This window comes from Candoia aspera, chromosome 3 (assembly GCF_035149785.1).
Source record: "Candoia aspera isolate rCanAsp1 chromosome 3, rCanAsp1.hap2, whole genome shotgun sequence".
In the NCBI taxonomy this organism is placed as follows: domain Eukaryota; kingdom Metazoa; phylum Chordata; class Lepidosauria; order Squamata; family Boidae; genus Candoia; species Candoia aspera.
Genome location: NC_086155.1, coordinates 190,657,189 through 190,945,546, shown reverse-complemented (window position 1 = coordinate 190,945,546; position 288,358 = coordinate 190,657,189). Strand labels below are relative to the sequence as shown.

The 288,358-nt window shown below is 38.3% G+C and overlaps 3 protein-coding genes across 3 annotated transcripts; 2 read left to right on the top strand and 1 right to left on the bottom strand.

The window, feature by feature from the left end:
• Nucleotides 1-17,591: 17,591 nt before the first annotated feature.
• EMC2 (ER membrane protein complex subunit 2) lies at nucleotides 17,592-60,181 on the bottom strand. The gene is made up of 11 exons (XM_063299597.1): nucleotides 60,065-60,181; nucleotides 51,993-52,106; nucleotides 49,766-49,830; nucleotides 40,400-40,485; nucleotides 38,649-38,706; nucleotides 30,981-31,066; nucleotides 30,762-30,821; nucleotides 28,361-28,442; nucleotides 27,335-27,445; nucleotides 24,665-24,769; nucleotides 17,592-17,906 (listed from the first exon to the last, which is right to left on the bottom strand). Exons 1-11 carry the CDS (start codon nucleotides 60,102-60,104, stop codon nucleotides 17,820-17,822), a joined length of 894 nt encoding a protein of 297 aa, XP_063155667.1. The 5' UTR covers nucleotides 60,105-60,181; the 3' UTR covers nucleotides 17,592-17,819.
• Nucleotides 60,182-120,420: 60,239 nt separating this feature from the next.
• Nucleotides 120,421-141,050, top strand: EIF3E (eukaryotic translation initiation factor 3 subunit E). The gene is made up of 13 exons (XM_063299596.1): nucleotides 120,421-120,579; nucleotides 123,454-123,568; nucleotides 125,035-125,152; nucleotides 125,783-125,825; nucleotides 127,182-127,286; nucleotides 130,304-130,429; nucleotides 133,168-133,292; nucleotides 135,323-135,449; nucleotides 135,925-136,026; nucleotides 136,576-136,685; nucleotides 138,751-138,853; nucleotides 139,608-139,742; nucleotides 140,896-141,050. The coding sequence occupies exons 1-13, from the start codon at nucleotides 120,490-120,492 to the stop codon at nucleotides 140,932-140,934; spliced, it is 1,338 nt and encodes a 445-aa protein (XP_063155666.1). The 5' UTR covers nucleotides 120,421-120,489; the 3' UTR covers nucleotides 140,935-141,050.
• A 23,666-nt stretch (nucleotides 141,051-164,716) lies between these two features.
• On the top strand, nucleotides 164,717-286,498 carry RSPO2 (R-spondin 2). The gene is made up of 5 exons (XM_063300270.1): nucleotides 164,717-164,925; nucleotides 230,357-230,545; nucleotides 242,368-242,511; nucleotides 245,046-245,234; nucleotides 285,701-286,498. Exons 1-5 carry the CDS (start codon nucleotides 164,832-164,834, stop codon nucleotides 285,811-285,813), a joined length of 729 nt encoding a protein of 242 aa, XP_063156340.1. The 5' UTR covers nucleotides 164,717-164,831; the 3' UTR covers nucleotides 285,814-286,498.
• The last annotated feature ends 1,860 nt before the right edge of the window (nucleotides 286,499-288,358 follow it).

Genomic DNA, 288,358 nt, shown 5'->3' with positions numbered 1-288,358 from the left:
TCACTTTAATGGCCTTCACATTCAGACAATCTGGGAAAAAGAAAAAGGGGCAAAGTGTGTTTTTTTCCCTTGTGCTGCAGATGTCAAGATTCTAAGTAGAAAACCTCAAAATTGTTAGTTCAAAACATTAGAAAGTCTAATTTCCTTGCAACAGTCATTGGCAGCATTATTGGTGGCATTTATTTTTCTCAGAAACACTTTTCTGGCAATAAAAAGGTGATAGCAAGTAATATAAGTAAGTCTATAACGTAATATCCAAGTTGAAATTCGTCTCCCAAAAGGAGAAATGTAAAATTGTTCATTATCTAGTTCCACAAGAAAATAGTAATAGTTCCAAAAAATGTATTATAATTCCATATTTACAATACTAATAATAAAGCACACCAGATGTTCCCCAGCTGTCTGCTTGAGCAAGGCATACCTGTGTGCTAGATGAGATGACCTGTCCCAAGGAACCCTTCAGACTTGGATGTGAATGGCTACATTGGACCTCAGGCTGAAGCTATCCCAGAAAGCTCCTGTCTCTATTACAGTAATTATTATGACCAAATCTTCCTCCATATTTAGGCTTTTAGACCTAAACCTTCCAGTCTGTGAAGTATTTTATAAGTTGTTGCAATATTTCAGTTGAAAGTAGAATGCAGATATAAAGGATGCACCTACAGAAAAGATCAAATATGCTCCTGCCAGTAAGGCTTCCTATTCAGCTTTGGAACATTTTGCTTTTCCAGTTTCATTTAAATAGGGACAGGTTTCCTTGGGCTTCCATAAGCAGATATTAGAAATAAGTCTCACTGTATTTTCCTTGATATCCTTTGGGACTGCATAGACTAGATCAGTGTTTCTCAACCTTGGCAACTTGAAGATGTGTGGACTTCAACTCCCAGAATTACCTAGCCAGCACTCTGGCTGTGGAAGTCTGGGAGCTGAAGTCCACACATCTTCAAGCTGCCAAGGTTGAGAAACACTGGACCAGATGTTTAATGCTAAAGCTGTAATGAGGACATTAACTCCATCAAAGTGTGTTTCACTGCAATCAATAACATTTATTAACAAGCAAATCTGAGCTGCAAATAAGGTGCTATAAATAAAACAACTTTTTCCAAGGAATAAAAAGTGCAATGCATGATATTCGTTTTTATAAAACAAGACTTCAGAAAAGGTCTTAGGTCTAGTTTAAGCGAAGGCAAAAAAAAAAAAATTTAAGTATTTCACATTAATTTTCCTGGAACAAAAGTAAGATATCAATATAAAGGAAACTTCCTTTTTGTAATTAAATGTGATGAACCATTTGTCTTTTGTCATTTTCAGTACATGAATACAAAAGTCTATTTTCAATAGATTTCTTATGTTAAAATATTTTTAAAAGTTTTAAATGATCAAGGTTTAAAAATGTTGCTGCTCTTTCTTCTTGTTGGTTGCTAAATTTTTCAACCATGTCACAGAACTATTTCTCTGAGGCATTTTAGCATTTTAAGGAAATGTGACCTATAAATATAGAAAGAAAGTTAATAAATAAAATTGGATTGGATGTTACTGCTCATGTTCCATGATCCAATTTTATGGCACTGGATGGTCTCAGCTTTCTTTTCACTTTGAAAGTCCCCAGCAAAATAGTTCTGAGTATTGAGACCCTACACAAACTGCACTGAAAACAATATGTCACTAAAAAAGGCTTTTCTTCACTTTCATTCATTGAAGCTCTTCTGAGTCGATATCCTTCTATGAGTAGAAAAACTCCTTCATTGAATGGAAAAGAATCTTTGGATCCAACTCACTATAAATATCTAGAATGGAAAAAGCTGGACTAGCAGTGTGAAAACGGGCCAAGTTTCATGGTGCACCCCTACGTACCCATAGCTCAATATGTGTTTACAACTGTCACATGGTGCAATGAAAACATTAAATGGGACCCTTTAAACCAGTCCTTAGTGAGGAACGCTTGACATGACTGGAGCTCACACATAAGGAGGGAATGAATCTTGGTGGGTTATTTATTATTCAACATGCATCAGAGGAGTTTATGAAGCAGAATGCTAGACCAGAAAGCAATGAAATTTAATTTGCTTCTCTATCATACAAGGACTCTTCTATGTAATATGATTCAGAAGGAGTAGCACTCCAGTAAACACAGGTGAACTGAACACAAGGGAAGAAAGGCCACTTTTGAAAGACTGGGAGAATATGGTGATGATTTGCTACCTACAGATCATCTTCTGTGTATTGAAATCGTTTAATAAGTCCAGGTTCCCATTGAGAATCATTACCACACAAATATATCTCCTTAGAACAAAGAAAATTGCACTTGTCCAAAATTGATGGGGTTAAATCAGGGCCTTTTTGAGACTCCGAGAGGCCAAGAACAAAACAGCAATAAACAGGAATTTGTCAGGAAACTCAAAATATTGAAATCCGTCTTGGGATTATATGTTAACTTATTCATTATACTGACTTGAATGAAAAGTATTGAACTATCTGACCACTTCAAATGCAGAAATATACTTTGATTGGCGCTCCCTCCATCCCCCACCTAACAAATTATCCAAATATATCTTGAAATACACCAATCACTCTGAAATTATGTGCAGAGATTTTATCTGTAATGGAGGAGAACACGCAGCTATGGTGTCCCATTCCTGCAACATGGTTGGTAATATATTCAAGCACTGAGGCAGATGTTTGTGTAACCTGGTATCCTTTTGAGGGATTAGGACTGACTGGGAATTCTGGGAATTCTATTCTCAATCCATCTGGAGACTGCCAGGCTGTGTAAAAACTGAGTGAAGGATCCCACCATCTCATTCCATAGAATAAGTAGACTTAGATTATTTTATGTTTGGAAATTTTAGCCAGCCACACAAATGTTACAATTTTCATCTACTATCTTAGTGAAAATATTTCTCCAAATTGCACACTGTACCATGCTACATGAATGCAGACATCTTGCTGAACTCATGTTTGTATCAAGGAAAGGTATTTTAGCTTGTCTCAGATTGGAATTATACCAAAAAGTGAGGGTCAAAAAGTATCATTATCAGGAGGTCTACATCCAAAGTGTACAATTATGCCAATGTTTTAAAGGCTAAAAAAATGCTGGGCCTCTTCCAGCTAGCACATATCACTGTCAGTTCCTTCCACAGTTTACCTTTTCCCAAAGAGATTTTCTTCTTTATCATCTTGGCAGATCTAACAACTGAGCACTCCAATTACCGATCTTAAGTACAAGCCACATTACATATACTTTACACCTCATTTTTATCTCCCATTTGGTGATGTGATACGATGCAAACCCTTCCTTTTTTCTTTCTTTTTTTAATAGTGAAGGAGAAATTGGCTCAACAGCAGCGATCAAATTCCAAATAGCTTTCGATCCGAGCGGGATTTCCTAAGGAGTCTTGACCCAACCAATCCAGCAGAAGGTTTTCAAATTTCAGAATAAAAATAAAGCAAAGATCCTGATGCTTATCAATCCTACAACAATCCCCTACAGAGCAATAAGGAGAAGACAAAGACTTGTGTTCAAGACACCAGTCAGGCAGAAGTTACCATCTTTCAGTTTAGCCAACCACATACAGTAAAGCTGTAGAAAGATAGCTTTGGATAAAAAAACCCCTGGTAGATATAATCCTAAACATCTTGAAAAGTAGACAGTCAGAATACTATTTTTTTCTTTTGGAATGGATACATTCTCTTCCTGTGTTTGTTGAAGTAGGTACGACTTCACAAGTTGAAAGTAAATAAATAAGGAAGAGGATTGCTCAAGTTCACCTAGCAACCAACACATTATTGTCCTAGTGTGCATTTAAGATGTTTCAGTACATACCTACACATGTGAAAGTTTGCATGATGTGCTTATTCGTAGTTAACTATTGTTTATTCAATTAACCCATTGCTTAGATTCACACAACACTCTGAATCATACAAAACTACACAGGCTAAATCTGTACAACTTTTTTTTTTTGTTGAGCTGACTCCTTTTGAGCCAGCCTTCTGAGCCAGTTTTTGACTCCTGGGGACTGCCTGGACTAGTCCCTGAAGTTTCCTTGGCAAGGTTTTTCAGAAGTGGTTTGCCATTGCCTGCTTCCTAGGGCTGAGAGAAAGTGACTGGCTCAGGGTCACCCAGATGGCTTTGTGCCTATGGTGGGACTAGAACTCACGGTCTTCTGCTTTCTAGTTTGATCCCTTTACCACAAGACCAAACTAGCTCTCTTGTACAACATAGTGAACTATAAACTAGGCAACCAAGTTTAAGTTCAGTATGAGACAAATAAGTAGAGCATACCGTTCCATTTGCCAGGGAGACAGTTACCTCTGTAGCTGGATATTCTATGTAGCAGTTGTCACTAGCAGCCAACAAATAACTCTTGCAGAGCATCTTCATAGAGCTGCAGCCAGCTAGCCACCACTTCTCCCAGATACTCAATTCCATTGTCACCACTAAGTCTTTAGTAAGACTCTGCTCAATCAATGCTATCCATGTTCAACTCTCATTATGTAGGAGTTTTGTCCCCCCCCCCCTTTTTTTCCCAATTACTTTCTGGAAGCTTCAAGATTCCACCAAGCCCTTTTCCCACAGTCAGTGAGTAATGCCCATTGTTGCTTCATTTCTACCCTGAGTTCACTACCATACCCATGAATAGACTTCTATCTATTGGATTTCCTTATAAGAAAATGTATCACTTCCCAATTATTTATGGAACAGTTCTCATAACCTATTATGCATTTACAGGAGGAAGGGAGAGAGAGACTTATTCAGACTGGAGCTTCATTTGCAACTGGCTGTGAAGCTACCATGCTTCAGGCAAACTTACAAAATTTGTTCATTTTAAGGGTTGTGGCTGCCACTGAATTCCACCACAAACAATATTTCAGGCAAACTTGACAGTTCCTGCTCTGTCAAAACACTCAAGGAATTTCTAGGGAAGCCAAAAGCATTTTGATTAAAGTAGCCAAAATTCTCAAAGAAATATGCAAACATCTAAGTTTTACTCAATGTGAATATTTAAAGTAAATTTGGAGATTTCTTTGGGGAGGAGGAATATATCTGCCTCTACACAGACTGGAAATGTTTGACAAGGAAGCGCATGCATGCCTTAGAAGTGTAGAGTCTCATCTCATATATACTACCCAATAAAGGGGCAGACAACCTGGTGATTTCCTGAGTTTTGGGGTTTTAACAGGGCCAAAAGTAAGAGTTTATGGATGTTGTCATACGAACGATCCGAAATGCTTCTCTGTCTTAAGACAACACAGCAATCTCAAATGAGGATTGAAGAAGCTGAGTAACTTTCACTACCAATTATTTCAATTGTTACAGTTATTTTTCATTTAGTTTTCATTATAGCCTCATCTCATGAATCACAGCAATCACAAGCTCAATTACATTATGAAACAGCATTCCTTAAGATTGGCTTAACTTGCTCTGCTCCAGTCTTCCCCATCAAACAAAGATACAGATTCATGGTGGAGGTCTTACCAGCAAGGTTACAAAGGTCATGGCCTTTTATGGGAAATTTGCCCAAAGGTTATGTTTTGCATCACACAACTCACAAACAGGACTGAGAGAACCCTTGTTCATGGACTCCTTCCCTCTTTTTATTGAAGTGCCTTTAAAGAACAGTCTTTAGCTTGTAACGTTAATCACTGATTGGAAGTTTACTTCAATTTTAGAAGCAGAAATCTAAAACCTGCCCTAAATTAGAAAAATGTGACAGGGAAGTAGTTAAGGTGGAATCAGATTTTTTTCCCCTGATTACACTATTTATCAGGTAAAATTTCAAACAATTCAACAGAACTGTGAGAAGACTCAGCAGAGAGTTACAACCCAGGATGGTGACTGGATTTGGTTTAGTGTTGCATCTCAGAGTAGGGCTTTAAAGGCCACATCTGCAAGAAGATTAATGGTCAAACCACAGGGACCATACTTGGCCAGTGAGAGATTTGGGAAAGAAGTCTAATTTGAAATGTGCCTTGATAACTTTGAAATGAAAATTACATATATCTGACCAAGGGTCATGGTAAGCATTAGCAGAAAGTTAACTCCATATTAATTGGAAAGACAGGGACTTTATATCAGATATACAAAAAGCCTTTCTGGAAATAGTTCAAGACTCTTGGCTGCACTTAGAATAATTTCTTTTATATCAGGTACATTTTAACAGCACTAAGGAATAAATACAGAGATTTAATATTGCATAGTAGTTTCTTAGGCCTGCCAGTCATTGAGCATTGTCCACTTGCACCCATTTTTATTAGTATTGGTATTTACATTGCATAATTCTCTGCCCATTACAGTGGCAAATAAATATGGTATCATAAAACTCATAATGGTTTTGGATTCTTTGTGACCTTAGTTCAATAAGAACTTGGGAAGTAGGAAGGACTACAAGTTAATGATAGACTAATTCTCTATTTGAAGAATCCTAGGTAGATTTTTTGGGGTAGGGTAAAAGCTGTGGAACAGATAAAATATCAGGTAGCAATCAGTGGAAAACAAAAACAGAAACCCTGCCTAAGAATCTGGAATGTAAGGCTGACCAAGGAACAATCATTGGACCAAACATTCATGAAACTGATGGAAGTTTACAAAATCACCAACCTCTCGATTTTTCTATAGTTTCTTTAATTGAGTTTTTGGTACTTTACTTGTAAAATCCAGTGTTTTTTACCTGTATACATCTCCTAATAAATAGATTCTTGAAAGACGTTTTTTTTAAAATCCATTTAAAAAAAAAGAAAAAAGATTTTGTCATAATCACTGACATCAGAAAGGATGCCTAATCCTCCCATAAGGAGTGTGCACAACATAGTATTGATTAAGCAGAGTTAATTTGACACTGAGCTAGGTTGAGTTTATTTGGGACTAAATTAACCCCTAGCATTTGATTGACTAGGTCAATGGACACATACTTGGTGTTTTCATTATACCCTAATTTCCCTTTTCTCCCTGAATTGATTGAAATAAATTAGTCATGGGAGCAGGGCTGTTATTTTATTTATTTATTTATTTATTTTATTAAATCCACCTAACCCCAACAGTGTGACTCTGGGTGACAGACAGCATGAAAACGAACAATAAACAAACGAACGTACAAACCTTCAAACCATATAACATTAAAACTTGCACAATATATAAGCATAAAAATCCAAAATATAAAATGGTGTCCAAGCCCCCATAACATAACATCCAAAAGGGACTCCAGTCAACTGGCCCTCATGCTCAGGGGAAAATCCAAGTCTTAACGGCTTTTAATCTCTATGTCGCTAGTATTTTTCTCTATCCTTCTATTGTAGTAGGTAATAGCTTTTATCAAAGGTCTGAACTCTTGCAACAGAGTTTTGAAATTAGGCTTGTGCCTATCTCTCAGACAAAGACCGAAAGACTTGGATGGAAGTATAGATAGGCTCTTAAGTCATACTGTATTCGGAGGCCCTGCTCTGGACACTGCTACTAAGTGAAAAAAAAAGTTGCTTATTCAATATTTATCTCAGGGAATCATGGCTGGTGGTCATCTCAATAACTTTTTAGTCCTAGACCTTCCTGCTGCTTCATATTCAGCTTGTTGTGGATGTCCATCAACTCTAAAACAGTAGGCTGTGCTACCCATTGATTTCATGTTATTCTTGCTATTGTTTTACTTAGGGTTTCTTTGTCTTTTGATATTATTATAAACTCTTGAAGAATTTGACTAAACACAGAGTCTTAAGCACTCACCAATTTTGATATGCATTAGATGTTGTGGATCACAACCTACTTTATCAGAAGGATGGAAAATGGGACTAAAAGAGGAAGAGTGCTTATGTCTATACACATACCCAGCCACCTGCAGCTACCCATTTATGGTGTGGGGCAGGGAGAGATACATACAGAGGTAAAATTAATTTACAGTGGGAAAAGATTTTATTGCTGTGATGTGATATGCTGTTTTTGCTATTTTATTTGAGGATTTGATTATCCAACTGCTGTTTTAAAATGAACTGTGGATGTTCTAATTAATTTTTCTTATATCATTTAAGTCCCAAAGAATTGTTAGATGGCAGCAAGATGTAAATGTAATGAACAAACAAACAAACAAATAAATAATAAGAAATATGATTGCCACAATTGTGCTTTGCTGGGGTGGTTTGAGAAATGTGAATAGTAGATGTCTTTAAACAAGGACTGCAAGTTACGTTTTTGGGGAAGTGGGGAGCAGATGAAGCATAATGGGTGGGGTTAAGATGAGGATACAAAGTGGATGGACTGTATCATGAATAAAGCCACAACTTTCTGTTTTATTTTCTTTGTTTTGGTTACCATGTTATACCTATTTTAGCCTACACTACTGAAATTTGGCGGTGCTTCTTAAAGGGGATCAGGATCCATAAGGGGATCAGGATCTATCAGGATCTCTGAGACTCATTTTGCCCACTCCTGTCTTAGGAAGAAGAAATTTTACTGATTGCTGAAATTGTTTGCTGCTAAAATGATGCAAAATGAGCTGTAATGTTTTCAGAAAATACATAGTGCCATGAGGGGCAACAGAAGCAAGGAAATAAACTAGCATTACAAAACTGGTTTTTTTTTTCTCTTCACTTCAAATATTTCTAGATAAAAAGATAAAAAGGAGATGTACACCCCCAGCAAGGGACAGAATCTGTAATCTCCTGTTTTATAGTTACACGTTGTTATTGCTCCTGGTGGTTATATTAAAAATAACAGAAATCTAACTCTGTGGTTATGGGTTTTTTCCATTTTCCTATATGGTAGGAATATGAGACAGAAATTGTCTGAAGAATCAGACTGCTCCAGATGATAGTGGCTGATCTCACCCTCATAACAGCACTAAAAAAAAATCCTTTTAAAAAGTGGGCATTGAAAGTGGAAACAACATGTCTCTTGTGAGGAACGCATGACAGACAGTTAACTTATTTATTTCTATTTAACACACTTCAGGCTTTCTGATTTTACAGCATTACATGTACTGAACCTCTTTAGTAAAGTGGGGGTTTCTCGTTTCAGTCTAACTGCTGTTAATTTGTTCCAAATGTTAACATAGCAAATAAGGATCTGGTTACCATCTCAACATCAAGTTGATAATAGGAACAGAACTGATCAGCATCTGGTTTAGTTCAGATTTAAAACATACTGCTGAACACTACAACATTTGGACTGGAAGATCCGGGCCATTTCAGGGCCACCAAGCCCTCCCCCTGAAAAGAACAGACCCCTCCCCAAACAACATGTGTAATTATTTATTGCTTGATATGTTCACTGAAATATGGACTATCACATTACTAATTTTGCCAAATTCCAAAATATGTAAACAGGCCAAACCCCTAGCATAAATTAGAGTGGCCTTAATGATAATTTTAAAAGATTCATAGTTCTTGCTTTCCAGAGCTGAAAACCATTAAAAAAAAGGACCATAAGAGACACAATTTTGAAGTTTCTAATTTCATTTCTGCTTCAAGCAACTCCTATCATAGTATACTGGACTCTGCCCCTTTGTGAATAAATTTGAAAATGAGTTTAATTATGAATCCAAATTTAACCTGAAAATGAGATTCCTACCCCCAGGAAGGAGGGAGGGAGGGAGAAAAATGCAACATTAGAAATTAAAAACTACTTCCTGGTGGATGTATATTTTGGAGATTTCCCTGAGATTCTTCTACTTGGTGAATTACTATATTCATTACATTTCTCTCAGATTTTTTTCTTTCAAAAATATTGCAAGGAACAAGTCCATGAAAGCATGATAAACCTAAAATAAGCCATAGAATTACAGTGAACTTGAGAAGCTGGGGATGCTCACCTATCTGAAGACAACTGCAATATATGATAATGGATTCTTCGCAATCCCCTTGGATGGATGCCCATTTATTTACAAGATATATTTTTGTTTGATCAGAATCATCACATTTGGTTTGTGAAGACAGAAGAATTCTACTTCATCAAGTTGTACACAGTGACTTGGTCACATATCACACTAAGTCCTGATTTGCTTGTCTGGAATTGCTGAGTTGCTGAGGTTCACACAACAGATTAAGAGCCAGCCAGCCAGCCAGCCAGCCAGCCAACCATAATTTAGCTCAGCACAATGGGTGAGCCACAGTTGTAAAGTACTTCAGCCGGTATGGGCATACTATTGAAATCCGAGACCATTTGCCTTTTTTACAAAGTGGCAAAAGTTTCACCAGCACACACACACACAGCCCTGCAATAAAACATTTCTTCATAACAGTAATATTCTTACAAATTATGGGAGCTGGACTTCAATAATATCATTTATATATGGATATTCATTTATTGCCCACCCCACATTCTGTGGTTAATGAGTATATTCAGCACTCACTGGGTTATTTTATTTGGGAAGGAAATATTGTACTGTAGGTACTTTTATCAGTCTTTGGATTCTTCAAGTCTGCCAGCGGGGCGGGGGGGGGGGGGTGTTCTGGTTATTTTTAGTGATTCATTTTGTCTGCACTTCTCTTAGTACTTACCCCTTGTATTTACTTTCAGAAGGAATATCTACCACACACATGTGCCATGCACAATATTGGGCCCACTATATCCTGCACAAACACAGCCTAAGCACCTAAATTGCACCATTGTATGGCTTCTATTCTTGATTCAGATAAGTGTAACAAAGTAGTAGTATGATCTCCAAAAGGAAGACAGTTTGGTTAGATGTGGGCTGGTCCTTTTGTGCAGTTCATCCTACACTTTGATTCTTTTCCATTCCTATGATTTCAAGAGACTACGCTGAGAGAGAGAAAAAATTCTTGAGATGCCAGGGACAATTCAAGCATCATATATATCCAAAAATAAAATGTAAAACCAGGTCCTTCCCACACATCTTCTCAGGTCAAATAAAGGGAACCCTGTCTAATAAGGCCTCGTTGTTGCATTCAGTTTTGAAAAGCAGCTCATCTCTAACATTTTACAGTCTTTTTCCTAGAGGATTTGCTTCAGCTAGCTACAAGCTTGTAACATCCAAGCACTAAAACTCTTTAGTGAAAAATCCAATACCTTTAAAGGATAATCCTGCATTTCAGAGGTAAATCTTAGCATGGATGCCAATGGGAATTCTGTCTTTACTCTTCCAGTGCCTCAGGATTAAAGCTGAACTATTTTAAAAGTTAGCTTTGGTTTCCATCCAGCAAAAGTAAAGCCCTGGGACTTTCGTTGGAAGTCTTCTATTGTTGCTGTAATGCAAAGAACATCCCAGGCAGATTTTCCCATGATACGTTATGGAAAAAAATCAGAGCTTCCTTCATTTGTTTCTATAAGCTGCTGCAATGGCTTGGCAAGCCCAATTTTGCCCCCATCTCCATGATGTTGGCCTTGTTTTGCCCTCCAGGCTGTGGTTTACTCTCCTCTGCCCCTTTTTATACTGCAAAAAAAGAATTAGGACAATGCACTGTTATATTTCCAGCTCTATCAACACACTAAGGATTGATTCCTGCTAAGGAGTGCTAGAGCAGAAAGACTATCATGTATGTTTGCTCTCTGGTTAGGTATCATTTCTCTTTCCTGGATGTTGCCCTGACTCCTTGGCTCAGGAATTAATTCTGTTCCAGAGAAGAACAACTAAATATGAAAAACTACTATGAAAAGGAACAACGCCACAGAGTAATAGCTTCACTGTTCATGCATATCCTCTACTAATTGTGTTAAGAATATAAGACTCCTCCAGTTATTGTGAAAAGGTGAAAGGTCCCCTGTGCAAGCACCGAGTCATGTCTGACCCTTTGGGGGGATGCCGCTTTCGCGACGTTTTCTTGGCAGACTATAGCGGGTGGTTTGCCATTGCCTTCCCCAGTCGTCACCTTCCCCAGTGAGCTGGGTACTCATTCTACCGACCTTGGAAGGATGGAAGGCTGAGTCGGCCTGAGCCAGAGACCCAAAAGTCCAGCTTCCGCTGGGATCGAACTCGGGTCGTGGGGAGAGTTTTCGGTTGCAATACTGCTGCCTACCCCTCTGCGCCACACGAGGCTCTTAGCCTCCAGTTCTTAAGAAGTCCAATAATAGTTGTCCAGGGTTCCAGGGAGAGAACCTTCAAATTGGCCTATTATGGTCTTAGTGTGCAAGAAAACAACCCATCCTGAAATACTAACGCTTCCCAAAACAATCAAGAATTATCAGATGAATATATTATAATGCCTTTTTGATCTATTATAGAACATAAAGCCTCTTTCAAGTTGAGCTCAACTCCTGGTGACTTCATAGACACATCCTTGTAGATTCTTGGCAATAGCATGGAAATAGTTTGTAACTGCCTTCTTTGAAGATGTTTGATTTCTCAGTCTAGTCTATAGCCAGGAACTAATCTTTCAGAATTGAATTGTAGCTCCCCTGCTGGCTAGGACTGATGGAAGATGGAGTTGAACAATAACTGGGTGACTTGTTGCTAAATGCCATGATCACACAGATTATAGGACTGGGGAGACCTGACTTGGCAGTAGTATGTGCAAAAGGAGTCAGGATGTTTTTGTTGAGCACAAGGTAAACATGCACCAACTGTGCAATGTAGTTGCTAAAAAAGCAACTGCTATTTACAGGAGTGCCATTAACAGGAGTGCAGAGTCCATATTACAGAAAGTAATGTTCCATTCTACTCTGCTCTGGTCAGACCCTAATTGAAGTGCTATATCCATTTCTGTGCCCAATAGAAATTGCAGACCAACTTCATCTGAAGGAATCTCACTAGAATCAGCAGTTCTTCAAACCCATAGACATTCCATATTGCTCTGAGTCTCAACCTGTTCTTTATCATCCAGATCCAGACATCCACCAGCACTCTGACAGCATCACTTATTTAGCCAGAGGTGAGATGTAAAATGGGGGATCATCAATGTATTAATGAAACCTGACCAATGCACTTAGTGGTTTATGTAGATGTTGAATAGAAGTGGAGAAGGTTGAGCTCTGTGACACCACGCCAGAATCAACCTATACCCCTTCCCAACTGCAAGCATCTGTTTATGAAGGAGACCACCACCCCCAACTCTCAAGAAAACTCAGTAGGATATCATAATCAATGGTATCGAAAGACACCAAGAGATCAAGCAGATCTAAGAGGATTGCACTACAGGTCCCACCACTGATTATCAATAAATGTGTTCATTGCCATCTCCTGAGGAACCCAGGCCTGAAATCTGACTGAAAGGAGTCCAGATAATCCGTTTCCTTCAGGTCCTTGTGCAGCTACAATCCAACACTGTCTCCAAAACCTTACTCCCAAATGGGGGGTTGAATACAGGGAATTGTCCAGTGTATCTGGATTGACTTTTTGAGGAGAGGGATTACCACTCTTTAAAAGACGTAACATTCCCTCTCTCAAGGTCACATTCACCACCGCATCGACCCAGCTCCTTCACCTCCACAGAGGCTTTCACCAATCAAGAGGGGCAGGACTCCAGATTACAATTGGCTGAGCTGATGCTGCAGAGACCCTTGTTCACTTTTGCAGGACTCACTGAATCAAACTCATCCCAAATAACATCACAAGACGGGGCCTGCGCTATGTCCTCTAGACCTGCCCAGCTGTCATCAATATCTGAGCAGTTTTGTCCTCCAGATGCTAAGAAAACTCCTCACAATGGCACCTTAGATGTTCCTTCTGCCCATCCTGACCCAATATGATATGGGTCACTTTTAAAAAGTGGTGGTCTATGTGCTGCAGAAGTTAGAATCAGCTGTTTCCTTATTCCAGTGTCTGTTCAAGTTTGCACCTGTGAGTTTGTGTGTGTGTGTGTATACACACACAACACACATACGATATAGACAGTTCTAGCAACAGGTATTATATATGCAATTTTGTGGTTCAACTAGGTAGCACATCTCTTGCACAAACAGTTAGTGGAATCTTGTTCTGCCATTACTAACTCACAAATTCTGGGTTGTAAACTTTATAACTATGAAATCTCTTACAGTGTAAACCATTTTATGGCAAAGACCATGGTGATATTTTTGGGTAAATGGAAAATGCAAGCAATGGAATTCTTGCCAGGAAAGAAAATTTAATTATCTTTTTCTGTCCCTCCCCTGTAAAATGTCTGAAGCCCAAGTAACATTGTAATGCAATGCATAGCAAACATGAATGCGGTCACATAGGCAATTGTGCCAAGGGAGAAATAAATGAAATGTCTAATTTAAGGCTCTATACCAACTATGAGATAACAGAGGCAAAATAGAATTACCCCCATCAAAAACATAGATTGTTCAAATGATGGAACATTATTTAAATAAATTCATCCTTCATTATATCCTTACCAGAACCTAAAACCTCAGCTAAGTACTTCTAGGAAGATAGAAAATATTTCAACAATTTTATTTAATATACAGTATTAGTTTTGTAGTCTTATATACACTAACCCAGATATAAAGTACGCTAATGAACTGGGACCTTCTTATCTTGACATATGCATGCAACTGGACTATAGCTTTGTGAGGCATGATAGTCATTCATCCACATAGGGTTTTTTTCCATATTTTTTAAGGGGCAGAGGTTTGTTGAAAGGGAAACAAAAGTCCCTAATTTTTTATCCCATTGATTTTCTTCAGTTCAGTTCCCTTTGCATTAAGAGACAGGTCCGCTGAATCAGTAATATACAAATATTAAAACCTGGTCACTAAGTAGCTAAAATTACATGCTTTTTAATTCATGTTTCTATATTTTTTCCCAACAAAGTATTTATTTATGCAGTTGAAACAACCTAATGAATACTTAACAAATGAGAAGTCTGTCAACTGCCTTGAGTGTCCTACAGGTAAGAAGGCAAGATCATACTGAATGCCAATTCCCATCCCATAGAGATTCAGAACCAGCATTTTTTATTAATGCATATACATTCATGCTGCATGCTGTCAGATAAAATTAACCCTGAAGACTTGTGCCCAGCCACTCTCTCTGCAGGCAAGAAAACCTGGCTTAAGTCATTCATTTCCTTATGCTGCCAGAAAATACCTCTTTTTAAGAATTCTCTGCCATAGCTTAAAAGTCTGCAAATGCATCATGACAGTCCTCTCCCTTCCTAAGCAGCATTCTAGCTAGCCATCACCATGATGTCAGGGCCAAGTTAAACATGTTTAAAAAAGGAAAACACCCAAACTATGGGAACAGTTCAATTTAAACAGGAAAAGAGATGGGGTGTGGAATACAGAATGCACTCAAATAACTGGTGAGTACCTACACAGTTTTCTGCTGTTTTCCTACCCGCCCCCCCACCCCACAAGTACCAAGTTCTGATGTGACAACAACCTCAGCTCAACACAGAGCATTTAGAAAGGGTGTATGAGAAAATTAAACAGGAACAGCTTTATTACACCTGCTTTTGCAGTTAAAATCTGCTATTAATGGCACATCACTTTTAGCAACTAATTCTGGAATGGTAAATTTGAAGAACAGATCTTTGGTTTACAGGTGGTCCTCATTAAGCGACAATTGGGACCGGCAACTCGGCCATTAAGCGATGTGGTCACTAAGTGAAACTGTCTCATTTGCTTTCCAGACCAGCAAAGGTCGTAAATGCAAGGATTAGTCACAAAGTTACTTTTTCATCACCATTATAACTGCAAATGGCTGCTAAACGAGGGCTACCTGTATTTAGATCTGAAAATATTCCTTGTTCTGGAAATGTTGCAGCTCCACAAAAACGTAGGCACCCACTTTCAGATTTTATGAATGTCTGCATAACTTTGCACTGAATGTTATCAGAGCTTCATCTGAGTCCTACAAAAAAATATGGAGTCTGAAAGAAGAGGAGCAAAATTTGGTGCTTTTACAGTGACTTGTAAATATGCATTAACCTACTTGCAGTGTGCCAGTTTGAAAAAAGTAACTGCTCCCCTTCCCACCAGTTCAATTCATTACGTCTGCAAAAGAACTTATGAAGAACAATTAAAATACTTAAATCCCACAAAAATGTGGCAACTCCTAGAAATGTTGTGGCACAGAAATGCTTGAGAAACTCAAATGTCATTAACTGACGATCTAGTCACATGCTAATTTGGACTTGTGGCATTTCTGGCCTTGGAAACACCTAATCTGCTTTAAGCAATTACTGAATCTTACAACCCAACACCCCCTATACTTACTTTTGATTAATTCCAATGTAATGAATCAATATGATACACTTTAATGACTGAATGGAACAAAGTATTAGAGATTCCTATTTCATCTAGACAGTGGGAAGTGGTATTCACATCCGTACGAAAAACGTCAATACATCTTAGATTTATTTAATCAAAAACAGTATTTCAGACTTACTGGATTCCACTGCATTTATACAGAAAAGACTTGAGTGAATTGTCAAGTTAGAGATGCAATGAGACTATTTCATTTAAGCAGCTGTTTGCAGTGTCCTACAACAGTTTCATTTTGGAACTTACAGGTATTAACTGAATTTTGAGACAAGATTTCACATTCTCAAATTCTCATTCTTTGAATTATGTTCCTATTGCATGGACAGTGGCATTCGGACAAAGAACGTCAAGAAAGCACAATGGCATTTTTAAAAATGAAGTAAAGCAGTTTGCTGTGGAGGAATGGGCAAAAATTCCTACATAGCAATGAGAGAGATCAGCAGTTAAAGGAAAAGGCTGGGTGTGGTTATTGCAGCTAAATACAGTTAATGAATTTAGGACAGTGATTACTATTTCTCACTGGCACTTTGCATATGACTTCCTTTTTCTCCCTCTGTAGGATCCACAGAATCCTACAGAACCATAGAAAGCAAAGGTAACATTCAAAGATGTGCACAAATTCAGAAAAACTGAAAGGCAACAAGTACTTTTTCACATTATTTGAAAAGTTCCAAATGAAGAGAAAGCATTACTTATTCTCCCTAAAGCACATGTACCCTAAAAGGCCAGCAACAGAATCAATAATAAACACTATTTTTTGTAAATCAAGAATCCATTAGTAAAGCCAGGATAAAAGTTCAAGATTAGACTATCCCCTTGAATATATTTTTCTATATATTTTCAGATGGGAGCATAATAAAATCTCTGTAACTGGTCAGTTTGGAAGTGAATCCAAGTAAGCAAATTAGGTTTCTTCTTTATAGCTGCTACTGAAGTCAATTCAGCATGATTTAATTCTATGTTGTTCTTGCCATCTTCTATCTTTTATTGGTTTTATTGTAATTTCTTTGTTGTGAGTTGGATGGCATACAAGTTTAATAAATTATCATTATTATATATAAATGTTATGTGTCCTTGTTTATCTAAACAAACAGAGCAGCCATTTCAAGCACAGGTTAGAATCGGCAGCATGAAAGTAACTACCTATAAGGCACCAGTTAAAGCTGGTACTGAATCCATAATGTTCAAAGTATAGCACTTACCACTTTTTCTACTGCTATTTTACAAATCAGTGGCACAGTCACATTAATACTAATACCAGCTGAATATTGCTTGATCATTATGGTGAACTCTTAGCTCTGTTCCATAAAATAGTTCACGTACCATATGGAACTCATATTTATGCACAAGTCTCCAGCACTTCCACTTACGTGCAATAAATCATCCTGCTTTATCGCTTAATTTATTTTTACATCAAGTTATGGCTTAAGCATTTGCTTTACAAGGTCTGAAGAGGCTGATGTTCAATAAAATTTACTCTTTTTATTAACCGCTGTGGCTTTTCATCATAGAAGCAATAAATAGAAATCTTACATTTTTATAAAACACATTATTCAAGATAGCAACTTTTACTAACATGAACCACTGTTAACATAATGAGGCATTTAAAATTAACATTAAGTCTGTGAGGAGAGAAGTTGAGCCATGGAGCTGGAGAAAAGGATCTATCACCGGTCATCTTTCCTATAGTTTATGACTGAGTGATTTGCAGGGCCTCCAACATGTCTTCTACAGCTTTCAGCGAATACTTGGTCTCTTTCTTACTACGGCCAGCATACTATGCAAAAAGACAAAAAAATCACTTTTTAAAAACAAGTGCAATAAAAGAAGGACAGTAGACAAAGGCAGCCATAGATTCCAATAGTTACAAAAACTTTATTTAAGCAAAATTTGATTGTAAAGGAATACATTTTAAGTGTTTAAAGTGTTTACCAGGGATGTGGGAGGGGAGCAGTAAAAAAAAGTTAAGAAACGGACTGTGATCATACAATCAAAGCCTCACTCATGCAACCCACTTTAAAAGGAGGTAGAGTTTCAATCACACAACCACAGCCACTATATTTTTTGCCTCTGTTCCCCCCGCCGACTCTCCTAATGCATGCAGTAACCGCTGGTCCCCAAACTATATGAACAGTGAGTGGTAGCTAGAACACCTGACAACTGTAGATGGAGTAGAGCATTGCTAATATTTTATTCTCCCAATCTTATGCCGTATGAAAAATGTATCTAACAACTTAGAATAGTTTTATTTTTTGTGTGTCACTGTAACAATCTGTTCTCAATTGTTAATAAATGAGCATGTCATATATATCCAATTTAATATTTTTCTTCAATAAATGTTGCCCTGAATACTAGATTGCCTGATTAGTGTGTTTGTTTTCTCATAATTAATTTATTAAACATCTCATGACAATATTTGATGCTTAGAGAGGTAACATTACATCTGAAACAAGATTAACTATTAACCTGCTTTTGACCCTCTGAACTATTTTTAAACTTGTGGAATCTTGATTCTATAAACTAAGATTTCAAAGAAAATAAAGGAAACAAAAAGATTATGTAGGAATAGCCCCCTCTACCCTCTTCAGAAATTGACTAAATACTGTGGATTTGGATTTAAGGGAAGGATAAAGCTGATTGCCAAAGTGCACTAAGAAATCTTTGATTTATTATATTTTTAAATACATTAAAAGAAATATGAGGCATTAACAAGCATAATGTTTCCTGTTAATCTGAAAAATTGCTCCCTTGAATAGCATTGGCATTACTGAAACAATAAGACACTACAATTTTATTGTGGTGCCAAGCAGACAGACACAGAGAAGGAGTCTTCAATATTAATAACATAGATATATTTTAATTTATTATATTATTATATTTTATTACACCACTGTAATTATACATTTTCTCTCATACAGTTCCACTAATATACAGGGCTGGAGGAGACATGCCCCTGAATCATATACATTATGTAATTTGGCACACTCTTTAGGTGAGATGTTTGTGTGCGCTGCTCATGTTCTACGCCAACTGGTACCGTAAGCCAGATCATACCAGTTTACCAAAGGTAGCAGCTCAGTTCTTTCCTCAAACTACACTGTAATATACAGGTAGGTCTCGACTGGTGCAGTTAATAACCATGAAATGGTTGCATTATTCAAACTCGCACTATTCAAAGTGATATTTCTATGGAAAAATACAGTAATTGGTTCCAGCTCGATGGAAATAGGCAATGAAAATTTTAAACATAATTTTTAATGTATATTAATAAATTATTACACTGAAGGATAAAAAGAATATACTTAAAATTTAAATTTATGGTTAACAAAGTCACAGAGTACTTATAGAAAGCAAAATTTTAAAAAATCTACTGTAGATTCAGGCATTCCAACATCGCATCCTGTTTTAGTGGTGCTATGACCACATTAATGTCATGCAGTTACACCAAGTTACATCAAGTAATGTAATAACAAGCCTCTTCCTTTTGAATTTGTGTGCCTCCAAGTCAGTTTTTGACTCCTGGTGACTGCCTGGACAAGCCCCTGCAGTTTTCTTGGCAAGGTTTTTCAGAAGTGGTTTGCCATTGCCTCCTTCATAGGGCTGAGAGAGAGTGACTGGCTGAAGGTCACCCAGCTGGCTTCATGCCTAAGGTGGAACTAGAACTCACGGCCTCCCAGTTTCTAGCCTGGTGCCTTTACCACTACACCAAACTGGCTCTTCTTTTTAAAACTTGTACTGTTTTCCTCTGACGAAATCTTCCTTTTCTCCATTTTGGACACATGAAGATTATCAGTGTCTAAACCCCAACTGCAATTGCGTGCGCTACCCTTGCATTAACTGAATTTTGGGTCAGTATCGATTTACAATTCACACTGAATCAAATATTGCATCATTCAAACTTGCACTAATCATGACCTACCTGTAATTTATTTGTTTATTTATTTATTAATCAAATTTATCACCGCCCATCTCCCTGGAGAAGGGACTCTGGGCAGTTTACAACAAAACATAGATAAAAGCCATATTAAACTATAGAATAATATAATATATAATAAAATATAACTATGGTAGGAACCCGATGGCTAAAAGTTCTCTATAACCCGCAAGGCAAACAGGGCCACTCTAAGGAACTAGCCATTATTTGCTTTCTGGTTTAGTGTGAGGGGTGAACCACAATAAAACTTCTGGTTTAGCTTTATCTAGAAACACAGTCTGTACTCAGTCATTGTGACTATTAGCTATTGGTACCATCTTTCCACATTAAGTAACATGTAGCCATCACAGTAATTCCAAAGTTTTCTCCTATGCTGTATGAATGTCAAGAGCCAGGGAGATGGCCCTGAAGCAAAGATCCAGAAACTCTTATGGAAACTAAAAGGGCAAAAGCGTTCCTTACGCCTTGGAAAGGGAGATAGTATTAAGAAGAGGCTCAGGCTGATTCCTCCCTGACTCATTGGGGTATCAGAGGCTGGGGAGATGAACCACAGGCAGACTTGCAAGATTCTGTTACTAGAGCCTATCTCAGAAAGATACTGTTCTAGCCTTCCTCTGGAGATTGGTTTCCTGGTCCAGCTTACTTAAAACGGCAGACGAGGTATCTCTTTTTGTCTGCCTTGAATCTCTCTATATTTAGTTTCATTGGATTATTCTTGGTTTTAGCATAAGAGGTAGAATTAGAGAAAACTCCCCATCAATTTCTTAATATACATAATTTTGTACACATCTATCTGAATCATTTTATTAGCTGTTTTTAAAAAATCTAAGAAGCTCTAAATGTAGTCGAAGGGTTTTCTTTAAATTGTATTATTTCTAATAGTTTATGACAGCTAGGTACACCTTCAGCTGGATATTAGCAAGTGTGCTTTAAGCATGGAGGAATATTTTACAGCTGAAGCAAAGCGAACAATAATTTTTGGTGGATGGCCCAAGCAATATAGGGATATAGGCTCTTGGTTTCCTATCTGTTAATTTCAATTAGAATTGAACTCTGGGCATGTTTTCTCAAATTGAATCCTCAGACAAATAAAATTAAAAGTATTCAGAAGCAGTGGTATCACATGCTACTCTAAAAAAAATATTAATCCTTTTTCTCAAAAGAGCTTCTTCTATGCTGTAACAGGAAACAGCATGAGGAATGGCCACATTAGTTTGCTGAAGCAAAAAATGTAAAAGAAAGAAGTCGTAGTTCCCTAAAGGCCACCATTTATGCTTCCTAAACAAAGGTTGACCTAATGCATGCAGCTGAGTGGTACTTATGGATGATTGTGCCACAGCTTGATTTCACTGAGGGAGGGACTGCTGAACTCTGTTTACTTGGTGAACACTCCATGAAATCATATTAACTGAACAGAGCGAGCATGTAAAGAAACCCAAAATAAAAGAGAAGATCTAGTGGTGATTCTCAATCTCTCTCCCCCACTCAATTCACATGCACCAAAAGTCTGTAGATATGTGGAAATTCTAAAGGCCATTAATAAATAATAAAGGTGGGATAATAAACAAACAAACAAACAAATCTATCTATCTCCATCCATACATCCATCCATCCAATAGTGGGCAAAGGGTTGCTGAAACCAGAGGAGTTAGCAATTCCTCTGTGCATACAGGAATGCTTCAGGATCTAACACATCCAACTTATTATCTATGGAGTTATTTACTTGCTTAAAACTTCAGCTCTTCTTCCACCCTCCTTTAAAAAGCAAAAAAAAAAAAGGAATATCAACACTTCATTGCTTTGCTCACAAGGTGGCAACCTTTAGCAAAAGAGAATTTTTAAAGAAACAATACGTACATTCTCAGTTCATTTGCTGGGTTTTTAGGTTTTCAGTAGTTTTAAATACAAATATATAAACAAGACAAACCACATGGTGCACTCAGGTCAAGCAAAGTTTGGTATTTATTCAGCAGAGTTTCTTATGGCATCTTTTGTAAGGATAGGGTGTAAACTTGATATTCAAGCCAATTTCTCATTTATGTAATTGTATCCCACATACTTAAATTCCCCTTGCAGTTTTCAGCTAGATATGGTATCTGTCACTTTTCTGTTAAAATGCAGCTGAAGTGTGCAATGTATCATAAATATTTGAAGTCACAAGAAATGCTGACATTTGTTTTAAGTATGTTTTAGTTGAGCAACAATGCAACTGTTCTGTTAAGTATCAACTGAGAGAGGAGCCAAATTACAATAGTTTTGATTCACTTCCAGCATAACTTCCCAATAGCTTTGGAACTGGACCATAAAGTTATAAAATATAAATTGCATTTTCTAATTTGTACTGCTGAATTTAGAAATAATGCATATAGGTCACTGTTAGTATCTAACTTTACAGAACTGAATTTTAGCAGCAAGTTTACAAATTACTAACAGATATTTTTAAGTCAATTTCATAAAGATACTTCTCTTTTTACATCAAGAAAACTAATTTGCAGATTATTAAACTATGTGTGCTTCGGTATTTAATCTTTATTAAAATAAAAACAGAGCATCCATTGTCAATGATTAAGAATGAACCAATTACCCAAAGCAATAGGCTATTTTATTAAACTAAGATAACCTTCTTACCTTCCAAACCAAACTACTATAATGCACTATTGTAGCAATGCATACACTACAGATATTTACAGCAGTGTGAAGAAACACAGTATTGGGTAGTTCATGAAGATTGCAATATACTGATGCTAAGGCTCCCAAAAGCAAGAATGCTGGACCATAACCACCTTGAATTGTTCAACAACTAGGTGGCTTTACAAATTGAATGAACAAGCAAGCAAGCATTCAATGCATTATTCACAACCGATTATGTGCCATCAAGTTGTTGTTGACTCCTATGACCACATAGATTTTCTCCATGATGATCTGTCCCTAACCTGGTCTTTCCAGTCTTCCAACAGTACACTCATTGCCAGTGTAACTGCATCCATCCACCTTGCTCCTGGTTGATCTCTTCTTCACTTTCCTTCCACCTTTCCCAGCGTTAGGGCCTTCTCCAGAGAGCTAGGTCTTCACATAATTTGTCCAAAGTAGGATAATTTGAGCTTGGTCATTTGTGTCTCGAGTGAGAACTCTGCGTTGATTTGTTCAATGATCCGTTGGTTTCTTTTCTTGGCTGTCCACAGTATTTTCAAGAGTCTTCTCCAACACCAAAGTTCAAAGGTACCAATATTCTTCCTATTCTGCTTCTTTAAAGTCCAACTTTCACTTCCATACAGTGTCACAGGGAATACCATGGCTGGCATGATTCTGATCTTTGTAGGTATAGACACATCATGGCATTTGAATATCTCTTCCAAGGCCTTCATGGCTGCTCTATCAAGTGCTAGTCTGTGGCATATTTCTTGATTGCTTGTTCCTTTACTGTTGATGGTTGATCCTAAAAGGCAGAAGCTATCTCCTCTTCAGTATCGTCATTGTCAGTTCTAAGGCTGGTTGTTCTACCTGTTGTCATCAGTTTGGTGTTCTTTATATTTAATTTTGGTCCTATTTTTTCACTGCATTCCTTGTAACAGTAACTTTTATTACTGTAGCTTGTGGATCCTTTGCATTTTTGGCTATCAGGGTAGTGCCATCAGCATAGCATAGATTATTGATGTTTCTTTCTCCAATTGTAAAACCATTCATCTTCTTCCAATCCAGCTTCCCATAATATATATTCAGCATATAGTATATAGGGGAGAGTATACAGCCTTGTTATATTCCTTTGCCAACCTGAAGCCAGTCTGTTTTGCCATGTTCTGTCTGTACTGTGGCTTCCTGACCTGTATATGAATTTCTCATGAGGACAATGAGATATTCTGGGATTCCATTTTCCTGATCGCTTTTTAGAGCTTGATGTGATTGACACAATCAAAGGCCATTCTATAATCGATGAAGCACATAGTGACTTCTTTTTGATATTCTTTGGCTTTCTCAATTATCCAGCATGCATCAGCAATAATGCCTTGTTTTCCTCTGCCTTTTCTAAAGCCAGTTGGAACATCTGGCATCTCTTTTTCTACACAGGACTGTAATCTGAGTTGGATGATCCTAAGCATTATTTAGCTAGGATGTGAAGTTAAGGACATCCAGGGTTGATATAGATGAAATTAGGGTAGACACCCATGATAAAAGACCAGAGATAAGTACAGTAAATACAATAACGTAACAAATAAACTAAGAAAGCCCATCAGAAGTACATTTAATAAAGGACACTGAGACACAATAGCTTTGTGTCTCATGGGATGTGGAAAAAAAGAATGTCTAAGGATGCAGTGCTGGAAAAAAAGACATAAAAGACAGGCATGGTGCATATTTTGTACTTGCTCAATATGTCCTTTTGAAAGCAATAACATTCACATATTCAGAAATTAACTAATTTTTATTGTATATTCATGATTCCAGAAGAATGATTTTTAAAAACTCTGTATTATATAGGCCATCACCCAAATATGTATGTGCATGGCTTTTTCTAATCATCTTAAACTTTCCACTTCTACACCAAACAAGTTTTAAAAACTGGCACAGGACGCACATTTTATTGAGTTTAACGAAATACTCACCTGGTAAGCTCTATTGATCTGATTTGCAGCCCAACTAGCATACTTCATATTATCCTTTTTCACTTTTGCACTAGCCTTGGAATTGGACGCAATATGGCTGGCAGACTAGAAGTACATTAGGAAAAATATCAGGAAAAAATCTTGGCTATTAAACTAAAACACTGTATACATATGGAACACAGTTAAGCAATGCAGCAAAAATGTGTGACCAGATGGATTGAAATGTATCTTGTCCTATCACCTATGCTGAAATGATAACATCAGAATTCAGAACAATACATAAATATTTTGGTTCTGTTGGACAAAAGCGATAGACGTGGTAGTAGATTTGCCCACCAAAATACAAAAAGCTAGTTTTCTGAATTTCTTCAACTTTGTAGTTTGCAAACAACAGCCGCCCCCGCCCCCCCATGTCATGGAACAGCTTCTGAAACACAGGTATTTATTTATTTGTTCAACTTATATGGCTGTCCACTTGCCAAGTGACTCTGGACAGCCATAGGGTTAAAAACATCAAACAGAAAGGAAAATGGCAAAATAAATAAAACATAATTAAATGAAACAATTGCACTGGGGGCCAGACATACAACTCATATAGGCTTGGCTCATATACACTAGGGGCTGTAATTACTTAACTGATATGCTTACCATATCATTTTGCCATACTGTACAGAGATTTGCTACTTAAAAACAAAAACAAAAAACAAAAACAGTATATATGGCCAAGCCTCAAGCTGCACCTAAAATAGTCACTTCGGATTCAGACCAAAGATTTAGTAACGATTTGGGAACTCTGGAGGCAATACCATCAGAATTAATACTAACTCATACTGAAGATGTGACTGTGTATAAGAAATGTGTTATTTTGGATGTAGTCCTGAAATATAACATGTTGGGATAATTTCAGAATAAGAGTTGCTTTTCATACATACAGAACAGGAAAGACTCTGTTTCCAGAAAATGCAAACAATGCAAAGGTAGCATATCCTGATTGCTAGTGCTATGAAAATTTTTATTTGATATTGCATTTTTTATATATATATATATAAAAAGTCAAATTTCATGAACAGATCGTTAAGTGACAGTCACAAATCAACTTGAGAGAAGAAATGTTTTGTCATTTCATGAAATTATCATTTAATATTCAATCTTCTTGCTGACTTATTGTGCTTTATTTACAGTATTTTAATTCTGGTAAACTTGACAGCTGCTGTTTCAGGAGTACTAGCAGAAATTTACAGCACTACTTTAAAAGCAGATCAATTGAAAATCATCTACTCATGCTTTAGTCATACTTTTTAATCAAAATTTGAAAGATCTAGCACCTGAATGAGTTTGATTTCATGGATCAATACTAAAGAACAGGTGTATAATTGGCAAAGCCATGGATGGACAGCCATGGATATACTTAAGAGGTTTTTTAAAAACATTTAATGAAGAAGAATGCTTTATCTTTTGGAAAGTTGTCAAGAAAGTTGTCTCAGTATTACTGCTTCTCTTTAATTATGACAGCTAATGCTTGAGTCTTTGTTAATAGGAAATATGTGAGATGGAGAAAGATTCTAATTTCAATTCTCAAGAGGGAAGCAGAGAAGCACCAGTAACATATGGCTCCTACAGTATAAAACTGGATGTAAATATCTAACTTCAAAACCATTTCTCTTGGTTCTGGCTTTATTTCATTGTTTTCAGAGTTCTGTCTATAAATCTGAGATCAGAAACCTCTCTGATCACTTTGATGTTGATGAACTTTACTCCCAACAATGCTCACTTGTGCCATGCTGGCTGAAGCTGCTGGGACCCATAATGAGTTCCTACATAAATAAAATTTCAGGATAATGAGTTCCTACATAAATAAAATTTCAGGATAGGAAAACATTGCTTTAACTATTAAAAGTTTTATCGGAATATTTGTATTGCATTCGTATTGATGGTTTTTTTTAAATTGTTGTTTTTATCTTGGCTGCCAATTATCTATTTATTTTGTAATTTTTGTTGCTTTTTGCTTTTTTAAAAATTGTTGTTAGCCATCCAGAGGCACTTGTTTGAAAAGGACAACCATGTAGATTGAATGAATGAATGAATGAATGAATGAATGAATGAGTGAACAAACAAACATCATCACAAGCATACATCTATTTCACTGCTTATACACGCTCTATTAATACAATGGAACAGGACAATGTAATAGTATTTACTCTTTTTTTAGAAAAAATATTCATGTAAAAGGTGTTAATTTTTCAAAGCTGAAAAGATATCTGAAGTCAAAACTATTCAAAGTCATCTTTCCAATGGATTAGTTTAAGGCAAACTAATTTATTGGAAAATCTGCATATACTGTAGAATAAATTAATGAACGTCACTCTTAAGTTTCACCTTAACTTTTATGGTGTGACTACGGTGTCACCATAATTCAATACTGAGAATGCTGGTACTGCGGTGAATAATAAAATGGAGATAAAATATGAATTTGTTACTAATGCTAAGTAAATCTACTTATCAGTAAAGAAGAAATGAGCCAATCCAGGCTTTCTCACAGTAGATCTTGAAAATATTCCTTCTTTTCTGCTAGTAAGTTTGGAAAATGTCACCTTTTCCACCTTCCTTTCCCAAATTTAAACAGCAAGGTAAATTATTTTAGAACAAAAATACACTGCTTTCTGGACTTACCATGTAAAGTCCAAACAATGCTCTCATGTTTCGGTTGTTCAGTTTCAATGCCTGAGCAAAATATTTTCGTGAGAGCTCAAGGTTTTCAAGCCCTCCTTGAGTATATTTAACCTGTAAATTAAATGTTTACTTTAACAGACTTTCTAAAGATACACTTTTTCCAAAATGTAACTTATCATACATTATATACATGGAAAAGCTAGGCAATTTTCCTCCCTAAAAAGAAATTTTACCATATGAGATATTTGATGTTAGATATTTAATTCAGGCTTTCTCAGGAATCCATCTGAAGATTACGGTCTAGTGATTTGGCCTGCATATACCAGTTTGCATCCCTGTATCCCATTTTTACCTATAGTTAAATAAACTCATTTCAATTATTAATAATTTAATTGTTCAGCAGAAGACAAATATATAAGTAAGATTAGTTCTGTTTAATATATAAGAAAGTATGCCTTTGTGGACTTTCCTTTTACAGATTATAATAACAAATTAAAAGATTAAAAAAAATCAAATTTAAGATTAAAAAACTTAATTTAAATTTGTTATTTAGGAAAAAAAAAACCCATAAATATATCCTCATTAAAAAAGAAGGACTTCTGACTAGAAAACAAGAAAGATGTCGTGGGGGAAAAGGATGTGATCCAATCATGAGAAAAGAAATTGAATGGGTAGCCACCGGAGATGACAAACAAGCAGGCTACAAAGACAGTATATCTGGCCAATTGACCACTCCTGTCCTAACAGCCAGGAACCACGCTGAGACAAGGAACAGGTCTCTAGTGTTTTATTGTTGCTACATAACAGGGAAATCCTAACAAACTGAAGAAGCGTGGGAAAAACCCAGACATATAAACCCCAAAGGTTAAGGCGGGCCCGATCGGTGTCTCTTGGAATGGCTACCTAATTCCTCAGTGCTACGCATGCGCTTTACAGCCTGGATGGGAGCCCCCTGCTCGCCATCCTTACTCATGACAACTCCTTTTGGACAATTACTAGCTGCTCATAGTATTCTAAAATACTCACCTCTGCAAACTGCTGGCAGTACAAGTGGTTGTGAGGATTAGTCATCATGAGTTCCTCCAAGCAAAAGGCAGCCTTTGCATAGCTGAAGACAAAGAAATATTTAAAAGGAGAGGTAAAAAAAAAAAGACAGAAACATTGGGTGTCTTTATTATAATAGCAGGACAAAAGCAATGTCAAAATTATTATAGTAAAAATAGATATTTTTTTTTTAACAGAACAGGCCAAAGCAGAAAGTGGTAAATTAAATTCAATTTAAGTGACAAAGAAATTTCTGTGGATAAGATTTTGCAGACTGAATAAGATTGGATTGGATTGGACTGGACTGGATTCACAGAAACCATATCCACAAAAAGATATACTGCTCCTCGGAGCATCTGCAGTTCACAATCTTACTGAAGATGTAACCCGTAAGTTCTATTTAGCAAAAGGAAGAAAGAAAGATTTCTAAAGATTGTACCAAATTTCTCAATTCTCAAAGTTACAAAAAAATGAAAGGTACAGTACAGGGTGTTTTTATATACAACTTGGTTTTAAATGATTCTTCATTATAGTAGTTTGACTGTTCATGTAAGCTAAATATGATCAATAATGTCCTTAAAGACATGCATCTTGAAGAGTCAAACAGGCATCCTTCGAACAGAGGCTTTTTATAAAATAAACACAACTTCTACAAGCTTTCAAGATCTGTGGCAACTGACTTCTTAAACTTTGTATATGATAACAAGAGAGAGTACATGCTTAGTTGCTGCAATGATTTACTAGCAAACATGTGTTCCAAGCCCACATTTTCAAAAGGAACAGAACAAAATCCACAACTTTTATTACAAAATCAGACTTCATCCTACAAAACCACACCTAAAAACAAATGCAAACAAAGGAACTGCCTTAATTGTAGAACAACCACATCAAAAGCCTTGTTTGCTTAAGGAAACTTGATAACTGTCATCAACAATATTCAGAACTGAACTTCATTTGCAGATCTTAATTCATCCTTAATAAGGATGCAACAAACTTAAAAGGAGAAAGGATGTTTAACCCCTTGTGCTACATTTACTGAACCCTGAAGAGAATTTACTGAAATTCTTCACAGCCTTTTCTGCGCTACTTCTTTAGAAAATGGCTTGGGGAGGAGTAAATAAAAAATGGGGAAATACTGACTCTTCTGGCAACCAACTTCCTCCACAAAATTCCACATGAGCACCCACATCACTTATTAACGTTGTAAGAACATTAGCTTCAAAATGTAATTCTGCTTAACAGTTATAGCAGACTTTCTTTTAATCACTAATTTTATCTACACTACTATTTATGCTTGCTATTAAATTTATAGCAATAGGCATTTTTAATTGGCACCTGTGAATTGAGTGTAATAATCCATGCTTCTGACAAAGTAGGATCTAGCCCATGAAAGAGTATGTCATAATAAAGGTGTTAATGAAATATGCCACAGGAAGCTAATAATAACAGCATAATATTATGTTTCCAAACCCCTTAAATATCAGTTATTATAAATATTGCACTTAGATTATATATATCGAGAGCAATGTCACTAAAATTACGTGTTGAAGTCTATGGCCTTTACAACAAACTTAAGCTACTTTTTAAAAAGGAGAATTAAAACTATTTTTGGTAACTCAATAGGAATGGCTGCTTTCCTTCTGAGAACCTCATTACTTTCTTATTCTTCAAAAGAAGCAGGGAAAGCAGTAACACAGTAATAATTAGATCTGGGCTGAAAAAATAAAGCTGGAGAGAAAAAACACAATAATTTGCTTTTGGAATGAAGGTTAGAATTAATGCCATATATTAAAAAAAAATGTGTGAACGGAAGCTCTGCACTAATCCGTTCACACTGGGATTTCCCCTTGTCACTAAAGCAATAAAAAGCTAACAAAAACGTTAAGGACCCAATAGAAAGTGCTAACATTCTTGATTGCAAGCTGTTACTTATCCAAGAGACAACATTTTTAATGTCAGTTTATTTACTGTTTGGAAAACATTCATGTTTGCTGCAAATCATATCTCGCCTGTCTCTTCAGAGAAGACTGATAAATTTTAAGTACAGTTCATGCATGCCTTTTTTTTTAATTTAGGGAATCGGTACTTCACACAGTATTAATTAAATGTTTGCAACCAAGCTACCAAATATGCCAGCTTAAACAAAGTAAGTTTGACAAGTGCATAAAAATGCATTCTAATAAAAAATTTAAAAACTCCTTCCTATTTATAAAAAGGAAAAAAATGGCCACTGGGAAATGGCCACAGTTGTATGTATACCTACTTACTCTACTAGCATAAACTTGGGGATCTTCCAATAATCACTTTGAGAAAGCAATCCTTTTCTGTATGTCAAAAAAGCCCTCCTCGGCCCTTCATGAACTAGGCTTTGCAAACAACTTACTCGTGTTCATTGATGTAAAGCTCTGCAAGTTCATGCCAGGCTTCCTGGTCACCAACAAACCTGAAGAAAGGAAGCGGGGGGGGAGGGGAACAGTGAAAAACAGATTCTATAAAATGAACAGCAAGGTGGCAAAGAAATAAATCAAATGTAAATTCCTTTTTAATTAAAAAGAGAGATTAGGATACCAGAACACAATGCATATTCTTATAAAACACTCACTGTTCCAAATACTCATTCAGCTCTCGGATGGCTTCAGCATTTTTCCCCTGGGCTTTCCGAATGGCAATCTTACGTTTACGTGCTGCCTATAGGTTAAAATTAACAGAAGATTATGTACTCATAGATCCCTCCTGGGTTTTTGAGAAACAGGCAATTTGATTTTGCAAATTATTATTTTAATGACAGAAAAACTGTATTGCTGAGCAACTGCTTGACTGGAGTTTACACACAGACTCATACACAATGACATCCCGCTGAGAGATTTAAACACAGCCTTCTTGTTTTGACATTACGTTTTAATTTATATGTGCAAGCTGTACGTATCATAAGTGATTGTCCAGATTCTGATAATTACAACCATTAAAGAACCCCAAAGACTTTCAGCCTATCATTTATGGCTTTTGTCTCACAGTGAGACAGCCACTGGAGATGACCAAACCGTACTTCCAGGTTTCCAAGATTTTTTTCTTCCTGTTCTAAAGAATCTTTTAGAAGCAATGTTCCATAAAGCTCAAAACAGAAATCTGGATTTACTGAAGCAGCCTCTGCATATTGCAGTAATCATATAAAAAGGTAGCCAATACTATGCAAAGGATTCCTGGCAGTATTACAGCTCTAAGAACATTTCAGCTGCTATTACAGCTACTTAAACTCTAAGTTATCTGGCAGCTGTTCCACTGAATTAACAGCTTCATAACAGGTAAACAAAAGGCGGGCCCTAACAGTCTGGGGCACAAACCATCCACCACACTGCGGATTCCCTACCCCCTTTTTAAAACAAGCTTCATTTGTAGCAGCTGAGGAGACAGTTCATTGCCATGAGAGGGGTTCTTTCATTTCACCTCTGAATGCTGTTCCTTCAAAGACACACAAGTAGGGCCTCCTCAAATGATCTGGAATTAAGACTTCCCAGCCGCTGCCGCTCTATTTGTAAACTGCAGGATTCCCACACAACAGAAGCCATTCAGACTCCTAAGCTTCTCAGTAGTGGAAACATTATATCCTTTTCTAGTACGCATGTACAAAACCGATCGTTATCTTGCACTGCTAAAGGACATTTGATCACCTCCGAAGAGGATGAAGTTGGTGGGGTGTGCGCAGTACCTAATACTAAGATCACCTGCATTAAACAGGGCGTGAAATTCCTTATGCTACAGGTGGCCAAGCAACTTTCTTAAACCGCAGACTTTTAAGTCCTCCTGAATAGTATATTCTTAAAAGAAAGCAATCGCCGGGTAAATTTTGGAACCACTACTACTTTATATGAAATTGGAATTTTAAACTTGGAAAATTAACAACCAAGTTATCTGTACTTAATAAACCGATCTCCCATTATCACTCTGCCCAATTTCTGTTCCATCTTTCTCCCACATTCTGTTTTACTGTCAGCTTGAAAAAAATTAGACCCACAATAGCTACACACTTACAAGTGCTACGTTCTCTGGATATACGGCATCATTCTTTCAGCAATCCTAAAGAAGTCATTACTTCCCAAATTCCAAGTTCTAACAGATGTAAAAATAGCTTGTGCCCCAAACTATCACTAAAAAATGGGTACTGCCCGGTTGAAGCAGCACTGGTTTAAGGAGTTGGCAGCTTGAACCCATGAAAGTCATGCCGTACGCTGCAGTTATGTTCTATCTTTGCTGGCAGGACATTTTTCAAGCAAGTGAATGCTGTACTGCACTGCACTAAATACAAGTAGGCTTCAGACACGTGTGGAGTCAAGCCTACCCATTATGTGTTCTTTTGGTCCTACTACCCAACTCTTACATACTTGCCATATTAAATGCAAAACGATGGACGCATTAGAGTAATCAGAGGTAGATTTATCTCCGTTCATACAGCAACTAATTTATGGTACTGCATATTCTGATAGGCAGGGATATTATACTAGAATCTATCTGTAAAAGAATTTGGGATTCTTTTCAAAAGAAGAGAATACTGAGAACTACCTTGAAATACATTTCTTTCCTTCCTTTTCATTCAAAAACGATTTTGGGGCCTCATCAAAACATTATCTGCAACTTGATCTGTTCTACTCGACCTTGCAGAAGTGGTGACACGGAATTTCCCCCTATCCATTTCCCAGCATTTACTACTACAACAAAAAAACTATATTACTAACTCTGCAAAGCCATCACGCTTAAAAGAAAGATATGGAGATAGTCCTCAATTTACGACCATTTGTTCAGCAACCGTTCGAAATTATGATGGCATTGAATAAATGGTGGTTACAACCCGTCCTTGGACTTCCGGCCATCCCAGCATACCCGCAGTCATGTGATCGTGATCTGGGTGCTTGGCAACTGGTTTGCACTTATGACCAGTCTCAGCGCCCTACAATCACATGAATGCCATGTGCAACCTTCCCTGCCAGCTTCCTCAGAAAGTCAATGGGGAAGCTGGCAGGGAAGTCAATCTCCACCACCTGTGCACCCTCCCTCAGCCCCTCTGTGCTCACGCTGCACCGGCCACTCGTGCACCCTCCTGTATTTCCCTTGCATCCTCACGCACCCTTTGTACCCTCCCTAACCCACGCTGCATCCTCACTGACCCTCCCTTGCACCCTTGCACACCCTCCCTGACCCGTGCCTCTCATGCACCCCCTCTGACTCGCACTTCTCCTGCAACCTTTCACACCCTCCCCAACCTGCACCTCTTGTGCACCCCCTTACACCCTCGTGCACCCTCCTCTTGCACCCTTGGGCACCCTCCGTGAAACACTCTGCACCTCTCATGCACCCCCTTGCACCCTCCCTGACCCACACTGTGCCTCTCACGCACCTCCTTACACTCTCCCCAGCCTTCTCATGCACCCCCTTGCACCCTCATGCAACCTTCCCTCACTTTGGTTGTGGGAAGCCAGCAGCAAGTTGCCTCGCTAATGACTGTGGGATTTGGTCAACGACAGCAAACGGGAGTGCAGGGATTGCCATCGCTAAGTGATGCAGTCGCACTTTATGACTGCATCACTTAACAATAAAAATTCCAGTCCCAATTGCTGTCATAACTCGAAGAGTACCTGTAATTCATATTAAAGAAACAGCTATACTGCATCAATATTAAATGAATTAAGGTATCCTAGTACAGCCTTTATTTCTTTAGTAAACAATGAACCTTTTCAAGCTATTACTTTTTTAAAAAGCTATCAGTACCCAGTTTGGCTCAAGAAGTAATCCTCCATTTAAACAAAAAATAGTCAATAGGCTCAAAATAAAATGAGGATTTAAATGCATGTTAACTTTTGATTAGGAAACAAGACTGATATGTTTTTGAAAAAAACTTTTATCAAAAATCGACTTAAAGTTGATGTTTAGGTCATGAAATCAATTCCTGCCACATTTACACCCAATTTTCTTTTGCGAAATATATCGGAAATATATTTCACTGTAATAAAATATCACATATTTTGAAATTATTTTAAAAAAACATTTTATTCAAGGGAAGGCTGACATTTTTCTGAAAATAAAATGATTTGCTTTGAAATTTTCCACAAAGATGTCTTTATGGCCAGATCCTATAGACTTGGCAACTTGAAAATCAAGATCAAGTATCTTACAGCCACATTCATGGGCAATCTTTCCACACTAACATCCATTATTGTCCTCAGTGACTCTGCCTTAATTTGTAACAGTGACCTTTAACAAAAACAATGAAGCCTAAAATTTAGACGTTACTTGATAAAGAGAGATGGTTTCCCTTGTTAACCAAATCTGGATATAGGTGATCACTGTATCTGCTATTGCGTATGATTTGCTTATTAATCTGATTTGAAAACTAATTTATCCAATAGATGAGGGAGGGAAAAGCAAATACCCTTTAAAAACCTTTTAATGGAGTAAGTTACTGATTGTGAACAATTTTTGGAGTACAAAGACATTTTTTCCAAAGAATAAAACCTCTTCCTCATTCTAATAAAGCCTGTCCATTATTCAAATAGGTAGACCTTATGACGTATTAATCTGTGGATGATAATGTTGATTATCTTTTCATTTTCTCTGTAATGCATGCATTGAGCTTTCTTAAGTGCTTATGACCCATTAGTTTCCAAGGACTTTGGAAGGAATGCAGGCATTATTTTAAAAGCAAGAAGAACAGAGACAGACATGCACACTGCAAAAAAGTAAGCATGCACACTTTAGATAATAACTGTTAGTTCTCAGAAGGAAAAAAAAAAAGCAATTCTGACATTCCAGCTTCTAAATCTTACTGAGACCTGATAGAAACAAGTAAGACTCCTAGTTTCAGAAATCATCCCTCCAATTAATGAAAAGCACCCCCCACAGATGCACAGAACTATCTACTGCCTTTTGATCCAGAACTTTATTCCTTTCCAATCATATAAGGATCTGTTCTACAAGTGAATGTTTCTTATGCGTTGATGAATGATTTTGCAAAACAAGAGGAAGTACAGCTAAGAGCTAACAATCAGCATGGATTGAGAAAATTTGATGTTTAACAAAATGTGATGAAAGCATGTAATAACACGTATTGTTATTGCATTTCTGTTAATGGAAAACATGGAAATAGCGCTATTATTATTATTTTGCATTTTTTCATTTTATTTTATATGCAAAAACATTAAAAGTTTGTTAATGAAAATTATGACAAGCTTTTAAAGAAAATAACAGTGGTTCTGGATATAGGACTGCATCCAACATTAATGGAAAAAGTACAAGGGATGGGTTTCTCAGGTATGTTACTTGTTGTTCCTTTCGGTAAAATTATTTTCTGACTGTCTACATTTACCATGGCACTGTTTTATGACAGATACGTTCTAGTTTTGTGAAAGCACCAAAAAGGCTGTCTAAAAATTACATATTGGTCCACTGCCCATAGTATAATTAAGATGACTGGACAGAAACCCATAATGACACAACACTGACATTTGTGAACATATGCAACAATCACACATTCTCACTCACTTTCCCATGAGAAGATTTACTTTCATATCCCAAATTCATCTGCTTCCTTCCACAAACACAGAAATATTTTTTGGAAAATGCTCTAAAAGAAGTAAAGTTTCAGAGTGGAAACCTATCAGAGTTGGAGAAAGAGATTAATTCCTACCCAAGGTTTCCTCTGTTGAAGCTAATGAACTGTAACAAAAGTTGGCCATACATAAGTTACATCGCTTAGAACTGTTTTTCACCTTCCATCAAGAAAGTGCTTAAATAGTACATGGATTAGGACTTCATTTAATTTTTAGTATTAATATAGAAATCTAGTTTAATGCCTCTTTTTAATTTGTTCCTATTCTCATTTCATAGCTGCAAGATACAGTAATGACTGGCATTAAGATGTACTTTTCTATTATATAAGGTAAAGTTTACAACTCTCTGTACTCTAATGGAAAAAACTGTTGGGTAGTAAAGTTGTTTTTCATCCTTAGGCAGCCCGTATCTTTCCTGTCTCAAACTGTCAGCTCCTGCAATGCGTGATCTTTACATGACTTATGTGAACGAAAGCTGATGTATCACTTGCCAAACAACAGAAAATGTTTAATATATCTAAGCAACTCCATGTGTCAGCACACCATAAGAGACTGCTTTAAGCTCAGGTTAGTGCCAAGACAAACTCAGGAATAGTTTCAGTTTAAAACCATGAAGCATTTATTTTCCTACAGCAGCCATATGTGCACATGGAAATAATTAACAGGTAGATGACATATAAACAACTCCAATACCTGACAATTTATCAAAACTTTTTACTTAACCTTCATTCTCCAGCACACAAAATGAAACTACCCATATTTGCCTAAAGAAAAGGCATTTGCTCAATAATGAAGATTAATAAACTTAAGTAAGGTAAGGTACTCAATACTAATATTTACATATGTAATACTACCCTTCTGAAATTAATGATCTGGCATATTTAAGAAACTTTGGTGCAATGTTTTGAATTGGAAATATGAGAAACTGGATTCATATGCAACAAAAAGCATAAATGTTAACAGGAAGCACAGCATCAATATTTCAATTTCAAAACTGTTTTCCAGTTAACTCAATATCTCATCATTTAGTTCAGGTTTAACTGTAAGTCAGACATGCTCTATGCAACTTCAGTGTCTCCAAATGAATAATATTTCTTATGTTTCAAAGTAATTTTAAAAGCACAGTTGCTTCAAAGCTACTGAAGCAATATACACTTTTTAATAAATTATCTGATCAGTTTATTCTTGTATCCAAAAGAATAGCTACTTATCTAAAAGGAAGAACAGCATTAATACTTTTGGTTCTCACTATTTTAAGGATGATTTGTTTAAATATGATTACAAAAATATTGCAGATTAATCCATTATTTTTAATTCTCAGAATTATTTGTATCTCATCCTCACTCTAATCAGTAAGGCTGTTTTTAAAAAAAGAAATATTCAAGAAACCAACATTCTAATTAATTTTCTTGCATGAGAAGAAAATAAATCTCAGCAACTTAAAATGAAAAGAGTACATGCATATCTTAGATGAGAGTTCCAAAGATGCGAGGCCTTATTCATTGTATATATTAATCCAATATTTTCTTACTGTCAAACCAAAAAGCAGGAATTCCACACTGACTGTACACTTGGACAGATTTATACTGTAGATTATCCTTTAAATAATCTCATGTTGAACTGTTCAGGACTTGAAAACCACAACTAAAAATCTAGGCTAGTCCCTGAATTGATGTAACACATCACAAAAACTTAGCCTCTCCTACCGTTTTTGCTACTAGATTATATACTGAGTGAAATTTATGAACAGTTCTTAAATTCAGCCCCATAAAAATACATTGCAGTAACCCACCCTGGACGTATTGTGGGGAGGTTCACTTTTCTTCAGTTGGGCAACAGCAGAGACATCAATCAAAGTTGTTAAGACAACTCCTGAAGTCACCTGCTGTTCCATTAAAACCGCTGAAGCAACCCTTAACTTGCTTACGTGATTCTTCAGGGGAAGAATAACTTTAAAACTGGTGCACGCTTTATTAGATGAATGGTTTTCCTAACCCAAAAGAATTCTGCCGATGTTACATTTCTGCTTATTTGTCCTTGTCCATACCAATCCTGGCTCCAAAATCTGTTCAGAACATCCACTGTCTCCTGTGATTAGCAGTAGACAGGAGAGTAAGCTGCAATATTAATTGTATGTTGGTATTGCAGACCAATTTCCCAGTCAACGTTAATATATTACAAGGAAAATGGTGTATGTGGGTGTGTGCTTGGCCTCCTTTCCTCCCAATTCACTTCAATTAGTTCAAAAGACATGGGAATAAAAACCATCACTGAAGCCAGTTTAAGATTGTCACTTAGCTTTCACCAAATGTGAAGCTTTTATACCTTTAAATGGTCAGTATAAAAACAACTTATATTCATATTCAAGCTAAGCTGATATTTTGCTTTCACAACTATTTAAAATTATGATCTGACTTTTACAAATTTCATTAAAGTTTCAAAATATATCAAACTATTCTTTAGAAGTCTACAGCATCTGCCAGAATTCAAACATACCAATAAGAAATAGTTCTACTTCAGCATAGGCAATAAGCATAAGCTCCGCATGTAAGAAATTTATTAAATCTGGTGATTTACATGTTGAAATTTTAACCCAAAGTATTAACAAGAAGGAAAGTGTAAGAATATAAAGCAAAGAAATAAAGCTACGCTTATTTTTCTATTTAACTTACAGTGTTAGTTGAATCCTCTTGTAAAATCCTGTCATATAACTGTATTGCATCATCATAGCTGCAAACATATGAACAGAAAATACCTGGAGGTAAATTTAACAGCAATCTAACATCTCTATATATTTAAAGCCATTCACTTGACCCAGCAAGATGTAAGCATGTGCAAACCTGCTGGAAAGTAACATCTGGATACGGACATAAATGTGTATAACATTTTTCATTTGTATCCATTATAGCGGCTGGATTGTGTTCTGGGGCATTTGGAGCTGTTATCCTGAGTGCAGAAACTAGAGCACTTTACTTAAGTAGGATTTTAAATTGGACTCAACATCTTCCTTACACTGTGTGGGCAGACTTCTCATCTTGATTAACAAATCGTTGTAACCTGCCTTGAGGATCACTTAATAAAAAGTTTATACATCTTTATTGCATCTTTATGGGTTTCAGCAGATTTACTCCTGGAGATGCCAGGAATCTAAGCTAGAACTGGGGACATAGAATTTATATGTCATTACTGAAGTATGAGATTTTTTTATATTACTAGAGTCTAATTTTCTTTATAACCAGATTCTTCTCATTTGTGTGAGAACCACCTGAAGGCATAGCTCTTTCAGCAAGATTCGAACATTTTCAGCTGCTGGTTCCAGTTGTAACAGTGACATCTCAGAACAACAGCTTCTCACTCTCTAGAAAGCAAGCCATGCCAGACATATTCTATTACAGGTAGTCCTTGCTTACTGATCATAATTGGGACCAGCAACTCTGTCGCTAAGCAACACAGTCACTAAGCAAAACATCATGTGACCAGGATGGACTTACACCACCACTTCCCATTCAGTTGTTAAGCGGGTCACTGTGGGTCATTAAGTGAGACATCACATGACCGCAACTTGCAATTTTATTGCCAGCTTCTCCACTGACTCTGCTTGTCACAAGCCAGTTGAAAAGAGCTCAAATGGCGATCATGTGGCTGCAGGATGCTGGAATGGTTGTAAACGCCCTCTGGTTGCAAAGTGCCTGAATGTTGATCCTAAATGACTGCGGATATGCTGCAACAGTCATAAATGTGCCAACTGGTCGCAAAATTACTTTTTCAGTGCTGTCGTAACTCTGAACAGTTGCTAAACAGGGCAGTCATTAAGCAAGGTCTACCCATATATTTTTATTTTATGTTAGTGGATACGGATGACTTTTGGAAACCTCAATGCTGGTAAGCTTAACCCTCTCCATTCTTTTCACCAGAAATGTTCAATAAATGTTGTGGCTCAAAACTGGTCAGTTTATATAGTGAAAGCTTCTTTAAATAATTGGAAACAGTATACAAATGAGACCATTGTCCCATTTGTTTCAAATTTCACAGATGTCAGAAAAAGAAATTAAGATATTCCTCCAAAACCAGAAGTTTTTATTTTTAAGGAAACAAATTGTGAAGATTCTACCTTATATAGTTGATTATGAGGGAAGCAGAGAACTCTTGAACAAAGTGTTCTATAACACAGGCAATGTCAAACAAATTGGACTATGCTACTAGTCTTTAAAAGGTAGTTAAATTTTAGAAGTTGCACAATGTTAGTTTTTAATATATATTTCTATTACATTTTCTGATATGTTTCCATTCTAATTAATATTTATTTATAAGTATCATATCTTACTCTCAACTACACAATTTACTCCTTCAGTGATTTTTTTTTTAATTCCGGGAGACGTTTTTTAAGGCTGCATCTGGAAAATATTCTTTAGAATTCAGTTACCTCTCCATAGCTTCAAATTTCATACCAGTTAACCGTTTAACTCTATGGCTCCCAGGGAATTGCCGTCTTAGTTCTTGAAGGCAAAACTATAAATTCAGAATACAAAGAAAAATGAGTAGGTAAGGAACATAATTTTCAAACATTTGAGTGATGTTTATTTGAATGAAGTAACTAAGAGACTCATCTGGCAATGGTCCATCCCAGTGCAACCTGAAATATTCTATTAACACTTCTTCAACAATATTTGAAAGATACCAGGATACAGCAGAACCAAGGCTTTAGGCTACAAATGTATCCAATAAACAGTTTTTTAAAAAAACAATTAACAAGATCAGTTTTTTGCTTTTCAAACAGATAATGCAACTTGCATTTCTAGGAGAATTCAGTAATAGACAAGTGAACGCAAAAAGCTCTTTATACACATCTTATACCCAAAATAAATTGCATTAAATTTAGGATTTACCCACAAGTAAGTTTATTACATAAAATGAAAGCAATCATTTTTAGCTAAGTCAGTAACAGCTATTAAATGCAAATCTAATACGCCCTTTTAGACTGAAACAGATTCCAAATTCAACCACTTTGGAGGAATCACAAGTTCTTGGAGACATGATTAGAAGCTGTGAAAAATAATAAAACATGCATATTATATAGACATAAAAAGATTAAATGTTTTGTAGCTGGAAGTTCTACATGTAAAAACTGCCACAGAAAAGCTGGTATTTGTCACATCAGGTAATTGTAATGAATAAAAGTGGTAACAAAAGGTAAGACCTCAAACAGGAGTGTCAATTAAAAAAATGGATCTGACTTTGAAAGACTGTATGGGGGATTACAGACACAAAGGAAGGTGAAAAGAACAGAGTTGGATTCTGCTCTTCAACAAAAGGCCCACAGCTGAAAAGCACATCCAAGTAGCCAGTTTTTTTACCATATTTATCTATGCTGCCTCTGCTTTTCCTAATGTATTTTTCCAGCTTAACTTGCCTTTTTTTCTTCCATACTGCATACGAATGAATGAAATTCATTCAGAAATAGAGTGGCCCCATCAGGGATACTCATGACCATTAGGCACACATGGCAACTCAAGGAATATCTAGCCTCCTGCTGTTTTAGCAGAATAATTTTGGAGCAGAGGCTCAGGACCATCATAGGCAATCTCAATAAACTCAATTATCATTTGAAGAAAAAAGTAAAACACATCAGTAAAAAGAAAAACAAAATACACTGGTCAGTGACAGAAAACAATCCATAAATCTGTTGCAGTTCTTGAAATTAAAGAGGAAACTGTACACTAGACAATCAGCCCAACATCTCTTTTATTACTTTTTTTGTTTTAAAACTAGAAATTAATATGGCAATAATTCCATGATTTATATAATACAGATTTTGTAACACTTTAACATAATCGACATCTGACAAATGTTTTTATGCCCTCCCCTCCTTCTTAAAGTGGGAAAATAAGCCAAAAAAAGAAATAATAGTACTTAATTATAAAAAGGGAAAATATGGAAAATATCATAATTGATCCAACATGAACCAAGGAAAATCCAGACTGCAAAATCTCACTTATTTGTATTACAGGTGGCTTGCAAAAAATAGGTGATCTCGCTAAATCTGTGACGGTATATGCACCGTGTGGGGGAGATGGGTGGTGATAAAAATATGATAAATAAATATATGGGAAATATGGTCACATGAGACACATAGTAGAAAAGAACTGAAAGACTCCTAATTATGGAAGATGTTACATTGTGGAAGAAACAGTGCTAGAAGATCAAAACGTAAGTATACCATATTTCATCTGGAACTGATGGCAAACACTTCTTCCCAATACAGGTCTCTCATTTGTTGAGTTTTAAGGGTGTCATTCAATAAAAGCCTAAGATTTTCTTTATGATTCTAGAAATCATAATTATGTTACTGTGCAAAAAGTTGACTGTAATCTATTTTAAGATGCAGTTGTTTGACCATTCCTGAAAACAACAAACTGGTGCCAAATAAACTTTAAGTCATAATGTATTTTTTTTGTGTGGGAGGTGGGGGGAGAGTATGAATATTTGGTTCTGATTTTATCTGGTTTTAAGACAGAGTTGATAACAGGAAGAACCAGTTATTCTGATCCCAGGAGAGGAGGGAGATATATTTACATCTTGCTGACTGGCACAGCACTGCTGTTTCATGACAATTCTATTATTTTCTATATTATTTTTCTGAATTCTGCGTTTCCGGTGAAGGAGTATGGCGGCTGGTCGAGCCTTGTAACAGCTCAGAAAAATTGATATCTACCACGCGGAGGTTGAGAGTTCTGCAGAGTCGGAGAGAGACGGGCAGACCACGTAGGCAGCGCGAGGAAAGGAGCACTGCCAACGAAAGACTCCAGCGGCTTTGGAGCGGCAGGTGAAAGCTTTGCTTTCTATTTCAGAATTTCACTTTTGCCACAACAACAAAGCAGCCAGGAAGCCTGGAGGTACATCGGTAGAACCCGCGTGAGTAGCCTGGTCATCTAGGCAATTCTGCGGCCCCCTTCATCGCTAGTAAAAGAAACAACAACTTTTGACTACAAAAGTGAAAAAGAAGAAACTTTCTAAGCGGAGGGGAAAAAAACAAAACTCTTCTATACTTTGGAGACCAAAAAACTTTACTGCCAGTCCTTACTTAAAAGGAACTGAATTAATTAATTAATTTCTAACACCATATTGGACCATATTGCAGATGTTTATAAGATTATCTTGAATTGTAAGCTCTGTATGTTTGGATATAAATATTATACACTGCTTTATATAGATAAATATAACCTTAGGTGTAGTGATTAAGATAGGTAAATAAAGATTTTTATAAGGACAAAATGAACACAAGGAGACAGAACAGGAGAGGCTCAGAAACCGGGGAAGGAGAATGGTTGAAAGCTATGTTTGAAGATTTTACGCAAAAAACAATTCAAAATATTACTCAAAATTTAACACAACTATTAGAGGAGAAAATAGATGGCTTTGAAAAAAGGTTAGATCGTAAGTTAGAGACTATGGGCAAAAGAATAAAAGCAGATATTCAAGAGGTAAGAGAAAGAGTAGAGAACTTAGAAGTAGAAAATGATATAGAATTAGACCAATTAACTGTGTTAGAGTTAAAAGAAAAAGAACATTGTGTTAGACTTAGAGGTGTACCTGAAAAAAAAGAGGCAGAAATAAGAGAAATAGTGGTTCAAATGCTTGCAAGTTTAATTGAATGAGAGGAAGAAAGGCTAGAAGAAGATATAGAAAAAATATTTAGAGTTAATTCAAAATATGCAAAAATTAATCGGAAACCAAGAGATATAATAATTGAATTTGCGAGGAAGAAGACCAAAGATTTGATAATACAGGCCTCCTGGGGGAAAAAAAATAATATTGAAGGAGAAGAGATTATGATACTGAAAGACATACCACTGAGAATATTAAAAAAAAGAAGAGATTATTTCTTTCTTACTGAAGTCCTTAAACGAAATAAAATCCCCTTTAGGTGGGAAGTACTGGAAGGAGTGAATGTCACTTTCCAACAACAAAGATATAAATTAAATACCATTTTTAAGGCTCAGGAATTTCTCAGAAAATATAAGAAAGATTTAGAATCAGAAACAGATAGAAGGGAAAGGCCAAAAATAAAGAAAGTAAAGTGAAACGTTAAATATAGAGGAACAAACTGCAGAGGAACTAGCTTCAAGTTCTAAAGAATTTGCAATACTCCTTTCCAATGAGTGAATTAAAATGCCTTTCCTGGAATATAAATGGAGCCAACACCCCAGCTAAAACGAAAAAAGTCTTTCACTATTTATACAAATTAAAACAAGATATAATATGTCTTCAAGAAACTCATATTGCGAAAAAAGATAGTAAGTATCTGGTAAATAACAAATTAGGAAATGAATTTATAGCAGCAAATGAAAAAGAAATAAATGGAATTGCAATATATGTAAAACCCCATCAAAATCCTAAATTAGTAAGTGTTGATAAAAATGGGAGATATTTAATAATAGAATTAGAATTACAAAACTCCAAAGCAATATTGGTTGGAGTATATGCCCCTAATGATAATCAGAATAAATTCTATCAAAATTTATTAAATGAACTTTCCAAATTATCTTATAACAATTGGATTATGATAGGAGATTGGAACAGAGTTACCTTACCAATTATTGACAGAAAATCTGAAGAACAAATTTGAAAAAATCAAGGAAAATTGCCCCAATCTTTTTTTGATATGTCAGAAAATTTGGCTATTGTAGATGCCTGGAGATATAAAAATGGTTCGGCTAGAGATTATACATTTTATTCAGACAGATTCAAATCGTTCTCCAGGATCGATATGATATGGGTATCTAAAAATTTGGCAAATAAAATTTTAAATGTATCAATTCTTCCCCAATCCTTCTCAGACCATAATCCAGTTCAATTGGCTATAAAACTCCACCCAAAAAGTTATAGGTGGAGATTAAATGAAACTTTGTTGAGAAATAAAGAACTTGTAGAAGATTGCCAAAAGAAATTGAAAGAATTCTTTGAATGGAATTTAAATAATGAACTGAGTATTGGGACAGTACGGGATACTAGCAAGGCATATATGAGAGGATATTTTATGTATTTAAATAGTTGCTTAAAGAGGAAAACACAACAAAAAATTCAAACAGTTCTTGACCAAATTAAGATAAAAGAAAAAAATCTTCAAATAAGACCATCAGATGAAGGTATAAACCAACAAATAAAAATTTTACAGCAGCAATTAAAAATACTTACAACAGATGAAACTGAAAGAAAATTGAGATATATTAAACAAAGAAATTTTGAATATGCTAATAAACCTGGAAAATGGCTAGCATATAAATTAAGAAAAGGAAAAAAATATTACTAAAATTCGAGAAAATGGGAAAGAATTAGTTGACAATGAAAAAATTAAAAAGGCATTTCATAATTTCTTTACAAATTTATATAAGAAACAAGAAATTTCAATTGATGAAATTGAGAACTATTTATTAAAACAAAATGTAAAGAAATTAACTAAAGACCAAAAAGCATTAATTAATAATCCCATCACAACCCAGGAAATTATAGAGGCAATTAGAAAATTGAAAATAGCCAAAGTTCCAGGTCAGACGGATTTTCAGCAGGTTATTATAAATATTTTCAAGATCAAATTTTGTTACCACTTAAAGATTTATTGAATGCGATTCTGTTAGGAAATCCAATACCAAAATCTTGGTCAGAGGCAAATATCATACTAATCCCAAAAGAAAAACAAGACCTGTCACTATGCAAAAATTATAGACCTATTTCGTTATTAAACAATGACTATAAAATATTTAATTTTAACTGAAAGACTAAAAACAATTCTTCAAGAAATAATTACGACCAAAATGGTTTTTTACCCCAAAGATACATAAAAAACAATATAAGGACGGTCTTAAATATAATAGAGTATGCTCAATTTCATAATGAAAAACAGATTATGTTGTTATTTTTAGATGCTGAAAAAGCTTTTGACAATCTAAATTGGAATTTTATGTTTAAGACTTTAGAATTGATGGATTTTGGTGATATATTTATAAAAGCAATAAAATCAATTTATACATTTCAAAAAGCCAGAATTGTGATCAACGAAGAGATAACACAAGAATGTCAAATAGAAAAAGGAACAAGGCAAGGCTGTCCACTATCTCCTTTATTATTTATATTGGTATTGGAGGTTCTAACAGAAGCTATTAGAAAGGATCATCGAATTGAAGGGATAAAGATTAAACAAGAAACATATAAATTACGAGCCTTTGCGGATGATTTAGTTATTATTTTACAAAACCCGTTAATATCAATTGATTACTTATTAAAGACACTACAAGAATATGGAGAATTAGCTGGTTTTAAAATAAATAATCAAAAAACAAAGATGAAATATGCCACAAAATAATCAGAATGTATTAGAAATTAAATCAGGATTTAATAGTGTCAAAAAAGTTAGATATCTCTAGGGATAGAGATTTCAACCAAATACTTGTGATTTATTCCAAAATAATTATGTTAAAATATGGAAGGAAATTAAACAAGATTTATTGAGGTGGGAAAAATTAAATTTATCACTTATGGGACGAATCTCTGCAATTAAGATGAATATTCTGTCGAAGATGCTATTTTTATTTCAAACTATTCCAATATTTATAACTGATAAAACTTTTAAATTATGGCAAAAAGATCTTTTAAAATTTATTTGGCAAGGGAAAAGACCAAGAATTAAATTTAAATTACTACAAGAAGACAAGGAAAGAGGCATGTGGTTTATTATGGTTAAAAGAATGGATCACCCTACAAGATCATAAATTACTAAATTTAGAAGGGCATGATTTAAAATTTGGATGGCACGGCTTCTTATGGTGTAACAAATTGAAAGTAAATAAAACATTTAACAATCATTGTATTAGATCGTCTATTCTTAAAATTTGGGAAAAATATAAATCTACTCTAACTGCGACAATACCACTATGAATTTCCCCACAAGAAGCTTTTGTAAGGCGAGAAACAATAGGAAACTATAAGTGGCTAAAATATTCGGATTTAATAAAATTTGAAGGGACTAAATTTACAATGAAAAGAAGAGAAGAATTGGAAAATGAAGGATATTTATGTCATTGGTTTACATGTATTCAATTAAAAGAACAATTTAAAATAGATGCTAAAAGTTACAAATTTACAAAAAAACTATCTTGGTGGGATGAACAAATCTATGCTAATAATGACCACATGATCTCTAAAATATATAAAATGTTATTACAAATGAGAATACTAAATGTACAAATTAAGCAATGTATGTATAAATGGGAGAAAAATTTTGGATACAATATTGAATATGATGTTTGGGAAAGAATGTGGACTAAGGGATTAAAATTTACATCAAATTATAATTTAAAAGAAAATTTTTATAAAATGATGTACATGTGGTATACCACCCCTGAAAAATTATCAAAAATGTTTCGAAATACGTCAAATGTCTGTTGGAAATGTAAAAAAGAAATTGGAAACCCTAATCTTTCTATCTATCTATCTATCTATCTATCTATCTATCTATCTATTTATTTTTCATCTTACCCCCCCCTTTTATTTATATTTATATATATATATATATATATATATATATATATATATATATATATCCTTTTTTTCTTTTTTTCCCTCTCTCTTCTCTTTTTTCTTTTTCTTCTCCTTTTCTTTTTTGTATTGTAAGATATTATTGTTTGTATGTAATTCTATGTTTATTAAATAAATTAATAAAGATTTCAAAAAAAAAAAATTCTATTTTCTATAGAGCTCTATTTTCTTTCTGCACCTTGTATCTAAATAAAGCTGCTAAGGGAGGTCATATGTGGATTTGGGTGGTGTATCCCGATCTATTTCACATCAAATCCAGGTGAAGCACAAGAATAATTAAAACAGTGCCTGCAATAAATGTGATTGGATAGGGCTCAATAAAGTAAAATTCAGTCAACATAAGACAGAGGTTCTCAGTGAATGGACAAGTGGTATTGAAAAGTTAAGATTTGCATTTTGGAAGTCCTATTAAATCTGACTTTGTGCTCTGTGGCTTTGGCCTGATATAATCAGAGATCATTTAGTATAATTTTATTTCTTGTTTCTAAGCATAGGACGTTTGCTTTGAACTTTGGAAAACTAGTTTATACAGCTGTTTTATTTTAACTAATTGAAGGTTTCAGTGGCAAACACTTTTTATTACCACAAGCCATCCTGAATCCATCTTACAAATACACAGAATTGTTGTCCTAATTTATTTAAAAGACTCTGAATTATTACTGAATGTGATAAAGCAAGTGAAACAATGCACAACTTGTAAAATCTTCCTTATTTTCACTTTGAAAAAACATGCTTAATTTCTCTAAATGCAGTGGTAGGTTTGTTCTCAAGATATCAGGCTTTACTTAAACATTAAGTGAAATTTTATGACAGTACAAGCACTATAATGAAACCAATAATTGGGGGGAGAAACACAGCCTCACTCAGTTCTTTAACCAGAGGTTGTATACAAACTGGAGTAAATAGCCAATTAAACTTCTCCACAGTTATATCTCTGCTTTTATTCTGAATAGTGATTTTAAATCCATGTCAATTTTTTCCATATTTGAAAGATTAGAATGAGATATTGTGAAATAATCATTCTTCTAATCCTTTGTGTCCATGACTTATGAACAATAAGCAACTTTGTTTCTCTTATTAAAACATCAAGTATTTTAAAATACATAACTTTTAATGCACTGCCCAAGAATGAGCTCAAGAATATGGTAAAAAGACAAAAATTAATCTACTGATAAACTATCAAATTTTTGGACTGAAAACTCTGTAGAAACTTAATATTCATCTGCTCCTCCACCTCAAAAAACAGATTAACTAATTTTATAGCTCTCTTCCCTTTCGGTCAAAAAGAGAAAAAAAGATTTCCATGAGTACAAGTAACATTTCTATAACATTAAACCATAAAATGCACATGCAAAATCTGAGTATAACCTTTACAGAAAACAGACTAAATTATTAATTCAACAATCTGAAAAATTGAGATGGTTAAAAAAAAAAGTGTATCAAAATACCCACTGAAGAACCCCGCTAGACCATTTGCATATAACTGAATGGATTATTGTGAAAAACTGAATGAAAATACGTTATTGTTATTGAAAAGCAACAACTAAATAATATGTGAGTGTCAATATGGGGAAAGTGGAACCAGCCATCATCACAGTACATTTTAAAACAAAATCTGAAGAAACAATGTCCATAATGCTAAACAAAAAAAAGGATAGCTTTGTAGGGACATGCTATATTCAATTTTTAAGCTATTGAACTATTATCATACTTAGAGCACTGAGGGGTACCCCCAATTTTAAAAACATACAACTTGGAAAATCCAAAAAATAAAATGAGGAGATTCCATTCTTATAATAAGACATTGTACTTTAAATTCCAAGTACTTCAATATTTTTCTTCCTTTCCAGTGCAGCTTCTTATATGGTATAACACACTATTTCATAGGATTCCTTCTTCCTGCAGGGATTTTTAGGAAAGCATAGTGAATAGGTCTGTGCAAAACATTTGAATGTTGCTACCTCTGCAAATATGTGCTTGCACAGCCATTCTACAAATCAGCCATGTGAGTCTCAGAAAAGACGTGGATGTTTCAAAGATTTAAAAGGGAAGCTTTTTCAAAAGATTTACATAGCCCTAATAGTAGACTGCAGAAATAGACTTCAGTAATGGACTGCACAAGAAAATAAGGAGCATGCCTCTCTACTGTGTTAGTAGAGATTGGATTTACGCATAAGAAGTCAGTTGGAATACTTACCGATGCCAAGTCATCCCGGCTGCAATCCAACGCAGCAATCATCACTTGCTCATATATTATCCAAACTAGATAATACAAAATATCATGAGGCATAGAGATTTTTTCTACAAAACTGCTAATTGGTTAATAGCAAATTGCAGATGTCGCTTCTTATAACTTTAGTATACTTAATCTTACAGAAACCCATCATACCAATGCTAAAGCTGAATATTCGCGAAAAATGTTTTAACTTCAATGGTTTACATTGCTCATATACTTTTATACACTGATTCATCTTAAAAGTGCTGTTACTTAATTGGAAGAGCAACATGGGATATCAAATCAACTATGGCAATGATTCAGAGGTCACCATGCTTCAAAAAACAGTTCGTGGGTTTGGCAAATAACAGCGTTCAGAAGAAACTTTGCTAATATAGGTGCTCTGTTCTCCATTTTTTTCTTTAAATAATGTTTTTGTAAAATTCCCAAATTGCTTTATGTATTGAATTCTAAAGTTCCATGGAGGAAGCTCGAAGGGGAAATCTTACCCTAAAGAATTCAAAAATGCTATCAGAGTAACAGGCTATATATATTCATTCTTGGCTCTGGTATTAATGTAAACCCATGTCAATACCACATTCCTTTTCATGTATTTATCTACTTAAATTATCCCCCCCCCCAATTAAAAATGTTAATCTGATAAAATGAATTTCTTTCAATTCCCATGCAATGCATGCACAGCTTCCATTAAGAAAAGACACAAATTTGATCATAGGCAAGTGTATACATATCTGCAACACCTTTTAGATTTCTCCTGTGTAAAACCTGAAAGGATTCTGGGAACAGATGAATTTCTTAACTAAAATAAAAATGCTTTCTGAGCAGTAAAGTATAAGCTACATGGGTAATGAAGGCCACAAGAAGTGAAGGACATGACAGCAGGAAACATGAGAAGGGTTCATTTACTGCAACCCTCTGAAACAGTGACATATACCACAAATGGACAGCATTAGTCAAAACAAAATACTGTGGTTTGTAATCAAAGTAATGTTGTTCATGAACATTATTAAGATATTATAAATTCATAGAGCAATTCAAAAAAAAAGGTCAATGAGAAGAGTATATTCAACTGTTCTAATAAGATGATCACTCTTTCCAACATAACTTTGGTTCAGAATGGAAATCAGACCCATGCAAGTTCACTATTCAGTTATTCTTTTTGGGGGGGGGCAGCGGGTGGGGAAGGATTTCGCTACTCATGGTTATAAGATGTCTTAGTGGAACGTTCTGGCAATATCCCAGAATAAAAGTTTCTTGGTTGAGCATTAAATGAATCTGTTTCAGAAAAGTTATTTCTTTTTTTGTGTGTTGAATTTAAGTGTTACTGAGATCAAAACTTTCTAAAATTAAATAAAGAATATTCTAGTTTAGATCTTTGAGACCTCTGCCAAAAATAAATTGCTCATATTGTATGAATTAGGTTAACTGACTTATAAAAAAAGAGAAAGTAGAATGAGATGATTAAAAACAAATCACTGGTATTTATTCCCTTCCAGCCTACATAAGAACCTTAATCAACCCTGTATACTTTTCTTGCCATAAAACACTCAGATGCTTTATCCTGTAAGCATACATTGCTCTTTTAAAACATTTTCTTAAACAAATCCCTTCTGGTATAAAATATGGAATGTCAAGTTTATGTCTGGGAAGAATTTGTATTGTGAATTTATGATTCCCCCCTCCCCAAATGATACTGTATGTAATGAAAATCCAGACACACCCTACACTCTAATGCCCAACACTATATAAAAGCAACTGTCATACTAATTTCATGTTGCTGAAGTTATGCTTTAATTTCAGGAATAAACGTCTCTCTCTATTTCAATCCCTAAACATTTAACCAAGTGAAATCTATTTAAAGTGTGTTGGGGGTTTTTTGGGGAGGGGGGGAGAGTATTTCCCAAAGTATCTGTACAGTAGAGAGTCGGATTATAGATTTTATAGGCTCCCTGCCCACACCCGACATTTGTAAATAAAATCAGAAGTCTAGGAATACTGGCCGATTTTAAGCTTACAAAATTTACGGACATACTGTATTATCAGCATGGCACAGAAGAATTAAGAAAAATAGAGGGAAAATAGAGGGGGAATGAGCTGGATACTAATAAAACATAGAATACAACATATACTACTGCACATCAGAAAAGTTAGCTAATAAAGAAAGAGAGGCAAAACAGTTTTGACATACTGTCATCACCAAGCTTAGCTGCATATTCATTAATTAACTCTTCTCCAACTTCTACTATTTGCTCACTGTTCCGATAGTTCTCTTCCCTCCATTTCCTCATTTTATCTCGCATCTCTGAAAGAAACAAAATGACAATTAGAGTAGAATAACAATGGTATTCAATATTTCTAATGATATCTAATTTAGACAATCATTGTTGAGACCATGGCTGACATATGAGTACATGTGTGTAATTCTCTTTCCCGTATTACCCTCACACTGCCTATCAGCAAAATCTAAAAGCAAAAATTTACTGCTTTAGTTCAACATATTTCTACTTTTTTGGAATGACTAAACCTATACAGAGAATAAAACTCCAAACTGATTTTGAATTACTACCCTTGAGGTGCCAAAAATATATAGCAGTGCAAAAACATCTGACAGACTTACATAAAGGAACTAAAACTGTAAATTTCTAAATATTATCTTAATCGTAATGCTGCTTTATGACTATTGTTCCTTCAACTCTCCAAGGAGTATTTGTTGCAATTTATAATTATTCTGGGAACTATTTCTTACTGTAAATGTAGAATGAGCATATTCTGAATGCTGAACAGTTTTATTTTTAAATGATGATATCCTATTATAGGATGAAAGACAACACCATCACACGTACCACTATAGCTTCATCTGGGAATTCTCAGGTTGTTTTCAGCACTCTCTAAAGTACAGATTATTATATGGCTACTGATATAATTTTCTCATTTTAATAAAACTTATAAAACTGTAATATTAATTCATGCAGATATCTTTCTTACTATTTCCTAAATCAAAATAAAAGTACAGAAGAAAAAATATTACTGTTAAAATTAATGCAGCAACATATATGTGTACATTTTACATTTTTAAAAAAGTTATTTTTTCTTAACAAATTAATTAATATTTTTACATATTAGATGATAACAAAGTATCATCTAATATGTAAAAAAGGGCAAGGACAGGACTTCTTTCTGTGATCCATCAATTTTTTGAAAGTATAAAGTCTATTTGAGGAAAACTCATAGAAGTGGCCATAATAAAGAAAACTAAATGGCAAGAATAGTATCATAGGTGTCAAATATGCTGCTAAGTAATATAAAACTTTAAAGCTTAAAAACATCGTAATATAGACTAGATCATGAAAGTTTTCCACAGGTTCTTAAAATCACTGTGCATTGCCAAGTCCTTTGAAGATTTGTTTCAGACTAGCAATTTTATATGTTTAAAAAAAAAAAAGTAATCAATCGAAGAAGACATCAAGTAAGTATTCATGAGTTTGCTTTAATGTTTATTATTGCTGCTGTTATTATTAATAAATGCAAAAGACTTGCAGAATTATTTTACCTGATATTTTAATATGAAATACATACCTCTGAATTTGTTGACCTTTCTTTTATTACAAATTTGCAAATTAAACAAAACTGTCAATTTTAGACTAAATAAACCTTTTCCTACAATCTAGTCCTATTCCATCACACAACCCCTCCAAAAAAATTCTCAGAATTTTTTGGAGGCAAAATGCTGGAAATGTGCTATATGTTATTCTGAAAGTCAACGAAACCACTGTATATTATGCTTCATATGCCTGAGTAAAGCTAAATGGTTCCTGAAGCAAGACGATCCCTGGAAATTAAAAATTAGACATAAACAACGTGGGTGAATATCATATGTATACAGAGACTAAAAGAGATTAAAATATTGAAAGTTGTGTCCAAGAATTTACTTTGCCACTGGTAAAGCATCTACAGTATGCAAGAATAATGTTTCAATACAAAAATGATTCTATGTCAGAGTAGAGTATAGGATTTCAAATACTGAGAAAAAAAGGAGACGATCCATTTTTATCATCTGATAACTATTTTTTACAGAACACGAATAACTTGAAATGTTTGGAAGCTAAATTCTTCCTGTAGAAGAAAACTGCACTCTTTTCAATAGGCACTGTTCCCAGCAGTATGACAAATACTGCAGCCTAATGTAAGATAAAGGGCCAGGTTTTAAGACACATGGGGGAGGGGAAGAGGAAGAAACCCTTTCCACTAGCAGATGGCCCTCTATTACCAAATTACAAGCAACACTCATCATCATTCTGAGTCTCTCAAAATTATTGAAAATATTAAGAATTACATTTAAAAAGCTATTTTATTAGAATAAAAGTTACAGCTTTTTCATAGCTAGAATTATTGTAATTATAGAAGATAAATATGGAAACAGGTTTAATTCTCCTAAAAATGGAAATAAGGAAAGCTACAGCACCTGATTGCAAAAGATATATCTGTTAATAAGATACACCTCTTAAATTTGTAATAATCTGATAGAACAGAAATATTTATGTAACGTAATTAACTCTTGGTGAAAAACATGTTAAATGCATCACCCCAATTTCAGAAGAGTAAGTATATATTTTTTTAAAATATGGAAACCTGTGATGCAATTTACACATTAATAAAACTTTGAGATGCACATTCATGATGGTAAAACACAAACAGTGTAATATAGTTTTGGATCCATTTCCACCTTTTTTATTAAGTTCATCTACAAAATGTGACATCTATTGTTGCAGTTATACTGTTTGTTCACCAAACAAATTATCCAAAGTGTTACCATCATGTTTTTACAGATGGGGCTATATCCCCTTATTAATCGGCATTATATTACCGTACAGTACACAACAAATAAATAATTAAGTCATATGTAGATTCACTGTCAATTTTCCCCAGGACATTAGAATAATGCCATACGAAAATTCATTTAATATGTGTTATTAAAAGCCAGCCTTATTATAGCAAAGCACTGGATCCACAGGATTTCTCTGGATTAACATAATTTAAGTATGTGGGAAATACCACTACCTGAAAAATGAGCACAAGTGGAGTCCTGAAGAATTCTTTAAAGATTACTTTATCACAATTATTAGTCATGTCAGAGTAATTCCTAACAGAGTATCTGTTGTGACAGGAATGTTTTTCTTACTACAGATGATTAATACTTTGTATCTTTCCTTAAAATTACAAATATATCTACATATACACTGAAACTATAGTTTTCTATACACATTGTTTCTGAGTATTTTTTAGTTATGTTTTTGTTTTCACTATATGTTTAAATAAGCTTTTAAAGAATGATCATCCTCTGAGTTTCATGCCAACATTTCCACCATGGTTTACTTGTTATTTAAGAAAATTCAAACTCGGCACAATGCACGTTCATGCTGGGATAGTAACCAACCACCAAATTCAAGCTCGTAATCTTATCTTCTTTAGAGAATTTCTCATTTACAATTATATTTTGATTGTACCTGTATTTTAACTGTGTGAAGTATGAATACTGTAGCAAAAATGTGAAATTCCAGAAAAATGAAAGCTAAAGAAAGCTAAAGATTCTTTTACACACATCGAAATATGGATCCAATTATACTAGTCTGAATCCTCTCCTAAGGGTCACTGAAAAGGGTGGACGTCGGTATCAGGAAATGACAACAACTGGTAAAGGGCCTTCTGTGAGTTTCATTCACGAAAAGCACCTCCTTTTCTCTTCAGTCTCCTTGCACCACTCAGAAAGGTCCTAATCCTAAAGAGAATGTATATATGTTAGAAAATTACTTTCACCTTCTCATGTTCCAAGCTTAAGGGTTGGGATAACCTAATGTTTTTTAAATGTTCTTTATTCAGAAGTATGAAGTATGAGTGTAAGAGTCTAAGACTTTCCCTTTATATAATAGGGCTCACTTCAGGTAGTAATTTAACCCATGGCATAATTGATCAGAAATAAAATGCACCAGTCTTTGGATGTTCTCTCTACCCTATGCTTCCTCTCAATTTTTTTTTTTAAATGACATTCTAATCCTACATCCCAATTCATGAATTGAAATTAGTTATATCATGATCCAGAAGCAACTTTGGTCTTGGTTTCTTCCAGTTAACTCAGTTGGATTAATACATTATGCTCTGCCATACTGTGTTTTAATTAAGGTTTCTTAAGTTCCAGCAGCTGGATTCACACATGCCAAGTAAAAGCCAAGTGAGCTATATTATTTCAGTAGTCCATATAGTTCTATAACTCTGTATTATTATCCCAAATATTAGAGACAGACCTGGTTCATGAATTGCATCAAATCATAATATGGTTGATAAACCCAGCCACTTTAATTTGTAAGTCATGGTTTGTGGTTTGGCATGATATATGAACTCAGAAAATTGTGAACGTTAAGGCACCAAACCATGCATTAATTCAACGTGTAAACCCAGTTCAAGGCTGAGAGGGACCAGCTTCCCTAAAGCTCGCTAGTGAGCAGATGTTTGAAGTAAAGTCTGAACTGGGACTTCTTAGCTATTACACAACAGCAACAATGAGAATGATTTCAGAATACCTGAACATACAAAAGTATATATAATAAGAATTAATCTCATGCTAATTTATGCAAATACATGAATGGCACATTTTTACTAAAAATAAATGGGAAGCTGGAATAATATAAAGCAGTGTCAGTCCTTAGCATCATAGTTATTTTCAAAATGTCTCTAGTTCTGAATATGCCGTAAGTTTGAAACTGGCCCATCCTGCCCAAAGTACTTTCTTGTTGGAAGGGGAGTGTGGAGGGATGGATGTGGAAGAAAAGACAAGTAGCATCCTTAGAATTTAAAAAGGTGATAAAAACATTCTTTCATTGGGCTTTGGGGACTGAGCTGTCTGTCATGTTGAGGTTAATTATTTGTTTATGAAAGTTTTTATGTGAGCTCCTGGAATTTATTTAATGAAGTAGGATACGGCTTATGTTAAATAAATACATAATTTAAAATAGAGCAGACAAAACAAGCAATTACCTTCTTGTTGAATGAAAAAGGATTTCATTTGATTTTATTTCTATTCTGAAGAAGCTAACTGGAGGCCAGACTAAAAAGTAATGGAGAAACTGCTTTTCCCACTAGCATACGCATTACACATAACTCAGGTGACCTAGACAGGCTTAGAAAAATGTCCCAGAGACGTTGGAAAGTTACATTAGGTATACTGCAGGCTGCTATCATAAACAAAGTGATTTTATAAGGCTGTAGTAAACCCTTGATTTAATGGACTTCCGATAGAAGACATAAAAACTATCTGTATCCTATATCCTTCTGCACATGCATAAAATCCCATCTGCCATTTTACACATGTGTAAAATATGCATGCCATTTGGATTTAACAAACATTCTGCTTAATGGAAACTCCTTAACCTATTTTTCCATTAAACCAAGAGTATCTCTCATATACTTCTGATCACCCCCTAAATTTAGGCAAAAGTGGATATGGGAAGGATTATCTCAATTACCTTATCCACAAGGTAGCTTCAAGCAGATGTTATTAACATGGGAAACAGACATATGGGAATAACATTCTGATAAGGTTCAAGGATCATATAAGTTGTTGCTCTGTTTAGATAGATAGATAGATAGATAGATAGATAGATAGATAGAATTGACGGTTGGTTAATTTACCTTAATAGCAAAGGGTTAAATTAGCCTTTCCTATCCTCTCTTTATGGTTTTATAGCTTTGATTTATAATTACATGTAAAGCAGTAATACATAAGACATAAAATATAAAATATAAAGAAATCTTAAGATCATATTTAGACATGGCTAACTCAGATGACTGGAAGACAAGATATTCTAATTTGCTTTATTATTTGGAGAAAACACAGTAAGAAAATGGGTATGTGGAAGAACAAGATACATCAAGTATAAAGTGGAAGAATCTTGTTAATTCATGTACAAACTCAAAGTTACTAGCTCACAAAAAATAAAGTTAAAACACCTATCTACTGCACCTGTATTAGTTATGTCTATAAATTTATATTAGTTATCTATCAGCCCAGAACAAACTCACATAATTTATGATCCACTAAGCCAAAACAAGCCCAAAATCACAATAAAAAGACAAAATAAATACCGAAAGCTGCAATCTCACATATTCTTAGAGGAGCTCATGCACAGTTCAACATGATTTACCTCCAGGTAAATATGCAAAAATGTCCTGCGATCAATGTCCCTCCATGTATGCAAATTAGTAGAATAATACAGTAGGAGTGGGAATAGCAAAACAAAAAAATCTCAGATGCCAGTAGATCTGAAATAAACTATTTTCTCCAAGAGTCAACTTTTAGTTGTAGTATGAGATCAAATATACAAGTCACAAAATGCTTCAAGCCACTCAAATAGGCAAAAATCAAATTTAGATACTATTATGAAATATACCAAAAAAATATACACAGCGCAGACTTTTCTTCTCTATCAGAGTTATTAATCTGTGCCCCCCCAACACTGAATTACTGCTCCAAAAAACCCAATCAATAGTGAAGGATGTTATATCCTCTCACATCTAGATGGCCACAAATCCCTATGCCTGTCCTTCCAATACTGTACTGTACATACTTATCAGCCATCATTCAGGACAACCATTAACACACACAGCACTCCTTTAATTTCAAAGCCAGGGCAAGAGGAGGCATTTTAAGCAAATCTGGAGGGGGGGGGTATATGCAATGAAGATAACATTGTTTTGAGTAAGGGTGATTTTGACTTCAAATCTCATAGGCCCCAGTTATGCAAACTGTATTCAGTCACTTTTACTCAATTGACCTCAAAAGGCTGTTGCAAAGATGGCATGTGCTACCATGAACTCTTTGGAGAAAACCTATATAAATGTCAGCAATATCAACAGTTTAAGAAGTTCTGCAGCACACCTATTGTGAGTATTCGACAAAAGCATTTTTGTAGACAGTAGGAACTGACTATCTATATATATTTTTTACTCTCAGGGACTAGTAGCTTAGAATTATTACATCTGTAATAAATAAACTCACCTGATAATTATCCTGAAATATCCAGTAGTTATTCAGAAAAACTACTGAAGCATCTAACCCACATAAAGGCTGCAAGTCTATGTATACCAAGACTTCTAAATAAACAAAGATCAGTATTGTTTGTGTCTTAAGATTTTATTCTACATAAGAATCAAGGCCTGTGTTTGTACCTTACCTGAATAATCTAACTGCATATATTCATACTTTACAAAGAAGTTGTACTGAAAGCATGTTAAGTGAAAGGATATCCACATTTCCATCCCTTCAATTTTTCATGGTCTTCAGTATGCATATTTATATACATATAAAAGAAAGAAAACAGGCAGGCAGACTATCCCCATTTAACATCCATGCCCTGCACTCTAAGACTACACACTCAAGATCACAACACTTATAATTCCATTATCATATTATTGCTTATCCCATCACTGAAAGCAAGTAAGACAACCCCGTTCAAAAAAGCTTTAGAGTGGGCAAAACTACAGGGCAGGAGACAAAGAGATTATAAGGGATACATCAGACAATATGTTTTTGATTATGTATTTCAGTTTATTTACAATTAACTTGATTTAATCAAAGGCTGGGTTTACACATCATGCTAAGCAACAATGTGGCTTGAGTTTAGGGTTCGGGTAGTGTGCTAACCCAAGCAAGTGTCTGTCTTTCAAGAAAACCCTCGTAGCTTACTATACCACGCAAAACATGATAAAAGCTCTCTAGAAGATGGCAACTTTGAAAAGAAACCTGGAGGAGAAAATCAACGCAGGTAAAGACGAAAAACTTCACCTTTGCACGCCAGGTTCTATATAATTTCTCCCCAATGGTTATGAATTCTGGGGATGGAAGTCCAAGGGCCTCCGGAGGGGCTCAACCTCCATCCCCCTTCTCCCCCAAACAGAACTGCGAAGGGTTAAGTCTACTTTTGAACACGCCAAGACGGGCACACGACAGGAAGACGTGAAGGCGATTACAAGGTTAATTACTACGAATTATGCGTAAGTTATCTTTGAGAATTGGACACAGGAAAGCTTCCTAACGCACTTTTCCCTTCCGAGGAAGGAAGCGACCGAGACGAGCGAGGGTGCTAAGCGGCGAATTCAAGCCTACGTCGCACCTCCGGAGCAACGAACAACACGCAACCAAGCAACCGTCGTAAGCGCCCCACCCACCTTTCCGCGCCCCCCCTCTCTCGCTCGCGGCCGCCGGGTTACCTTCCCAAGTCACGTCGTACATCTCCGAGACTTTCGCCATCTTGCCGGGCTCCCCTCCGCTCACCGAACGACCGGCTCACGTGATCCCGCTGGAGCCCCGCCCTCAGGCTTCTGGCCCGTGCCGGCGGCCCCGCGCTCGATCTGATTGGCTGGGCGCGCGGAGGGCGGGAAGAAGGAGATGAGGCGTTGCAAGGTAGCCTGGAGGACTTGCCCGGTCGGGCGAGCTGAGGCGGAGGAGCCGGGTTGGCGTCGCTGCGGTAAATGGGTCCCGGGGTGGCCGGGGTTCCGCGGGGAGGTGATGAGTAATAAGCAGCAACGACTCATCTTCCTTCCATAAAGGGAGATGTTGGTGATGCTCAGCAGTGGCTTCTTACTGTTCAATGCAAAGCTGCTTGGCTTTGCCTTGTATTCTAAGCGTTTCGTTTCCAAACCTCAAAAGTTAGATTTGCATAATATACTCCTATAAAGTTAGATTTGCATTCATCTTTTGGGGATGGGAGCGTCGGGCTCCCCACCTCTCCCTGCCTGCCAGAACGGGTAGACGTTGTTGGAGGAAAGCCAGTGCTTGTCAACCTCAGCCACTTTAAGATGTGTGGACTTCAACTCCCAGAATTCCCCAGCCTGCCATGCTGGTGTGGGAATTCTGGGAGTTGAAGTCCACACATCTTAAAGTGGCTGAGGTTGACAAACACTGCTCTGGAGCAGCAAAAATCAGGAAGAGTCTGAGAGCTCCTTTTCCAACTAACACATTTTATTAAAAGATACAAGCTTTTGTAAATTGCACCTCACTTTTTCAGATGCATACAGTGGTTAACCTGATGGAGGATTAAAATTGGGATGCAGGGAAGAGAGGAGGAGGGGAAGACAGGTTGTCTCACATGTAACCTGCATCTGTACAACCAGGTGCCTTTTACTAATAAAATGTGTTGGTCGGAAAAGAACGGCTGGTCTCCTTCTGATGCAGAACTGGCAGCAGATCTGGGGTGCCAGTGCATGGAAGGATGGCAAGAGAAATGCCTACATAGGGTGGGAGGGGAGCAGCTTATAGCCATGGGTTCTCCCCTCCCAATGCATGGCATTGGAAAAGTGTTATCTGCCACTGTGGACAGCAGTGTTTTTCAACCTTGGCAACTTCAAGATGTGTGGACATTTTGGGAGTTGAAGTCTACATATCTTAAAGCTGCCAAGTTTGAAAAACACTGGTCTACAACAAAGATGCCTGAACAACAAGGCTGAGTGAATTCATTTCTTGGCATGAGTTCAAGAGTCTTCTGGGACACCTCCAGGCACATGACAAAAATACCCCTTCACTCATGGCAAAGCTTCTGCAGTGGCTAATCCATAGCAGGTAGCTTTCTGGGGAGAAAGGAGGAAAGAAGTAGTTCTTCTTACCGATTCCCAGTCCAGCCTCAGTTATTTATTATTTATTAGTTTATCCTGCTTGGCAGGGTCTGAGAATTTCAAGGATTTTATTTGATTTCATAGCAGATTAAGTGAAAAAATGATTTCACCTTTACAACAAATCACACGTATATTTGTATCAATATATTTCATGGACATTAAATCCCACTATAAAATCTCAGGCTAGTCCCCTCACACCTAAATCCACCAATTCTCATCCCATGATTTCTTCTGAGAGAGGGAAAGAGAGAGAATTAATTTTCTTAAAGGTTTTAAAAACAAAGGTAAAAACTAATTCAAACTAATATAGAGTAAGGAAGAAAAAAGAAAAATCAAAGAGAGACCACACATTTATTTATTTATTTGTCAACTTTATATGGCCACCCATCCCACCCGAAGTGACTCGACCTCATTCAATAAAACCAGGAATTAAAACACTTTACAAACCATTAAAATAATAATAATAGATAAAACAGGACCCTGAGAGGAAGATATTACAGTACATACAACCAGCATACCGGCTCTCTATTACCAGGGAATCCCCAAGTATATTTTAATAAATATAGATTGCATTATACTATTAATACTATTGTATTTTCTTCTGTTAGTTAGTACCATATCATATTTATTAAAATGTATGAATTAATAAATGTGCCTATTGAGTGATTATTAATTCCAGCCTGAAGCTCAGGAATTAAGGGACATTCCATTATTTTAAGTCACAGTGCAGTTTGATTAATTTGGGCTTAATGCAAAGTCTGAACCCAGCCACTGTGCTTATTTAATCATGGTTAAGGCACACTGTGACTTAACAAGATGCATGAGCCAGTTCACTGTGCTTTGTGCTGTGGGTGTAAAAGTCACGTGGAAGTACAGTTCTAAGTGGAAACATAACAACTGGGGAAATGCAATACTTCTCCACTCCAAATGCCATTCTGCCAATAAAGTTTTATTACATACCAATTGAATGTAAATGCTCAAAGCCTATGAAAGATGGACCAGTAAACAGTATAAGGCAAACTGTCCTGCCTCCTCAGATTCAGATTATTTTGACTACCATACTTGTTCATACTGCAATGATAGTAATGCTTTGACCACAAATTAATTTTGTCCTTGATGAAACTTTGATGAGCAAGTTTTCAGACCCCACTTAAAATGCCACCATATGGGGCTAGAATGTATATTTCTGTTCCTTATAGGATTATGAAATTAGCTGGTTCTCTAAAGTATATCACATTGTTGTTAAGTGAACCAATAAGCAGAACTTTGCATATAACTCATAGCACCACAGTTCGGAATTTAGAACTTATAAACTGAATGAATTAACCAGTTTCCATATGAAAGCCTTTTTAACCCAAAGAACCTGACTGAAGCCATACAATTCATAGCTCTCAAAACTGCATTCTTGCAACTAATATTAAAGTCACAGTTAAGCAGAGGAAGTAGAGCATCACTGACTATTTTTGCATTATCCAGCTACAAACCAGTGGCAAGGAGAGAAAAGGAAAGATGTGTGAAGTCATAGTTCGACTTATCTACTAGTTGGGTTTATATACCATTATATACCATCATAAGCCATGGTTTGTTTAGCCATTTTAATTAGCTACAATTACCTAGATTTGTGTTAAGCCATAACCAATGTCTTACAAACCATAGTGGCAGTATGCCAATATAAAACCAGTCAATCAGTATATCTTATGGCTTCATGTGGGGTTTTTTACCTGGAACCACACCCATTTTGTGTTGCTTCTGTGCATTTACAAATACGCACACATATACCTCCCTGACTCAAAACATAGCTTAAACAGATAGTCAGCCTCTGACCTCTTGTATACTGGTCTGCTTCCATCATAATTAAAGTCCTTGTTGTCTATTGCTTTTGCAAAGCCTGGCGAGAGAACAGAGACAGATTTTAGCTGTATTCTGCTGACTCTCTGAAATGTGTTCAGAAGCCAAAGGAAGTACCAAGAAGTGTACAATTGCATAATACTAATATTTTACCATTTCATTGCTTTTCATAATGTAGTATATTTATATTAAGCCACTTCCAAGGAACAAATAATGGCACCTAACAGTAACAGATAAGCATTAATCGTTGATAAAAACATTTAATCATTATTAACCAATTCAAAGAGGATGGGCTTCACTGAAGAGGAACATCATGGGCGCAGCTCCCAAGAGATGGCATTCCCCAGTTTGGGAACCTTCTCCCATATGCATGTCAACTTAAGCAAAAAATACATCATATCTCACCAAAACCCAGATCAGTTTATCACTGAATTCACACATCACAAAGATGTAAATCATGGTAGCTACGTTCATGCCACATGCTTAGTCTAGCAAAGTTCTAATTCTCTTAATTCTCACTATACACCGCAATAGCTTTTAAACCACAATAACTAGGTTTATATATACTAGCCTAAAGCAAAGAAACTACATTATGGCTTAGTACAGTATACAACCCAGTCACTGCCTTTCATTAAAGCTTTTCTGAGTCAATTCATGAACAACAACTCAGAATCAAAGATCCTTAAGAACTCACTGTTGTTAGCTCTGGTGAAATTCTCTTGAAATGATTAACTGACTACTGAATGACCATTAATACTCATAATGGTGTGATTCTATCATGTAATCATTATTGTTGTTATTAGTTATTAGTTAAATTTATATCCCATTTGTCTTCCAGGAGCCCAAGATCAATGCAAATTTTAATTGGAATTTTATACTTCCCCATCTATCTACCTACAGCAGCCTATCTCAACCTTTTCACTGAGAAAATTATCAGGTCTCATGGAACTCTGCATAAAAATAGCAAAAAATGTAAAAAACTTCACACCACCATTTACTTCTAACCTACACAATGCATGTTTTACAACATTTACAACAACAGCAAAGGGGCAGCCTGGCAGCATGCGAAGCTCAAAAAACGGTTTCTTTTTTTTCCCCATCATGATCTTTTGCAGAACCCTAGGGTTCTGCAAGACTGTTATTCTACTGTCTTATAGGAACTTTAGAAAAATTAGCTCATAATACTGTTCATATTTCTTGGAGAACTGAAGAGCTCAACAGATAAACTCATGTGAAATGTGGCTCAGTTGACTGTTTCTGGATTGGATCCTGGTGTTGATAAAGCACAGAATCTGATTTCTGCTGGCATGTTTAATTGCAAGCAGAATGCTATTTTATTCAGGCTGTAAATTAAAAACAGAATAGAGATCGTTGAAAACCTTGTTTCAGGCTAGTTATGCAGCATTCTTATTCTGTCTTGAGAAATATGTCATTATTTTTAACAGAGACATGCCTTGTATGCTTAATGTATCAAAGCTTATTCAAATATGCATAGAACAAAGTCTAGCATCTCAGAGGAAAGTATGCCATTACTGGAAAACAGCAGATACAGAATCAAATAATTTAGCCCCAAATGATACAGATGTCTTTCTGAGAGATTTTAAGGCAATGCTGTAGAAGATAATAACAAAATTGCAGACCACACACACTCAAAATCCAGAATACCAGTATTATCTTTCTGAGTTGCCTAATATGCAACAAATAAACCATTGTTATGATAATAATATATGTAAATCAGAGGATCATGGAATCTTTAGTTGAAATCCAAATGTTGTGGGTGTTTATGTCACCAACAGCTGAGAACGCTTAGTTCAGAGTTGTCAAGTATATTAGAAGTGGCAGGAACCACTGGCATCATCTGGAAGTGTCCAACACTAGCTCCAGTAACATATTTAACTAGGCCCTTGGGCAGCAATATTATACCTAGAAAAGTTGTTACGTTTGGAATAATTCTTTATAGAAATTATTTTGAGCAAGTGGCCTTAGTAGAAAATCTTTTACCCCTAAACAAATATTGTTAGTGTATTGGGCAATCTGCAAATAACAAAGAAACAAACAAAAAATGAAAATAATCACACTTCACTTGCAATCTGAGGTTTGATCTCTTTTCTTGTCTCTTTTAATACATACATAAAGATACACACCGCATATTGTATGCTGTGACATTGCTTTCAAGTCAGGCCAGGAAAGTGTACTTTCTCTCCATATGGTCAAACACAAGTCAGCAAGATTTGATTTTCATGAAGTAAGTTCCCTCCATGAGTTCCACATCCTACCCTGTAGAATGTATCCTTCCCTGTGCCAGTTGCAATCTTTCACATCACACAATATGTTCTGGGCTCTTCTCCCTCACAGGATTTTATTTATTTATTAATCCAATTTGCATGGCCATCCATCTGTCCAAGAAACTCCGGGTGGCAAACAAACAAAAACTAAGAATCACATTAAAATGAAAAGCAACTAAAACTGCTTTGAGGCTCTGTAGAAACACAAACTGTTAGACACAAGATTCAACTTAAGGCTCTGGATATAAGTCTGCCAGGCCCATTCCAAACACATTCTTCCCAGTGCTTGTGCAGTGTAGGAGTTCTTGCTAGGAGTTCCTCATCTTGAAAATGTGTCCAAACTGTTACCTTGGGTACTCTCAGAGTACCCAGCTGTATCCAGTGTTCTTCTCTGCCTTTCTGGACCATGTCCTTTGACAGGAAGGAGTGAGGAAAACACCAATTGTGCCGCTAGATTTTTTTTTATCCTTCTGCCTGGTGTTTTGGTGTCCCTTTCAGTTTCTTCAGGATTGTGTCTGTTTTTGTCATTTGTTCCCACAGTGGAACAAATGATAAAACATTTAACTGGACTTTAAAAATGTGGGGAGTCTTTTTGTCAAGTCCTGAATATGCACTCCTATTCTTTTGAGATGCTGTCCGTCTGACAGGTTCTGCTTCAGTCCCCCTCAGTGGGAAATCTATCACTTTCAAGTCCTTTTCCTCTGTCCAGGAGACTTGGGATCAATGCTCTTCATCCAGGGGTCCAAAAACTTGATGGTTACTGATTTTAACTCTCTTACCTACATTTTAACTCTCTTCTAGGAAACTTGAAAACTTCTTCCATAATCTCCAGTTTATCTAATATATTGCCTCAACAATGGAGTCTGAATGTTTAATTGTTAAATACATACACACCCCAACTGGATTCTCACATTCTGGTAAGCCATGGTTTAATTGCAGGGTTCTATCATCATACATAAGCCATAAGCCTTGGTTTACAAACCACAATAGTAAGCTCACACAAAGCTAAGCTCAAACCATTATAACATGTAGCGCAGTGTGTGAACCCAAGTAGTGCTATGATACTTGCTGTAACTAGCCAGCCTTGTCGGCAACTAACTCTGGCTTCTCTGTAAAAGCTTAGCAGGGTCATACCTGGTTAGTATCTGGATGCAAAAACTCCAGAACTGGAGGTTGGATTGCGAAGTCAAAAACTAACTTCCATATTGTTGCCAAGAAAACTGCATGTATGTATCCATGTAAACTACCAGGGCTTGAGCTGGACTCAAAGGCAACTTTGAGGTAAGGTTTAGCTATTTGTTATTTCAATTCTTCTGGTCTCTGAGACCCAATGTTAAAAGCACTTAAATCTGCACTGCTTCCTGCTGCTTTACATACTTGACTGGAGAAGCAAGTCATAGTTTTCTTCATTGGCTATCTCCACCCACCGCTTACACACGCACGCACGCACACATACAGAGAGCTGACCTTGTTTCCTGCAGGAGGATTTTACCTGGAAACAAGATGCAGAACATTCAGCCAATACCTCGGGAGTAATCAGGCTCAGTATAGGCTTTTGGGGAAAAGAAAGCAAAAAAGTGGGAGGGAAAAAACCCCCAACCAGCAGAATCCCCCTTTTTTTAGTGATGTGGACAAGCTTCTGCTTAGTAACCTCTCTGGGCCTCTTTTTTTTTCCTTTTCAAGGGAACTTTTTTTTTTCCCCTTTCAAGGACAATTCTTGCAGATGGGGTGAACTGGTAACTTTTTATTCTGTATTCTCTATGCTTTCAATTAAACTCACCCCAGATTCAACGTTTTCATGGGCAAACCAAAGCTTTGAGAAACGTTTGACCCCTAATCTGGGTCCTGGATGTTACTAATTACTCTCTGAAATCTCTACAAGATATTTAAGGTGGGCTACTTGGCACAAATAGAGAATTAGAATTGAAGACTAGTGACTGAATTTAGGAAGTGTGAGATGTGCTCCCCACCTACTCAGTCCAACTGGATCTCAGAACCTTTCCTTGGAAGTATGAATAGGTGGTTGCCTCCTGCTGTGAATATAAGCATTCATTTCCAAGTCCATTTTTAAGTCCTTTCTTTCTAACATACATTTGAAATCTTTCATTCATAATTCAACCTACCCATTCACTTCCCCATACCTTACTCCCCAAGATCAGATTACCTTCATTTAGATCCTTTACACCGATCTCCTTCCTCTTAATTTCAGACACAGAATGTATCTATTTTTCTTTCATTCCTTTTATTAGTAATTCATGTTTTTTACCATTTACACCTCTTATATGCAAATTGAAACCTTCTATATGCCATGGTCTGCATCGGAGAGGCCAGTAGATACTGATCTCTGCTGCCCATCATAGCTTTGATCAACTGAGGCTTTCACATGATGTTCTTTAGTAAACCAGAATGAGTGAAGGTTAGAATACCAACCACTTGCAGCATTCCCTACTAACATTAAGGACAATAGTAGTCAGTTTTAGCACATTTGGGCTAGTATGCCACAAATGCAATTAAAGGCCAGTTTCACTTCAATTATTTTTATACTATTCTATTTTTTTTTCCTAAAAAAATGCAGGCTTGTATATCTCCAATCTAGAGACAACCTTGCAAGTCCACATACCGCTGTCCATATCCCACCAACTCAGAGGTATGTGCATCATACTGACACAGACTAAGGATCCACTGTCATTGTGTCCATTGGGAAAATATTTTCTTTTTATGTGTCTTGCTTTTATGCATCCAGTAACCTTGTCTGTATAGTTAGAACCTGCAATTCTTTCTGAGTAGGAGTAATGCTTCTAAAAATACCGCCTAGAAATTTAAAAAATGTCAGGGAAATGAAACAGATAATGACCGAGTGAATACTTTTTTCTGGTCACAGATTCCACATGATAACTAAATAATTACTTGGCTACTTCTATATTTCTAGAATGTTTCTCTTCCAGACATTTCCAGCTGTGAGTTTACAGTAAAAATTGCACATAGATTTCAACTTTTATGTTGAGTAATACATCAGCTCACTTGTGGGAATGATATTAAAGGCAAAATTGAAATACTTTGGCCGCGTAATGAGAAGACGGGACACCCTGGAGAAGATGCTGATGCTAGGGAGAATGGAAGGCAAAAGGAAGAAGGGCCAACCAAGGGCAAGATGGATGGATGACATTCTAGAGGTGACAGATTCATCCCTGGGGGAGCTAGGGGTGTTGACGACTGACAGGAAGCTCTGGCGTGGGCTGGTCCATGAAGTCACGAAGAGTCGGAAGCGACTAAACGAATCAACAACAATACATCAGCAAACACTTTTTTTTTCTTCCTAGGAAAAGAATGATGGGGACTAAAGAAAGTGATTGCTCCTAGATTATAGAATTCCTTCCTTTGTGATGCTCAAGTGGGGTCCATAAGATGGGTAAACTTTTGGGATAGATATTCATAGAAGATTTAAATCCCACTGAACATAATGGGATTTAAGATGGTAATCACTAATTTAAGTCTTACTGATTTCGGTCAATATACTGTAACTTTGGCTAGTAGACAATCACTTCATTGCTATTCAAATGAAAAGTTGCTATATTTTAACATATTTTAATATACTACATAGCTTAATACAGTAAAGAGGAAAGCTAGAAAGAAACATACACAACTTACGCAAATTTATTTATTTATCAAATTTCTATGCTGCCCATCTCGTACATAACGACTGGGCAGCTTACAGATAATAAAATAACAGTCAGTAGAAACAGTACAATATAAAATCAATTCAATATAAATACACATAAATACCAATAAAAATATAAAAATACCAGATATAAAATGTAAAATTCAAGATGGAAATAGGGTTTTGTACTTGGCACAATCTCAGTACCAGCCACCCCCAAGAATGGCTACCCCCTCCCATCCCAAGCGAGGTGGCATAGCCATGTTTTCACCCCCTTCCAGAAGGCTGGGAGAGTGGGGCCCTGTCTTACCTCCTGTTCCACAGGGCAGGTGCCATGGTAGAGAAGGCCCTCCTGGACCCTGCCAATCAGCAGTCCCTCACGGGCAGCATCTGTAGCATGCTCTCTCTGCCTGACTGGGTGGGACGGGTCGATGTAGCAGGGGTGAGACGGTCCCTGAGGTAGCCTGGTCTCATGCCATGTAGGGCTTTAAAGGTAATAACCAACACCTTGAATTGGACCTGGAAGCAAACTGGTACCCAATGCAGCTCGCACAGCAAAGGTGTTATATGTGCCCTCCTTGGGCTCCCATGACTGCCCGCATGGCCACATTCTGGACCAGCTGCAGCTTTTGGATACTCTTCAAGGGTAGCCCCATGTAGAGTGCATTGCAATAGTCTATATGAGAGATAACAAGGGTATGAGTGACCTATAAAATATTATTACAAATGAGAATGACAAATATACAAATTAAGGATTGTATGACTAAATGGGAGAAAAATTTTGGATATGATATTGAATATGATTACTGGGAAAAGATGTGGATTAAGGGGTTAAAATTTACACTTAATTATAATTTGAAAGAAAACTTTTATAAAATGATGTTTAGGTGGTATATAACCCCAGTTAAATTATCCAAAATGTTGAAAAATAGATCAAATATTTGCTGGAAATGCAAAAAGGAAATAGGAACTCTATATCATATGTGGTGGACTTGTGCAAAAGCCAAGAAATTCTGGATAATACATAATATTATTTGTAAAATGTTGGCAGTAGATATTGTTAAAACACCAGAGTTATATTTATTGGGCTTTATGGACAAAGAATTAGAAAAAAAAACATGGAAAACTCTTATTAAATTTGATCACTGTGGCCCGAATCATCTATGCTTCAAAATGGAAAGAAGAATATGTTCCATCAGTTGAAGAATGGACAATCAAATCTTTGGACTTAGCACAGATGGCAAGACTTACCGACCAACTAAACAACAAAAACATAGACGATTATAAAAATGATTGGAAACCCTTTTTCAAATATATTGAATCGACGCAAAAGGTAGTAATGGATATATAAAATGTAAATATTAATTATATTAATTATATAATTTAAATAGAAATAGAGATGTTATATTATGGGCTTAAGAAAAGAAGATAATATGTTAAGAGATAAAGACCCATCATTTAGATAGTTGGAAATCCTGTTTCTGTTTTTGTTTTCTTTTGTTTTTTTCTCTTTATTCTTTCTTTCTCTTTTCTCTTTCTTTCCTTTCTTCTCTCTATAAGTATAAGGTGATCTTAAACAGGCTGTCAGGCGGCATTCTGCAGATACAATAAGAGCAGAGAAATATTGGCATTTTGCTGCTCTTATCGCCACAAGGTAGGCCTTAATAGCGGCTCTAGCTTGTGTTCGGTCAGAATCAGTCCTCGCCTTCCTTTAGCGGTGCTCTAGACGTCTCTTAATCCTCTTCAGAACCCTCAACTCCTCCATAAACTACGGGGAGTGTTGGGTTCGATCGGATAAGAGAAGTCACACACACGTGATCCTGTCCAAGGCTCCGGCCACCTCCCTATTTCAGGCAGCAGCCAGGGCCTCCACTGGACCATGCAGCAGATCCTCAGGTATAACCCCCAGCTCCCTCTGGAACCCCGCTGGGTCCATCAGTTGCCAGGGGCAGACCAATCGAATGGGTCCTGCCTCCCTGTGGAGGGGAGTGGAACAGGACAATCTCAAGGCCACAAGGGCATGATCTGACCATGACAGTGGGGACAGCTGTAACTCTCCCCTCAGATCACATTGCCACTGCTCTGACAAGAAAACCAAGTCCAGTGTGAGGCCACTGTCCCGAGTCAGGTCCCAAATATTCTGGGACAGGCCCATGGCCACCATGGTGGCCACGAACTCCCAAGCCGCCTCTGAGGTACACCCCAGGGACAGCAGACCATGAGTCTGGGGAGCTTCCAAATATATGGAAAGTGGTTGTGTTTATAAATGCTCTTATTCATTTAAATGAGAGACCAATCAAAGTAATTGCCTTAAAATTCCAATACTGCTAGATACTGATATTTTATTTTGAATTACAGGAAATTGTGATGGAACTACCACATTTTCAGCTGGCATGGACTAACCGTTTTGTTCTTTTCACAAATACTTTAAAATTATAAAAACACCTTTGTCTGATGCAGATGTTTAAAGGGTCACTTTTTCCTAGGGAGTACATCTGCATCCAGTGTCCCCATAAGCACTGGCCCTCCGTTTCTGACTTGCCCACTCTTTGCCCCCTTGCAAGCAAATTGGGTATCTCCACTGAACTATGTTTTCTTGTTCATTTGTACACATTCTCAGTCAAAAGTATTGGCCATTTTTACAGCCTGTCCTATGACCTGACATTCAGTATTAAGTCAGAATTCTTTGCACGGTGCTTTAGTAGATCAAAAATCATGACATCTGCAAGAGTGCAGGCAAATAGATCAGCACTAAAGCCTAGGACTGGATATTAAACTCTCAGGATATTTGTGTCTGTCTGTTTTCTTTTTTACAGTTCATAACATTGTTCATTATTTACTTCCATTTACAAATATTTGAATTTTGAAGTACCGTGTACCCACTGAGACTCTTCTTATCAACACATCTCACATATTAACAGTTCTAACCCATCTTGACAACCATCTGACTGAACAAATGGGGAAGGATTTTAATTTTGGTTTTATTGTATGCTGCCCAGAGTCACTTTGAGATGGGCAGCCATATACATTAAATACACAAATTAATAGATAAATTGCAAGTTTGCAGCACATACATACCTGGGAAGCATTTCAAATTTATCCTGAGCAGCTGATGACATGGTAAATGTAAAGTAGTGCTAGTCCCTTAAATAGTCAAGGGGAAGCAGACTTTAAAATGGAGTACATTAAAAACAGTATTAGTACAATCCTGTTCTCTCATAGGCTGACAAAAGTGCTGACTGAGTCTTCTATTTTAGACATAATTTGTTTATGAGGCTGTCTGTTAACACATACTAATATTTAATATCTGGATGTGCAGGCACTATTCTTGAAGGAGTAGTTCTGGATCTGGGGTTCACCTGGAGTCATGTCTCCTGCTACAACAGCAGGTAAAAGCTGTGGCTAGAGGAGATTTCACCCAGCCCATCCTGGTGAAACAGTAACTCATGCCCTCATTACTACCTAGTTAGAACGCTGCAATGAACTCTCCATGGGTCTGCCTTTAAAGAACACTCAGGAGCTACAGGTGGTCCAGAATGCAGCAATCCATGTGCTCATTGGAACCCGGCACTGGGAGCATATTACAACTATACTACATGCTTTGCATTGACTACTGAATGGTTTCTGAGTGCAATGCAAAGCCCATCATATATGGTGCCTGTTAGGACTGCTTACTGCAACCAGAATTGGCCTGGCCTATTAGAACATCTCAGGAGAAGCCACTCCTACTTTTCTACTTTCAGGAAATAAATGGATCTGGTTCTCTGGAACAGTCTCAGTAGAGATCAGATTGGTCATCTCTCTGATTGAATTCAGGAGAATGCTGAAAACCAAGCTGTTTCAGAGAGCATTCTAGTCAGTCTTGGCCATGTTTTCATTTTTTCCCTTTTATTTTGGTTTATTTTTAATTTATTTTATTTTAATACTTATTGGGGATGCTTCTTTATATCATGCAAACTGCTGAGAGTCATTTGGATTCCAGTGGGACATAAATGAAAATAATTTTCATTTACTCCCCACTCTACTGCTCTCCCAGATAGATCAAGAGGACAGAGAAAAAAAGAGAGGATGTCTTATTGATGTGTTCAAATTTTTCTTCCAACTCATCTTTTAAGAAAGCCTTGGGAACAGCTTGAGATATATTCAAATCAGAAGTGGTAGCACCATAGACTGACTGACTGACTGACTGACTGACTGACTATCTATCTCTCTATCTATCTATCTATCTATCTATCTATCTATCTTTTCCTAAATGATACCACAGCTGACCAGCCTACAGTATACCTACAGTATTATAAGAGGCCTAGAACTAGATGGATTGTGAAGAAAGAAGCAGTCTATTAATAATTGTGTCCTAATATCTATTTTAACTTTTTCTCTGAGGTTTTACTTCCCTACAAAAGAGGTTTCTGTTTTTTTCTAACTTATTCTTCAGTTGCTTGAGAATCTCTCTTGAATTTTTCCTAGTGGTATTTTTGAGATTTGAGATATTGTAGAAGGTAATTGAGAGTGTAGCTGGAGTTGCTTTCTGTTACATCCTTCCATTACTCTGAAACTTCCCTGGCATTTTTCTGTCTGAGTATAGATATATAAAAATATAGAGATAGTTATATAGATACATAGATGTTCAGACTGAAAAATGGTGACAGCCAGGGAAGCTTCAGAGTAATGGAAGGATGTAACAGAAAGCAACCCCAACTATATTCTCAATCACCTTCTACAATATCTACATCCATCCATCCATCCAGTACTATATATATATATAAATTACATACATACATAATATAATGTTTATTGGCAATCCATTAACCAATGTGAACAAGTATCTTTTGCACAGCTAATATCTTGATGGTTAAGAAAATGTATTTTCTCACCAAATCGGATCTGCCTGAATTATTTTACTAGGTTGAGGAAAGACATTTGAATTTGTTACAAGAAAGTCATTATCAATTAGTGTGGGTTGTGGTTTTTAATCAAGTGGCTGAGAGACTTGAAGTGGTATATTAAATGCTCTTCTTCCTCAGATAAATTGGAAATGTAGAATTAGGTCCTAAAATATGCACACAAGGAATATTCCTTTGAGTCCCTGAGCACACTTACAATAATAATTAATTTTTAATATTTGTTAGATATGACACAGTTTCAGCCTTAATGTAACTGTGTTTTCTGTAGTATTAGACTTCCACTAATAAATTTCCCAGATCCTGTGTTTGTATAACTCACTTGCCCATGGTCTGCATGCTTAGAAGATGACATAACAAGCCAAATACATGAATAAATGTAATTATTTATATGTATAATTCATTTAATAACTTAATTATGATAAAAACAAAATCAGAGAACTAAACATCTTCAGAAGATCTACCTATAATTAAGAAGAAAAAGATTGCATTTGTTCGGGAAAGTGAAAGATTGGGTTGTAGGCCAAACAGTATTTTTAGATAGGGAATGAGATTTACATGTAATCTTACATTATAATGAAAATGTGTGAGGTATGATTAATAAAGAGGGCTGAATGAGAGTGTTTATCCATAAAGGAATAAAGTGTGCATAGTTACAAGTGTGCAAAGGATAATTGCAAATGCCAAAATCTTTTCAATTACAGTGGAGGTCTGTATGATATTGATTATAATCCTATCGTGCTGTGGCCAATAGAGTTGCAATTATCTCTCCGGTAAATATATATTTTGTAATAATAGTTTAGTGTTCAGAACCAAAACGAAATAGCCACAATTAAACCACAGTCTTTCTGGAAACCATATAATATTTGGGTGTCCAATAGGATGTGGACCACCCAATGTGTAGTTGACTGTTGCTTCTCCAAGTAAAACTCTACCAGTTTCCAATTGAATAAAACTGGATATCTTAAGGCTCAGGGCATAACATTATATATTTCATGTATAAAGTAAAATATTATTTTAAGCAGAAAAGTAGAAAATTCGAATCCTGATTTTTCCATTTTCATAATATATGTATTATTAATTCAGTAATAACAACAAAATTGGTCCAAAATTGTCTATTTAGCTTCAGTTTCACATCTAAGTTATAAGAGGCAGTATGTAAAAGAGAGAGAGTTGGCTAAGGGAAGCCAAGGTTTTTTAATATTTTTCTATAGTAAGGCATTTATGAAGTTACATAGCCTGAGAAGATGGATGGAGAGGAAACTCCCTCTATCAAAATACTACAACCCAAGATCTTTTATGGAAGATGAGTGATTATCAGATTCAAAATAAATAAAAGGAATTACTCCTTCACGAACCATATAATTATCCCATGGAATTTATTACTGTAAGATTGGCAACCTGTGTGGACAGTTTTAACAGGGGGAATGGATAAATTCATGGTAGATAAGGCTGTTTGTTTTTGCATTATCATGGATGCATTTATTTTAAATATTCTGCCCTTAAAAACAGAGGTTTCCCATAGAGGCTTACAAAAGTCCACAATCACAATTATTATTATTTTTATAAAACTCTAAAAACAATAATTATAGTATTATGTATTAAAAAATATAAGTTTAAAATATTGCAGTAGATCTAGAAGAATAATAACATCCAAAAAACATCTATGTTTGTCAAAGGGAGCCATATCTCAGGAGAAAAAAATGATGTTGATGACTTGGAAGATAAACTCTTTGCCAGATTTATTGACCAAAGCTTTCAATTTTATTTTGTTAGAAGGCAATACTACCACTACTACTACTAGGTAAAGGTAAAGGTTTCCCTTGACATTAAGTCCAGTCATGTCCGACTCTAGGGGGTGGTGCTCATCTCCATTTCAAAGCCGAAGAGCCGGTGTTTGTCCGTAGACACTTCCTCTGTGGTCATGTGGCTGGCATGACTATATGGAACGCCATTACCTGCCCGCCGAATCAGTACCTATTAATCTGCTCACATTTGCATGTTTTCGAACTGCTAGGTTGGCAGGAGCTGGGACTAGCAACAGGAGCTCACCCCGTCATGCGGATTCGAACTGCCGACCTTCCGATCAGCAAGCTCAGCAGCTCAGCGGTTTAACCTGCAGCGCCACCGTTTCCCTACTACTACTACTACTAATAATAATAATAATGACCTATTTAAAAATAACTGTTCATAGATCTATAGCTACTATAGTAGTGAATATCTTGTAATCAACATTCTGTAAAGAAAATGGTCTATATCAGGGTTCCTCAACCTTGGCAACTCTAAGCTGTGTGGACTTCAACTTTCTAATAAATCTAATTGTTGCTTAGCTTTATTTATTTATTTATTTATTTAAAATAAATAAATTAAAAACTTTATTTAACTCTTTCAGTGCCTGTCGACCTGGATTGGTTTTATGATTCTAACAACAAGGCTCAAAGAGCACCAAGGACTCCACAGTTCAACCCTGAGCTACATATATTTGCTTCGATCTGTTCTAATTCCTTTATTTTCTCTTCTAATTATGATTTCTATCTATTTTCTTTTTTTCTGATTTGCTGCCAGCCTTATTAAGATTTCTATCATATAAGTTTTACTTGTTCCCATATAGTTGTCTCTGACATCCCTAGAGTCATATTTATTTATTTTTTAAAAAATAATTTTTATTTCCATTTCCGCATTATGCTTTCTTGAAGTAACAGTGTATCATTCATCCTCCATCTGAAAGGCAATTTTTCTCCCTGAAATCAAGATATTAGAATTGGAGCATGGTCTGTGTATGTCATTGAGCAAATCTGCATTTCTTTGATACATGGTGTGACAATCTTAGAGATCCAGAACATACCCATTCTTCAGTACATTTAACATTTTCCTGAAAAAAAACGTGTAGTTTTTTGCTTTTGGATTTTTTTAATCTCCAAGCATTGATCAAAACCTATATATCCATGTACTGAAAAATCTTTCTTTGGATGTCCTCCTTTTTTCCCTTGGGATGATTTGTCTAAGCTTGGATCTAGCACTCCATTCATGTCTCCTACGATAATAGCTTTCTTCTTTGCAATTCCTATTAACATCCGGAAGAATCTTTTAAAAAAATGTTCATTATCTGTGTCCAGAGCATAAATGGATGCCAGCATTAAAATATTAATTTCTGTTCTTAATTTCATAATTAAATTTCTTCCCTCTTTATTTTCTAATTGTTCCACTACTCCCCAGGAAGGTGATTTAAGATAAATTACTATTCAGTTTTTCTTTGTTTTTCCTGATGCTGTATATTCCTGGCCTAGTTTTCCTTGTTTCAAAAAATTGATATGGTTTTGCTTTATATGAGTTTCTTGCAGGCAGACAATGTCAGTTTTAAATGTTTTGAGTTTATTAAAAATTCACTTTCGTTTATAAGGTTAGTCCATTTGCATTTATTGAAATCAATGTTGTCCATTTTAGTTTTAATGCTGTAGCTATGCCAAGTTTCCCCTCTTTTCCATCTCCAGCATCCTTCTCAGTGCCAGGAAGCAATGTCATCCATTCCTCTTGGGTGCTAGACTTTGTTCTATGCTATTTAAATAAGCCTTGTTATCTTAAGGATACCAGACATGTCTACTGTTAAAAATCATGGTATGAGTAGAGTTTAAAACTGTAGCTAGATAACTATTTAACTATTCTGACCAAACATTCTTAAATTTATAATTGCCTTCCTGAACAGCATCAGGAGATAACAATGAATCAAATGCACATTGTTATCATTAGGGTTTTTCTGTTTTGCAGTTTTTTATGGTGCTTTCAAATCATTGTTGATTCCTGGCAACTGCCTGGACTAGTCCCTGCAGTTTTCTTGGCAAGGTTTTTTGGAAATGGTTTGCCATTGCCTCCTTCCTAGGGATGAGAGAAAGTGACTGGCCCAGGGTCGCCCAGCTGGGTTTGTGCCTAAGGTGGTGTTATGGAATGTGTCTTTGAAGGGGGAGGTGATGTGGTGGATTTTAGTAATGCTGCTGGTTCTCAGGAAGGAGGGAGCACATTCCAAGGAGGAAGGCAAGATAAAAGGAGACACAGTCCAGAAATGGAATGTGGGAAAACTAAGAGGTTCAGAATAGTCCCGCCCTAGAGCCTTCCCAGGTTATTTCCCCTTAGGTTAGATACAGTAGCTTTAGTCTGGCAAGATTCTGTCTATATGGTGTAAGCAAATAAAGAAGGGAAGTTGGGCTGGACTGATTCTCTGAAGTTCTTGGGCTGGGCCTGACAGGTGGGACTAGAACTCACGGTCTCCTAGTTTCTAGCCTAACCTTAACCACTACACCTAACTGGCTCTCTATCATAGTTAGCACATTTAAAACCATAGGTTGATGGCCACTGTCTGATCTCAAGCTGATATTAAATGATTTCACCAAGGGAAGTAAATTAGTAGGTATTAGACAATAATCTACCACACTTGCTCCCCGCCCACAAATAAAGATAAATCCACCAGGATGATCTTGTGCCATTGTGTCATTTAAAGTTATTAAATTTAACTTACTACAAAAATTGGCTAAACAAGAGTCTGCGTAGTTGATGCTCTGATCTTTAGACTGTTACTTGGGTCTTAACAATGGCCTATAGTTTTCAAAATTGTGTTATATATTCAGTTGTTTAAAACTAATGAAATATTGAAAATTTTAATTCTATAGTGCTTGTACATTTCCTAGTTTATTCACTTTGATTTTCTTTATTTCTTCCCCTTTTCTATTTCCTTGTTTATCTATACTCCCCCTCCCCATACACATTAAAAACATTGTGGCAGGGTAAGTTGCCCTGATGGACTTGGGATAATGCAATAGTCCAAGACTAGTCCCTCTCCCACCCCCACCATGGACCAAATCAGTCTCAGAGTCACATAGCGTCAGCCTTATAAAGTACACTAGACAGGAAACAGGACCAGATGAGCTAATTCTACTTTACTGTAAGGTTACATTAACAGAATCTTGCAAGTTTGAAAATACATTTCTCCCCCCATCCCCTTTACAGTCTAAGAAACTAGGGGCAGTCCCTTCTGAACTGCTTGCCCACCTTCTTGCTGCAGGCTAAGTTGCCTTTTATATGACTGTTCCCTTGGCTGCATCTCTTTGCCTTGTCTCCCAAGGTCATTCCCACATACCATTACACATAGACACTGAGAAGCTTCATGCCTAATTAAAATGCCTGCCTTATACAGTAACTGTAAACATACTGTATAAAAGGGCAGATGTATTCAGTAATGGAGGAGGTTGATGGGCTTTCCTGGAATTGTTGATGTGTGACATGGACTGGCGATACTGTATGTATCAATGGGGAGGAATTTGCAGTTGAAGTCCCTCCCCACCCCCACCCCCCTAGGATTTGAGGGAGCAGTTGGCTGGCCAACTGGCTGGTGGAAAGGATTGCAGACTAAAGGCCAGCCAGGACAGCTTGACAAAGGTGTTGGAAGCCCAGAAAAGACTTATTTAGCTATTTTTCCCCTTCTTGTTATCCTCCTGAGGAAGGAAGATAGCTCAGAAGTGAAAGCACACAAAGAAGTTGTGTGACAGACATTAAATATCACTTTAAATCAGTTTTTTTTTTCAAACTTGGCAAGTTTGTGTGGACTTTAACTCTGAGAATTCCCCAGTCAGCATGCAGGCTGGGGAGTTCTGGGAGTTGAAGCCCATACATCTTAAAGTTGTCAAGTTGGAAAAACACTGCTGTAAATAGAGAACTCACTGTGTGTGTGTGTGTGTCTGGAAAGTTCCTGTTCCTTTTTCCTATCCTCTGACCAACAGCAAGTTCAGAATCAAAATGATCATCAGTTAGGTAAGTCAGACAATCCAAAGCTATAGAAAAGAACCAGATTTTCACCTTATGCTTAAAAGGGGCAGGATTTGGGGTAGGATAAACTTGAGTGTTTGTACGAGAGAGAGAGAGAGAGAGAAACATGGACACGCAACATTTTTGATTACAGAAGCAGCCATCAAATCCACCCACTTTAGAGTTCAGGCAACACTCAACCTTGCTTCAAAATGTGGAGGACTCAGGGGATGCCCACGCCAATTGTTCTAATAAACCAGAATAGGCAAATTCTTGTGGTTCTTTACATACTTTCATTCCCAACATTATTATTTCAATTTATACCTTATAATTTGCACTTTGGACTAGAGTATTTCAGGAAATGGGCCTCTTTCTACAAAGCCCACAGGCCAGAGTTATCTCAGAAGAGAAGCTAGAGTAACTGATGTTCTGGATTCTGAACTGAGATTATGCTTTGTTGCTGGGCCTTGCAGGACAGACTTTCCTAAAACATGGTAGCCACTGCTACTTTGGTAAGTTAGGAGTGGGTAACTATTTGCTCAACAGGGTAGGCCAGACTAAGAAATCAATGCCATGTCGGTCTAACACTACCTTTATTAGGACAGCTATAGTAACAGAATCTCGCACGTCTGACTGTGCTTCCCTCCTCCCTCTTTATTTTTGCATGAATTAGGAAGGGGCCTGTCTGAGGCATTTTCTCAAATTAGTTTCTTGGAATGGGCTCACGGTCACTTATCAGATCGCTGCATTGCATTGGTAGTGATTCTTCCTCTTGTCCTTCAAGGCCATTCCCTATGCCCTCTATGGTACCATTGCTATCACTTTCCTTTTCTGGCATTCTCAGTTTCTGTAGAGAGTAAAGCAGATGACTTTGACAGGGAGAGGAGAGATCTGTTAACGAAGCAACAAGGAGAAAAACTTGGTTTGAGTCCAAAACAAGAAGAATTGTATAAGCGTCTTAGACAATACCCACCTAATTCAGATGAGTATAAGAAAGGAAGGAGGTAAATAATCAGACTTGCAAGATTCTGTTACTGTAGTCCATCTTAATACAAGTAGCTTAAGACTTCCATGAAGTTTGTTTCTTGGTCTGGTCTACATCGTGGGACTGACAGTTACATTGAGATTACTATGTTTGTGCAAATGCCTAGGTGTGTGATTCTGTACAGGGCAGCACCCTTCCACTAGCTCACACTACAAGCAATACCTACTCCTGTCTTAGATGAACCTTAGGATGTCCTTTATTATTACATTTGCTTCTGTACTGACATGCTACAGATTCACTGTATATTAAAAATGTATTATAGGTCTGGCCATAGGGATATCATAATTAAAAGCCTGTGAATGTCATATTCTGCTGTAGCATTTCCTCGCATAAGGTCTTTCATGGGACTCGTTCCAGAGCACACATTTGAAGTGTATTGGAATAAACCTGGAATACATTTTTTGTATTTCTGTTCTGCTGTTTTCCAGCTGCCATTATGGAGAAGAAAGAACGGGGCAATCTGTAAAATAAGATTAAGGATGGTTTTGCTTATATCCGTGCTTTGCTTCAACCAGATGTATTTCAGGTATTGAACTGGTAGATATCAAGGTATGAATAGGAGACCAGATGGACTGTAATCTTACAGATAGTAATTCAGTGAAACCAGATAAACTGTGATATATTTCACCACATGTATCTTTCAAGACATGCTACAACCCTATTTTCTTTGTTTCCCTTTCTTTTTTCATTAAGCTAGTCAGTTCTAAGTACAAAACACAGGCCATCACAGGAGAACCACGTAGCGTTTGCCTGGCTGGTGCTCTGGCCCTGATGGTTTCTGTTCCCAGTGTCAAGCCCGTCCTTATCTCTCTTCCCATCCAGCAGTCCCCCAAGATCAACTTTTTCCACTCTTTCAGCTTCCAATTGCAGCTCTGCCAGAGCTGGCATATGCAGTACTGTGCCTTCTGAACTCCAGAACAGCTGTCAAATGCATGTGCCAAGCCCTTAGCTACCATAGGATTCAGACAGCAATAGAAGCAACGCCCACTGAGTTGGTAGGGCATCAGCTGTCTTGTTTTGACAGCAGGTTGACCAACAGTACTGGCATGTACAATTTGTTTTTACTATAATTTTGAGTGAGTGAACACTAACAGCTAGTGACAGGCAAGAACTCAAATTGTTAAATATGGATTTGTGTCTACTTATCAAAAGCATAGTTCAATAGAGATTTCAGGAGACTTGAACGAGGAATAGGAGTCAGTTCTCCCAAAAATTAAGCATGTGACATAAAGATTCATCTGAATTCTAGGGAGAAAAGCATTATACGTCTTAATATAGTCTATAGTGTCAGAGCATGTTCTTTGCAGTTCTGATGTGGGGAGTGGTTAAGGGGTTGGACTCAGATCAAGTCTTTCTTCAACCATAGAAGCTCACAAGCTGATTTGGGGCCAGCCACTCTCTCTGCCCAACCTACAGTACTTCACAGAGTTGTTACGAAGATAAAATTAGAAGAGAGATTCATGGCATGTATGCTGCCTTATGCTCCTTGAGGAAAAAGGTCTTTCATATACAGTGCCATGTATCATACAGTATAGAGAATATTCTTCCAAAAGTGTAATTATAAAGAACCCTCATAAAGCAAAGTAACAGTAGCCTTGAAGTTGCCCATTTACACTTGGAAGGTAGATGGATCAGATGTCCTTGAATATATTCAATCTTACAAATATGGTGAGATGTATTTTATTTAAATTGCACTGATCATTTCTAAATCTGTGCCTATATAAGCAGTCAACATATACAAATCCACACACTTTTTTACTTCTGCTTTCCTCTCTTTTTGGTAAGCCATAAATGACCCAGCAGTGGTGCTACAAGTGGCAGTGAGACTTAGCTACTGTTATCAGCTCAGGATAAAATTGTGTGAACCCTAGAAACAGGCAGAAAGGTTGTCCTGGCAGTGAGGTTTCACTTGCATGCTCAGCAGCCCAAAAGACGGTGAGGACTGGATGGAGCCCATAGGTGGAATAGTGGAATATATGGTATGGTTCCAAAGTTAATTTCTGGTAACTCATTTCATTTCAGTACTTCAAAGAGTCAGAAGAAATTGGAAGAGGAGTTGTGACTTATTCACAGCTCCTTTCTCTGTGACTCTTGATCGTGTCTGAAAATGGACCATGCAAATGCTATTCCAAGAAACATGGACTTAGTTGCTAGAGATGCTCTGTGCTTCTGCCAGTAGTATGACTCCAGTTTAATTTTTATCTGTGTTGTATTAGCTTAAATGCACCTGATTTAAATATTTCAGAGAGCCAGTTTGGTTTAGTGGTTAAGGTGCTAGGCTAAAAACCAGGAGTCTGGGAGTTCTAGTCCTGCCTTAGGCATGAAAGCCAGCTGGGTGACCTCGGGCCAGTCACTCTCTCTCAGCCCAACTCACCTCTCAGGGTGGTGGTGTGGGGAAAAGAAGAGGAGGGAGGAGTATTAAGTATGTTCACCACTTTGAGTTATTTATAAAAATAATAAAGGCGGGATAGAAATTAAATAAATAAATATTTCAGAAAAGGAATAGGTGGTTTGTTCATACATTTATATGATCTGATGCTGATTTGGAACCACTTGTCTCCATGAAAATGGCTTGACTTCTGTTAAAATGCATCATAGTGACCATGGTCTGGATCAGATTTGGAGACAGAGGAAATGGAGATCATTAAAGATCCCCTATTACCATATGATGCTGTAGCGTGTGGTATGTTATTATATAAACTTCATTAGAGACAGATGGTTGCTTTTTTAAAATACAAGCATGATACCAAATTTTTCCATTTCATCGTACCCTTCTCTCCCCTAGAAGCCAACTGCCGAAACTTGTCAACTGTTGCCGATTTATACTTGAGTCACCCTGGGAACATCACTTGCTGCCATGAAACGGTCAGCTTCTAAAGGAACAGATGTTTCCAGTTAGCAGTAAGAGATCTAAACAAGTGCATGTGATGGCACAAGCACAAATAATGTGTTCCATTTCAAGTTATTTATAGCTGTCTTTTTGGATTTGGAAATTATTAAAGCTAATCCTCAAGCATATAAGAATGCTGCATGCTGGGCAACAAACATATATAACAGGTAGCAGCTTGTGCCTGCTCTTTTTCAAGGCACTGAATCATTTGATATCCTTTTTAATGATGGTGGAATGACCACTGGAGGCGATTTACCAAGACGGCTGCTGTGCAACCTCAGATCATTTTCAACTAGACTTAGGTGGGCAAAGTGCCAACTCTGCATGGCATCTATATGCAATTGCTGTGCGCCATAAATCATGGTGCATACTCTTTTTGGGGGTCAAAGGCCACATTCAGTCATTGTGGGAGGTGTGGGAACCACATGTGGATGGAGCAAGGAGGAAGTGGATATAAAGCAGTTACCTGCTCTTTTACATAAATACACAAGTACCCATGTATACACCTTCCTTCCTTCCTTCCTTCCTTCCTTCCTTCCTTCCTTCCTTCCTTCCTTCCTTCCTTCCTTCCTTCCTTCCTTCCTTCCAACTATCTTGAGCAGGGTTGTTGGGAGGAACTGGGAAGCAACTATGCAGCTACCTTTCTCAACGATCTGCTTGCGAATTTGAGAAGATTGCTATTATGGTAGCTGGAAGACAGCTATTTGTTCTGTGCAAGTCAGGATCAGATGGATCTACTAGCCAGTGAGAACCAACGCACTGCCTCCTGTTGCTACTGAAACAGAGAACAGAGATCTATTTTGCATCATAGTTTGATTAGCTGGCCAGTTGGAAAAATATCCACCAAAATAGCTTAACAAGGCTACACATAGTGTGGGCATTCATTCTGTAAATTGGCGGGGGCACACTTTCTTTTCCCCTGTAGTCATTCTTTTTTTACTACAAGTACTCTAAGGATGTGGCATGGGGCTGGAATTTTTAACCTCTCCTTTTCAAAGGAATTTTTATGTGCACGCAGAAGCTTTTTGAAATAAATACCAACTTATCAGTAGTTCACCTTACTTATTTTTCTTTTAATTTCTTAAAATACAGAAAATTGTCCAATGTTAATAGTTTGCCTCCAGTGAAAATGTTAGAGGTTCTGGATGATCCAGTAAAAGGGCTGGGTTGCTGGATTGCTTGCAGCCAGCAAGTTGTCAACTTTGTTGTAAACAAAAGATTCCCAGCAACAAAACTATGAATCCCAGCAAAACTGAGCCAACTTTAATCAGTCTTGAGTAGGTGAAGGTCAGATGAAAGAACCCCATCCTAAACTTCTCTTGGCTTCAAGACGGGAGCCACAGGAGACTGTGACCTCTTGGTGAGACAAATGGCTGGTGTCTTTTTAAAAAAAGATGTTTGCAATTTTGGAAAGCAGTAAATTGTTCTGCCAGACTTAAAACTAAATATAGACTTCAGCTACAAAAGGAAAAAGTCATGGGATCTCTGCTGAAATCTTTTTTTTTTCCCCTGAAGGAAGATGAATTTGAAGGGAGAAGGACAATCTTTCGTGCTTAAATTTAGTTAAACTTTTATTACTTTTTAAAAAAAATCCGTTCAATCGTGTCAGATTCGTAGAGACTGCCTGGACAAGTCCCTGCAGTTTTCTTGGGAAGGTTTTTCAGAAGTGGTTTGCCACTGCCTCCTTCCTAGGGCTGAGAGAAAGTAACTGCCCCAAGGTTACCCAGCTGGTTTTGTGCCTAAGGTCGGACTAGAACTCATGGTCTCCCAGTTTCTAGCCTGATGCCTTAACCACTGCACCAAGCTGGCTCTCATTTATTATGTATATATACTGTTAATTTCACCATTGCTGCGTATTCTCCAAGTTTAACCCCCCCCCCCCCAATAAATTAATGTTAGATTGAATGCCATCTTGGAAATTAGATTGGAACAACTGTTTAATAATACTATAAATGATACATTCGGAAAAGGACTATCAGGTCTTCCCAACTCTGTTTCTCATTCTGAAAGATTGCTTCTTGATACTGCAATGGTGACAGCTGTTTTTCAGTAAGCAGTAAGAGTTTAGCAAAATCCATTCATGCAGCAGAATGAAATTATATACCAAAATAGCACATCAGGGAGAAAAGTCCTTGACGCCTCCCTTGACACAAGGTGTTTTTGATTTAAATGTTGGCATTCATTTTTCCAGCTTGAAGCCCAACATGATACAACTCATCCTATCACCTATGATTGTATTTCTTTCTACTGCACATGTAGTTTCATGTTTAGTCATGGTCCTTTGTGATAAGGATAAGGGTTGAAACAATTACCCTATTGATAAAATGAGCGTGAGACTAGGTCCTTCTCCTGCTATAGCAAAATTATCTTGCATATCATAGTTTGTGGAAAAGAGGGCTGATTGGCACACATGCATTATTAACCTTTAGTGCTGTCTCTCTTCACAAAACAGGTACTCACTGATCATAGTTATACCAATTGCTTAAAAACTAGAGAATAAAAGGGGGTGTAATTTGTAATTTTTTATTAATACTTATTTGACTATTGCTATAATTTAAACAGAAATAAAATATATCTGCTATCCAGATGCTAATTACTGATGACTCTCTTTCTTCCTGTGGTTCTTGACCTTTAAAGTGGATATGGACTAGACCGGTCTTCAAAGAAGATAAATTGAAAATCTTTGTAAAATATGATACAAGGTAACCCTGTTGTGCTCTCTCGGTGAAACTGGAGTTAAACTCACTGAGATCAGAACAGTATTTGTAAGGAAAGTGGCATCACACAGATGGTGATATGTTAAAGCTTCTCCAAAATTGGTGGATTGATTCTTATAATGCTGAGGTGTTATCCAAATCACATCTGTGCAGAAATATATTTAAATAGGATCTGAATGTTATTTTTCTGGAAATTAGATTCCAGCAGAAATCTTAAGGGTATGGAAAGCTTTCCTGGTTTCCTCACCTTTTTTTCATCTTGAGAAAATGGACTCATTCCAAGGATCTCTGATATTTCTCCAAATATTTCTTCTAAATCAGAAAGGTTGAATAGATGTGGTATCTTACAGCCAAGAATTTATGACCTGGTGCAAATATTAATGCTACTGTATTTGTATTTATATTGGGGGGAAAATATTTTACTTTTATTAAAGCATTTCTCCTTTTCTTTAACAAAAATGGAGAAAGAGAGAAATTAGAGATATGAATACACACATTTCCTGCTGAATGTTTAAAAATGGGTTGAGCTTAAGACCTTATTTCATTATTTTATCTTTAGACGTGTTTAGGAAATATTCCAAAGCTGGGCACATGATCTGGGAAAACAGATCTATATGTTCATTACAGATATATATGGGAAACACTCACTCACTTCTATGGGCTTATGCTGAAATTGACATTAGTTATTGAGGTGAGTTTCTTCAGTTTTTGCAGTTACTTTGGCTATGTAGCTAATTCTCACTTCTATTTTTTCAGGGAAATTCCTTTTTTCCGGTTTGGACTAGAGTGAATAACCCTAAATTCCAATGTGGGAGCCAAATGCTGTTTTCCATTACTGGAAAAATAAAGGTCTGGCTTTTATTTGGGACTTGATAGGTCTTTTGGTTTCCATTCCTGCGTGAAGGTCTAAGCACAATCTAAATTGCTGAATTTTGCTGTTGTTGTTGTTTGGCCTTTCAGCTCTTGCAGGTGGGATTTCAGAGCTGATTCCTACTTTATGTGACAGGCATGCTTTCTGCATGTACATTGGTCATGCTACAGTTCCATGGTTTCAGCCTTCAGGAACTTTTCAACTTCTCCAATAGTGGAGGCAGGGATTCTACTCCAACTGTCTCCACTCCATCTTACTCTGACCATTAGAGGGAACTTCAGGGTGCTCTTGGAAAGAAGTACTCATGGGAGGAAGCAGATGACTTTACTCTCCAGAATCAAAGCCCCCGATACCCACAGATTCAAGGTCTCCTTACTCACGATTTCCTTTTCCACAAGTTTTACACTGGTATAAAAATCCCATGAATAAGTAGACCATCTCTATCTGTAGACCTAGTTGAATTATCTCTGGGTTGAAGGAATAAGCAAAGAGAGGATTATTCTCTTGCTGCGGACCCCGTCTGCAAGAGAATTCCATCTGGCTGGGTCCAGGAGGCAGGCCTTCTCTGCAGTAGCTCCTGCCCTGTGGAACATGCTGCACCCAGAGGTGAGGTTAGCCCCATCGCTCCTGGCCTTCCGGAGGAGCCTGAAGACTGGGCTCTGCCACCTCGCTTGGGGCAGAGAGGGGAATAGATGGCTGCTTTAGACCACTCCTCCCATATATGGACTGGTTTACATTCTTCTGCCACTTGGCAGTGTCCTAACAGCCAGGAACCACGCTGAGACGAGGAATAGGTCTCTAGTGTTTTATTACTGCTACATTAGACAGAAAATCCTCACGAACTGAAGAAGCGTAGTATTACTGCTACATTAGACAGATAAACCCCAAAAGTTAAGGCGGGTCTGATCTGTGTCTCTTTGAATGGCTGCTTAATTCCTCAGTACTACACATGTGTTTTCCCCCCTGGATAGAGGCCCCCTCCTGCTCACCATCAGTACTCATGACAGGCAGACTCCTTATTTTTTTTACTCTTATTTATACTTATTTATTAGAATAATTTATATTTATATATTTTATTGTGTGGTTATTGTTTTAATTGATTATTATAAACTGCCCAGAGTCCCCTGATGGGAGGAGATGGGCGGGGATGAATGAATGAATGAATGAATTATTAGAATGAAATAAGGGCCCTTGCTTCTTCTTTTGCCCACCACTAGCATCCCAGCAGGTTTTGTCTAACATGGATGTGTGGATGCAATTGATTGGTACAATTGATTGATTGATTGATTAAATTTATACACTGCCCATCTCACTATAAAAGTGATTCTGGGCGGCTTACAATCACAACAAGCAATATCCTTGTTGTGACTGAGGCATGGGGGCATACATTTACAGAGGTAACGTCAACCATTCATCAATAACCCTAACCCATTTGGCAAGAAGAAATCACACCATAATTGATTGGTGCACAGAAATCACTGGCAGGCAAAAAAGAATCAACAGCCGGAACAAGTTATTTTGGTAATCGGTACATACTCTAGATTACTGATAGCAATATGCATCGATTAAGTACAGAATATTTTCTATACTTTTTATACCTATTGAATAGTCTCAGAACTTTGGCTTTCTCGGTTAAAAAACATAGCCATTGTAAGAATTTATTTAAAGCACAGTACCTGAATCTGCAAGTAGATCTGAGTTCTACTGTTTGAAATCTTTCACAGAACTCTCTGAAGTATGACTGTTTCAGGAAAAAGCTTCAAACAAACAAGCTTCAAATAAATCAATGAACAAAAAACTGCAGAGGCTCCCAATGTTGGGGAGGAGTAGGAAAAACCATTCTCTCTATATATCATGTTTTCTTAAATAGCATTTACTGTAATGTATTTCTTGCTAAACATTTTCACCTTGTTTCGTTTCTACAGTTGCACGTAAGTATTTGTGACCCTTGAAAGCCAACCTGTATAGTCTTCCCTTTAAAAAGAATTCCAATTCTTGGTTGCCTTTTTAAAAATGTAGACGTTTGTGTGAATAGACTATGTGTGTAGGGAAAAATCTTATACCGCCCAGAGTCCATCTGGTGGGAGGAGATGGGTGGTGACAACCCATGATAAATGAAATGAAATGAAATGAAATGAAAATGACTGCAATTCCTTCATCACTGAGTGTGGTCCTTGACATGCAGGTCCATGTCCAGGTTAGCACTATACTAGATGAAACTGGTTCCTCATTTGGCCTTCAGCTTTAGAGTCTCAGCACCTTTACTGCATAGTGGTTTAGGCTTGCTCCAAAGGATGACATATTTCACTATTGTTTGGCTATCTTGCTCATTCCAAAAAGTGGATGGAGTCAAATTTAATTGAGTTGACACTTAAGCTTAAATTAAATTCATATTATTTCTTGCTATATATGTTATTCGCATTAAGGACTGTAATTTGGAGGCAACATTTAGGGATGCCTGGGGACACACCCAAGAGTTTAGTAGAATTTAATATTGGGCACCTCTGCTTTATACTCTACATATGAGCCACACATTCTTTGCTACCCAGGTTTTGAAAGGCACATATTCCAAGTCTGCTCCTAGACAGTGGCTTGTAGCAGTTCTTTTCTAGACTTGATCAAATATCACTTTAAAAGTAAGGCAAATAAGAATGTTTTTGGTAAAATCATGTACTATAAAACCTGAGTTACATGTAGGTGAAAGAAGAAATGTTTAGAATCCAACTTGATATATATATATATATACATACATACATACACACACACACACACACACATGTGGTGCACAGATGTTACACAGGGCCCCATCTCTCTCTTTCCCTTCTTTACTTTTCTACATTAGGATTTTATATGTCTCTTTTTTTTCATCTCTGTTTTATATAGTTAGGTCACCTCTTCCCTCCCCATAGACTTCTTCTGTTCCAAACACTATGCTTGATGCTTTAGAAGGTATCCCTGCAGGGTAAAATAGAAGATAAATAATTATCAGTGACAGAAATTTGGGTTCTGTAGGCCTCAGAGTGAAAGATAAACACAATGGGAATATTTTAACCTATGTATATTATACATCAGACAGGAAAGCTCCTATAAGATGGTCTGTCTTGAAGTTACAATGATTTATGGTTATGTCATCGTTGACCCCAGATTCTGGAAAGCTTCTTACAATTCCTCTTATTGTAATAATCACTTCTGCTTCTTATTGTAGACCAGTGTTTCTCAACCTTAGCAACTTTAAGATATGTGGACTTCAACTCTCAGAATTCCCCAGCCAGTATGCTGGCTGGCAAATTCTGGGAGTTGAAGTCCACATATCTGAAATCTCCCGAGGTTGAGAAACACAGTTGTAGACATTGTTGAAGGAGAGCCATGTTTACCTATGGTAGCAAAAAATGAAAAGGAATCTGGTAGCCCCATTTCTGAATAACAAATGTTATTAAAAGGCACACATTTTGGTGAGCTGCAGTCTTGCAATAAGATTTGTTAGTCAGAAAAGAGGCTACCAGACTTCACATGATTTTCTGCTTATATAACTGATAGACTATACTGTATTAGAAATATTCATTATATAATAAAAAAAAATATTTCAAGGCCAAACTACACAGGTAGGTCTAATGTTAGAGCATTATTGACAGCTTCTCTTACATGAAAGTAGCCTAGCCACCAATGCCCATATCCTGATAACATCTGACCTGGATTTCAGCAGTATAGTGCATATGGGGTTGCCCTTGAAGACAATTCAGAAAGCACAACAGCTAGGTTTCTGCTAGTGATTAGGTGCAACAAGCAGATATTTCCAAATAAACCTTTAAAAAGTAGCATTAGCTTGCAGTCTCCTTTTGGGTTCATCTCAAGGTGCTATGTTAATTTTTCAAGCTCTGTACAGCTTGGGACTTAGTTGTATCAATGGCCACCTACTTCCATATAGACCTACCACATCATTAAGATCATACTGCAAGGTCCTTCTTTGGGTTCCTGTGCCTTAAGAACAGAGACAGGCAATGATCCATGTTCACTTTGGGGAAACACTGGCTACAGAGGTTTGCCTAACATCCAGTATGACATCTTTGAAGTAGTAGGTGAAAAGGTTGTATGTATTTGTACATTTAATTTGCTTGAGCTTTTGAGAGATTGAGTTTTATTGAATTTTAATATAGCCATTTGTTGATGTGCTTCTAGTTATTAGATTGTTATAGGGACGGAAAACCTGTAGTCTTTCAGATGTTGTGGAACGACAACTCCTAGCATGGCCATTGGGAGAGGGGTGGCACAGGTTTCCCACTTAGTTATTTATAAATCAAATTTATATAGCCACCCATCTCCATACCAGACTCTGGGTGGCTCATAATATACACATATTGCATATGTATATTATGCATATTAGAGCTCTGGGTTACTCTGAAAGGTGGAACCTCAAAGAATGGATTAAATATTCTTTAAAACAAATAAATATACATAACCTACATATATTCTGATGCCAGGGCTATGAAGTTTATGTTTGGCATGTGGTTAGAAAACCCAAACCAAGTATAGTAGTTAGGGATTCTGCTGACTGCTGCTAAAGTTAAGAAGAGAGAATTCTTCCAGCCTCTCTTTCTAGTCAGCTATCAGCTACAGAGATACCAATCACTAATGCATACATTCTTCATGTAGTAGTGGAAAGAAAAAAGGAATTAGCAGTAAAAAAGTAAAAATGCCTTTGAATTGAGTTTAACTTCTAGTGCCTTTTATGTTCACATCTATGCAGTTTCCTTGGCAACAATATGGAAGTGATTGCCTTCTTCCAGATTTTTTTTTTCAATTTTACAGTCTAATTTACAACCCTGAGATTTCCTAGTTGTCTCTTATCCAAGTAGTAAGTAAGGCCAAACCTGCTTGACTTTGTAAATTAGCCATGGTCAGCTAGGTGCTAACCTAGCTGGGCAAGGAATTCACAACCTTCTAACAACTTCCTTATTTCTCCTTGGTGGTTTAAGAATTCCTGTACTATCAAAGCCTTGCCAACACTAGGTAATGTCAATTATGCTGAAAAGCAGTTGGACTATTATGCTCTATGTGGCTATAGCAGATGACAAAACCAATAGCAACTATATCCAGTGGAAGAGTCTGACTTTACAGGTGTCACGTGAAAGAACATATTGCTTGTAGAGACAGGAATATCAACCAAGCTTAGCATCACTGAGCTTAGCATCTGACAAAGTCCATGCCCTTCCCTAGATCCTTCCAGTTTTGTTGCTTTGATTCATTTGGTACAAACTACTAGTGAAAATGAAGGCTAGTTCTGTCATGAGTACTGATGGTGAGCAGGAGGGGGCCACTATCCAGGTGGGAAAAGACATGCATAGTTTAGAGGCTTTGAACTTTCCTTCAAAGAAACTCTGAGCAGACCCACCTTGAGTTTTGGATTTATCTGTGTGGGTTTCTCACACTCTTTCACTTTGGCAGGATTCTATCTTCTAGAGCATTCAATAAACACTAGAGACCAACTCACTGTCTCGGCATGGTACTTTGCTGTAAGTTAGGACAAGTCCCAAGGATCATTGCAATATCTCATAGCTGACTATATTTTGATGTAGAATTATTACCAACATTTAAAGCTAAAGAGATGTAACAACCAATGGCTATATACACTTAATAAATAAACTTGAATAAAACTAAAGAGAGAAAGAATAGAACCATAGAATTGAAAAGGGTGGTAAAGCTCTGCAGCTTCTTCCCATATCAGTAGAAGTAAAATCTGATACATTTATATCCTCAAAGTACTAATTTAAAATTATCCTAGATACTTAAGTGGAACTTAAACACTGGAAATAGCTTCCAGGTTAATGAAGTACAGATTTAAGCTAGTTGAAGGACTCCTATTTTTTTTTTTCATACCTCCATTTTTTCCAGGAGTACATGGCTGAGATGTACATTTTATAGTGGGGAAAGGCTAAAATGGGGCTAAACTGAAGATGTAGCAATATAAATGGATCAGATAAGTCTGCAGTCCGTGACACTTGACTCAAATAAAACCAATGAGCTCACCCTGTGTTGTAAGGCAGTTGTTTTATGCATACATTCAAACACAGAAATTACTCCTTAAATTCAGTTGTAAATAGTTTAATCTCCCTGTTTTGGTTAATGGGGGTTATATAGATCTCAAGACATGAAGATGGGATTGCATTATTTTGTGACTGAAAATTACAGCAAAGGAAATGAAGAAGAACATTTGGCTAAAATTATTTATAATATAGTGAAGTTAAACTAAAGGCCTGAGAGATTATAGGTAATGTTTAGGTGAATTGAGATGGAATGATTACTGAGCAATCAATGGTAGGAAGCATGGTGCAGCCAAGTAAGTAAAGGCAAAGGCAGTCTGAAGTATTTCAGAACATTGGAGAGCTCTCACTGAAAACTGATGTTGCTCCAATTGAATCCAAAGCTTTCTGAGCCCATGTGCTCCCACACAGGCCTGAGGAATGCCCAGCCTGTGGCTCACTACGAACAACTTTCTCCTTCCTTCCTTCCTTCCTTCCTTCCTTCCTTCCTTTCCTTCCTTCCTTCCTTCCTTCCTTCCTTCCTTCTGAACATGCCTGTTTTTGCTCTGAAGATAATAATATTGGCTGACAACAATGAGCAAATGTTTTTGATGGGAATTGAACAGTTCCTTGCACTATAGCATCACTGAAGCATCTAGAAAACCAGTGCCTTCTAGGTGAGAACAGCACTGCATATGGATAGATACTACCAACTTACAGATGTGAAATTCTGGACTATTAGCATGTATATAAATTTGAAGACTGAATGGGAAATTTTAATGTATGCTTGTTCTCCACCAACAAAGAGAGTTGTTATATGGATCGTTCATGGAAGTAATTACTCATGGTCATTATAAATGCTCACCAAGCTGCTGTGTATTGGGGAAGGGACAAGAGATCTACCACCTCCAACACTGATTCAAGATTTCTTAATAATTTTTAGTCTACAGCAGACAGGTCCTGAAAAAAAATTAAGTGGGATCAGATCTGATTAGTTCTAGGATGGAAAACCACTAGAAAATCACAGGGTTAAAGCAAAAATGTTTGGGAAGTCAAAAAAGAAAAACCATCCCAAAAGAAGGCAGTGGCAAATTACACCCATATTGTCCAAGCTTGATTTGTAAGAAACTTGACTTTTTTAGACATATTTTAATAGATACATCAAAAGTGGAAAGGACACTTTTTCAGATACTCTATTTTCTCTTTAAAACCATAGCAACAGTTCCCAAATATCTTATATTCACGTATAATAATGTCTGAGCTATAGGCTCATTTTACAATATTTTGCCTATTTCATATACAGTTTTTCATTGCAAAAATAAATAAATGACCCAGTACAGCTTTTAAGACAGCCAACAATTTGATTCTTGGCATTAACAGCTAATGTGGTGTATAGTAATGTCACTCAATTTTCTTTGTGATTGACTGATTTAGCTTTTTTATAACTATTTTTTTTTCTAAATTTAGTATCCTTTTCATATGTTAGGGTAAAATGTGCATAAATTGATAAGTGGAACCTGCAGCACCAGCCTGCCTCCTGGATACCCAATGAAAACATGATGACCCTTTCGAACGCTGAAAGAGGCTACAATGTGCTCAACATTCATAGGTGCTTATATTCTGGCTGAGGTTATAAATTGGTAGAGGTACTCAGAGCTGAATTTAATAAACAACAGACTAATCCAAATTCAAGAGCAGCAAAAATTTCTTACTGATGGTTGAGATTCAGAAGGCAAGGTGATAAGCATTCCTCAAGTGCAGTCTAGGCAATCATGGTTTCCCTAGAGATTTTTATGGTTTGATATAGGGTATGGAGTACATAAGGTTGGCTGTCATGGAAATTATATCCTGCTTGCAGCCTTAGGTACTGGAAGCTTCCAGCCTTAGATAAATTCTGTGCTGGTCAGCTCTGACCATAGAAACCTTGTTACTTAATAGATCCTTTTGTTCAGTGTGCATTGAACAAGTTCTTACCTTTCTGTCTTCTTGCATTTCAGATTAAGAAGTTGTCTTTGTGGGCTAAATGGTTAAGACTGGTTCAGGGTAGAATCTCAGAACCAGACTCAGGAATAGTTAGGCCTGATTATCTCACATCAGTGCTATGGTCTGGTTCCTTAGAATCAAGTCTCATCCTGCTTTTCCCCTTCTTCTGATGGTGGTGGTTCATAAGGCAGAGGCACAATAGTATAACACAGATACCTGTGAACCATTCAGATTTGAAATTTCACTAAACTTACTGATATTTATTTATTTATTTATTTATTATAATCGCCCATCTCCACCCAAAAGGATATATTTTTGATGTTAAATACTTTGTATATTTCACATAAGGAGGAATGTGTTGATATGATTAAAATTTGATTTAGATAGTTTCAGTTAAGGATGCATAGCACCTTTGGGAAGATTTTTATTTGCACATATCTATGGCCTCCCTGAAAATCTGTAGATAATGGGAAGCTTTGGATATACTTTTGAGCAAAATGTTGAAATAGTGTAAAATTCTGATAAACTATACCCATACATTGTCTATACTATGTTTTCATTAAAAAAATATATTTTCAATAACATTTAAGTGTATGTCAGAACTTACTTTAGGTCGACTTGGTATCATTTTAATCCTGATAAACAGTACCAGGGCAACAGAACTGGGAAAGACATCAATGGTTCTTGGAAACCTGAAAAGGTATCACTAGTTGGAGCAGGTATAAGAATGTAAGAAGGCCATCAAAGGTCCGTCCACTTTAGCGTCTTGACTTTGTCTAAGTAGAGCTTGTACTTGTTCTCATAGGCAGAGGAGAAGAACAACCTGCAAATGCACATGGCTATTTGCCTCTGGTCTGGTCTTTGCTTTCTGAGTGTTCCAGTTTGCCTTGATTCACTGTAAAAGATAGCACAAATGGGAGGGAAAGAGGAGGCCCACCTGCTACTCTGTCCCAAAAGGCTTTCCAACAAAAACAAGTTGTGAGCCACTGCTTTAATATACAACATATGTACTGCATGGCTGAGCTACAGGCCCTCTGGGAGTCATAATTTTTAAAATATTCTGACTTTTGTGTACTTTAAATTTCTACTATAGCATTACAATAACACTAGGCAGTGGAGGGTGAGATTGTGTTAATCGTTCTGTCTAACTATATCTGAAAGTGTATTGGAGCAACTTATTCAAAAAGGGAATACAAGAGAAGATGCAAATAAATACAGATTATTTATTAAATTATCACACTGTCACATGCTCAAAAGAATGGAAGGATCATTTAATTGAATGTTGTTACAAGTATTTGGGATCATGAACCTCAAAGGCCTAAGCTCCCTTCTCACCTACGGTTACTCAAATCAGCATGAAATCTCCAGAATGGAACGTGCTGCCTTTTCTGTCTTTGCAACACACAATCTTTATTCATGCTGAGGGTCACACTAGGATTTTAAGTGGCATAATAGGGGTCACTGGATGACTCCCCTGGACTGCTCATCAGAGGAAGTGTTGAAGAATGCACAAATCCAAATTAAAACATTTCTGCAGATTGGCTAACTAGCTTCTATTTGAATATATATTAGTTTGTTAGATTTTGCTTTACTGTTCATGCCTCTTTTGGACAAGACAGTCATAGCCTTAAGACTTGACTGGGGCTAAAATTAGAATTAAATAACACCAATTTTAGTTCTATTAAAATTAAATAGTATTAATTACAAGCATGTAATATGTCAACTCCTGTATTTAATAGTTTTGCCCTTTATTCAGGGGAGATTATTTAATAATTTCCCTCTTCGATGGCAATGGAGGGCTATATCTTTACATATACATTTACTTGTAAAATTTATCTAACCACCTGAACCCGTTAGATTTTAGGTGGCTTACAGAAATTCAGTGTTAAAAAGAAGATGCAAATAAAAAAATATTATTAAAATGCAAAACTAAAAATTATAAAATTAAGAAGTGGTGTCACCATATGTCAATCCCCAATGGGTTTCCAGAAAAGCCATGTTTTCACCAGTTTCCAGAAAGTCGGGAAGGTGAGAGGCTTTGGGGGGGGGGGCGGGCAAACTGTTCCAGAGGAGGGGGCTGCTACAGAGAATGCTCATCAACAGCCTATTAACACTGTACCTTCTGGTAGGTGGGGACCCTCATCACTCGCTCTCTGGTTATCTTGGTAGGACAGGCAGAAACTATTGGGCCATCTCTGTAATGGTATTCCTCCTGTCTACCATAGCCTAAACAACCATCGTGCAGAAGGTATCTCAGCCCACAGAAAGCAAAGGGGCATGGAAGCATCTCAGAAGGGACCCTTCCTAGTTTTCTGGAAAGTAAAAGTAACTACTACACCAGTTTGGTATAGTCGTTAAGGCACCAGGCTAGGAACTGGGAGTTCTAGTCCCAAGTTGGGTGACCTTGGGTCAGCCACTCTCTCAGCCCTAGGAAGCAGGCAAGGGCAAACCATTTCTGAAAAACCTTGCCAAGAAAACTGCAGGGAGTTGTCCAAGTGGTCACCAGGAGTCAACACTGACTCAAAGGCACCAACAACAACAAAAAAAGTAGAGGAGGGAAGAAGTGCCTTTAGACTTGCAAGATTCTGTTACTGTAACCTTAAAATAAACGTAGTGTATATAAATAAAGCTTCAGCAAAGGATCGTTACCTTGTCGTGGTGCTGGAGCTTGAGCACCTCAATGATGCCATGAGCTAAACCGTGAAGGGCCACCCAAGACGGGAAGGTCATGACAGAGAGGTCAGACTAAATGCGATCCCTGGGGAAGGTAATGGCAACCCACCCCAGTATTCTTGCCGTGAAAACTAAATGGATCAGTACAACCAGAGATATGTCGGTATACCATCGGAAGATGAGACCCCCAAGTCAGAAGATGGTCAAAATGCTACTGGGGAGGAACAGAGGATGAGTTCAACTAGCCCCAGATGTGATGACGCAGCTAGCTCAAAGCCGAAAGGATGGCTAGCGGCCGACGGTGCTGATGGTGAACGGCGGATCCGATGTTCTAAGGATCAACACACCATTGGAACCTGGAATGTAAGATCTATGAGCCAGGGCAAATTGGATGTGGTTATTGGTGAGATGTCAAGATTAAAGATAGACATTTTGGGCATCAGTGAACTGAAATGGAATGGAATGGGCCACTTCACATCAAATGACCACCAGATCTACTACTGTGGACAAGAGGACCACAGAAGAAATGGAGTAGCCTTCATAATGAATAGTAAAGTGGCTAAAGCAGTGCTCGGATACAATCCAAAAAACGATAGAATGATCTCAATTCGAATTCAGGGCAAGCCATCTAACATCACAGTGATCCAAATATACGCCCCAACCACAGATGCTGAAGAAGCTGAAGTAGAGCAGTTCTATGAGGATCTGCAGCACCTACTGGACAACACGCCTAAAAGAGATGTTATTTTCATCACAGGAGACTGGGATGCTATGGTGGGCAGTCAAATGACACCTGGAATTACAGGTAAGCATGGCCTGAGAGAACAAAATGAAGCAGAACATAGGCTGATAGAATTTTGCCAAGACAACTCACTCTGCATAACAAACACTCTCTTCCAACAACCTAAGAGACGGCTTTATACATGGACTTCCCCAGATGGACAACACCAAAATCAGATTGACCACATCCTTTGCAGCCAAAGGTGGCGGACATCTATACAGTGGGTAAAAACAAGACCTGGAGCTGACTGTAGTTCAGATCACGAACTTCTTCTTGCACAATTTAGGATCAGACTAAACAGCTTAGGGAAGACCCACAGATCAGCTAGATATGAGCTCACTAATATTCCTAAGGAATATGCAGTGGAGGTGAAGAATAGATTTAAGGGACTGGACTTGGTAGATAGGGTCCCAGAAGAACTATGGACAGAAGTCCGCAACATTGTTCAGGAGGCGGCAACAAAATACATCCCAAAGAAAGAGAAAACCAAGAAGGCAAAATGGCTGTCTGCTGAGACACTAGAAGTAGCCCAAGAAAGAAGGAAAGCAAAAGGCAACAGTGATAGGGGGAGATATGCCCAATTAAATGCAAAATTCCAGAGGTTAGCCAGAAGAGATAAGGAATTATTTTTAAACATGCAGTGCGTGGAAGTGGAAGAAGAGAATAGAATAGGAAGGACAAGAGACCTCTTCCAGAAAATTAGAAACATTGGAGGTAAATTCCAGGCCAAAATGGGTATGATCAAAAACAAAGATGGCAAGGACCTAACAGAAGAAGAAGAGATCAAGAAAAGGTGGCAAGAATATACGGAAGACCTGTATAGGAAGGATAACAATATCGGGGATAGCTTTGACGGTGTGGTCAGTGAGCTAGAGCCAGACATCCTGAAGAGTGAGGTTGAATGGGCCTTAAGAAGCATTGCTAATAACAAGGCAGTAGGAGACGACAGCATCCCAGCTGAACTATTCAAAATCTTGCAAGATGATGCTGTCAAGGTAATGCATGCTATATGCCAGCAAATTTGGAAAACACAAGAATGGCCATCAGATTGGAAAAAACTTATATCCCCAGACCAAAAAAGGGGAACATTAAAGAATGCTCAAACTATCGAACAGTGGCACTCATTTCACATGCCAGTAAGGTAATGCTCAAGATCCTGCAAGGTAGACTTCAGCAATTCATGCAGCAAGAATTGCCAGATGTACAAGCTGGGTTTAGAAAAGGCAGGGCTGTATACTCTCACCCTACCTATTCAACTTGTATGCAGAACACATCATGCGACATGCTGGGCTTGAGGAATCCAAGGCTGGAGTTAAAATCGCTGGAAGAAACATTAACAATCTCAGATATGCAGATGATACCACTTTGATGGCTGAAAGCGAAGAGGAACTGATGAAGGTGAAAGAAGAAAGTGCAAAAGCTGGCTTGCAGCTAAACCTGAAAAAAACCAAGATTATGGCAACCAGCTTGATTGATAACTGGCAAATAGAGGGAGAAAATGTAGAAGCAGTGAAAGACTTTGTATTTCTAGGTGCGAAGATTACTGCAGATGCTGACTGCAGTCAGGAAATCAGAAGACGCTTAATCCTTGGGAGAAGAGCAATGACAAATCTCGATAAAATAGTTAAGAGCAGAGACATCACACTGACAACAAAGGTCCGCATAGTTAAAGCAATGGTGTTCCCCGTAGTAACATATGGCTGTGAGAGCTGGACCATAAGGAAGGCTGAGAGAAGGAAGATCGATGCTTTTGAACTGTGGTGTTGGAGGAAAATTCTGAGAGTGCCTTGGACTGCAAGAAGATCCAACCAGTCCATCCTCCAGGAAATAAAGCCAGACTGCTCACTTGAGGGAATGGTATTAAAGGCAAAAAATGAAATACTTTGGCCACATAATGAGAAGACAGGACACCCTGGAGAAGATGCTGATTCTAGGGAGAGTGGAAGGCAAAAGGAAGAGGGGCTGACCAAGGGCAAGGTGGATGGATGATATTCTAGAGGTGACGGACTCATCCCTGGGGGAGCTGGGGGTGTTGACGACTGACAGGAAGTTCTGGCGTGGGCTGGTCCATGAAGTCATGAAGAGTCAGAAGCGACTAAATGAATAAACAACAACATATAAATAAAGAGGTACAATCCTGGAATCCATCAGCCTCTGAATCAGTAGTTACTCTATCTTGTTTAGGTTGAGCCTGAGCCTGCATCTTTTACAAACAAAAGATTTTTGAGATGCAGATATTCAGTCAGAGGAAGAAGAGAATTAATGGACCCCATTCATTGCTCTTGCAGATTTCATTGTAATAAATCTCACAAATCTGTTCCCATAAAAATCTGTGGTGAATTTCTTTTTATCTCTTCGATGGTCATTTTGAAGACAAAATACTGGCCAAAATAGTTCCTTGGTCTGACTTTCTACAAATATTTCTGATCCGTCACTTGAACTTAGTCAGGCATCATTCTGTCCCTAGAGTTATGGTTCTGTCCCCTTCCCATTTTTGTTTCTGTCCTCTCAAAAGGCTGTTGATCTTTTATTATTTATAATGTTGGTTGTATGGTTATACATATTTCATTGTGTCCTTGTGAGCCACCCAAGGTTATTGTATATAAGATGGGCAGCCATTTATGTCTTTTTACATTAAAAATAAATAAATTCCTAGTACTGTAATTGCTGAGAATATAGAAACTGACTAGGTTGCTTGCCTGCCCCATGTATCTCCCTGTCACTGGAATCTTGCAAGCATGCTTATTTGCCAACAACATTGTTTAGGAAAAAAAGTCAAGGAGAGTGAAAATAACCAGAATGAAGTCTGGACACCAGATTTCAAAGTGGGTGGCAGGCAGATCAGCTGGACACTTGGCAGGCCTTCCTCCTTATACTTGATCATGCCGGAAAGGCCAAGGTAAGAAACTGGATTTATTTAATCTAAGTTGCCAGACTTCTTATGGGAAAAAAGACACTTTGCTACTGTTGCAGCTATGGCTGCAGCTATAACTCATTTCTATTTGTTCAACATAGCAGGAAAGCAGCATAAGAAGGAAGAAATACCACTTGCTGGGCTGACACATTGTTCTAAGCCAAAGTATACTTTATGGATTAGTTATGTGAACCCAGCTATTCTGGTTTGTGAGTCATGACTCACAAGGAGTAAATTCCAGCCAATTCCAATTTATTCAACATAGCATGGCTTAGTATGGTGCATGAACGTAGTCCCTGAATGGGTAGTGATTCATACATGTTAAGCCAAATCAAACAAACCACTTCATAGCTTAGTATGCTGCATGAATACTACCACTGTGGTTTATAAACCATGCCTATACCTTAGTATGTTGTGTGAACTCATCCAATAAACCATGATGAAACTATCACTTAAAGGGATAATAAGAAGCCCAGTAAATACATGAGTAGGTCTAATAAAGATACCAAATGCCTGTGAAAGCTAGGAGTTTAGGCACCTCCTTATCAATTTGGTCTTTAGTCTTTGCTGGATGAATTTTGCACTCAATCCTGTCTGGGTTTATATTATGGATTTTCTCATCTTAGATATTCAAACTAATTTCTAATATGGTTCTTTCTACCTTCGTTCCATTTGCATTTCGATCTCTGTATCCATTGTTCATCTAGCCAGCACAGCATCCTTGGATGCTTTAATTCATATGATTTATCTGCATTTTATCTTTCCTCCAGGAGCAAAAGAAAGCACATATAGTAGTCCAACCCCACCTGCACTTTCAACTTTATCCTCTCAACAATCCTTTGAGGTAGGTTGGGTGTGCATCCAGCACAGTTGTTTTTCTTTTTTCTTTATAAGAATTTTATTAAGTTTCAAAAGAAATAAAAGCTACAGAAAAACAAAAAAACACAAAGAAAAAAAGAACTAAAAAAGTGTGGAAACAAGAGAAAATTTTTTTTTAAGTTATAAAGAGAGGTGACTTCTGACTTTTAACAGCAAGGATATGCAACAAAATCATAATCAATCCCTTACTCAATATTAGACCAAGATCACATTATTTCTATAAATCATACCATTAGCACACTATAAAAATCATTTATAGTTGCTCCCTCCCCTTACATTAAAAGATAAGAAAAAAAATATATAAACCTCCTAATCAACTTCCCCCCAAAGATAAGATTTATTTAATTATTTCCTTCCTACTATTATTCTATACATTTCTGTCTACTATAATAAAGATCAAACTAAAAAACATATAAATTGTCTGCTATTGTACTTAATACAACAATTTAAATAATCTTAATCATATTAAACCCAAAACCAGACATTTATTATTTTTTATTATACCTTAATAATCTTAATCCAGATCATTAAAGATAAATGAAATCAGCCAAATCCTAGAAGCAATCCAGATAAGTATTCTTAAACCCTTATCCCACTTAAAAATAAACCGGAGCATTTACATATCCCCACAATACACACAAAGCTTTTTCTTTGCCCTCCTCAAAAACTCCAACTTCTCTTCAGAAAACCTCCAATAGTAACCCCTTCTTTTCCAAGGCATTCCATCAGAAGATCAATTTCACTTATGGCTTGTAACTCAATCTCTCCCTTTAATTTCTTCAACTCAACTGTCCAATCTTCCTCCAGCATCTTAGCAGCAGTCCAAGAGACATTCCTGACGCTGTCCTCAGTTTCATCCACAACCAGATGAGACATTTTAAAGCTCATATTTTCCACAATATCCTGAATGCCTTGCATAAAAACTTGGTAAGAATCAGAAAAAGGTCTCGATGAGGTCTTGATGGCAGTCTGAAAAAGTAACTGTTTGAGGTCCTCCATGTCTCATGAAGTAGATTATGGCACCCCCTAAGAGTTTAACCAGCGAAAGTCAAAGATATGAAGGAATGTGTTTACTTAAGCGAGAGTGAGATTGCAGACAATTCCCCAGGGAAAGTAGAAGCAGAAAACTGAAAGTCAAAACAGCTGATACAACATGTAAGAAAATGCTAATTTCTTCAAAATTAGTACAAAAATAATAACAGGGAGACAATTATTTACTCTCAACTTCGGAAAACAAGCCAAAACTTAAAAAGAATTTTTTAAAAGAATTAACCCCAAAAATAACGATAAGCACCAGGACAGCCTGCTTCTCCTTGCTGTAGAAAGCCTCTCTTAGGGTATGCGTACTTAAAAGAAATAAATTGGGTGATTTAGAAATGGGGTGGCCAGGCTTAATGTCCCTTTAAGGCTACAGCATGGCTTGGAAATTGGTGACGTCCCAGCCTCCCGGCAGCTCTTACCAGTTGAGCGTGAACTCCATTTATGATCTTCTGGCTACAAGCCGCTGTCCTGGAGGACAAATGGGATGATTCCGAGCATTTTCCTTTTCCAGTAAAACACTCCTGGGCTTCAGGAAAAGCCTGCCTGAGCCCTCCAAAAAACCTGATGCATTGTCAGTTCTGCCTGTGGAGCCCGCGAGCACAGCTGTTCAGTTGGCCATGTCCCCATCAGAAGAGCACAGTTGTTTTTCGATTTTATAGATTAGCAGATCATATGAATTCAACCAACTATGATTTAGTCAACACATAGTGATTTAAGGCAATTATGGCTTCAAGTGATATTAGAGCCAAGTGAGGTTTGTGGACGAGTGGGCATTTGAACCCATGGTTCCCAGGCCTGTCCTATGTTAGACTGGTTTTCTTTTTTCCAGCCAAACTCTGCTTTTGGTTGACTTAATAGAGGTAGCCATGAATCTATCTACAGATTTGGACCCAAGTGGGTTTGGCCACAACCTAGTGTTCATGTGAATCTTCAAAGACAGGAAGGGATTCATATTTTAATTATAAACTGCCTCAAAATATATTTTAATGGGACATGCTTTAAATAAAACAAACAAATAAGTATCTGGAAGATAGAAAGAAATTTGAACAAACCAACACAGCTGAACTGTGCACTGGCTGCCTTTATGAAAAAGAAATGCATTCTTTGGCAGGAAATAAAATTGATCTCTACTAAATTAAAGAAAACAACATTTCAAGCAAGACAAACAATCATTGCGGAAATCTAGAATTGTTGCTTCAACCCACCAAGAAGGCTTTGGTTAATTTTATCAGGAGCAAAATATTTCCCTCATCTCTTTAAAAAAAACTGTAATAAAGAATTATGGTGGAAATGACCTGAAGCATACAGTAGTTATTTCTTCTGCAGTTCTCACAAATGTTGACCACACTGGATTTTTTTCAAATGATTGTTAATAAAATGTGCATCCAACATTTTTCTAGGTTAAAACAACCCCAACAAGTACACCTTGACTCAGTATGATATTTTTCTTGACAATAGTTACTGCTTAAAGAACCTATCTTAACTAGTTGGCAACTGAAGACAAGGGTACAATCATATATGTATGCCCTTAGAAATATTTTCTATTGAGTTCCACAGGACCTACTCCTGATAGAGCAGGAACTTGTAGCCTAAACCTAATACTGGTATGTTTTACAATATGAATACGACTATTTTCCACTACACTACAAACATATGAAGAATTGAATCCCCTGCTCACTCTACACACTCCACACACACAAAACCATTCTTTCAAGCACTGCTTCTCATTGGCTGCAGCAAATCTTGCAAGATTTCAATAGTTAGGGAAATACAGAAACTGTACCTACTACATTTTGGCCTTGTTTGTGCCTTCACATGAACATAATAGTTGTCTGGACCACGCTATCTTTCCACCCCCAACTTTTGATTTTTCAGCCCAGGTAAAGTTCTCACTTTCTACCCCTATGCGGGGCCCACCATACTGTGGTGTGGAGTGACGTTTTGCACAGAGCTCTCAACCTGAAAGCAAATTTCTTTTCCAAAAGCCAGTCCAGCAGAATTAGAACAAATATTGAAACAATTTCAGACAAATTAGTTCCCTTTCCTCCATCTGTTCCACGAAAAAGCCGTTTTCCTTAAAAACAGAAAACAGAGAAAAAAAAGCCTAATATGGTTTAATGACTTGTATCTTGGAAATAAAACCTGAAACAGCTGATGTATTTCACTCTGACAAATTGTTCAGTACTGACCTATACAGATTTGCCAGTAGGATTAGCATGACAAATTACTTTTACAATGCAACTTTTTTGGCTTCCCGATTATTATTATAGCATCACCTAGAGCCGCCTAGAGTCAAGTAAAAGTGAGATGGGCAGCTACATAAATCGAGTGAGTGAGTGAGTGAGTGAGTGAATCAATCAATTAATCTCCCTTCAGGAAACTATTGTTCAGATGGGGTCAGCACTTTCACTTTTTAGATTGGTTTATAATACAGCTATTAACATCCGCGCACATACTGTACATGCACACACACACAACTGTTGGTAGTGGTTTAAGCCACCAGCTATGTTTGATAAAATAGTAGCTTATGGATATTTGTGTGCCTGTTTTTCATCTCAATTTTTATTTCATGTCAGCTTTTATTCCATCAGGTGGTCTTGTCATTTTTACTTCAAATGTTTTAGACTGAAGGCAAAAACAAAAGCTGCACATTTTCAATCAGGAAAATCTTAATAAAGGTGGCCATCACACCCCATGTGTCACACACAATGTGTCACACATTATGTGTAAGTGGTTAGGTTGGAAGCAGAGCATATTTATTTTTATCAAATTGTGGCTTTCTTCTTCACAAAACTGTTCGACCTCATATTCCCACTCTGCCTCATATCCAGTATGAGAGGAACAACCCCAACTAACATCTTACTGATTTTATAATAACGTGGACTTTCCACATTGGCAACATATTCCTGGCACTGCGGCTTTTGGGTTCCAGATGCTGAATTAGTGCTGAAGTTTGCAAATATTATCAGGCTTTGGCTAGCATCTCTAGATTTTAAATGAAGAATGGAGCTGGATTTTTATTATTATAATAGGCATCCTGATTCTACAAATTTGCATGGAGGGCAATTATAAGGCCTTTTGGAATATGGCAGAGTAATTCTGTTTTCTTACGCTGCTGATCTCTACAGTAGAGTATTCCTCACATGATATAGATCAGAGACCAGGATGGGTGATGTGTGCTTTGGCCCATTATGTATGCCATGGATGGGCAATCTGCAGAAGAAATATAGCTCTTGGATCTACAGGGAGTTAACCCCAATTTTCCCACTATCCAGCTGATCATCCATCCAGAATAAAACAGATCAGACATTACCAAGTTGGGCACTTTCCAGATGTGTGGATTTCATTTCCCAGAATTCTCAGCAATGCCCATGTTGACCTAGCAACTCTGCGCATTGAGGCCCAATATCTGGTAACGTGAATACTATCTCAAGCTGAACTTGACTCCTTGCGACTATATGGACATATCTGCCTATCTGAAGGGACCCAGTGTGGGAAGATAAAACAGGCCATTCCTCTCTTATTGCCATATGGCAGGAGAGCTAGTAATCCCATCCGCAGCAATGAACTGGTTAGATTGCTGGTTTCCCAATGCTTGCACTGTTTGTTAGAAGCTCTTCACACAATGGGCATTACAAGGCGGCTGAGATTTTTCTCATATACTTCTCTACATAGATCATTGCTTAGAACCACAGACTTATGGAGAATCATATTTATAAACAGGAATTAGTAGGAAACAGGGCAAATATGTATGGTTTTTTTCCCCTCAAAAGTGGTCCACTTGTTCCCCAAGTGATTCCCATCATCCCCAGCCATCATGGTCATAGCATCTGATTGGAGAAAACTGAAAACAACACCCTTGAGGATCAGACCTTCTGATGCTTTTCTTAAGGACAGCTGCCTTGACTTCTCCATTCAAATCGTGCACAATTGTACCTTTGTGCTTCTGAATTTTTTCCAAGCTTTTTGCTCCCACTTTGGCATTGTTTTTTAAAGAATGCTCCTTTCTATAATAGCTTATAGTTTCTCTTTTTTTTTAGTTCTGTATTCTATATTTCATATTTTAACTATACCCTGAAAATTAATTAAGTTATATATATAAAGAAGAACGTTCCTTTCAACTTTACACCTGCTGATTCTCCTCGGCAGCTAGGGATCCCTTTCCAACCTCCCCTGCTTGAAGTTCAAAAGTCAGCCATTTCAGAGAGGCGAAGGAGAAGACTGCATTCAAGGAAGCTGTGGAGTTCCCTTGAACTTACAGCAAAAGGAGAAGATGTTGCTTCAGCATTGGCCAAGGCCCATGTAAGAAGCTTTGTAACTAGCTCTATTGCACCTTTTTCTGGTCTATACTTAGAGCTCTGATCCACATAGCAGGAAGAATCTGGTTTCCCCCTCATAGGTAGTGATTAGGGATAGTTCACTTCATGCTGGGCTCCATTTTTGGGATACTGGATGGACAAAGTGTAACATCCTCTTCTGGGAGCTATGTCAGGGCAAGGCTAAGCAACATGTACTATTGGGAAGATCTGAAGGTTACAAAGTGAATAGGGGCAAGATTTCTGGTTATCAAGGTTGTGTGGGGCAGAGCTGGCAAAAAGAGGATACAGGGGTCATATGTACCTGGGTTCACAACCGTTGGGTGCATGGGGTCTATAGAAGTCTTTGATAAAAGATATATTTAAAAAAATATCTCCCAAAGTTACCACTGAATTGTAAATTTAAAAATAACTGCAAATAAATGTATTAAACACATGGTAAAAAAATCATATCCTGTACCTGCATGCATTTAATTTAATTTAAAAATGAAACCATTCTGACTTTTTATCCATTTTTAATCACATCCATTTTCCTGCCCTGGCCCTGCCTAATTTTTGGAATGCATTCTCCAGCATGATGGACTCAGTTACAGTGGTGATGAGTGAACAGGTTAGGGATAGGTCATCATGGAAAAAAATCTATCTATGTGGTTGCTAGGAGTCAAAAATGACCTGATGGCACATAATCAATCCCCAGCATGCGACTTAAACACTGAGTGCAGCCTTTAACATGGGGAAGAAATAAAAGTGCATCCCTGCATTTGAGGATCTAAAGTAGAGGCATACAAGATCAATCAGGAACATTTGAATTCCACTAGACTTGCATCAATATGCAATAGTATTGGGGAGTTTTCAATATGCTTTTATTTCTCCTAAATGTTGGAGAAATGTTGGATTCTTCAAAATAATTACCTGGAATAAGCAGTTACTGTTGGGTATATTGCAGTTCTCAAATGATGCTTTTTTACCATCTCAGCCTTGACTCTATTTTATTTATTTATTAAACAAATTTATGAGGCCGCCCAACTCACACACGGTGGCTCCAAGCGGCTTACAGAATTAAAAACCATAAAAACACAATACAGACCCCACGGTGGCAGCAAACACATTCATATCAGCCACTTGATTGGCTCCGAAGCAGCCTGGGGTCCCCAGGCCTGTTGACAGATCCACATCTTCAGGGCCTTCTGGAACAGGAGCAAGGAGGAGGCCAATCTTATGATGTTCCAAAGGGAGGGAGCCACTACTGAGAAGGCCCTTTTCCTTGGACCCACTAGATGTACCTCCCTAACTGAAGGGACCGGCAACATGTCCTGCCTCCCTGCTCTGGTGGGCCAGGTGGATGTGACTGGGGAAAGGCAGTCCTGCATATAACCTGGCCCCAAGCCATGTAGGGCTTTAAAGGTGATAACCAGCACCTTGAACTGGACCCAGAAGCAAACTGGCAACCAATGCAGCTCCCACAAAAGAGGTGACACATGAGCAAGTCTAGGCTTGTGCAAAACTAAGTGGGCCACTGCATTTTGAACCAACTGAGGCTTCTGGATAGTCTTCAGGGGCAGCCCCACATAGTGTGCATTGCAATAGTCCAAACAGGACTATGAGAAGGGACTGTGAGAAGGGCATGTTGGTCCAGGAATGGGTGTAGTTGGCACACAACTCGCCATTGCACAAAGGCCCTCCTGGCCACGACTACTCTTGTTACATGCATGCCCACACAAACATACACACTTGTCATATCACTTGAAATCATATTCCTGGGTTTTCTTTTCAAGTATAAAAAGAAGAAATGTAGTAGCAAACATGATGTGAATTAAGAGAACGTTGCTTTGGCAAAGAGTCCTTGACTCCAAAAACCTGTTGCCACTGCAGCAAAATGTAAAGAGCTTTCCAAACTGGCAACATTGCTCTCTGGGTAACATTTTTATGTTTTTGAATGCCTTGACAATTGGAATGAAAATCTGGAAATGATCCAACATTGCTCAAGCATTAACTAAAATTAAATTACTTTGTCTACAAGCACATTCTAAGCTATACTTAGGTGATTTCCCCCCCCCCTTAAGTATCTATGTGAGTGTGCACAACCTTTGTGGCTTGTGATTAAAGTGCTGGATTTGGATGAGGGGCAATTTAGCTTTTGGTTCTTGGAAACCATAATGCTCAAGAGGTGATCTGAGGACACTGGGTTACTCTTAGCATACTATTATGAGAATTAAATGGATGAGTGGGGGACATGAATACAATCCTCAACTTTCTGGAGAAAGGGATTGTGCTTGCCTGAATTCCTCATGAAGGAAGAATGGTAGAAATACTGCTTATCCATGCTTGGTTCCTTAAAAAACCATTTTGTATATATTTATTTTTAAAATTTGTGCATGCCCTTTAAAGGCAGATTTTCTCAAGACAGAATAGTTGAATTTAACTACAATAGTGTAAGCTAAACATACTAGAGACACTTAGTTCAAATATTCTGACATCTCAGTTCTCCAGACAGCATCCCATCATGCTATTAACTTGGAAAACTTGCCAAACCTCTATGCTTCATGCAAAAACAGATCTCTTTCCTCTTTCTTCTGTCCCCTCAAACCAATATTATATCATATTTAAGGAGAATGTTGACAGAGAAAAAGTCACCAAGGATCTAGGTCTCAAGAGCCATCTGCCCTGATTCTCCCTTATAAGAAATGTACTTAATAATTTGCCACCAAACAATGACAACAGTTTCTCCTGTCCACCCACTCAGCACAGTCTTATAATATGGTAAACTGTTGGCAGAAATGGAACTCAGAAATCTGAGACCATTTCTTTCAAAAGAGGCAATGCATATATGTTAAGGCCACCTTCACGAACATCTTAAAGCTACACAGAGATAAACCTGTGAATTGGGATCAGGAAGTTTAGCTAATTCTCCAGCTTTCAAAGTTCCTGCTGATACGTTCCTGCTGATTTTGGCCACACTATCCCATGTTGCTCCTAGCAATGTGTAGTAAGTTTGTGGTACATATCCTGGTTAGGTCAAGGGCCATACATGGATCTCATAGCAAGTACAAGGAGGAAAGATGGATTCATGCAAAAAAAAAAAAAAAGGTAGATGTGCCCAAAATCAAAACTATGTTTTCTTAAAGCCACCTACTTTGTTTATCTTCATTTTTCTGCCATATCCAAGCTCAGATCCTTCGTCTGAATTTAAAATTTCTAAGACTTAAAACCCTTCAGCAAAGGATCGTTACCTTGTCGTGGTGCTGGAGCTTGAGCACCTCAATGATGCCATGAGCTAAACCGTGAAGGGCCACCCAAGACGGGAAGGTCATGACAGAGAGGTCAGACTAAATGCGATCCCTGGGGAAGGTAATGGCAACCCACCCCAGTATTCTTGCCGTGAAAACTAAATGGATCAGTACAACCAGAGATATGTCGGTATACCATTGGAAGATGAGACCCCCAAGTCAGAAGATGGTCAAAATGCTACTGGGGAGGAACAGAGGATGAGTTCAACTAGCCCCAGACGTGATGACGCAGCTAGCTCAAAGCCGAAAGGATGGCTAGCGGCCGACGGTGCTGGTGGTGAACGGCGGATCCGATGTTCTAAGGATCAACACACCATTGGAACCTGGAATGTAAGATCTATGAGCCAGGGCAAATTGGATGTGGTTATTGGTGAGATGTCAAGATTAAAGATAGACATTTTGGGCATCAGTGAACTGAAATGGAATGGAATGGGCCACTTCACATCAAATGACCACCAGATCTACTACTGTGGACAAGAGGACCACAGAAGAAATGGAGTAGCCTTCATAATGAATAGTAAAGTGGCTAAAGCAGTGCTCGGATACAATCCAAAAAACGATAGAATGATCTCAATTCGAATTCAGGGCAAGCCATCTAACATCACAGTGATCCAAATATACGCCCCAACCACAGATGCTGAAGAAGCTGAAGTAGAGCAGTTCTATGAGGATCTGCAGCACCTACTGGACAACACGCCTAAAAGAGATGTTATTTTCATCACAGGAGACTGGGATGCTAAGGTGGGCAGTCAAATGACACCTGGAATTACAGGTAAGCATGGCCTGAGAGAACAAAACGAAGCAGAACATAGGCTGATAGAATTTTGCCAAGACAACTCACTCTGCATAACAAACACTCTCTTCCAACAACCTAAGAGACGGCTTTATACATGGACTTCCCCAGATGGACAACACCAAAATCAGATTGACCACATCCTTTGCAGCCAAAGGTGGCGGACATCTATACAGTCGGTAAAAACAAGACCTGGAGCTGACTGTAGTTCAGATCACGAACTTCTTCTTGCACAATTTAGGATCAGACTAAACAGCTTAGGGAAGACCCACAGATCAGCTAGATATGAGCTCACTAATATTCCTAAGGAATATGCAGTGGAGGTGAAGAATAGATTTAAGGGACTGGACTTGGTAGATAGGGTCCCAGAAGAACTATGGACAGAAGTCCACAACATTGTTCAGGAGGCGGCAACAAAATACATCCCAAAGAAAGAGAAAACCAAGAAGGCAAAATGGCTGTCTGCTGAGACACTAGAAGTAGCCCAAGAAAGAAGTAAAGCAAAAGGCAACAGTGATAGGGGGAGATATGCCCAATTAAATGCAAAATTCCAGAGGTTAGCCAGAAGAGATAAGGAATTATTTTTAAACATGCAGTGCGCGGAAATGGAAGAAGACAATAGAATGGGAAGGATAAGAGACCTCTTCCAGAAAATTAGAAACATCGGAGGTAAATTCCAGACCAAAATGGGTATGATCAAAAACAAAGATGGCAAGGACCTAACAGAAGAAGAAGAGATCAAGAAAAGGTGGCAAGAATATACGGAAGACCTGTATAGGAAGGATAACAATATCGGGGATAGCTTTGACGGTGTGGTCAGTGAGCTAGAGCCAGACATCCTGAAGAGTGAGGTTGAATGGGCCTTAAGAAGCATTGCTAATAACAAGGCAGCAGGAGACGACAGCATCCCAGCTGAACTGTTCAAAATCTTGCAAGGTGATGCTGTCAAGGTAATGCATGCTATATGCCAGCAAATTTGGAAAACACAAGAATGGCCATCAGATTGGAAAAAATCAACTTATATCCCCAGACCAAAAAAGGAGAACACTAAAGAATGCTCAAACTATCGAACAGTGGCACTCATTTCACATGCCAGTAAGGTAATGCTCAAGATCCTGCAAGGTAGACTTCAGCAATTCATGCAGCAAGAATTGCCAGATGTACAAGCTGGGTTTAGAAAAGGCAGAGGAACCAGGGACCAAATTGCCAATATCCGCTGGATAATGGAAAAAGCCAGGGAGTTTCAGAAACACATCTATTTCTGTTTTATCGACTATTCTAAAGCCTTTGACTGTGTGGACCATAACAAATTGTGGCAAGTTCTTAGTGGTATGGGGATACCAAGTCATCTTGTCTGCCTCCTGAAGAATCCGTATAACGACCAAGTAGCAACAGTAAGAACAGACCACGGAACAATGGACTGGTTTAAGATTGGGAAAGGAGTACGGCAGGGCTGTATCTTCTCACCCTACCTATTGAACTTGTACGCAGAACACATCATGTGACATGCTGGGCTTAAGGAATCCAAGGCTGGAGTTAAAATCGCTGGAAGAAACATTAACAATCTCAGATATGCAGATGATACCACTTTGATGGCTGAAAGCGAAGAGGAACTGAGGAGCCTTATGATGAAGGTGAAAGAAGAAAGTGCAAAAGCTGGCTTGCAGCTAAACCTGAAAAACCTGAAAAAAACCAAGATTATGGCAACCAACTTGATTGATAACTGGCAAATAGAGGGAGAAAATGTAGAAGCAGTGAACGACTTTGTATTTCTAGGTGCTGCAGATGCTGACTGCAGTCAGGAAATCAGAAGACGCTTAATCCTTGGGAGAAGAGCAATGACAAATCTCGATAAAATAGTTAAGAGCAGAGACATCACATTGACAACAAAGGTCCGCATAGTTAAAGCAATGGTGTTCCCCATAGTAACATATGGCTGCGAGAGCTGGACCATAAGGAAGGCTGAGAGAAGGAAGATTGATGCTTTTGAACTGTGGTGTTGGAGGAAAATTCTGAGAGTGCCTTGGACTGCAAGAAGATCCAACCAGTCCATCCTCCAGGAAATAAAGCCAGACTGCTCACTTGAGGGAATGGTATTAAAGGCAAAAATGAAATACTTTGGCCACATAATGAGAAGACAGGACACCCTGGAGAAGATGCTGATGCTAGGGAGAGTGGAAGGCAAAAGGAAGAGGGGCCGACCAAGGGCAAGGTGAATGGATGACATTCTAGAGGTGACGGACTCATCCCTGGGGGAGCTGGGGGTGTTGACGACTGACAGGAAGCTCTGGCGTGGGCTGGTCCATGAAGTCACGAAGAGTCGGAAGCGACTAAACGAATAAACAACAAGACTTAAAACCACGATAGGTTTTAGAGCAGGATGTAATCCTCCATAAAAGATGTTTCATGAGCAACTGAGCTCATGTCAAGAATTTAGTTGCAAGGATTTTCACGATCACTATGTGTTCTGTGAACAGATGGCTCTCTTTTCCTTAAATCTTCCTTAAAGTATAGTATTCAAACTGGACATTATTATGTCATACTCACTTTATCTGATAACCACTGATTTTGAAGTTCTCTATTAGATTGCTTTTTCTGGTTTCATTGTTTCCTCATTGTTTTTAAATGATTCCAGTAGATATATACATGCTTTGTATACATGGCTTTATTCTGTCAGTGGGACCCAGCAGGAGTCAAATACTTTGTTCCCCAAATCTTGGAAAACTCAGAGAGATGGCAAATTTCTAAAGGCATATTTTTCCTGTATCACTTTCCATGGAAATATCTCCAGATCTCATGGAGGGAAAGGCTACATACAACTTGACTTGATTGTTCTGCCAAATATTCCCTCCTTTTATTTGCAGAAAACCTCTCTCTCTCCAGAACTTCTGTACTGAAGCTATTTTAGGTCACTTTAAGGCTGATAACAGAGAATCACTGGAGGGCTATTTTCAGTCTGGAACAGCTCTCCAAAAGGAAATTCATTCTTGCTGCTAATGTAAAACCCAGGTGTTAAACAAAATACAAAAATCAGATTGCCCGCTTGTAAATTATCCTTTTCTTTTTCTGTAGTGCATATTAGACTAAAAAGCCACGTTTTGAATGGCTTTGTTAATTACCTTCTTTTTAAGCCCTTTTTATATACTTCCCCAAAACAGACACAGGGAGCTTTGTCTCCCAGAAATTAAAGTCCACTTCAGTGGCAGTTTCCATAATGAAAATATTCTGTAATAATAAACACACAGAGTCCTATTCAAATTCCATATGCAGACTTCTCTATTGTTAGAAGCCAATGGAGGTCATGGATTTAAGCTTTTATATTCCTCCAAGCCCATTCAGAAAGAAATCTTGCTGAGTCTGAGAAAAGCCTTGAGCAGAGCCATCTCCCAGAGAGAATTCCTCCAGCCATGGAGACTTTAATTATTTCCTTTCTCAGCAGGACCACTAATCTCGAGAAGCCAAAGATATCTTGGAGTTAAAGCAAGATGTTTGACACTTTCCACTTTAAAAAAAAACTGAAGAAAAAAAGAACAATACTTCCCTAAGACGGCAATCTGCTTGGGGAATAAGCCACAATGAATTCAACTGGGCCTACTTCTGAATAAACATGCATAGGATTGCACCATAATGAACATAACAGGCAAGCATCATACATAAATTTTATGAATCAAGTCATTTATGATATAATGGGAAGAAGGTATATTAAAAGTTATGTTCTTGGTAAGCCAGTATGTTCTTGGTAAAACTTCTGAACGCTGGTTTAAGAAATTGCTGACATTTTTCAGAGAAGATACTGAGTTGGTCTGCTGCAAAACATGTAGCCTATAAAAGCCATTCCCACAATTGTGAGATATAAAATCTGTGACTATGTCTTTCTCTTTGTAAATTGACCATTATACAGACACACTGAGCAATCCTTCTGGATGGTCTGTGGCTGCATCAAATTTTAAGACACCAGAGGCTGTGTTCGTACAACACACTTAAGTACCATTACCTAAACCATGGTTTATTCAATCCAATTTTCTTGGTTCATAAGACACACTGAACTGTGAGCTAACCACATGGGGTATATTTGGAAATGCTGATTAGTTTATAGTTTAGGGCAGGGTTTCTCAACCAGGATTCTGTGGAACCCTAGAGTTCCACAACAGCTCACTAGGGGTTCCCTGGGAAATCATGATTTATTTAAAAAATTATTTCAAATTCAGGCAACTTCACATTGAAGAGGTAAGTTTTATTCTTTATTCTTAGTTTGAGAATACTGTTAATGCATATATACAGGCCTACCCATGAAACGAATATAATAATTTTGTAACTTGTGGCCTATTTTGGGGCCTGAATGTGCAGGGGTTCTCCAAGACCTGAAAAATATTTCAAGGGTTCCTCCAGGGTCAAAAGATTGAGAAAGGCTGGTTTAGGGTGCCCGCAAACACTGCAAGAGACTTACAAATAAAAGGCTGCTTTTGTTTTTGTACTGAGCCACAAACTAATGAACCACATTTTAGCTGATCATATTTTGTAAACCTAGTCCTGTAGTTAGTTTATGTAGTTAGTATATCATGTAAACCTAGAAAATTGGGTTAACTGAATCAAACGTGGTTCATTTAATCATGGGTAAGCACATTGTACAAACATAGCTATATTATTCTTGTTTTCCCCCCACCTGCTTCCCTTCTGATGAAACACACATTAATTATGGGGTGAGGGAGTTCTGTTTCAAAAACAGTCTATTTTTAAATTTGGGGTGGCACAAGAGAGAGAGGAAATCTTCTAGCCTGCGCAAAGTTTTGCAGGGGTGTTTAGCTTCAAAAGAACTCTCCTGGAATATCCCTCTGAAGCTGCTTCACAAAGCAGCACAAACTCTTTTTCAACAGAAAGCTCCCAAGACCACTTCCAGGAGCTAACCCAACTGCTGAACAAGACTAAAAGCTATTGGAAGCATCACCTCTATGCCCTGAGGGGGCACATCTTGAACACCTCACACACTTTGGTCCTTTCTACTTCAGGGCTTCAAAAAAGTTTCATCTGTTATGTTTGGTGTTGATCTTAGGTGCTGCCTGATATGGCAGTCACTGGATTCATATAGGCAGGATTTTACGGGGAAGAGCCAAAGACATCTTTCATTCATACCCAGCCGTAAGTCTCCCCATTCAGCACCATCATAACTTCAAATGGTCGCTGAAGAAGTGGTCGCTAAGTGAGGACTACCTGTATGTGGATTTTGTGATACTGAGGTATCTTAATAAATTAACCTAATTCAGGTTTTAAACCTGCAAGTCATATTTGCCCAACATATGCGCCCATGGAAGCAAGGTTTACTCAATTAACTGCACGTTGGGTTTTGTGTGAGTCATGTAGGGCTCATCCACACTTCCTGGTTGCCCAATTTACCATTTGCTGAAGACAGGTTGTCATCATGCAGCTGTCATCTTGTTGCTAGCCTGCCACTGAGGCAGCCCAAGGCCAATTTTACGCATGTACTGTATGCAATCCTTTTAAGCCAGCACCAGACCTTCCATGCCGATAATCTAGGGCAGATGAAGAAGGAGGCTTGAGGAGATGCAGTTAGGATCCCTGATCTGTTCTGCTGCAAGTTGCTGGATAGGGATGCTGAGGGTTGCATCTTTCGTCTAGCCCCTGGGCTCAGCAACTGTTCTGTAGCCACTTCCTTTTCCTTATTTAAATGGATGGGTGACTGATTGGCCTAGAGGAGGCCTGCACAGTATAAGCCTACAGGCCGCCCACCAAGCTGCCTTGTATGGCCCACCAGCGTTTTTTGAAAAGTTAATAAATTCACTGTTGCCAAGCCCATTAAATGCCTCCCGTAATGGTACGTGGGAATGACTTTGAGAGGTGAGGGGAAGAGATGCTGCCCAGGGAACAATCAGATAAAAGGGGGTGGGGGGGAGCCCATGGCTGCATAACGGATAGAGAAAGAAACTTAGAAAGGACACGCCCTAACTACTCAGGCGGTAAATAGGGAGGGTGGGAGGTTTGTACTTTCAGACTTGCAAGATTCTGTCAATGTAGCCTTACAATAAATTAGAATTAGCTCATCTTGTCATGTTTCTTGTCTGGTCTACCTGGGAGGCTGCCACCTCCAAACCTTGCGCTGCCACCACCAGCTCCAGCACTGCCACTGCTCCATTAACTGCTAAACAGCTGATTGGTGAACCAGTATTCCTGGCCTGTGGCCTGTGATTATTTTTAATTTATCAAGGTGGCTCTTTCCCCTCTACTAGTTGTGCAAGCTTAGCTTAGAGAGAGCTTGTTCCCTTCAAAGATGAGAAGCCTTCAAACTGACCAGCTTGTTTCAGCTGAATAATCTCACTGAAAGAATGGGACTTTAGAACTTCTGTAGCCTGTAGATCAGTGTTTCTCAATTTTGGCAATTTTAAGATGTCTGGACTTCAGCTCCCAGAATTCCCCAGCCGGCATGGTGATTTCAACGAGTAATTCTGGGAGTTGAACTCCAGACATCTTAAAGTTGCCAAGATTGAGAAACACTGCTGTAGGTGGTTCTCTATGGTGCTGTCTTCCTTGCTTTTCAAAACAGAGGCTGGGGGTGTGCCAATCCTTAGGGGGAGAACTGGAAAGGGACAGAGAGAAAAACAGGAGGAGGGAGGCCACTTCTTGTGCTGTGCTGCCTTTCAGCTATGCGGAAGAGAAGTGTCTTTTCCATGGCAGCCCCTATCCTATGGAACACCCTTTCCTCTGAAATTCGACAGCCCCCACCCCCTTTTAACCTGCTGAAGAGCACTCAAGACCTGGCTTTTCTGCCAAGCATTGGGATAGGGTGAGCTTTGTGACATGAACCTGTTGTGGGCTGTATGGGAAAGTTTAGCTATGATGCCAGGTCTTTTGGTTTTAGTATTTTTATTGTACATAGATGTGGTTTTATCTCTTGGTTGTGAGCCGCCCAGAGTTTGGTACAAGATGGTTGGCTATATAAATGTTTTAAATAAATAACTAAGTTTCTGCCCCATGCATCTTCCAATCAGAAAATCAGTGGCAGGAGAAAGAGGTGACAGGGCAGGGGCCAGGCTGAGCAGAAACAGTTAGTAAGTAACTTTCAAAAATAACTTCTTACACTTGTTCCATTTAGGCTTGGGATTTTGAGGCTTGGCTGCAATAAATCTTTTTATAGAAGGTCCAAGACAATAGTTCTCCATTGTGGTCTCATTCTCCTTGCCTTTTGTTTCACTTTTTCATTTTGGGATGTTGGTGGCTTTCTGCCCCTAACCCTGCCAAGGTATCAGATCTTTGGAGCAGAAGTTTACACTCTCTACCTTCAAGGTAAATTCAATTCAATGAGAAAAGGATTTCAAACTCAACTGACACAGCCTTTCCTCTTTGGGTTCAGGAAAGCAATGGGTGGTGACTAGGAGAATCTGCAGGAGGAAGGGGGAAGAGGGGGATGGGGTCAAAAAAGTCAATATGGTGTGTCTGGCCACATAAAAAAGAGGTGGAGTTTTGATCTTTTGGTTGTGGCCACTATCTTGGTTTTTTTTATCCCCCCCCCCTTTATGATAATATAGGGAGGGAAGGAAAAAGACATCAGGGAATCTACCGATTATTGCCTTGAAACTACTGAGCACTGAAACTTGTGTGGTCAGTAGCACCAACGGGCTCTCAAGGATGGGAGGAAGACAAGTTGGACCTGGTCTGTGAATGCTATGAGCTTGATCTCACGAGCTTAGCCCACAAAACATATTAAACCACCAAGCTTATCACTAATGAAGTTCAGCTTGTCATCGTCTCTGTCGCTACAATACCAAACTGTGCGCTACAACCAATACTTTGATCTAAATATCTGCATTGTGCACTTCCTGAGATTATTTAGTGATTCCTGAGCCACAGATGAATAAACTAGGGTTCAGCTAAACGTGGCCTGAGAACACACCCTATACCAGTATTTCTCAACCTCAGCTGTCTGGGGGAATTCTGGGAGTTGAAGTCCGCACATCTTAAAGTGGCTGAGGTTGAGAAACTGCCCTACACTGCAAGATATGAGTTGTCAAGGCAAGCGTATGCGGAGGGACCTCCATAAATCGAGCCACTGCCCCAGAACCAGCCAAACCGATGCTTTGCCTACGAAGCCGCCCAGGACTGAGGCCCTCAGCGGAGGAGGATGACGTACGGGTCAGGTGGGGAGAAGGCAGTCTATCATGCTCATGCGCAGCTCATGTCTACGGCTAAAGAACCGCCCGGCTCAACTGATCCACCTAAAGGAGAGCGGACAGGCCCGCCCGGCCGCGCGTGCGCAGTCAAGGCTCGGCGTTCTGGCGACGGCGTGCGTTGGGCCCGCCTTTTCCTCAGCCGTCTGCCCAAGATGGCGGAATACGACTTGACTAACCGCATCGCGCACTTCTTGGACCGGCACCTGGTCTTTCCGCTCCTCGAGTTCCTCTCCGTCAAAGGGGTGAGTACGGCGACCCTCCAGTCCACGAGCGGCGGGGACTCGCGGCGGAAACTCTCTGGGAACCTCGTTGAAGCCGGCCTGGCCCGAGTGAGCCTGGGCCGCTCGCTGTGAGGCGGCGTTTGAGTGAGGCCTGCCGCCGTGTGCGTGGCGCGGTGACCGAGGTTCGCGAAGGAGAAAGCTCCGGCTCACTAGCGAACCCTCGAGCTGTGACTTTTCTCAAACCATATTTGTAGATTTAGTTACCGGACTTGTTCTAAATAGCCGGCTGGGCGGATTTAGGACGTCAAGCAGCGCCGGTACTTGGATGGGAGACCACCACGAAATCTCAAGCCCGTTAGGATGAAATGCAGCTATTTCCCCTCCCCTCCCAATCGGCATGTTTGTATCGGTGCCCAGGAAACTGATGCAGTAAAGCTACCTTTTACTGATGAAGAGGTTTCTTTTGAGCTTGGGAGCCATTTCTGTATAATGGCTTTTATATAATTTTTATATAATTTTATATAATTTCTGTATAATGTACGGCTTTTAAAGTTTAGAAAAGGGCCGACTTGAGATCATCTTCTCCTTCTATATAACGTGGAAGAAAAGCTTTTTCATTCCAAATTCCCATTCCCATTTTACTTAAGTAGTAAAGAATCTCATAGTGCAGAAGAGTCTTCTGCATCAGATGCATAAGCATGGTCCTTAGCCGGTTTACAATGGCTGTGCTGTAATACTGTAATTTTAGGTGGTACGAGGTACTTTTGGTGTTGTTGGAACACATTGCTAAGTGCCCTCCCTCTGGAAGTCTGCAAAATTAGTAGTAATCTTAATAGCTGGATAACATGTGAAGTTCTTGGGAATTGAGTGCGTTGATTTCTGGTTCTATTGTACTTTTTATAAATTGACTTCTATATAATGCTCTCTTAAAAAAAGACATCTTCTGTAACAGTATTGCAGCTGGCACAGTCTGCAAGAGATGCTGTAGAATAGTGGGTTAAGAAATTGTTCTAAAAATTGGAAAATTTTCAGTATGAATCATTATATAATGCTAGATTTAAGCAGTAGAGCTTTGGATTTACTTCCAAAAGATACTTTGGAGTGTACAAAGACAGAAGCATAGTAAGTGTCTGCAACTCTTTATAGCAACTGCTTCATGATCACAGGAAAAGACATGGCTGCTTTAAAAAGTTGGGGACAGGTGCTGTGTTTGTGCCCAAACACGCTCATTTTGGGAGTTGAATCTGAAGCATTGCGTAGCCCTGATAAATACACTGCCATCCTATTATTTCAGTTTCCCTAATCCAGTCTGTTACAGTGGATTTACAATTATTACTATATAACAATATCTATAAAAATCTTAGAACACTAAAAGCTGGACAGTTGCTGCCAGGCTATAATCAATCAAAATAAAGTGACTGAAGGTCCATCCTTCTCAGTCAAGTCATTTATCTAAAGCTCCATGTGCTGTGTCACCTAAATATGAAATCTAATGCACATTTCAGTCTGAGTTATTTATGTTAAACTGAAAGTATGGTATTTTATTGTTAATAGTATATGCTGCCAGCTGCTTCTTTGTATTCATATATCTATGTATGAATTTAATGCAAAAACAGAAATATAAAAATTATATTTAGAATCAAAATTACATCTTGTATATGGGATTATTTGTGAATCAGTGCAAAAAAGGCTTTCCTATAATGCTTACAGTCTCTACACCTTACTTAACCACAGGAATATATATACTGAAATAGCCCCTTCCCCTGGGATGATGGAACCATGAAATCTCCAGTATGAGGGCATGACTTTCTCTAGTCTGAGAGCTCATGTTAGGATGGTTTATACTAACAAATTGTCTGTAATGCTCACTATCTTTGTGCAGAAAAATCTGATTAGCCCTTGTTTTTGGATGCTATTTACAATTTATGCCCCTTGTGTTTAATTGAAACTGTATGAATTACATGTGAGTTGGTAGTAATAATAACAATAACAATAATAATTTATTAAACTTGTATGCTGCCTCAACTCTCCATAACTCTGGGCATTTTACAGCAATCAAAGAAATTACAATAATCTTTAAAAAAGGTAACAGATGGCAAGCATAATGAAGTGAAGAGTCTCACTCTGCATTTTGAAATCTTTTGGATAAAAGCCGATCATAATGGATGACTTGAAACTAGTAAGTTAAACTGAAAGCATGAAGCTAATTGCTCAGGTGTCTTGATTTCAAGAAAAAGATGGTAGAGGTCTGCAAATCATGCCACCTAATTAACTCAAAAGTCTGTAAATTGCACATTGCCCAGTTGCAGGATGAATTCTGTACTAAAGGCTTTTGGTAACTGGCAGGGCCCAGTTTTAGTAATCTCAGATGTTGCTTTATGTAACATGGTACTGTGGGCCATATCCAGAGATGTGCAAGGGATGTCAGAGTAACTATCAGCATTGTGGCATCGTAGCACAAACTCTGTTTCCTTTCTACTTGTGTCACAGTGTTGCATACATGCTCAAAAGGGGCAGATACTTGTGATACTGCTTTCAACATTCTGACAAAAGCAGCAGCAGCACACCCAGAGTCATGAACTTGAGATGAATTGAAATAATGAAAGATAGAGAAAGAAAAAAAAAAAGAAACTGGCTATATCCACTGTTAATGTGTTTCTGTTCAGTCTGTATGATTTTTAATTTCTCTCCTCTTTACTTGTGTCCCAAGACTGTAACCTTCTGGAGCAGATTCAGGGTACCTGAATGAGTATAGGTATTAATAAACTGTTTACTTGGCAGACTATGAAACTCCTTGGACCAAAGGATACCATACTAAATAATGATATGCTGAAATAAACTTGAAATTAAAGGAAAGAAATAGGAATTCTTTCACAGACATTATTATTTTTCCAGATATACGATGAAAAGGAACTACTGCAAGGAAAACTGGATCTCCTTGATGACACCAACATGGTGGACTTTGCTATGGATGTCTACAGAAATCTTTATTCTGATGATATTCCTCAAGGTATGTGGTTTGGTTTTAAACAGAACTGTTGCATAATCTCTAGTCGGTCTTCATAGATTCAAAGAAATAAAATTCATAAATAAAATCTTGTAGTGAACTTCAGATCAGAAGGCTTAGATTCAGAAGAAATGTAATGTTCTATAAACGTTCCATTCTTTAAATTATCTTATTTATGTGTTCATCTGCATTTCCATAGTTCCTGGTATAGCTCTAGTTGGGTATGTATAATCTGAAATAGGGAGGCAAAAAACCCTTATTTAATCCAGATTTAGAGACAAAAGAAGGCCAATTATTCTCCCTTATTTACTGAAAATTGTCTCATCTGACACAGTGTCTGAGATATAGGTGAAGTATACCCATATTTCTGTCTTCTAGTTCTGGAAACTTTGTTTTCTTTATGGGAACATGAGGAAGCCCCGAGATTTGGGAGAGAACTGAGTCTGTCCTTCTTATTTGGATGGTTGAAGGAAAAAAAGCAGACAACATATGAGAAGTCTGGAAATGCCCTATTTCGCATCCTGTCAAACATGATGCATCATTAGCTAATATTAACTGAGCATTCATTGCACAAAATCAGTGTTAACCAGATGACTCTTCTCTCCTTCCCTGTTGCCTTTAATGACAAGATTCCCCTGAAACTAGGGATAATTCATCTGTCCTGGAATGCTGCTTATCTGGCAAGTCAAACTTTGTGCATAGTCTTCCCACCTAATTCGCTATAAATTCTCAGAGGTAGAACATCACTGTGGTTGATAATTCAGTGTTTTCTGGAAACATGTTTCTGTTTTATTTCTTTTTTTCTGTTTGTCTTCTTTTGCATTAATCACGTTTTCTGGATTTAAAAGTTTGCCCATGTTCTTTTTTCCACTGCACTCATTAAACATCTAAAGTCTTGAGTAATTTTGCTGTATCATTTATGGTTTTAAAATTTCATTTTAATTTCAAACTTCTAAACTATTATTGTCTTCATTTGTTGAACAAGCCTGAAGCAATCTTTCAGAAGACCAACGTAATCACAACTTTATTTGTCCAGTATCTATGGCTTCTGCTAATGCTAAAAGAAATGGATAGAACACAGGAAAAAAAAATAAGCTGGGGCTCATAGTCTCTCAGATTGCTGTAGTTCATAGTTACAACAGAAAACCATGGTTTCAAATTGTGTCCTTCAAAAGGAGATACAGTAATAGCTCTTTTCTTGAAATGAATTGTCACATTTTGCCAAGCCCAAAATAATAATTTTAAAAAAGCTACATCACGTTTGTATTAAATGTACAATGTATCTAATTTGGTATTAGATGGTAACCTTACATCTATGATACTTTCTGCTAAAAATTTTGTAAAGTTATATTTTTAATAAAGTATGGTTAGTTAAAGTAGCTGTGAATGCTGGAATATATACTATTATATCCATATGCTTAGAATTATAGCTTGCATAGATCACCAGTTATATTTTATTTTTCATCCAGCCTTACGTGAGAAGAGAAACACAGTAGTTGCACAACTACAACTGCTTCAGGAAGAAATGGATCCAATTGTTAAGATGTTTGAGGACAAAGAAACAACACTTCAAATGCAGTCCACCAGGTAAAACTTCTGCATGTGGTCTTCCTCTGTTATAAACATCATGAAATGCTTGAAAATCTGCTGCTTTTCTTCAGTTAAAGGTTTTTCTGTGGGTAAGTGATGCTGTTCACAGCGAACTGCTAGGCTTGTCTACACAGAAGTGAGTCCCACATAATTAATTGAGCAAGGTTCCTTAGTAAATGTGCCTAATGCTTTAGATTAAATTGCCAAGAAAGTATTTCTGTATGAAACTATTCCTTCAGGAAAATGAGAAGGGGAAAAGGAGTGAATCCAAAGTTATTCCCATTTTGTTTTTTATCCACTGCAAGCGTATGATTTTTTTTTTCCAAGAACAAAGCCAGGAGGGGGGGAATAGGATTAACATTTTCCTATCCCCTGTGCACTACATTCAAATCCAATTTGATTACAAGCTGTCAAAATATGACTAATTGTGGTTTGTTGTGTGGGTCAATTGATCATAGTTAAATGTTAAGCTTGGATAGTGTGCTGCATGGGCACACTATCTCTGCTTTGGCGTTAAAGACTTAGTATCCATAAAAGGTTGTTTGAAATGAATTATCTTTTAGCAGTCATATTTTAATTTTTTTTTAAATATGCCTATCATAACAAATTAACTTTTATTTATTACAGGGATGGTCGGATGCTATTTGACTACTTAGCCGACAAGCATGGTGTATGTATTTACTATTAAATCTATAAAACTGAGTTAAACTTTTATTTTTGCCTTGTACTTTAAATGCCGCTTGTGAATCTCATTTAATGAAAAAATGAACAAATATTAAATTTGTTCCTGATATTAAATATTCCTACAATTGTGATTACTTTTTATAATTTTGAAATTAAATCATTGTTGATATGGCATATAATAATGTATATTTAGGTAATTCTTCCAAATTATGGTTAGAAAGTATTAGAATAATTGCTTTCTGGGCAGGCTGTGGAAGAGAGGAAGAACCATGTGGTATCCTTTTGGCAATACACAGTCTTTCTAAGAATCACCCTCATTCTGATTCAGTCCGGTCTTGCACATTAATCTAACTTTTAAAGTATTTAGGGTTTTTTTTTTTTTAAAAAAATTAGGAATTCACCTATTGATAATACGTGAATCTCAACATAATAAAAATGAAATTAGAATACAAAATACATTTTAAAGAAATAAGTACCTGTCTTCCATCCCTAAGGTAATCTTCCAGATCTCTGTCATTAATCCAGTTTATTTAGTTAAGGTATTCAGGATTATTCTTGCAAATCCTTTAAACTTAGTGGTAAACCACTTTCCAGGCATGCAAAAAATACAGACAGCCTGTTTGAATTCACTTCAAACGTTAGTAAATAAGGATAAGTAGGTAAAGCAAAATAACAGGTCCTGTTCCAACAGCAGAGCATGGACAATTCTACAACTGAATTATTACCCTAATGTGCCCTGTTTTCATCCATTTTGAACCAAACAAGGAAAGCTGTCCAGGTGAAAGACTTGGGTGCCTGTTGGCTTTAGTACATGAGAATTCAGTCAGCATGTTCAGTTAATTTTTAAGGAAGATAAATTAGAACCCAGAGTCACTGCCTAGCTGCTTCATATAGTCCTTTTCTGCCAGTAATGACCAAATAACTTATTGATTATGAGTGTAATTATGTCTCATTCTGGACTTTTGTATAGTTAAAGCTCATTTCTGTAGATGGTTATCATTTTAGTATTCCAGTATATGCCTTAAATGTGCAGCTTAACGAGATGGTTAGCCATATTAAGTGTAGGAGAATTGTAACACTTTGAACATTTTTCTGTGTAGAAAAATCAAGTTTAATAGAGCATAAAATATATTTGAGTGATTCTAGGCTAGCTCATTCATAGTAATACAAAATCACTAATTTTGATCAGTGTCTATTTTCTATGTTCAGTCTGATGTAGCAGGACAATGATGTGAACATACTATCACTTTTTGCTACCCAGTTATGCATTTTTAAAGAAATTTTAGATCTTAAATATTATTAACTTTTTCTTGATACTACTTATTCTCTTTATGTTTTTCAGTTTAGGCAAGAATATCTAGATAGTCTTTATAGATTCGCAAAATTCCAGTATAAATGTGGTAATTATACAGCAGCATCAGAATATCTATACTTGTTTAGAGTATTGGTAAGTATCTTTATATTATACTTCTAAATTATGATCTAACTTGCCACAGGATCCTCTAGATAGTAGGTGTACAATAATAAATTGTACATGGACTGCACTTTAATTTAGGGACATAGTTCATATGGTTATGTATTTTTGAAGGGATATTGCCATTTTATATATTATAGCAATTTGTATTTCACTTACTACTTTAGTTGGCTTATACTTCTAAACACATCAAAGTACAATTCATAACATAATCAGTAAAATCCATATGTTCATCTGCTACTATCAGCTCCTCAGGACCATCGTAGCCTCTTAAGGTCTGTGTGTTTAATTCCTAAGAGTAATCTGGAAACTTTGTACTTCTAACTTGCCTGACTAGAAATACTACATTTGCATTAAATAGAACAAATTTTTATAAGTTGATGCTTCTGTAGTTAACCAAACTAAAGTTTTAAGTTTTAGGTTGGTTAGGATGGCTATTTTTAAATTTTCATGTTATAATTACAAGTTGTCCTGGAGAAAACATATCTATGTGGTTGCTAAGAGTCAACACTGACTTGATGGCACATAATCGATATAAGTTGATTTCCAAATACATAAACCTAAATGCATGTTTGCATTTGATTCTGAAAAGGTGCTTCAAAGAACACAGGGCCAACTCCTTAAAGCAGGTGCATTTTCCTGGTATTGTGTGATTGCAGACAAGAGTGGCATCATGTGGGGTTAAATTAGAAGCACTGCACAGCCTCAGTAAGCAACATACACTGCAAACAAGGCAAATAAAGATCAGTTGCATGTGTTTACTGTATCTATTCTTAAGGGATATCTCTGTAGATTGCTTGATACATTTCCTTTGGCAGTTGTGTGTGACAAAAATTTGATTTAAACAGATGTGATACTTGTGGTGATGTTCCTCCTTTGCTAGAAGAACCTATCTATTCCTAGCAATGTCCATGTCCCCCCTCCCCCATCTGAGAAGTGCCAACTTCCTGACTTGCAGATAGCTCATGATTTTAAGTTACCAGAGGGAGAAGAAAACTGAAAACATAGATCTTCATCTTTTTAGTGTGATTTATGAATGTGGATTATTGATTTATTTCTAATATTTTTGGTTTTCTTTCATTTACTTGCTTAGTTTCTAGTGCAGTGAACTCTGTTTATTGGATCTTGGTTTAGCAGACTTTGGATTCAACAGACAAAGTTTCTGTTCACACACTGCCCACAATTAACTGATGAAGTCCACTGTATTGGGAATAGCTTGGGAGATTTATGTCAATTTCTGTTATTTGTGTCATTATGGAAATGACCTAAATTGATGCAAATGGTGTTAATAATGTGAATATTTGGATATTTAATGGGCGTTTAGGAGTAATGGACATCCTATTTACCACCACCACCACCACCCAAAAAAGATCCAAAGGTTTACTGTACGATCTACTTTGGCATGATAGTTTGGCTATCAAAAGAATGTTTAAATTTAAGGAAATAAAGATTATTGGACAATATAATACCCACAGAACATATACCTTAATTTTCAGAAAAATAAAAGTAATGAAGTTAATAAACAGTACTGCTAGATTTAGCAGCTGCTGTTGAGAATTTTTTTCAAATTGCTTAGAAATCATTTAAGCCCCAAAGAATTTCAGTTTTGGTGCAATGGACTTCTGTTGCTGCTCATTTGACTTATATCAGTATTCTGTTAACTTAGCCCTGAAGAGCTTATATAATATAAAAAAGAATTATTGTATCACTTGTCGATAATGAAGCCAAATAGAAAATCTAGTATTCTTTTACAGTCCTAGCACAGTAAATGTACTGTGATTGGCTGAATGAATGTTTTATTTTTTTAAGAAATGGAAACCTACATTTTGGAAAATCTAGATACTCAAACTAATCTTGCATAACCTGCTGCAAAAACAGGTTATGTGCAGTGCCAAATAATGCTACATGGGGGTATGTCAGAATAACAAGAGGAAAATTTGCCATTAGAGATCTTGTGATCTCATAGCAGGAAAAATAGCATTACCTATATGCGTTTAGACATAGATGGATAGATGGTTCCATTATTGTAAAGTTTCTGAAGTGGCTCTGTATCAAATTTTAATTTCTTTGGTCTCTCTGGATACAATATTTTGTCTATTGAGATGAAGGAAGATTTAACTATTTTTGTTCAAATATCAAAAGTTTGTGAAAAAATGCTATTTAGGGTAGAGGTTTAAGCATTAGCTAGTGCTTTTTCTTTTTTCTGCATGATTTCACGTCAATATAATTTGATTTAGTAATTTTATAGTAAACTCAGAAGTTTTATACACGTTTTCCTCATTCCAAAATACGATACTATTAATGGTCTAATGTGGGAGTTGCATGCTTCTTTCAGTAATTTTTAAAGTTGGGAAAAACGTAAGAATTGATCAGAAATTATCAGAGACCAAAAGTACACTTTTTGAATGATGATGTGGCATTCAGCTGTGCTTTGTTGCCTTTACTCAGAATAAAGAGAAGGGAGAAACATAAGTAGAATATTACAAGTGCCATTGTATTACATCTTGAGTTGAAAATTCATAATGATCCAATCAGTTAAACAGTTAGTGGCCTGTTTTCCTGTCTAGATTTTCTTCATTCTGATTAGGAAATCTTTTCAGTAGAGTTGAGGTTTTACCAGTTAAGCTTTAAACCCTTTTAAATTAGTGCGTGAAACCCCAAACTATACTGAAGTATTGTTAATGAAAGGATTGTTATTGCTTGCATTGAAAATCCTGTGCAGAAGCTGTAGCTGCCAATTCTCCAGGCTTTCCTGTTGTTTTAATCTCCAGCTGAATCTCCTTGGAAATGCCTACTGCTGATTGTTTCCTTGAAAATCAAAACTGATTTGCTAAATGAAACACAGCCCATTTTCCCAAAATTGTGGAGCAAGTATGTCAATGGTATATTCTCTGTTTGCTGGTGCCAGCCAGTCTCTAATCAAAATGTTTGACCTAGAGAAATATTAAATTATTGCGGTTATTGTAATCGGATTCACTTATTTAAAACAGGTTCCATCAACAGATAGAAATGCTTTGAGCTCACTCTGGGGAAAGCTGGCATCTGGAATTCTGATGCAGGACTGGGATGCTGCCATGGAAGACCTTACAAGGTTGAAAGAGACAATTGATAATAGCGTGAGTTTGTTTTTGTTTGATTCCCCGCATAACAAAGATGAGGGGAAGACACCTAGCGGATGTTGACATATTTAATACCAGCTCATGTTTTCCTCAGATGTCTTTTTATGGCTAACAGTGCACTTCGAAGTCTTCGGTTTCCGGCAATATTTTCACGTTTTTGCATGCCTGGAAAATGAGCTTAGTCAGTTAATTATTGATGACCCAGTCATAGCTGATAGAAGGTTGGAGTCCAGCTTTCAGAATTGGAGGCTCAAGAAGCTAGTTACCAAGAGGGTCCAAAACCATAAAATAAATAAATATATAAGAGCACTCTCTCTTCCTGTATTGCTTTTGTACTTGGAACAGTGCTTGGAAGAGTACTTAGAACAGTATTTGAATCTTACTTATCGAAGCATGCCAAAATACAATATGCAGGTAATAATCTGCTGTTATAGGTTGAAATAGAAGGAAGGTAGTGCGGGAAGAGAGGTCATAACGTATTAAATATATATAAACTCAATTGTAACTTTCAAGATAGACAAGAACTTTGGAGTTGAACAGACAAAGTGCAGGTAGAATTAGTAAGTCATGGAGAATAAAGAATAAGAACGAGAAAAATATGTTTACTTCATCTTTAACATGTGATTTTACCCTTTCCCACTTTCTGAACTTACGTATAAATCAAAACACATTTTATGGTTGCGTTCCTATTTTTTGGATGTGTTAAGCAAAAAGGATGAATTGATCTTAAATTTTCTCTTGAAACTTCAGGTTCTTCAGCATGTTATAAAACTTATTTTTCAAGGTGGGGATAGAATATAACACTTCTTAAAAATTGAATGTCTCAGGGTTTGTTTTTTTTAAAAACTTGTTTTTAAACTTGATGCCCAGGAACATTGAATACTAAGTTATTTTAGCTTAAATCAAGGATGTGGATTACTTTTGGTAAGACGCTTTCAAATCTACATCTTTGAAGATGCCAGCTGAACTTTGTTCTCCTCACTGAACTATCTTAACAGTTTAATTATTAGTTTTAAGTATATATGGTATGTTTTTATATGAATTCTGAGGTTGCTTTGCAATGAAATAATTGCACTTTACTAAAAGTTTTTGTGTTAGTTTCAGCACTGTAAGTAAGCTCTCAGTAAGTTTTCTTCTCCCTGCTCCTTCCTCTGCATGGATTGTATTATCCCGAGGATAGTACTATGCCCAGTAGTGTACTTCGTTTTTCTCTGCACTCTGGCTGCCACTTGTTTCATCCAAGCTGACCATCTCCATGGGCTACAAACAGCCCAGGCATTAGCACCAGAAATCTAATATTCTCTATCATTATCTTTGTTGTACCTCACCAATTATGGAATGCAGAAAGGTGTTATTGATTTTTTTTTTTGGCACTGAAGATGCTGATACAACCTCTAACACATTTCTGGAAAGTGTCTCAGTGCACTGGGCAAACCCCCTTAAAAAAAAAACCCACAGAAACAATCCCAAACAGCCTAAAAATAGGCAGTTGTGGGAGCAGAAGACATGTGTTAAAGGTGGAAATGGAAGCTATTTGCCTTCCAGGGGCATCACCCCTTTTCAAACATTTATGTTTTTGCTGAGTTGGGAACCACTCAAAGGTAGCACCACCTAAAATCTGCCATTTTGTCACCAAGTTTCAGTAGTGCAATTTTTTGTTAGGTGGGTGCAATTGGAGTCATGCGAAGCCCCATGTGGCTTATGGCTTGTTCACTCCTGCCATTGAGAAGCTAATAGGAAAAGTGGCTCTCGTAGTAGCCACTTGGTATTGGTTTGTTTATTTAATAAATTTATAAGGCCGCCTATCTCATATATGTACATCTGGGCAGCTGAGGATTAAAAAGAAGATAAAAACTGTAAAAACAACAAAAAAATTAAAAACATCAATAGCATAAGAGTTACTCTCTGAGTGAGATGGGTGGTGACTAAATTTGAATTATAAATAAATAAATATAAAAAACCAAGAACTTGCATAACATACCACATTCAAATCAACCATGAAAGGGGCTCACCCATACTGCCAGGGCCTCAGTCTAGATGGCAAAGCCAAGATTCTAATGCCTTGTGAAAGTCCAGATCTAACAGGGTACGTAGACACCCCTGGGTTGGTTTCAGTTAAGTAGAATAAAGTAAGTAAAGCAGTAATAGCCCACCCTTACAATGAGCAGTATGTGGTATGTGAGCAGAAGAATCTTAGCTTGCAGCAATGTTCTTGGGGCTTTTTGTCACTTAAAATTTTAACATTAAGGGTAAAGATCGATTCAATTAGCTGTTTGCATTCTTTCAGTTAGGACATATTGCTTGGTACTGTGGCTGTGGGAATAGTTAGAGAAAAAGAATTTGCCATGCAGTTGCTTTATGCCATAGGTAAGTGGCAAGTTGTATAACTAGTCTTGTCCAGCCATCCTAGTGAAAGGAGTTCAAAATTGTGATGTATTCCTATCTTAATTTGAAACAGGGTAAGGAAGAAGCTAAAGATTTCTTAAGAGATTGGAAAAAAAAGATCCACAAAAAGCTGTTCTATGCCCCTCTCTCTTCCCTGCACCATCTTGTTGCTCCCAGAGCAGTCTTTCTGGAGCATTGGGGTGTACTCCTGAATGACATGGGATCAGATACAGGGAACTGCTAAGACACTGTCTCTTGAGACGTTTGTTTAAATTCTTAGCTACCAGATCTCAAAAATACAAGCTTTAATAGTTTTAAAAAAAAACTAATTTTGGAAATGTCTTTTTCAGTCCGTCAGCTCTCCGCTCCAGGCTCTTCAGCAGAGAACATGGCTCATTCACTGGTCCCTGTTTGTTTTCTTCAACCATATTAAAGGCAGAGATAACATCATCGATCTCTTCCTCTATCAGCCCCAGTGAGTTGCGTTGTACTTACAGACAACAAGGATATAGAAGTTATTCCATACCTGGGCATATGAAAGATTTAATCAGAATATTTGAGGGTTACTGTATTTTTCTCAGATTCTTTAGATCTTGGTAGGAAAGAAATATTTGGTAAACACAAGTCTGAAGCTCAGTTCAAAGTGTTGCAGAGTAGCCAGTGTTCATGCTTGTTGAGGATTCTGAAAGTTGTAATCCAATTTATCTGGAGAACATCAGGCTAAAGGAGCTTGTAAAGAAGAAGGTACACCTAACAATTTTACAGCATTTGGCTTGATTACCGTATATTCTTGAAGTGAAATTGCTATAATATAAAGCTCTGCTTATTTTGAAAATAATTTACAAGCACTTACATGAGCGCAGCCCCTCTCTGCTATTCATAAAGCAGCCCATCTTTTTTCAGGCTTTTGGGCAAGCTTGAAAATGCTGCTGCTCTTAATACAACCCTTAAAGTAGCCACATTCTTAAAAGGAGCTTGGGCAATTCCAAACAGCTGCTTCTGAATCACTTTTAAAACATTTTCTATAACTTGGGCCAAGCTTAATTTTTATTTTTTCAAGGGGAGAGTAGCTTTTTTCCCCTCATTTTAAAGAAACTGCCACATCTATTTTAGCATGGGATATATACATATTTCATGTCTCCTACTGGAGGGATTTTTAGGACTCAAAGGGGAGTTCCAAGAGGTGCACAAATTGAATTTGGGGCCACAGATTGTCAACAGCAGTAGTATAAACTGGTTTGCTCTCTTGATTACGTCAGAATGGTTGAGTTTACACAACACACTAAGCCAAAACTGAGCAAACCTATTTGTTCCTTAGCATAGTTGGGAACTATGCTAATAGTTATAATAATAATTATAGTAATAATTGTTATTAAATAATAGCTTCATAGTAAAGAACATTTACTACTAATAATAATAACAGCAAAGAATGCTGGCTAATAGAATATTAGTAAACATGTAGGATCATGCTGAATACATATTTGAATACCTCTGTTTAGGAAACAGGTCAGTTTGTACTTCTCTGCTGATGAGCTGAATTGGTTAACCCCATGTCAGCTTTGAAAGCTGCTAACAAAGCATTTCATGGGATACTCCTTTAGAAAACTGGCTGGGATTAACAATTAATCTTTGTCTTCTAACTTGAAGCTTTTTGCACTAATGTGATACAGGAAACAATGAAGAAATATTTCAGGTAAAACCTTTTGGTAGCAGCTGTCATAAACACACATCTCCTTTGCTTTTTGTTATTGAAATTGTATTCCATTTAAAGCTATCAATGATTTTAAGGAACAACACAGGCTATCAATTTCATTGAAATTGGGTAGTGATGTAAGTGTTTCATGAGGTAATGCACTGATTCACTGCCATTGCACTATGTTCCAAGGGCATATGATTCATCATTAGTGGCCGTTATATACAAACAATGTGTATGATTTCATTTCTAGATTGAACATAGTCAATTACTGTCCTCCAGATAGTTATACTAAGTTGTTATTATGGCGAGTATTTGAGTCATTTCTCTCTCTGAAACTTTATTTTGCACAATGGCACTGAGCTCATATTTTGTGCCATAATTCATCTGTGTAACTTGACATATATTGCTTATAACTAGTATGCATTTTGTAGCCTCTGATATTTTGAAGATGTTAAGCCTTTTGAATGGAAATGCAACTTTCTTTAAAATTATTCCAGGGCAGTAGTAACTGTTATATGTCCTGCATTTTAATTATTTAATTACTTTATCATGGGGTACATCTTTAGGTTCACAGAAAGGTTTAGGGTTTCAGTTGAAGGCCAACTTTCTGATTACTACCTTTAAAAAAAAAAAAAGAAAATCTGTTTCAGGGACTCAGCATCCCTGCTCAATGCTCTCTCGTTGCTTAATCTCAAATGGCCCTTGTCTGGCAAGCATAAATATGTAAATAAATGTTGGAAGTTTCGGGGTTCAGAAAGATTAATTACATTCCAAATATTTATTATCTCAATAATACTCTGTTTGTTCAGGTATATTAATGCAATTCAGACAATGTGCCCACATATTCTTCGATACCTGACTACAGCTGTGATAACGAACAAAGATGTTAGAAAACGAAGACAGGTATTGAAAGACTTGGTCAAGGTTATTCAGCAGGTAAGGAATGTGTAAGCTTAACAGTCAGTTACTGTGGTGGCTCAAGATTTGCTTTAAGAAGTCAGCTTGAAAATGAAACTTGGGGTTTGTGTGCTGTAGGCAAATAAAAACTTACCTTTAGTGTATTCTTAATCAAAGGGAACTTTACAGCATTTGTATTAAGATTTCACTGAATTTCAGGGGTACCTTTGAAAATGCATTTAGATGCATACATTTTGGACAGGTGAGCTAAACCAAAAGCTGGAAGCCAAGGAAATCATTTAATGTTTGTGGGGATCATAAAAAAACAAACAAAATGTTTTTAAGGACACTGAGTCATATTTAATGTCACTTTTATAATGGCCATTTTATCTTAGCAGTACTTTAAAACTGTTTCACTTGTTCAGGTATAAACCATTTTGCTATAGATCATATGGGCATTGAGTATTTTACATATGTACTTACTTTGCTGTACAACTGCTCTTAAAATATGCAGGAATCTTACACCTACAAGGATCCAATAACAGAATTTGTAGAATGTTTGTATGTGAACGTTGACTTTGATGGAGCTCAAAAGAAGCTGAGAGAATGTGAATTGGTAAGAATCTTTAAAAAATAATCTTAACATTTAAAAGCCGGTAAATATTCACCAGTTACATTATCTCTGGACATAGATATATATTTGAATAGTTGTGAAAATGACAATTAAAATTTGAGTTCATTGAAATCAGGAGCGAATTGTTTAAAATTGAGAAAATTTATCCTGTAGCAAAAGAGCACATCGTTTAAATGATTAAATTCTGAAACCAAGCCAGTAGCTGGTTTATATTTAAACTTGAGGTTAATGCCATTTGCTTATAGTGTTAAATTGCTTTAGCCAAGGCTGTATAAATATGCATCTCTGAAGCTCAGCAGAATAATATTTGTCTGGTTCGGTCTTACTCCTTTCCAAGAAGTCACGGGGAAAATGGTGCAGTATGGGTTGTTTACCATATGGAATGCGTTTTGAGTTTTGGGGAATTCTGACAGGGTTTGCATTTTTGAGCCACATTGTCATTTAAAGAAGGTATTTGCAAGTACTCCATATAATCTTGGTTCCCCCATTGCTCTGCCCATGTCTGAAAATAAATTGTGTGTTGTCTTCCAGGTTCTTGTGAATGACTTCTTCTTGGTGGCATGTCTTGAAGACTTCATTGAGAATGCACGACTCTTTGTATTTGAGACTTTCTGCCGGATCCACCAATGCATCAGCATAAAGTAAGGGAACTTGAAGTACAGTAGAAATGCTAATTTCTAAAATCAGATAAATCGTAATAATGTGAAGATACTTAATTAGTAACAAAACAACCAGAAAGAAAGAATCCGTGTTCTAAAAATCATCATCCATCCATCCATCAAATTTATCACCACCCAACTCTCCCCGAAGAGGGATTCTGGGCTGTTTACAATAAAAATAAAATTAAATAACAATACAATATAAATATTATAAATATAAATACAGAATAATATATAAAATGAATATAAAAGTCCAGATGGTCCAGAATTCTCTATCAGTTGTTATACTTGATGCTTTGTTTTGCTTTTGTTTTATATGTGATCTAAACTTCAAATTCCACATAGCTTATTACTATCTGGCAGGAATTTCTCTTCAGGTACCAAATACTGTTCTGTGAATATTATGGAATCCTGTGTTCCTGCATAGCAAATAAAAGAGAAAATTGTGAAGGCAAGAACATTCTCTGCACACGTGTATCCATAGTTATAATGAGAGCATACACATAAGATCAGTAGATGCTACAGTCCCTGGCCAAAATGAATGCTGTAGGGACTGTAGCATCTACTGATCTTATGTCCATTTTCTCTTTTATGTTAGTGTTAGTCCATGCTACCTTGAGTTACTCTTCGAAAGCACTAAATTTTAAGATAGTTGGCCAGAAAGGCAATAGGTAGCACTTAAATTAAAGGGATTGCACTGGGGAACTATTAAAATAGAGGCTCTAATGTTACCTGTTGGCCATGTTTCAAATAAAAAACAGCAATCTTTACTGAAGCCTAGAAGCTAGCAAAAAATAGGCTTTATAATTCTCAAATTAGTAGAAAACTAAAAGAAATGCCAAGAAGTTGTAGAAAGCCACAGGAAATGCTATCTGCAGAAAGTGTGTTAACAGGACCACAAATGCTGTCTCATATTGTAATGATACTGGAATAAATTTAGTCATGAAGTGACAGTTTTGTAAGTCTGTCCCAGTAGTTAAAAGCCTTCTTTTGAAATTCTTAGGTCTCAGAACAAGCAATCTGATAAAGCACATCAAAGTGATCTCTATCTAATGCTCAATCAATCAATCAATCAATTTTATTTCAGTCATAGACCAGCATACCTATCTAATGCTTTATTGCTTGAATTAATATAAAACCTTCCTCAATTACTTCACCAAGAGCAAATGGACATTCAGCAAATGGAAGAAAGTTTAGTGAGGTTTCTTATAGTTATGTGTTGTTTGAATATTGGCTGAAACTGGTCATCCTACCAAAGATCCTACCAAAGCAAATTCCTTCACCACTCCAGTGTATATATTTTGTAATTATTTTTTATTTATTTAAATGTAAAGGCATTAGCCGCCCAACTCCAGTGGAGTCTGGGTGGCAGGTATATTGTCTCATTATAATGTGTGGCCTTTTTCATAAACTTTACCTGTAGGATAACATCTAATTTGGTTTTCATGGAGTATATAATAAGATCCATAAGCTGTCTCTAAAAGCTTGGGTAGACCATTGGACTGCCTTAAAATAAATTGGATTGGCTACAAGATATGTTTGTTGAGTTAGAAAGTAATAGCTGCTTGTTTTTATGACTACCCCACCTTGCTTTTTATTTTGCATAGTTTAATTGGCTAAAAAAATACAAGATTCCACTACAGATCTTAAAGTATTCCTATTACAGTATTTTCAAACAAGTAATAATAGCTCTTCTTTAAGACATATCAGCTAGGCCACTTTTCTTTATATTACATTTAGAAATTCCAGATTATATTTTAAAAAGTCTAGTTTAAGTTTTAATCTAGACTTTCAGGGAAACAAAATCTTGGTACAGGGGAATTTTGCTTTTCCATTTTACCATCGTTTCTGGTTGATTACCTTCTTTTCTGGTTGATGCTGGGCCAGGATTGAAAACAAAACTGGCCTCAATGTAGGAATTGTAAAATAAATTATTTAGCTGTTCAGCACAATATCAGCATGATCCCAACCTAGGAAGTAGTGCAAAGATCAAAACAAGGACATAATTCTATTAACTTTTTTTTTTTTAATTTCTCCCTTTCCTCAGTATGTTGGCAGATAAATTAAATATGACTCCTGAAGAAGCCGAGCGATGGATTGTGAACTTAATCCGAAATGCGAGGCTAGATGCCAAGATAGATTCAAAATTGGTAGGCTCCATATAACACCCTAATCTGATTTATAGTGAACTCTTAAAACTCATTAGCTACTAGAACATGAAGTGCTTCTTGTAGTTTCTGCTCTCTCTGTATATGTGTATTTGATTCAGAGATGACTAGTATACAGTACCATCCTAAGAGGAATATGGAGTGAAGGCTTCGAACGATTTAGACAGTAATATGTAGTTTATAACTTCTCTGTAAAATATACAAGTATTATCTCTATAAAGGAAATTGGCCATTAACCAAAAACCTTAAAATTACATTGTTAAAATTTGGCAACAAAATGAGCACACTTGGGCCATATAGTTTCAGGATGTTTGGTTGGGGTGGGGGGGAGGCAGAAATGGGAGTTGATTGCCACATGGAGGATGCCCATTCCATTCCCAGATGTATTTTTTGATGAATTTACGGTCAAAGTCCCAAAGGAAACCAGATTCAGGATAAAATAATAAAGTAAGGAATTAACACATTGGAGAGAGGGAGGCAAAGATAAAGATGTATTGATCTAGTTTCTGTCACATATTTTTTTCTTAAATTGAAGAATAATCTAAGCTATAGTTTGAAAATTTCAGAGAAAATACTGGAAAATTTAAGGTACAGTGTACTAATTTACCAAGGATAGCTTAAGTAGTAATTTCTACCCATAAAAATCTATATATCTGCCAGTTTTGAATGTGAGCTCTATTAATTGTACAGCCTGTACAAACTTTTTGGGGTAATATGTTTATGGGTTTTCTTTAAGGGCCATGTGGTTATGGGGAACAATGCAGTATCTCCTTATCAGCAAGTGATTGAAAAAACCAAAAGTTTATCTTTCCGGAGTCAGATGCTGGCTATGAATATTGAGAAAAAACTAAACCAGGGCAGTAGGGCTGAGGTAAGCAGAAGATATATATTTTCTTTTTAAAAATATTGAATGCAAAAGAAGAAGAATACAGTCTATAAGGAGAAATTTGGTTCAGTTCTCCTCAGTAATTCAAAGTCAAATCAGTATATATTTAAGAAAGGTCAGGTGAATAGTTGACCTAGATTAATTAATGTAAGCAAAATAAGGAAGCCAAGTGTCCTCAAAGACCAATATATACCTCAGAGACCAAAGTATACTGACAATATTAGCAGTGTAGGCTGCAGTCTCCAAAATGGAGAACTTACTAAAAGTGTGGTATCTCATTAAGGGTGTTCAATTTATTAATTACATATCTGCCCTTTAACTCTTTTCCGGAGTAGAATATTCTTAGGGAAATATTTTTGCTCAGGATGTTTGAATTAAACACATTTATCATATAGAGAGACAGTGTCTTTTCTCCCCTCGTCTCCAATGAAAAGCCTGGGTGTCATGAAAGATTAGTTTTAAGTTTAGCATTTCTTAGGATAGGAGAATTTAGGGGTGTGTGTGTGTGTTTGGTTTCTGCCATTGTGTTCCCTTGCATTGCCAGTATTGCTATTCTTTTTTTTTCCATCTCAGTTTAGCCTGTTTTTGCCAATTCTGTTGGAAAGGAGGAAGGAGAATGGATGTTGATGTAGTATGTTGCTTTATTTCCATGTATAAGGATAGTTCGTATGTGTGAGAGAGTATTTCCATGACAAATAGTATACAGATAGGCATTAGTTGATTTTACAAATGTGATTATTTTATTTTACAGGGAATTTATTTTAATGTAGGTATTAATTCAGTTAATACAAACTTTACTTATCCCAGGCTGGCCATTTTTAGGGGACTGTTTGCATATACATATATTTACACATAGATATGCACATCTATATTTGCTTGAGGAAAGAACAGGATTGATTTCAGGTAGAATTAACAGCCCTGAGTTTAAAGGTAGAAGCTGGGCATTGCAGAGGAATTTTGTCTGTATTTCTTTTTTACGTCTAGTCTTCCTTTTTGTGGGGATTCTCTTATATTCAGGGCTGTCTTCTTTTTGGAAAAATACGGTGTTTTCTGATACATAAAGCCAAAGTTTTATAGTTATTCATTAGGAATATAAGACATACTGTTTTCTAATTTTCATATTTACTTTTTTTTAAAGGCACCGAACTGGGCTACTCAAGATTCCAGCTTCTACTGAAATGCTTCTAGAAGCAAAAGACAACCTCATTTGACAATTATGTGCTGTTTTGAAGGGGTGATAATTATGTGAACTTTTCAGTACATGTTAATCAGAATAAAACTGTCTACTTTTAATTGGTTGGCTATCTTTAATTGGATATGTGAAACGTTTTTATTCAGGTCAGCAAAACTAGTGATTGCTTGAAAGCTTAAAAAAATCTAATTTAAATTTAAAAGAGTTACTTAAATTTCAGCTATGAAAAGCCCCTCTGGAGATATTTTTAAAAATCCATGTTTAAACATTGCTATTAGAGTATATTACAGATTTTTTCTCCACACTTCAACTTAAAATGGCACCCATTATTTTCTGTTGAATGCCGTCTTACCTCAGAGGTAATCTGTTAGGGTTTCAAGAAGAGCAAGGCTGAAGCAAGGCCTGGATGAGACTATAGCCAGAAGTGGGTGGCAATACCCATTTTTGTTCAGACAATCAACTTTGTGACACCATCTTTTTTTGGTTGCTTTTCCTGTAGCTTGGAAGAAGTCTTGTCAAAGGTTCTGAACTTCATTGGTTGAAATTGAAAAAAAAGATATGTCACTGGGACATACCTTCTCCAGAGATGAATTTATTGTGTTTTCTTCCCCATGGAAATCAACAGTACATATCAGATTGCTGGAACTATCATTAAACAACTATAAGTAGGGAAAGTATGTATCCTAAATAGTTGTAGTATCTACTTTTAGATGATTTTGTGTACTTACAGTCATTACAACTTTAAAAAGAAATAAAATATTAACAGTAGCATGACAAAACATTGCTTTTAATGTAGAAATGATAAAAATTGAGTGTGGTGAGTGAATGATTACATATAGAAAAATAAATGGAAATTACTTCTGTCAATAACAGATGTGATAAATTGTGACCTTGTTTAGAATAGGCCAAGATTAGAGGTGAGGTGGAACTCACTGAAAATTTCTACACCGAGGAGCCTGTCTGGGGTTGCAGCAGTACTTAGTGAGCAAGCACTGCTTCTTGGGGAAGAACAGTAGAGGAGATGTGTTTATGATGACAAAAATGCCAATTTTTCTATCAAAACTTTATATAAAGGTTTTGTCTATGGCAATTTGTAATTCATTATCATGAGAAAAATAAGGTTTTAGCTCATTAAAATGAGTATCAGTAGCAGATTTCCAAGTCACTTTTTTCTGGCCGTGTTGGACAGGGTACCGCTCCACTGGCTGCATTTATAACTTCAAATGCACTTCATAGAGAATACGTGCAATTAACAACCTAAAACGTATTACGTGTGTGTGTGTGTGTGTTCGTATGCACAAACTCAATAGATGTTCTAGGTTGGACAGTGTCTTACAGAGATTCTATTCAAACTTCATTCCTTGTGTAGCAAGGTAAAGAAGAACTCAGAGTGACTTTTAGCTCGTGGCATTTGCTGCTCACTTTCCTGCAGTGAAGCCCATTAAGAAACTGGAAGTTCCTCAGTCATTTGTTGTTGAGCAGTAAGGTAGCTATTTGCAGATGATTCCAAAATTACTCAAGATACCTAAGGGGACTTACAAGATCTCAGCAGTGAGTAATAGGAACAAAAGTGGAAACATGAAATTAACTCTGGGAAAATTAAAAGAACAAGTGGCCAAGTTTGAAGGGGACCTTTAAAAAAAAAAGTGCTACAGTTAGATTAAAAAAAAAAGGAATATGCAGCCCTGATCAAGGGCACCACTGAACCAGGTGAATTTCTGTTTTATTTTTTAACAGCTTTTTTGTTGAGATTTATCTCAAGTGAAACAAACAGCTCTGGGAAAATCTGGTTATTCTCTTATAAACAGATGTCCATTATTTGGATCCAGGCCTACTATATAACCCCTAAATAAGTGCTAAAGTAACTTTAGTTGCATAATGAACAGATCTCAAAAGTGCTCTTGTGTAATAATTTAAAGATTTTTAAAGATTAAGCTAGAATGCTACTTGTAAACTTTCCAACATATTTCTTCTACTGAAAAATTACTGGTTTCTAAAAATATTCACCATCTAATTTAAAAAAACCTGTTTATTCAATTCAGAGCATCTCAAACTATATTTCCTCTTTTTTGATCCACAGTAAGATCCAAATTAACTACAGAAAAGCACTTCGCTTTTTCCCTTCCTTTGTTTTTAACTTTCTAAAAAATCTTCAGTGGTGTATTAGATCTATATATGGCTCTCAGGTTGAAAGGGGGGATTCTTCCTTTGTTAGGACACACAAAAAGATCGGCTAAACAAAATGAAAAGCTGTTTCAATTATCTTTCAATTCATGAATAAAATACATTGTAAATTTTAATGTGCTTTTGAAGTCTACACCTCTCTTTAATTTATTTCTAAAAATGTTGGATGATAGGAGAGCTGTTACCACTACTTAATCAACAGAGACACAATCCCAAAACAGGTATGTAACAAACATTTCAGAAACAATAGCAGCTATGTTATTTCCAGGAAAAAAAGGAATCAATCTATTAGGCAAGAAGCCTACTGAAGTTTTACAAAATAGTTTAATTTTTTTAAAATTTTTGAACACGGTATCAGGCAATATGATTAAGATCTAAAAGAAAGAAGGGCAAAGGGATAGGGAAGAAAACTATGGATATTAAAGCCAAAGTTGGTAATTAACTTTACACCATCTGTATGATGAAGAGCCACTTATCAGGCAAATTAACAGGCAGTGAGGCAAGGGCGGTTGGGCATCTGAAGCTTATAGAGAACTAGAAACAGGCAATGATACTCCCTCATTTCCAATATAAAATTACAAGCAATTGATACTCTCTATTTTCCAATATAAAATTTGGTTGGCTGTTTTTTCTCATCTGACTTAACAATTTGCCTTCAGGAAAGGAAGTGGTAGCTTCATTTGTTTATTTTATTTCATTTATTAATCAAATTTATCACCTCCCACCTCCCAAAAGGGACTCTGGGCGGTTTACAATAAAAGGCAGATAAAAATATAAAACTATAAAACCCTATAATACAGATACAATAAATACAATAAAAACCTCAATGGTTAAAAGTTCTTTATGATTTGCAGGCAGAACTGGGTCCTTCTAAGGAACTAACCATCCCCAGAAATGGCTACTCTCCCTCCTGCCCCAGGCATAATTACAAAACCAGGTCTTTAGCTGTTTCCTAAAGTCCAGGAGGGAGGGAGCCAGTCTCATTTCCAGGGGAAGGATATTCCAAAGGGCGGGTGCTATTGCAGAGAAGGCCCGCCTCCTGGACCCCGCCAGATGGATTCTCTTGCAGACGGGGTCCGTAGCATGCCCTCTCTACTTGATCAGATGGGACGGGCTGATGTGATGGGGAGGAGACGGTCCCTTAGGTAGCCTGGACCCGTGCCATGCAGGGCTTTAAAGGTGATAACCAACACCTTGAATTGGACCCGGAAACATACTGGCAACCAATGCAGCTCGCGGAGCAAAGGAGTGACGTGTTGATCTTGGGAGACCCAAGATCGCCCGCACAGCTGCGTTTTGCACCAGCTGTAGCTTCCGGATACTCTTCAAGTGTAGCCCCATGTAGAGTGCATTGCAGTAGTCTATATGGGATAACCAGGGCATGAGTGACCGAAGGGACTCTCGCTCCAGGAAGGGGCGTAACTGGTGCACAACACGAAGTTGCAAAAAAGGCCCTCCTAGCCACGGCTGCCACCTGCTCTTCGAGCAGGAGCCGTGAGTCCAGGAGGACCCCCAAGTTATGCACCGGGTCTGTCTGGGGCAGTGCAACCCCATCCAGAACTAAAGATGACAATTTCCCAGAAATCGAGGAGCCATTAATCCACAGCCACTCCATCTTCCCCGGGTTCAGCTGCAATCTGTTGTCCCCCATCCAGGTCCCCACAGCCCCCAGGCACTCGGAAAGGGTGGCCACAGCATCACTTACTTCACACGGGATGGAGATGTATAATTGGGTATCATCTGCATATTGATGATACCTCACCCCGTAGTGATGGATGATCTCGCCCATGGTTTCATGTAGATGTTAAAAAGGAGCGGAGAGAGTACCAAACCCTGCGGCACCCCACAAAGGAGGGGCTGCGGGCTGGATCTCTTGCTCCCTATCAACACTGACTGGGACCAACCCTGGAGGAAGGAGGTGAACCAGCACAGAACTACGCTGCCCACCCCCAACTCCCTAAGTCGGTCCAGAAGGATACCATGGTCGATGATATTGAAAGCCACTGAGAGGTCAAGAAGAGCAAGGATGGATGCACTGCCTCCATCTCGCTCCCGCCAGAGGTCATCCATAAGTGCGACCAATGCCGTTTCTGTCCCATAACCAGGCCTGAAACTGACTGAAAGGGGTCTAGATAATCCGTTTCATCCAGAATCCTCTGGAGCTGCAAAGCCACCACTTTCTCAACCACCTTCCCCAAAAAGGGGAGGTGGGAGACTGGGCGAAAATTGTCCAGTATAGTAGGGTCCAGCGATGGTTTCTTGAGGAGGGGGCACACCAGCGCTTCCTTAAAGGCTGCTGGGAACACCCCCTCTCTCAAGGATGTGTTTACCATTATTTAGCCATATAGTTGAAAATTATTTGTGCCAGTATCATTGACTAAACTATTGAAAAGTTCTTTAAAAAAAAAAAAATCATGTGTCTTTGCACACAACCCATGGGACATTCCATGGTGATTGTTCCTCTGTTCTTTCATAGTAGTTCTCTGCCCCTGCAGGGTTTGCTCAGTAGAACTTCAGAATTGGACAACAATGCCCTGAACCACACCAATCTCTTCTGCTGCTGGTCCTGCTGGCTTGGTTCAAGAGTAATATTTCAATAACATCTGGAAGGCCATGTTGGTCGCCTTCCTTTATGCACCATTCTAGTGGATTGTGGTCTCAAATTATTTATTGCATTTTGATCCATTGCAGTTGCAAAATTCTTGGCTGTTTACAGCAGTAAAGGAAATTTTTAAAAAAGTATGGTAAAATTAAAAAATCATGGCATGATCATAAAACCATAGTAATTATTTGCCATTATAGTCATAATGTCATGGAAAAAAACTATGTGGTTACTATGAATTGACAATTTGATGGCACATCATCATCTTCATAGTCAAAATGGTATCTACAGGTATACTAGGCAAAAGAAGTCATGCTCAGAAGCCTCAACATCACAAATGCCAAATGGTTGTCCTGGCATCTGTCTTGAGGAATAACTTATATTGGGGAGACAGTGTAGGCTTTCTGTGCAATTTAGAACCATAGTCTAAATGGGGGTTCAATTTTGAGGGAACCTACATTGTACATTTCAAAAATCCTGAGCAAAATAGCTATTCACCGAATGTATATCTCCTTAAACAGTAGTGATATAAATTCTTAGCTACAAATTAGTTCCTATGTGCCTTGTTTTAATTCCCCATTTTCAGATGGAAAAAAAATGGCTTGTAGTGTGTATAAGTGCCTTGTTTCGCACAATAAGCGAAACTTCATAAAGAGCAGATCATGTGATAGCTGGCCTAAAAAAATACTTCACTTTTTCTGCATCAATATGTAACTCCCGATATGATAAAGTAAGAAAAGGTAGTTTCATGAACAAAATACATATCCATTCCTATATGAAGAAAGCTAGCCAACTGTTTGCTACAGTTTTCTATCTGCAGAGATTTGTTTATTAATATGGATTATAAAAAAATAAAGGCTGGATAAAAAATAAATTTCTATTCAGTCATACAAATTTTCATGACTGCATAACAAGATTCTTCATATTTCTGCATGTCCTCTGGATCTATGCTGGAGGACTGGGATATACTCCAGAGCAGATCTTCAGTGGAAGAAAATAATAGTCTTTCATGTGAACAAAATGTACATTTGCTTTATGTTGAGTGCAGTTCCATAACTAAAAACTAAAACACAGTAGGTAGTTGTATTGCTTTAGACTGGAGAAAGTGGTCAGAATCCGTGCATATCTACCTATATTTAAAATGCTAGCAAAATGTTACTTTGAAATGGATGTTCCTATAAATAGTCCATTGACACTGGATGGGTTTAAACATTATAAATCATAATTTGCATAAACTACAATTGGCTGGATTAGCACAATATACTGAGCTATAAATATAAACCACAAAGGCACAACATGCTAAGCCTAAAACAAATTATGATAGTTACTGCACAATACATAAACCCATTTGGTTATGTCTGCAAAACCGAATGCATGAAGGAAAGTATCTCTTTCTAAAGGCAGATCTAGTTTAGACTGAGATTTTGAAACTCACGTGCTGAATAGTGCCTAAACATGGCCAATTGTGGTTTATTCAGTAAATAATGATTAAGCCATGATTTGGTATTACATGACTGCTGAAAAGGAGTCCAGTATCTTTAAATCTGCTGTAATGAAGTAGTTGCTAACTAATTAGAAGTGAAAATTAAACTCAGAACTACTGAAAAGATAACTTGAACGATCTCAAAATGTCTTTGGAACAGTAATTAATAATTAGTCAGTGCTCAGTACTGTTAGATGGAAGAAACTACCATTAATCTTCTTCAAAGTGTATGATCTCACTACCAGTGGCTTTTATATTCTAATGAGATAGGATTTATTCAGAGCAAATATAAAGAAGGAAAGCAGCTTACAAGGCATGAAAAGTTTCAGAGTAGATTATAGAATTGGCTACAAAAATTTAGAGTGTGGAGTCCTTGGTGCTCTCTGAGCTGGGTTGTTTGCTTGCAGACATTTCATTACCCAACTAGGTGATATCATCAGTGCTAATGATTGTGGGTTTGCTGCCTGTTTATATGCAGTAGCTTGCCCTGCCAGTTTTGAGGTGTGGTTTCCTCGCTGGTTCCTTGATTATTCTTTTCTTCCTGATTCGCACAAAGGCTGAACCACAGTTATCATGGACAGAACACAATATATTACAGAAAGCCAAAGAACAACTGGAGGACAAAGAAACATACATTCCAGTAAATACCAACCCAATACAGAAACTGGACAACCAGATCAAGAAAACCCTCAATGACCTAATGAGGAACAGTGGTGGATGAAAAGCAGTGGATCCATCCTCCCACACTTCTATGGAAGCCCCAAAATATCCAAGCCCAATATATACTTCCTCCAATTGTATCATTCCCAGAGACCCCAACTTACAATATAGCCAAAGAACTCCCCAAAATGTTTGAACATCTCATAGAATGGAGTGAACATTCTATCAATTTTCCCCTACAATGACCCCAGAAAATCAAAGATCTAAGAACAGAAGGAGATGAAATTCTGGTTTCATTTAACGTCACAACACTCTTCACATCCATAGATTCAGAACTTGCAAAAGAATCCATTGCAGCGGTAATACACAACACACCTTACACTGACTGAAATATCCAGACTCATGGATCTTATCAACCTTTGCCTCACTACCTACTTTCAGTTTGATGGACAGATATACCAACAAGTCCATGAGATCACCACTCTCAGGATTCATAGAAGAGACCGTGATGCAGTGTCTAGAAGCCATAGCACTCCCACACATACAACCAAACTTATGCATCCGGTTGTCATGTTCACTGATTCAAATTAGTTTATACATCGTAACATTTCACATGCCATGGCGCTGACATGCGTTTCTGTTTGGGAGGGAGCTGCTGTGAGATCTTGTACGTGAAATCAGTACAATGGAATGTGTTTGGGTTATGTTATCTGTTCAAGGCCTTTTCCCGCAGACCATCAGAAACAGTTAGGAGCACCTGGGATTGTGAGCTTGGGAAGATTCTTGAGAGGGATCTCATTTGTACCGAGGGTTTTTAGTTTGAATTTGGCGCGCTTTCATCATTCTCAGCTTTCTCTGTGATCCTGCACACTATTCTTTAATAAATCAGGTATCTTTGAATTCCTGTTCATGAGTCTGACAGTGTTTTAGAACAGGCAACCATTACACCAGTATGTAGACAACACCATCATAATAAAACAGGAAGTAGAGAAGACACATGAAACATCATCATCTTCAAAGGAATCAAATTCACAAGGTAAGTAGAAAACAACAACATGGATATCCTGGATATCCTCATCAGCAGAGGAAAGGATAGCAAGCTAGAAACCCACATCAATTGGAAAGCAACCCACACTGCCACTGTGGTTTAAAAATTAGAATTTACTATTTTAGTGAGTTGTAGGAGGAAAGACCAAAAAGGTGGTACCAGGCTCCTCCTGATATTTAGTGGGTTGTATCAGCCAATTATCTTTTATTCAATACACCGTGATTAGGCAAACCATGGCTTAATGCAGTGTGTTTTATACATCCACAATAAAAACCAGTAGGTTGTTTTATGGATCTGAGCTGTCCATTCCAATCCTGCTATTTCCCCATGCTTGTAATTTGTGAAGGCAGGTGATAGTATTTTTGTGCTTATTGTAGATTTCTGGGATACAAATCAAACAAAATTTGCAAGGCTGCATGATTTATTTATTTATTTATTAAATTTATATCACCGCCCATCTCCCCCAATGGGGGTCTCTGGGCAGTTTACAATAAAATAACACTAAAAACATAACCACCTAAAAATCCAAGATGGCAGTAGGAAGCGGACGCTAAACTGCTGCCGCTCCAAGCCTCCCAATTTTATTTGAATTTTGGGGCTTCTTTGGGCTTGGTTACCAGCCCCCCACCCTGCTATTGACTGGACTGAGGCTGGGGAGAGTAGTTTTCCGGCCCTAATATCGGCAGTCTCCCAGCCTGGATACTTGAATACCTTGGGCCGCCGTTTTTCAGGAGGTACTGGTAAGTCTGGCGGGGCTGGAGCTGGGTGAGGCGACAGGCTGGACGGGTTGGAGCTGGGTGATGCGGCTGCCCCGACAGTGTGGAGGTGTGGCCTGGGTGTCTTCCTGGTTCCTGGTGGCTTGGCGAGGCTTGGCGGTTTGGCGAGGCTCAGTGGACACTGATGCAGTGGAGGTGGCTTGGGGCCACGGTGGCGTTGAGGCTTTGTGGCGGGGAGCAGCAAAGAGTGGCAGGCCTGGTGCTTCCTCTGGGCCTTGGCCCCCAGTGGCAAGGCTGGGCCCCAGCAGCAAGGCTGGGCCCTGGCAGCAAGGCAGCAAGGCCTGGGCTCTGGCAGTGAGGCAGCGAGGCTGGTGGAGTGGTGGGCCGGCAGAGTGATGAGCCCCTGGTGAGGCAGCCAGGCCATGGCAGAGTGGCGGATCCCAGAGCAGTGGATCCCAGTGTGGCGGATTTCGGCATAGTGGAGGGGCCGATTCTGACCAACTTGGACTTTGGATGGAGGACATTAGTAGGGGCCCTGGTGGTATGGTTGACAACAGGGGTGATGAGCTCCTTGGACTCTAGACCCTGGTGCCAGAGCCTCCCTGGATGAAGATCTTGGTGGGGAGGCAACGGGAGGGAAATAGTCCAGAGTGTGGGTGTGGGTCACCCCCCAACCTGCTCAGAGATGGCAGGCAGTTAAGAGGGTCCTTCCAGTGTGTATGTGGTACTCCCTCTGAGTGTGAGAGATGCGGGGGCAGTCCAGAGGTGTGTGGTTATGTGTGGTTGTGTGTGAGAGTGCTTACCCCCTGTGTGAGAGACGGGGGGGGGGGGAACAGGAATGGATGGGTGCCTCCCCATCGACCAGTGAGAGAGGCTGAGGGGGGGCACAGGGAGAGTGTGAGGAGTATTGGCTAGGCTCCCGCAGTGCCGAGAGCATAAGCTGGTGTGCTGTGGAGCCAGCCACTGCCCGGCCATTGATTGAGTTTTGGGGATGGGTGAGTGGAGGAGGAGACCTTTATTTCCACCCAGGGTTTCTGGAGGTCTGGGAGTGGAGGCAACTGGGCCTGGAAATTCTGGGAGCTATAGGGCGGGGTATACCATTGAGGTGGTGACGGGTCAGGGATGTTATGACGGGAACTGGAGGGTGGGCCATCTTCGGGGAAGACGCCCCTGGTGTCTGTTACCGGTGGCATGTTCTGGCCCTCCGAGTTCAGACCCAGGCCCTGGACTGCAGATCCTTGAGGGCCCTGGTCTCCAGCTGGTGCTCCTTAATGCCAGGTCAGTTAACAACAAGGCCCCACTCCTCTGAGATTTGATCACAGAGGAGGGGGCAGACCTGGCGTGTATCACTGAGACCTGGCTGAGCCCAGAAGGTAGGGTAGCCCTTTCAGAAATTTGCCCATCCAGGTTTCAGGTGTGGCACCAGTGAAGACACCAGGGTAGGGGAGATGGGGTGGCTGTTGTCATCTGAGAGTCTCTGGTGGCCTTCAGGGGCCATGCTCCACAAGTGGCTGGGTGTGAGACCCTGTTCTTCAAGTTGGGTTCCCGAGAACAGTTGGGAGTGCTGCTACTGTACTAGCCTCCCTGCTGCGTAGCAACCTCCCTGCCTGAGCTGTTGGAGGCCGTCTCAGGGTTGGTGGTGGAGTTCTCCAGACTTATGGTTCTGGGGGACTTCAACTTGCTGTCCCTGGGGAGTGCCGCAGAGGTGGCTCAGGAGTTCATGGCTACCATGGCAGCCATGGGCTTGTCCCAGATTATTGAGATAGCGGTCTCACTCCGGACTTGGTTTTCTTGTCGGAGCAGTGGCAACGTAATCTGAGGGGAGAGCTACATCTATCCCCATTGTCATGGTCAGATCATGCCCTGGTGGCCCTGAGATTCTCTTATGCTGCCCCCTTCCACAGGGAGACTGGACGTATTCGATTGGTCTGCCCCCAGTGACTGATGGACCCAGTAAGGTTTCAGAGGGAGCTGGGGGTTATACCCGAGAATCTGCTGCACAGTCCAGCAGAGGCCCTGGCTGCTGCCTGGAATAGGGAGGTGGCTGGGGCCTTGGATAGGATTGCGCCTGTGCGGCCTCTCTTGCCTCATCCAACCCGACACTCCCTGAGGTTCACGGAGGAGCTGAGGGTTTTGACGAGGCATAAGAGATGTCTAGAGAACCACTGGAGGAAGACGAAGACAGAATCTGACTGAACACAAGCTAGAGCTGCTATTAAGACCTACCTTGTGGCAGTAAGAGTGGCAAAACGGCAGTATTTTTCCACTCCTATTGCATCTGCAGATTGCTATCCAACGGCCCTGTTTAAGATCACCCATGCCCTTCTGAGGAAGATGGGCCCAGTGGCCCACCTACAGGGCCATGCAGAAGAGTTTTCTGAGCATCTGCAGGATAAAATCACTCAGATCCGTTCCAAGTTGGACTCCATGCGTGAAGCAGGGTCTGAGGAGATACCGAGGGAATGTTTTAGCCTTGTTATCTGGGAGCAGTTTGATCCTGTTGGACCCGAGGAAGTGGACAGGATCGTCCAGATTGCGAATGCCACCACCTGTCAGTTAGATCCATGCCCCTCCTGGCTGGTGAAGGCAGCTCGGGAGGTGACGTGTGGTTGGATCCAAGCAATGGTAAATACATCCTTGAGTGAGGGGGTGTTCCCAGTGGTCTTTAAGGAGGCACTGGTGCACCCCCTCCTCAAGAAGCCATTGCTGGACCCAACTGTGCTGGACATTTTTCGTCCAGTCTCCCACCTCCCCTTTTTGGGGAAGGTGGTTGAGAAGGTGGTGGCGCTACAACTCCAGAGGATTCTGGATAAAACGGATTATCTAGACCCCTTTCAGTCAGGTTTCAGGCCAGGATATGGGACAGAAACTGCATTGGTCACACTTATGGATGATCTCTGGTGGGAGCGGGATGGAGGTAGTGCATCCATCCTTGTTCTCCTTGACCTCTCAGCAGCTTTCAATACCATCGACCATGGTATCCTTTTGGGATGGCTCAGGGAGTTGGGGGTGGGCGGCGTAGTTCTGCGCTGGTTCACCTCCTTCCTCCAGGGCCGATCCTGATCGGTGGTGATAGAAGAGGAGAGATCCGACCCTTGGCTCCTCCATTGTGGGGTGCCACAGGGTTCGGTTCTCTCTCCTCTCTTATTTAACATCTATATGAAACCACTGGGTGAGATCATCCGTCACCACGGGATGAGGTACATCAGTATGCCGATGATACTCAGTTGTATATCTCCATCCTGGGTGAGGTAAGTGATGCAGTGACTGCCCTTTCTCAGTGCCTGGGGGCTGTGGGGGTCTAGATGGGGAACAACAGGATTCAGCTGAACCCTGGTAAGATGGAGTAGCTGTGGATTGACAGTGCCTTGCCTTCCAGGAAATTGTCATCTTTAGTTCTGGATGGGGTTGCACTGCCCCAGACAGACTCAGTGGATAATCTGGGGGTTCTCCTGGACTCACGACTCCTGCTCAAAGAGCAGGTGGCAGTCGTGGCTAGGAGGGCCTTTGCGTAACTTCGGGTCGTGCGCCAGTTACACCCGTTCCTGGAACGAGAGGCCCTCCAAACAGTCACTCATGCCCTGGTCGTCTCCCATATAGACTACTGCAATGCGCTCTACATGGGGCTACCCTTGAAGAGTATCCGGAAGCTTCAGCTGGTCCAGAATGCAGTCGCGCAGGCCATTTTTGGTGCCCCTAGGTCAGCACATAAAACACCCTTGCTGCATGAGCTGCACTGGGTGCCAGTTTGCTTCCAGGTCCAATTCAAGGTGTTTGTTATCACCTTTAAAGCCCTACATGGCATGGGGCCAGGTTACCTGAGGGACCGTCTCGTCCCTATTACATTGGCCCGCCCCACCTGATCAACTAGACAGCGCATGTTACAGACCCCGTCCATAAGAGAATTTAATCTGGCGGGGTCCAGGAAACGCACTTTCTCTGCAGTGGCCCCCGCCCTTTGGAACATCTTGTCCCTGGAGGTGAGGCAGGCCCTTTCACTCCTGACCTTCTGGAAGACCCTGAAGACTTGGTTCTGCCTGGGGTGGGAAAGTGGGTAACCATTCTTGGGGGTGGCTTGCACCCTAGAGGCCCTCCCACCAGCTTGAAATTTTATAGCCTCTTGGATTTTATATGTATTTATTGCATTTTATAATAATTGTTATGTATTTGGTTTTATGAAATTTTAACGTTTAGAATTATAGTTGGATTTTATTGTAAACTGCCCAGAGTCCCTCTTTTGGGGGAGGTGGGTGGTAATTAAATTTGAGTAATAAATAAATAAATAAAAACATAACCACCTAAAATTACCATTAAAATATAAATAAAAACAAATGTAAAATCCAAGTGGAGATGGAACACAATCACCAAGAGGTGCTATGGTGCCAGCCATCCCCAGGTGGAGCTATCACTCTCCCTCTCCCAAGCAAGATGGCAGAACCAGGTCTTCAGTTTCTTCCAGAAGTCCGAGAGCAAGGAAACCCGTCTCAGCTCCGGGGGCAAGATGTTCCAAAGGGCGGGTGCCATTGCAGAGAAGGCTCACCTCCTGGACCCTGCTAGATAAAATTCCTTTACTGATGGGGTCCGTAGCATGCCTGACTGGGTGGGGCAAGTCAATGTTATGGGGATGAGACGGTCCCTCAGATACCCTGGTCCCATGCCATGTAGGGCTTTAAAGGTGATAACCAACACATTGAATTGGACCCGGAAGTAAACTGGTTCAATGCAGCTCGCGTAACAGTGGTGTCACATGGGCTGATTTTACAGCCCCGATAACTGTCCATTCAGCCGCATTCTGGACCAGCTGAAGCTTCCGAATGCTCTTCAAGGGTAGCCCCATGTAGAGCACATTGCAGTAGTCTATATGGGAGATGACAAGGGCATGAGTGACTGTTTGGAGGGCATCTTGGTCAAGGAATGGGTGTAGCTGGCACACCACCCGAAGATGTGCAAAGGCCCTCCTGGCTGCGACTGCCACCTGCTCTTCGAGCAGGAGTTGCGAGTCCAGGAGGACCCCCAGGTTCTGCACTGGCTCCGAATGGGTAAGTGCCACCCCATCCAGAACCAAAGAAGACAACTTCCTGGAACCCGAGGGGCCATCAATCCACAGCCACTCCGTCTTACCAGGGTTCAGTTGAAGCCTGTTGCTCCCCATCCAGGCCCCCACAGCCCCCAGGCACCTGGAAAGGGTGGATTGATAGATACAATCTTCTTTTTATATCAGAACATGTGCTAAGAAGCAAAGTTTGTTGGTACAACTAAGCTACTAAACAAGACAATTTTGCAGCCTGAGCGCCCCTTGATATTACATTTAAAAGGCTGGGGAAAAACTTCTTAAGAACAACATGACCCTAAAGCCATAAATCACTTGGCTAGAATTCACACATTACACTAAGACAAAATATTGTTAGCTCATTTGTGGCTCAATATGCTGCATGAATCCAGCCTTAACTACCAGTTTTAGAGTACTGAACCCTTCCCATCATTATTTCAACAAGTTGATTCCAAGAAGTCAATCCTTAAGGAGCAACCTTGCAATGCCCCTCTAACACATGTTTTAGCTATACTTTCAGAGTAGATGGTGTTTTAGTAAGATGACTATCTTCCAAGTTTGGAGCTGGGAGGAGAAGTCTTTGCAAGCCATTGGTAATTAAAATTGCTGAGCCCCAAATTATTTTAAGAGCTATCTCACAAATGTCTCTTTCAAGAGGGTAGGAATCCTCCTTTCTGTCAGCCCAATTGGTCACACCTTTCTGCTGAATAGTATAAATCTGATCAGCAGCCATACAGTATGCTACCCTGTTCCAACTACCTGGAATACATCCTCAGATTCCAGCAGAGGAATCCATCTTATAAAAATCAGATGGTGCTTTGGAAAAGGCTGCAACAGATTGAATGATAGAAGACCAAGCACCTAAGTGGAAACAAGGTCCACGCTTGATCCTAGAAATGTTAGGCAGCTTCTTGGAGTGACTCCCACAGTTGCTTTATCAAGAATGTATGGTAGATGGCTAGAGAGGAAGAGCTAAGAACAAGCTACTCTTGAGTTGCATCAGCAGTGTGACAAAGTCCTTCATGAACCAGTTTCTCTTGAGATGGTCCTAGTGATCTTAGTCATTCTTCCTATAGGCTTTATAGAATCTAAGCAAAGGCTTCCAATCAACCGTTCTCACAGTATTTAGCTTATCTACTAATTCTGTGCAGGTGGACAGATTTGTACTACATGGAGTTTATGTGCCAGTTTGGAACTGAAATGCAATGCAGGCTGCCAAAAACATTGCCTCCAGGCTTCTTAATTTTCCTAAAAAGAAGAAAAGAGAGAAAGAAATGAAAACTGCCCTCTTAGACTAGCTATCAAAGATATATGGGGTGAAAAAAATATACCTAAAATTACTAAAATTCTAGAAGGGGTGTTTGAAACAAACATGAAATATAGAAACGTTAAAAAAAAAGCATTCACCAAAAGAATCACTGCCATACATTCACTGAACCAACCTTGAAATTCCACGGCTGCAGAAAACAGAAAACAGCCAAACAAGGGGGATATCATGCATATTCAATCAAACACAGGGCTGTCTATTCCAATTTATACTGACTGGTAGAAATCTTTCATGACTGATTGTAAAGCAAATCTGAAAATCATTTAAACCAGAAATGCCAAGGCTGTAACTACAGAACTTATACATGTAAAACAACCTGAAAACTGCACACTGCCTACAGTGTTCAGTAAACCTTATCTTTACACACCCATGCTGACCTCAAGATAATGTTAATCTAATGGTCTACATGGCAGACTAGAAGAATTCATCTCACATAGTAAACCCGCAATGTCTGTAATTTACTTTTTTCCAAAACTTACCGTGGTTGAACAAACTATGACTTAAAATATCTAGGCTTAACACTGTGTGAAAACATCCGTGAAATTAAATGGACAAGGACCTTCCTTCATTTTCCAAATTAAGACAATCATGCTATGCTAGGATTAGGAAGCTTTTCCCAATGAGGACTTTATTCCCACTAGGCAATATATCAAGGGGCCGAACATATCAGTTTTGAGAAAGCATGGCCCTCCAGACACTTCCTAGCATCCTCTGTTATTGAGTGTCTGAGGCTGATGTTGACTTCAACCTCTGGAGGGTTCCAGGATTCTCCATTAGATTCTTCTTTTCTCCTCATTCTTTCTTCTGGAAAGAGGACTGGATCAGTTTAAAATTCAACTCTAAATACAACAGGACCCTTCCCCACTTCCCCAGCTTGGGCATTCTCTAGCTATGTAGACTTTAACTTCCATTATTCTCAGCACTGGCCAGGCTGACTGGGAAGCTTGGGAATTGAAGTCCACACATAACAGGTTGGAGAAGGCAATGCTATTTCTGGGGAAATGAGACAAGCTTTCCTGATGCATCTGAATCAAATGCAGATATGGGGGAGGGATGGGATTGACAGGATTAAGCACAAGTTTGAAAAGGATGAACAGCAGGTGTATGATCATTTTCCTTCTATTTTTAAATTCTTGCACTGAAGATGCACACATGAGAGCCAAGAACAAATCTATATGTTTGCAAATCATGTGTTGTATTTAGAGGAATTATAACAGCTACTAAGTTGGTATGGGGAGCCAGTTTGGGGTAGTGGTTAAGGCACCAGTGAGTTCTAGTCCTGCCTTAGGCACAAAGCCAGCTAGGTGACTTTGGGCCAGTCCCTCTCTCTCAGCCCTAGGAAGGAGGCCATGGCAAACCACTTCTGAGAAAAACCTTGCCAAGAAAACTGCAGGGACTTGTCCAAGCAGTCTCTGAGAATCAGACACAATTGAATGAATTAAAAAAAAGGTATACATAATTTCGTATTTTTTTAAATAAAGCAATGCCCCATTCAGATGTCAGTACAATGCATGCTTGCATATTCCATTTAGGAATTTGCACTAGAATTTTTTTCTTTAATAGTTGGCTTCCTCTCACTATACTTAGAAGACTGATCCTTAAACATTAATATAGTTAGTGCCAGCTAAAGGGTATCTGGTGCCCCTAGGCCACACTGACTGGAGCTGCCACCTCCCAGCAATATGAAGATTTGCATCTTTAGAATGATTCAGAAGAAGGGGTGGTGTTGGTGCCTCCTAAGTTTTGGTGCCCCAGGGCCAGTGCATACTTGGCCTTGGCCTAAAGCTGGCCTTGACTGTAGTGATCATGATTGTTTCCCATCTCAAGCAGGTTAGGCCTCCATAAAGCTTGGTCCCATGATCTATTCAGTACAAAAGAAGAAAAAACATATGGACTGAATATTTCAGGTGGCTAAGAATGGTATAGGATAGGAATCCAACAACATACTGTTTTTACCTGGTTGCATTGTAATAGAATCATAGTTCTTCTGTAATAGAATAATAGTTCACATATTGTGGCTCAGCCATGGATTCCTGAATAAATCATTATTGGATGGGGTCATGCAATACTAAGCCATAAACCATGGTTTAACTTACCCCATTTTAGACAATTTAGATGTTTGCAAACTGCAATGACTAGGTTATAAAACATGCTAAACTGCAAGAAAGCAAATCAGGGAACAGAAAGCAAAATATGGCTAAGAGTGAAGTGTGAATCTAGTTGGTTCATGCTAAACCATAATATGGTTTGAAAATTTTGGCTTAGCATGTTGTGTGAGTCCAGCCAAACATCATTAATTCTAAAAACTATGGTCACCGTTATCTGCCCTGAGACTTCTGAATAGAATATGACAAAAATATAAATATGTTTGGTAGGGAAGTTTGAGTGATTCTTTTCCACCACAATAAAATATTCTAAATTATTATTACACCTTTAAAATGTGCTGATTATCTGCAAGTCTATAAATACATTGGCAGGTCATCCAACAATTGTAAATACTTTGTCAAAACATTATGTCAGGAGCTTATCTAAGTACTGTTCATTGTCCAGGACTCCTTTCAAACTCCTTTCACGAGTATCACTTGGCAGAAATGTGCATTTTATAGTCCAGGGAACTATTATAACCATTCTATTGCAAAACAAGCCTACTTTGGCATGGGCAACTCCCACACTTTAAAGTACCTCAAGTAGGTGATCAGTTCAAACCTTCATGTCAGGACAATGCTGAAATTCATATTCAGGCATGAGTATATGGTATGGAATGGTGTGCACAGAAAACACCTCATGTGTACTGACTTCATGCACAATAGGGGATGTGGCTTCTAAGTATATTAGGACAAAAATCAAGTTGCATGGCTCACACTTCCTCTTTCCTCACAACCTGAAAGTGTGGGCAAACAGATAACTTTCTCTACTCATGTGTGAGCCAAGAATATGGCCTGATTTACACATTTGGTCTGGTTTACACTTTGTTCTACTGTAAGAGGTGATTTAACTACAATTATACTATATAATCCATAACTGGAAGGAAAGAGAAGTAGAGGACAACCATCAGCAAAGTGGATGGACTCAGTTACAGTGCTGATGGGTACACCACAGAAAACCTGAAAGACCAGGTTAGGGATAGGCCCTCCTGGAGAAAAATCTATCTATGTGGTCATTAAGAGTCAACACCAACTTGATGGCACACTATTTATTTATTTATTTATAAATTTATTCAGCGCCCAACTCCGCCTCATGGGGGACTCTGCGCGGTTTACAATAAAAGAAGGTTAAGATTTAAAACCATTCAATACAGCAATACAATACAATAAAAATATAATAATCAATTAAATACAAATACAAGTAAATACAATCATCAATCACCATGGGTTGAAAGCAGAACAAATCCCCTTGTAGCTCAGCCTGAAGGAGCTAGGTAGCTGAAGCCTTTCCTCACTTCCTATCTTCCAGATACATGGACCTCAGCTTTCATAATTGCCAGCCAGCAAGGCTACCCTTCTGAAAGGCACCAGATTGGGGAAGGCTGGATCTTCCATGTGTACAGAAATAGATTTAGGGATGCATTTGATATTTCCATATTTTTTCCTGCCATATCAATATTAGCTAAATCACATTAAACCACAGTGTTGTTTATTTGGTTTTGCCTCAGTGCAATCCCATCCATTCTGGGTCATTATCCAGGCCCTTATGGATGTTTGACAAATCATGGATTATTACCATGTTTGAATCTAGACTTACAAATACATTGCAACAAATCCCTAGTGCAAGGCTTTTGCATCTTTATTTTCAAAATGAAGAACTTCCAAAGAAGCTTCTTTGAAAAGATGGTTATAAAACATCTGACAATTCTGAAAAGATTGGAAATTCACGATTAGCCTAGCTGAATAAATAGCACCATCAAACGGAGTGCTTTCCAAAAGAGTTTCAATTCTTGAAACTGCCTTTTACGTGGCTCTCTCTTCTCTACTTTGATTATTGTGATTTGGCATTGATTTAGCTACAGCAGACTAACAGGCATGACACACAGAACGAAGAATCAACACAAGCCTCGCAAGACTGAAATGGAAAATTTTTAGCCCATGTGTCCGTGCGTGGGAAGCGGGGAGGTCACCACTGACAAGTAGGAGAAAATGTAGTTGCTGGTTGGTTATGGGCATGATCCAGTGAAACTTCAATGCTCTTACGTATTGTTGACTTCAAGAATAGTAAAAATGACAAACATCTAAAGGCAAAGGAGAACATTTATGTAATTGTCCCTTGCGATGTTAATTACCCAAGCATTTTGCTTAAAAAAAGAATGCATAATTTTTTCATCCTTCTTTTCTATCTCTGAAGTCAATTTGGAGATGGCGACTGCTCCCTTTTGTACTCTTTCAATTAGTACTTTTTTTTTGTACTGTTCATATTGGAATGTGTAACACTTGTTGGCTTCTGGGTTTTACATGGTGCATTGAGGATTGCATCTGAAAAGTGAGTGAGGCTAAGAGACAAAGTGGTTAGGGCTGCTTCTGTCATTTTTCATTTTTTTAAAATTTCATTTTAATCTATGACTTTATTCAATTATTATTTTTATTTTAAGCATTTTATTCATTGGAGTGGTTGTAATAATATAATTCCCCTCTCCAGAAAAAAAAAGTTGTAGCTTTTTTCTTTATCAGTAGAGAGCATCATGGTCCTGGCAGTCTTTTTTCAGTGTCACAGTTCCCTCTTCTGAAAAAGTACCATGGTCTTTTTTCCCAAAATAGAAAAGAACAAGTTACTAAGGGATGTCATTGGCTTGGGTAGGACCAAAATGTTCAGCCCTGCTTTTTGAGGGCTTTAAAGGAATGAAATTTCCTTTATCCTGTTTCCCTCTCCCTACCACCCTGCCCCGCCCTTTTTGGTGGGATGTTCAGGGATTTTAAGAGTAAAAAGCTTAAAGCCTTTATTTTGACACTTAACCCCCCACCCCAAATACCCAAATGGGATACTTTTTGTGCTGTTGTGTTAGTGGTGGTAAGGCTATATTTGGTTACATAAAGATGCATCTTAGAAACTATTAATAGTATACCTAAGGCCAGGCCCGCAACTAGGGTCTGTGTCACCAGGGGCAAACGTGGATTCCGTGCCCATTTTGGTGCCCCCCAGTGTTCATTTTGGTGGCCCCTCAGTGCTCATTTTGGCATCCCCCCAGTGTGGAGCCCGGGGCACAAGCCCCGCTTGCCCCCCCCAGTTGCGGCCCTGCCTAAGGCCTATCTCTTATTCTGCCAGATTTCCTTTGTTTCTATTTTTCCTCCAACTGAGCATAGCTTAAATAATCAGGACCAACAAAAAAAAATCCCCTAACATTGTGCATTACAGTTCACTAGTTATCAGCCACTCTTCTCTGACAGTAAAATGAGAAATTTAATAAATTTTAGAGTAAGAACATGAATACCAAACTCAGCCCAGATTATATGGTGAAATTGTTCAACTGGGCTTGCGGATACTAGATCCTAGTCATAACTTGACCTTGAACTACTGAATTAGTCATTCTTCTCAGCCCAGCCTACCACATAGGTAGAAGATAAAATTAGGAAAGACAAAGTCCATAAACTTCTAGAAGAAAGGGGCTAGAAATGTAATAATGAATAAACATGTTTTATTATGACAGTTTGTAAGACTGCAGGCAGACAGGTCTTTCCTTCTACAAGGAAATAAGAACAACACTGCTATATTAAACCAATATATTTATCTAGTCCAGGATGCTATTCCTCAGTGGCTAACCAGAAGCTCCTGGGAAGAATATAGGCAGAACAAAAGTCTGAGCATCTTTGCTTCATTGTCAGCAACCACTGGTATCCAAAATTCTATTATTTCTGTTGATGGAGGGACTGTATAAACTGGATTCACCCTTTGCCAAACCACCATTTTGAATCCTCACCCACAGCCTAAACCACAGACTAAGTTGCGTTTACCCAATATGCCACAGCAAATTGAACAGAACACACTATTTACTTAGCATAGTGTAGGAACTGAGTCATAACATACTGGATATAACATAGCATAATATAAATAGCTCTATTCCACATCTACTTGTCCAAGTTCCTTTTCAAATTCTCCCATCTGGTGGACATCAAGTTGATATAGATCTTGTAGAAGTCAATTCCACAGGTGTCCTTTGCACTTCTGACATGCTTTTCCTTATCTGTCCCACATCCTTTGCCATCCAAATTTCTTAGATGATTCTGGATTCTAGTATTTGTTGTGCCTAGTTGAATTTGGCTGATCTTTAAAAAGCTAAGCAAGGTAAAGCCTGACTAGTCCTCAGATGGAGACTACCATTTGAGAAGTCACCAGAAGCTAAGCTTGAACTGAGGAAGTCATACTGTATCTCTGTTACATCACCACTGTTCTCCTTCCTCATTTTCCCTCTCAGTTCCAAAATCCCAAATGTCCATTTCTTCATCAGGGACATATTCCAGCCCTTTGATCAGCTGGCTTACATCTTTTTTTTTTTTTTCACTTTCCCAAAGCCCAGTTGGCAGTTCAACATGGACAACTGCTCACAGGAGTGTTAGGATAGCTTTCCCAAAGACATTGCAATATCAGTAATGTTCCATTCTGCAATATCAGTAATGTTCCCCAACATTTTGCGAAGTACACAGCGAACTCTAGAATCAATGATATATTGTTTTAGGATGGAAAGAAAGAAAAAGTACACAGCCGCAATAATGAACACAGCTGACCCCCCCCCCCCCATGAGTGTGTGTGTGTGTGTGTGTGTGTATAATAAAGTAGCAAACAAGAAGAGCTGCTGCAAGTAAGTGCTGTCAGCCTCTAGAGGTGCTGACACAAGGTTACTACTTCCATCACTTTTGCTTTTTGGCTTCTTTCTGGTCATTTAAGGCTACTAGAACTTAAGAAGAGCTCAGATGGATCAGGCCTTACACTCATTTAGCTGAGCATCCTGTACCCCAGTAGCTCACAAGTCCAGGATGGAGTTTGACAGCCCCCTTTCAGCAACCTGTATTCACACGAGCTGGCTACGATTCTGGAGCTAATACCCAGACAGCCACCAATATGGGACATTGTAGGAGAAAACCAGATCCATTTATGGTAGCTCCAGATCCGAAGAAGTCCACATTTTATTAAAAGGCATACAGCTCCCTTTATCAGAGGCGTTGGTTCAGCCACACCATGCATCTGATGCGATGAACTGTGGGTGACGAAAACTTAGCCTTCTGTTAGTCCGAAAGGACTGCCTGGCCATCAGTATCGTTAGCCTGATCCTCCAAGAATCGAGCCAGTCCTCTGAAAGCCATCCACGCTGGCGGGCTACCAGGAGCACAGCCGACGGCAGTCGTCCCATAGCTCTAACGCTGCACTCTAGGAAAAATAGCGTAAAACGGTTCTGCGCTCCTGAACCTCCCCGCGGAGGATCCTCCCTGCCTTTGCCTCCCTTGGTCCTCTAGTCCTCGCTTCTCTGCTACCTGCCAAGAGCTCCACCCTTCGCGCTCCGAGATGCCCAAAGCGGGCGCCCCGGGCAGGCTCGCGGCCCCCCTCGGAGAGGGGCAGGAGAGACGCTCCGCGGCTGAGTTCCCGGCAGATCCTGGCAGCCCTGCTCCCACCTCCGGGAGCGACCCGGCTCGGAGGCGTTAGGAAGGCGGAGGAGCGAGCGGGCGGCCTCTCCGCGGAGAGATGAGGTAGAGCACAGCGCCACCTACTTACCATCGCCGCCGCCGCCGCCGGAACAGCCCCGCGTGAGTGGCGCTCCTCGCCGCGCTCCTATAAGAGAAGGGGCGCGAAGAAAGAGTCCGCAGCTCGCCTCGCCCTCGGGAGCCGGACTTCGCTCCTCGCCTGGCTTCCTTCCTCCAAGGGGTTGCGGCAGCTAAGCCCGGCGCGCTTCAGCAGCGGGGGCCCCACTTCCCCCAACGACCCACGTGGTTCCCGAGCCGGGTCGGTTCGCGGCCGCGAAGCGCTCGCTGACCGGCGGCGACTGCTGCTGCTCCTCCCGCCGCCGCTGCTGCTGCGGGCAGCGAAAGAGCTGGTGGACGGCGGGGAAGACGCCACCTGGCCGGGAGGGCGACGCGGCGCGGCGTGGGTGCCTCGGTTCCAGCCCGGAGGCTGCTCCTTCGGGCTGCGGCAGCGTTTGCAGGTCCGTTATTGCCAGCGCTTCTCGGACGGGGCAATTGGCGTGGTGGTGGTTATTCAACACCTTCGGAGCCTCCCACGTACCTTACCGGAGAGTAACCCTGATTTAAGTCGGCGGGGCGTGTGCCGAGTCCACGTGCGCGGGATTACCGCTGCCTGGGAAGCACGGGCAGCTTCCCGGGGTTGCGCGCAGTCCCGGGCTGAGCTCCGGACGGCACCGCCGACGCTAGTCGCCCCGCCTGTGCGTAACTCGCGGGGCTTCGCCGCCGCCCGGTCCAGCTCCGAGCCTCGTAAGGACGCCGGGCAGCCGGAGCCCCGCCGAGTTCGAGGGTGCTTTCTCCTAAGGTGCGCGTGCCTCCTCGGAAGTAATCTCGGTTGAGTCCATTGGGTTAACCCTCCGGGTCATGAGCCTGGAACTGCCGTCTTAACGCATCGCGTGTTTCTTTCGCTTCCAGATCGGCTGGAGATGCTCAGGGTTGTCTGGGCGCGGCGGAGAGGCTCGGCCGGCGTGCGAGTGTGAGCGGCTCCCGAGGCAGCCCCTGCTTTTGCCTGGGGGGCGACCTTCCCCGTTCGCCTGTCACCTCGCCGCCTCGAGGGAAGGAAGCGAGGGCGGCTCGTGACTCCCCAGCGCCGCTGCCGACGGTCGAACGCCCTCTTTTTTCCCTGCCTGGTGAGTCCCCGTTCCCGGAGCCGAAGGATGCAGTTTCGCCTCTTCTCCTTTGCCTTGCTTGTCCTGAACTGCATGGATTACAGCCACTGTCAAGGCGGCCGCTTGAGACGCGGCAAAAGAGGTGAGCTTTCCCCGTCCCACCTCGCCCTCCATCGCTGCCTTCCTCCGCTTTTCCCTTGTCGGCAGCTCTTCCTTCCTTCCTTCCTTCCTTCCTTCCTTCCTTCCTTCGAACTGCTTATCCCCCGCGCCGGGAGCCTGTTAACTGGGAAGAAGTACGCGGACTCTTCTCTTTAAGCATTGGTGCGATTAAAAATTTGGGAGGGCTGGCTGGGGAGTGAAGGAGGCTCGTGCAAGTTCCGTCTTTCTCTTTCATGGAGAAAGAGATCCTCCCCACCAGTCCCTTCCTTTTAAAGCTTCCCCCACAAAAGCGGGAGATCCCCACAGAGGTAGAGTTTGTGCAACGCGCTGTACTTAGTCACGCAGGTTTAAGATTCTTTGTGGCTGAGCCGCAAAAAGGTACTGTATGCATCCAGAGAATGGTTAACCGAGTTAACAACCTTGAGGAAATACATTCCAAGCGTCCTTAATTACTCTTGTTCCATTCCTCGTCTGATTCCAGTATCACAGCCCTAATCTCACCTGGTCAGTCTCAAGCATGTACAGTTTGATCCTGCACAAGTGAAGCAAACAAGGCTCAGTGCAGCAGGCTTTGCAGCCAAGCAGGTGCACCTAGGATGACAGCCTTGCTATGTCCCCCAAAATTGGGATTGCCAGTAAAGATGGAGGCTTGCCAATGGAATGATCACCCCCGCATTTGACCTGTTGTAATTACAGACAGGTACTTGAAGAATAATTATTTTTGCCCCCCTCTTCCCTTTGATGATTCTTGGTCCTTTTGATGTTTGAGTCCTGCAAACTGAAATATAGTATAAACTCTGTGGCTGATGGTGCATGTGGCATTACAGGGTGACAAGGATTCCAAGCAAATTTGCATGGAATGCTGGACGTGACCCTTGTCATGAAGAAACTGCATGGCCCACAAGTTCAGAGGGAGTGGAAGCCAATTGCTGATAATGATTTTGCCCAAAGGGTCCTTAGTTTAGTATTCCCACCTTCTGTTGGGAGAACTGACGAAGGACAAGGTCAGTGAGAACTCTAGATCCCCCCCCCATTTAAATGTAAAACGTTCTGTGTGTATGTACACCTGTAACAAATAGAAGGCTTTAGATATGAAAGTACCATTACAGGGTGCTCCGCTAAGAGCTACTTTTAGTATTATATGAAGAGTGTGTTTACAATACTGAGCATCAGTTTGTCTTATTTCTGCTGTTAAAATCAGACTTCCTGCAGGTTTTTTTTTTGAAGTCCTACTGATTGTTTCTGGGTTATGTAAGCAGAAGATGGTCAAATTAGTATTTGATTTTTGTAATCATAGAGTAAGAGGTAACTTTGTAATCATACTTACATTTGCTGCAGAGAAAATCAGAAGCTTCTTTCTATTTCTTTGTATTTTTTCTCACTGCACTTTTGTTTTTTCCTTTTTCTTTTTTTCTTCTCTATTTTCTATTAGTTAGTTTTTATGTTCCCTTTAAAATGTTTAATAAAGTTTATTAAGAAAATTAGTGTTTGACTTAAGTCAAAATGCTGAACAGAGAGAGAGAGCAAATCCTCTAAAAAGGTAGAAATAGTGACTGTTGCCTAAGCAGACACTGCAGCTGAATATGGTGTGTCTTGATTTTTGCCTCCTTGCTTCTCAACTGTATTTATAATTTCCTATTAAACTTTGAGAACTCCAATCAGCTAGTCAGATACAACAATTACTATTGATCCTACCTCTGAGCTAGTAGCTAACACCTTCCTCATTTGCCAAACCAAGTTGAACGTGTATTCACTGTTCCATTTTTCTGTTGCTGAAGAACGCAGTCCGTTGCCATCCGTGAAATCACTTTTCCTTTAGGACCAGCTGGCTAGCAGTTCACTATTTTATCATTCCTATCTCCTTACACTGTGTCCTTTGGTTTGACTCACTTCCTCACACCATTGGGTTTGTTTTACTAAACCAGCTCTTGGGGTGGGGGGTGTCTACTAATAACTCAAGTTAGTCTTTAATGGCTAGTAACAGGCAGACAATAAAATCGGCAGAAACTTTTCTGTAACAGTTCCTTTCACCTCCATCCATTTAGTTGGCTAGAGGTAGTTTTGAATATGCATAGATGACTGTGCCACTGGCTGTCAAAAAAAGCAATGACGTTAGACCACTGCAGAAACAATCGCACCCCCCCCCCGCCCGCCAGTTTCCTTTCTATTTCCTGAAGGAGAATTTGGTATCACAATTTCTTTCTAAAAGAGAAAAGAATGTTGGTGTGTTCATGGAATAGGGTGGTGTTTTTGCACTGATTGAATAATAAGGTGGCTGAAGGGTATGTGTGAATATCCTGTTTCTGTAGTACAATCCTCTCTCTCTGATGCCCTGCAGCTTCCCTGTCATCTCACACTTCACTTACACTCCTGGGGGGAAGATACATGAAGGAACCATGGATAGCCAGGGAGGCTTCAGAGTTTTGCAACACAGAAGCTGCAGTAGTGTCATCTACCAGGTTCAGCAGTCAAATAAGCTCAAACACACCAGCAAGATATCTTGGAAAATAGTTCTCAATACCTTAAAAAACAGAAACCTCTTTTCCTGGTGTAGGGTTAAGGGAGAGTTTTTAAAAAATTGCAAGGCAGATGTCATTATCTTTAAATAAAAATAATTCTCGGAAGATATCTTTGACTAAAGAAAAACTAAAGATAGTTTTTGTTTTTTGCTGTTTAAACATAGAACTGGTGAGGGCTGGGAGAGAAAAGGAAGTGCTGAATTACTTACTTTTTTTTCCCCCATGGACAGATGGGTTAGCTGTCCTTGGAGTGGGAAACATCCATATCTTTGCAGGAAAGATGTATCAGCTGATACATTGCAAAATGTGAAACAAAGTATAAATTTCTTAATACTTCCCATTCTCCTTTAAATCACCCACACTGATCATAATAGTGCAGTCTACTTCATGATGGAGATACGATAATGTTTACAAGAACCTGTTCTGGAACAGGAAGGAAGGACATTCATGTGGATTATTTGTCAGATGCCTTTGGAGTCCTGTAGTAATAGTCCATATAGGCTGCAATCTGTTACATTTTTTCCTTCAACCTGGCTTCTTCCTAGATACATTGGAATCTAACCCCATAATTTCCACATTGACTGGCCAGAAGAAACTGAAAGTATTCTATGCTTCAAATACATCATAAAGGAGGAGGCTATAGTGTGTGTGTGTGTGTGTGTGTATATTTCCTAGCACCAAGTCTCAGAGCATTCAGTAGACTTATTTCTGATTAAACATGTCTGATCATGGTGTTGATATTTCTAAGACAATAAAATCATGGTATCCTGATCCTTTCTATGATGGGTTGCCCAACTGAAGAGATTATTTATTGTTGTTGATATTAGGCTGTGTGGAAGGTCATCCTTGTTTTTATCCTAAGAAGACTAATTTGTTCCTTTGTGTATTTATTCATTTACTGCTGCAATACTTCCTTTGTTCTAGAGGATATACCACCGACACCCTCAACTTTGACTACAACTGGGCACTTGCCATTTTCATCCTGTGTGTCACTGGAAATGGAAATCATGTACTCCAAGGACTAACTAACTCCTCATGTAAAAATGAGACCGTATAATTGTTAAATAAATTTATTTTCTTCTAAACTTCGCTAAAGAAAAATTCTAGCACATATGGGTTATGAACATTGATCTCACAACAACATATAATAAATACTTTGAAGGCCATTCATTCATTTTCCTTGATTAATTTTGGGCCTGATAATGTTATGGTTTGAATAGGCCTTTGATATAATGACATTTCTTGACTTTGATTAAATTTGAGGGCAGACCTCACGAAAGCCTGTTTCAAATCTTGGTCAATTCTTCATTAGTTAGTTTTGTGCCGAGGTGTGAGCATGGGACCAATTGCTTTGTAACTATCATGGGGCAGTTTAGATGAGAATCTTCCACATGGAGGCTCCTGGTCGAGGTAGCCACAAAGAGAAGCTCATGATCTTAGCGCTTTTTGATTATTGGATGCTACGTTAGTATAAAGTAGAAAAATGTGTCTGGTTAGTCTCTGGGACATCATACCTGAAGTTGTGGTAAGACTGTGTGGATGTTTAGATGGTCTGAACAAGGCTTGCTTAACAACTTTTAAATCTTGCTTAACAGAATACTGGAATGCTAGAAATGACATAAGATGACTTAAACACTGTTTTGCTAGAATCACATTACTCCATTGTGTGATGAGCTGAGAGTACAGTTTAAAATAGATATTTATAGAAGCAGGCTAATCTTACGGCACAATGCCATTGATGTTTTAATGTTTCACATAATCTATTTCTGTCAACGAAAAACTGCAGCTGGTGGAACTGGCTGAACATTATTACTGCAAGTTTGTGTGGATAATAATGTTGTTACACTTTTTATTTCAGTTGATCTTGGAAAAGGTTTGTAGGGACTATGCATTCGACTTCTTACTTCATAAAGGAAATTTGATTAAAATATAGTGGGCATATAGTCCACCACTATTTTTATTTGTTAGGGTATTTTCAAAGCTCGTCAGGGCAATTTTCAAACCAGGTTGCTTTTTTACTTAACATGAATTTCCCCAACTTGATGTCCTCAAGGTTTATTGGCATATAACTTCCATCATCTCTAACATGGCCAATGAGATGTAAATTGTGTAGGTTTTTTTTCCCCTTTAGAACTGCTTTTCTTTCCTTGCTTTCCATTTCCCCAATCCCAATTACAAACTGAAGGAATTCAATATTTTATTTTATTGCAAATGGCAGCAATTATACAATTTTTTCTTTAATGAGCTATGTTTAAAAAGAAACCCAAACATTGCATCTTTAATTAAATGTGGAACTATTGTAGATCCCAGGCTAGACAGGGGTGATAGTAAAAGTTTCTGCATTTTACAAGTAAGTTTAAGAACTGTGCAGCAGGAGAACTGAAATGAATAGACATCTAACCCATGTTGTGCAAATTATCCCCCTCCATCCTCCCATCTCACTTGAAAAAAAAATCTCCATAAGCTGGTTTTAATTGATGCCATATTCCCTTAGTTGATCTTAGATGAGCAGTTGTGCTTCTGGGATGAAAAGCTAGTCTAAAAGCAATTGTATCCAACTTGGCTCCTTGTTGGATGTTTGGCTATTGGCCAAACAGAATGGGTGTTGACAATTGACTTATTTGGTGTCACTTTGGAGTGTCAGTCTGGGCATTTGCTACATTGAATTATGTTAAAATGTGATGCATTTAGCTACTTGTGCTTGAGGATGTTCATGGGTAATTTGGGCATATTACTAGAGTTGTGTGCAAATGCTAAAACACAGGACTAAGGTTCCCGTAAAAAAATTCCCCTATACATACATACACACTTAGAAACACCCCATCTGCAAAGAATTGGGCACTCACTGTGCGGTACTGGCAGTTTGAACTACCCTGGCATATCACTGGGTCTTGTGTGGGATTTCAGATACTCCATAATGCCACTTTCTAAATGAAATAACGTTCCTGGCATAGGGTAGCTCATTGGAGGGGTCTCATCCAATAGAGAAGGGCAAGTGTATCATTTCTTTTTGACTTAAGGCTTCTAAAAAGCAGCTATTTATTAAAGCACACAGCACTTTGGAATTTGAATTCACTGGTCTGTATGTACAAGGCAGCAATTATTTTTTTTAGTAAATATTATTCTGAGTGGTTATGGTGGCTGCATGATATAGAATTTCTGCAAACAATCCCGTTTGTGCCCTTAGCCATGTATTTGAGGGACTTTATTGAATTTGTACAATGTGTTGGGAGAGAAAACAAATACAAGTTATATGAAGGGATCATGTACATGTTATATCTTTTATGCATGGCTTCATCACAGCCAAGAATTCCTAGTACAACTCTGAAGAGAAGGAAGTTATTTTGGGAAGGTGAAATTTAGGATAGGAAAATAGGAGGGAAAGCTCTACTTTCTTGACATTATTTTAAAACTTGCTAATCCCATCACAGCTTCTCTTCCACACAGGATTTCAAATGTATTCTTACTTTGTAGGAAAAAGGCATGTGAACAGAGGGGTTAAGCATTATCCTGTCTCTTTGAAAAGCACCTTTTCTTTTTTTAAAAAAAGGCAAGACTCTTCCATACATCAGGACAGAGTTCTCTGAAGTGGTCAATATCAACTCCCAAAGGTCTAAGGGACTATCTGTTGTTGTTGTTGTTGTTATTCATAGTACTATTAGTGAAAGTATTAAATTATTTTCATATAATAAATGTTTGGGGGTTGATGAACAACCTGAAACTTCATGAAGGGGTCGATGAGCTGAGGAGTTTGGGGACCCCTGGCATTAGCAGAATGTGGGTACCCCCTAGATCTCTTCGATCTACACATTCCATTATTTCTAGGGTCACCAGGCCCTCAGATGATGTGGTTTCAGATGATGTGCAGTTCTAGGTTATGGTGTTGGACTAGGATTGTAGAGATTCTCAGGTGTAGAAGCTCAGTGGGTGACTTCAGGCCAGACACACTCTTTTAACCCAACATAATTCACAGGCTTGTTGTGGGGAAAAATATGAACACTACCCTGGAGTCCTGGAGAAAGGGGGGATATGACAAACAATGAAAATGGAGGGCACCATGTTGAAGAAGGCTGCTTTAACATGCTATGTTTAGGTTCAACACACTGTTTTAATGAAAACAATAGGAGACATGCTCACTGTGAAAAAATAAAGCATCCGAAATACATAGAATACTTTTACAGGACTAACTTCAGTTTTATAAAATAGTTGCAAACTTTTGACTTTCCAAGAACTCTTCTTCAGTTGTGATGGTTAGAAGCCAGGAAAAATAAAGAGTTGGGGAGGAAGAGGAAAAAAAGTGGCTGAGCGGTAAACCATGCTCCAATTTTTTCTCACCATCTTGCCTGATGAAAGATTTTTGGAAACTGAAAGCTTTCAACTATTTTGTAAAATGTCAATTGGCCTAATATAAGTATTGGCTCTGTGGATTTTGGAACATGAATGAAGTTACTTTAACTAGCATTTCTTGATTTCTCATGAGGATTTACATAAACCGATCTCCATGATACATACCACTGAAGTAGGTTGGGCAATTTCCCCCTCAAAATTAGTTTTATAATAGGCTGGTGATTAAACAAAAACCTGTTTCCAGCAAGGGAAAAATAAGAGGAATAATACATGGAAGATGGTGTTGTCAGCTGTGTCCAACAACTATGGAACAAACACTTCTAGGATTTTGCTGAATCCTTCAAAACTGACAAATAAGTTTGGCATCCTTACTCCACTGAAATTGGTTTTTCTATTAAAAAAAATACTGTGTGGCAATTAGAAGCCATGCTTGTTTAATGTGTCAACACAAGAGCTGTGTGGTTTGGCTTTTAAAATAAAAACTGGAATACAAGGACTATAGATGGAGACATTTTAGTGCTGGAAGTGAATTTTGACTAGTCTGTTTGGCTGGCAGAGATGGAAAAACATCCACATTAATTATAGATGCAATTCTATGCTCACTTACCTGCAAATAAACCTTAGTAAAGATTATTCCTGTATTCATATGCGTACAATTGCCAGGCACCAGGTTAATACATAGCACTGAAGTACCAGTGAAGTCTGTAGACTCAGATTCCTAACCCTCTAGATTTGCCTGTATGCTTTTTAAGCATACTAATCTTTGCTGCTAATCTATTCCAATGTTCTATCTCCCCTCACCGCCATCATTATAACCTAACACATGTATCTTTTTGTTGTTAAACACAGTTGCAGCATCAGACTCTTTATTGTGAACAAGCAAAGCATAACTGATGCTCTTAAGAGGTCATCTGTCTTGAATGTCTCTTGGCATGTTTGGACTAAGTTACTTCATCTTGATGGGCCTGAATGCAGTTTTAATGACGAGGCATTCTGCCTGTTTTGATTTCCTCAGTGAGAATCTCTGTCCCTTCAAGGGGCAGCTTTCCTGCTTGATTACCTGTCATAACTTTCAAAAGGGTCTTTTGAACTGTTTACAGTTAAAAATAGTAAATAGTAAAATAATAATAATAATATAATAATAATAATAATAATAATAAATTGTTTGCTTTTTTCCCCTTAGGAACAGAAATGTCAGTTTTCTGTTTTCACAAAGGGCTCAGTAAGCTTTACAGAGGGAGATTCAAACTTGAAATGAGGGATTTCCAGACCGTAAGAGCTTTTAAGCAGTGGAAAAGCCTGTCTCCTGAAGTAGTGGGTGTTCTATCACTCGAGATTTCCAAACAAACATTGGACAGCCATTTGACTGGGGTGGTCTGAGGATTCCTTGCCTGGCCAGGGAGTTGGTCTAGAGGACCTTCAGGTTTGTTTCAACCCTCTGAGACTATGATTTCCCTATTCTCATTTTTTAGGGTAAAATCCCCTCTTTGTGGGAAGGAAAAGTGAACTGGGGTGATTAAGAGAGATTTCACAGGAAGCAATGAAATCCCTATAACCTCCCCCCCCCCATATAAGACCTGATGATGACACCATTAGAGAAAACAGGCTGAACCTAGAAGAAAAAACTTCAGTTAACATTGTTGGGAAGTTTTGCTGATAGGATTTACCTTTGAATAAGCACAATCGTGGCCACAGGGACTGTGTTTAGTGCTTATGTGAAAGTTTGATTTTCGTTTGACTTCCATTGGCTGTGGAAGATCCCTGCTACAAGGCTCTATACAGACCCCGTCCTTCATTCCTGGGCGGTGTCACGCATAAGATCATCATGACACAGGTGGATTAGTTCAATGTTACTAGCATCGCGCGCGGGGGTGGTGGTGGTGTTGGCCAGATCTCAAGTGCCAGAAAACGTAGCTCTTCTCCCCCAAACCTACTACAAGGATTTCAAAATCTATATGGGTTGAAAGCCAGCAGACCAATTACGAAGAAAAACCATCCCCTGACTCTACTCTATTTTGATAGCACTTTTCAGTGCTTGCTTTCCAAATTGGTTAATGCACTGATGTCTTTATGAACTCCTAATGCATTATTGGATGGGGGTCACCTGGATCTTCTTGCGGTCCAATGTGATGCTTGGGAATTGGCAGCCTTCTGATTGACACATCTGGCTGCAGTTCAATAAGTACTTTCAAGAGCTTTAAGATGCTTCTTCTTAATCCTTGTATGTTTTCCAGCAGTGTGACATGAAATCAAAATAATTATAGACTTTGTTTCTGTATCTATAGATAAACCATATCAAAGGTGTGATAGCGATGACTTCCTTGCTGAGGCAGAAAATTGCTCTTTGAAGAGTGTTAGATTGATCACTGAAAGTGATCTCATGGGCTGCAGATACGAAGCCAGAAATACTGGCTGGATTTGTACGTGCTTGTAAACCATAATATGGTTTGCTTAATTTTGGCTTAGCTCAGTATGTGAACCCAACCACTGTAGTTCATAACTCATGTTTTGTGGTTTAGCATTATGCATGAATCAAGCCATTATGGTTTATTAATTAAATCCTAGTTTAAAAACCCTGGCTTAATGTTTGTTTAGTTTTGACTTAGTGTAAACTCAGCCACTGTGGTTATAGACTATGCTTTACAGCTTAGCATCGTTTTCTCCATGACTGTTGTTGAGGGTTCAGGGAGTTGAGACCCATATATGAAAAGGCTGCTCAGATTGGGAAAAGTGGGTTTGGCATTATATGTAAACCAGGATATTGTGGCTTCTTCAACAAACTGGTTTAAACCAATAATGGTTATGTACTGAAGTGTTTATCAAGTCACTGAAAGCCAAACTAAATGCAGGATGGGAGGATACATCTCCTATTTAATGTGTCAATGAATTTATATTTATCAGTGTATACAGCAGTGTTTCTCAACCTTGGCAACTTTAAGATGTGTGGACTTCAACTCCCAGAATTCCCCAGACAGGGTGTACCAAAAGTCAGACCCCACAGGCTGATCAAATAAGTTTTATTAATTAAGATTTATAATTAAGATTTTTTTTTCAGAGAAAATGTTACTGTACTTAGGGATTTCAAAATCGTGCACTAAACACAGGGCCGCAACTAGGGGGGGGGCAGTAGGGGCATGTGCCCCAGGTGCCACACTGGTGGGGTACCAAAATGAGCACGGGGCACCAAAATGAGTGCTGGGGGGGCACCAAAATGGGCACGGAATCCATGTTTGCCCTGGGTGACACAGACCCTAGTTGCGGCCCTGACTAAACAAGTAAGAGAGTGTTTAGAAGACAATGGCAACTATTCAAACATTTAATTTATATAATAAACTGCCTGTAGGGTCTGGCTTTTAATACCCTGCATATTCAGCTGATGGAGCTCACTCTGAATCAAGTGCATGTGGGATAATATTATGTGTCTGTCACCCTTTGGTTTTTACATATCAGACTAACTCATGCTTTGTTACACCCTGGCAATGGTTTATAGAATAAACTACAACTACAGTACTGTGGACTGACCAAAGTATTAAGCCAGAAATCTTATTTTACAAACCATAATGACTGAATTCAGATGATAACTCAAGTATACAGTGTACTTCTCTACCCCAGACCAATAAAGAGATAGAGGATTTAACCTAGTATCTGGAGGCTGTAAGGGTCTGGGTGGGGCAAAACAGTTTGAGATTCAACACAAGCATCATGGAGCGGCTATTGATTTGGAAGTCAACTGAGTAGAGAACAGTACTGAGGTTGTGCTATCCCAGAAAGGCAGGTTTGCAACTTGAAGGTTCTCCTGGACTTTCAGATCCTGCTGGAACAACAGGTTGAAGCTGTGGCAAAACAGATACAGTACTCTGACTTATTCTTTTGCCAGCTGCCCTATAGTTGAATACCCTCAGGGATGTTGCTAAGATTAAAACTAGTGATGCATTTGAAGTACTTTGATCCATTTAAATTATGTCCTGATTTACAGTTTGAAATAGATAATCATGAATTCTGGAAACTGGCTTATTGGAAATAAATGTGTCACTCTGATGAGACTGATGCTTCTACTGTACTTCAGCTCTGGGCTGTGAAGCCTTGGTTTAGTTCAAGCTTCCAGACTTCTTCAGAGCCACATCTCACTCCTTCTCCTGATGATTCAAGTTGTTTTCTCTACGTCCTTTGATTACATAAGTAAATATATGAAGCCTACCTGGATGCAACTTTTATTTTCTTCTTTTCCTTTTATTTTTGACTCTACTGATGAAATGCACATACCACTAAAAGCACTGAAATTATGTGGTTCTGGAGAGGGAAAAAAAAAGACTTCCCACTGTTCTTGTACAAAAATTAAATTCCATTGTAATGATATACTCCTATCTTTACCATGTTTCTCTTATGATTCTGTTTTTTCCCCTCTATAAAAAATTAAAAGAAACCAGTTGGCAGTGAAAAAAAGAAATGAATGTATTTAACAGGATCAGCAGTGCAATTTGCATGGCTTAAAAATATGTAACTTAGCTTTATTAAATATGACACCTTTGATGACTTGCACAATTCCCATCGAACAATGGTTGTGCTCACTGTGACACTATATGAAATTTTACTCCATTACTCTTTCATATTGACAGTTTGGAAAGCCCTAATGCACACTGGCTAGTTGAGGGGTGAGGTGGCTGCACCATCTCAGATCCACCAAAGGTCATCAGCGAGCACAACTAATGCTGTCTCAGTACTATGTCCAAACCTGAAGCCTGATTAAAAAGGGTCCAGATAATCATGACATAGATCTAATAAACAGGTGGTGTGATGGAATGTGAGGGTGATCTTGGAGACAGAGGGAAGAGATGCAGCCTAGGGAACAATCAGATAAAAGGAAAGGAAGTCCATGAGAGGGTAATGATCTAAAGAAGAAACTTAGCAAAGATCCGCCTTGACCATTCAAGTGATAAATAGGGTGGGAGATTTGTACTTTCAGACTTGCAAGATTCTGTTAATGTTGCCTTACAATAAAGTAGAATTAGTTCATCTAGTTGTGTTTCCTGTCTGGTTTACCTGGAAGGGATGACAGGTGGTCAGGTTAGCAGACCTGAGGATCCTGTCACCTTCTCAGGAGGTACAGACTCAAACTCATCCCAGCTAACCACACAAAACCTTGCTTCCATCACCTTGATAGGACTTGCCCAGTTGAAGTCCAACTCCTAGCAAATCTGAATGACATTATCTGCCAGTTGCCTAGAATCTTCTTCCCTTCAGGTGGTCCTGTGACTTGTTCCTCCCAGCAAGGTACAGGCCACTTTGAAAAGGGCTGCTGGATAGCTATCTATGGATGCAATATGAGCAGAAAAATGACTATATTTTGGCACTCTTATTACCACCACATAATCCCTAATATGGGCTATTACTCATTCCCAGTTGTATGCACTCTTAGTCTTTCTTCAACAGTGCTCCAAGTGTCTCTTCTGGCATTTCATCTCCTTAAGTTGCTCAGAAAACTAAGGAGCATCTTGGGATATGTGGTATAGGCCACATAGGACCAATCTAATCAAAGAAATTATTGGCAAAATGTGTATTTAGTCTTCCTCAATCTATTTAGGTCACCGGATGTCTATAGGAAGCATGCAGGTAGATCCTGCAAAAGTTCAATTCATACTTACATGGTAAACATCTAAAAATGTTAAAGATCTCCAATGTATTCTGAGCTTTGCCAGCTTTTATGGAAGATTCATTCCTGATTTGCAGACCATACAAAGTCACCCTAACTCAACTTCTGGAAAAAGGATATCAGTTTAAACAGTCTACTCAAGAGCATACTACCCTTCAGGACTTGAAGAGTCTTTTTTCTTCCTAGCTGCCACTTTATTATGCAAACTGATGCCTCAGACTTTGGGGAACTGTTCTTCTCAAGGCTTCAGTAAATGGCAGTGGGGGAGGATCTCTTGCCTTGTGCGTTTTAGTTGAGACTCTTCTCCCAATTAAATGGGAGCTGCTGGCAACCAATGCAGTATTTTAACAATGGAGACATTTTTAAAAGCAAAGCATCCAGTGCAGGTGCAAGACAGATTACAAGAATCTGGAGTTCCTGCAGAAGGCATAGTCAGCTTGGCTGCAATATTTACATCACTTACATTTATACTCACAAAATAAATTGCCAGGTGCCCTATTTCACAAGCCTGAATTTAACATTTTCTGGTCAACCTCCTCACAATCTTGAAACTTGATGATTTTGCCTCCTGTCCACCCACTAGAAGGGATACTCCAAGATGTTAGCAGCAGGGAAGCAGGCAGTAGATCTGTTGGATTGGCTTCATTTACAAGATCCATATGTCAGGGCTCAAATGGGTGATAGTCAGAGATATCCACGGACTGATTCTTCTCCTTTCTCTGTGACTGAAGGCAACTGTTTCACAACAGTCATGTGTTCTTCTTTCTCTCGGGGAAGATGTATTACAACTTTGCCATGACATAGAAACTGTAGGACATGGGAGAACGTTCAAAACGTTAAATCTTTTGCTCAGACTGTTTTGGTGGCCAAGTCTCAAAGCAGATGTCAAAAATTATGTGTCATCCTGTCATGTCTGTCATCAGGCCAAGGCTGTCATTGCTAAGTTGGCTGATTTGCTTCGCCTTTCCCACAGACTGTGTGACACAGTTTCCTTGGGTTTTATTATTGATTTCCAGATGTGCAAGGTTACATGACCATTTGATGGTATCAGATCTGTTTACCAAGATGGCTAATTTTTTCCATGCATGGAGCTACCATCTGTTCTGGAGACTGCCCAAGTCTTTCTAGACCACCTTTCTTGATATTGAGACATAGTCAATCATCTCATCTTGGATTGTGGCTCTCAGTTTACATCAACGTTCAGAAAGCCCTCTTCTGCTTGCTCGAAATTTGTATTCGTTTGTCATGGTCATCACCTGGAATTGAATGGGCATTCAGAGAAGACTATGCTGGATATTTGCTTTGCTGTGTTTCCTATCAACAGGACAGGTGGCCTGATTTGTTGTCATTTGCAGAATTTGTGTATAACAACTCTCTGCATTCCTACAGTAGATCGGAATGTCTCCCTTTCAGGCAGTTTATGGCTCTAATCCCTGCTGTTTGCTCTCTAAAAGTCCTGCCTGTATAGTTCCTCAAACCTCTAATTTTCTGCACGAAAGACAGGTGGTGTAGTTCCTCTGAAAAGAACAGTTATCTTGGCCAAGGCTGCATATAAACCTCCAGCAGATCCTTTCCTGCCATAGATCAGATCAGCCCAATGGCCTTTGCTTTGCAATTACCTACCTCAATGAAAGTACATCTGGAGTTCCACCTTTCTCTCCTTGTGTGGGAGAGGCCTCCTTGTCCCTTATAATTCGCACTTTCCCCTACCCCACCAATTCTCCTAAATGGGGAAGAGAAATTCAAGGCAGAGTGTATTTTGAATTCTAGAGGCAGGAGGGGGGGGGGTCACCTTGAATATTTGATGCATTGGGAGAGCTAACCTGAGTCAGAATGATCCTGCCAAGTAGCAGAGAATATTCATGCATGGATAGTCATGCTTGTCCACCAGTTCCATCTGAAATAAACACACAAGCCCTGCTCCCTGAACTGCCTCCAGACTGGCTAGACCACAGTCTCCAGGAAGAAGATGACTCCTTTTTTCTGGCCATCTCAGTCTCCCCAGTTGCCATTGCTGGGCAACAATGAGGTGGAATGGGGAACATTGCAACTTCACCTAATTATTCCACTGCAGACTTATTCATTACCTTACTGAGCTGCCTGGCCCATCTTCACATGAGGGAGGGGAGATTGACTCTGGCAGGGAAGGCAGCATGATGTAATGTTGGTTTGACTAGACCAGTGTTTCTCAATCTTGGCAACTTTAAGATGGGTGGACTTCAACTCCCAGAAGGCTGGGGAATTCTGGGAGTTGAAGTCCACCCATCCTAAGGTTGCCAAGGTTGAGAAACACTGGTGTAAAGTATAAATTGAAGTAGATATGGGCTTAGACAGGATTTCAAAATACCGTTGCAATACCCTTAACTGCATTAAAGTACATTCCAAGACTCCTGGCCTGTCTTGTTTGCTGTCCTTGCCTACCTCAGAGGGGTGACAGCTTACAAAGGACACCCAGGAACTATATATGTTACCTCTGGTTCCATGATGGAAGATAGTTAAAGCGCTTACTTATTTTAAATCTGAGGTGCCCAACTTTGGAATGTGAAATCCTACAATCCTTGGGTCTGTCTCTTCAGAGAACATTGTTACCAAATTGTAATTTTTAATGTACAGAAAGTTTTTATAGTGAATAAGTAATGATATCCACTGTGTTTATTTAAATGAGATTAAATGTAAACAAAATTGATTCAGAATGCAACCAGAGTGGAAGGCAGCAGATCCACTATAATCCATAAAACAGCAGATAATTAGCAGGAAAATGGCTTCCAGAATATAAAAATACAAATTTACCTATTGGCTAAAAACAGCCAAAGAGAGAATCATCTGTACTTTAATGGGATGATGTTCCACAATGTTGATGCAACTGCTGAGAAGCTTGTCTCATGTTGCCATCAAGAGGTTTTTAAAGTAATTAGATATTTTGAAATGTGCTTGGAAACTAATCAGCAACCAGCGTAGACATTTCAGGACAATTTCTTTGCTGCCTTATTTTGGAGCAGCCACAGCTGTCCCAGCATAAATAAATGTATCTACACTCTTCCTTTCCCAGGTCACTTTCTTCAACGTTCTAATAATGATGACAATAATAAGTGATCTTCCTTCCCCTGCCTCTTGAAAGTGAAATTTTGGCTCTCTCATTTGTTATTCCTTTCCAAATGTCCTTCCATCAAATATTTTCAGGAGAGGGAAGAGAGAGCGGGACTAGCAATTACCTATCTTTATTTGATTTATTGAAACATTAGCAGGGGAGTGAACACATAGTTTTCCACTTTCTCAACCTGAATCCAACGATGGGTCTGATCTCAGGATGTTTCCTCTTAATAGCTTTTATAAGCAGCCAGTAAGTGAAACCTAGGCCATGTTCAGTCAGCTGTAATCTGAGGCTCTTTGAGTAAAATAACATTAGGCCGTGCTACTTAAACACACTCTGGAAAGATTAAGACGGAGAGGAAGGAAAATATTTGAGGAGATCAACTGGATGTGGTCAAATACAAGAAATGTCACCTGAGATGGATTAACATTTCACCAAAGCTTGATCTGGATGGGAGACCTCCATTTAGTGCTTGTGTTCCTACCAGATCAACTTTTGGTGTTCTTACAGCTTTTCTAACAGAATCTATACAATGAAAAATCTAGCAATTTACAAGAGGTTCCATGTCCCTGTGGCTGAAAAGTTGAACAAAAATTCTTCCAGTTTAACATTCCTTCTCCTTATTACCTACAGCTGGGGTTTTCTAATTACACAAAGTCTTAACTTCTTTTTCATTTCTTGTCTGTGGCTTTTCTTCCACTTTAGTGCTAAAATTTGTGTACTCTCCCAGTGTTTCACATGGTGAAGTCATATGCTTCTCTTCAAGTTGTCAAGGTGATCTTAAGCAGGTTGCATTTTAGTAACCAGCAAAAAAAAAAAGGTGTCTTGATATCTTAGCTCCAATATATATCAGCTAAACTCATATTTTGAAGATTACAGTTTGATAAAATACAGTTCTCTGCTGTTCTAAATTTATATTCCTTCTTCCTTGTAGAAGCTTAAGCCTTCATTTTTTCTCAAATATTTTTTTTGGTTTCTACCCCAAAGTATTAGGAACTTGTACTGTGAAGATTTTCTTTTTTTGCAGTTTGCTGCAAATTTTCTTTAGGGGTAAAAGGAAAGAGACTCTGCATGCCCCATTGGGCTGCTGGCTCAGTCTTTGAAGAAAGATCCATTGGTGACAGGAGAGACATCCCTTGAAATGTAAAGAGGAACCGGCCTATGGAAGAGTGAGAGTTAAAGTTTTTGTGAATACTGTTCAATACTGCACTAAGAAGAACTCTTCTAGGCCAGGCAGCTTTCTTCCACCAAGAGTCTTCTACATGTAGTAAGAAGTATGGGAACTGAAATTCAACATGAACTGGGAAGCACCAAATTGAGAAAGCTCATTTTAGGCTTTGCTCCATCTGTGGAGTTCTTGGTGTTCTCTGAGTTTGGTTGTTTGCTTGCAGTTTCATTACCTGGCTAAGTAATGTCATCAGTGCTGGTGAGGGTGGGGTTTGCTCCCTGTTTATACACAGTAGCTTGCCCTGTCAGTGTTGGTGGGGGTGTGGTTTTCTCCTTGGTAGTTCCTTGATTAGGGTATTGTTTTCTGCTTGATGGTTTGCCTGGTGTTAATCCCTGCTTCTCTGGGTATTGGCTGCTCCAGAGGTTGTGTTCTGGTCTTTTTGTTTCCTTAGCTTTTTTTTTTTATCATCTCCTTTGAATGGTGTGTACATATGGTTTATCTCTATGTGTCTATTGATGGCTGATTTGTCTGAATGCCAAGCTTCCAGGAATTCCCTAGTGTTTTTGGATTTAGCTTGGTCTAGGATGCTCACAGTATCTCAGTTGAAACTATGGTTGAGCCTGTCCATCTGTTGTGAGATCCAACACTGGCAGGGCAAGCTACTGTATATAAACAGGGAGCAAACTCCACACTCACCAGCACTGATGATGTTACCTAGCTGGGTAATGAAATGTCTACAAGCAAACAACCGAGCTCAGAGAGTATCAGGGACTCCACAGCTCAACCCAGAGCTACATACAGTATATTCTCTTCTATTTGCTCCATCTGGAATCAGTGTTATGTAAGCTTCTTGGAGTGGATGACAGGAAGGTAGATCAAAAGAGGATAATTTTTTTTTCTCCCCCATTCTGAGGGCTACTGCTGTTGCTGGGCTACATAGTGGGGTTGCCTAAACATTAGGTCTTTGGGATTTCTCTATTTAATGTTGCAACGCCAAAGTCTGTTACCAAAATGAAGTGCAAAACACAGTAGTGACTTGAGAAAATGGTAAATGTACAATCAAAATTCAGGAACAAGGTGTCTCTGTTGTGGGCCAGCCCTCTTATTAGGGAGGTGAGGCAGCTGTCTCAGGTGCTAGATGTCAAATTTAAAGCTGAGTGGCATGGAGAAAAAACATTAGCAGAGTTGTTAGAGTAAGGTGTATTGTGCCTCACAAGGTCTGCCTTTGCACCCCCTAAGCCAGTCTGAAGCCTTCAGGATGCTGCCCCATTGTAGAACTGAGGTAATACTCAGTTGGTACTTTCTGTAACTTTCGGGAAGGAAGCACCATCCTGCCCTTCACATCAGGCAGACAATTGTGTTGGCTGGCCCTGGGCACATATTTTCATGCCAAAAATGTATTGTCAAGGTTAGAATTGAGCTTCAGAGTCCCTGACAGTTCAAGGGGGAGGAAGCAATCCTGGTTTCTGTCCATGCTATCTTTCAGAGGCCTAATTTGAAAGAATGTCTTTTGTTTTTCAAAAACTAATTACAGACATGTGCCAGGATGAACAAGTACCTTTCCTTTTTATTTCAGTTCTAAAATAGTGAATTGAAATAAAGAAGTTTTACTTCTACTTCTTTATTTAAACAGATCACTAACTTCAAACTGTTCCTTTTGTCCTCTGCAGAATTAGATCATCTATTGTACATGACAGAGAAGGTATGTGTGTCTTCATTTTGTATAGGAGCATGGATCACCAGTCCTTTGATCAAAGTCCACATTTTGCAACATTTGATTCAATTTATCAGGCTATGCTTTGGCTACTCATCCCATTTTGATTCCCTTTGTTTTTTTCAAGGACAAACATTCAATTTAATTGCTAAGTCCTCATCCTTGTGTTCTTTTTTTTTAAATAAGAATTTTATTAAGTTTCAAGCAAAGATAAAAGTTACATAAAAACAAAAAACTACAAAGAAAAAAAAGAAACTAAAAAAGTGTAGAAACTCAAGAGAAAAATTTTCAAAATTACAAAAAGAGGTGACTTCTGACTTCTAACAGCAAGGATATACAAAATTTTTTCATAATCAATCTCTTACTCTATATTAAACCAAAATCACATTATTTCTATTGGCACATTATAAAAATCATTAAATACTGTTGCTCCTTCCCCTTATATTAAAAGAAAAAAATGTATAAACCTAATCAACCTCCCCAAAGATGACATTTATTTAATTATTTCCTTCCTACTACTATTCTATATATTCTGCTCTACTATAATAAAGATCAAACTAAAAAACATATAAATTGTCTGCTATTGTACTTGATAATACAACAATTTTAATAATCTTAATTATATTAAACCCCAAACCAAACATTTATTATTTTTTTATTTACCTTAATAATCTTAATCGAAATTGTTAAAGATAAATGAAATCAGCCAAACCCTAAAAGCAATCCAGATAAATATTCTTAAACCCTTATCCACTTCAAAATAAACCAGAAGATTTACGTATCCCCATAATGCGCACAAAGGTTTTCTTAAAAAAATTTAACAGCCCAACTGCCCCCCTCAAAAATTCCGACTTCTCTTCAGGAGACCTCCCATACATAATAAACCCTTCTTTTCCATGGCATTCCATCAGAAGATCAATTTCACTTATGGCTTGCAATGTGATCTCTCCCTTTTGTTTCTTCAGCTCAACTATCCGATCTTCATCCGGCATTTCAACAGAAGTCCTGATTTCACTCTTAGAAGAGACAATTCTGTCTCTGTTAAATTCCTCAGTTTCATCCATGACATCCCCAACCAGATGACACATTTTAGACCTCATGTTTTCTGCAATGTCCTGAATACCTTGCATAAAAACTTGGTAGGAGTCAGAATGAAACTCTCCTAACAGCCAGGAATCATGCTGAGACAAGGAATAGGTCTCTAGTGCTTTATTACTGCTACATTAGACAGAAAATCCTAACAAACTGAAGAAGCATGGGAAAAACCCAGACAGATAAACCCCAAAGGTTAAGGCGGGTCTGATCTGTGTCTCTTTGAATGGCTGCTTAACTCCTCAGTACTATGCATGCGTTTTCCCCCCTGGATAGAGGCCCCCTCCTGCTCACCATCAGTACTCATGACATCACCCTCCCCTCCAGATTCACATTCCATTTCAGCCCCCTCCCTTCCAGAGGTCTCATAAGAGTCCATCTCCCCCTCTAAGCTCCCATGGGAACTGGGCAAGGATGGAAATTCTTCATAGGAAAACTCCTCCAAGGACGAATCAGTGCTGCTCTCCAGGTTTGATAACGCTTCTGGCCCAGGTGGCTGCTGCTGGAAAATAGCTAGATAAATAGAAGATTGTTCCCCCCTCCCCCTTGGGAAATGCAAGCTGGAGGTGGAGGGCTGTGGCTCTCCCTTCTCCTCTGTCTCTGGCCTCAGAGTCTCAGGTGGGGGTGGAGGTTGCCAGCTTACGAACTCCTCTGCTTGGGATTCCTCTGCTTGCTCAGTCAAGTGAGGAATCTCTGGTAGCGAGGCTTGGGTTTGTGAGGGAAAAGCTGATGGAATCGATGAACCAGCGTTGGTGCATGCACACCTCTGGCATTCTCCCATGTGTGCTCTTCCTCAGGGTACCCTTTCCAGTGTATTAAATATTGGATGCCCCTTCCCCTCCTTCTAGAGTCCAGAATTTCCTCGACTTCGTATTCTTCCTCCCCCTCCACAATTACTGGAGGTGGGGGGGGGGGGCATTTACAATCGTAAGGTACTTGGGGGAGGGTCTTTGGCTAGCAAGGCTCTGTGAAAGACTGGATGGATTTTCATGGATGCTGGCAGCTTTAAGCGATAAGCCACTGGATTTATCTGCTGTACCACAGTGAAAGGGCCCACAAACCTAGAGTCCAACTTCTTGGAGGGCCTGGTAGAGGTCAAAAACTTGGTAGAGAGCCACACTTTGTCTCCTACCACAATCGCTGGCCCCTCTTGTCTGTGAGCATCTGCAGCTCTCTTGTAAGCACTCTTTGCCCTGTTCAGCTGCTCCTTTAACAACTCCTGTGCGGCTTGTTGCTCTTTAAGAAAATCAGCTGTGTCTGGAACAGTTCCCTGCTGGGAAGAGGTGGGCAACACCCGAGGGTTAACCCTGTAGAGTGCTTGGAAAGGAGACATCTTGGTAGAGGATTGCACAGAGTTGTTATAAGTAAATTCTGCCATGAGGAGCAGGGCTGGCCAATTGTCTTGCTGATAAGTGGTGTAACACCTGAGCTACTGCTGTAACCATTGGTTAATTTTGTCAGCTTGCCCGTTACTAGCCAGATGATGCGATAATGATAGGTGGATCTGGACCCCTAATGACTAGAAAAGCGCCCTCCAGAACCTGGAAGTGAACTGAGGGCCTCTGTCACTCACCAAGTGATTTATCATGCCTCTGTACCTAAAACATGGTCCATGAACAACTGCGCTGTGACTTGTGCAGATGGGAGGCCCTTGAAAGGAATAAAATTCGCCATTTTAGTGAAAAGGTCCACCACCACTAGTATGGAAGTCAGCCCCTGGACTGGGGGTAAATCAGTGATGAAATCCATGGAGATTGTATCCCAAGGCCTACTGGGGGTGGGTAGGGGTTGCAAGAGTCCTGTGGGCTTCCCTGGGAGAGGCTTGGCTCATCTACAGGTATGACAAGAAGGCACGTAGCCCTTTATGTCTGCAGTCATCCTGGGCCACCAGTAGTCTCTCAGAGCTCTATGGAGAGTTTTGAAAACACCTCCGTGGCCTGCCGTTTGATGGTCATGGCAAAGTCTCAGTACTTCTTCCCTCAATGAGGGGGGAATGTATAATCGCCCACTATGCCAGAGGATTCCTGCCTCCACATTAAAGGGGGAGGCAGTGTCTTGCAGGCCCCTCTGGAGGTCATTCATCCTGGCCCTGGCATACGGGTCCTGTTGCTGCTGAGCTCTGACTCTTGTAAATAGGTCCTCTGCTTGTCTGCCTGCTGCTAAAATCTCTGTCTGGTTCCCCCTCATAGACTGCTGAAAGTTGTGAGGTTGTAATATAGTAGTGGAGGTTGCCTGAATGGATCAAGTCAGGGCATCTGCCAAACAGTTCTGTGCCCCAGGAACATAAGAAATAACAAAATTGAAACGGGAGAAAAACTGGCTCCATCTGATTTGGCGTGGGGTGAGGGATCTCGTGTTTTGTAGAAGCTGTAGATTCTTGTGATCGGTGCAAACTTTCACAGGAAAGGTTGCACCTTCCAGCCAGTACCTCCACTCTTGGAATGCTGCTAGCAACTCCTTGTTAAAAACATCATAGTTTCTCTCTGCTGGTGAGAGCATGCGGGAAAAAAAAGCACAAGGAAGCAATGTATTCTCGGTTTTGTTTGTATATTGCAATAAAACCACACAAATGGCAATATCTGAAGCATCTGAATGCACTATGAATTGCTTTGTGGGATCAGGGTGCTTTAAAAGCGGCTGGGATGGAAACAGTTGCTTAAATTCTTGGACGGCTGCTTGCTCTCTCTCCCCCCAAATGAATTTTGATCCTTTCTTCAAAAGCTGTGTGAGTGGTTTAGCCCTGTCACTAAATTTATTTATGAATCTCCTGTAAAAATTGCAAAACCCTAGAAATCTTTGTACCGCTTTCACATTTCGGGGGGGTTGCCAAGAGAGAATTGCCTGGACCTTAGAAGGATCCATGGATATGCCTTCTGTTGATATTTTATAGCCCAGGAAATGTAATTCAGTTAAATCGAAGGCACACTTCTCTAGCTTGGCGAACAGCTTGTTCTCTCTGTCTTTGTAAGACATTACGTACATGGGTTACATGAGTTGTAGCATCCTCAGAGAATATTAATATGTCATCTAGATAAATGACCAGATACTTATCTAGTAAATCAGAGAAAATTTGATTCATAAATCGAGAAAATATGGCTCCTGCATTAGACAAGCCAAAGGGAAAAACAAGGTACTCAAATTTACCAAACCTGGTATCGAAGGCAGTCAGATATTCATGCCCCTCTTTCATCCGGATCAGATTGTACGCATTCGTGAGGTCCAACCTAGTAAAAATGCATGCTTTCTGTAAGTGATCCAGCAGATCAGATATTAGTGGGAGTAGGTAATTTTCTTTTACTGTGAGTTTATTGAGGGAGCTGAAATCATGCACCACACTCATGGGCGCCTCCTGGTTTGCCGGTGCCAACGGGTCAGGCTTCTTTGGTACGAAGAAGGTAGGAGCAGACGCTGGGGAAGTAGATGGTTGAATGAAACCCTTTTGGAGATTAGAATCCAAGTAATCCTTTAAGGTGGCTAGTTCCTTGCGGGACATGGGATATTGTTTCCGTGCTGGAATCTTGGCTCCTGGTATCAACTCAATGGTGCAATCACAGTCCCTATGAGGGGGTAGTGCTGTGGCCTCTTGTTCGCTGAAAACTGCATACTTGGCTGGCAACTGGACCCCCCTTGCTTCTGTGGCTGCATTGGTTGCTGGAGAGAGGAGAGCAGCTTGAATCTTGTGGTGCTGGCATTCCTTAGCTGGGAAGGAGATTGCTCCCGTAGTCCAGTCCAACAATGGGTTGTGGATCTTCAGCCAAGGTGTGCCCAGGACTATAGGCACATTAAGTGATGCAGTAACATAAAGTTGGATCCACTCAGTATGGTCTCCCATTGTTAGTTGCAAATGTTCTGTGAAACTTCTAATTGGCCCTGCCTTGAGGGGCTGGCCATCAATGGTCTCAATTTCTATGGGACGTGGCAATTCTATGGTCGGGATGTTGAGGTCTTGTACAGTCTGTACATCAATAAAATTGGTGGAAGCTCCGGAATCCACGAGGGCCTCTAGCTTGACTTGGTGCTCTGGGTTTATGTGCATTATGACTGGTAAGTAGTAAAAGGATTGCCTGGAATCCTCGGAATGAGCCCTTCTTAATTGATTGATGGTCTCCCTGCTGAGCTCTGTGGAGGGAGATGGACGGAGTTTCCCTGGTTGGAAGTCGAGGTGGAGGTGGCTCTTGGTTCTGCTGCTTGCCCTGGGGCTCTTATGGAATTTGCTTGGCTTCTCGCTGGGCAAGCTCTCACCTGCCCCTGGACTCCGCAGTAGAAACAGAGGGCTCTCTCTCTCCTTCTCTGTCTCTCAGCCTCAGAAATAAGCCTCCTGCTTGCCCCGATCTGCATCGGCTCCTCTTGTCCTGAGTAAGGAGATGCTGCAGAGAGAGCTGGAAATCCTGGAAGTGCCCTGAGGCCCCTGTTTCTCCCCAGCTGCATCTGTCTGAGCTCTTCTAGCCTGGTGTCTACGACCACAGACAGTTGATATAAACCTTCTAGGGTAGCTGGTGTTCTCTGGCACACTAATTCATTTTTAATTTCTTCATCCAGCCCCTGTTTGAATTGGTCTTTCAAGGCACTCTCATTCCAGTCCAGATCTCCTGCTAACAGCTTGAAATCAGCAATGTAGATTCCCACTCTCTTGTTGCCTTGCTTGAGCTTCCGAATTTCCCAGCTGGCAGTGACCTCTCTGATCAGGTCGTCAAAGTGTGCTCAGAACCCGGCCAGAAAATTCTGGTAGTTGTTGAAAATTGGGTCATTGTTCTCCACCATGGGAATAGCCCATTGGCTGCTGGGCCCTTTAGCAGACTTAAAATGAAGGTGACTCTGGTTCTGTCTGTGGGAAACTCTGCTGGTCTGCTGTCAAAAAACATAGTGCACTGTGGGAGAAAGGTTCTCAACTATCCTGCTTCTCTCCAAACTTCTCCGGTAGACTGCGCTGGGATCTCAAGACTACTGGCGGAGCTGCTGCTGCTGCTGCTGGCACCGGTTGTGGGTTAATTGGAGCTGGTTGTTGTAACTGCTGTAGCATGGCTGCTTGTAATGTGTTGATCTGGAGATCTACTTGCTGTTGATGTTGTTGCAATGCTGCTGCCAGTTGTTGGATGGCCTGCCGAATTTCCTGGTTTTCCAAAGACATTTTCCCAAATGTCTCTTCCTTTTTTTTTTTGTTCCTCCCTCTTTCAATGGGAGTAGGGAGTTTGTTAGGATTGATGTCCTAACAGCCAGGAACCACGCTGAGACAAGGAATCGGTCTCTAGTGCCTTATTACTGCTACGTTAGACAGAAAATTCTAACAAACTGAAGAAGCGTGGGAAAAACCCAGACAGATAAACCCCAAAGATTAAGGCGGGTCTGATCTGTGTTTCTTTGAATGGCTGCTTAACTCCTCAGTACTACGCATGCATTTTTCCCCTGGATAGAGGCCCCCTCCTGCTCACCATCAGTACTCATGACAGAAACTGTTTAAAATTTTGGTGGAAGTCAGAGAAAGTCTGTTTAAAATCCTCCATGTCTCAAGCAGTAGATTATGGCTTAACCAGTGAAAGTTGAAGATATAAAAGAATTCTGAAATGTGTTTACATAAGCGAAAGTGGGATATGCAGACATTTCTCCAGGGAAAGTGGAAGCAGAAAACTGAAAGTTAAAAACAGCCCATTCAATGTGGAGGAAAATGCTAATATCTTCAAATTTAGTAAAAATAATAACAGGGAGACAATTACTTACTCTCAACCCTCCTTAATATTTGGATGGAAAACAAAGTCCAAAACTTAAAGAAAAAAATTTAAAAAATTGATCCCAAAAATAATGATAAGCACCAAAAGAACCTGCTTCTTCTTGCTGTAGAAAGCCTCTTTTAGGGTACACACACTTAAAAGAAATATAAATTGGGTGATTTGGAAATGGGGTGGCCAGTCTTAGTGTCCCTTGAAGGCTACAGTGCGGCTTGGAAATGGTGACATCCCAGCCTCCCAGCTAGCTCTTACCAGTCGAATGCAAACACTGTTTGCAATCTTCTAACTGCAAGCATCTGTCCAGAGGACAGATGAGGTGATTCCAGGTGTTTTCCTTTTTCCAGAAAAACACTCCTGGGCTTTAGGAAAAACATGCCCGAGCCTGAAAAACCTGCCGCGTTGTCAGTTCTACCTGCTGAGTGCGCGGGCCCAGCTGTTCAATCCACCATGTCCCCACTGGAAGTCCTAATCCTTATTAATGTCAGACTCATCTCTGTGACCAAATCTTCTTTGCCATTATGCATTCCAACTTCTCTGTTTGCTTTAGGTTGTTAAGTTCCAGTAAATTAGCTTAACTGTACTTTCCAATTAACAAAACTTGTTACAGTAGTCTTTTGTACCAGGGCAAAGTCCATTTTTAAGCAACTACATCGCATAAGGTGACATAGACTTACGTAATTTGCATCCAATTCAGATATATAATACGTTTTTTGAAATATTTTATTTGTGCTTTCATTAAGTTTGTCAAGCATGTCAGTTCAATACTGCCTTTTATACATGCATCTGTGGATATTCCATTTGCTAAATTAACCTTTCCTTGGTAAGATTCATCACGGTTTATAAACACATCTGTTTCAGACATACTGACTTTATGTACCACTGTCCTGCAAAAATCTATTTTTCTTTTTCAAATTCAGAATCATGTCCAATTTCAACTAAGCATTTATTTGCTAGCATAAATACCATTTCTTTGTACTTCATTGTTGTGTAGTGATGACTTTCCTTTTAGGATATTTGATCTTGTTATCTCTGTCGTATAAGTCTTAGCTCCATAAAGTCTGCATTCTCTTTTAATATGTCCTCTTCTGTTACGATAATAACAGACTGCATTGCTCCCTTTTATCTACTTTAGAGAATTCCCTTGAGCTGTATCATTCAAATCATTGCTGGTATGCCTCCATACTGGCAATTACATTTTCAGGGGAAATTTCACCATGAAGTTTGATTACTATATATTTATAGTTTTCTATTAGCAAACCTAATAATAATTCCTTGATTAAATCATCAGAAAGGCTCATACTATTTTGCTTTAGTGTCTGCTGAACAGAGAGGTACTTTTGATATAAGTTCCATGAAACTTACGTGATAATTTCAGATCTTCTGTGCACTAAAGTATTATTCCTCATTTCTGAGCATGCATATGTCTGTCTTAGCTTGTCCCAGATCTCCTTTCCTGAACACAATTTTGAATCAATTTAATTTGTAGAGTTCAGCTTCAGAGTTATTTCACATTTCAGTAATGTTTCCTTTTTCATCCAACTATCCTGACTTGGACTTCCTTTGGATGTGGCATCTCCAAAACTTTTCAAATAGTGCCTCCATCTTTCTCTTCCAGATGCTGTATTCTTTCCATCTTCAAGCATGAGATTTTCAAGCCCTGATGTCACTGCCATTTTCAAAAACTGGAAAATGTGAAAATAAATATTCCTCATTTAAGATGTTTAAGTCCTAATGAGTATCTACAGTATATGGGCTCTGAGCGCTGGTTGCTTGACCAGCAAAACACTGGGATATTTTGTGACTGGGATACTTTGGGGTGCTTCTGAATGCTGAGCTCCCTGCTGAGCCCATAATCCTTTTGTTGGAAAATTACTGTGGATAATTTTCGGTTTAGTTTGCACCCAGCACACTTCCAATCAATCCTTAAATCCAAATCAGAGCAAGCAAACACACCACTTGGTTCATCCAGAAAATCATATAGCTTAATTTTTTTTAATTGAATATCAGCAAACATTCAAAAAACAAACCAGTTAACTGGTAACAGGAGACAAAAGGCAGGCAAAAGCAGGGAGAAAGACATGAACAACAGGCAACAATTGACATTATCTATCTATTTTTTTTAATCCGTTCAGTTGTGTCCAATTCTCAGAGTCTACCTGGACAAGTCCCTGCAGTATTCTTGGCAAGTTTTTTCAGAAGTGGTTTGCCTTGCCTGCTTCTTAGGGCTGAGAGAGAGAGACTGGCCCAAGGTCACCCAACTGGCTTTGTGACTAAGGTGGGGCTAGAACTCAAGTCTCCCGGCTTCTAGCCTGGTGCTTTGACCACTACACTAAACTGGCTCTCATATATCTATATCAAAGGACAAATAATGTCCTTGAGAGTCAGGAGGAGGTGGAGGAACCACAGACTAGGCAATGGTCAGATAAAGGGCAGCTGAGCCCACAGAAGGAATGGGGTTGTGTCAAACGTCTCGGAAGGGACCCTTCCATAATTTCTTGGACTGTAAAGGTGAGGGGCGAGGTATGTACTTTCAGACTTGCAAGAATCTTTTACTGTAACCTTACAAAAAAGGCTGTGCTAGTACTCATGGTTGGTGCTTCTTGGCTGGACCACCTCAAAGGGCTGTCACCAGGTGAGCCTTGCTCTATTTTGCACCAAGGGGAAGAAAACAATTTGATGGATCAGAGATATATCCAACAACAACATGCTAAACGTCATGTTCTCTTTTTAGTAATGCAGTGCCCACATGGGCATTCTTCTCTGAGCTAGCTGTATGCTGGCACTGGATATGAGTTCAGTCAGTCAATATCAGAGAATGCAGTTGGGTACATATATTGCCAGAATACCAGTGTGGAAACATTCTATTGGATCTCAGCAGTGATAAAAAGGCACTAATTCCTGTAGGAAGGACATCGCTATCACATGTATGTTGATTGTGTTAAATTTCAGTCAGTTTGACTTTAAAATGTGATACACACATTTTCTTTACATGAGAAGAGAATCGAAGTACATTTAAAAAACATGATTAACACTTGCAACCTTATCCAACCTGCCCTTAGTTGTTTAGCTTTCAGAGCCAAATTGCACTGGAGGAAATTTGCTACATCAAACGTCATCTTGTTTGAATTTTCCTCTGATTCGGAAATGTACTTTAGAGTATCATGGCCATGTGAACTGTGTCCCTTGTAGCTTCTTAGTAGATAAGCACTGCTTTATATTTTATTAGAACAATTTGACTCCTGATGTGAACTCAGGACTCATTAATTGTATAATGCAGTGGATTGGAATTGGAAAAATACAGGATGTGAATATGTTCTTCATTAGATACTCTAATACTATCCAGATATAGAGTGTGCATTCTGTAATGTGGTAGTCAGAATGTAGTAGGCAACTAGCAAATTGTTGACAAGGATCATCTGTTGTTCATTTTATTCTGGAGCCTGAAGAAAAAAAAATAGCTTGAAGTTTGAGTGCTCAGTGTTGCTTGCTGCTGCTTATCACAACTCAATGAACAGACCTTAGACTGGGGGTTGTGTTCCATATCAACAATGATTGCCATAGTACAATGGACATTTTGCTTGCAGCAAATCAATTTCAGGGCAACCCAACTGGTCACATAGCAATGAAGTATTCGGTGGAGACCATTCACTGACAGGGACAGATTTGGTCCCTTTGAATTTCAGCATGCATCATTGCTGGCAATTGCAAGATCATTTGCAATATTCCTGATTGCACACCACAAAGAAAAAGCCATTTCAAATATTGGATCTGTGTTTCTAGAGGACTGGTAGAAGAAATGTTGTCCCCTGGTTATGGTATATTACTCACCAGCAGGTCTATTGAATTAGATGTGATGGGAGTTCTAAATATCTGTAAGGATGGTTCTGGCATAAGAGACTGGGTATGTCACTACTGCCACTCCCCACTGATGATATCATGCATGATATTAGAGTGGCTTCCCCACAAGGAATAGGACACTATGGAAAAACTGTTCCATTTCGGTTCAGAAGTATGGTTATGCAATATCAAGTGTTCAGACTCAGATTCTTTCCTATGTATTTCCACATTGGCATCTGGTACTGAGAAATTTAAAGCCTCTGAATATTCTGAAGAGCTGGAATAGTTGGCGACTCCCTCCTAAGAGGAATAAAAACTAATATGGGTTGGCAATATCCTGGCTCATGAAGTGTGCTGTCTCCTGGGAGCATGGATCAAGTCTGTGATGGAGCAGTTGCCAAGACCCATCAGAAAGGGAAAAAACCCACTCATTTTAATATATACAGTGGTGGGGTCTAAACTGTTTCTAAGTAACCAGGGAAAAATCTTGAGTTTATAGTGAATAGCTTAGCGAAGATGTTGGCTGAGCATGTGGCAGCTGTGAAAAATTCCATACTAGGGATCATTAGAAGAGGATTGAAATTAAAGCGGCCAACATAGATTTTAAACAAATCTGTGATATGTCTGCATCTGGAATACTGTGCACAGTTTTCGTTGCCACATACAGGATATAACAGAGCTAGAAAAAGTGCAGAAGAGAAGAACCATAATGATCAGATGGCTCAAACTCCTTCCCTATGAAAAATGGCTGGAATATTTGGGACCCTTCTGTTTGAAAAACAGGTGACCTAGAGGGGACATGTTTGAGGTGTATAAAATCATGCATGGAATTTTTTTCCTTTCTTTAACAATACTAGGACAGGGTCATCCTGTGAAGTTGATTCATGCAGGTTTAGAATACTGCAGGTGAATGACTGGTGAGGGAAACAATGTCAGTGGGTGGAGAAGACACAGGGAATGGCCTTGAAGAACAGGAGGAGGAGCCACGACTAAGGTAATGGTCAGATAAGTGAAGCTTGAGCCCAGGCCAAGAAAATAACTTGAGAAAACATCTCAGACAAGCCCCTCCCTAGTTCACCTGAAGATAAAGTGAGGGAGGGGGGAAGCACATTCTGACTTGTAAGATTCTGTTACTATAGCGATTACAGTAAAAGTAGTCCTGACCGATATGGCATTGGTTTCTTAGTCTGGTCTACTTTGTTGGGAAGACATTGGGCTATGTTACTTGTATAACAGACTTTTGTCATGAGATGAAGTGCACCTCACAAAAAGAGGGAAACATGTGTTTTGCTGACCAAGTGTTACATGTTTTGGTTGAACATTAAACTGAATTCTGTGGGGATTGGAGATGGACCCTGGAAATAAGAACTTTGACTCATGAATTTGATGATATTGTTGAGAGTATTTGACTTCTAATACTGTAATAGCATCCACTACTGACCAGCTACCCAAAATGTGGATGATTTTTTTCAAAAACAAATTGTAAATCTTTACAAGAAGTATGAAGTAGTAATGACATGAGACTTTTTAAACAGCTGCTTTATACCAAATCAGAATTATACAGGCAGTGGTTTCCCTGTGACAAAGATGTCCTTTGAAGAAGCAGGATAGAATATTGATGCCTTTGAACTTTGGTATTGGAGAAAACTCCTAAGAATAAAATTCCTAAGAATTCCTTTTTCTTAGATAACTAAAAAAGAAAAAAGAAAAAGAAAAAAATGGATGATAGAACAATTTGATCCAAAGTTCTTACTTGAGGCACAATCAGGCTCAAGTTATCATATTTTGGACACAAAGAAGTCTAATGTTGGGAGAGGTTAAAGGAAAAAGAATATGTCCAGCAGCAGTGTGAATGGACTCACTCACAGCAGCAATAGGTATACAACTGGGAGACCTGAAGGGCCAGGTTAGGGACAGATCTCCAGGACAAAGTCTATGTGGTTGTTGTGAGTCAACACCAGCTTGATGGCACATAACCAGAAATCAGACATGTGCTGCAAAAAGCTGGATGATCTCTAGTTGTTTTCAAAGAGTTAAAGTTGACTGCATCTTTTTGCTGTCATCTAGTGTAGCCCTACCTTCATCTGGTAGTCCTACCTTCAATAGCTGTCCTTCAAATTTTGGACAGAAATTTTGCAGAGTCCTATTTGGAAATGTAATGGGCTGAACTGGGGGTCTGTGCATACAAGGCACGTGCTGTCCTACAACCATTCTCCTATTTTCCACTACTATTCCCATGGGTCTAAACCTGTCCAAAATGGATGGTGTCAGCCTAGCATGGTAGTCCAGACAGGAAGCATGACCAGATGGACTAATTCTATTTTTATTGTAAGGTTACATTAACAGAATCTTCCAAGTCTGAAAGTACATTTCTCCCCCGTCACCTTTATAACCTTAGAAACTAGGGAGGGTCCCTTCTGAGATGTTTGGCAGCCCACATTCCTTTTGTGGACTAAGCTACCTCTTGTCCAAGCAGTCCCTAGCGGTGGCTCTTCTCCTTGTCCCTCAAGGTCATTTCCACATACCATTACAGATGGTGATGATATATTCTACCACACCTTTCCAAAGCTGAGACCAGTTTGGATGGGATCATAAGCAAAGGCTTTTGTTTGTTTTTTGGCCTCTTCCTGTCTCCTTCCCAGTGGCCCCTTTAAGTTTACCAGCAGGCAGATGGAAATGTGTAATGGTACTGAAAGTAGCACACTCCAGCCTCCTGATATTCATCTGCCTCTTGTGGAGCTCATGTGAATGCAGCACCTCTCTCCTTTTCATTCAAGAAACCCAACAGTTTTCAAGCTTCTACATGAGGATGAGAAAAAGGTGCTGCCACTATAAGCACTGCATTAACTTTAATGAATGGGTTTCTTTTTGAGGCTTGAAAGGAAACTTAATATAAGTCAGATTTCTTTAATGAATAACAAAGAGGTGTTGCACTTGTGTGAGATCCAGAGCACATCAGTCAGATGATTTTTGAAATGTCCACTCTCTTAGCTTTTTATTAGCTTTGACATAGAGAATATCCTCCAAATGTCCATCAGTGGCAGGGCCCAAATTTAATTGAAGTGTGGGAAAGCATTCTCCCTGGAGAGAGAATTGTTCAGAACATTCACACACATCCTTGGCTAGCTCATAATTAATGCAAGGACCCCACATGAAAGAAATGTCAAATCTAAATTTTCTTTGAACTCCTTGAATGAGAACTAATAGAAAAAAATGCAGGTTGTTTTTTTTTGTCCTGTGCAGCATTAGTACATGCTATATGCATATGTTCTTTTTATTTATTTTTGTTTTTATTGAACTATGATTGACAAACATTGTCAAGTGACTAATTCTTTTAATGATGCGATGTCATCAGCTGGATTTACCACCCCTGCTTAAGTAGTAAGTTTAAACCTGTGTAGAGTGTCTGAGTTGAGTTCACACCTGGACAAAAGTTGAGTTCAAGACTTGGTATTCTTGATCTGTATCATTCTTAACTTATTTGGGTACCAGCAAGAATACAGTTTTAGGATTGGCATTGCCAATCACTCCCCAATTCTCCTTTATCTGTTATGTCCATGAATCTTACCAATTTAAATAGGCTATTTATTTATATTTTTAAATATATATCCTGGATGTATCAAAGACCTGGAAGCCCAACAGGACCAGTCTGCTGTACCTAAGAATGTTTTTCTGAGTAGTCAAGCCCCTTCTTACAAACCAGCGAGATACTTACACCACATAACTGTTTCCAAATTCCAAAGGGCACTAACTTTAGCACGTTTCAATGCCCTCCCCACAGCAGGTTAGGAGGGCCAGTACAAAAAATTCCCCTATGAGCTGAGGCTGTGCCCCTGTGGACATGGGGCTGTTGAAACTACAGCTCATGTCCTGCTATACTGTACCCTCTATAAGGACTCAAGGACCCGCCTTATAACTCCTTACTTGGTAAAACACATGGGAAATTCTGATCTTTTTTATATACAGTTGTTGTCATCAGATCAGTATGATTTAGCATCCTTGAATGTAGCTAAATTTTGTTATTTATTTATTTATTCAAATTTCTATCACCGCCCATCTCCCCCCAAACAGGGGGACTCTGTATATAAATAACCTAACAAAGAACCAGGCAATAAAATAATAAATATAAATATATAAATATGAAATCCAAGTGGGGAAATTTCCGTTCTATAGGGGGAACTCTACGACACCAGACACCCCCAGGAAGAGCTATTGCCCTTCCCGTCCCAAGCGAGGTGGCAGAACCAGGTCTTCAGACCCGTCCAAAAGGTCGGGAGCGAAGGGGCCTGCCTCACCTCTGGGGGCAGAATGTCCCAAAGGGCAGGTGCCACTGCAGAGAAGGCCCGCCTCCTGGACCCCGCCAGATGAAATTCTCTTACAGACGAGGTCTGTAGCATGTCCTCTCTGCATGACTGGGTGGGATGGGCCGATGTTATGGGGATGAGATGGTCCCTCAGGTAGCCTGGCCCCATGCCATGAAGGGCTTTAAAGGTGATAAACAACATCTTGAGTTGCACCCGGAAGCAGACTGGTACCCAATGCAGCTAGTGAAGCAGCGGTGTAACACATGCTGATCTTGGGGCACTCATAACTGCCCATGTGGCTGCATTATACTGCCTGTAAAATTAGGCAGACTTTGATTATCCACTGATGAATCTGCCACTACTTGTAATATTTTATCTTGTTTTGTTTTGTTTTTACTTTATTTTTATTTTTAGTGTGGTTTTCTTTGCAATTCTGGTCAGTGACTGTAATTAAAAGAAAAAAAATATTCATACCCTGGATGTTCATGGCTTGTTGAACAGGAACACAATTCTTTTTTTTTTTAAATAAACTATCAAATGTAGACAATACAACGTAAACACAATACAAGCTGAATACTATTAAGAGAGCTATTGTTCAGTAAAACCTCTAGAGTATATTTAAAACCATAAATTCCTTGTAATACCACTTGCTTTGCTTTCATATCCTTTGCCTTGATGAAAAGATTAGTGTTCAACATCATAAAGAACAGAACTTTTCCCAAGACAAAATAGTTATACCATAGCAACAACTGCAGAGGTCGCAATACGGTAAGGATATGACACATCCTGACAAGTGAGAAAAGCCTAAGGTAGGTGATCCCCTACACCCCATTAAGTAACCCCATTGAACCAGGGCTTATGGAATAATTAACAATTGGTTGGGCTTACCCATGCTCGAGTAAGTGCTATTTTTATCTTTACATTTATTTTTATGTTAAGTTTATGTGCATTATTTTAATGGTTTGTGATATATGATTATTTATGCATTTTCCGTTTTTTCCCCAGCATTATTATTATAACCCTATATTTGTGACTACTGATGGAAGCTCATAAGCCAAAACGTGTTTAGTTAGGTTTTTGGATGTTAGCTAGTAGGGTTGCTTGATTATCCTTGTCTTTGTATTTATTCATATATATTGGCTGTTTGGAGCCTTTTTCGTTGTTTTTTCATTGTAACTATTGTATTTTATGTATGTTTTTATAATTCCACATCTAACACAAGTAAACAATATCGTACAGTATAATTTGTGGCCCATTACACTGTTACTTGACCTTGTTGCTACCTTTACCCAGGTTCAGCCAAACTCAAATAAATCAAATTTCAGCTTAACACAACACCTGAATCCAGCCTTTACTAAGTATCTAGACATAGTATCATGCAATATTCTAAAGAAACCAGACATCTTTTTTATTGACAAGGTGACAGACTGTTTGGGACCAGATTATCTGCAGGATCACCTTCTGTCTTACAAATCTTGCCATCTACTTACACGGGCTTTGGCTTTCGTGGTGCTGCTGTCTAAGGGATTAATAGATATCTACCCTGCTCTAGTCTGCCAAGAAAATGTTGCGAAAGCAGCGTTCCCCCAAAGGGTCAGACACGACTCGGTGCTTGCACAGGGGACCTTTCACCTTTCACCTTCACCAAAACAGGGCACATTCAGTAGTGGCCCTCCAGTATAATAGTGCAGTTCCCCGCCAGTATAGTGGGGGACCAACTTTTTCACTTACTAGATGCTGCTGTCCTATTCCCCTAAGCATTAGGTGAAAGCTATGTTCTCTGCCGTTTCTTTATCTGAGGTTTGCTGGATGTCTAGGCCATATAGTCAGGGCCGCAACTAGGGTCTCTGTCACCCGGGGCAAACATGGATTCCACGCCCATTTTGGCACCCCCCAGCGCAGTGCCCAGGGCACATGCCCCGCTTGCCCACTCCAAGTTGCAGCCCTGCATATAGTATACCTTGTTGGATTTTTGCCTGTTTCTGACATTGTGTGTTGCCTGCTTGTAAGAACACTGTATTCATTTGGGGCTTTGATTCCTTTATTTGCTAGGAATAATGAAGTACAAATGTTGTGGTAAGAAAAGAATAAATGGATTAGACCTTTTCTTACTGGCATTTTGCATTTAATCCTGTGTGGTTAGACAGTCATTTAACTTCTACATCATCAGGGTAGAAGCTGCCTGTGTGAGACCTTCTTGCATTTGAAGTGGTTTAGCAGAATTCATTTCTCCATTGTGTTAAAAATTATATTTAGGTCATAGGACTCCATGGCGCATATAAGGGTCAACCCACTCTTTTAAAGGCTCTTAATATCTTTCAGTTGTGCCTTCAACAATAAACAAATATTAAATGCTGAGTTCTAATGTCCACTAGCTTAACTGGAAGTGAAGAACAGGCTTCTTGCTATAGCTTTAAATCCTGATTACATTTTGGTAGTATTTTTAATTTTTGCAATGCTTTCTTGAATAAAAGCCAGTTCCCATGCTCTTTTATTTCCAGCAAAGTAGGTTGCTGCAGCTTTTTGAGGCAATAATAGCAGGTAGTGAATAAGTGTGTATAGTAAATAAACTCCCACAGAAATAGCTACACTATACTGTTTGTATGTTCTGAGTAGATCCAGAGATGTGCTAGAATTGGATGACCTAGAAATGTAATGAATGAATGAATGAATGATCCTCTGGTCTTAGAAACAAAGAGCATGGCCTACCTGGCAGTTACTCAGCTTGTCTCCCATTTACAGATGAAGAAGCAGTTCCTCCTCAGTTACTGTTACTGTACTCATGCATAGAACTTACACCTTCAGTGTGAAAACAACTTCATGCATGCTCCTGAGAGTTTGGCTGCTGAGTATCTGAGTATGTTGCCAGTGATGTTAAAATATGGTTCTGTGTGAATTCTAGCTGGGTGGAATATCAAATGGATAACAACAAGAACTGCACTCAATAAAAAGATGTCCTTTCCCCGATGATTACCTGTGAACTGCAGGTGGGGGTCATCTGACATTTGCTGAGAAGACTAGAGGATTCTGGTGAAAACAAATGAATGGGTGAAAATGCAAATGGCTGCAGACATTGCTGGCAGATTTTGCTGATGAGAAATAGAGATGTCTTTTGAGATTAGATTAAATATTACCATTGTTTGGGAGGAGCTGCTTGCCTGATGAATTTAACTATTTTAAAAATCCTAAATTGAGCTTTTGTTTTTATTGTTGCCTTCCTTGTCCAGTACAGCTTCCCCTCTTCCTTAAAACATCTCCATCTGGTTTCATCCTCCATTGTTCCTGTCTCTGCTGAAAAATGGACAGAAGTGTACGTATGCGTGATGATTGTTAGAACTGCAATTTGTGAGTGAGAGAGAAAAATAGTTGGGAAATGCCAAAGGGGGATGAGTCTTGTTTTCTTGGCATTTTACTTAGTAGTTATTAATTCAATAAATATACTGTCAAAGGCTCAGGGATTGTACTGATTCAGGGAAGACACAAGCCAACTAATTTTGCACAAAGAAGGAACACTACAAAAATTCACTGTTCAGAGTCCATTGGAGTTGGGTGGCTTAGAAATCCATTTTTTTTTCCGTTCAATCATGTCTGATCCTAGGCTACTACCCGGACTGGTTTCTGCAGTTTTCTTGGCAAGATGTCAGAAGTGGTTTGCCATTGCTTCCTTCCTAGGGCTGAGAAAGAGAGACTTGCCCAGTCACCGCAGCTGGCTTTCATGCCTAAGGCAGGACTAGAACTCACAGTCTCCTGGTTTCTAGCTCATTGCCTTAACCACTAGACCAAACTGGCTCATAAATTCAATTAAAGAAAAGCAAATAAATAAATAAAATTATATAATAAACAGTGATGTGACATCCTTTTTCTCTGAAAGTCTTTAGCACTGATTAGCTTTTACCTATCTCATTTACTTAGCACTAATCTATATATCCTTGTCTGTTTTTTATTGCTATCCTTTATGTTTCTGCAATTTTATTACTCCATCCTGATTTCTCTCTCTGATGTTCTTTATAAATTTATATTGTGTTACTTCCTATATTTTTAAAACTGTTTTATAGCAATAAATCTTAAATCCCTGTCTTTGGTTTCTATTATTTTCCTTGACCCTCCTCCCTTCTGCCAGTCTCAACCAACTTTCCACACTGGTATAAGATTTGTAGTTCAGGCTAGGTGATGCATTTAGAAGCTATATCACTTCTTTATAGCTGTCTCATCTCTCTCGTCTCTGACTCATGCACTGCGAGTGTTGCCTGGTCTTTGAAACTACCACTGTGGTCAGACACTCTAGCCCAGTGTTTCTCAACCTTGGCAGCTTGGAGATGTATGGTCTTCAATTCCCAGAATTCCTCAGCCAACAGTTGAAGTCCCCATACCTTCAAGCTGCCAAGGTTGAGAAACACTGCTCTAGCCTCTTTTCTTTACCTGACCTTTTTTTACATAATTCTGCCTGCAGGTGCTGATTGCTGCTCTGCCACTTCTTCTTATGGTCTTTGGGTCAATACTTTCCAGCTCTTTTAGCCTACATTGCTAGTGATGCACCTCTTAAGCTTGTGAAGCATCTCTCATTAACCTTCGTAGACCAACTATTGCAAACACTTCCTTTTGCATTCATGCCTATGATGTCCCTTCCAGGTCTTCTATAAGGCTGGCCAGCCTCATTCCGACCTGTTTTCTCCAGCATGAAGGCCACTTGGATTCTGCCAACACCTTTGTATACCAAGTGATCTGGCTCATTCTGGCTTGGTTCTTTGCTACTTTTCTGTCACATGGCTGGTGGCTGCTGCAGACTTGCCTGAATGGCTTCTGTATAGCTCTGTGTGTGGGAAATAAGGCATTTACTTTCTCATCCATCCCCTTCTTCTAGGTCAAGTTGCCCAACTATGCCTCCTACTCCTTCTGAACCTAGTTTTGTGCTGCCTGGCAGCTGCTTGGTAATTACCAAACCATCTTCCACCCATTATTACATTGGACTATCCCTGGACTGCTCAATTTCTTCCAGAAGCTCTTCCTGGCCAGTCTTTTAATCTTCCAGTACCAGGTCTGCTTAGAAATTGTCAGGACCCTAGGTTCCTGTGGCCACTGTGGCCTGCTTATGAGGGCTCCACTGGTTTTCTAGGGTTCTTGTTTTTTCCTGTTTTTTCTTGTTCCTCTTCTTTTCTTCTTCTTTAATTCTTTAGTTCTTCTTCTTTCTACCACCAGCCTAATCCAAGCCTCTTTTCTCCATTGCCAAAGCTCTCTCCAGTGACAACCAAGCACCTTTGTCAAGGCCCAAGTCCCTCTTTTTATGAGGGTGGAAGGAAGGGTACAGCAACTTTCTGTGTACTCCCACATACATTTTTTGCCCTCGCCCTGCCTTTTTGGGAGACTGGCTTCTGGCAGGTACACACACACACACACACACACACATACACACACAAACTTGTGTCACATGCAGACATTAATTGGAGGGAAAATCTCTGGGTTTGGTTCCACCTGGAGTTGGCAACCCTAGATTGACCAAGTGGGGGAGCTGGGCATTGCAGACAATTTTATCTGTATTTATATGTATCTTCTCTGAGAGCCAGTTTGGTGTAGTGGTTAAAACATCAGGCTAGAAACCGGGAGACCGTGAGTTCTAGTCCTGGCTTAGGCACGAAGCCAGCTGGGTGACCTTCGCCCACTCTCACTCTCAGCCCTCGGAAGAAGGCAATGGCAAACCACTTCTGAAAAACCTTGCCAAGAAAACTGCAGGGACTTGTCCAGGCAGTTGCCAGGAGTCAGACATGATTGAACGGATTTTTTTTTTTTTTAAGTATGTTATACTTACTCTTTCCTTTTCAGAGGAAATAATTTTAAATTCAGGGTTGTCTTTCAGGTAAATACTGTAATTACTATAAAACACTTTTGTTAAATCAGTTATGACTTTGGCATATAAGGTAAACCCTGGCAATCATTTTCGAAGAAAACAATTGCTCTAGGAATTCAATCACTCTCTGGATACATAGAAATTGTAAATAAAAGGAAATCAACCCATTTTCCCCTTTTTAACATGTTTAAAGTTGGAAGATATATGGAATAAAGGTAATTCATAGTCCTATGGATTGATGGCACTAAAACAGAGATGAGCAGTAACAAAGGTGTGCAGACTTAAAGGTTCTTCTGTCTTGAAGAAAACATGGAGGAAAGTCTAAGCTACCATTTGCCAGCATGTTTTAGGAGCTTGAACAGTGTCTTGATTTGCTGTGTATCTGGCAGTCATGAATAAGATTGGTTTCTTTAATATGCAGGGATAGAATCTGGGTGATAGTATGTTTGCATTTGAGCAATCAGAACAGAAATAAAAACCAAATACTGTCTTTATTTCAACTTGATTCTTAGGATTGTGGGTTTAAATGAGAAGTTCTTCTCTCCAAATGTCCCTGCAGATGTAACAGTTTCTGTATTCTATAATTAGGCTTGTAATTAGAATGATTATCTTCTGGACGAATCCCACAAATTAAGAACAACAGCAAAAACATGCACACAAAAATGATACTGACTCATGAGAACATTTGCAGTATGTTAAACGTGTGGTTGTCACTTAAGAATTACGTGATTCCTGTGTGAAGGATTTATGGTTGCAGAATAGCCATTAAATACTATATATAGATACTCAAGAGAAATGGTTTGTTTGGTTCAACTGCCAGTTTGGGTCCATTGTATGTTTGGGTCTATTGTGTAGATCTTCTTTTAAGTGTGATTGGTCTGGCAACAACAAACACTGTCTGGTTGTGAAATGTAGCCAATCTAGAGCTGATCAGGGATGACAGTTTTTGGATTTGCCAAGAAGTCCATCGTGCAGAACAAAGGATTGTTTTATGAGGATTGTTCTTACTCAAGATCAAGTGAACCATCATCAGTGCTGTGGTATTTGTTCAAGGAACAAGAAGGAAACACTATACTAAAGACAAGGAAAAGAGGGTAAAAGAAAACAGAAGTTTTCACAGTCAGGACAAGAGTGAAACATCATAGATCAGTAGTAGCACATCTGCACTGCATGCAAATGTTTTTGTTTCAATATCTCAGTATCTCTAATAAAAGGACTGCAGGGATGGGAAACCACTTTGGCTGAGAACAGGGAAAGAGTTGCTAGTGTTAGTAAGCCAACTTGGTGCCTTCTAAATGTGGGGGGAGAGCAAATCTCCAAATTCAGTTGATAGGGTTAAAGATGACCAGGAGTTACTTAAGTTGCATTCCCCATACGTCTGGAAAATATCAAATTGGAAAAGTTATTCCCTAATGTTCTTCAATGGTTTTTAAAATGTTCTCATATCATTCCCCAATAAAGGTGTCTGTCATGATCCACAAATCTTAATCATTTATTTTAAACCAGTGAGGATAAGTCATGAAGTCCCTGGTGGAGATCCTAACATCATCAGATAACTTGGATCTTTCTTTTTTTGGAGCCTCGGATTTGGAAATGACAGTTCAAATTATACCTAAAACCCACCAGTTAATCCTGTTGCCACCAGTGCTTGAGGCAAGTAGTAGAGAGTTTTTAAAGGTCAAAGGGCATGGTTGAATTTCTAGCTGCTCTATTTAAAGCTCATTTTGCTATGGATCAAAGCTGAAGCAAGATTTGCTTGAGTATTTGCATCTACTCTTTTTTCCTCTTGATCATGATCCTTAAATGTACAGATTGATTTTCTAGATTCTGTTCCTTTGCTATTAACTTGATTTTACATTGCACAGTTGGACAAATCTTGTGTCTGGGTTTCATAGGCCATAGGTATACAGTCTCTTTACAACACCATCTGCACCAGGAAACTTCTACTCCTGAAGTCTCTATTTTTGGGCTCCATATGGATTCAGGAATGGTGGAAAAACAAGAATCCCAGGTAGATGAAGAGTTCCTCCAAAATCTTTCCAGTGTGCACAATTACCCTCTACACTTGACCAATGTGTGACAGTAAGATGACCAATGCTACTGCATCTTTTCTGCCACTACAGATACTCACAATCAATACCCGAATAATCTTTTTTTTTTTGGAGGGTGGGGGAGAAATAGCATGTTTAGAAACAAAGCATGGGACTGCCACTGTTCATAATTTTCTTTGCTAAGGATACCTATGGGATTATGTAGAATTTCATTTAATTCTTGGAAATAATTCTGGAAATTGGTGTTTTGCTTTGTCAGCTTTTTATGTTTTTAAGAAGTTAAACCAATTCTTTAAAAAATTAAAAAGAGCAGGACAGGGATTTTGATGGCACCAATGAAAATATCTGTGGTATCTGATCCCACCCAATTGTGCAGAGAGGGCATGCTGCGGACCCTGTCTCTATGACAACTTCGTTTGGCGGGGTCCAGGAGGCGGGCCTTCTCTGCATTGGCTCCCACCCTGTGGAACATGCTGCCCCCAGAGGTGAGATTGGCCCCATCACTCCTGGCCTTTCGGAGGGGTCTGAAGACCTGGCTCTGCCACCTTGCTTGGGGTGGAGAAGGGAATAGATCTACATGGGAATGGCTGCTTTAGACCACTCCTCCCACACTTAGACTGTTTTAGATTCTTTAGCCACTTGGACTTTTTTCTTTTTTACTCTTATTTATATTATTTATTACTGTAATTTTATACTGTATATTTTATTTATTGTATGATTGTTGTTTTAATTGATTATTGTAAACCGCCCAGAGTCTCCCAATGGGAGGAGATGGGCGGGGACAAATTGGATAAATAAATAATAAATAAATCTGATACCTAGGGGCATGAGAGTGCATTCCAGGCTTACTCACCTAAAAAGGGCTACTTGTCCTTTGCAAAGGTAAAGGTAAAGGTTTCCCTTGACGTAAAGTCCAGTCGTGTCCGACTCTAGGGGGCGGTGCTCATCTCCGTTTCAAAGCCTTGGAGCCGGCGTTGTCCATAGGACACTTCCGGGTCATGTGGCCAGCATGACTCACGGAACGCCGTTACCTTCCCGCCGAAGCGGTACCAATTAATCTACTCACATTTGCATGTTTTCGAACTGCTTGGTGTGCAGAAGCTGGGACGAGCAACGGGAGCTCACCCCGCCGCGCGGTTTCGAACCGCCGACCTTCCGATCGACAGCTCAGCGGTTTAACCCGCAGCGCCACCGCGTCCTTTGCAAAAGAAGCTCATAATTCTTAACCAAATTTGATTTGAGTAGAACAAGATGTGTGTATTGTTGGCATTAGTTATATATTAGCAGGAAGCAGGGGGCCAGAAACCAAGAAGGGATGTGAAGACTTTAGGAACAAACACATGAAGGTAGCAGGGGCCAAGATCTGACCTGGAAACCCTTTTAGCTAGTCAGCCATCAGACTAGTGGTTGAGCAAATTTGAGAGAATTTATTCCTTTTCCATATCCTTCAGCAAAATGGATGGTTCTTCCTAGCAAATGCTGGCATGGATATTGGGAACTTTCCTAGTGTAAGACTTCCTAGTGGTGTCTCTGAAAACAGAGTGGTGGAACAGAAAGAAGGATGTTGCCCAGTTTGGCACTCCAAGAATTTTATGTAAGTCTTTCAGACTGAAATTTGATCCATGCCAGAGATATGGAATGAACAGCAGCATATTTTAAATTATGCAGCTCATTAAGAACCATCATTTTGGACTGTAATCATCAAGTTGTTGTTTTGTCTTGTTTAAGGTGTTTCCTCCTTACTCTTTCATGAAATGAGACTTGTAGAAGATCTTTAGTAAGATGTGATTACACTATAAAAGACTTGACTCTAAAAAAAGTGGGGATGAGGAGGGCAGGGAAAGGGCTTAGACACAGGTTCTTAAAGTTAGTTTTTTTACAACTAGTTGGGATAGATAGTTTAGGTAGTCCGATAAAAGGGCTGCCATAGATAACAATTTAAAGAATAGCAAGAGGCAGCTAATCTCTTGGCCAATAAATTCTTTTTTTCTTTCTCTCTGTTATGCAGCCTGGTAGAATATCTACAATTTTTTGACACATGCTTGTTCTGGGACATTGATAGGATGTAGAACAGTGTTTCTTAACCTTGGCAGCTTGAAGATGTGTGGACTTCAACTCCCAGAATTCTCCAGCCAGCCCTGCCCCCCCCCCCCGACTTTCTTCTCAAGCTCTCCTGGTTCTTCCTCATATTCTTTTCTCTCAAATGCGTTCTCATCAGAGTTTGTCATTTTGTACAGGTTTTCTGTGTATTCCTTTCATCTTCTTTTTTGAGCTTGTTTGGAGGTTGTAGCAGGGGAGCGCAGCTATTGTATACCCTTGACCGAAGATTGGTACACTCCTTCTATCTGGGATGATCATCCTCTTCCACTGAGTGCGCAGCTTTGGGAGGGATGCATATGGAGTGGTGAGGGAGGGAGGGGACACCCCTCTAGCCAGCCAGATCAGCCGAATCAACCCTGGCGATCAATGGGGTTGGTCTAGTGGCTAAGGTTCTGGGCTAGAAACCAGAAGTCTGTGAGTTCTAGTTCTGCCTAGGCATGAAAGCTGGCTGGGTGACTCTTGGCCAGTCGCTCTCTCTCAGCCCAACTCGGTGCAATGTAGACTAGCCTCCTCGTGGTACACCCGGGTAACATGACTTGTCACAGCTAAATAGTCTACACATCTGGCTGCTGGACCTCACAAGGATTTCCCAGCAAGAAAAAGCAGCATGAACACCGAACTGCTATGCCATACGATTAAAAAAAAATATTTTTTTTTAAGATCATATACTGAACCATTATACTGTAAATCCTCTCCATGCTTGTTTCTTATGATATTAAGGCAATGTTGGAAAGTTCCCTATTTTTTTCGGATTTTTCCTTGTTCTTTCCATTCGTTATTGTCTTCTGTTTGCCTAAACTCCAAGCTCAGAGATTCTTCTTTGTCTCTTCTCACCTGTCATTGGAAATCTGCATTTATCTCTTGAGTTTTCTTAAGATACTTCGGGTTTTTGCCAATCGCCTTTCTATTGCTGGGGTGGCCTTCATTTCTTTTGGACTCTTATGTGCTTTCTTGATTCCTCTCTTATAGTCATTTTTACTTTTTCCCACAATTCCTCAGGCTTTCTGTCCACAAAGTCCAGGTTTTTGAATCTGTTTCTTACTTCAATCTTGTTCATGAACAAATTTTGAGGTTGTATTTTGTTGGGATTGGATCATTCTCAGGCCTTTCCACATGTATTTCTGTGATTAGTACCTGATGGTCTGATCCACGGTCAGCACCTGGCAGTATTTTGCAATTCAGCCGAGAAGTTTTCCATCTGTTGCTGTGTAAGAGGTAATCCATTTGATTATGCTGTTGTCCATTTGTAGTCTTCCAGGGATAGGGCTGTCGTTTGTATTGCTCAAGTAATGTATTAAAAATGATCAGCCCATTTTCTACACAGAAGTCTATCAGCCATGGTCCTGCATGATTAGTTTTCTAGTCTGAATTTTCCGACAGTTAAAGCAGGTTCCCCTCCAACTTTTGTATTATAGTTGCCAATCATCTTTAGAACATCCTTCTTTGGTGTTTGATCTGCTGGGTGGAATCTTCCATAAAATCCATCAGCTATTTCTTCAACATCCGTTGTTGGTACCTATACCTGTAGAATCATGAGATTCAATGGTCAGCTTTGAATCCTTATTTGTCATGACACTGTTGCATCCTGTTATGTGTGCAGCAGTATCTTTTGGGATGATAATTGCTGCTCAGTTTTTTTCCATGTTTCATTTGCTAAATTGAGTATTTTTGAATTTGCCTGATGATTGAAAGATGTCCTGTTCCTGTCCATTTTATTTTGATTATTCCTAGACTCTCAGTCCTAGTCCGTATCTACTTTAACAAGATCCAGCTTCCCCTGGTTCATACTGAGATCATTCCACATTCCCATCTTGTCCTTTCAATAAGCTCTAAGCATTCCTTTTGTTTTTTGGTACATCGTCAACTAGACTTCCCAAAATCATATTTATAAATATAAATATTTCTATTTATAAAGATATTTAGTCACATCGTACTGCCTAGACATACTCAATAAAGCTCTTCGGTCCTCCCCAATAGCCAAATAATCATCTCTAGACTTGTGTGTGTGTGTGAGGGGGTCTCATCTTTTGGCAACATGATATTCTTTCTTACTGAGCTTTCCATCAGTTTTCTTGGCATATCAAAAGAAGTAGCTTGCCATTATTCACTCCCTTGTGGTACTGCAGCCGGCAGAGTTGCTGCAACTCTCCTGGGGCTGCCTGGTCATAAGCCCAGTCAATGTATTTCATCTTGGTCTTGTTCCAGTACTGATCGTAGTACTGTCTGTAGCGAGGGAGGGATTGGACGTTCAAGGCAGTCCATGTTTGCACTGTCACAGTGCCATCTTTGTATTCCTGTGTCATTCTGTAGAATTGCCTTCTCCCCACAGTTCACCACATCCCGTTGACACTGCAGCTCATGGTCTGTGACTGCTTCTTCATTAAAATGTGTCTCAGCCAACCTGCATATGTGCAGGCCACCCCACTATCTGTCGCCTGTGGACGCATTCTGGTTCCCTGAGCTAAGGAATATGGGGATTCTCCCTTTTTAATAATCTGTTAATGCTGTTGCGACAGTTAACTTTTTTGAAACCACTGCTATTATTTTTTTTCTTCTTTATAATTTTTAAAATTCTTTATTTTAATGAACGTTTGTGATTAATTGTTTTTACCATTTGTTGTAAGTTGAGATTTCTATTAATGGGAAACAGAATAGAAATGTTAAAATAAATAAAATATCACCCTGCATGGTTAGAGGTAATGGGCAGGGTAGAGGACTACACTGATCAATTTGGCTTCTGATAAATAGACTTTTTGTCATTAGATGTGTGCTACCAGTACAATCACCCAGTGGGTGAAATCTCAACATTTGAAAGGCTTTCTTGTCCCAAAAAGGTTGCCTACATTTAAGATACTGTAGGGTGAGGCAATTGATGCCATTGGCAGCTTTCACCTGGGACCAAATAGCAGCTGCAAGGACCAAAAACAGGAGAATAGATCAGGACAGAACTATACCCTTCATCTCTTACTAATGTGTACCTTGCTGAAAGCAAGAGAATAAATAAATCTATTCATTGTTATTAAAGTGTTCAGGTATTACATGCCAGTTTTAGAGTGCCTTTTGTTGATTATTTGTCCTTCTGGAGGAAGAGGGAAAAGATAGTAGCATCACTGCATTGCCAGCCGTAAGGCAGCTGGCATGCTTTTTAGCTGAAAGACAGAACAGCCAACATTTTTTTTCCAGGGGGCTCTTGCATGGTTAGGTTCATTCATATTGCACTACTCTTGCCATAATGTGGTTTGTTTGGTTTTGACTGTGTGGAATATGCAAACACAGGCACTGTGACGAAGTCAACAAACCATGGTTAAAATTGTTGCTTAGGGCAATGAATGCATTCAACCACAAACCCTAAGCAGAATGTGACAGGAGGAAAAATGACAAAATCACTTCCCTACTGATGATCTGCAGGAAACTTTTCCACACAAAGGAATACTAGCCCTGCGGGAGAGATAGCAGTTTCATTGACAAGCATGCCAAAGGTAATAACATGGCAATGGTCATATAGAAGACTTCTCTGTGTAAGGTGCCACTTTCACTGATTTTGCTCATAACCTGGTTACAAGAATGTTCTGTCATGCTTCCTTTATGCTTTGCCTGGAAACAAGCTTATGCAAAATGCAGAGTCAAGGTTGTGGTCTAGCATGCCTGGCTACTGCCATTTAACAATCGCTGAATGACTGAGCAACTGTTGTTTTGCTGGGAAGCAAGATTTAAGGCTGTACAGAGATTGGGAACAGTAAGCCTTAAATAATGTCTTAGTCCAGGCAGATCTGCCTTATCATTGCATTCATCAGACATTTTCTTGAATATGCCACATCTTGTAGTCATTTATTTGGCATGAGTGAGGAAGAAGACCTTTGGTGTTGTGGCACTCATTTTCTGGAATGCCTTCCAGCAGAAATAGAACATGTGCTAATGTTGTTCCGATTCAGTTACACAACTGAAAACACTTCTATTAACGTCTGCATTTGATATTCCATGCTGATATTCTTGCATGTCTTGACAACTATTTCTACTATATAAGAAATGGATATGTTACTGTTACTTCGTAGTTTGTGTTTTATCCTTGTATACTGCTTTTCATGTATTAATGTTGTATTGTGTCTGGAGATGCTTTACATGATAGGCAATTATTTGTGTTTGAGTGTGTGTGTGGCAGAGTCAGTAGTTCCATTTTCTTGTACTTGCAGTTGGTGATGGGATAAGAGAACAACTATGTATTATTATTATTATTATTATTATTATTATTATTATTATTAATTTTATAGTTGTATAGTTTAAGTCCAAAATGTTTGTGGCAAATATAGACACACACTAACCTATAAGTCTAAGTGTACGCATTATCAGCATACTTACCTAGAATTCTTTTAATACAGTGAGCAAATAAGGTTTGTTGATTTTCTCTGGCACACACACACAAACACACACATGGATGGATGTAAAGAAAATGTACAAAACGTACCAGCTTGCTGTGTTAAAAAAAAACCTTCTTTACTGCTGATGAAACTTCTTGTGCTTTTCTGTGATTTGCTGAATCTGTGTAGAGCATTCTCCTCTCTACTGCTGGTGAAGGTTACATTTAAAAAAGTAGTGGCATAATGGAGCCATTCAGGGTTGCACCACAAGAAAGGAAGGGATTTAATAGTCTCCATATGTACGCTCTTGGTAATGGCAGGATAAAATTTTGCTGTACCACATAATGGTAAACCATCAGTGCTATAACATCTTTGGGGGCTTTTAAGTGCCTTCTTTTATAGACACCCTTCTATCCAAGATTAATTTACTCAAGATTTAAGCCAGCAGCAGTAGGCAGAGATCAGTTGCCTCGTGCAGCTGAAAGGAACAGCTTGTAACTCCTGAAGGAATTAGCAGTTTAAAAGGCAGCAAAAAGTTTGTACTCTGGTATGATTATTATTAACTGTACTTGGACGTAGTTGTTTGGAATGCCTTTGAATGTAGAGCCAATTCCAAGGGGAGCTTTTGCATATAATGACTGGTCAGCAAGGAGTACACTGGTCTGAGATGGGTGGCTATATAAATGGAATAAATGGAATAAATAAATAAATACAAATATATTTTGAAGCTGGTGTTATAAATGCTGTATTGGTTGTTGTGTCAAGTCTGGCAGTTTTATCTGATTTATTTGATTGTGTCCAAACATATAACCTCTTACTAGCATTTTGCAGATTGAAGAATCAGGTGGAACAAATCTGTTTCTGGTCCATGTTCATTTTGCGTATACTAATTGTTCCATCTCACACTGGTTTTTGTATTAATATACCATTTTGTTTTAAAAATATAAACTGGGTAATTTCATTGATGGCTCAAGGTATAAATATTCATATGCAATATTAAATGATTAAGAAATTACTAAAACCTGGCTAAAAGATTATAAAAAGTTATTTAAAAACATTCTAATAGACATACATTAAAAAAAAAACTTTACATAGTAAGAGGATACAAGCTACAGCAGCTAGTGATCAAAATCTCTGAGGAACTGGGCAGCCTCTGAATTGAATGAATGGATGGATGGATGGATGGATGGATAAATAAAATAAAATAAAATAAAATAAAATAAAATAAAATAAAATAAAATAAAATAAATTCATTATTCTAAACATTTTGTAATTCCCAGTATTAAAGTAAGGCAAAAATCCAAATGACTGAAATACTAATGGAACTAAATGAAAGCCTTTAAAATTATTATCCATATGGTTCCAAAAGAGGTCTAATGTTGGACAGAGTGTTTAAAATATCTAGGAGATGATCCAAAAACATGTAAGAAGCAGTTTTTCAATAATCAACATCGTTTTAGCCTCCTTCACATGCTGTGCTGCTGCGTCCTCTTCCAGCTCCATGCCTTCTTTTGTAAAACTGTATATCCAAGTCAGATAGCTTGAGTAATAACTGGGCTGGAAATCTTAAATAGTTCCTTTCTGCAATGAGTGAATAAATGGTGTTTGCCATACAACTGCATCTGATATGTGACAAGAATAAAAGTATAACTGGGACAGATGGTCTAGACAACCAAGTTACTTTGGGGTGTCAGAATGCCCCCTAGGTCAGTTTGATCATCTGTATAGGAGGATGAACAATAACTGATTTGCAATATTGCTTCTCTGTTTTGGGAATCTCGGTGCATTTGGTGATACCACTCACACTTTGGGAAAACTGAAGATTTCGTCTTGGCTAGTAATAAATCTTTTATGAAATAATGTATTTATGGGCCATTATAGCCTAATAGTAACACTACTGTAATTATGTGCAACCTACTTAAAAGAGCTTAATGTTTATTACTGAGACTTGCTTCTCTTTGCTAACATGAGAAGAGGGAGCTATAGCCAGAACAAGCTTGAATTTTCTTTTCCCCTTATTTTGGCTGAATATTTTCCAGAATTACATCCACCTCTCTGTACTTGTCAGACTTAGAATTGTAGATTCTGGGTAGTTTCTTTCACATCTACATTTGTATAAATCATACTTTTGATGAATTACTATTCTTAATTAATCTGTTAACTCTTAATTAACTATTGTTAATCTATTGTTAATCTGTACTAGTCTCTGTGCCCGCTTACTAGCTGCCTGGGCCTTCTCTGCCAAGTATCAGCATTTCTGGGTTGTTGTTTTTTTGGTGCATATTTTCTGTTGATTTTGGGCAGAGAAAGTATTTTTCTTTCTACTAATAAGGGAAATGTGTTAGTTTATAAAATGTTTACTGTGAAATTTTCCTGCAAAGTAATTGAGATTTTACAGTTCAGCCTGCAAGTATCTCTAAGGACTCTTATGCCCCAGGTGCTCAAAGAGATGCTATTCTGTAATCTGTCTGGGCTGCAAAGTTTTACATTTGCAGATCTCCACATATCAGTTATTTCTTTTCTTTGGAGGTTCAGTCTTATACATGCCTAAAGGGGACTTGAAACAATCCTTGATGGCCAAATTGTGCCTGCTTAGTATCTGTCTCTCGCCTGTTTCACTCACAGCCAGATTTTGTAGGACCCAAGTACTGAATTCATTAGTCCAACAATCAGAACACAGTAACTTGGCCTGTATGTTTGTGTGCATATATACGTATAAGAAATGCTTAAATTACTGTGATATTATGTTATGGTTTGTATTTTATCATTGTATATGGTTATAATATATTGATATCCAAGAGTTGGATATTAGCAACTCTAGGTGTTAATAAAGTGTGTTCAAAACCATCTTCATAAATAATCCTGTAAAATTTATTATTTATTTATTGTAAATTAACTGCTTGTAAGCCTCTTTCGGATGTTTTAAAAATAAGCGGCATATAAATAAATGTTTTAAATGAATGAACAAAGTCTTATCGCCCTTAGCAGGCATGCTTTCATTCTGTGAAGGATTGGGTTTAATGTAGATGCAATAAGGGGGCAAAAAAAATCCCCAGAGTGAAAGGCATGACATGGCAAAAAAGTTACTCGGCTGCAGTTGATCAGAACGTCTTCCAAAGAGTAAAGCACTTGTCAATCTTCTTTCTGTCACTGCCATGTTGACGACATACACTTCATGGCATTCAGGAACACTGATAGCTGTGTAGCGTGGTGGAATCCTGCAGTGAAGCTGAACACGCTTTCTTTGTTTTGAAAGAGCCGTGTGACTGACCGAGAGCCATTCCACGGAGCAGTGGTAATTAGGTTCATGTTTAATGCGTGGGCAAAGGAACCCCTTGCCTTGCTAGCTTAATTCCCTTTTATTATCGTTGTGTAATCTGAGCAGGTTCTAACTAGGAGTTCTTTAAGCATTTGGGGAGCTGGTTTTTACAGCTATAATTTAGGCATAGTTACACATTCCTCTGACAGTTCACCACTTCCTGTTAAGATGTTCCGCCCATAAAATGCAGGGATTTGGGAGAATAAATTGTCCCTTTCAACTATTTAGGTCCTCTTCTTCTGAGGTTCTGAATGTCTTCCTTCACCATAGTTAAAGAGGCAAATATTCTTTCATTAGAAGAAATCAAAGCACTAGCCAGAGAAGTACAATTATTGTAATGGATGGATTTTATTCTATTTTTATTCTATTATCACTTATGCTGATTCTGTAATTTAATTATTTTGATTTCTGTAATCTTACTGAGTCACATTTCTTAGACTTAAGAGAAATTTTGGATAGGGCAATATTTTATCCTATCAGTTCCTTTGCTGCTTAAAAGCTGGGTGGGTGGGGAAATGAATGAATTCAATAATTATTCATAATTATTATTATGCATTCCAGCCAGAATTGAGGTGATCAGCAACCCAAAAGTTGATCTCAGTCATTTATTTTACCAGTGTTTTGATTGCATTACTTCAAACAGATAAGGTGACAGAAATAGCTATAATTCACACTCTTAAGAATATATGATCCAGGTATGGAAAGCATTGTTTCAAACTGTGCTTCTGTCTAATACTCTCACTTCTGTTTTCCCCAACACCCGCCTTTTTGGCATATCATATAAAAGTGAATATGTGCATAATAGTTTAATGGGAGAGAGAGAGCCTCAAAATATTTATTTCTTAGGCTTATTTTAGTTTCTCAGCATCTGATTTAGATAGAGTGGGTTTTCTGTTTCTTTCTCTTTTTTTGTAATTGCTTCTTATCTAAGTGAAAGCACGTTTCTTTATACACATTTTTTTCAGAAAAAAAAATCTTTATCTGATCCTTGTGCATTTGAACTTGGCCTTCTGTGACAAAGACACGCTTGTTTGTGCCTTCATGGAATTTAACGAGAAGCTGGTGTTTTGGAAGTGAGAGCATCTTATTTCCTATAATAAGGCACAGTAAAGTAACTTGTAATGCATATGTGATCACACAGAGAAACTGAACACATAGGGACCCACTTATGTCATCAGAAAGCCAGGAAATTAAATTTTAGAAGGAAAAGCTCTTAAGTCCACAGTAGCCTGATCCATATAACTAAAATGTGTGTGATCAAAGTAGGATCATGCTACCAAGCCAAATCGTAATGTGTGCCAGCCATGGATAGTACCCATTCAGTGACTTGAGCATTCCTTGTTTCTGTTTAGAGCTCATGTAATCAGCCTATATAACCCAAAAAATGCAAGTCTGTATTAAGTCACAAATTGTATTGACTGCATGTGCACAAATACAAATTTTATGTCTATGCATAAATGTGAAGCCCATAACTAATAATTGCCTCCCAGAATTAGATTATAGGTACAAGAGATAATACTCACAATATTTAAATAGAAATAATTTAGACAATTTCAGTTTTTCATGAATTTATGTAACGTCGTCCTTCCTTATGACAATGCTATTAATGATGTCAAGAACCAAAATTTATAAATACATTAAGAGGTAATCTAATTCAGCCTAATTCCTTCTGACTCAATATCCATGAAAAACGTATGACAGTTTTTATGCCTGTAAAATTGGAGAATGTAGACTTTAAATATTCCTCCTTCCAGAGGTGAATTGTATTCAATATTATTTGCACATTAGTGTGTGGTGAAAAGTACAATTCCCATGTATGAATGTCAACTAATTTATTATTTGTTTTCCAAGTGTATATGTTTGGTTTACTAAGCAAATGCCTTTGCTTTTGTTACTACAAAAATCACAAGCATATTTCATATTTTGGTATGTATAAGGGATTCTACACAAATTATAGAAATAGAATCCTAGAATTGGAAGGGACATTTAGGCTTTTGAGTTCAACTTCTTGATCGCTGTAAGAATCCAATTAGGGCATCCTTGGCATAGGGCTATCTAAGTTTTGCTTAAATGCATTTGGGGAGGAGGCTCATCACCTGTTAAGAAGTCCCTCCCTCCAAACATATCCTCCCACACTTTTGAGTCAATGGACTTTCAGCTGTCTTTTCCCCAACTTCTCTTCCATATTTACATAATGACTCTGCCTGGCCTGAGAATCCTTGGTCCCCACCTTGCCAGCTTCAGCCCTTGTAGTTCTTGGTCTCTTCTATGTGACATCCTTTTAGATATTTGAATAATGCTGTCATAAGCTAACTCAATTGTCGCTTCTCAAAGTTAATCATGCCCAGTTCCTTTACATTTTTATAGCACTTAGTTTCCAATGCTCTGATTATCTTTGTTGCCTTTCTCACAGTTTGTTTCAGTTGCTCTGAATCTTTTTGAACATGTGGTATCCAGAACTGGATGCAATGCTTAAGATGCGGGTCTGACCAAAGAACAGTATAATAGAATTTTTTACTTCATTGCATGACACTGATGCTTTATATTTACTTTTTAATCAACTATTGTTCCAATAACTCTGAAGCCAGTTATCCTCCATTATATAGTGTATCTGTGCATTTGTCTTTGTTAAATATCATTTTGTCGTTTTCTGTCCAAAGACATTGTCCCATGAAGATAATTCTGAATTTTGTTTCTGTCATCTAGAATATTAGATAACCTACCCAGCTTTGTGTCATCAGCAGATTTGAAAAGCTTTCCCTCCATTTCCTCATTAAAGTCATTAATATAAAAAAAATTGAGAGTACAGAGCCCAGGACTGAACATTGTGATACCCTACACAGTGCCCTTCTCTACTCTTTATTATTTTATTTTTATTTTAGAAATTTATAAGGCTGTGTAACTCTACAATGACTCTGGGTGGTATACACTAAAAACCGTAATAGAATACAATTAAAACAAAACCAAAAAAATCCCCACCCAAATACCCGAAAGCATCCATTAAATGATGAAGAACTGCTGAATAAAATTCTTGAACTAATTTTGTTTCCTTTTAATTGTCGTGTCGTCTAGCTTGCCCTTAATTCACTTCCTAATCTGAAAGTCACATGATTCTTTGTCAGATGTCTTGCTAGAAACCAGATATTTAATGCGTGTAACTTTCCCACACTCTATTAACAGTTTTCCTTATGTAATTTATTAAAAGTAAAAAAAATGAGATAAAGTTAGTTTAGCAAGATTGTTTTCAAGGTTCTTACAGATCAATCTGCTTTATGATTTTATTTAAAATCTTCCCAGGCTGATGGATCATCCTTTTTCCTCTTTTTGAAGAAAAGCCATGGGAGGCTAAAGTGGGTTGGGAGGTTGTGATTCAGTGATCTGTTGGAGCCTATCAATATGTGGTGAACCAGGCCATCACATTAAGCTATAACATAGTTTATTTTAGATGTTTGTCATATTATATGAACACAGGAAGTATATTTTGTTAACCTGGATTTAGGGCTTAGATCAGTCATGAAGTGGGTTCATAGACCTGCACAAAGCCGTTCAATGGATTGGATGAGGAATAATAAAATGCAGTTGCATTCAGACATGATAGAATTAATCATCATATATGAATGGTCAGAAGTCCAGAGAAGTAGTGATACTTCCTCTTCTGAATGGAGTGACATTCTCCCAAAAGAATCTGGAATGCAGTTTGGGAGTGTTTCTGGACCTGGATATCTCTCTACTTTCCCAGACTGATTACCAGAAGTGGTTACCTCTATCAGCTTTGGGTGATATGCCATCCATACCCTTTCCTATTATAGCCTAGGTGAAGACTTCCAGGAAGCAGCACGGAACAGGTACTTACACTGAATAAACAAAACTCTGGCAGAACAAATCAGTGTCAGGACTTTGGAGAGCTCAATGCAGGAAGCTATAAACTATGTTAGTTCTTAATATACAGTAAGCGCTGTTATCCTAGCACCTGCCTATGCTCGACTGAGATCTTTAAAAAACCCGAAAAATCAAGGGATTCCTTAGCTGCAACCTTAGCTGCATATTGCTGATGAGAATTCTCTGAGCCTTTCTGAAGCATGACACTCCTTTCGGGCTGGAAAACTATGGAAGGTCTGAACCCGAGCTTTTAAATAATGGGAGGGCTATAGTATATTTGTATCATATTTTCATTAGATAAATATATAAGATTTGTAACTGCTGTGATGATATATTTCATATTTTTATTATACTTTTTCTGTTATATTCTCACTTTTCTCACTTTTTTAAACACTTGTTATGTATTTCTTTTTTGTTTTGATTATGTATCTTTGTGTATTTTTTTTGTTTTTTTCTGTTATTTCAAAAAGCAATAGAAATTAATAAAAAAGTTTAAAAAATAATAGAAGGGGTACATCCTTAGGGCAGGAAGGCATAAAATGGATACTGAGAGCTTCTCCTAGATAATAGTAGTAATAGTAATAATGTTTATTCGGTCAATGACCAGCAACATGCCTAGATAATAGTAATCTGAGAATTTCTACATTCTGAGTATTCTCCCAAGCTCTATTAGGCTTTTGATCTGAGGTCCATACAATTGTTTGTTTATTTATTTGATTTTTATCCCGCCTTTATTATTTTTATAAATAACCCAAGGCGGCAAATGTACCTAATACTCCTTCTTCCTGCTATTTTCCTGACGACAACAACCCTGTGAGGTGAGTTGGGCTGAGAGAGAGGGACTGGCCCAAGGTCACCCAGCCGGCTTTCAGGCCTAAGGCGGCACCAGAACTCACGGACTCCTGGTTTCTAGGACAGCACCTTAACCACTAGACCAGACTGGCTTGTGTACATGTTTATAGGTTTCAGGTTCAGCTACTTTTACATATCTGTATGGGATTGTCTTTGTGTCTCATCTGGAAACTTCAATTCGTACAGAATGCATAACTGGATTTCAGAGAAGCCACACAATGATTTCAGGCTTTTCATCAATCTCTGCCCCACCATTTTTTTTTTCTATTTCTATTTAGGAAAAAAAATAACAATAGAGAAATGCTATTGTTTCTATTATTATTTTTTTAACAGAAGAAACATTGCCCTGTTTTCCTTTGCTTATCAATATAATATTAGCAGGGAACAATTTGTAGGGAGATGGGATCTTGGCTTGCTTATACAAAGCTTGTTATTGTTTATGAAATGAAAATTGCTTTTAAAGTTTGACATGAGTGATGCCCTATTTATTTATTTATAAAAATGTTGGCTTTGCCCTCTCCATGAATAATTTGGGTGGCGTGAAAACTGTAAAAAAAGGTAATGCATGTGTTACTCATTTTCTCCTTAGTAGGACAGCTGAAATACCAGTAGAAGTATCTTCTTAAAGTTATAGGAATCAGAAATGAGACTTAGCTTCTATTAGAATAGCTATAGAAATTTTTAAAAAATCTTGTGGAGGATGATGATTTCCAAGTTTCCTGAATGTGGTATGATCACAAATAGAACATCACATACCCGATATAACAGTAATCGAAAGGAGTAAATTTGGTAGATGTTACAATACCCAGGGACGGCAGAACCAAGGAAAACATTAGAAAAAAATTGCAAACTAGAGAGATCTAACTATTGAAATGAATAAATTATAGAAAAGCTCTTACAAATTCATCCTTGTAGTTGGCCCATTAGGCAGAATAACAAACAGATTAAATAATTTTTTATAAGAACCAAATATTTTGGCTACAACAATTGAATATTTACAAAAAAAGAAAAACCCACCTTGCTGGGCACACATTTCTTAAGGCATTGTTTGGATCATACCTAGGTTCCTGGCTGGAACTCAAATTTCCAAAGAACACTATGTATTCCTTTGGTTTGTTCTTTATACTGTGTTATTCTTTGATGAATTAAAAATATCATTTTATTTATTTATTTATTTAATTTTTATCCTGCCTTTATTATTTTTATAAATAACTCAGGGTGGGGAACATACCAAATACTCCTTCCTCCTCCTATTTTCCCCACAACAACAACCCTGTGAGGTGGGTTGGGCTAGCTGGCTTTCATGCCTAAGGTGGGACTAGAACTCTCCTACTACGCCTGATTGGCTCTCGGGCTGAGAGCGTGACTGGCCCAAGGTCACCCAGCCAGCTTTCATGCCTAAGGCGGGACTAGAACTGTCAGTCTCCTGGTTTCTAGCCCGTTGCCTTAACCGCTACACCAAACTAGTTGCTATTATATTTTTTACTATTATTTTAGAAGCAATGAAAGAGAAATGTATTGGATGCATAACAAGCAACAAAATGAACAACATTTCCAGAACTGAAATACAAAGTAGATGGACCCGTAACTCTTGATACACAATTAACTGTGCAGTATTGATACACTTTGCAGCTAAAATTTCATTTGAAGCTTTAATTGGAGTAGAGTTGCACCTTCTGGTGTCAGACGCATCAAAGGGGAGTTTGCCACATGTTGAAAAACATATCTGGAGGATACCAGGCTGCACAAGCTAGCCCTTCTATTCTTCCCTGAGGTCTGAAGTGTGTGTGTGTGTGTGTGTGTGCAGTCAGTCATCTTTTGACCTGCTATATGCCATAAATTGTTGGTCAAAATAACTAATGCTGACTAGAATTGAGAAACCAGCCACTTGGGAATGTTTGTGCGATCTATAATCAGCCATCCGCAAGCTAGTGCTCTCCAGATGTATTCAACTAAAATTTCTGCTCTGCCCATCCCACAAGACTGTTGGCTGAGGATGATGAGAGATGGTGTTCCATGCATCTGGAGGCACCAGTTTGGGGAAGGTCGATATATAGCTTTAAAGCAAAGCTTTAGATCTGAAAGAATTAGAGTGAAATGTGTTTTGTTTTCATTCTTAAAATAGTCAGAACCTATCCATTCCTGAACAGCTGTGATCAAGATGTTTTTCCCCAATAGTAGCAATTAAGCTTACTTCAGTGCTGAATTATCTGGTCTTCTCCTTTTGCAGGCTTGTTCATAAAATGCTCTTCTCCTACGCATTGCTATTATCCGTCTCATGAAGGTTTGTGGAAGTGGTTGAACTGAAAGTGGTAGCATTGCTGACGTTCTTGTTTGTTGTTCTAGTGATGAATTCTGACAAGCAATGGTCTTATTGTTGTAAACACAGATATGGCCTGATGGAAGTCATCCTGCATTTATTACAACGTTCAGAACTATTGCAAAAGTTATGTTTTGGGCACATGTCATCACTTCCTCCCATCCCCTGCATGTTTACTCTGCTAATACTTCATGCAATAGCCAAGCATAAAATAAGCTCTTCTCCTCCCTTTTCTTTTTTTGCTTGCCCAAAATATGGGGAAAGGGATAGAAGCCTGTGAACTACTTCAGCTCTCACTCAATAGCTGATAAGTACTTTTGCTTTGACATCCAATAGATCTTCCCCCACTCTTGTCCCTAATAGGCTGAGGTACAATAATGCCTGCATATTCATGATGAATAGTGTGTTCATATGCTAATAATGACAGTGTATTCTTCAAAGGTGGCAAAATATGAGTTTTGACAACCAGCTGCTCTACATGGGAAACATATGGCATCATGAGAAAATTGGGATATCCTTACAAAGACAACCTGTAATTTATTTGTGATATTTAGCTGAGCATATATTTCATGCATTGCATCATGTTCCATCTGTTAGCATAAGGAGGATGGTGGAAAGTAGAGTAGGAACTATGATGGCTACCAGCATTTTCCCCAATGCTGCAGCAATGTGGAATATGTGGCATGGAATATGCCATTAATTACAGCCAATTACATCATTAGTAGTTCTGTGTGTGCCATTAACTGCACTCTGACACACTGGGAAGAAGGCCAGTAAGCAGAACTATGCGTGACTCATCTGTGGGATAGGGAGCCTATACTTCATTCTAGAGATCCAGATAGACTAGTCCAGTCTGCAAAGCCCATTACATTGATGGAAGAAAAATGGTCTTAACTGAAGATCAGGCTTGAAGATACTTATGTAAACAAGTAGATGTAGATCTGTCCAAAATCAATGTTCAGAGCATAACATCATTCTGGGTAGTCAGTTGTTGGTCTTAGCCTCATCTAGAAAAAAGTTTGTGCAATTAAATTAGTTCTTTGAAAGATGGAGAGACATGCTTTCTTAAAAATGCATTGTGCACATTCAGAAAGGAGGAACTGGTGGTGGGAGCACCATCATAATTAGAGATATAGATCCAGGGGTAGGAGGAACCAGTGTTAATACCAATCTGAAAAGTTAGAAAATATTGAAACAAAAATAGCCCAAAAATGTCTGTGTGTGCATGCAGCATGGGGAGGGGGGTGATAGAGTGGAGCATATTATAATTTTAGAACTCTATAAACTGCAATTTTAGCATTAAAACATGATTCATGAAATTGTACATATAGTATAGAATCATTTGGGGGAGAAGGGCAATTTGTATTCCCTCTGATGGTAGTATACCTTGTACTGTGTATAAATAACTTTTCTGAAATAAAAGAAGTATTATTTGCACTCTATACATTATTGGAGAGGTGTATGTGGGAGGTGTAACAAGCAATCTCCCGTCTATTGCTCAGTGAACTTCTGTTCTCTTATCTACCTCTTTGGATCCAAATGTGTTTTTTTTCCTCCTTTTTAATGCATGTGCCATTGTCTCTTTTCCATCACAGCCATTTTCTATCACCTGTTTTGCCTCATGTCAACATACTATAACTCTTCCAATGCATCTGTTGTACATACTATAGTCTTTCCCAGCTTGCAAAACAATTTGGCATTTCTCAGCTATCACAATCTGGTGTCAATCTGGATGTCTTTCTGTGACAATCCAATTCAATTCCGGTTTATAGAATTTGGCAGTATTGTCTTTAGTTGGAGAGAAAAAGAAAATGTGCTTTAAAGCTCTCCTTCATAATTCCTCAAGCTCGGCCATTTGTAGAATTTTTCTTCTACAACCAGGTGTTTGCAAGGTTTTGTCCTAATGTATACAGAATATACTTTTCTTATTTATACTGAAATATAACATTAATATGATGAAAGAACCAAAAAAAAAACATGGATAGGTTTCCCATTTCCATTCCAGATGTTCTCACTTAATATAAAGAATGTTGGTAAAGAGATAAGAGGTTTTTTTTAATATCTAAGAATTTTCCCCCGTATGTTTAACCAAACCCTGTAGGACTTAGAATATTCTTTAAACATAGATCTGAAATGCCAACACAAATCTTCACTAGTTGTTAGGTTCATAAGTACTTTCATTGAAGATCTGCACCTGTTTATAGGTCTACGCTGCAATTGAAATTGATTGAATTGAATGACCAACATTCTCACCACATCTACACTGATTCTTGTATATAACTTAGAATACAAAGAATATAAATATTTTATTAATAAAGTAAAATAATTGGTCTGATGATGTTTTGTATCCATACACACAAAAACTGTGTTTGGCATTCAGTTTTTGGAATGGAATGGATCATCCTTATGTGTGGATGACCCTGTTCTCAGGATCAGAATGCATGTGTTCCTTGAAAATGAATCTCCTTGGATCCTCCTAGAATTTCCATCAAATATGGAAAGCAAACCCTCTTCTATGATAAGGATTTACACCCTACAAATATTTTCATCATTCCATTCCCTGAATGATCTATACATACTGGTTTCAGTGAATTAAAAAAAAGCTTAGAAAATGATATATTAATTGAAGTAGGTTATCTGATTCTTAACAGTTCCTCATGTTTTAAACAACTTTGAAAAGGCCAGTTCTGCTTTGTTAATTGCTGGCAATGAAACTTAAAAGATTTAAGACTTATGGAGTGTTCCATTTGGAGGAAAATATGAGTAAAGTTGACATGACCCTTGTTTCCTTTAGGAAATAGGACTTAGGTGCTTAGAAAACATAAATAGCTTGTCTGTACTGAAAAGCCCATGTTTTTCAAGTTTTGAACCTTTTGAGTCCTGAATGTTTGGAGTAAACTGTGAAGTGTAAATAGCATATGTTCTCAAGGACACTTTTTTGGGGGTTAACATCTCAAGGGGTTTTCCCTTCCTTCTTCTTGGTAATTATAGACTACTCTCATTCTGTACTCACACTCTTAACTGCTGTTGCTAGAGAGGTAAGAAGGAGTTCAAAAGGAAGATGGTTCCAGAGGGAAAACAGCACATACATTATAGATTCACAACATTTGGCTTCAAAGCAGTAATAATTACACTTTGAGTGAAAAGGGTGGGGGTTTCAAAGTGATTTCCATCAGTCTGACTTTGATATTGGTGAAGTACTTTGAACTGAGAAAGAATTAAAAAAAAATAGGGGAGTGCAGAAATACTGGCTTTCCAAAAAATGGAGCAGGCATTGGAGGAGGAGCATGTTGATAGGATGATTGTGAAAACCCTACTGGGAAAACCCATGTTTTTTCCAGTTGACTTAGTAATCTAGGATAATTATGCATTTCTTGGTCTATGAGAGAAATCTGTTTTTTTCCCATTGTCTTCCTTATTCAAAAACCTGAGGCAACTAAAAGCAAGTGTTTCCTGATGAAATAGACACAAACTTGTATTCATTCTCTCCCTCCCTCTCTCCCTCTCAACACACACACACACACGCAAGTAGTATTCTAAAAGAAATCTTACCTTGGATCTTGCTTTGGTACATCAAGGTCTTTCATATCTAGTATACTATTATTTTAATAATGCCAAGGTACGGCTTTGCTAACCCAGTACTATTCAGGTATTTTGGGAATACAATTTCCAGTATTCCCAGGTTTCTATAATAGAAGTAGTAAAACTGACTAAATGTGCAGTCCTTTCCCTGACTCATTTAGGCACTGGCTTAGTAATGACTCTCATTATTCCCCAAGGCTGTCATCACTTTTCTATGACAAATTGGAGAGAAATTTATTTAATTCATATTTTAGGCTGAACCCTGGACGTGGATTCTAACCTAATTTCGAGTTTCTCTAGCTAATATGTATACCAAAAATACACAAACCAACATTTAGTTCATTATTAACAATGTGCATTTTTCTCAGGTTTGTGATATAGTTAGCAGCTAGCACTGTAAAACATGAACTGGATAAAAGCTGGACAAAATTCATATATTCATGAAAATGATGTATAAAATAGATTAGTTTTTTTATTATTTCTTTTGCAAAAATATATTTATAGGCAAAATTGATAAAATGCCTAGTTTTGGAGAAGTAGGCACCAAGTTACATACAAATTTTAGTGCAGGATTTTATAAAGAAATGCTGAAGATAGATCAACCAAATTTGGCAGGTTCAGAAAAATAAGGGAAACCAAAATTGACATAATCACCAATTTGTTTGATAGATAATCCCAAAGATGCCAGATGCTTTTAAATGATTCATTTTATGTTGTTGTTTTTAGGCTCTTCACATCTGGTCTTCTAAATTTATATACCATTCATCATGGTAATCATTATTCACTTAAATCAGCAAACCTATATCCAAATGACCTCATTTGGATATGTCATTAGTAGCAGAAATACAGGAAGTTCCCTCTTCTGTAGAATAGAACTCTGTCATTTGGGAACACATAGCGTGGCTCCAATACCTCTGATATTTCTTCCTTCTGCTTCAGGAAAAAGTAAGAAGGTTGCATATGAGAGGTCAATCTAAGCTGATAGTAGAATGTATAAACAGGTTACATCTGAGGTAATCTCCAGTGCAGAATGGGCCATGCTGCCTTTAAAGAAAGGGCCAGACTCATTGACAGAACAGATGGTTTCATGTAGAAGGTATAATCACCAACATGTGGTAGCAGGAAAGATTCTCCTGTAAATCCAGAGGGTTGCCGCCAGTGGTGTAGCTGACCCTGTGCTAGGTAAACAAATGAGTTGAACCAGAATAGAATATCATCATAAGCTACACAGAAAGGCAGGATAGTTTAATGAATAACATATTGGATTAGGTTTAGTTCACACAATCAGATAATTACAGGAGCTTATAAGAGTGATTAATTCAGTGTGGTATAATGTCTATATGAGTGTGTTTATGAGACATATTCATTTATAAGATGGTTTAGTAGCAAACATGCACTGCTGTTCCCCTATTGGTTCCTCTTCCAAGAGGTGGGAACTCTGTGGCTTCTAAACCATCAATCCAAGGCTTTTGTTTTATTTTATGAATCAACAAATTAAAAGTACAAATACAACTGCAATAAGGGTTCAGCATAACCTCAAAATTGATAAACATATAAAAATGGAAAAAAGAAAAGGTCTGGAAATTATGTTATAAAAGAAAGAAAAGGTCTGGAAATTACATTATAAACAGAGCAATTCCAAAACCTTTGAGCATATTACTCAAGTTTTCATCTTTGCCTCTTCATTGGAAAAAGATTAATTCAAACATTGATAAACAACATGGCTCAACAATCCAGTACTGCATTTCAGGTGTGGACCTCTCCTTCCAACATAATATAATAACTACTTTTGCCCATTCCCATACCCCACACCATTATTTATATTTTGATAGCTGCCAAATCTGGTTATATAACCAAGAACAACATATGTGCTTTAGCACACAACAAGCACTCCAGACTTATATTAAGAATCCAGTTGATCAGCAAAAACAGGTCAAGATGAAACCATGTGAGTCAATGTTGCAACTCCTGAGTAACATTCCAACAAGACAGAGATTAGAACCAACCCGTATCTAGTTTGACACTAATAAAGTGTATTTTCTGAATGCATGACATCAACTATTTCTGGCATCTACAACCAGGATGCAGCCATTAGAAACTTACAGGAACTGAAAGTGTCAGTAACATGAAATCATATCAAACAACCTCCATTCTCCAACTAGGTGCTTTCCATGGTTTTGGCAATTCCAGAAAAAAGCTAAAGAAAACATAGGTGGGAACCCTCTGCTTCCCAGATGTCAATGAACTATAGTGCCACCATTGCCAGCAGTGAGGAATACTGGGTGTTTTAGTTCAGCAAAATCAGGAGAGCCTCAGATTCTATACTGCAACCGTCCTCAGCCTAGCTAGGCTGGTTAGGAATTCTAATATTTATTCATTTTTACAAAAGATTAGTTGTATTTGTATTTATTGCAGTTGAATGGGTCAAAAATAAAAGTTTTTTGACCCCCACCCCAAATCTCATACCCAGGCAGGTAACACATATAGTCTGCAAATGAAGTCAAAACAGATGGCTCTAGCAATGTTTTATTTTTCTTATGTTCTTTGACAAGAATCTATCCACTGTTAGTAATACTCCTGAAATATTATCAGTTAAGGAGTATTTTAATACAAAAATGATCAGACCTTGCTGGTAACATAGCTTACAGAGGGTAATCATTTTCTGATGAGGTCCAAAATAAAAAAATTAAGGAGTATTTAAGTATCTTTCTTAGGCTGCTGCAATACCAAATGTTAAGTCTTGGTCTCCTTCATCTCTCTTTTCTTTCTTAGTGCTTCAAACAGTTGTGTTTTTGTAGATTATAGAAATGCTTTATCTGTGTGTGTATATGTGTGTGTGTGTGTGTATGCACTCTTGATTGCAGTAGATCATTTGACAAATATCACATGACATTCTGACTGATAAGCTAGTTAAAAATGGGCTAAGTTGCATGTGAAATGTCATGGTGAGTGGTTCTGAATTGAACCCTATACTTTTGAACATTTTTATTAATGACTTGAATGAAAAGTGGCAGGAACGCTTATTCAGTCTTTAGATGATACAATAATAGGTACGATAGCTTATAGCTTGGAAATTTAAAAAAAATGAAAACAAGAGTGATGTGCTGAGTTTTAAGAGAAAGAAATATAATAGTGGGAAGGGGAAAGATCCGCACACAGGAACCAGGAATCAAATGCACAGATATAGATTTGGAGCTACTGTACCTGATTTCTCTACTTGGAAAAAAAGACCTTGGAGCAATAGCTGAGTACAAACTGCGTACAGTATAAGAAGGAGTGTGATGTGGCTGCAGAAAAGACTAATGAAATTTGAGGCTTAACAAATACATCATGAGAAGTAATATTTCTACTATATTCTGCATGAAGGCTTCAACACAAGAATTCCATCAATCCAATTTTGTTGTGGATGTTTAGTTGAACAGGGGGTTGGATCTGAAGTCCTAGATACCCATTTCCAAGGTGTTGATTCTATAATATATTACAACAGTGAGAGAAATTTATAAAATATTTAATCATAAGTATATCCTGTCTGCTCAACGCTTCTTTAGTTGTTTGTTGTAAAAGAAAAATAAATGATGCTGCATGATTGTTCTTTACATGGTTAATCTTGGATTTTAATATTACCATTCCTCTTCCCCTCCCCTTCTCTTCCTGAAAAAAAAATCGCAGCAAACTATGGGCCAAATCCAATTTGCAAAGGTTGTCTGTCTTGCTCAAAGGATAATGGATGCATCAGATGTCAACATAAGTTGTTCTTCTTTCTACGAAGAGAAGGAATGAGGCAATATGGAGAATGCTTGAATTCCTGCCCGTCCGGGTACTATGGTGTCCGAGCCCCAGACATGAACAGATGTTCAAGTGAGTTTTCTCTACTTAATGTTTTGAAGTCTATAATTCACTCACTTATGACTTCATTTTGAAAATGATTGAGTGGAGTGCATAAAAATGAAACTTCCATAAATTGTTATAACACATTATAGGATTCTAAAGGAATCTCCAGTTATCTCATATGATACAGTGTATAAATTTATTGTATTTATTTGTCCCTTGTGGCAGAATCAACGCACTTAACTGTTTTTTGTTTTCTTTTTTTGCTCTGCTATTGCATATTTTTTCTTTCTTTCTTTTAGAAATGTTTGCTATTCTGTTTTTAGATACACTTGATTTATCTGGATTTTGGTTCTGATTCTGTGTATGTATTCATTTTTGGAAATTTCATTTTTGAAATAGCACTGGTCCCCCAGCAGGTGAGCTGCTCCACTCCTTGCTTTTGCTCATTTCTTTGGAAAAGTGAGAACTGGGGAAAAGAGGTAAAATCAGAGAGGGGACAACTGAAGTGCCCAGAGTGTGTGTTGTTGTTTATTCGTTTAGTTGCTTCCAACTCTTTGTGACTTCATGGACCAGCTCACGCCAGAGCTTCTTGTCAGTCGTCAACACCCCCAGCTCCCCCACGGATGAGTCCGTCACCTCTAGAATATCATCTATCCATCTTGCCCTTGGTCGGCCCCTCTTCCTTTTGTCATCCACTCTCCCTAGCATCAGCATCTTCTCCAGGGTGTCCTGTCTTCTCATTATGTGGCCAAAGTATTTCAGTTTTGCCTTTAATATCATTCCCTCAAGTGAGCAGTCTGGCTTTATTTCCTGGAGGATGGACTGGTTTGATCTTCTTGCAGTCCAAGGCACTCTCAGAATTTTCCTCCAACACCACAGTTCCAAAGCATCTATCTTCCTTCTCTCAGCCTTCCTTATGGTCCAGCTCTCGCAGCCATATGTTACTACTGGGAATACCATTGCTTTAACTATGCGGACCTTTGTTGTCAGCGTGATGTCTCTGCTCTTAACTATTTTATTGAGATTTGTCATTGCTCTTCTCCCAAGGATTAAACATCTTCTGATTTCCTGACTGCAGTCAGCATCTGCAGTAATCTTTGCACCTAGAAATACAAAGTCTTTCACTGCCTCTATGTTTTCTCCCTCTATTTGCCAGTTATCAATCAAGCTGGGTTTTTCGAGGTTTAGCTGCAAGCCAGCTTTTGCACTTTCTTCTTTCACCTTCATCATAAGGCTCCTCAGTTCCTCTTCGCTTTCAGCCATCAAAGTGGTATCATCTGCATAACTGAGATTGTTAATGTTTCTTCCAGCGATTTTAACTCCAGCCTTGGATTCCAGAGTGTGTATTAATACAAATACTTATTATCAAGAAATAGTTATATCCTTTCTAAAAGAAGAGAATATCTGTAGCTCAGGGTTGAACTGTGGAGTCCTTGGTCCTCTCTGAGCTTGGTTGTTTGCTTGCAGACGTTTCATCGCTCAACTAGGCAACATCATCAGTGTGAGTGAGTGTGGGGTTTGCTCCCTACCAGTTACTATATACAGTAACTTGCCCTGCCAGTGTTGGTGGGGGTGTGTTTTTTTCCTTGGTAGTTGCTTGATTCAGGGTAATTGGTCGTTGATACTGCCTTGAATCAAGGAACTACCAAGGAGAAGACCACACCCCCACCAACACTGGCAGGGCAAGCTACTGTATGTAAACAGGCAGCAAACTCCACACTCTCTAGCACTGATAATGTTGCCTGGTGGGGCAACGAAACATCTGCAAGCAAAGAACCAAGCTCAGAGAGCACCAAGGACTCCACTGTATTTCAGTTAACAAATTGAAATGCTTAAATCTGTGTTATTTTATAATACAAAGTATTTAACTCTTTTATTCTGTCTCAATAAATGATCAAATAAGTCCTTTTTTGCTAACATATTATAGGCAGGCATTTTGGTCAACTTGAGCATAATGCTTCTTAGAAAAGGAAATTGTTATGGCCATTCAATGTTCAGTGACCAGATGATAATTCCACTTTATTTTTTATTAGTCATCCCTTCCCTCTAACCTTGAGTATAATCTTCACTTCTGGGCCCCCCATTTTAAGAAGGACTCAGACAAAGTGGAAGAGATCCAGAGAAGAGCAACAGGGATGAGCAGAGGCCTGGAAACTAGTCCTGTGAAGAGAAACTGAAAGAAATAGAAATGTTTTATCTTGAGAAAGCCAACAGCAGTCTTCTAGTACTTGAAAATAAGTCATACAGAAGGAAGTCAACAACAGAAGATGGAGTAATGGACTTAAATTATAGGAAGACAGATTTGGTTAAAAGTTAGGAAATTTTTCCTAGCAGTAAAGCAGTTCAACAATGGAACCAATTACTCAGAGTTATGGTAGCCCCCTTACCTAGATGTGTTCAGTGGAAAAGATTCATGGTTAGGGATGCTTTACTTGGATTCCTGCAAAGAACAGGGGATGGGGCTTGATGGCCTAGATGGATCCTTTCAATTCTGTTCAAGTGTAAGACGAAATCCCTGTTTTGGTGGTTTGAGACAAATCTAAACTCTCAAGGTTTCTGCCCTTTCCCCACACTCACTGCCAAAGTAACTGTGAGAGAAGAGATTAAAAGTTTTGATTCTGCTAACTGTAGGGTACCACTTGAAAGCTTCTACCCATGGCAAAAGAATAATTCTAACCCATTTGAAGCTTAACAAGCTGTTCTTCTTTTATTACGAGTAATGGAAATAAACCAATTTCAAAGCACAGGTTTTGAAACTTCATCAAGCATTAGTAAGGTTATTTGTAGCTTAAGGCATAACTGAAACAATGAATCTGAGGACTGTCTGCCTCATTCATGCTGACCGTTGATTCAGTGTTGCGTCCAAATGCAGACACTGTGTCTCTGAATGTCCTCTTCAGCATATGTTAAAAAAAAAGATGTCTTTGTGTAGAGCTGACCTTGTGGTGAATTCAGGGACACCCCCATGCAGTTTTCTTGGCAACCATACAAAAGTGGTATGCCACTGCCTTCTCTTGGGACGGTTTTCAATTTCCCAATGTAGCCTACTGGCCAGGGATTTCCTAATAGAATCTCAGCTGTGCTTGACTCTCTTTAGCTTCTGAGCAAAGCCAGGTGTTGAGTTCACTGGAGCACAACCTCCCCTGAACCTTTTCTGAAATACCACCGTGAGCCTAGTTTGACTTTTTGGTTCAGAAGCTGATTGAAAACAAGGGAGTGAACTCTGTGTGCTCACATTGTCTCTCCACCACATCCTAGTATTTCTGTTTTTTAAATTATCTTAAGCACTATTATAACAAATCCCTTAAATTTACAATAAGTTAATATTAAGCAACACAGCAGTCTTTATTGTTAATGTTGAGTAAATACATTAGTAGCTTTCATTGTGTCCGTTTTCCTGTTTCCTGGCAGATTAATATTGTCAACAAAATATTTGTTAAATGCTATGGATTATAACTCATAGAATTTTGTTATCATTTAGTCCTCCTTTTCCTTTTCAAATATTCCATATTTTATTCAGCTTTAGCCTAGTCTAAACCATCACAGTTCTCAATAGAAGATTATCCTGTCCTGCTTGTTAGGAACAAATAATCTCTCTGTAAATAAAGTTTAGCGCATACTTTTAAGAACATAAGAACAGCTGTCCTGTATCTATCCAGTGGCCATTCTAATCCAGTGTTCTGTGTCACAGTTTAGTAAAGGATTTTTTCTTTCTATTCTTTTATTTTTTTTAGTTTGTATTATTTTTATCACTGTAAGTGTAATTTTTAATAAAATTACTGTTAATGTAAAAATAAAATATTATTCCTGGACTTTATACACTTATGGGGAATAGTCTTTTTGACATATGTATCACTTCAGTTGTGAATGATACAGCTAATTCTTTCTTTCATTCATTCATCTCTGTCTTTCTCTATTTGATGTGTTATATCCGACAATTTGTCTGGGAGGTTGAGTGGGCATATGTAGTACAGCTTCTCAATTTTCCCCCTATAATAACCACTCCGTAAGGTTGGGTTGTGAAATATTGACTGGTCTAATGGGCTTCCATGGCTGAGGATGGATTTAAACCTAGTTCTCCCCAGTTTAAATCACTATAGCAGATTGAAATAATCACAATTTTTTCTTGGAAAATCAGTACCATTTTGTTATAGGATTTCTTTTTTAAAGAAAAAATATTTATTTGTTTATACATGCTAACATTTACAAACTGCCTGCTTCACATGGCTCAAGGCACTTTTATAGGTATAGCCAAACCTTAAACTGAAATAAATACAACAATATTCCATTACCAAAACTAAGTAAGGCAGCCCAATCACCATTCACATCCAAAGTCTCTGGGAAAGAAAGCTGAGTTATTGCAAGCATCCTGGACTTGCAGAAGGAGGGAGGGAGGGAGGAGAAACCAGTCAGTTTGTACCAGGCATGGCAGGTTTGCTCCATCACCTGATGCTCCCTGATCATTGCTGATCCCAACAGCAGTAAGACTCTGGATTTTGTCTTAGGTTCAGCTCTGTATTCTTTCCTTATGTGGAGGGAAGATGGGTGGGTGGGGAAGTGGAGAGAGCTAGGTGTTCAGAGTTTATACAAAAACACTTTAAACTCATTACATCAAGCCAAGTATTTGTCTTGTTTTCTTGTTTTCTGATCTCTATCACTTTCCTTTTTTGTTTCTGTTTATTTGTAATTTCAGCTTTATCCAGTTTTACACTCTTAAATTATATAAAAAGTTGTAGTACTGTTTCTCATAATGTATATTAGTGTTCAGTTCTTTTTTCCTACAGTTGGTTATTAAAAGTAGTTCTGGCATGATTTAAAATCCCCACTGATCAGTATAAAACTGAGTGGGATGGGATATTTAATAAATTAATACAAAGATTAAAGTATCTGAGCACAAGACATTGTTGGCATTTTCTATTTCTGGATGTTTTCTTATTTGCACTAGAAATTGGCTAAAACCTGACAGTGATTTTAAAATGTTAGGCTAAAATGACACGGTAAATAAGTGTAGCAGAGAATCACAAAGGTTCTCTGATTTTCAGCAGTAATGAGGATGATGATGATGTACATACGACCTTATCTCAGTAGATCAAAGTAGCTAGTGAGAATTAAAACAAAAGTTTTAAAAAATCAACATCTTAAAGCTGTAAAATAAATACAACCAAAAAAATAAATAAAATAAATGTTAACAAAGCTTACATGTGTCTACTCAGAAGACTTTATCCGTCTGAGACTTCCATCTATGCAGTCAATTCTTCTATGATGACAAGGCGGTGTTCCCAAGTATGCATGCGCTCATATATGTATTGTCTACCTACTGTAATCACTAGACTCCTGGTGGTTTTGCTGGATAATAGTTCAGAGCAAAGACAATTTTTAAAAATAAACTATCCACAGAAGGATTCAAATATATAAGATTATAAACTTATAAAACCATAAAGTCAATTAGATTAATTAGAATTGGGTATATCACTCAGTTCTAAAATCAAAAAGTTTGCTCAGTTTCTGGAAGGCAAAAAGAATGAATGTCAACCTAAGTTTTAAATAAAAAATATCCTTTAAATAATGAAAGAATATGTATGTATGAATGAACCAGATGAAAAATTCAACTGTGAATTACTTTTGAGGAAAAGGAAAGACCAATCTACCTACCTACCTGTTCTTTGCAGACAGAAATGCCTAAGTAAATGAGTCTAGAAAACTCGTTAGATCCAACAAATATTTACAGCTTTGAAACTGAAATAATTTGATAATAGTACAATTTTTATCATTCAGTCAAAGTGTATTTAATTCAAATACACAGAAAACGTGCATAGGATTTCAGCCCAAAAACAAAAAACGGCATTTCTATAACTATATATTTTTAAAGACCTGGTTGTAACCATCAATATTTGAAGGTTTCTTTTTGCTGGATTATGTCAGTAAAATATCCATGAAATCTCTTTGACTTTAATCTCTCTGGATTCCATTTAGATTTAAATTTAATTTAAATTTAATTTAAGACATTTTTTTATTTGTGAAAATTCAAGGCAATACCTAAATGCCAAAGGAGGCTTGGGGAATATTTAATATCTTGCAGTTTTATTCCTCTTTACTAATTGCAGAATGTTTCATTTTTAAAAAAACCCTCTTCATAAAGTTGTTCCAGTTCTTTGGGTCTCTGTTGCCAAAATTCTTGGTTGCATTTTTCCCCTTTTTCTTACACTATGCTTTTGTTTGCTCTTAATCAGTTTCTCTGCTCCTTCAAACTTCTGTTGTGGCTTGGAACCTATCAAGGAGAAAAAAAAGTCAATAAAGCTTATTCCAATTCTGCTTTCCTTAAAAATATAAAACCATCTTGTATTATGTTGATATGCCTTTAAGACATGGTAACATAGAGCAATATTTCTGATATTTACATTTATGGGAATTTGACACTAACTAAAAGATTTTCCTTTGGTTTTGATTCAGATATTTGATATATGTGGTTGAATCACTGATGTGGAGTGGAAAACTTTTTCCACTTTTTGTAAGTTTATTGGTAATAGTGAAAAAAAGGCCAATTTGCAAATCTAATATTAGGTAAAGTTGGCATTTTAAAAATTAATCCTTTTTTAGTTTTTACTCTAGCAAGTATATGAATTAATTTCTAAGTGGGATAAGGGAATAAACATGTCAAACATTTAAATTTTGAAATTGATCACATAAATGATTAGGGGTTTTGGTTTTTTTATTTGTTTAGTGATTATAGAAGTCTGAATGTTTATCAGTATATTTATTTATAGAACACAGCTTGAGGGGATTGAATATTTCCCAATGTTAACTCAAAATTTTCCAGTGCAGGTTAGCCAGTGTAAAGTAGCCTAATTTACATAGAAAAACATCTGATTCAAAATGTTCTGGAAAGCCCACCTGTGAATCTGAATATAATAGCACTGTAAGGTGGAAATGGGCTCCTTAGCAAGTAATTGGGCAAAATAAATGCTTGTATATTTACCTCTACCTTCTTTACTTCTGCGATTATGGGATTCCTTTAAAAAAGAAAGTGATAGGACAATGGTATGGTCTGAATGACCCATAAAATATTATCACAATTTTAATTTAATAAAATAACATTGCCAAGAATGGAATATGAGAACAGTTTACTTCTATGAACTTCTATGAACTGGCCCCTTCTTTGTGAATATGAATACACACAGCTTGCCCTACTCAACACTGCATACTATATAGAAGTTGTTCAGAGATCTGTCCATGTCAAAAAGATTTATAGTCCTTTTTTTGTGTTAAAAAAAAGGATCATCCAAACTTTGTGTTTGCCTATTATTTCTTGTCTATAAAATACTTCTTGTGCTGGTAGCCACAAAGGTATTTTTGGACACAACCTGGGTTTGTATCTATCCTATGTTCTTAATATGGCACATCTAACATAATGATTTTTAAAATCCACATTAACTTTGACTTTATTGTACCACAAATATCCATTCTACCCAAATCTCATGTCTTCTACTGTATCTCCAAAAGCCTTCTGTTTCTCAGCAGCACCCATTCTTTCATTCAAACCAAACAGCAAGCTGCAAAATACAATTTCAAATCAGGTAAACCCAATCCTCCTCTTTCCTTTGCATCCCAAAACACCTTATATTTAACTCGTGGTTTTTTCCCTTGCCACACAAATTTAGATATATCCTTTTGCCACTGTTTAAATGGTACATCAATTGTCAAAACAGGTATTGTCTGAAATAAAAACATCATTCCAGGCAAGACATACATTTTTATCACAGAAATTCTCTCCAGCAATGACAGCTGTAATTTCTTCCATCTTGACATGTCTTTAAATTTCATTCCATGTCATTCAAATAACATAATTATTTTCAAATAACATACAATTCATATTTGTCATAGTGATACCCAGTTATTTACTTTCTTCTCAATCTCAAAACCCATTTTATTCATCAATTCTGTTTGATCTTCTATTTTCATCTTTTTTGTTAACATCTTCATTTTCGTTTGTTAATCTTACAACCTGCTAGTGTACCAAATAATTGTTTTTAAAGAATTTTTTTTTACAGTCTTCCACTATTACTTCTTTCTGTAGCAACATTTCATTTAGTCTCCATCTAAAAGACCTAGGTTTCCTTTTATATACCAAACTCAGAGTTATGATCTAAAAAAGTCTTTGGTAATATCTCTACTTTATGAACCTTGGCAGCCAAATTCTTCAAAATCCAAATCATATCTATTCTTGAAAAGAATCAGAAAAATTCATACATTCTCTTGAATTGCCATTTTTCTGTCTCCATATATCAACAAGCCCTAAACTGTCCTTCAAATTTAAAAAAAAAACAAAAACCCTTTGGTTAAAAAAACACCCTTGTGTAATTTTAATATTTTTCTTAGAAGTTCTGTCTAGTTGTGGGGAGATCACTCCATTACAATCCCCCATCAAACACCAATTTTCATAAGGAAATCCCATTAGTTTGTCCATAAGACCTTAATAGAACAATAATTTGTCCTTATTTTGGGCATACATTTCCAATATCAGAGTTTTAGCCCCACGCAAAATAACTTCAACCTCAACAAATCTACCATGCTCATCAGTCAATACAAGTTCCAGTTTTAGTTGCGGGTTTATATACAAACCAACCCCATTTCTTTTTTTAGTTCCTGACACAATAAATTCTTCACCCAAATTTTATAAATCAAATATTTTATGTCCTTTTTTTCTAGTATGTGTCTCTTGTAGGCAAATTATGTCTTGTTTTAATTTTTTCAAATAATGAATTTTTTTTTCTCTTTTGAGGAGAATTTGCTCCGTTTATAGTTCATGTTAAGCATTTGTAATCCATGATCAAACCAAAAATTTAGAAAAGCCAATACCTGTAGCACTTAATTCAGTATCATCTCATCCAATTTCCTGTTGCATCTATTGAGGTTGACACTTCCATTTGAATGTCCTCCAACTCTTCTTTAATTTTTTCTAGAAATTCTCTCCTCTTCTGGACAGAATTTAGTTGGTACCTCTGCTGTTTTAAAGTAAAGATTATACTTTCCAATTTATCCCATCAAAATGGAATCTTTTTCTGTTTAAGTCTATCAGTCAAAAAGAAATACTCTTTTCTCTTATGCAATATTCTAATCAGAATTTCTTTAAGCACAATCTCATCTGTATTATTGCTCTTCAGTCTTATATTAAAATGCTGCAGCAAAACTTGACTTCTTGTCTTCTTCCTGACAAAGTGCACCAGGACATCCCATGGAACAGTTCTTATTTTCACAAATCTTGTATTTATTCTACATATTTTATCAATTTCTGCCTCTGTATCCCCTTCATCCCATTCAAAAACACTTGATAAAACTTTAATAACCTTTTCTCTAATATCTTCACCAGAATTCTCTGGAATTGCTCTGAAGCTCAAACAAAATGCCTTCTCTCTCAATTCCAGTAATGCCAGATTATCTAATTCTCTTTCCAGTGCTCTATTTATAACTTTTACTCTCTAGAATTTCCACTTGGTCATTAATTTGTTTTATATCTCTGTCACTTGTTTTACAGAGCTTTCCATCTTCTTAACTTCTTCTTTCATTTCCTCTTTCATCTTTACAAGTCTTTCATCCATTCTTTTTTCAAAAGCGGTCCATTTAATATTAAGTGATTCAGACAAACGTAATTCCTCAAACATTTTCCAAAGTCTGGTGTAATTCCTCTTTCTACGGGCTGGTCTAGCAATCCCCTCCTCACTTCTCCTGGTTTTGCTGCTTTTCTGAAGGTTGCCATTGTAATATTGTAATCCAAAAGTGAAAGTGTCTCAATTACAAGGGAAAGAGTAAAAGGCGGGCTCCCCGCACTCCCATTTTTTTCTGTTCTGTCTTCCTGTGCTTTTAATACTTTCATCTCAAATGGCACTCCACAGTTACAGTCACCATCACAGTCTGGCTCATATTACCTTTGTCTTTTGTTTTATAAAATCCACCAATTGCATGCACTCTTTAATAGTAAACATAACATTCCCACAAAGGTCCAGTCCGTTTTTCTGTTTAATTCCAATTTGTTCAAAAGCACTTCCACCAAAAATCAGCCTTTCAAAATTACTGCCCCCTTTATCTGTTTTAATCTTTCTTATATTCAATCCTTGTTAAGCTTTTTACTAAAAATTTAAATCCTTTGAACCTCCCTTTTTTCCCTTTTTTAATCCAGAAAGAATGTTGACTCACCAAGTGGATTTCTCTTACCCTGCTGCTCAGAAAATCTCTCTTTAGCTGTAACTTGATTACATCCAAAAGTGGTTAAGAAAGTGAGGCTTTTGTGAACCTTGTGTCCATATAGGCTGCATTACGGCTGTGAATTTGATTGAATTCCCTTGATTCCCATCTTCTTGACTCATGAGTCGACTAGAAAAACCGCGGTTCCTGCAGTATCATTATGAGCAGCAGCTGCCTCGGGTGCAAGTGGATGATCTCTTGATCTGTCCTTGTCTGGAGAGACTGCACTGGCCAGAATTCACTATCTGGCTGTCAATCTCCTCTGCAATGCCATCCCTGCTCCTTCAGGGACATCTAGTCCACCATAGATATCCATAGACATAGACCTGGAAGCCCATACAGCTTTTGTTAAAAGCCCAAATCTTTTATCGTTTCCAGTTCTTTTTCCCTTTTATAATCTATTGTTTTTAAACCACTCACTTCAAAACCTCCTTTCCCTCCTGTATTGGTAATGACACTTAAAATGTGACCTCTCTGCCTCTTTCTCAACTTAAGGCTTAATTATTGACCAATCTATTTTTACAACTTGATTTAACAATAAATATTGAAAAAGTATATCTGATTAAAAACAAAATAAACAGAAACAATACCTCTACTTTCTAATAATTGGTTCCAAAATAAAATTAAACATAAAAATAATTTTACATTAAGAAACCAAGAGCTAAATTACATAATATGTACAATGTGGACTACAGAGCAACATTTTCTGATTTACATTTAGCCTATTTCTAAAAAGTTTAGCAATATGCTTCACTTTAAAAGTCAATTCAAAGTGGGAAGTAGAAACGCAGAGTAATAAAACTCTCTCAAATTTTGTATTAAAACCACAGAACAGCTTAGGAAGAATAACAACATAAATTCACCTATATTTAAGAACAAGTTGCCTGACACATATTGTGACAACTGCATGCAGGAAAGGGTTCTCCCTTCCTCCCAACCCTTTTGTTCATAAATTTCTATACATACCCTGCATATGGATGGTTTAAAAAAATTCTATTGATGTTAATGGATTTTAAAAAACAAACCATGCATCCATGCAGGGTGTGCATGAAATGTTTATAAAAGACTATCTATGAGAAAAGGAATAAGATATTTGCTCCACACATGTGATCCCAAATGTGTGAACCATCTGTGCATTTATTCTAGTGTATAGTAAATCTAGAAGAGCTGCCGCACATATTTAAAAGTCATGTAAGTGCATATGAGTTGGGAAAACTCCAGTGTTATTCCAGTCACTTTGGTGAACTGGGAATTCTAATTGAAGTATTCAGTCCACCAGTCTTCTCCAATCTGATGTTCTAGATCAGTGTTTCTCAAACCTGGTAACTTTAAGATGTGTGGACTTCAATTCACAGAATTCCCTAGCGTGCTGGCTAGGGAATTCTGTGAGTTGAAGTCCACGTATCTTAAATTTGCCAAGTTTGAAAAACACTGTTCTAGATGTTTGGGGACTCTTAAGTCCCAGGATTCCCTTTGGCCTTGCTGGCTGGAGATCTTGGGAATTCTACTCTTACTATAATTTGAGGGACTACAACTAGGTATCTTGCTCCCTCTGTGTTATATTGCTTCATAAGTTACCAAACTCAGAAAAATGTGTTTTTCCTCTTCAGGATGCAGAATAGAGAACTGTGATTCTTGTTTTAGTCGAGACTTTTGCACCAAGTGTAAACCTGGGTTTTATCTCTACCGAGGCCGTTGCTTTGGAGAATGCCCTGATGGTTTTGCCCGTTTAGAGGAGACTATGGAATGTGTGGGTGAGTGCTTAGACATTATTTCCTCTCTATTAGCTTTCCTTGTTTTGTTTAAGTCTGCATCCTAACCTTATTTTGCAAAATCTTTTGAGTCTATTATTTTCTGCATCTGGTTAGTCAGGCTGTTTATATGTAACTGCTTCTTTTTACAGGTAGTCCTTGCTTAGTGACTGCAGTTGATTCTGGTGAAATGGTCACTAAGTGACACAGTTGCCAAGCAAACCATGTGACTGAGAGAGAGAGAGAGATGCTGCGAAGATTGCTGCTTGCTGCCGTCTCATTCAGATACAGTTCTCTTGTACAGTGTCCTGTGCCTGACCTGTTTTTTTTCCCCCTTTTTTCCCCCTTCGCTGGGCGGAAACATAGCTTAAAAGACTATTTCTTCCTGAGCTGCTTTTGTCCACTGCAGTGCTTCCCTAAAAACTGCTAAGTGCAGGTTAACTAGCTCAGCTCTGTGACCTTAATTAGTTGATTAGAAACCTCTGGCATGGCAGCTGCTGCCTGAAACTAACCAGACCTTAATCAGTTTCACACTGAAGGCTTTTCTTATTGTAAATGTGGGCATTGGTTGCAAAGTTACTTTTTCATCACCATTGTAATAGCGAATGGTCACTATCCGAGGCAGTTGCTAATGAGGACTACCTGTACCTGCAAAATGCTATTGCATTGTTTTAGCCCCAGCTGACATTACTCATTCCCTATAAAACTATTCTACTATGTAACATGAGAGTTAAGCAGTCTTAGCAACAACCTTCTCTACTGCCAACATGGCATCTCCACATATGAACTAGTTCCTTGTTCCCGCTGTAAATGTAATTGCATATAATCCCATTCTAGAATAGTCTTACACCATGTTGTGTGTTCAGGCCCACAACTAGGGTCTGTGTCACCCGGGGCAAACATGGGTTCTGTGCCCATTTTGGTGCCCCACCAGTGTGGCTCCTGGGGCACATGCCCTGCTTGCCCCCCCCCCCCAGTTGCGGCCCTGTGTGTGTTTCATACACAGAAAGGTCATCAGCCATTGATAGGATGCTCGATCATCTTCAGGCAATGGTGGGAAGGATGTCAGAGTAACAAATTCTTTTTCTTTTGCATTCTTGGAATTACAGACAAATACGTTTGGTGTGTATGTGTGTGTGCATCTGTGTGTTTAAGTAAAATTATTATCTTGTTAATAGTACAAAATCTAGCTGGAGGCTGACATAGGTTTATAAGTTCACACATTACATCATTGCATTAAAATGTTGGCTATTGCTTGGTGTATAAGCTAAATGGAAATGGCTAATGCGCTATAATAAAGTTAAAGCAATGCTATTCATCTGACTGTTAATAAATCTAGAATAATGGGTCCCAGGGAAATATCTGTTTCTGAAACCTGATGGCATTTCTCCAAATAAATCATAAGGATGCTCTGAAGCACTCCTGTGTTTAGTTACTTTGCAATTTAAGAAATGTTTTGTTCCTTCAAGTCAGTTTTGACTCCTGGCAACTGTTCCCTGCAGTTTTCTTGGCAGCATTTTTCAAAGGCCATTGCCTTCTTCTTGAGGCTGAGAGAAATGACTGGCCAAGGTCACCCAGCTGGTCTTGTCACTAAGGTGAAACTAGGACTCACCATCTCTTGGTTTCTAGCCTGGAGCCTTTCACCACAACACCAAATTGGCTCTCAATTTAAGATACTGTAGGTTGCTATAAAATAATCCTCCTCATTATTAAGACATCATTTGGGGTAACAACACACTATATTAAATCTTTAACAGCAAGTATTCTAGAGGTGGCTATAAAAAGATTTCATACATGTTAACACATGCCCTATGAAAGTTCATTATACTAATTAATTCTGTCTAGATTTTGTTGGTGATATTGGTGATAATAAATAAAACTGCATGTTTTTGAGGAAATTGGAAAATTACATAACAGGCTTTAATACTTAATGTTAGTTAGCAAGCCAGGCTGAAATCTAATATTTGCCAAAAGAATATGAATATCTTTAGTGTCCAATTTTATTTTTCATTTTCTAAGATTTGAAATATAAGAATTGTGGCATATAAATTAGCTTTGCATCAAACTATATCCTTCTGCATGTAAGATTCCCATAAGTTGCATCTAAATTTTCCTGTGACTTCAAGTAAATGCTTGCAATCAATTAATCAAAGGATTTTAATAAAATCAATTTTAGAACTTTTGGCCACCTAAAGTAGGTACTTTAAAATATTCCAATGAAGTTTGATTGATGACATGGTGAATTATTTCAGTTAATATGAGTAATTTGAATTATATTTTGGCTATAATGCATATTTTCTTTAAAAACAAATAAATGAAAGATTTAGAAGACGGCTGTGTTAGAGCAATCTATTTTAGGCCTATCCAGATATTACTAAATAATATATAGTCTTTCAGATTCTCTTGGACTCTTCATCAGGCTAGGGAGTAAACCTAATAAAAAATGTGCATATTTTCATTTTTCCCCCAGGGTCATATATTCTGGAAGGTGCAAGATGACAAGAGGTACTAACTAGTGTGTGTGTTGGTTTTCTCAGAAGGTTGTGAAGTGGGCCCGTGGAGCGAGTGGGCAATTTGCAGTACAAATAACAAGACCTGCGGCTTTAAGTGGGGTTTGGAAACAAGAACGAGGCAAATTGTGAAAAAGCCAGCAAAAGACACGATACCATGTCCAACCATTGCAGAATCCAGAAGATGCAAAATGGCCTTGAGGCACTGTCCAGGAGGTAAGTACACTAAATGTCAAAACAAACATCACAAGCACTTATTTCTGACCAAAGCTGGCCTTGTTTAACTCTGAGGTACTGAGTGTTTTTCTTTGTTTTTGAAAATCAAGCAAAGAGGCCCCTTTTCTCTTAACACACATATGCTGAAGTACAGACCGTATCTCATAGAACAAATGAATGCAATTTTGAAACAGCCTACATAGAACTTTGTTCTGCAGTAATGTAAGACAAGGTTTTGTTAATAAACTGCAAGGAGTTCAAGGAAGAGACAGCCCAACTATATGCCTGTGTGGTCAGAATTACCATGAACTCAGTGGCACTTGCTTCCAAGTACTTGTGTACAGCAATTTCCCCAAGATGGTGCCCACCAGATGGATCAGATTATAATTCCTAATAACTTTGCTGGTTTGGAACTGGGGGATCTGTAGGCCAACACATCTGGAGAAACAGGAAAGCCTATGTACTGTATTGCAGATCTAATTGGAAAGCTTTTTAATGCAATGTGATATAATAGTCAAATAACATACTTGTGCTTTATAGCCCATTTGTGGTTAGGGATAGATCATTCCTATATTTTGCTGCCTTCTATAATTAATTATGATTTGACTATGTTGTTGTTGTTGTTTTTGTTGTTTTACTTTGTAAAATTAGCTACCTCCTTCATTCTCTGCTCATTCTTGTTAATTACAGAGGAAATGCTAAGGGATAGAAAATTGGGTGACTTAAGTATCTGTTAATGATGAGGGTCTTTTTTGCCTCTTAATGTTCTCAATTCTATAAACTCATAGCAACATGCAATATAAGTATTAGCTTATGTAACCAAAGGCACTAATAAAGTGGGATGGATTAAACCAAAACCAGGAAATAAAGATATTTTTAGTGGGATGGGGTCAAGTGTATGTGCTTTCTTGACATATGCTTTCTATTTCTGTTTGTTTTGTTTACATTTCATGGGTACACTTTATGTGGTCTGCTTTAACACACTAGGACCCAATTTTTAAGCTCCATGCAGGAGAAGTAGGTTTACTTTGATGCTGTAAACTGAGCAATCAGACATATTTGACTGTGGATTAGAATAGTTTATAGTACCTCTTTTGTTTTTAAGCATGGTATTATAGTTGCAAGTGCATTTTTTTTTCATATTATTATTCTCTGGAGCATCTTGAAAAATCGCACTGTAAGCATTCAGTAGTCAACCATTAGATTTACTGGAGGCTATTCTGATTTGTTCACAGTAAAGACCTCTTATCTTTTCAATATACTATTAAGCAAACTTCTTTATTTATTCCCCAGTATCGGCTTCCTTCTGCTTTCTTACCTATTCTTAACCTGGTCTGTATTTCCTCTGACATGCAAGCTGCTTGATAGCTGGTTCCAGTCCAAGCAGGGAGAAAGGAAACAAGGGTGGTGTGTGGGATCCACTGTCAAAAGTAGGTTGATGAAAATAAAAACAGAGGTGAACAGGCCTTAGAAAGAAAGTGGAGAAGAGAGAAAGTTATCTGGATTTGACTTAGTGGGTGCTTAGTGACTTATACTACATGAGATCTCTTAACTAAGATTCAGATATGTCATCTTGAAATATTTTGGCTTTCTGGTATGCTCCTAGTAGTGACGTTTTGCCTGATATGTTTTTTGGGCAGATAAAACAAGACCAAATGGCTTTCTCAATCTGGATTTCTCTGTTTCTCTTAATTGCAGGTTTGCATGATATGCTCATTTTCATATCATTTTTTGAGAAGAAAACCCAGTTTGTATGAACATTCATACTGATTTTTGGGTCTATTTCTCCTTGTGCTTGGATTTTTGTATGGAATTTTGCCTAATGACATTTTTTGCCAGTGGTTTTCTAAATAGTACTCTTTAGCCTTTATTAGTTACCTTAAAATGAAGTACTTGGATCAGTAATGAACAGACAATGCCCACTGGCTACAATAGTTGCTGAGGCTGATAAGGCAAGGATATGCTGATTAACAGTAAAATGATCTTATCATAAATGTTGAAGTATTTCCCCTGCCTCACATACAATTTGAATTTTCAGTACTGACAAAATGTATTCTCTTTCTTCTCTATTATTGAATCTGTATTGTTTTTCAACATGATTTTTCATAATTTTACTTAATGACTTAGGACAGATCTTTTCCCTTCTGTTGGTAGAAGGAATGTTCATGAACATCCCAGTGCAACATCAAATCACAGCAGAAAAAGTAATATGTGGCCCATTTTCTACCCAGAACAATATTCCTGATCAGTGCCAGAAGACACCTGAATAAGTTTGTCTGGATTACATAATCAGTCTTTTCCAACTTTGTTGCTTCTGGGTTATGTTCATATTTTAATTTCTAGAGGGCGCTAAGTTGGAGAACACAGCCCTAGTCATAGACATCAGAAAAAATATATTTTTTTTCGACTGCTTTTTCAATTAGATGAATTTTAAATATGTTCAGTCTTACATATTTTGGAATCATACCTGAAAAAATAGAGGAAAACATTGTGATTGTAATTAATAAAATTAAATACTACTCGGAGGACAAGTCATATTTCAGATTGTTACTACGGTCATCAAATATCTCAGGGAACTATTAAAAATGGTGATAAAATGAAAAGTGGGTATTACTTAAATGCATTTCCAATTGCTACAAACTTTTCCACACTGATAAGTTTTGGATGTCATCCAGAATTGGAATTTCTTGGGAAGGAAAACACTTTAATGAGATTAATAGCTTAGCTTTGTTAATACTTCAGCTTTTACTGTTTTGAGAAATTTCAGCTTCTTTAGTTTAGAGTTAGCACAGTTTATTGGCATTTTTCCAATAGATGATTCTTTATGACTTGGATTGGAGTTCTCTATTTTACAGGTGTGAAGTATCAAAGATGCTGATTAAAAAAACTGCTGAAGAATAATCATCTGTTTTCGGTAGCCTCTGCAGCAGTAGCCAGCTTATGTAATACCTCTGCCATCTAAGTTTTTTAAACTCTGAATTTTAAGAAGACCCTGAACATCCATTAGTCTGTTGGTTAGAGAAGATGGTGAGATGGTGACAGGCAACAAGGAGAAGGCTGAACTGCTTAATTCCCATTTGCATCTTGCTTTTCACATTAAAAAATGTGGTCCAACCTGGCAAAAGTGACATTCTGGAAGGTAGAACAGAAATGCAAGTCAAAATAGGTAAAGAATTGATGAGAGATAATATCTAGATGCCTAGGGTACTAAAGAAACTGGTAGATATGATCTTAAAACCACTGACTGTAGTCTTTGAGAACTCCTGAAATACAAGGGAAGTACCAGAATATTACAGAACTGCTAATGTTGTTTCCATCTTCAAAAAAGGAAAAAAAATGGGCCCAAGAAACTATAGATTAGCCAGCTTGACATCAGTACCTGAGAAAATCCTAGAAAAGGTAATCCAGCAGGGAGGCTGCAAATACTTTGAAATGAACAAGGTGATTGCTAGAACCCAGCATGGGTTTATAATAAACAGGTCATGACAGACAAATTTTACTACCTTATTTTTTTTTACATGTTAGACCAAAGGAACACTGTGGATGTAGTTTACTTAGATTTCAAGAAGGTGTTTGATAAAGTTGACTGTAGCCTCCTCCTTGATAAAATGGAACAATTTGAGATGGATGGTCCCACTATAAGATGCATTCACAGCTGATGGAACAACTGTATCTAGCACATGTTCTTAATTGTTCTGTGTCAACATGGAGATACCCTCAGGTTGTGTCCTGGATCTAGTGCTCTTCCACATTTTCATAAATGACTTAGGTGAGAGGATAGAATAGATGCTCATCAAGTTTTCAGATGACACAAAGCTGGGCGGAGGGTGCTAACACCTATGAAGACTGGCTGAAGGTTCAGAAGGATCTTGAATATTGGGCCTTATCCAACAAAATGCAGTTCAGTTGGAGAAATGTAGGCTCCTGTGTTTGGATAGGAAAAGTCAGATGCACAGATCCAAGATAAGTGGTACCTGGCATGGCTGTGGTTTTTGTGAGACTGATCTAGAAGTCCTAGAAGACTACAAATTAAGCATGAGTGTGTTGCAGCTGCCAAAAGACCTAATGCAATTTTGGGCTGAATCAACAGAGGTATAGTGTCGAGATCATGAGAAATGATGTTACATTCTATGCTGTACTGTAAGATAGCACCTGGAGTGTTGTGTCCGTTTCTGTTTGCCACAAGTCAAGAATGATGTTGAGGAACTGGAAAGATTGTAAAGAAGAGTGAAAACAATAGTGAGAGTCTTCAAGGATAAATCCTGTGAAGAACGTTAAAGCGGGTGTCCCCAACCCCCGGGCTGTGGACTGGTACTGGTCTGTGGCCTGTTAGGAACCGGGCCACACAGCAGGAGGTGAGCAGTGGGCAAGGGAGTGAATTTACAGCCTGAGTGTTTACAGCTGCTCCCCATCGCTTGGATTACTGCCTGAGCTCCACCTCCTGTCAGAGAAAACAAGCTCATTGGCTTCTATCTCCAAATGGTGTGAAGAAAAAAGAATAAAAGGTCGGGAAAAAGAGGAAGCACTTGAATCATCCCAAAACCTTCCCCCCCACCCCCCGTCCCATGGAAAAATTGTCTTCCACGAAACAGGTCCCTGGTGCCAAAAAGGTTGGGAACCCCTGAGTTAAAGGAACTGGGTATGTGTAGTCTAAAAGAGAGAAGACTAAGATGAAACATGATATCAGTTTTAAAATATTTGGAGGGCTGTCACAGGGAAGAGGGTGTGGGTTTATTCTTCATAGCTCGTGAAGGTAGTACAAGAACCAATGGGTAGAAGTTTTACAGAGGGACATTCAAACTTGAAATCAGGAGAAATTTCATGACCTTGATTGCTGTTTAGTAATGTGATAACCTGCCTCCTGGAATCATACTGTAGGTGCTCCATCACTGGAAGCTTTCAAACAAAGGTTGGATAGCCATTTGTCTGGGATGGTCTGAGGATTCCTGTCCTGGGCAGGAGGTTGGACTGGAAGACCTTCAAGTTCTTTCCAACTGTGATTTTATGATTCTAAAGCCTAGCATCTAATTAACTACTTCTTATCAGGCAGAGAATCAGAAAGCAAATGGTCTGTGCATATGTACTTGGGCATAAAGGCAGAAGGAAGTAACCTGAGGTAGCAAACTCATAATTAAAGAGGAGTCAGTAATAGGCAAAGCAAGGACACAGAGTAAATCCTTAACTATCTGTCAGCATCATTCAAGAAGGTGGCATACAAATAATTGCCATACATCAAAAAATTTACACCTGGATGCCTCTTATGGACAGTAGCTTGTGAGGTGCTATTGTTCTAATGTCACTGAAGAGACACTTGCAGCAAGTAATAGAGAAATATTCCAGGAGGAACTGTTGCAGTTTTGGTGCAATTGATATAAAGATGATGCTATTCACTTTGAAAGTTATCATTGTGTGGATTTACAATTTGGAGAAAGTCTTTAAAAGCAAAGCAAAAGTTGGCATGGGACATAATATAAGCAAACTTATGACCCCATCTGTGAAGGGTTTTATAAGTAAATTGATGAAGTTTCAAATATTGAGTTTTACCAAGAAGCACAGTGATAAATTTTGCTACTTATTTATTTATCAGTTATTTGCTAAGATAACTGATTTGAATGTGCAATCAGTAGGAGACATACCATAGAATTTGCAGTAGTTGAACTATCTGAGTTATATCTGAGGACAACATAATATATGTCAGGGTTCTGTTAATGTCAGGAGATCCTCAGATTCTTAAAGTAGGAATGCAGAGAATGTAAACATGCAACCATATTCAATGAACAATTTCAGGAACTGGTTGCCATGACTGCCTTTATAATAGAAATAAGCTCCTCTGAGGAATTTATTGCATTGTTCCTGCCATTTTGGGGCTGCCTGATGGTAAAGAATAGCTAACCTGGAGATAATGAAAGAGTGATTTTTAAAAATAGATTAATAACATTTTTAAGCCACCAAATCAATCATAGATTTGCAAGATCTTCTCTGTCCAAAAGGGATAAAAACTGAGCAAAAAAGTTGGACTAATAAAAAGCACTATTAGCTACACTAACTTGGTGCCTTCCAGATGTTTTGACAACAGCTCTCACAATCTGTTGTCATTAAACATGCTGGTAGGGACTGATAGGATTTGAAGTCAAAACATGAGGAGGAACTAGGTTGCCTATCCCTGAGCAACAGAAACCTTAACATTAAAAAAAGTGTATTATACAAAGACCAATTGCAGATTGGTCTTCTTGAAGATCCAAGAACATGCTACTAGAATTGCCTCTTCTCTGGATTTAATTTAATTTGATTGATTAATTTATTAAAATTTATTGGCCTCCCAACTCCAGTGGACTCTGTCAACAGACAGCTCCTAGACCTGCATGTCTAGACACTGATTTTCTAGCAATAAAGAAGAAAACAAAGATGGATTAGGGTGACACGCCATAAACCTTCACTCCAAAATCATAACTGATTCCTCACAGGAGCTTCATGTAAAGTTTCTACAGTGACAAAGTGGAATTCTAGGGGGCTAATGCATCAACCTCTATCACTGTCTTCTGCATCCAGTTGGATGAGAAGGTCTGGAGCCACTGGGAGACCAGACCCATCACTCCACTGGAAGCTGACATCCATGTAAAAATGTTCCATAAGCACATTTTTTGATTTCAAAGAACAGAAGTCTTTGGTAGTCTGAGCAAAAGTGAAAGTCATCCATCAGGGTAGTCAAGCCAATTTCCACAATAAAACTAGAAACAGATTGAGATGGATTGTGGTGGGTCATCTTTTTGTCTGTAAAAAACAATGGCCTTATAGAAGTTTAATTTCCTTTAAACCTAATCCCTTTTTCAAAGTTCTGAGATCTACAGTATTTTTGTCTTTATCAATAGCAGTAGGTATTAAACATGGGAAGATTCTTAGCTGGCGACTGAGTCAATTTTGGAGTCAATTTTAGAGTAATTTATGTTATTTTATTTATCATAATTTTATCATTGCCCATCTCTGCCATGCAGGGGACCCTGGGCGGTTCACAATAAATTTGCATCTCCTCTGAAAAAATGGGAAAAGCAAAATAGCCATGATGACTGCTTTGTTTCTTGACAATAGCTTTCTTCCTGGACAACTAAGTTTTTACAGTAGTGGTATCTATGCTTTGCTCAGGCATGGCAAATCTTCACAAATGTGATATTTGCCTCTCAATCCTAAGCATACTATGTTTTCAGTTAGTAACACTGCAATTTCTAAACAGTAGATTTTTCAATCTTGTTTACATGGTTTTACATACAATCTTTTCAGTATTCCAGTTTCCCAGATAAGCAGAACTTGTAGCTTTCTAATCTCTATTGTCCAATAGACTATACACATATCCCCTTTTTTCTTTGAAATCAATACATCTCAAGACCTGATTGGTAGGTAGCACAAAAATGAAACAATAGTCTGTTTCTGCACTAATTTTAGAGTTATTTTAATCTTATCTATCTTAATCGTCCCCTAATCTATTGTAATTTGTCAAAACTGTAGCAACTTTGGTTTCTATGTCATTGCAGCTGGAATAGTTTAATTGGTATTTTTAGAGAAGTGCAGTTTTTATTATACAAGTATTATTGGTATAGTCTCTAGTTTAAAAATGAATAGCAAAATAAAAATAAAAATGGCTGTATTTTTAAATCAGTTTCCACAAAACAAAACAGTTACAACAAAACCCTCTCTCCCACTGGATTGAGCATGTCAAATGAACACACTCCTTTTTTAGAGGGGGTGTAATTCATATTAAGGTTTTGCCTGATAATGGGGTAGGCAAGATGACCCTTGTGGGTCCTCAAAACTTTCTCTTTAACCTATTTTTAAAAAATTATATTTCTTAAAATAAATGGAAAATGGAAAGCTAGCATGCTACAAACCACTTAGCCTCTAGAATCATCTATTTAGAAGAACCCCCTGGAGCCCACAAAAGGGTACTGCATGGAATAGCAGGTGGCGGGTTGGACAAGATGATTTCCAACCTCTACATTCTATGATTCTATGATTCCCTCAACATTTATCTCCTGATATGTTGGTGCTGTGGGACTGGCTATGTGCACCAAGGCAGACATTTCTGGAATAGGTAAGCTTCCCACTCCTTTTTAGAGTACTCATAGCATGCTTTTAAAATTCTAAATAAACCCAGTGGCCAAAAACGCCGCCTATCCCTGCCACATGGTAATCCCAAATGGCACTGATTTTTATGATAAGCAAGACAATTTAGGTTTCTTAGGCTTAGTAATATAAACACTTCTCAGTTGTGAGAGTCACCAGCTGAAGTAGGAATGAATGAGTCACCTACTAGGATTGTGGCCATGTGACAATCTGAGGACAGAATGTGCCTAAAGAGCACTATTGATGTCTATGGGTCTTTAGTAAGTGTGTCCAGTTTTAGAATTAAGTTGCAGAAGCTTCATGAAAATTTGTATTTTGATCTACTGCATTGTTTACAGATAATATTGCTAGCCTTTAGATAAGGGGCTGGAGAATATGTGCCAAAGCTCTAACGAGTTCTGTAATTTATAGGACAATTTTAATTCAGGTTTCCAATACTCCAACTTCATCCGCCCATGTCCTAACAAAAACATTTCTGTTCCTAATAATTGAGAATAACTGAGAATCTTATTTAATTATATGAACTAGGCAAAAGACTATCATTTGTTTGCTTGTTTGAATTTATTAGCCCCCCAACTCCAGTGGACTTAGTCTTCCCCATATAGTTTGGCTGAATGAAGCAACCATTTTGTTTATGCCCTCATTATATCTCTTACATATTATAAACTTCTCAGGCTTGTACAGATATAGTTGTTTAAAATGTAGATTTGACATTAGGAATGATTGCATCTGACATTTAGGATTCCTTTCTGTTTTTCATTTTTGCTCTTAATTGGATTCAAATTTCTGCATAAAACTGAAAGATTATTGTTCTTACAAATTACAGTGTGCTTGAAAATGTACTCATTTTTACCACAGTTTTGTGTAAAATACACATTGTTACAAACATTTCCCCAAATGTAAACTTTCTTGCATGTTATTTTCACTATATACTGTATCTGTATATCTCTTACCCAAAATATACATCTTTATGCATTGTTTAAATTGCTTCATGAAACTGGAAGCAATGTAAATTTTAAAGATAGCTGTTTGAGTTCACACACTACTTCCAAAGCAAGAAATTTGAAAATTTGCATTAAAATGTGAACTAGATGAAGTTCTCCCCATCCCCAGAATGAAATCAAATTACCAAAGTTATCTATGTTGATGAGGGTGGAGGGGCTGCTTAGTGGCTTTATACTTCATTGCATCTTGATAGGATGGTTTCAATTTATCAGTTCAAGCTGGATATCAAATCAAATCAAATCTCAGTTCTGGTATGAAAATGGTACTATTTAACCATATCCTGATATACATTTTCCTGTCATCAGTCAGATATTTCTTGTAGGTTTTGCTTGGAAAATATGCTTGAGTGTACTTTTACTCAGAAGAAAAAGAAAAAAAAGCTAATACTTTGATCTTATCTGCTCTAACAAGTAAATTACAATGGGAGGAATATGAATTTAAGGCCTCATAATCCCTTCACTATCTCTCCATGTAATCTTCTGCTAATTGGATTATCTGATTTAAGACTGTGCAACCACAGATCAAGTATCAACTGCTGCATGAGTAAGTTCTCAATTATTTATCTGCGTTAATTAATAATTTCATGGCATATCATGTAGAAGGAAAAAGGCTCTAAGGTATTTTAATAATATGCGTGACATCTTCAAGCAAGCACTTGTAGTTATTACATATTTTTCTGTTTACAGGCTGAAAGAATTTGGCTTAGGACTCTTGAATTTCAGTAATTTATCTAGAAGATGGAGTATATATATTTTTTCTAACTAGGTATTTGCCTTGAGGAACCACTTGCTTATGAAAAGTTCCACTGAATAGTCTTTCCTTTGGAATAGTTGGGTTGATATATGTAAAATATCAAAATCAAATAAACAACTCCTTTTTGTTATGGCTAAACAGAGGTGAATCTATCAATTTTGGTTTTGTTTAATTTCTCATTTCACCATTTTTAACTGGAGAGGACACAGATTAAAGTGTGAAGCTTTAATCTGTGTCCTCACCTCAGCTCATCAATGTAGGGGGGGAAAGGCTGAAAAAAATTCCATATGCATAATTGTGTGATATGTGTCCCTTAATATTTGAGTTTTGTTATACATGTTTCCTCATGTACGTACTTTGTCCAAGTAATGTTTGTAGAATATACTGAGTTTTTGTGTTTTTCTTTGGTGAACACAATTGCTTAATATGTTCATTTTGGTTCACCAATATTTGAACAGGGACAATTTCAATATGTGGATTCACAAATAGCCTCAGGATGTATGAATTGGAAAATTTTGTGTAAAGCATCTAATTGAATTTCTTCTCTACTCCTAATTATGCCCATGAGAAATGTGTATGATTATTGTATGTTATATATGAGTTGTTTCAGATAGTCAGAAACTGCTGTCCTGTCCCAATACCCTTGCTGTTCCTCATTATTTCCCCCACAAAACCCTAATTTCTCAGGTTTGACTTTGTTAAGTCATCTCTGCTCAGAAACAAGACAACAAACCAATGAGCAGAAGTGTAGATGAGAATTAGCAGCCAAACCAGGAGGCAGGTTTAAGAGATAAGCCAGAATTCAAAAGTGAAGAAAAATCAAGACTTTGGGGGCACACAAAAATTCTTATTGCTTGAGCAAAGGTCAAATTAAATTAAAGACTGTGCTGGAAAATAAAGTCTCACTCCAAGAAAACCAACAGTCATAATATGTGAAGCAGTTCGAAAACATGCAAATGTGAGTAGATCAATAGGTACCGCTTCGGCGGGAAGGTAACGGCGTTCCGTGTCGTCATGCTGGCCACATGACCCGGAAGTGTCTATGACAACGCCGGCTCCAAGGCTTAGAAACGGAGATGAGCACCGCCCCCTAGAGTCGGATTCGACTGGACTTTACGTCAAGGGAAACCTTTACCTTTACCTATACTACTGCTATTTCTTTCTGAATAAGAGCATCACATCTGAGAGGAGAGTGCTGGATGTGGACATTGTTAAAAAACTAGTTTGTTTGCTTTTTGCAAATAATTTCATAGGTTAAGGAATTATATGTAAGGGTATGCAAAGAACAGCCTGAATCATAAGGAAGTGATTTGCCCTGGTAACAAAAGAAGATAAATTATGTTGCATTATCAATTGTGCTTTGCTGTTACCAATTTTTGAGGGGGAGAAATGTTACTTCCATCAGGAAGCCAAGATTCTTCCATTTATTCAGTTATTAGAATATATAGCTGGCATTTGATCTTTTGTGAATCACACTGAAGCAGATCATCACAAGAAGTTGATGATGGTGCAGTCTGGTAAGCAATAAAAAAAAAAGATTTGATTATGAACTTTTTCTGAGGAAATATATTTATTTAAAAATATAAACTCTTACCACAGTGGAGACCAGAAACCACGGACAGAATGAAGTCCCATTCTTCTTGCGCCTCTATCCATAAATCAGCTCCAGATGACTGGGAGACCTATAGCAGATTTAAAGCATATGCAGAAGCTGGAGGGAGAGGGAACAAGGGGGAAGCCCACTGACTAAGTGGAAGTCTGTAGCATTGGCTATAGCCTTAGGTTTCATCCTGCATTTGCACTGATTTTCCATTGTGTTTGTATGTCTTTTATTCTTGCTATTCATTGTGTTTTTATTAATGTTAAATCAGCCAACCCAAGAAACTTGTTATTATGTAGGATAAACTTATAAATAAAGGAGAAATGAATGATAAGTCTCCAACAAATATTTATTCCAAATGCCAGCATCTTTCTTACCCAAGAAGGAGCAATTTTTATAGACTTAAAGAATTAGAAGAGGCTTATTTAAGCTTCTAGGCAGTGCAAGAATCCAAATTAAAAGCTTCGTCATGGATGGGTCATTCAGCCCCTGCTCTAACACATCCAGTGAAAGGTACAGGTAGTCCTCACTTAACAACTATTCGTTTAGCGACCGTTTGAACTTATGATGGTGCTGAATGAGTGGTAATTATTACCAGTCCTCATATCTGTGGCAGTTGCAGCATTCCTGCAGTCATGTGATTGTGATCCAGGTGCTTGGTGAGGTGTGGTCATGTGACATTGCGCTTTATGACCGCGTTGCTTAGCAATGGAAATTCCTGTCCCAATTACTGTCATTAAGCGAGAACTACCTGTAGTTTACTACCTCCCTTTCTTATGGGTTGCATTGTCGAATTATGCCGTTCCTTAAGATTTTCTTCAACAGCCCCTTCTTAGAATTTAAGAATATTATTCCATGTCCTGCTATTCAGGATGCTAGTAAGTTTTAGCATTTAACATTCTTTCAGGTCCTTGGTGCTATATTCCCTCTTGGTCATCTGTTCTCAAAGCTAAACATACCCAGTTTTCTTGGTTTGTAAGTCTTAATTTCCAGTCACCTGATTATGTTTTTCTTAGCTGTAAGTATTTCAGTTTCTCTTAATCTTTCTTAAAGCATTGTGTCCAGATCTGAAGGCTGGGTCTAACCAATGCAGAATATAGTGGGATTATTCTTGTGACTTGAAACTCCTACTTCTATTGATGCAGCTAAAAATGCAGCTGCATTTTTAGTAGCATTATGTTACCAGTTAGGCAATATCATTTTTAGAGTGTTGCTGGGGAAAAACAAAGAGCAAATTCAACCAAGCATGAGTAAGAACCTTTCTTGAAGATTGTCTTGTGGCAATAAGAGTAACAAAACATTGCAATGCAGCTCATGCCACAGCAGCTTAATGTGGGGAAACTGTGAAGCACCCAAAACTGAGCAGGCCTCTGCATTCTGGGCTAGTTGTGGTTTCTAGGTGAACTTCAAGGGTCCTTGAAGACTGAACCTTGACTGAAAAGAGTCCAGATAATCTGCTCCATCCAGGGCCCTCCAAAGCTGACAGCCTACAACCCTTTCAACAATCTTCCCTAAAACGGGAAGGTTGGAGCCTGGACAAATGTTGTTCAACACTGTTGGATCCAAGGTTGGCCTCTTGAGAAGGTGGCACACCACCTCCTTCAAGGCACTCTAGGCCAACCAAGTGATGTTGTCATCATGTTTTTATCCAGTGCCTGGAGACTGTCTTTGTGTGTTGCGGGGGACGGGTCTGCATGGGGAAAAACAGGTTTTAGCACAATCCTAGCAAAACTGAGTGGCTGTGGGTTTTGCACCCCCTGGATCTGGAGATTTTTTTCATCTTTGACTCTGAATGGGGTTGCACTCCCCCTATGTAGTTAATTTGCAATTTTGGGGTCCTCTTGGACTCACAGCTCCTGCATGAAGATCAGGTGGCAGTCGTGGCTAAGAGGACATTGTCATAAATCCATGGTGTATGCCAATTTGCAAACATTGCTAGACCAGGAGGCCTTGCTCATGGTCAATCACTCCTAAGTCCTGACTGGAATTTTGCAATGGCCATCTGCATGGGGCTGCCCTTCAAGAGCATTTGGAAGCTGCAGCTGATCCAGAATACAGTGGCATAAGTGATTATGGGTGCACCATTATACATCCATGCAACACCACTGCTTTGTGAGTTGCACTCACTCCCAGTAGGCTTCTTGGTAGAAGTCAGCATCTGGTTATCATCTATAAAGCCCTACATGGTACAGGACCAGATTATTTGAGGGGCCACCTTTCTCCAATTGTATCTGCTTGTTCCACTAGATTTAACATGCTCCACATCCCCTCCATGAAGCAATGTCGCCTAATGGAACCTAAAGATGTACCTTTTCTGTCATGGTGCCTCCTCTCTAGAACAGCATTCACACTGAGATTTGGATGGCCCCAATCCTGTTGACCTTTAGGAAGGCCTTAAAAACTGACTGTTATCCCAGGAGCTGGGGATAGGATAGGTGAGCCTGACTTGTACAGAGTGAATGAGAAATCTTGTTTTTAGTCAGTTCCGGTGCACTGTATATTCTATATTGCTTTGCTGGTTTCTTAGTTGGTTTTTAAAGTATTGTTAGCTCCTCAGAGTAATGAAATGAGATGGGCAGCCATAGGAATTGTTTAAATAAATAAATAGTTTAAATAAATAAATAAATATTTTTATTGGATCTCATAAACTAAAGGTTACAACAATATAGATAACTGGAAAAGTAAGCTAATTGCTGAATGTTGGAGTATGTAAGCATATGTTTTTCTCTCTTTCTCTTATGTATTTGTATGTATGTATGCCATAGAGCAGCCTTTCTCAACCTTCTGAGCCTGGAGGAACCCTTGAAATATTTTTCAGGCCTCGGGGAACCCCTGCACATTCAGGCTCAAATATAGGCCAGAGGTTACAAAATTATATTTGCTTCATGGGTAGGCCTGTATATATGCATTAACAGTGTTCTTCAACTAAAAATAAAGAATGAATCTTACCTCTTTAATGGCAAGTTGCCTGTATTTAAAGTATTTTTTAAATAAATCATGACCTCCCAGGGAACCCCTAGTGACCTCTTGCAGAATCCTAGGGTGCCATGGAACCCTGGTTGGGAAACTCTGGTATAGAGTATCATTGCCTTTTAAAGTATCATTCAGAACAGCCTTGTGTTGTTGTTGGAATTATCTGTTTTTGTTTTTGTTTTTGTTTTTGTTTTTGTTTTTGTTTTTGTTTTTGTTTTTGTTTTTGTTTTTGTTTTTGTTTTTGTTTTTGTTTTTGTTTTTGTTTTTGTTTTCATTTTCATTTTCATTTTCATTTTCATTTCTTAATGAATAATCCTTGCAGAAATCCAGAGCAAAAGTGAGATTATAGATTTGAAAATCATGGTAAAAAGCAGGTGGTTTCTAATCCACAATGACACCTTCCTACTTAACCCATTTATAGTTGACCTGGTGATTAGGCTTCTTTCTATCAATAATTATTTTTCAGTATATGTGAGCTGCTTAGGTATGTTCAACTATCTTCAGTACCTCCAGCAAACAGCCATGCTCCGGGTGCACCAAGGACTCCACAGTTCAACCCTGAACTACAGATATTCTCTTCTATTGGTACCTTCAGTTTTTACCACACAGTATTAGTCCAATGTCCAGCAGAAACACGAAGGCTTAGGACAGGATTATGATCAATTATCATTATCAGTTATCATCTCTGCAACATTTACTTGACAATGACATCATTCCTAGGCTAATAAATTTTTCAAGCAAAATCACCAAGAAGCCTTGGGTATTTATAAGACTGTTTACTACATAATCAGATGTCTGATGCATCACTGAATCAGATGGATTTCTTAAATGCAGTTATGTTAACAAAGGTGCAGTGAACCACAGACCTTCTAGTGATCTTAAGCCTCTTGGTTTAAAGATTCACCCATGCCATGGAAACAAAACAATGACTTTTCAGTGTGAAACGCACAGTATGCTCTACAATCATGCCGATGCTAGTTAGATAAACAGATGCAGCAACCGGTCTGGATTTATAAAAGGTAGGGTTTGTACCCCAGTGACTTTTGTTTAATGGTAAGCTACGTGCATAAATCAAAGTACCATGGAATCTCTGTACCATAAGAACGTATCTTCTTCCTTTGCTTTTTCCCATGAATAACTGCAAATAAAGAGCTGGATCTATTCTGTCATATTTAAAAATTGTAAGGCAATGTCTGATTCATCCAGTCCAGGGTCTGATGTCAGTAGAATTTTTTCATGATCAGAAAATGTACCTTTTTAAGTCATGAAAAGTTCATTTTTCCTTCTAATAAGCGGCAGAAGCAGAGTAATCTGCTCAATTGAAAGGTGCAAAATGTGTATTTATTTGGTTCAAAGTGTTTTTACCCTCCTAAATACTATAGATTGTGCTCTAATAAGCTTTACTTTCTATTATATTGGTAAGCTGTCATTTGGAAATGAAGGCAGCGACTTAGCAGATCCATTTCATGTATTTTACTGGAATGGCTGAAAGTTCTTTCAATTTGTAAACTCTAACAGCAGCAAAAAAAAAAAAAGTCTGAATTTGGTTCTTTCCATTAATATCGCAATTTGTGTTCCAAGTAAAATATCTTTGTAGAAGAAGCTATGCTCTTTTTGCAGTGATTGCAGTACATTGCTTTATATATATATATATATATATATATAAAATTTAGCATGACGTATTGAACTCTCCAGGGTGAGTGGAATCTAAGTTGGAATTTCTGAGAACCCGGTATGGAGTCAGACTCGGCTGGGCAGCAGAAAAGTGTTGAGGTATCCAGTTGCAAGGTTTTGGCTGGTGCAGCAGTAGGGCGCTAATGGAAATGGTTACTTTATAGAGTGTCAGATTTATTATGAACTTGCTTGAAGGAGTTCAAGCTAGGGGCATGACTTTCAGACCCTCATGTTGGAGGAATTTTGCCAAATAGACTCATGATGTCTAATATTTCCACACAAATCAATGATCAGATTCATGGTAGCTATTAGCACAAAGAGAACACAGTTCATCATAATAATTGATAACTCTTTAAAAGTGCATCTCTATGGAAAAAAAGCATTTTTAAAAAACTATAAAAATAAATATTTGCTGTTAAAAGCAGTGGTCATACTGTTCAGCATTGCTTGGTGGAGAGAGAAGTGTTGGTCAATTTTTCTCTTGAGTACTTGCATGTCATTGCAGTTTGAAGAGCTGCCAATTAACTGATGAGCTGAAGCCAGATTCTTTTTCAATTCTCCAGCTCAGTTTGAATCTTAGGTGTTAGGAAATACTGTTTGGATTTTTACCTTTTAAATTATTGTTACCTAAAGGAGTATGCAGTGAAAAATAGCCAGTGCAGTGAAACTCAGCCACATAAAAGCAAAGCATAAATGCCCAGCAATTTATTTATTAGACTGGATTTAGGCTAAGTGTATGAGTTAATTGGGAGTAAATTTAAATCTTTTTTTTTATTTCAGTGGGTTAACTAGGTCAGGATCCCAACTAATATTTTACAAAAAAGTGGTAAAGGTGTATGGAAGAGCATATGCTGTGCCCATAGAAAGCCACAAATTCAGTTGTTGTTAAAATGGCCAGTAAGATGAGTGTTGAAGAGATATTTGAGGAGATACTTCAACCCAACACCTTAGAAAACCATATCCATTCACATTTTTTACCATCTACATGTACCATCTACATAGACAAAAACAAAAGCCAAAGGGTACATGATGCACCAGCGTGAGTCATATCACGTGAGTCACATCATGTAAGAAGCATGGAAACTGTATAAATAAATGAATACTTGAAATAAATGAATGCAAATGATTATGTTCAGTAAGTTAAATGGGGCCTGAGGAACATTTCAGGATGAGTGAATTCTACCACCACCATTTTTTCTCGGTGGGAGAGAATGCAATTCAGTGGTAGAAAAAGGAGTTAATTCTCAATATGTGTCATTTTGCTGCCTGTTCTTCATAGTGCTACACTTTTTTTTCCCCCTCTGAGCAAATGTAAGGCAACCCAAAATTGGAGAAAGAAGAGAGGAAATTTGCAAAGCTGGATTGAGTATGGAAGAGGTGAGCACTGAGGCTAACATTTTAGAGGCCTATCATGTTGATAGTGCAGTGGATCAAACCGGTGGAGTTTGATTACAAAATGAAGAAGGAGAGATGGTGTCTTTGATCAGCACTGCCTGTGGAGAGGCTTTCGGGCAAGTGGTCTGAGCTTCCTAGGAAAGATATACAAGGCAAGATGGCACATCAGGTATCAAAGAGATTTTCCTGGCCTAAATAGTGAAAATTGATGATTGAAGTAGGATTTGAGGCTCAGAAAGCCTACTAGTGGAAAGGACTAATAGGAAAAACGTTGCAAAGAACTCATGAACGGAAGCCATGGGGCTTGAAATAGAAGCCCACTGGAAAAAGGTATCAACAACCTGGTATCATGTGGCAGTGCAATCATGTCAATAAAAAACCTAATGCATTCCATTCTTTTTTACTGTTTACTTCAGACTCTAGGATTCGGATAATCCCTAAACTCTTTGATTTGAGCATTAAACTGAGCTGGGAAACAAACAAACAGTATTGCAAAAAATTCTGGCTCAGTGTTGATCTGTTAGATTGTTAGATGGATTAGTAGTCTAAAATGGTTGGTTCATTTATAATTATAAATGGTACCAATAATGGTAATAAATTACCATTATAATTTATAATTGTAATGGTCATTTATTAATGGGACTTAAATGGTTAAAGGACAGTGGGATCTACTTTCTGTTTCAAGGAGATACTCTGTCCCAACTCTGATAAGTGACAGCCTCCTGCTAAAGGAAGAAATAGCTACAGTACAGTTATTGGGTAAGGAAAAAAAATTCTGTGGTTTTCTCCAAGAACAAAAGTGATCAGCTAAAATAGAGTCCAGTTCCAAATAGATGAGTGGCAATGCTAGCATCTATCTTCTACCCCCCAAAATATACAAGACAATGCATATTTTAAAAATGCATGTCCCCCAAAGCCTGTACCTTTGGGAAAATTATTTATAAAAGAAGTGTATGATAAGGATAGCCGTGTATTTTTAAAAAATTATATTGCAATAGTTGTGTATGAGAGCCAGTTTGGTGTAGTGGTTAAGGCACCAGGCTAGAAACTGGGAGACCGGGAGTTCTAGTCCCACCTTAGGCACAAAGCCAGCTGGGTGACCTTGGGCCAGTCACCCTCTCTCCGCCCTAGGGAGGAGGCAATGGAGAATCACTTCCGAAATCTTGCCAAAAAAACTGCAGGGACTTGTCCAGGCAGTTGCCAGCCAGGAGTCAACACTGGCTTAAAGGCACCAAAAAAAAAAATTGTGTAGGAAAGTGCATTTCATAAGACAAGCCAGAATCTCCTCCAGTGCTCACCAGAACCAAAATATGCTTCTTCATAGGCCTTTTCCAATTTTTGCAAGCAACAGAGTTAGAGGATTTGGGGAAATTTCAAGGCAATGCAAAATTGCTGTTTTGTTTCAAAGATGGGGTTGCTACAGCTGGTCCAAAATGCAGCAGTGTGAGCAGTGATGGATATGCCTTGTTATGCCCATGTGACCCCACTGCTCCATAAGCAGCACTGGTGGCCACTTGGTTTCCAGGTGCCATTCAAGATGCTAGTTATCAGCGCTTCATGGCCTAGGGCCTGTTATTTGAGGGACCGCCTGTCTCCAGCTTTTTCAGCTCGTCCACTAAGATCAGGCACAGTGGGTGTACTTTGGGTCCTATCAGTCAAGCATTCTCACCTTGTGGAACCCAGGGTCCCATCAATCAAGCAGTGGGACTGAGGAAGTGTGCCTTCTCTATCATGCACCTGGCTTCTGGAATTATATCCTCCCAGAGATCCAGGTGGTTCCCATCCTGATGGTATTCATGAAGGTAGTAAAGACCTGGCTATTCCCAGGGTTTGGGTAGGCCCCTGCTGGATGGATTTTGTTTTTGTTTTTGTTTTGGTTATATATTGTCTTTGGACCATTTATGACCTCCTTTTTGTCTATTGTAATATTTTAATTGTAAGGTGCCTAGAGTCATTGGGAGTTTGGTATGCTATAAGATGGATGGATGGATGGATGGATGGATGGATGGATGGAAGGAAGGAAGGAAGGAAGGAAGGAAGGAAGGAAGGAAGGAAGGAATCAATCATGTGGCCAGAACTTTTTGTCAAAGAAACCTAAGTCACCTTTTACTGTCTGGTTTTGTCCTCTAAAGTGCAAGTGTGGTAAGAAATTGTAATCTCCTATAATTGAAATTCTGAGGGACTCCAGATAAGGAACAAAGAAAAATTATCCACTTTATTACTAATAACACTGTAGTACTAACTTAGCAATTAGCAGTCCCATTGACTAAGCAAAAAAGAATATAGTGATTTTGTCAAAAATTATTCTATTACTTATCCATATAATAACCCCAAAAATGTTTAGTAAATTCCAATCTCACTACATTAATTAATGAACATAGAATTTGTATTAAGCAAAGGATGGATTATGTAATTTTTTTTTTTTTAAATGACAGAACTCCAGGTATAGCCATTAGGTTTGGACCATATCTGTTAGTAGTCCAATGTTATCTTTATAATACGATGCTTACTTTTTTGTTTCTTGGAAAAAATTAAGTTTCTGATTATCCCAAAAGGAAATAATGATTCCCAACCAATATCATCTTCCACTCTTAGGGTAAAAAGAAAAATATTCATTGCTTTACTGGCCAACAGCCGAATCCAGATACATCTCCTGATAAATCTGGATTTGTCATTCATTTATATCTACGTATCTAAGTATGGATAAGAAGAAATGTAGTTGTAGTTAGGATGCTGAACTAGGAGAAGGAAGACTCAGGCTGTAGTCCTCTCTCCACATGGAACCTGGCCATAGTAGGTGACTTTGGGCCAGAGGTTGAGAAACCAAAAGAAATCTATCTACTAGCCTGCATTGTCCCAGAGTGATGGATTGCGATCCATGATTTTCAGTGAAGGCCTTCATCATGCAGTGGATTGGCTCAAAATCATGATTTTTCCTGCCTCCCTGCCTTCCATTTTTTATGCTGCCACTATCTGAACAGACTCTTGGCAGCTTACAGATGAAATGAGGAACAATACAGCAAAATAACAATAACTCAAAGGCATAAAAGATATAATACCCATCCACTCAGCATCATTCATTCATTCATTCATTCATTCATTCATTCATTCATTCATATATATTTATATTTATATTTATATTTCAGTCAGAGAAGTATCTGATATAATACATCATGGTAATCACATTAAAAATCTACCTTCATGCTATCTTTTTGATGTTTTTAAGGCATTTAATAGAATGCAAATTCCTTAAAAGTGAGTTTGGAAGTGGGATTAAAAACTAATTTATTGCTCTGAAAATCACTTACATTTTCCAGCACAAGCGGTTATTAGAATCAATGGAACAGAATACAAAGGCTTTAAAAAAGGATGCTCAGTTTTCCATATTTTGTTTAAGACCATTATGGAAGTACTAGCAGAGAGTATTATGAGGAATATGATTTTCAGAGGCCTGCTACGAAGTACTTTTACTGACATAGCAGCCTCATGCATGTTTATTCAGAAGTGACTCCCACTGGGTTGATGGGCTCAGTCCCTTGTAAATTCTTTTATGATTACGGCCTAGAAAACAAAAGATGTAAATTCCAGCGTTGCAATTTAATACATTGTTTCAGCAAATTTCACATTAAAACATTTGCTCTACAGTCCTTTTTTGAGTTCATGTGGCCGTTTAGCCACCAAAATATTCCTTTGGGGAGACAAACATTTCATAATGGTTCACAAAGGAAAGTTGCATGGCTTAAGGAGTAGGTAGTTTAATGTTTCTGAACTGTTCAACAGAAAACAAAGTGATAACATTTACTGCCAGTGATCATATGGTTCAGTATCTTTTTAAAGTTTATGCCTGTTTTGGATGAAGATGAAACAGTCAAGTTTTATAAATGCTTGTTGTTTGTCTACCAATGTGCTTCCTTTTCAAAAACAAGAACTAGAAAATATGAGAAAAATATCATATAATTTCAGCCTTTTACTTGAAATTTTCATCATTCTCTCTTGCCAGGTTTCTCCTTGGAAGAAAGTCCTGTAATTATTTGATCTGGATTGATTCTCCTTTAAGCAAATTTATTGCTTAAATCTCTCTCTCTCTCTATCTTGCTAAAGGAGGATCAATCCAGATCTAATAATATAATATATAAGTGTGTGGTGGTGGTGGTGGTGGGGGAAACACAGGAAATTAAGTTTCTAATTATGCATATAATTCTCAAATTTGGAAATGATTCGGTTTGAATGGCAGTCATTCATTGGTATCAACTTTGGATTTTTATAGTGTTCTACGCTTCGAGTTCAAGTATCATGATTGGAAGTTTTTAACATTAAAAAGGACATTGCTGACAAGCATCATTTTTTTAGTTACTGTCCCTTTGGCATAACTTTTTAGTCTATATCTAAATCTGTCATGATCTTTATCAGATTACAGTATGTGAAAGAATAATGACTGTACTCTGCATTTAAACCACTGAAACAGTGTGGTGCCATTTTAGATGTCCATTCCTAGTAAATGTGTATTTTTGCACAGCTACTAGTGGTTTTTAAATTCCAGCTTTCCAGATGAAACTGATAGTACTTTGTTCCTTGGAAACTTTTTTCACTAACGCTTCCAATGAAATTTCAGGATCATCCCCAAATAAGGAAGGAAGGGGTACTTCAGAAGCTTCCCCGTGAATATTCTTGTCCCTTTTGCTAAAGTTTTTACTTTCATTAAATTAAAAAGTGTTAGTATTTGACTTTTGGGCTATTTCCTGCCCCCACCCCATCTCTGATGCCAAAAAGCCTCCTGATGTGTTTGTAGAAAGTCTGGAGGACATGAACCCAGTGACAGAAGCACAATGTCTCTGAAATGGAACATTGCAAATGGAAGCAGAATTGTTCTGGATTCACTGGTTCCTACCAATAATTTTCCTACGAGAGGGCTTTACCAGCTTGTAGCTCTTCATATTGTACCTAAACGCTGGGAACAAGAATTTCCTACCAATACCCATTCAATGTAATGAATTTGGGTTTGCAATTTTTTAAAGAAGAAAATGGTGAAATAGTATAATGATCCCTCCCAGAGCCTACAGCTTCCCTGGCTTTCTGTGCTTCAATTAAGGCCAAAGGGAAGACAATAGGAAGGAACTCTTTTCATTGGTCTTTTCAGATTGGAAAGTGCAGGCAGACAGGGAAGCTACAGACTGATGGAAATATGTGGAAATCAGCACCAGAATTTAGCCACTGTCTGCCATCTCCATCAAAAAGACAATCACAATAAATACTCAAGCACTCCAAAAATATCACAGAAGAACAGGAACATATCTAGCAGGATAACAACAGTTTTTGGAGAAAAGGGGAATTTTAGCATAGTATTAAATAATTCTCATTAAATTTACTTCTCAATAGAAGTAAATTTAAATTCAAGAGATCTGCCTAGGTCAAAGGCCCCAGTGAAAGCACTTGTCACCTGCTACCATGCCCTTCTATATTCCAAAACAGTCTTATTGGGTTTACATGGTCCCAGAGGTATTCTTGGAAGTAAAGTAGATGCTCTGGCTGGTGGTTTCCTTCATAGCATATTGGTTTCCCTCTTTAATAAAAAGAAACTGAACACATTAAGTTGGGTAGGATATGGAACATGTGAGAGGCAAAGAAGTGGCCAGCAGTTATGTTAATTCAATAACCTAACTCCTGCAATCAGTTTCTCTCCAATGGCAAATAAAACCTTCAGAGAATATTGTCTTTGAAACTACTCAGAGAAAATATGAAATCATTGCTGTGGAGTCCTTGGTGATCTTTGAACTTGGTTATTGCTTGCAGACATTTCATTACCCAGCCAGGTAACATCGTCAGTGTGAGTGAGTGTGGGGTTGGCTCCCTGTTTATATATAGTAGTTGCCCTGTCAGTGTTGAACTATCAAGGAGAAAACCACACCTGCACCAACACTGGCAAGGCAAGCTACTGTATATAGACAGGGAGCAAACCCCACAGTCACCAGCACTGATGCTGTTACCTAGTTGGGTAATGAAACATCTCTAAGCAAACAACCAAGCTCAGAGAGCACCAAGGACTCCACATTTAACCCTGAACTACATATATTCTGTTCTGTTGGAATCACTGCTCCCCAGCACTGTGCTGTATATAGAAGACACCCTGTGTGCAGTCACTTATTGAATTTTATGTGCAGCTTGGCCTGTTGCCAGATGTATTGCTTACAAAAACTCTGCACTTTGAATTTATTGTGATGTTTTTAGGTTTTGTTGTAAAAGTGATCTAAAAAAAGATAGTATGTGTAGCTTTTGAATTTCTTTAATAATCAGTCATCTTCACCATCTGTTCTGAACTCCATGAGTGTCTATCTTTCCTTATAATCCAACCAATTCTCTGTGACTGGACTGTTAAAGCCTCATAAGAAAACTAAATAATAATAATAATGTGTTTCTTTCTTTAAAAGTACTGCCTCCCTTTCAAGTTAGGCTTCATTTGGTTAATAGCAATTTACAGTAGCATAACACCTTGTAACAATATTAGCAAATGCAAACAACCAGCACAACCTAAAATAGGGGTGTACATCATCTAGGGGGCCAGGGGTCATATTTAACTTAGGAGAACATTCTAGGGATTGCTAGTGGACCAACACAAAACAGCAGTTGAGTCTATGTTTTGAGTTCATTTAATCAAAATTTTAAGTAAAATTTAAATTTGGTGCAATTAGTAAGACTATTCCATTACATGTTATAGATTCTCTGCTGTGCCACATTACAACAACAACAATAACAACAACAACAATCTGGCAGCATCTTCTGTAATGGCTTTTCCCAGATCTGGGGCCACGTGTATCCACATGCCTCAGATTGTATTTTTGTTGTTGTTGTTCAGTTGTTAAGTTGTGCCCAACCCTTCGTGACCCCATGGACCATAGCATGCCAGGCCTTCCTGTCCTCCACTGTCTCCTGGATTTTACTCAGATTCATGTTCGTTGCATCGGTAATGCTATCTAATCTCATCCTCTGCTGTCCCCTCCTCCTTTTGCCTTCAGTCTTTCCCAGCATCAGGGTCTTATCCAGTGCGTCCTCTCTTCACATTAGGTGGCCAAAGTATTTGAGCTTCAGCTTCAGTATCTGTCCTTCCAATGAGCAGTCAGGGTTGATTTCCTGTAGGATTGACTAATTTGACCTCCTTGCAGTCCAAGGAACTCTCAAGAGTGTCCTCCAGCACCACAGTTCGAAAGCAACTCAGGTCTAAAATGATGTGTAGGAAGATTTGAGAAACTGCCTTATCCTGAATGAGACCATTGATTTGTAGGCCTCAGACTTGTCTGCATTGATAGACATCAGTTCTCCAAAGTTACCAGAAGGTTTTGCATCCTGTTCCTATATGCAGATAGATTTCATTAGTTTTAAAAAGAATGATATAAGTAAGCCCCAGGGAGTTGGTATGACATTCATGGAATTCAGATCCCAAACCATCTTTCTTGCACCTCCACCAACACAAGCTGGACTAACCACAGTATATAAACAGAGAGCAAGGCCCACTCCCTCTTTGCACTGAAGATGCTGCCTGGTCTGGCAATGAAATGTCTGCAAGAAAACAACAAGGCTCAGAGAGCACCAAGGACTCTACATCTTTCCTGCATTCATGAGATGCCCTTGTTATTAAACAAAATAGTCATATACCATTCCTAAAGTATTGTTAATGGCCTTATTTGATGAAACCTAGATAATTTACAAAGAAATGATTGAACTTGCCTTCTCTGAAACTATATTGGAACTTGGGACCAGTCCTTTTGCAAAATATCTCCGGCAATAAAGGGGTTTCCACCAATAGTTAGTAGATTGCTACTGGATCCACAGTTGTTTAACTAAATTGGGCTCATAATATAGATGCAAGATAATTTCAGAAAAATAACATAGGCTAGACTAAATGCAGCTGCGTTTTTATTTTTAATTGGCAAAATCTCCTTTCCTGGGCTCCCTTTGATTTTAGGGATAGCTTTTCAGTGTAGCCACAGCAATTGCGTAGCTGGAAGCCATCCTGCCTAGGGAAAATTCATGGTAATGTATTTCATAATGGCTCCATCATGGTAATTTTTGGAAGTGATTTTTTGAATGTAAGAGCCAGTTCCCTTTTTTTCCCCCCAAGCTATTCTATATTTGGATTTTCTGGGCTCAGAAGATTGTAAAAGTAGATTTCCATGCTATATAACCTAGATTTCTGTTATAATAAAACTGATAAACAGTCCCTTGACATCTGCTTTCAAAGACAGGGTCTTACTTTGTACAATGCATTTTGTTGAAGGTACAGGCATTTGCCTTCAAAAGCTGGTGCCTAAATATGTGATATCATGAGAGTCCATTTAGTTTTAAAAATTGACAGTCCCGATTTGCCATTTGGAGTAGTTTCTGAATAAACCATCTCCTTTGTGCACTGAAAGATACATATTGTAGCTGTCACCAGCAAGGCATCTCTGAGTTCTGACTCTTCATAATTTGGAATCTTGTGATGCTGGTACAACTCTTTCCCTGAATCTCATTTCTTGTCTTGGAGTGGAGTGGAGAAATGCAAAATCAGATGAAGTCACCTGGTTATAGGGCCTGGTTATATGAGGGACCACCTATCTCCAACAGTTTCTGACTCTCCAGCAGGATCAGGTGACGTGGGTGCACCTTATGTCCCCTCAATCTTCTCTAACACAATACTTGCTCTCTGAAATAGCAAACCCCCCAGGGATCCATATGGTTCCCACCCTGATGATGTTCCAAAATCTTTGTAAACCTGGCTGTTCTCTCAGGCTTTGGAGTAGATTGGTTGTGAGCCCTTGTAGGTATCTTTTTTGCTTGGTGTGTATATTTATTTCCTCTTTCTTGACATACATGATCTGTTTTTCTATTTTATAGTTTCTTCTTAAAGTGTAAACTACCCAGAGTTATCTGGAGATAGGTGCTCTCTAAACTGTATAAATAAGTAAGCCAGTTGTGGCACAGATAAGTCACCCAAAATTTACAGACCCCAATGGAATAAACACATTGCTGTCATACAGACAACGTATACTATATATGTGTTATAAAAATGGTGGTATGGTTTCTCTTTCATCCCATATTTTATAATCCTATGATAAATTATCCAATGTGTTCCCTAATTTTAGCATTTGATAATAGTTCATCTGTACTCATCTACAGCTATGCCATTTCAGGAGCAGCCATGTTTTAGGTGGTTTTCTTACAAGAAAATTACAAGAAGCATTTTTTTTAAAAAAAAATATGAAGATACAATCATACACAAAATTATCTGTTTAACAATGGAAGCAAGATTCACACAGAGTCACATTAATCAGGTTTCATACCAGGAAAAAAAATGGTTAAGATGCAGAATCATGGAAACTGAGTAAGTTAAACTCTGGCCCTCTTTTATTAGAGAATACATTAAGATGTCAGTTGCTTGAACTTCTTTCTCCTCGATTCCTTAAGTGAAGGACTAATGTCTCTTTTAAGAGATAAGACCAAAATTTCCTTGGTTCTTCATTGGCTATGTTTTGAAATACTCCCTTTTCTTTCATAGACTTCATGAGTGTTCTTATAAAACCCTTTGGAATTCAGTGGGACTAATGTCTAGTTATACAGGCAGCATGCCATGGACGTGCTTATAGGACTTACCTAGTCATAAAATGACTGCCATGGTAGGACCACTGAGGGTTAGTTATACCAAGGTCAAAAGCAAACTGATTAATCTGTTATTGTAAAGAGGCTGGTGAAAATTCTTTCCCACAGAAAAAAGAGAAACTTCAGGCTAAGAAAAAAGGTGCAAGAATTTGAGCCTGGATTTCACTGTAAATAGAGCTTGCATTTGATACATAGCAATCACCAGAATTCTTCCAGAACAGCTTCATTAGGTTTTACAATAACCTACTTATCAGAGTTATGCATCCTTGGGTGCCTGCTTGAGCCTGCTTCTAATTCTAGGGCTCTCTGAAATATGTCTGACAGGATTCCTCATTTATAAAACAAGCAAACAAAGAAACTCTGTGATCTGGTGGTCATCTGGATTTTTGCAGCACAAATGGAAAGCAAATTGAAGAAGTTCCTCTCTATGTCTTCAAGTTCTTAGATATTCTTTATCAGTCCAAGTCACTGTTGTCATTTTTCTGGGCGATGAGGTATACGTCCAAGTAAAGCATTGGGTTGCAGTTCAAATAACTGATATTCATTTTCTAATTCAAGAGGGCTGGAATTTTACTTATTCAGTTTCCAAGATTCTGTATTTTTATTTTCCAAGAGTGCCCATGGAGTCCAAATGGAACCCATTTGCTTCCAGTCAATAAAAAAAATACTGTATGTTGGCAATGCTTTGGAATATTCTAACTTCCCATTTCATTTTCCTTTTATCAAAAGAAAAGAAAGTTATTTGGTGGCTTTACAGAAATATCAATGGGCATCACCTACTCCTAATCTAACCAGAGGATTATACAGATTACAGTACATATTTTCCAGGGTTTATGCTTGGGTAGGATTCATGCAACTATTGGCCTTGATAAGAAGAATGACTACAATCATAAATTCCTGTTAGCATCTGCTGCTTCTGTATCACAATCATCTATCTTAAAACCTTGGCGTGGTTGGTGTCTATTGTCTTGTATCATTGCTATTTCTGGCCAATTGATCAGCCAAAGGATCTTTGCTCTTTTTAAAATAATGTTTGAACAATTTACATAAGCTGAGTACTTCATTAAAAGAAAAAAACCCACAGATGCATTTTTGAGAGTCTGAAACAGTGTACAACAGAAACAACTGTTAGCACAGTGGATTTTGTGAAGAACTTGTGGGTTTTATAAGAAAAATGCAGTAACTCAAAAGGAGACAGAAATGGGTTCCACTGTAGATTTTATTCAATGTATCTAATTTATACTTTGGACAAAGTTTGGATGCTGATTGGTTGAAACTCTAAAGTTTAGGAAAGATTCTCATGGTAATGTATAACTATATTGTGTACTGTAAATACTGTGGTAAAAGCTGACTGTGTCTAGGTACCCTTATGAGAATTGTTCCACAAGACTATATTTGGGAATGTATTAGCCAATATTAGCCAAGTGGAATGATAGGCACCAATTTGGATGTCCTTGATAAATTTTTCCATGACTACTAGTCATGATGACTTTCTTGCATTTAGTGTCAGTTAATTAAATATCCTTCTCTAGATCCATTCCATGAAGCTATGAAGCAGATAGAGCCACTCAAAGCCTTGGTCCAACTGCTTCATGGCTCCTTTGAGGTCTCCTAGGCATGCACATCCATGTCCAGAAGACACTTGCATCAAGGTAACTAACAAAGAAAATGATCTGCGCAGACCTACAGTCTGTGTCAGTGGTGGGCAACTCGCAGGCTCTGTGCAGCATCCAACCCCCTTCTTCTGGAGCCCCCAAAACATCTTGTGATTGTGGCAAACCAAAAATCAGTAGTTTTGTTTTCCACTGCATTTATGTGGGAAAGAAAATAAAAGTCCCATTTGAGTCTTATAATAGGCTTGTAACATAAAGTCAACTTCCAAAAAAGCAAATAGAAAACCATTACCTCCAATGAGGGGGGAAAAAAAGGGAGAAAATCCTGGCTCTGCCTTCTTCAGAATGCACTCATTCCCACTGAGCTCCAGGGCATCACCCACCGGAGACCTCAGTTACAACAACAAAAACCTCAAAACGTGTAGCCTCTGTTCTAAACAATGCTTGACTTTTCTGCTGGATTCTATATTTGAATGGCTGATACAGTGAGCTGTTGTATTAAGTTTGGGACTCCCCATGAGAGAGTTCAAATCTTCATATTTCATGTACAAAATAGTTTTTCTTGGCTGTCAGACATGGGTGCTGAAATGATTAATTTACTTAGTTACAGCTGGAGCCATTCTTGCAGCCAGGAACTCCTATGATTGAATCCACTCTACAGCTTTTGGCTGAGGTTGTGGAACAGCTGTCTGCTTGCATCTTATTTTCTTTTGCTTTTAAACAGTGTGTGAGGGTCGTACACAGAGCTTGGATCTGTGGCAAGAATTTCACAGTGATAGACAGTCTAACTTCTATACAACTTCCTTAGCAGTAAACATTGCGTTTGTGGGGGAATAGATCGACTATCTAAAACTGGCAACAAATTGCAACTGCCAAATGGAAGTTCAGAGCAAAGGATCAAGAGGGAAATTGTTTTGGGAGAAAAATCAAATGCAAGGGCTAGATTTTGTTATTATGTAAATCCCAGATTACGATGTAGCTTGCAGATAAATCAATATAACGTGATTCATAGGGTATTTTCTTGGACAGTTGCCTTTTTTTTTGAAGTTTTATAAATTTAAAGCTTCCCCCAACCTGATTGCTCACCAAGTGTGGATCAAGGCTCGGAATTCCCTAGCTGGCAGTCTTCTCAGGAGGATGCCTGAGTTGGGGGAAATTGACCCAAGATCACTTTGCAAAAAAATAACTAAAATCTCTAGATTTTCCCCCATATGTAACTTCCCCCCAGCCACAATCAAATATTACTGTTGCTATTTGTAAATATAATTTTGCAAGCTATTGAATATATTTATATCCAATTTAAAAGTTCAGCCACTTGATGGGCCTCCCACGTTTGGAGTGTTGGTAATAGAAGGAGGAAGAGATTGTAACTATAATGATAGTCATGAGTGTCAGCTAAGTAGCTTTTTTCTTTTCATATTACTTTTGCCCTAAATATAACTCATAAAGTAGTTATCGCAGCACATCCTCTTTCATCCCATTCTCACACCATTCATAGTTCATTGGATCTTCATGTCTGGTAGGATTGATTTATAGAGAATCAACCCCTTACTACCTTATGTTTTTTATGTTGGACTTCCTAAGCTGTTTTTGGGAGTTCATAAAAATTGAAATGAAGTCAAGTTGCACAGCAAAAAGGCATATATAATGTAATCTGTGACCCTGGTCTCTGCCATTTTCTTTCCCGTTGGATATTTTGTATATTAAAAATCTGAAACCATAAGCAAGACTTATTTAGTAGAAACTATGATGAATTTTTCATGTTGACCTGTCCAAGCTTGACCTCAACCTCTGTTGGCAGTGTTTATGGCAGATGTAGTTAGGGACTTGTAGTAAAGCTCTGGACTCAGGACATATGGGACAAGGATAGACATTTAAAGTTAAATAAATAATAATACAAGTAGTTGCTGGGTGTACAAATAATTTTCTGTTTCCTGTTCACTTTGTAAGTTGTTGAGGAAATTCATACCTAGTGATTAGGAAGCCTGCAAGCTTAGAAACTGAACTCTTTTGTTAGCTGTAGATATTGTAGGGGAAAGGGGGCAGGACCCTAACTCAATGATAGTCTTCTTTTAAATTTGTCTCATACGAATCAATTTTTCAAATCTTAAGTGTGGAAAAGCTGGTCTGAAACACTGTACAGTTGTCTGATGCCAAAAAAAGTCAATACAGGTTTAGAACAGTGGTTGGGCTCACTTTAGGGCTGTGTGTTCATTTGATATATATATGTATAAATTAGAAATGAACAAATTCATATGTACACATGGTAAAACTGATTTAGATTAGATTAAGTCATTTGGGGTTTTGTTTAGTTGGTTAGTTGGGATTTCAGCCAATAATTTAAACCAACATTCTGCTTCCTCCTGTTTCCATACATACTTACTTGATTTATTCCATGCCTTTTTATTTCAGTGAATACTCAAGGTGACTAACAAAGTTTTAAAAATAAAATGGACAGAACTGAAATGCTAAACAACATGAAATTAAGATTAAAATTAACAGTTTGAAGCCTGGCAAAAGAGATGCATTTTTACAGGTTTTTCAAACGTGGGGGGATGGGAACCAAGCACAGTTCTTAAGTGGATTTCAGACTTGCAAGATTGATGTCAGTCTTGCGAGGTAGGCCAGACAAGAGGCACACCCAGAAGTACTAGCTCTGTCTTTATTTAAGGTTACATTAACAGAATCTTGCAAGTCTGAAAGTACATCTCTCCCCCCTCACCTATACAGTCCAAGAAACTAGGGAAGGTCCTTTCTGAGATGTTTGCCATGTCCCCATTCCTTCTGCCACTCTTCTGACCATTGTCTAGTCTGCGGTTCTTGCTCCTGTCTCCCAGGGTCATTCCCACATACCATTACAGGAGATGAATTCCATAGCCTGGAAACAATGCAGGACAAGGCCCGCTCCTGTGTGCACAAATGCCAGCTTCCTAACAGTGAGGGCATCTTTAAAAGGGCTCTCCTGCAGACTGTAACAACCATATAGATTCATAACAGGAGAGGCATTTCTCTTACACATGCAGGCCCTAAACTGATAGGCAGGCCTGGCTGATTAAGCAGTACATTCTAAATATTAGTCCTCTGCATCTATTCAAAATTTGGAATATAGATGTTTTCTTCTCTGTTTGAAATAAAAAATTGGAAGATGTGCTTTCTTCTTATTTTTGTTCCTTACATATATGGCCGATCTCTGTTTATGACTAAACTTAGTGATGTGGCATATATTATTGAACTTTTACATTTATTTCCCATCTTTCCTCCAGGGGCTCTAGATTTCATTTCCTGTTTTGTCCTCACAGACAATAACTCTGTGGAATAGATTAGACTGTGATTCAGAGTCATTCAGTGAAGTTTGTGGTTGAGCCGGGATGTAAACTTGATCCTCTCCAACTGCACACCAACACTGTAGATGTTATTCTACATTGCTGCTTCTGTACCTTCAGGTTCTTGTGACAAAAACTCTTGGTTCCCTATATCTGGGTATAGTGCTAGTTCTTTATTGCTAACCTTCTGAAATCCAGCACCCTTCAAATATGTTCTGATTGTAATTCCCAAAATGCTTCACTTTTGTGACCTTTACAGTCCCAGCAAATCCAAAAGAGTCAGATTGGAAAAATCTATGTACTCTGGAGGCCAATCCTCTAATTCATTTATTCACATATATTTCTAGTGCCTGCACATTCTGTCTGTGATGATGAATTGGTTCCAACTCTCCTAAGGATCTAAGTATCTCTGATTATTATGGTTCTTGTCACAGTCTACCTTTACATATAAAATGCCAGCAGAGAGACAGTCTAATTCAGTGTTTCTCAACCTTGGCAACTTCAAGATGTGTGGACTTCTTAAAAGTGTTGGCTGGGAAATTCTGGGAGTTGAAGTCCATATATCTCAGAGTTGCTAAGGAACACTGGTCTAATCTACCCCACAGAATTATTGCTGGCAAAGACAAAATAGAAACTAAGAATTTCTTAGGAGGTCCTGGGGGAGAGGCAGGGAATAAATATAAGAAATCAATAATATATGCTACATCACCATGTTTAGCTGTAAACAGATATATTTCTTTACATAGGAAATGCCAACAGACTTTAAAGCAGGGGTTGGCAATATGCCAGCAGATACCTCTCATTACATCCTCAGTATACTTTGGGATCCATTAAAAAAAATAGGCTCCAAAGTTGGAACTCTGCCTGCCCCTATCTTAAAATATATCTAAATCATGTCAACAACATGCAGGGGTTTCATGGCAGTGACTGATATGGAACATTTCCCATTAATAGGAAAGTTTAAAAGTTATTCTCTATAGGTGTAGAATTAAGTGATTTTTTTTTAATTTGTGGAAAAAATTGGAGAAAAACATCCCAAGTTTTCTATGAATAGCTCTTTGCAAATAAAAAAATTGGCCACAAACAAGCACCTTCCCAAACATTTTGAAGTTTTATAGATGAGGCCTTAATGGAACATAATCTGATTCACATTGTGGAAATTAAATTTTACAGGCGCCACAATTATTGGCGTTTTTCTTTGCTTCATTGAAAAAAATCCACAACTGTCTGATAAAAGAAGCAAATGTGCTTTTGAAATGTCTAAACTGGCCCACTGTTTTGAACATTTAACATTTCTGATGTTTTGACTAAAAACCTGGACTATCTGCTGTGACTTGCTTTTAATTTAGTGTTCTGCTGCAAAGAATGAACATTTTCACAGCTGTTAAATAGTAGTTACTTTGGTTTCAAAGAAGCCCCCTGAAGGTCTGCATGGTAATCACAAAGCATTGGTGGTCATTGTCTTGTGTTTGAACAGCCCACTTTTCCCCCACAGTAGTTTTCTCGAGGTAATGATCCAAAATAGACTAATAAACCCTTTCATGGTGTGGCAGCTCTTTCATCTCCATCCTTTATTTTATTGATCTTCACTGAAGTACTGTATGACTTTGTAGTATAATTGCACTTAAGGAACTATGCATGATCTACTGTTTGGTGGGAGCATCAGTTTAACACATAGGAACTAAAAGCAATGGTTTAAAGTTAGGCAATTAGGTAAGCGTGGGAATTTCAAACATAGAAAACATCTAGTGGTCTGTTGAAAATATGATATCTCTGAAGATTTCTTTAAGATCTCTAAGGAAGTTCTCTTCTGCATAGCTTTAACCACTTATACTATATGCAAGCCTTCTCCAGTCTTATGTCCTCCAAATTTGTTGGATTGCTGTTTCCATCATCTCATGGCCAGCAGCCATATTTGAACTCCAGCACATCTGGAACAATCCAGGGTAGCAAAGCCTATTCTAAGTTCACTAAAACGCATCAACTCCAAAAACTGTTCCCTTTAGACTAAGCTCCCTTCTAGGAGCAAAGGTTTCTGTTCTGTATCTCTTGACTTATAAAATTATTGGGGTAGAGAATAGGATAAGATTGCTTTTGTTTGGCAAGATAGTGTTAGAAAATCACTGCCAGTTTGGGGGTCTTTCCATTCTGAATCCTTATTATGTCATTCTGAAATCTGATTGTTTTTGCTGCATTATGATCTTACTGTTGAATTACATTGTACTTTATTATTTTATCATGCCTCACTCTGGGAATGCATGCATTTATGCCTGTCTTTTAATACCTTATAATTATAATAGCTTAATATTATTCATTCACTTTTAAAATGAATAGGACACATTACATTTAACACAGTATTGATTTTCCAACCACAGTTTTTATTAAGGGCCAGTGTATGTTGCAGTAGTCCAGAGTTACTATGTTGAAATAAGCGGACAAATTCATCAAATAAATAAATAGCCCATCTCTGAAGATGCCCTAGCAGCACCCATTCCAGTAACAACGGGCCAGACATTTAGAAGCACATACTGTATTGATCACTACAGTAGATTAAATATTTCCTTGTTCTCTGCCCATACATCCTGTATGTGGATCTGAGGTTCTTGATTAGAGCTGGGCACATACTGTATGGCTTTTCAAAATTCTTCATCAAATTTGGGGACACAGAAGGCGATTGAAGAGTTTATTTGAATGTATCCATGTGAAAGCTGTGTTCTCCAACAAGTTCTCAAAGGCACTGCTTCTTTAAGTAGCACAGCTACTGAAAAGGTCCTGCAGAAAGAGTTTCTCCTGATGTCTCCTCTAGAGTTCTCATGAAAACATGGGAAGCCAAGGAAAGACTGCTGGAGAGCTGGTAATGCAAGGAAATGCAACTTAATTACCTCTTAACTAAACAAATGCAAGAATACCCCCATGAACATACTTCTGAAATAATTTCAAAAGCAAATCCTGTTATCATACTCAACTGGTAGAACTGGTAAAACTAGCAGTGAAATTTCTTGGATTGGCACACGTCTTGACAGAACAACAGCAGTCCATCTAATAATTGGTCCTCCGTTTTATAGCTGGGATAGAGTCAGCCATCATGGGAAGACAATTTTGTCTTTTTGAAATTTTAGTTGGAATACAAGCACATGGTCTTTATTCATACTTGAGCTTGTGTATAATCATGAATAAATCCAACAGAAGAAAAAATATCCTTAGGGTCAGATATTGGAGTTATTGAAATTAGAAATGATTCATTGTGCTACTCATGATTGGTTGATCCAGAAAAGAGTTATTCCCAGAATTATTATATCTAATTGCTTTATATCCCAAGAAAACCCAGTATTTGCAAAATAAATCCCCCCTTCTTTTCTTGTCCTGTAAACACTCCCTTTTTCGCCTCTAAAAAGGCACACAAGGAAGAGAAAGACAGAATCCTGTTCTAAGTGTCTTCTCTTTCAGGATGCATCCATCCAGCAGTTCTCAAGTGTGAAACTGTTGATCTTCTAACAAATGTATGTAACATACTGCTAAAATTGGATGATCAGCCAAGGATTCTAGGGATAAGAAAATTATAGGCCAGCTAACTTAGCAGCTGTTCTGGAAAAATGGGTGGAAAAGGTTATTGTAGTGAACTTGAAAGAGCAGATCTTCCCGGAGAAGAATCAACATGGTTTCTGCAAAAGTAAGACTTGTCTCACTGACCTTTGAAGATTATCAGCTACCACGGGTAGCACATTCTTATAGTCACTCATTTGGGTTTTCATAGGCTTTTGCACAGTCCTGAACACATTTAGCAGTCATGGAATAAGAGGGGAAGAAATAATAATTGGCAACTGATAGATAAATATTATTGAAAATCAGATAGAAAATTGTTCTCTGTGTTTGCCATCTGTGCATAAGATTGGGAAAGGCATGAGAGATTAAAAAAGAGTAGAATCTACTGAATGTGAAAACATAAGTGGTCTAATAAAATATGGTGGGGCACAGTCAAAGTAGGCATATTCAGATCTTAATTTCCATGGGAGATTTAAAGATGTCCTTTCATTTCTTCTGCTAATTCAAACTGTTCTGAAAAGTCAGTACTTACATTTGGCTGAATTATTTTTAATCTAGCAGGAAAACAGCTTGCATAGCAACTGCCCAAATGATGCAGAAATCCATACAATTCTTTGAAAAAATTAGATAAATGATATTAAATTGATTCCTTACATACATAGGCAGATGTATCTGACTGATTTTCTAAAATGAAATAAATATGAGTGTATAGTGCCCTCCTGTGGCTAAGTGGTATATTCTGCCATATGAAACTACAGTTGCCAAACTACAGTGCAATTATAGATAACAAAATTCGAACAGGGCTTATTCATATTGGACCACACCAGTTCAGCCTACATAGAACACCCTTATGTCTGCTTAAAAGGGGAACACTTGGGTTGAAACGCTATGCATTATGCATTTACGGGAATTAATGTAAAATGTTTTCTTCTTTATTAACCTATGTATAAGAAGCCTAACCTGGTCCCTTGGTTCTCTTCAGAAGATCAGTTGTACTGTATTCGTAGGAATGAAATGCCTCTGGGTATTACAAGTAGTCCTCGGTTAACAACGGTAATTGGGACTAGAATTCCCATAGCTAAGCAATGCAGTTGTAAAGTGTGACATCATGTGACCGTATCGCTTAGTGACAGCAATCCCAGCACTCCCCACTGCTGTTGTTAAGAGAGGATTGTGGGTCATTAAGCGAGTCCTAGGTGGCTTGTAAGCAGGCCGGCAGGCCAGCAGGCAAGTGGCTGCTGCCAGACAGGGGAGGGTCTGCGGGTGGCCTGCGAGGTGCGGCATGAGTGCAGAGGGGCCTGGTGTGGCTGTTGCCGGGTGGGGAAGAGTTTGAGTGACTTACTGGAGTCACTTGCAACCTTCCTTGCCAGCTTCCCCATTGACTTTGCTTGTGGGAAGCTGGCAGAGATGGTGATAAGGTGTTTGCAGGATGGTGCAACTGTTGTAAGAGTGAGCCTGTTGCCAAGTGACCAGATCGTGATCACGTGACCATGGGGGTGCTGGGATGGCTAGAACCTTGAGGACTGGTCGTAAGTACCACTTGTTCAGCACGGTTGTAACTGAATGTGTGGTCTTAAAAGAGGACTACCTGTATTGTACCTGGTGAGAAAATGTCAGTCCTAGTTGAATTCCATCACCTTACTGGGCTTCTAAAGACCACAGAGTCACCACCTGGAGCAGCAGCTAGAGGTTTTCTTTTTGTTTCTGATTTCCAAGCAGGAAAGTAAAAGACAGGAATTTATCCTTAAACTTTATATGCACAAAACACCACATCTTGCAAGAACCCTTTGCATTCTATGTACCTCAGGGATAAATGGCATTTCTCTTTCAATGGAAAAAAGAATAAAAATCCACTACAGCCATGCCTTTATTATTCCAACTGAAGGTTTAGAAATTGCTACAAGCTCTTCATTAGGCAACTCTTCTCTCTCCAAAAAAAAAAAAGGAGTAAGGGAGGAAGTTGCTGATCTTTGATTCACTTTAGTGAGTCTCAAGACGTACAAGCTGGGTCTTATCTATCACTGACCAAGACCAGTGTTAGCCACCTAGAGCTTTTGGAAATGGATGACATATAAACATTAAAGCCTACATTAAATCACTCCATCCTTGTGCAGTTCTGCTCTACCATTGAGTCCACAACAGTGAGTTGAGTGGCGAAGTCTCAAGGCAGTTCTGTACATAGATCCTGATCCCACAACATACTGGAGGAAATAACCTTTAGTAGTTTAAACTTAATCCAGGACAGACCCAGTCATTGATTATTGATTATGTGCAATCAAGTCAGTGTCAACTCTTAGTGACCATATAGAGTTTCTCCATGATGATCTGGTCCTCCAAACATACCTTGCCTACTCCTAATCCAAGTCAATCAACCATTTTACCTAGTTGTCAAAAATGGGAAGGGAAGGGAGGGAGGAAGAAAGGAAGCTGAAGAAGCAAGCATCTAAAACAGAGCTCATCTCCCGAATACAGACTGGCTACAGCAGTAAACTATTCTGGTTGCTTTCTGGCCAATGGGGAAGGAGATAGAGATGTAACAAAGTTTTACCAGAAATCTCATGTCTACTTAGTCCTATGGACCACTGCGTCTTATGTGTATTTATATAACCAGTTTGGATTTAAATGATGGTTTCAGTTTGTTGCTAGAATGATCAGTGATTCAGAATCCCTTAAGTCTATTACATTTCATTGCTCTTAGCGTAGGAATGTTACATATTCTCAAAAACATTGCTGGGCAATTTGATCTAATTTTCACATAGGGAAGCTGAGAATGACATTATAATGCTTCTAACTGCATATGGTGGAGCACTAGGTTTGAATTTCCTGTTTTATTAGTTTAAGAGGCTGCAGTAAAAAAGAGAGTTCCCCAGTGAGATTGCACTGGATATTTTGCAGAGGATTTTTTTTTTTCATGTGCATAAAATTCTGGAATTTAAGAGCCAAGCAGTATTAAATCAAATCCCTGTCCCTAGGCTTTTTCTTCTGTTGCCTTAATCACTACATATTTTCATCTTCCCCCAAAACCAAACAGAATAAGAGAAATGAAGAGCAAATAAAATCAAACCAAACTAGATGGATAGGATAGGATAGGATAGATGGATGATAGATAGAACAATGTAGCAAAAGAAGGCAATTAATTTTGTTTGTTAGAGGAGCCTATTTATCCCAAATGATCTTCTCAAAAGAGGAACAAACCAACAGAGGCTGTTGGTTGAAGTTCTCCTGCCATCTTACACTCTTTAAAGGATAGTTTAAGATTTTGTCAACACATAATACAATTGTTCTTAAAAGACAATGGCTGTGCGGCTATATATACTATATATTTTAATATAAACTTTAAATCTGTTATTTATTGATTTATTTGGTCTTGTTTTAGGATAGGCAGTTTATAGATTTAACTTGTGTTGTGGAATATCCCATGGAGTGGTATAAAATACCTTCTGTGTACAGCAACCTCTTGCAGCCTGGACTCTGATTATCCCTGTCTGACTCTTTGGAACCCAAGCTAAGGGCTTTGATAGTTCCTTCTGCTATCCCTCTTTCTGTGCAAGGAACTTCTTGTCATAATTGAAACTATGAAACCTGAATTCTCAAACTAGTTGAGACAGGTGGGTGGAGATCACTAAACCTTATAATATCATGCAGTGCTTTTCTGAAAGGAAGGTGGGTAAAACCAGTGGCCAACACATGGACATACACATGTGCACACACAGAGTATTGGGAAAAAATGGAAACAAATGAAAAAACTTAAGTAAGTAACAAAATCTGAGAGGATTAAGTCCAGTAATTAGTTGACATTAACTTTAAAACATTCTCCAGCTGCAGAGGCCAAATTCTAAAATTTATTTATGTTTTGGGTCAGCTGTTAAATAACTGCCAAATAGCAGTTATAAGAATGCAGTATCTCTTCTCTGGGCCAGTAAATCTCTGCAGCACCACAAAAAGTTGAGTGTTAGTTATTTTGTAAGTGGTTACATGCACAGGTGACATAACAGAATAAAAACCTGTGAAAGTCTTTTCAAATAAATTAAATATAGATAACTCTGCCAGCTCACTTGGAAAAGACAAAAAAAGCATGTGTGTTTCCCAAACAGTGATTAAAAATGCAATTGTTGCCAATCCTTTGGCTGTATCTTGCCCTACACATTAATTGGGGAGGGCATATCTGTTATCCACAAATGTCCTGTAAATGAGAGAGTGTAATTGCTGTGATTTATGTCATTTGCATGATGGCATCGTTATGCAGATGATATAAATTGACACAAATGACATAATTTGCACATCATTTTCTACATAACAGGAATCTTCATTTTTGTGTTTGAACCATTATGCAAGAGATTGAAGAGTTAAAATTTCAGGTTAAACTTGACACTCAATACATCAACTGAATTTGTGCTTTGATTTTTATTTTATTAATTTATAGGTAATTTCAGTTGGGATTGAAGAATTGTGGATTAATGTTTTCTTCTTACACTTTAATCCCAGTGAAAATGGCTCTTCATAGCTGTCATTGGTGATGGTGGAAATACCTGTCATTGGCGCTAATGTGAGATTTCCTCCTGAAATGAATAGAAGATATGGGGAGGACAGATTTTAGTCAAAGCCATTGCAAGGAAAGAAAGAGTTAAACTTCATCAATCAAAAATACACACATACTTGTATCAAAGATACAACTGCAGCTGACACATCCTGTTTAGCTACAGGATTTTTGTATTTTGTATCTTTCTCAATTCTTTCTTCAACACCCTGTCCTCTGTAGATTTCATATTTCACTCCTCCTCATCATATAACTTCACTGTTCGCTTCTGAGTATGTGATTCCAAACTTTTTTTTTTTTTATAGGAAAGAGGACACCAAAGAAAAAGGATAAGAAGAAGAAGAAGAAAAAGAATTTAATGGAACGAGCTCAGAAGCAACACAGTTTTTTCCTAGCTACAGACCGAGCTGGTCAATAGAGACTTTTGTCCTGGGCCTGTTGTTACATGTGGGTTGTTTTTTTGGTTAATATTTTGGGTTGTTTTCTTTTTTTTGCAAAATACACAGAAGCTGCTATTTGCTCCTGCATGAGGAAGCACTGCGATTCAGCTGCTTTGACAGCGTTTGGACCTGGGGAAAGAGAGGAGAACATTCACAAGCTTGTTTTTGTGTGTTATTTATACTTTTATGATTAATGTGGTTCTTACCATTCTCATTGTTCCCCAAACCTGGTCTCTCCAGGACTGAAGAAAAGCACTGAGTTCAATCAGTGGAAGTGGGACAAAAATGTCTTTTGAGGGTTTTTTTTTTTCCCTTTTGTTTAAATTTGGTGTCTGCAAGAAGGAAGCAGTTGACTTCTTGGCACAGAACTTTGGAGATAGGAACATCAGGACTGCATGGCACCATGGGGCTATGGGATGAGTGCATATTTATACAAGGTGAAGAAATTGGGAAGTTAGAATTGCATATTGTTTCTCATACTGTACATTTTCAAGAGTGAAGGACCAAGCAGATATCTGTAGGTAACAGACTTGGTCCTCAGCACACCTGCTCTACTGGAACAGATGTATGGTCAATCTGCTCTTGACTGATATATGGAGTTATGGCTTAGTATTTCAGGAGCACAGTGGTTCCCATGTGTACATATCATGCTGTCTACATATAAATAAAGCTTTTTACATTAGAGGTTGTGTTGATTTTCCATGTGTGCAGTTCATTGTTTGAACACATGAAGAGGAATGCTGAAAATGAAACATAATTCTACCTTATACAAATCTGAGTCAGCTTTGACTGAAGACATCCTGACAACATCCTGTATCTTGCTCTTGTGGAGTTTAGTCTTTTCCTGGCTAAGTTACGACTAAGAAATCCTTCCTTCAAGGACTGTCTGCTGGTTATGATCAGGTGATAGCATTCCATTCAAAAACAAAACCACTTTCTAGAGCTGAACCCAGCCATATTTCTCACCAAAAGAAATCCTGGCATTCTGCTTTTAATAAAAACAAATCCTGTTTCTTTTCTTCCAAAGGAAATAAACTTTAAGAAAAATAATTAAAAGGTAAATAAAATAAGTTGGCATCAATTCAGAATGAACTTGCAGAAACTTTAAGGCAGAGGTGAGGCTCCTGTGCCTTCCAAATGATGGGCGACAAATCTCCACCTGTAATTATTGTCCTTGTTGGCTGAGTCGTATGGAAATTGGAATCTAAAAACAGAAATTTTCCTACCTCTTCTATAATATCAGTAAGAGGCAGCATGTGGACCACTAGAAACAAGAAAGGAAGCATCTTTTCATCCATTGATTCTAATTGATTCCCACTGGTGACAGAATGCCTATATATTGCCCTTTTCCATAGTGAAACAATGGCTCCTTTTATCTTATCTGATCCTCAAGGTTAATTAAAATAGCAATGTTGAACAATCCACTCCTGGAAAAAAAGTTCCTTCTAAGTGATTTTTTTCTTAATTGTTGATTGTAGCTTTTTACAAGGGATGTGCACCCCAGCCCTGCCCTTTCATGAGACCCAAACTCTCAGATCCTTTGATATTTATTCCTAAAGTCCAAAAGGAGCTGGTAAGCACATTAAACCGAACTCACCTACAAAGCACCCTTCAATCAGAAATCATCCAAATCAAAGGTTTATAGAGAAGATGATGAATCTGAAACTTGTATGCATATAATCCTACACAGTGTTGATCCTTAAGTGTGCAGGCTGAATGATTGCACAGGACCATGGTGGATCTCTTCCCCACCCCACCCCACCCCACCCCACCCCCACTTCCAGGCATGTCCTTAAAATTTTGAAAGTACAGCCTAAGCAGCTAGCGATTGGTACCTTATTTTGAAACTGCTGTTACTCATTTGTGAGAATCAACGTAGAGAAAATGGATAACTATGGAGTGTGCCTTCTATTTAACTCATCAATATCAAGGACCCATTCTAATTAGCCAGAGTGGCTTGTGGCAATTGGTGTGCCTTGTCATTAAACTTCCAGAAATGTGATTCAAGGATTTCCCATTTGGAAGTGTTAGGCAAACACCAGCAGCATTCTTCCATGGAGTTAATACCAAAAGCAAGACCTTAAATACTTAACTGAAAGAGAAAATATTGTATTTCAAATGGTAATCTCTGTAATTAGATTACTGCATTAACATCTAACTTTGAAGAGACAGATTGTTGGTAGATAGATACTCCAAGAATGCCCAACCGAAAACATCTTGGAACCATTTTTTTTTTAAAATATATATTTACAACCCATCCTATATTGTTTGCTGACAAACAGGATAAACTCAGCGTAAACAGTACAATAACCGAGTAATACTTAAATATTCAAACTATGTGTCATGAGTAAGGATGGCGAGCAGGGGGCTCCCATCCAGGCTGTAAAGCGCATGCGTAGCACTGAGGAATTGGTCAGCCATTCAAAGAGACACAGATCGGGACCGCCTTAACCTTTGGGGTTTATATGTCTGGGTTTTTCCCACGCTTCTTTAGTTTGTTAGGATTCCTGTTATGTACTAGCA

Bases quoted from the DNA above. Each gene is read 5' to 3' on its own strand.
- EMC2 (XM_063299597.1), bottom strand. From the start codon at position 60,104: ATGGCGAAAGTCTCGGAGATGTACGACGTGACTTGGGAAG. The intron at 40,486-49,765 runs GTAAGTATTCCA...CTGAATTTATAG, and splicing joins GCCGGGATGACTTGGCATCG to TTTTGCCTTCAAGAACTAAG. The intron at 27,446-28,360 runs GTGAGTATTTTA...TTTAATTTACAG, and splicing joins ACTGCCAGCAGTTTGCAGAG to GTTAAATATACTCAAGGAGG.
- EIF3E (XM_063299596.1), top strand. From the start codon at position 120,490: ATGGCGGAATACGACTTGACTAACCGCATCGCGCACTTCTTGGACCGG. The intron at 120,580-123,453 runs GTGAGTACGGCG...TTATTTTTCCAG, and splicing joins AGTTCCTCTCCGTCAAAGGG to ATATACGATGAAAAGGAACT. The intron at 136,686-138,750 runs GTAAGGGAACTT...CCCTTTCCTCAG, and splicing joins CACCAATGCATCAGCATAAA to TATGTTGGCAGATAAATTAA.
- RSPO2 (XM_063300270.1), top strand. From the start codon at position 164,832: ATGCAGTTTCGCCTCTTCTCCTTTGCCTTGCTTGTCCTGAACTGCATG. The intron at 164,926-230,356 runs GTGAGCTTTCCC...AAAAAATCGCAG, and splicing joins CTTGAGACGCGGCAAAAGAG to CAAACTATGGGCCAAATCCA. The intron at 230,546-242,367 runs GTGAGTTTTCTC...TTTCCTCTTCAG, and splicing joins AGACATGAACAGATGTTCAA to GATGCAGAATAGAGAACTGT.